Source organism: Carettochelys insculpta, chromosome 9 (genome assembly GCF_033958435.1).
Source record: "Carettochelys insculpta isolate YL-2023 chromosome 9, ASM3395843v1, whole genome shotgun sequence".
In the NCBI taxonomy this organism is placed as follows: Eukaryota; Metazoa; Chordata; order Testudines; family Carettochelyidae; genus Carettochelys; species Carettochelys insculpta.
In genome coordinates, this window is record NC_134145.1 from 58,564,399 (window position 1) to 58,775,415 (window position 211,017).

General features: G+C 44.4%; 5 protein-coding genes across 10 annotated transcripts; 2 read left to right on the forward strand and 3 right to left on the reverse strand.

Moving 5' to 3' along the window:
• Positions 1-5,565: 5,565 nt before the first annotated feature.
• Positions 5,566-109,802, reverse strand: CEP350 (centrosomal protein 350). Its single transcript, XM_075003319.1, has 38 exons — positions 109,613-109,802; positions 99,120-99,205; positions 94,138-94,211; positions 93,934-94,048; positions 93,093-93,225; positions 91,374-92,008; positions 88,745-88,858; positions 85,656-85,769; positions 80,894-81,040; positions 77,749-78,413; positions 76,226-76,347; positions 73,414-74,477; positions 68,864-69,017; positions 66,158-66,321; positions 63,504-63,693; positions 61,581-61,804; positions 60,583-60,746; positions 59,843-59,953; positions 59,441-59,581; positions 57,164-57,300; positions 56,506-56,625; positions 54,697-54,863; positions 52,096-52,292; positions 50,305-50,489; positions 49,091-49,178; positions 48,141-48,287; positions 46,974-47,131; positions 35,840-36,039; positions 34,239-34,450; positions 32,880-33,024; positions 27,167-27,327; positions 26,507-26,643; positions 25,551-25,633; positions 22,310-24,405; positions 20,937-21,338; positions 20,697-20,843; positions 19,222-19,344; positions 5,566-9,594 (listed from the first exon to the last, which is right to left on the reverse strand). The coding sequence occupies exons 2-38, from the start codon at positions 99,190-99,192 to the stop codon at positions 9,430-9,432; spliced, it is 9,474 nt and encodes a 3,157-aa protein (XP_074859420.1). The 5' UTR covers positions 99,193-99,205; positions 109,613-109,802; the 3' UTR covers positions 5,566-9,429.
• Positions 109,803-119,029: 9,227 nt separating this feature from the next.
• Positions 119,030-136,361, reverse strand: LOC142017966 (torsin-1A-interacting protein 1-like). Its single transcript, XM_075003325.1, has 8 exons — positions 136,089-136,361; positions 134,604-134,678; positions 131,973-132,047; positions 130,954-130,995; positions 125,810-125,959; positions 123,890-123,952; positions 123,289-123,345; positions 119,030-121,566 (listed from the first exon to the last, which is right to left on the reverse strand). Exons 1-8 carry the CDS (start codon positions 136,276-136,278, stop codon positions 120,773-120,775), a joined length of 1,446 nt encoding a protein of 481 aa, XP_074859426.1. The 5' UTR covers positions 136,279-136,361; the 3' UTR covers positions 119,030-120,772.
• A 3,292-nt stretch (positions 136,362-139,653) lies between these two features.
• On the forward strand, positions 139,654-154,270 carry TOR1AIP2 (torsin 1A interacting protein 2). Its single transcript, XM_075003271.1, has 5 exons — positions 139,654-139,808; positions 141,026-141,191; positions 143,892-144,431; positions 146,113-146,196; positions 148,017-154,270. The coding sequence occupies exons 2-5, from the start codon at positions 141,158-141,160 to the stop codon at positions 148,799-148,801; spliced, it is 1,443 nt and encodes a 480-aa protein (XP_074859372.1). The 5' UTR covers positions 139,654-139,808; positions 141,026-141,157; the 3' UTR covers positions 148,802-154,270.
• An 8,282-nt stretch (positions 154,271-162,552) lies between these two features.
• On the forward strand, positions 162,553-203,499 carry LOC142017614 (ADAMTS-like protein 2). 6 transcript variants are annotated; one of them, XR_012646560.1, is made up of 19 exons: positions 162,553-162,757; positions 174,031-174,173; positions 178,409-178,484; positions 179,682-179,784; positions 181,351-181,496; positions 182,966-183,089; positions 186,855-186,935; positions 188,071-188,246; positions 188,574-189,006; positions 189,197-189,635; positions 190,067-190,173; positions 192,880-193,006; positions 194,958-195,171; positions 195,804-195,959; positions 196,507-196,677; positions 198,658-198,834; positions 200,924-201,068; positions 201,164-201,752; positions 202,063-203,499. XR_012646560.1 is itself a non-coding variant. In XM_075002668.1 (18 exons), the coding sequence occupies exons 1-18, from the start codon at positions 162,683-162,685 to the stop codon at positions 201,280-201,282; spliced, it is 3,012 nt and encodes a 1,003-aa protein (XP_074858769.1). In that variant the 5' UTR covers positions 162,553-162,682; the 3' UTR covers positions 201,283-203,499. The 6 variants fall into 6 exon arrangements, 5 of the variants coding, with proteins under 5 accessions (XP_074858769.1, XP_074858770.1, XP_074858771.1 ...); XM_075002668.1 differs by having other exon boundaries at positions 201,164-203,499; XM_075002669.1 differs by lacking the exon at positions 195,804-195,959 and having other exon boundaries at positions 201,164-203,499.
• Positions 203,500-203,845: 346 nt separating this feature from the next.
• On the reverse strand, positions 203,846-208,899 carry LOC142017951 (protein FAM163A-like). The gene is made up of 3 exons (XM_075003306.1): positions 208,884-208,899; positions 207,727-207,841; positions 203,846-204,720 (listed from the first exon to the last, which is right to left on the reverse strand). The coding sequence occupies exons 2-3, from the start codon at positions 207,817-207,819 to the stop codon at positions 204,331-204,333; spliced, it is 483 nt and encodes a 160-aa protein (XP_074859407.1). The 5' UTR covers positions 207,820-207,841; positions 208,884-208,899; the 3' UTR covers positions 203,846-204,330.
• Between the last annotated feature and the right edge of the window lie 2,118 nt (positions 208,900-211,017).

A 211,017-nucleotide genomic window follows, 5' to 3' on the forward strand; every position in this document is an offset into this window, starting at 1 on the left:
GCCGAGCCAAGGTGACTCAGTGCTGTGAAATTGAACAAGACCATGAGAAGCCCCCATACTCCTCCAGGGCGTGTGACAGGGAGGCGTGTGCCAGTGCGTGGAGGACTGGATCTGCCCCTGGATTTGCAGCTAGACCCTGGAGAGAGCCATCCCTTGGAATGCGAACCATGCTGGTTGGCGTGTGCCTACACCAGACTGAGGATGAGTCCTGCCTCAGTCCACCGGGAGCCCGTGAGTCACCTGGGGACTGCACTGACTGCTTAGGCTTGTTCTTACACCAACCTGCCAGTCTACCCCCACTGGACTTTCTTCAGCTTCTTAGCTAGGGCCAAAGAGGAGGAATGGCACCTCACGCCTGGCAGTGCTGGCTCTGCACTGCGCACTGGATCCCCTGTGCTCCGTGCCGAGCCTGAACATTGGTCTTGTGCTGAAGCTAGAGCCAACTCTGTCAAGAGAGCCTTTGTACAACCCCCGCAGCCCCCTTCTTCGTTCGCAGGGTTTGCAGCTCCACCACTTGTGGCTTCTTGTTCGTCATGAGGGTCACTAAGATATAGGCCTGTGGTACCTAACGGCAACTCAACGCTGGGGGAGCGGCGGGCATGGGACTTCTAACTACTCCTGTGGGACTTCTGACTACTCTAAACTACCGCTAGAGGGAAACTGTTTACAAGCAGTTAACACAGTAGATAAGGAGGGAAGTGACAGCAAGTGCTGTAGCGTCAAAGTTCCAAGCAAAGTTGGAACTGAGGATGGAGGGGGCAGACAGCACCCTATATGCGCCCCCCTTCAAAGGGCGCTGAAGCCAGCCTCTACAGGAAGCACTAAGGAAAAATTTTCTGCCATCGGTGCACAGGGTGACCAGGCACTGCTACATTCTGAAGAAGTGGGTCTGTCCCATGAAAGCTCATCATCCAATAAATTATTTTGTTAACCTTTAAAGTGCTCCAGTACTGCTGGTTTGTTTTGGAAGACAGACTAACACGACCACCTCTCTGTGACTAATGAATGGACATGAGCAAGCAAAGGAGAACATACTTCCTTTCTATTTTCTAAATGAAGGACAAAATTCTCCCATATAATCACAGGACTCCAGGAGCGGGGACTTTAAGACAAACTCTAAACATTAAGACACTTGTACTGAAATCACAAGAGTCGGTAACACTGTGATGACTGGCATTTTATCCTAGGATTTTCAAAGGAGCCGGGGGAACAAAGTGACTGGTTGCCACTGACTTTCAGTTGGATGGGTCTGGTAGTACCAAGACACATACGAAGATCTAATCAAGTTTATACTTGGGTCTTCATATTTTGTCCTTTAAACCCAATTTCTTGCACATCTGAAATTATTATGCACAGAATTTTATTTAGAATCACTCTCAGCATCACCTACACCAACTAGCACAGAGAAATCAGACTTCAAATTCAGGCTCTTCATGTGTCTGTTGGTAGAAGCTACAAGAACCGATTTCAGTGGGATGATTGCTGTTAAGGAGCTATCCGAAGTTCCACAATTTTAAGACTCCACTGGTGGAAAACTAGACCGAGATGAACATTTAGACTGGAAGCAAATTTGCATGTGTGCTGCTAGGGAAAGGAAGACACCTTTCCTCAGATGTCCCTTTTCTTGCTCGGAACCACTTTAAGCGCCCCTCCTACATCCTCTGCCCCCTCCCACTGTCTTTGTAACTATTTATTTTCCCATACCCTGATCCTGGAAAAGGCAAGAAGGGTATAAAAAGCAGATGGCACTCAGGAGTGGGATGTTCACTGCTCTATTTGTTCAGCGGTTATTTCAGACTCTGCTGCACCTCACTTCCTTCTCCAGCAACCAGTGCACTTCAGACCACCACGTTTTGCTTGCTTCTCCGACCGTGATCATTCTGTCTACCTTAAACATTGTTATAACCCATGCACATTTCTTCCAGTTACCCATGTTTCTGGGCACCTACAAAATGGCAGCATCAGGCCAATGAGCTGCAACTGTCCTCTTTCAATGCTTGTGCTCTGGACGGGGGCTCCTGGAGGACTATCTTCTGGCTAGGACCTTTCTTTCTGCGCTCCATTCAAATAAAACATTGCACTTTGCTTTGCAGGATGCTCCAAAATCTGAAGCAGTGTTACATTTCAGGCCTGACAATGTTCTTCAGGCAAGGCATTGTTGGCTGCACAGCCTCGGAGTAAGATGCAGCTGAAGGTACAATACGTCAGATAACGTCCACCAGACTGCACGCTGTGGATTTTAGGAAGTCCCTGCCCTGTCATTGCCTGCTCAGAGAATTTCATGAGGTAACAACATTCTAGGGCTTGGAGAGCTTGTTTGCAAGCATTTATAATGCGACTGCACATGTTAAGTAGGACAGGGAAGTGTTAATATTGTAGATAGTCAATGCCAAGATGACATAGTAGGAATAAGCAAATCAGGAAGTCATATGGGGCTGCCTCAACCAGTTTACAGGCTGACTTAGGAAGGACCCGAAGATGTGATGCAGCAGTTTGCTGCCCTACTTACCAATTAGCTGCGGTGATGTTCTCATTTGCCAAGGTTTTGAAAAATGAAAGCAAATCCAAATGATTAAGTTACCAGCCTGCAATGCATCCAAAACTGATTCCCTGTGGATATGCTCCCATTGCGAGCATAGGCATTATGATAGCAACAAGCAACAATATGTCTTAAAGGACAGGCTATGTAGTGGAAATTAGTTCAAGGGTGAGGACGGACAACGATGCTTGTTCTCCGTTTGTTAATAAGGAAGCACTATTTTAGACTCTACTGTATTACATCCAATCGGTCCAACATGCAATTTGCCTCAGTGCTCAGGTTTGCTCACATTCAAAGTTCTGAGTGAATTGATCATTAAGATTTGATTATAACTCAGTTCTAACATGCTAAAATTCTTCTTAACATTGCTCCTTGGGGATGAAGCGCTTAATTCTCCCCTTCTTATTTTAACACAGTTTCAACCACACACACAAACACCAAAACAATAAGAAATCTGACCTGGATGGAGTCCTCACTGAAGATCGGATGTCCTTTTTACAAATAAAATCAAGGCAAAAGGTTACTTACTTTACAGTAGCTCTGGTTCTCCCAGGCTACATCTACATGAAAAGCGTCTGGCAACAGAAGTCACTGCTGGAAGGCATTTCCTGACAAAACTTCTGTCAACAGATCGCTTGTACACATGAAAGCGGATCGATCTTTTGATCTGATCTGTTGGCAGAAAGCAGCCACACGCTCAGGCTACTTTGTCGACAGAACTGGCCCTGAACCGCAAAGACAGGGTCACAGGGATCCCAAGCCCTTTCAGAACCTCTGGCCAGGTATGCCGTTAAATGCTGCTCCCACCAGACCTGCATTCTCTGCCCAGGCCGAGGCTTGCCTACCGCCTTGAGGGAAAGCAAAGGTACTGCAGGGCTCCCTAGCCATCTGTGAGAGACCCAGTTCTTACTTGACCGTTACCATGCCAGAGCAGCCCCTGGGCTAGCCCTGGACTGATGACCAGCTGCTGCCGACCCCGCCAATGATCCTAATGGGGATCTTCGACCACATCTGGGGAATCAAGCCCAACAGCCAGCCTGCAGAACCTCCCTGCTTGCCCTCGCCCCCTTGGGTACTCAGGCACGTCTGCTGGTACCACACCAGCTCTGACTGGTGGGACCGGCTGGTCATGGCGCCACCACCAGAGGAGCCAGAACTTTTGCAGGAGGAAGTAGACCTTTCTGGAGCTGTGCACCAACTTGCAGCCTGCCATCGCCTTGTGGAACCTGGCCACCCCCGACAGCTACTGCTCCAGGGGCAATCAAATTGGTGTTGAGAGGTCCATCATAAGGGCTGTACTCCCCTGATGGCAGCTGGCAGTCAGGGAGGTGGACATGCCCTTGTATGTGATGGGGGATGTGGCCTACCCACTCATGCAACGGCTGATGAAGCCGTACACTGGGCACCCGGACCACACCCAGGAACTCTTCAAAGCCTGCCTCATCTGTGCACGCAACTTGTTTGAGTGCACCTTCGGGCGCTTGAAGGCAAGATTTCGTTGCCTCCTGACATGGCGCAACAGAATGTCCCCCATATCGTGGCTGCCTGCTGCATTCTTCACAACCTAGTGGAGCAGAACAGGGAGACCTTCCTCCCCGGGTGGGGGTCAGAAAGCAGAGGCGTTGAGCAGCTGGGTGTGGCCTTCAGCCACAAAGCACCCAGGGTGAGGTGTGGCTGCAGGGGCATGCTGCCGAAAGAATGCTGCCAGCCTGCACGCATGCCCTCAGCTTCCTGCATGGGATTTCCAGGGCTCCCCGTGCCTTTAAAACTGGCTGGAGGCACAGACTATAGAGGTTTGATTGCAGTGGGGAGGCATGCACCTCATGCACATGAAGATGGCACAGATGTATTGTGCCTCAGTCTCCCCATCTGTGAAATGGGGACAACGATCCTGCTCTTTGCAAAGCACTTTGAGATCTACTAAAAGCATTATATAAGAGCTAGTTTTTAGTAGTAGTAGTATTAATGCAATATTAAAGTTGTGAAATCAAGCACCCAGACACCCAGGATATTCCAATAAAGTTGTTCTGGCAACAGTAACTCTCCCATAATGCATATGGATAGCATCCTTCATGCCCCTTTTCCTTATTAGATGAAACCCTAACCTATTAGTCTGCCAACGTACAGCATAAAATTAACAGGATGTGTAATGTGCAGGAGTTAAAGAAAACCCAGCCATCTTAGTTGTAGGAACATCTTGACCAAAGTGCTTGGTCTTGCAACCAAAATATTGCATTACTGCTAGTTTTAGTTTTGCATTTAATGACTAGGGCTGGCTGTCACACTGTCATGAATCCAGCAATTGCCGTAATTTCCAGTAAAAATCATGGCTGTTCAGTAGGCTTGTGCAGAGACCCATTAGCTTTCATTTTTAAAATTACTGTATTTCTGACCCTGACAATTATGAAGGTAATTTTTCAAATGTGAACCAAGTGTAATGCATGTAATGCTGGCTTCCTAGCAACAAACAGATTTCTGGAGAACATTTCCTTTTACTATAGAAAGGTGGTTCAGAGATGACAAGAGCAGACTTATAAAACCATCTCCTTTAGGAATATAACAAGACCTAGGATCATTTATAGGAAAATTGTATCCACTTTTTAACTATATTATTGATATTTCCTATTTGACAGGGAATAACACCTTTTTAGTATAACTTGAAGATGAAGATTTTTTTAAAATCCATTTTGAAAAGTTTACCATTACACATTTTTAATCTTTCTAACTAAAAACTGGGAGTTATATTTTTGAAAAAACAAAGCAATGATTTTTCCGTTTTTTGCCACAAAACTCAGCCAGTTTTAACAAATATACAAAAAGCACGCTTTAAGATACTGTCACAAATAAGGCAATTAAAATGGGATTTAGCAGATTGTTATTGGGACGTCAAATGCAACATTAGAATGGATCACATGACCAACAACTCCTCCGTGGAGCACTTTCAGAATGATCACCTATTTGTGTAATCACACTCCTTTTTAAAAAGAAGCTGGAAATAAGACAGTTAAGTTATAAATCAGTTTATTTACAGGTTTTATCCTCAAAGTACATTTCAGTTAACAAATATATTTACACTGGTGTACACAGGGACAACCCTGGTTATTTTACAGTTCATAATTACAACCCCCCTCCCTCCCACATCCTTAACTCTACTGTACAAAACTGCACTGGATGTGATTATTGGCTGAAAACTGACTGGGAAGCCAGCTTAACAGGTTATTTACACAAACACAGTAAACAGGTTTATCTATTTTAATATCTGCACAATACAGTACACAAGGAGAGACGGTCTCCCAAAGGCGGCTTTGCAAATGCATATAAAAAGGCTCTGCAAAGTCAAGGAAAAAAACCTATTAAATGCACATTAATTACAGTACTGCTTTTTCATTTGTATATGTTTGCATTTTAAATTTTTATATTCCAAATAAGTTCTGGATATTTTGCTTTTCTCTACATTAGCAGATTTGTAAACACTTCAAACCTCCTAAAATTTGAACTAAATGCCTTGTAAATTTTAACAGTTTTCCTACTGAACAGTAATTTATTTTCCTAGTATCCTTAAGGTAGCAGTTGGGTCTGAAAGTCTGAACTACACAGTTCTTTGCAGAAGAGTTATTTAAATGTTCTCTAATGCTGTGCTACTGAGACTCTTGCACATACACAATTTATTCAAGTATTGCAAAAAGCTAAGGCCACTTTTTCAAGAAAGGAAAGTGAACAAGACAGATTTTTTTCAAATAGGCCACAAACCCTTATGAGAGAAACTACCTTTCAGAAAAGGTAAACTAGTAATAGCCCAGATCTGTTGCTCAGGAAGCATCCTAGTCTGCGAGAGGTGGTCTCTCTTCATATTCACACAGTCCTGGGCTGTTCTACCTTTCATTAATAGCCCTTCTCAGGCTGAAGGGAGAGACAGTCTTCATATTAAACTCCACCCAGTGTTCTCTGACTCTGCCATACAAGACTCATCCTGTTTTCGGGCACAAACATTCTGAAGCTTCCGTGTTCCCTCAACCTTGGATTTTCTAACTCTGTTGTATCAACATAATTCAATCACAACACAGACAGAACATCTTGGGCTTGAAATAAAAGTGGAAAGGGAAATTCAGCTTCTCTTTATTCAGCTCAGGGCTTCCCTGTAATGCTTCAACAATTGATCACAAAGCCAGACCTGAAAGGACCATCACCAAATCTCAAAGATCATCAGGCCTGGTCTCTAGTGTACCCCTATGTAACAGCCATGTTTATTTTAGTCTAGGCTGCTCCCGCTACAAATTGTCATGAAAAATAAATGGTGATCTCTCCAAAACCTTTACTTTTTCACTGTTTTTTTCTCTACCCAAAGAGCTGGTAAGATGGCAACTCTTTCTGGAACTGATGCCTAGACTTTTGCTTCCTTAAACCAACAAGGGCACAAGTAATCTCCAGTCGTCTTCCACATCTTGAAAGACTGACAGTACTAAGACACTCTCTGCTGGTGTGCATAACACATGTACAAACACAACGTCCCACCAGGAATCCTCAGAGATGTAGGTCATCTTACTGTCTCAGCAATGATCATGGGCCCCTAGGGACGGAAACTATCTTGTTTCTACAGTACCCTGCCAAAGACCTAATCTGCAGGTTTCTCTTTCTGCTGGTACTTTGCCCTCTTCTATAAACTATTTATAAAAATAACAACATTCTCTCTTGAAAAGACGACAGATCCAGGAAAATGCATCAGACAGTGACCTGATTAGCGACATAAGGCTGGTTAAACAGCAGCTGTAGTTTTTGTTTAATGCTTAAGACAGTTTTGAGGTTCAGCATCAGGATGGTAATTTACACACACAAAAGCAAACCACTCATAAAAACGATGCATGCCGCTCAATGAAACACATCGGATTTCTGGGCAGCCAGAAAGAACGCCATCACATACAGACGGACACATGTGCCTTTTCTGAGGTGCTCCAGAACATTATTTGATCCTGTTTGTTCTTTGCTCATTAAGCGCTCCTGGATATGGCTCAACTTTGATAACTCATAAAGTAGGTGCTGGCGTTACTACATCTAAGAATTTCGATGCAAAAGCCAATGTTTCTCAAGTGCTATCCCTGATTTCAAGAATTACCAGTTGTGTGTCATTGTGCAAAATGCAAATAGTCCAATGACAGTTTCCCCAAAATAAAGCTAGAAAGAGAGAGGAACATCACATGTACTCACAGTGGGAAGCTCAAGAAACAAAAAGAGATGGAAGGAAAGGAGCAGAAATCTTCCCACATGCATATAATTGGCTGTGGCATCTCTGGGTAACTCCTAACAAGCTTTTATTTTTAGCATGCACTTCGATACTCCAACATGCCTGGAGAACATGAACCCACTTTGGGTCTTATTCTTTGTTAGTAAACAGGACTTCCATTATTAAGGCATTAATATTCAACCCCAGATTGTCTGTGTTCAGCCAAGAAACACGAGGAGGGACTCAGTAAGCAACAACTCCAGAGGAAGGGCCCTAGGATTGAACAACTCCAGACATACAACAAGGTGGGGCTGACTACGGCATTGGAAAAAAAAGAACCATTTATGAGCCGGAAGGCAAGCAACAAGGGAGCAGGAAATAATTTCACATCCTGTCTTCAGGTCACTTCCTTAAACGCTCCACAATCACTGAAATTTGTGAAGATGAGGCTCTTTTCCCCTTTCCCTCTCACGTCTGATGACTGAGGTTTTGTTCTTTCTACCTCTCTGGCTCAAGATGCTGGAATTTCTGTGCAAAGAATATGGGTCCAAGACGTTCCCAGGACAGCTGCGATTGCAAAACCCAAGACTGTGCAACCACTGCACGGGACACTTAATTCCAACTTAAAATTATCTCAAAATAAGTTAAAATCCCACCACCAGAAGATAAGTACACTGTTGAGCACCGGACATCACTTTCTTTAGTGCATACACTCATTTCCCTAATCATTCAAGTAACTGCTTCACTGGTTTATGAGGTTTGAGTGGTAGCAAGGGAGGAAGCTGAGTGACTGAAGGCCAAAGTTTTGTGAAGAAATATTTTCCGCTCCTGCCTATTGCCTGAGAGAATCCTGAGTGTCAACTTATCTAAGACCTTCTGAAGTTCGGGAGATGAAGACATGCTGCATGGTAGGAGTAAAGCTGAGCAAGGTCTAGATTATTATGCTCAGTTTTTGGTGGCCTTAACCCTGCTCTTACTGTTGACTGAAGCAAATTAGATAGGAAACAGGTAAGGATTGTTTAGATGAATGCAAAAGCAAGCTCATCCAATTTCCCCTTTCTTAGCCCACTAATCATGTCTGCAACCACATTGCATGAAAAAGGATGGGAATGGATTTTCAGGGAATGGAATAGACTCTGGAGAGTTAAAACTAATGCACGTTGTTAGAACCACAGGATACAAAGTGGTTAATAATGTAACACTATTAATTTCTGTAATGTTCATTTATGGCTAGTTATTAAAATCAACTAATACACCTTTCTAAAGACAACTTCAATTTAGAGTGGTGATAGCAATTTTGGGCCAAGTGACCAGTATCTCAACACAACCATATCCAACCCACCTTCAAAATGCAATGTGAAGTTCACAGCCCCACTCAGACCATGGAGAGGTGCTAACATATATTCTGAGTGTTGAATTGGTAGAAGGATAGTGTGAATACACCACAAGCCAGCACCAAGTGAAGGACGTGCTTGGCTGGAACAAGAAATCCAGTGTAAGGTCTCTACAGGCAGAAGGATGTTATATTGTGTTCCTTTGCCACATCTGAACTGCCTTTAAAGCTAGCTACGAAAGTCCAGCAGCAGTATTGCTATGGTGGAGATGTAGTAGGTCAGGAGTCAGAAAGCCCATGATAAGAAGTTTCACAGTTTCTGGTTTATTCTCACTGGTGTCACACAAGCAGCAGTCTCCCTTGTTTTTCATTTATCTGGTTCAGAACATTAATAGTGTCTCTGATTAAGGCCTCGAAGATCCCATCTGCCAATTGCATCTTCACACAGAGCTCATCCTCATCATAGTTCACCCACTGAGCTTCTTCTTCATGGAGTTCCTGTACCTTGGATTTCAGAAGGGGAAAAGAAAAAAAAAATGTTAGCACTCCAGGGCTTCTTGGAACATTATTCTTCAGGCGTTCTAGGAGAAGTGAAAAACAAGCATGGAAAATGTAGAATACAGAGATAACTGGCAATGAGAGCTGTTTTTCCATACAATTTGTTCCACTACAATTTTCAGAGCAGTAAAATGAACAGTTATATATGTGATCTGTTGACCATGTAAATTCCATTTTACCCAAGTATTTTTTTCCTTTTTTGGTCTTCCCCTTTGGTTTATTGTTCATTTTAAAGAAACTAATTCTATTTCTGTATAAGTTTTGTGCTTGAAAAAAAAAAAAACACTATTGATGTGCCGTCATTCCTGATCAACAGGATCAACAACAATAATTCAAATTAAATATTCTTAATATGTATTACTAATTTGTAAAAAGTCAATTACATTATCAATGCTGCACAGGCAGAAAACATGATTGAAATCAGTAAGAAAATACAAAGAAAAATTGATTAAAGAGGAGTATGGAAGAATAAGGTAGATGATTAGAACATACATTATAAGCATCTGAAATCCATAATATCTAAGAAATTCACATTTCACTACTAATTCTCCTGAAAGCAGAACCAAAAATTCTGGCAGGTAACGCTATTGTGCAAGACTACAATACTTTAAACCTGTTAGTTTGTACTAAACCTGTACAAAGAAACTAAATTTCATTCTAAGGTCACCTATGTAAATAATTTGTAACAATTTTATGATATTTTTTTCTTTCATGAGCAAAACTTTTAATTGTTATTCAAAATTAGGTCCTCAGACCCCAGCTAATGGGATCCATACAAGAAAATAAGCAAAATTTCACCAGCATAAAATGCATAGTCTGAAGGCTGAGCAAACTGCATGTTATAAATATCATAATTTGAAATTAGCATTTAGTGATCGTTTGAGCATTCAGACTAAAAACTTTTTCTTCCGTATGTGTTTACATGCTCAGAAAGAACATGAAACTAAGGCTGTAAAAGGTTAACTGGTACGCATTAGGCTTACCTAAATGATTCCTGGATAACAGGCTGGATGGCCAATTGCACCAGGCCAGAGCAGCCCTGGCTAGGTTGGGCCAGCTGGACCCTGCCTGAGTCAGGGTGGCAAAGAGAGTCGTTTTGGATGGGCAGCTGGGGCCCCGGTTCCCTTATGCTGGTCCGCCAACAGTTAACCCATTAAACAGATAGTTACATCCCTCCACGAAACCAAATTATTCTTTCAAATGTCAGAGAATCTCTCTTGAAAACTCTCCTACTATTCACTCAACTTCAGTGTTTTTATATTTGACACATGAGCATCTATTCAACTTAAAAAAAACATGTGTACATTATATAATTAGAACAGAAAAAGAAAGAACATTATTGTGGATAATAGCTATCCCAAAGTATATATTAATCTTAGGGGAATTTCACATCACTCTACATGTGCAGAATTCATGGCCCCCCACAGATTTCTTTGTTGCTGTGATGCCTCCACTGTCACTCCCTACCATGATATCCCCCTCCCCACAAACCTGTGCCAACAGCTCAAACAAACAAAATGAGCAACACAGAGAAACTCGATGGATTACTCCCAGATGTACATCACAGGGGGTCTTCGAGACCTGATGAGGATAGGGACCTTAAAGTAGTGACTTAAAGTAAAATGACATATAATGAGGAATATTCCTCCATAAGAATTAATGTAAATAGAGGGGGGGGATAAGGATTCGAAGTGTAAATGGTGCCTATGTGACCATTTAAATGCTAACATACCAATCACCGTCCCATACTTTTATAGCATTTTACTCAATATATAAAGAAATGATCTCAACCCAAAGTGCATTTTAAACCATTTTTTATCGTATGTGCATTTTCTTCCCCCCACACTATTAACAGGAAAAGACAGTTAACTGTTTCCGTAAGTGGTGTTCTTTGAGACGTGTTGTTCAGGTCCACTCAACACAGGCGTACGTACTTGCCATATGCACCAGTGACAGATGATTTTCCCTCAGCAGTATCCGTAGCGGACCAGCTCCAACACCCCCTGGAATAGCATATACGGCACTGCCAGACCCTCAGTTCTTTCTTGCCGGAAACACCAACAGAGGGGAAGGAGAGTAGGATGTTGAATGGACATGAGCAACACACCTTGAAGAACACCAGTTACAGAAATGGAAAACTGTCATTTCTTCAAGTGTTTGCTCAATACCACACAACACAGGTGACTCTAATCAGGTAGGAGTTTAAGAATATTCTGAAAACAACACAGCTCTGCCACACTCAGTGTCATCTCTGGCCTGTTATGTAATGGGCTAACGATAGATGAACGTATGCACTGAAGACCATATTCCAGCATTGCAGATGTCCTAAAGAGGGAGGCAGGCCAGGAAGGCTGCTGAAGAGGCTTGCACCCTGGCATGATGTGCCCTCAAAGGGGGGTGGCCAACCCCCTGCCAAATCAGAGCACAGCCTGATAGAGGATTTCCAAGTGGATCACCTTGCTGTGAGGACACCGGAAAACCCTTTTTACATTCAGCATAGGCCACAAACAGGTGAGAGGACCTACAAGAGGGTTTTTGTCCGCTTCAGGTTAAAGTGAAGCACCCTCCTGATGTCCAGCGCATGGAGGTGCCTTTCCTGACTGATTTTATGGGCTATGGGGTAGAAGACCAGAAGGAATATATCCTGACCCACGTGGAAGGCAGACACAACTTTGGGCAGGAAGGCCGGGTGAGGTCTAAGCTGTACCTTATCCTGGATAAAGACCATGTAGGGGGTTCCAATATCAGAACAGAGAGTTCAGACAACCTCCTAATTGATGTAATTGCCACCAAAAAGGCCACCTTAACAGAAAGGAGCCAAGGGGAGCAGGAAGCCAACAGCTCAAAGGGAGGCCATGTCATCCTAGAAAGGGCCAAGTTAAGGTTCTGTTGAAGAGGGGGAGCTAGGGCCTGCGAAAAGAGCCTCTCAAGACCTTTCAAGAGTCTGGCTGTCATATCCTGGGAAAACACCAAATGACCTCAGATTGGCAGATGGAAGTCGACATTATGGTCCAGGGTAGCCTGACTGAAGCCGGTGCAAGACCTTTGTGTTTCAAATGCAAAAGGTAGTCAAGGATCATTTTCAGTGGAGCCTTGATAGGATGGAATCCTCTCTCAGCAGTTCAAACCAAAAATCGGATCCATTAGGCTAAGCAAGGATAGTAGATCTGACAGACTCCAGTGCTGGTGGGTGGCTGCCTGGGATTGGGCAGAGGGCACACCAGAAGCCCCGGCTAGTGAGTGAGTTACCTGGGTCTGTACCAGGAAGCCTTAGAGAGCCCACAGACACCACTGAGCAGGCCAAGGACTGTGAAGCCGACTGCAGCACTGATTGGGGTGGCATGGGTGCAGTGTTGATAGCTGCGCCGGGGAAAGGAGGACTCTGAGGTGGTGATGACAGAATGGCTGTTGCCTGATGCCAATGCCAGTGACTGCAGGGAGCATCTAGGTCAGTGGACCAATGATGGTCATGAGACCTGTGCTGGGAAGACAGGGACTGACACCAAGATGATGATACCTGGGTCACAATGCTGAGTAGGACCTGGAGCCCCTGCTGTCCCATCCCGAGAAGTGTGGTGCTGGTGACTAATGGTGGCATAGGGAGTGGCACTGAGTATGAGGGGAACCTGGCCCTTGAACAATGACCTGCATGTGGGGAATGGCTAGCTCCAGCATGTCATGGTTGCTGGGAGGTACATGCCTTCACAGGTCTATCCCCGTCTCCAGTGGTGTTTGGGTCAAAGCAGCTGACTTGGGTCTCTCCCCCACAAACCATGCAGAGCTATGGGATGCGTGTGGGAGGTTATTCTGTTCCCCTACATTGCAGAATTAGCGCATGAGGCACTTGGCGACTGATGGACAAACGACTACCCTTTATACTGAAGGCTGGCAATGTTGGTGTGAATGTCTTGAGCTGGTCAGAACACCTCCAAGGTATAGGGGACTTGGCTGCTCAGGGTGGGCAGCAGGGAATGGAAAGGCTGCCCTGGTCCACCTGTGCCGGTATCCTGTCAGTTATGTGGTTTCCCCCTTCCTCCCTTGAACGCACCATCTGCTCTTTGCATGGGGTGGCAGAGTTGACCTTGCCTGCTTTCCTGGATGTCTTGGTTGGGCCTACTGAAGATTTCTGGTGCTGGCCTGACAGCACAGAGGGAAACACTCGTGCTCAGTGCTGAGTCCAAGCGCTGGTCTTGGGGAGCAAGGGCTGACTGCACGAGCAGGGCCTTTAGTTGGAGGTCCTGGTCTTTAATCGTCCAGGGATGAACACATCTGTAGATCCAACACTTCTCAGAGATGCAGGATTCTCCAAGACAACGGAGACGATCAGCATGCAGACGGCTAACTGCTATAGGCCTGAAGCAGCTAGCATAGGCTTTAAAGCCAGGGCTAGGGCCACATGGCTCCATTTCCCCCTCCCTGCCACTGGATGTGTGGGGGGGGGGGAGGGGACTGGACCCCTGTGCCTGGGCTGTCCAGAGGCTCTGTCCCAGCCAGCTGCTGGCCCTGTGCCTCCATCATGGCATTTGGGGGGCTCGTGCCCCTTTTGTGCCTCCCCACCCCCCTGCCCATCCTGGCATACTCGGAGTCATAGCATCTACTTTCCATTTGTACCTTTTGAAAGCGCTTCCTAGAGTCTGGAAAGGATGCACAAGATTCAAGATCCTAGATTAGACAATGCGTGAACTAGCAGCGGTCAAGGGTATTTGAAAGAAAAGTTTCTTTAACTGGAAAAAAAATGGTAAAAAGCATTTCACAAAAGACTGGACTTTATCAAAAATGTTCCGTTTTTGGCAAATGTTTGTGATTCTTATTACAACTTCTTGAAACAGTTTTTGAAATTTTGCACTGCAAATATGTTTTTCAGTCAATGAAGCATTTGGTAAACATTTTAATAATTAGATGGTATTTCTAGTGAAAAGTTTCGATTAAAAAAATGCAGAGAGTCAGGACTTGGAGCACTGCAAAAAGGAAACTTCAATTTTTTTTTGCACAATCTCCTTCCCCCAGTTTTTGACCAGTTCTGATTTCAATGAGGAATGCTATGTAATGGGAGAATTCCTGGGATGCTGTCCTGCTGCTCTTTGTGTTACTGACCCTCCTCCACAAGGCTCTCTCTCTGCTGGAAGAAAGGTACCTTTCATACAGTTTCTCTCTGCCCATCACTGCTTTTTGTGCTCTCTTTCTGAGGTCTGTTTCAGGCTCTCCCTCCTCCTCCTCCATGTATAGAATTATGAAGTTTAAGGCCAGAAGGCAGCACCAGATCTCCTTTGAGCTCCTGTATATCATAGGCCACCAACAACACTCAGCACTAAACCCAACAACTGTATTTGTCCTTTTCTTCAGTTCATGGTTGGGGGTGGGGGTGGGGGAGAAGTGTGTGGGAGGGAATAAAGTTGGGTAACAGCAAATAGGAACAGAGGGAAAAACAAAAATAAAGGGAAATCTCTGACATGGGACCTATATGCAAGGCTTGATTGACAGAAGTACTGCCTCTTTGCTTCCTGGTAGGCAAAGTTATAAGACTATATGCACTCAAGTGTTACTACTGGTAGACTGAAGAAGAGGAACATACAACATATCTCTTTCACTATATTACAAACACCTTGCACTAGTGAAAACAAGAAAAGCCAGTACCCTGTGACTATCCACCACGCAGGAAAGTCACAGGGTGCTGGTTCTCCTTATTTCCAGTTGCTACATTATATTTAAAACAGCCAAAAGTACACACGTTAGTAAGAATACTTTTCCAAGTAAACTGCTGCAATTGTCAATCACTGGATGCTACACAGTTATGAATGGGAAGGGAAGAAGCCTACAAGAGATTCTCTGCCTTACTTCTTAAAAACTAAAGTAACATGTTTCTTTTCTGCACTTCAATAGTCTCTTATAATGAGCAAATCACACTTGGACAATAAATCAACCATTATAAACAGACTAACTGCAGTTTAACATCTAAATTCTCCTATTCTAGTAGGGAGATAATTGTGACACTGGCAGACCAGGAGCCAGCTCATGGTGAAGTCACAGGTCAATTCACCTGTGCATCACTGTAGATCAAAGCAATTGTTAAATGTATGAGTGTGCACCTGGCATTTAAACTTCATGAGAAACTAATGCGCTGTTACTTGCATTGTTTTCACTCATCTGTATCATCGTACAGGCTGACCCTTTCCAAACTGGAACTCTGTTTGGTCACATCCTTAATCCGGGATGGTTTTATAATGGGTGTTGCCAAGTTTCCTGCAGTCCCATACAGTTCGTTTCCAGACACCAGTCCTGGCTCTTTGTGTTTTGTGCTGTTATTTAGCTGTATTTTACCCCAAAATAGGTTCTAAGAGCCCAGTAAGCAGCAGAAGTGTCGGTAATGCTGCTAGACCATATTGACCTCCTGTAGTCTGGCAAATTCTCTCATCCGGCACTGGTCAGGTCACAAAGGTGCCAGATTAGAGAGGTTCAACCTGTATAACACAAACAGCAAACATTTATATTTTAAATACTCCTGTAACTAAACAACCCATCAGACAAGAAAGAAGCCTTTTGAAATACAAAGGAAGAACTTTAACAGAAAAGCGCTAATTTCAAAGCAGGTGGTTATGCGCATTCCTTCTAATTTGTTCCATCCTGAGTGGAATAAATTTTGTTAGGCATGTACAGATGTGCACTACCATTAGAAACACGCTGCTGGCTGTTGGCACCGTGCTAATCAACTGGGAGCACCTGAATCTCTCCTGGATGGCTGTCCTAATGCTCAGTTGAGGGAACACTGGCAGTCATTGTATATGATGACCAGAGGTCAAAGACTCAAAATGCATTCCTCGCTCTGTTGTCAAAAGAAAAGGCCACATGAGTAGTGACCCTGTCAATTTGTATTCTGTAAGAAGCTGGAAGAATGGACGCAAGTAAAGATCACTCGTCTCTGGACTGTTTGTGATGTGTACCAGATGCTAAACTGAGATCCCCAAAGACAACCTGGATATCCTGAAAAGACTTTTGAGAAACTGGAAGTTTATTACATGACTGCCATCATTTGAAATTACAAACTGTGACTCAGTTGTGTATATATTTTACCTGCATTAGCCTCTCAGTAACTCTTTTTTCCTTTTCTTAGCTAATAACCCTTTAGTTCACTTACAACAGAATGGGCAGCCACTATAGTTTGTGGTGTAAGATCTAAAAGTCCAACTGATCTGCAAGTCTCTTGGGACTGGGAGCAGCCTGATGTGGCATGATTTCTGGTTTGTGTGACTTTTTAAAAACACAAAATCTAGTTTGCTTGGGTGGCAAGATAGGTTGGAGAATCAAGCGACAATCTGTTGACTCTATGGTAAAACTGGTAGTCATACAGGAGTTCACATTTGTTACTGGCTTGTTGCATTTTAATTATGGAACTTCATCAGTTTGGGGTGTCTACCCAGAGGCTGGAATTCACAGATGTGAGCCATTCCAGATAGCAGGACAGACAGTATTTGAATTGCAAAGATACATGTGTAGACTAAAGCTATACACAAGAACACAGACAAAACCAATGGAAATATTTCGTTTGATCTTGGTTTTCTGCAGACAAACTTCTACAAAACATAAATTTGGACCCAAATTTGATTTGTTCCTTTAATAAGACTATTGCCATGCTCAGAAAAACTCGAAAGTGGGTTTTTGAAACTCCAATTAAATCATCATGTTCTATTTCTTTTTTAACACCGCTATTTTATCAAAGCACCTGATTCAGAGATGCTGCCATAAACCAGCATTTGTATTCCCACAATTCATGGCCATTGAAACAAAAGTGGCAGAAGCTGCAGGCTTATTAGCAAACAGACAGCTGACCAGCAGCTTAACAGTTCAAAGTGGTTTTAATAAAATATGTTTATGGAAGTTTTCCAGGATTTGGCTGCTTTTTAAAGCTAGAAGTTTCTCTCTTGGTAGCACATACCGCAGTGATAAGCTTAGCAACAATGTCACCGAGCACTGCAAATCCCCAAAGAAAACAATACAGCACAGAGTTTATATTTGCAAATTTTTCCCAGTCCTCAGGCTCTGTTTTTTGTGAGAGTGAGCCAGGATGAATCAAAGGCTTGTTAAGATTCTATGTGGACTATAGCATGTTAACCTTTGCCCCATGGATCCTTATATGAAATCTGGAAAGTCCCAGACTACTATATATTAGTGCCTGAATTTTCAACCTCATTCAATGGGATTCACTTTTGTGAATGTTTCTATCTGAAATTAATAAATAAAAGCTAGTATAGTGAGGTGGTGCAAACACAATACCTACTTGTTTCATGTTTAACACAATGTAACTCTAGCTTCTTATAAATGGTATTAGTTACTGCACATGTACAGTAAAAGTTCCATTGTCCACCACCTGGATAATTGGCACATTTGATTAATCAGCATGCTGCAGATCAGCTGACCAGCTGCTGTGGGGCTGGTTACCTGGCAGGGGCCTGCAGAGCAGGCTAGCTGCCCAATGCCCAGTTGGAGGTTGTTGGTGGGCAGGGGGAGCAGGCTGGACGCTTGACTATTCAATAACAAAGCTTTTACTTCACTAGTAAAACCCAGATATCCCAGGATACTTGACTCTAACTTTAAAACCTTTACCTAGTTAAGGTGCAATTTTATCCCTCGCAGAAAATTCTTGCTACTGCTTTGCTGGAAATTTTCCACTGATGGAGGAAGAAAAGACTCAAGTGATCCGTGGTTTTAATTAACAGCTATTTTACATATCAGTTTAGGATATAGTTAAGATAAAGTACAAGATAAATTGGCAACTTTTACCCTGTCAAGTAGACTCCTCCTCTTCAACACAGATGAGAGACCCCAAGCATTCAATACGATCACCCAAAGATGAACTTTAAAAAGGCTTGACACCATGCTTTATCTTCCATCCCTGCACTAGTGTTGGCAGCATATATTGTTCAACAGAAGTTACATGCACAAGTATTATAGGAGAAGCAATGATGCTCAGTGCTGGCTTAGTAAATGTACTGAGGATACCCTATGGCACAAATGCTACCATAGTACTATGAAGAAGCTATTACAATCCTATGTCAAACTGCACTGGTCTAAACTGCAGAACTCTTTAAAAAAGCCAAGAAATGCTGTATAGGAATTTTACCGTGAGAAGGAGCTTAGTCTATTTGGCTTTCACATTGGAAACAACACTACTAAACACCACCACTATTAAAAGTTAATTTGGTTCATGAAGGCAGAGAGCCCTTATCCTAGAATTTGTGACAAGTAGGAATTCCATTTTTGGTCCACAGAAAAAAGGCTACACTTTCACTTGTTCATTTTACATCGTAGCAAACTTACTGCTTAAATCAATGGTTTTCACTTCTGAAGCTTCCCAACTTTCTCCTCTTTTCATCCTCTCCATTCTCACCACAGGATTTTTAAAAAGCTATTTTTAATGTAAGTGGACTACGTAGAACTTAAGTTCTACACGTGCACTTATGATTAACTAGCCTTTGCCAAAAGCCATTGTTAGTGCCTTCCTTTCAGATCTAACTAACAAACACTGTGTAGTCAGGAGACAGAACACAATCAAACTACTGAATGCTATTATCCACTGACCAGTATGTGATCCACTCTGTCCCGTTTTTTGCGTCCAAACTTCATCATCTTCTGCCAATCTGTTTTATGATTGGGTTCCTTCCTCAAGCTGAACAATTTCAGCACTTCAGCTGCAATGAAGCTCTAGAGGAAAGAAAAGAGTTACAGTATTTGAGGGGGACACACACATAATCTGATATTAAAATCCAGGATGGATTTCTGCTTAACTACGAGATGTACATTACTGTTCAAGAGATTTACAATGGAAGCTCTGAGTAATAACTCTTTCTTAGAGGAAACATTATGCAGAGAGTTTACTGTATTTAATAAAGTGAATAAAAGATTTAGTCCTTTGAGCTTTGATTGACTGGAAGGTGAAACTTTCACTTTTACAGCAAACTGAAGAGTGAAAGTAATTCAGTTTATGAAAGGACACCAAAGAAAAACAGGACTAGAGACGGAGAGTCCTTTATCCTTTTAACTTTATTATTCCCAGCTATTACCAGTTCAGAGAGCTATAGCTTAGTAGAGTAGGTTTGGCCTTTGATTCTGCCACATATTCAATGTGTTACCTGGGGCAAGCTACTTGAAATGCAGTTCTACTCTAAAAAATAAACTTTAGAAAAACAGCAGTGAAGGCAGGGGATACTCCTTGTCTGCCTCTCAACGACTGTCACATGAAAAGTGCTAGTTTGACATGTTTTCTTAGATACAGCCCAGTAAATTCAATCTGGACTCAGCAACAAGTCCAGGAGTGGGCAAATACCCACCCACAGGCTGGATCCAGTCTGCCAAAGTTAGTCCCTGGCAGCTCCCTAGCTCTATATTAACCTACACCTCCACAGGTGACAGAGGATTGCTGTTTGCGGCCAATGGGAGCTGAGGAAAGCGGTGTCCTAGTCCATGCTGCTTCCCATTGGCCATGAATGCCAACAAGAGCTTTGATTTGCGGCCAACAAGAGCTGCGATCGTGTGATACCTTCAGAGGTGGAGGTAAATATTGCAGCAGCAGCCTGCCAGTGAGTAACCCTGGTGGGCTAATACCTTTTTATTGCCAACCCCACCCAGTTCATCTGTAAAACTCCAGTGGGTTTAGAAAAAGCTGTATCAAATTGAAGTTCAGCATATAAATAATGCACAGGAAGGTATTAAATCCAGCTCTGCCTATTAGCCTCTATCCCACAATCAGATCCATGACAACAGGCCCTTACACAGAGTCCAACTTGATGTCTGTATTAGTGTAGAGACCTGTTTACACATCAGATTGCAGGACTGAGGTTTATTAGATGTGTAGTAAAAAAATATGAAGTCAATAAAATTAACAGACACAATCCAGGAAGAGAAGGGAGAAAACCTGTTGCGTAAAAAAAGTACCTTCTTTATACAAGTGCTTTTCAGAGAAGAACCACTCTTGAAACCTTCCTGTGCTCAAATGATACAACAGATACAATTCAGGTCATGCCTACAGAGTCATGATTTAATAGCATCTTTCCTACCTTGATCTCCTCAAGGTCATTTGGATCTCTTACTCGCCGGAAGTAAGCGGAGGTAATTCTACATGGTTTCATCCAAATAGGTTGGTTCAAATTAGGATCCTCAGCGAAGATTTCTCCAAAAATCTCTCTTGTCAAGTCAAATACCGCCTTGGCAAAAAGAAAAAAAAAAGCGAAGATTAAAACTTCAGCTACTGAAGCCAAATATCCAGTGGATGAGATCAAAATTCCCCAGGACGGTACCTGTTTATAGACCTGCTTGCTTATAGTCTCCATGTCCTGCTCATCAGTGGTGCTACCAAGGCCTGTAGGAAGGCTGACACTCTGAAGCTCATGACCCAACTCTTTCAACTTCCACAGCTCCTCAGCCGCCTCACGCACCATGTGTTCTACTTCCACTGCCGTATGTGGAACAGCCAAAGGCTCCTCACATGGCTTAGGTAGCACTTTTTGTGGCTCTATCTTGGGCAGCACTGCTGGTTCTTCAGTTTGCTTCTGGGGGACCTTCTGCGAGCTCAAGCCAAAGTCCTCATCAAACCAGTCTTGGTCATCTCCTAACACACTCAGGAACTCCCGGCTGAGCTCCAGTTCTGCCAGCCTCTTAGCAAGCTCTTCCTGTCCACTGGCACCAAACACTGGACTTTCCTATGGAGTAAGAAATAAAATTACAGAGTTACTAGTGGAAGCAGTCATGCACTCTACTGTAAAATACTAATTCTAATTATATCTTGAAATGTACTTCTGATACGACTCAGTGTAAATAAAAACAGTAGAAACATTTGATTCTGTGCATACACCCGCACTTTCATCATTCCTTCCCTCATGTTTCTGAAAAGCTTCTAAGGAGTTTACAACAGAGAGCAGCATTTTTAAAAAATGATCATCTGTTTCTTTTGCTCATTCTACCTTGAAAACTATTTCCCTGTGAGGGGCTGGGTGGCTCAACAGTTTGGTAGCTTGGTAATGGAATACGCAACCTTTCACTCCACTTATAAGCAGCATTAATAGAGCTTAAATTGGTAGACTAAGCCATTGCAAGCTCTCAACTGTTTGGTGTCCTATGTGAAAATGAGCCAGCGCTCTTTGTGATAACATATTGAGAATATCATCTTAGTTGTCAGCTTTTTTAGGAGCCTCAGCAAAGAGGCCATGTCTTATCTTCTTATCCTTAAAGGTAGTTCTGCAGAAGCTTGAACTTCCACCATTCATAATAAATCTATTTAGTGGATATAAATCTTCACTTACCAGAATGCTATTTACTCAGCACCTTTAGCAGCTTGACATCTTAACTCTTTAAACACAAGAGTCTGAGCATATGCAAACTCAATTAGGATTGTGAAAAATGGGGTAAGATTAATACAGGAAGCATGTATATATGATGTATGGTTAGAATGTTCTCCAAGTAGAATGTTTTCAGTTTTATGGGATGTCCTTCATACATCTTATTAAATCCTAAAAATGTTTCAAAACATACCATGAAGTAAGACACATACCAGATGCCATCTAACAACACTAGGGAGGAACAAAATTGGTAAAACACTGCAACCCTTTTCAGAGTCAATAATTATCCATCATATAATTAATATATTAGCTTCTGAAATCCATACAATACTCACTGGTCTGGGACACATATCTGGAGAGGAAACTTCTTCTCTTTCATCTTCCAATTCAGAACTTAAAAAAAAGTTCTGCAGGCCCTTTGCTACCTGCTGCTCCACACCCTGGGCAGCGGTTCTGGATGATAATTCCTCTTGGACTTCACAGAGCTCCTGATTACTAAAATGAATCTTTTCATTCCTGGCCTTCTTAATTTGCTGTAGCTGACTGACCGTGTCTTTAACAAAATCCTTAAATAGACTGTCTGTCAACAAGCTGACTTTTTCTATATGATCTTTTGACTTTTCTTCCTCTCTGAGAGGCAGTTTAAGTTGGGCCTCTAATTGATTTTTTTCCTTTGTCAGTAAGTTCAGAAGGGGAGTTGCAGGTGTTTCCAAAACTCCAGAAGAGAAATTATTTGAGTTTTCAGTACATTCCTCCCCCGAGGACTGCTGCTTTTCCAACTTTGCAAAGAATATACTATCTAAAGTACCTTCCAATACAGCAGTAGACACATCTTCTCTGGCAGAAACAGACAGTGCATGGAGAATATCATCTTTTACAGCATCCTGCAGGCAGTCTACCACAGAGTGGTCTTTGGAAAGTGATTCAACAACTGTGGAAACTTCCTTTATGTGGTTAGCTTGATTGCTCCAGTTTTCATCAATTCTCTGCCCAACAGAGGCTTCTACAGCAATCATGCCCGATGCTGCTTTATTTTGGGAAGATTTCTCAATGGCATCTCTTCCCTTGCTTCCTTCGTCATTGCCAGATTTGGAACTTTCTTTGTCTTTCTGCTCAGATTTGTGATGCTGTTCCAATCTGTCAAAGAATGAATCTTCATCTTCCTTATTGTCTTTATAGACATCAACACTTTCTGAAATGTGAGAGATCTTTTGAGGAGGAGCAAAAATACCATGCTTTTCCTTACAATCAAAATATTTAATGCCATCGTAAGTCCCATTGTTGTTTCCTTCGGGTTTATCCAACTCCACACCGGCCCAAAAACCTTTGGCAAAACTGGTCAGACCTTTGAATCGCAGTGTTCCAGGCTGGACATTACTCACAAGTATCCTGTCACCAATATTGAAGTTTACCAATGTGTCTGTTGCTTCTATGGTAGAAATTGAAGCCCAGAGTGGTGGTTCAATGGGGATTTGTTCCTTCTCCACATCACTGCGTTCTTTATTTTTTATCAGCTCTGTTGGTGACTTGAGTTCTAATAATCTTTCCGAATGCACACTACCAGAGACAGAGAGAGATTTGTCACTGAGATATTCACTGATTTCATCTTCACTGCCGAGGCTGGTGGATCTGCTTCTAGAGGGTTTTGTATGCTGTGATTTCTCTATAACTGACTGATAATCTTTTCTGTATGACAATGCAGGCATCTCAAAATCTTCTTTATAACATTCAGCAGTAGGAATTTCTTCAACTGATGTCTCTTTTCTGGGAGATGACCTCTCAAAATCTTCAGAATATGATGGCTCTTTTTGATTAAAAGCTTGTTCTTGAGGAGAAAAGTCTTCTTCCTGTGCCCACTTGCTCAACTTGAAAGAAGACTTCTCTGATCTGTCACGCTGATCATTCCCTACATCACTGTTGAGTGTCCCTCTCTGTTTTGAGATCTCTTCTCTGCTCTGAATATTTTCAGCAACCAAGCTAAAAAGTTCCTTCTGAGACTGTTCAGAGTCAGAGTGAAGGTCTCTCTTTTGATGGACCTCTGGTAAGTTTTCCTGGTGTATATCTAGTGTCAACAAGGCACCAGAACTCTCTGAATGTTTACTGTTAGCATCATCCACTTCAGAATCTTCTGATTTTATGTACTCCATATCCTCCTGTGTATCAGATTTGCGACTAAAAACAATATCATCACTGGATACATCTTCTGACTTGCTCACTAACACATGGGACACTCTATCACCATCTCTTAGGTCTTTGAGAAGAGCTGATGAAGGCACACTGTCTGAAGAATCACCAGATTCAGCTCTGGGTCTTCTTGGTGACTTGAAAACTGGGGATAGGGTTCGGGAAGGTTCTTCTGCATGAACCTCAGAGTCAATGAGTCTTTTAATATGTACAGACGCAGATGTTTCAGAACTTGATGACACAGCATCTTAAATGGAAAAAAAACCACATAATCACAATGCTAAATCATCCAAAGTAATTTTTTGCTATCTTTAATCCTATCAGAGCAAGGTACGATCAGGAATGAGTGCTGTTTTATTGGGAAACTGCAACCTATGTTAAACAGTCAAAGATTTGAGACTAAATGATATTATCAGGTAGAGCACTGCAAACCTGCTGAGATCCACGATGTGGATGCTGATATCTATGGCTCATTTCTGCAAATGTAGATACAAAATTCTGCATCTGCGCAGGGCTCTATTAACAGGGATCTGTGAAAGTTTCAGAGGCTTTTGGATGGTCCTGTAAATAATAGCAGCATCCTCTGTATTCCTTATGTATTAGGTCTCCACAGCCTTCTTATGAAATGCTCACCTCTGCTGCTGTTCTGTAAAGACTTTATTATTGTGGAATGGGACTCTATTGTAGGAGGTAAAGGCTGAGGTATTTCGTCACAAAAGTAAACAGAGCATAAATGTATGTGGAGAAATAAAGATTACTAGTAAGCAACTGAAAAATATCTGGGGGGAAAATATTTCATTATTTTGGCTTCTTTAAGGATAGTGTTCTGAAGTTTCAAGGAAACATAAAAGGCAAAAACAGCTGTCATACTTTTGATGTTTCACACATCCTCGCTAAGAGTTATGACCAAATATTTATGATTCAGCTCATTGTTAGCTTTTGCTGACTCCTAAGTTGAAGTGATACAGGAAAAAGAAAAAAGCCAACATGCCGTCACTTTTTCTTAATCAAAATATTCTTTTCAAAGTTACCATTTTCTTTCCACAATGTTTAGCTGTTTCTTATTAAAGTATTTCAAAAGAAGAGATTCAAGTAAGATGCTTTACAAATAAGAGGAGGAAGAGTGTAATTTGACAATTCCTCTTCTTCACAAGATTAAAGAAAGAATCAAAAACTATAAATGCAAAAAAAAAAACAGCTATAAAGAAGTGTATACAATGCATTCAGTTTTTTCTTAACCATTCCATATCTTTAAATCTCTTCTCATCTTGAAGCAAACAGTGAGAGATTATGAAAAAATAGATATTTTTCAAAACACAGTCAAGTAATGGAATTCTTAAGGATTTATGAAAGGACACATCCACCTACAGCATTTACTTTTCAACTACATACCAACATGCTCTGCAATGGATTCCAAAGATACTCTGGACCGCTCTGACTCAGTCAGTGATTTCCAGTTTTTTGTTGTCTCAGGCCTACGGTTGAAAAGCCAATAAAACGAATCACTAATGTTCCAGATGCTGCAATCTCCAGTCATAACATAAACTGAAATGCCTAAGTACAGACTCATGTACCCCAATGTAAGAGTGCATTAAAATGTGAGATGAAAATAGAAAGTAGTTGTAAAGCTGTGTGTATGTACATGTATGATACAATACATCCTGGGAAGGACATTTTTCTAATAAAATTAGTTTAGTAAGAAATATTACATGGTCTCTGCAGTTGAGACCATATAAACTTAGTGAGAGGCTTATGGGATTTTTAGTGTCATTCACTGAAGTGGAAAACAGAACCACAAGAAGATTCACTAAGGCGCGTCGTGGGCTAATGAACAGTTTACCTTTGAAATCCTGGCTTGTAAACCAGGTTTACGTTTTAAGTATGAATGGTTTTTAGTGGATTGGGGAAGGGTAGCAGCACAGGAGGAGCCACGCATAATATCTACCAATTCCATAAAGACAGGAGAAGCAGCTCAGAAAGACTCTACATCTGAATACCAGAATGAGGAAGGACAAGAGTAGGACACACTGACAGTGTGCACAGAAACTTTATACAATGCTTATCTGTATGAAAACATGTTGCTGACTGGGCGAGCATAAAGCATCACCTCACTGCCATTCTCTCGTGGCCAGCTAGACTGAAGTTCTCCAAGTACATAGATACATGTATTTTCTTGAGGAACTGAGAATCTTGCACTGATTGTATTTTTCTTCCATGCTCATTCAGAAGTATTTTCACACAACTATTTCATATTACAACTGTAGCACACTCTGAAAAAGGCATTTGTTTAGTTGATCTAGAAAAAATGCTAATATTGTAATGTTAAATGACAAAGAGTTATAAGTTACCTATGGAGAGGAGGTGGCTTGATCTTAGGTTTCTCAGTAGATGAGGATAGAGTTTTAATCTGAGGCTTTGCTGTGGGTGATGCCTCCAGGTCTTGGCTTAGCTCTGCTTCAGTCTTCTTTATGAACTCATCATAAGACTATAAGTATGAAAAAGGTTCAAGAAGTTAATTTTCCAAATAACAACTTCTTGGAAGAATCAATCAGCAAACATAAGTTATCAAATGAATGAAGTGCATTCCTTTCCTGTGGAACATTGCTCTCAAAGCAAGAAGTTTTAATGCTTATTGAACAACCAGCATATTTGCCCAACTAAACTCTACAGATGCAAGAGGCTGGAATTTTAATATTTTATTGTTTTAAAATCCAATAATGTCTGTCAAATCTGAATCAATATAATTCCAAAAAATGACCATCATCATACCCTTGGGATGAAGGTTTAACGGATTAGCCTCTTATCCTGGTGAGTACTGGCTATTATAGCAGTACCATGTAAAACACTGCAGAATTATTGGAAATATTTAAACCAAAACAAGAACGGTGGTGCTGTTATATAAATAGTACCTATAAGAGAAAAGATTTCTTCAACTGACTGTAATATACCAATTCAGACTGTGCTAGCAGTTTGACTTTTTATTTAACCCCGGTCCAAGTGTTCCTAACCTCTAGCTGTTTGATCAAACTGGCCTCCTGGGCTTTCAGCCTTTCCTTCTGCCTCTTCTTCTGCTCCTTTTTCAGCTGATAAACAACAGACTTCCTCTTCCGTAACTCATCCTTTAGGGCTCTGATCCGGCTTTCAATGTCACTCTGGTCAGATGTGGTTTCTGAAAAAGTAGTTTATTTTTAACCCTCAAATAACCCTTACATATTACAAGTATCGCTATTCAAAGTACAAAATACATCAAATACTAGTAAAACGATTTATATTTAACATGCTCATCTCATCAAAATAAAGAGTTCATAAGCTAGCATTTCTTATTTTAATAATATCACCTAAGGTGGACCTCTGTGCTTTATATATTGAGTCTAGTCTCATAAGGCTATCGATCTGAAGAAGTGGGTCTGTCCCACGAAAGTTCATCACCTAATAAATTATTTTGTTAGTCTTTAAAGTGCTACATGACTGCTGTTTTGTTTTGTGCTGTAAACGGTTAATTTATATAGACAAGAGAAATGTATTTCAAGTATCTATTTTATGGAAACCACTGATCAAGAGTATTTGAAAGTCACTGCTTTCCTCTCCACATTCATTAGTATACATATTTAGGCTTCTGCTTTTTGCTAAGGACATTAGATACACGTAGCACAAGCATCCAGTAACCTTTACAGTAAAACCCCGATTTACGTGATTTCGACTTGTGTGTTACCTGGATTAACATAAGTCAAAATCAGCAAGTGAACGTTAAAGGGAAACCCTAGCTGCATTTCATTTGCATATATATACACAAACATGTGCTCCTGGGGTTTCTGGCAGCAATGGGGGCTAAGGACTAGCCGGAGAGCTGCTCTGCCACCAGCTCAACCCTCCAACCAAGGAGCCGCTGTGGCTGGGGAGAATTGCTGGCAGCAAAGCAGCTGTGAGCCAGCCAGGCGGTACAGAGCTCTGCCTGCCAGCTCCAGCCCCTGGCTCGCCCAGCTGGGGGAAGCCCGGGAGCAACCATGCCACCCCCTGGTCCACCCCCCTCCTGCTATCCCCCCATCCCCCAATCTGCCACCCCACCACTCACAGGAGCCAGGAAACTGACCAGTGCAGCTGCACCTGGCCCTGGTCTCCCTGCCACTCAGAGGAGCAGGGAGCCAAGCGCAGCCGGGACCAAGGGAGAACACTGACTTATGCGTGGTTGCCCAGGAATGCAACCTACACACAAGTCGGGGGTCTATTATACTCAGTTCTTATTCCTTCAATTCAATGAACATTTGTCTGGACAAAGATTTGAGGATCTGTCATTAAATTATCTGTGAGGTCTACTGTTGAGGGAACCAGCATTGTAATCTTGGTTTAAGAATGTACACATTTTATTGTATTTTAAAAATGTGTATTTAAAAGTTTTAAATTCACCTTAGCCCTTCTGTCACTGTGCAACAGATGTATTACTGTAATGGTTAGTATTTCCTCTGTAATAGCATGGTCCAGAAACAAGCTAGGTCTCTTGCAAACTACAGAGTACATTAAGACCACCAGGTTTTAAATCAACTGAACTGAACAAATTTCCTAGGTTTGGCGGATGACTAGATAAGTTCAGTTAGAAAGAGAGAATTACTGCCATGATCAAAGTGCTTAACTTTTAAACCTTCCTGTTTGGCAACTTACTACTGTGGTTCTCACACTTAAGTGTGATGAGAACCAAGCTTTCAGAAAGATTATCTCATGGGCCATCTAACATCCTATTCACAGCTGCATGGATCAATTTTGCTCCCAGTCTCAATTTTGCAGACCATCTATCATAACTATCTCCGTGGGGAATGCAACCTTTGTTCACTTGAACAAATATTTTCATTGTCCTTTAAAAAGGAAAACACCTGGTTTCCTTTACAGTTTCATCCACTCTGTTCCTCTTCCCCTCCACGCTCTTCCTGGATTGACTGGTCTCCCAATCCTACTAGTGCTCCTCTCCTCTCCCTCTCTTCTACAGGAAATTGTGATCCACTGCTTAATTCCCTTCTCCACAATAGAGTTGTCTCCATTAATATAAATTTTTATGTATTTCTGCAATGACCAAGGCAAAACTGTAGAGAAAGCAGGGTCTTATCTCATTGCTTACTTCTGCAATGCCTTCCCCACTTTTTGTCTCATTTTGTACTTACGCAGGGTCTATGCTATCTACTTTTATGCCTGTATAACTATGTGTGGATTGTGCACACTCCAAGGTGATCCTGTTAGAACCAACTTATCTCCTGGCACAGACAGAACTACATCAACAGGAAAAGTTCTCCTGTTAGAAAAGATGCTATCTACACCAAGTGCTACAGCAGTTCAGCTCCACTGTGCAGCTGCACAGCAGCAGTGCTGTATGCAGAGACCAACCCTGAGGCTATAACCCCTTTGCAGCAAGACTCTTTATCCTGTGCCTGTACAAACCTAGCACAACTGCATCCTAGTCCATGACTGGCACTACCAAAATACAAATAATAATTAGTATTAATTATGAGGAGTTTTTAGTATAATTTACAGTCCCAATGGCAGGCCTCTCTGGTAGCTAAACATTTCAGTTCTGAGCAATACTTCTGTCTCTTCTCCTATCTAGCAGCAGCCCCTAGTGGAGGCAGCATCTAGTCACTTTTAAAGGCATCCAGACCGCTTGCTGCAATGAAGAACATAGAGGACTACAAAACCAGCTGAAATTAAGAAGGCAAGTCAGAAGCATCATGTGACCAACTAGTTCTTCATGTCCCAATAGCAATTTGCACTTCAGTTTGATAACCAGTGCCTCATCTCACCAAAAGACAACAACAGTACATAGCAGTAAGGTGTTTCAACGCCAGGTGCTAGAAACTGTGATCAGCAGCTAAATGCATTCATTTTTTCAGTGAAGTTCTGTAGTTAAATATTTACAAAAGTGTTTTTAAACAAGCAGCACATAGAACACATAATGTGTTTGACAGGAAGAATGCAATCTCTTCTGAGTCTGAGACTGTGTACTTATTTTCCATCAAGTGTCTTGATCACAATTTCTCCTGCACAAGTGAAAGTAATGTTGTCATATTAATTAAGGCCCAAATTCAGGTTTTGCATAAAGCAAGTTTCTACTACACTTCACAAAAGAATACGTATCCATGATATTTGAAATAAATTATTCTTTAAAAAGAAACAGTTTTCCTCAAAAGTGTTTGGAAGCATTGAGAACACACATAAACCAGAACCAGAAATTGATTATAAGCAAATGTGAAACTGACTATTTTATTTTCATGGACCAAACTAACAAAGAAATGGAAACAAACAGCATATGTGGTGAGAAATCAAATGATTTTTAAAAAAACTTTTTCCTGTTTCAGGTATCAGTAAAGAACACGAATCTATCTCCAATTTGTACGTTTAACTCAATGTCCTTTTAATGAACCAAGATGATTTTACATATAGTGTGGTGGAAAGGGCAACAATACAGACCCATACCAGAATGTGGTAATATACCTCCAAATCTCTCCTTCAGCTGACATCAGTTATAGTCTCAGTATCATATTTTAAAAAGAATAAATACTTTAAAGACTAATTACTTCAAAACGGTTCATTATAATCACTCTTCCCCATCCCCATATTTATTGTTCTTTTCATCTATTTGTACTGCTAAGCCTTATTTGACCTTTTTTGTTTCAAGTTTAAGATGTTATATCAAGTTATTGCATGTTTTAATTATGTTGCAGTGCCCTGAAGATGCTACACTGTTAAAAATTAATCCATGAGAATGTGTTTATTTTGTATATTTTTATACCAAAACAGAGAACACTTGTCCTGACAAGGTTCTGTTATTTTCGAGTGCACATAAAAGCTGTTATAAGAACAGGTATTAAGGCTGCCTATGAAACTTCAGTTTGGCTCTTTTTTGCTTATTCTTTGTGACACATGTTTAATTTACATGATTATATACTATTTTTTCCATGTGACCCCCACCTTATTCAGTGTACAAGACAGACCTGCTGTGGGAAGGTGTAGAGCCCCCACACCCACTTCATTTGTTGCAGAAGTTGGAAGGTCTGTAATGAAAGAGGCATGGCATTGCAGAAAAAGGATAATCTCATGGTCATAGCCACTTGAATGCTGGCCCAGAGAATGGACTTCTATCTCTGCATCTTCCACAGAGTTCCTGGCTTATTGTCTCATGTCAGGCTAGTCACTTAAACCAAATGTCAGACGTGGTCACTTATCAGGTGTTCCTCATTTTCTGGGTGCCTGATGTGAGACCTGGACTTTTATTTGCAGAAATGCTGAGCGCTCACAGCTGCAACTGAAGTCAGTGAGAGCTGTGCTTCGAGCACATAAAGTGCTATGTGATGAAAAGTACTCTGAAAACCAGGTCCTAAGTGTCTCAAACCGAGCACCCAAAATAAGTGGACACCTTTGACTTTACTGTCTGTGCCTATGCCTCACTTCTCCATCCTCCTCACACCGGGAAGTTTTAAGAATGACAGTATTTGTGAAGCATCCTGATACTATGTGATGAGCATCACAAAAAAGTCTCCTGGATTAATTAATTCTGTCTTCAGAGCAGGGTTTGAATATTGTGCAGCAAATAAGGCAGACGCCACATACTGCACAATGAATATAAAGTACTGAATAGATACTCATTACTTGAGCATTGTCCGTCCTCTGCACTGGTGGATGGAGGAGTCATGTGGGAAAGAATCTTCAAGAGTCTATGATCATCTACTAAATCACAATGCACACACAAGAGGGGGGGCACAGGCAATGCTAATTCTGACTTTTTATCGCTTCTCTTTCATGGAACAACCTTAATGTTCTTTTACATAGCTTTTCTGTGTGCAATTTCTTAATTTTTTCAAAAGCAAGACGAAAAACATCAAATTCCATCATGTGGTATCATACTGCACTCACACAGGTCACCAGGTGGGCTGGAACCTTTAGATATACCAAAAAAAACCAGGTTAACTGTTAGCATCAGTAGATTGCCATTCTCCATACAGACCAATCCTGGAGAGGAGATAAGAAACACACTTTGCCAGTGGTAAAACAGGTAAAGCATAGCAAAGGTCAGACTTAGGGTGCTGGTGTTTCAGACCAAGCTCTGGAGGGGAGCATGTCTAGCTGACACAGATTCTTCCGTCCCTTCAAACCTGTCTCAGTCCCATCTCTTTCTCACCCTAATACCTTGTCCCAGTCCCATTTTCTTCTTGTAGCCAGTTGGAGTCTTCAGTCCTCAGGCTTCTCTTCCCAGTGTCCTGCCAGGCCTAGTCTGCTATCTGGACTCGTCATCCCAATCAATCTTGATTACTTGTCCAAGTCTTCCCACACAAGCTCCTTATCCCCAGTTCTCTTTTACCACCAGTCCCAGTCTTTTCTCCTCCTTCATCCTCCCTCTGTATCTCCATTAGCTTTCAATCACTCTTTTCTTCCTGGGCTCTTTGGCCTATTTCAGGGTCTCTCTCTCCAGCCACTTCGCTTATAATAGTCATTTTACCCAGCTACTCCCAGTTCTCTTGGCTCTGAACTTTTGGCAATCCTAGCTACTGAACTCCAGAAAATCAGCTGTATGCTGAAATTATCATAAATATGCTCCTGCACAGTCCCGAAGCCACAGCAATTTCAAATCTTCTCTGTTCACTTAATTAAATTCATCAGCTAAGATACAGTGTTGCACAACCACAACGTATGAGAAATCAATTTAAATACAAGACAATGTGTTCTTGTTAACTTCAATCTTACCTGACTGTGTCATGGATAAAGACTCATCAGACCAACTGTGAGAAACTTGATGAGATTTCACAGGTGAACGCAGTTGCCCTCCAGTTCTGTAGCTTCCTTTGGTGGAATCCTGCTTTGACACAGATGTACTGCTTTTGGAAGGAGACTGTTCAAAGACGGAAGAAAAAAATAAGTATCTACTTGCGAAGCTCAGTTTAAAAGTATGAGATCACTGTCAACAGGAGTTAATTACAAAGGAGGAAGGCATTCTTTAGTCATAAATCTTTAAGCAATCATAAACAACTACCTATCTAAATACATTAACAAAAGTTTTATTCTCATCATTTATCAGAACAAAATTACCTCAACTAGCAAAAGCAATCATCTACCTTGAGTCTGGATTATTAGTATACAAGGAAGCTTGTATTATTCAGATTAGAATATCTTTAATATATTTGTTGATGTAATCATGCTTTCATAAAAACTGTTGCCAAAAGTACCTGCTAAACTGAAAAGATGTTTCTCAATATGAGGAACTGTCAGGTATTACCCTAAATCAATTGCCACAACGCAGGCTCAGCTTCCAGCCAAGTAAAACTTTTCTTAAGGGCAGATTCTCTTCCAGATATCTGCTTACATCACTGACGGTATGCTTGCCACAGCCCTTTTACCCAGACAGAATCCCACACTGGCACACTATATGTTATACTGCACTAGCTCTTCAGTTGCACGTCCTAAGTGCATTTTGCCAGAGAAAAAAGGGTTTGTAAAACTCAATACAAGTCTCGATGAGCAGTCTCTCCATCAACAGTGGCTGACACAGCATCTTTAGCCTCACAGCTTCATCCAGGTATGAAGCTGGGAGAACAAGAATTACAATGATGGAAGCAGACATAATACTTGGAACAGAGCAGAAACCCAGAATTATCTAGCAAGCTGAAATAATTTGTTGTAACTTGCAAGACTACGTGTGACTACATTTCATAATGCGTTACTCAAATAAAAAAAATCACAGTATTAGCTGCCTGTGCCTGACATAAGCTTGACAGGCAACCTTCCAACCAAGTCACATTAGTAAGCTGGGCTAGCATTCCAATAATTGTTCTGTGTAGCTCCCTGGCATAGTCTAAATTTGTCATAAGGCCGCAGATAGGTTTAAAATGCTTAATTGACCCCATTCCCCCCCAAAAAACCCTAAAGATTTTAAAGAAGGTATGTGATTACCATATTTACTGACCCCCTCACATATATCATTACAGCTATGAAAACAGTTTAGTCTCTGTGTAGAAAGCTTTAAATTATTATTAGAAAGCTTATTTTCTACTTTGATTCTTTACTAATACTAGAACATTTAACGGTAAAAGGATGAAATTCACTCACAAGCTTGCCTGGTGAGGCAACAGATTCTAGTTCCTGTGAGTAAACCATTTCTTCAGTAAGCATACTGTGATCTCGGCTTACTGGCTGTTCTTGGTCTACAACCGGTGACGGGCCATGTTCACCAGCTGGACTGCCTAATTCTTCTGGGACAGAGCTTTCACTGTTTAGATGAGAATAAGAAAGCACTGGAGACTCCTCTTCACTGGCTGTTTCTGAAATAAAATAGTGGAGGGAAAAGAGAGCACACAGCAGAGTCAGCCAAACAAGCACCTGCATTACAACCATCTAAAGTAGTTTTGATTACTGCATTTGATCAAACAAATATCACCAGTACATCTGTCAAAAGCTGTGTTTAAATGCCTGTTTATATAGTAAAGAAATAAGGTGGATTAGGTAATATTTGCACAAACTTCTGCTGATGAAAGACAAGCTTTTAAGTCTACACTAAGCTCTTCTTCAGGTCCAATTACATAATACTATTTCACATTATATACTATTGAATTGTTTAACAAGGACACATTTAATCAAGGAATTTTAATAAAATAAAATACCAAATGTCAGCACTAGCTGCTGAATGCCTAAAACAGTGATTTTAGCATATTCTAAATTGCCACCTCTAGAGTTCTTAATGAAGGTCTTCCAACATCCCCCAGAGACATGCTCTCCTATTCAGTTAGACTCTCAGCAGTGACTGAGGTGATGAAGTCAACTGTTAGGCAGATTCCATGCTCCAGCACTGAGCTCTATCAAAATAATTCTTCTTTCCTCAACAATATTGCATGGCAAACTGTCATTGACTGAAAACCAAATCCTGAATTCAAAATTTGATACTTCCCCTAAAAACTGTGGACAACATGAAACAGGGATAGCAGTAAAAAAATGCTTCTTGCACTGTTTCAGAGGTTACGATTTCATCAACTCTTGGCAGATGACAGAATCTTGAAACCAGGACCTAACTATAAACATTCCTGTTTTCTAACTTTTATTTGATAGAGTACCATGAAAAAAGCCATGGAAAACTCAATACAGTACTGCAACAGAGAACAGGAAAAGGATTCCCTTCACTCCATTTCCCCAACTATGCTCCAAACCTGGTAGGTAGATTTGAAAAACAGCAGAGTGACTATAAATACAGTTACTTTTTGCTGTTAACACATTGGGGGGCGGTTTGTTCACTAGAACTTTGTATTTCACCATTCTTCTTCAAGAGTCATACAGCTGTGTGAAGCTCAAGTGGAAGTTTGTAATATCATGACTGAAAACAGACCATAACTCTGAACTGCCTTATAGAGTCAAAAGATGTGCTTTATTTTGGTGAGAGGAGAAAGGAGAATTGAGATCCTGGGGAAGAATCCTTGAAGACCAGTATTTTCTTCATTTTGACTTAGTGGTAGCTCAGGTTAAAGATGATGATAGGTAGAAGTTAATAAAGAGCAGAGAAAACACAACACAATTCTGTGTCCAGAGAGGAACAACCATGACTGACACATGAAGAAAATACAACAATGCAAGCTTACCAGTGGGTAATACTTTATGAAATGCTATGTTTTGCCCCACTCACATTTACACAAGATCACTCTTTGAGAAGTCCATGGAATTACCTTTGGGTTCACTCCTCTGGTCCCCAAGTTCCTTCTTGACTGTTTTTGTTTTGAGTCTCTCTTTGTCCCACGCAGCTAAGGCTTGTTTTTCTATCCGCCGTATCTCTGCCTCCTCTGCATCCAGACGGCGCTTCCACTCCAGCAGTTCTTCAGCATGTTGTCGTCGCTGCATTAGCTTCTGTTCTCGCTTAGTCAGGAACCTGGTAAACATACCAGAAGACAATGGGAAAACAGTCTACCACAACTGAAAGACCCAATGGCAAGATGCTGTGTCATCATGGAGTGTAGACGTGTACAAATAAAAGTTGTCTTCTAGAACAATATCAACGTTATGCAACATTCCATAAATCTCCAATAACAAATAAACTATATAATAAAAAGGTGGCAAGTAGCTCATTGTTACTACTCTGTAGGCTTATTGCTGTTCATTGACTAGTTATGTAAAAAAGCACAGGAAAAAAACCCCAGAAGCACTGGGAGAGAGAACAGATATTTTCCGATTCATGTCTCTCTTCACATTTCCTTTCTATAAGGAGTGGGCAAGCCTTTAATGTAAAAACTGTAATGGCTGACCCCTCTACCTGGCAGCAAATAACTGAATGTAGGGTCAGTGTATGTGCCTTTAAAGTCCCAGTACAGAACTCCATTCTGACAGAACTGTAGCTGACAATACCCATCATTGGGTCCACATTTCTTTCTTCACCAAGACTGTTGCGTAACTTCTTCCCCCTCTGTTTTCAATTGTGCATGTCATAGCCATGCCAGTTAGTCAAGCAGGTCCTTTACCCAGAATCTTCTATGGAGACCAACCAGGTGACAATGACCTCATTGAGATAACTACCTCCTCCTTGCTTCATTCAGCAGCCATGCTGATACGTTCTGAATTCTCAGTACTTTGTGGTTGCCTGGATTCCAGAAGCACAAGTTCAGTTGTCATATCAATAAAATGTTAGTTTCATAAATGTATGAGCAGTGAAAACCAGAGTCTCTTCTTCGGGAGGGTGCTAGAATATTTCCGTAACAGCACGCATTTCCTGGACACAGTGATTAGCTTAAACAATGGACTCCTACAAATGAGTATACACAATCTTTAATACACCATACACTATCTTTAGTGACTAAACCCACTGATCCCCACACTTACCCACCCCCCAGATTCAGCAACCATTCCAGACATACCAATTAATCTGTTATTTACAGCTAAGCATTCAGATCTCACAAATTTGCTCTGAAGAAAAAGTCCAGTATGCATACCTAAACACATTTAAAATGGCCTTCACTAAGCAAGGCTCAGAAGAGAGAAGTAAATCACACCATGGAAAGAGCCACCCAAACACACTGAGACAGGTGTCTGCAACCAAAATATCAAGAAAAGACATTTTTTTTCCAATTCAGTAAAAACTCAGTAATTCAAGAGCCACAATGCATGTGAATACAAGACAGTCCTTAATAAATAAGTCAACCCATGCTTTTTGAAACCCCTATTTTAAGAACAGCACACATGCAATGATTTGTAATGTAATACCTGTTTTCTACATGATGTTCACAAACCTTTTACACATTCTATTTCCTGACACTTTGTGTGTGTGTTTACACCACTGTCTCCCTGACTTTCACTCATGAACCTTTTCTTTTCATGAAGGATGCTAGGAAGAGAGTTATCCAACATTCTGAGATCACTTATCGTTTGCTATTTAGATAGGAGTTTTTCATTTCTGGGATTACAGATGTTCATTTGAAAATAATCAGGAGTTGGTCCCCCCCCACCCCAATTATAGCATTGAGAGCCACAAATATGTCTTTAAAGAGCCTCGTGTGGCTCTGGAGGCACAGACTGCAGACCCCTGGTCTAAGCAATCAAGCCATACAAGAAGCATGCTTTGCCTCCTCCTAATTTTCAGGCACAAGTACCCTGGCTTCTTTTTTCCCCAATGATTCTGGAAGATGGTCTATTAAATGGAGAAGTCTGTACCAAGACAAGAAATTGTACTTTCACTTGATTGTAACTATACTATCACGATGAATCCTTATTCTCTTCGGAAGCACAGCAGAGGAATAGTGACTTCCACCAGCACTCTCACCATATTGGTTGAATACTTGCTTGTTTTTACTAACTGCCACAAGAAACGTGCTAGAATTTGGTTATTATCAGCAAAGTTCAATGTCTGTGAGAAAGAGGTCAGTGATAGTTAACAGGTTCTCAGAAGGAATAAGGGGATAGTTACTGTGTTCTGCTCAATAACAGTAAACAAGCAGTAAGATAATGCTCCATGAGTTATTCATATGCAAATATACAACTCCTCTGCCATTCTGCTCAATAACTCCTGAACCTTCCTGAAGTCATCAAATGGCAACTTAGAAGAAAGGCATGTATGCACAGCAACTACTTGAATGAATATTCTCTATTTCTTCTCTCTCCTCCACTCAGGGAAAGGGATTGAGACAGCGATGCCAACAAGCCCAAAGGTCACGGGGGATCCCTTAACAGTTCTTTCAGAAGGATTTTGGACAGAATCCAGATAGGTTTGAGAACCCTGGAGCAGACCTCAAACTGTATGCTAGTACTGATTTTCACTGAGACCAAAGCCTCTATAACTTATTTCAGGAATCCAGGAGAGAATATAGTGGGATCTGAACCCAGTGAGCACTCTTGTCCTAGAGGCATTCCTGAGCCCAGTGATTTCGCAGAGTCAGACGTCAAGGCACCTTTAGATGCAAAAGATGTTCCAGGTTCCTAGTCATTAACACATTTTGGCAAAAAACAGATTTGCCTGTTGCACTGTCTTTCAACATACATAGGTGGGATGCCCACTCTGAATATTTTGGAACAGGAAGTGGAGGAAATTTGCATAAGGCATACAACTTTCTTAGGAGTATAACGCATACAGGACCTGGATACACTGGTCTGAATACAAAAATCTTGCCTTAGACTATGTACATTACTTAAACATATGATTCTTCTCAGACTCAGCCACCTTGAAAAGCCTGACAATGGAAATAAATGGAATCAAAAGAACAGCAGCTGACAAAGCCACCCTGAACCAGATGTCGACCGAATCAACCCATGGATCCAAAGAATGACACAGAGAGCCAATTATCCTACCATAAAACTAAACATTAATTGTCTATGACAAGCCAAAAGAGTTCCAGAGAGAGAAAAGGGAGTTTGACATTTAATCTACAATGGTAAGAGAGAAAAGAGGGATGGATGGGAACTGCACTTCCTTTTACAAACTAGGGGCTTTAATGGGTCAAACCACAAAAGAATATGCATACAACTTCGGTATTTGCTATATTCTAAAATGTTCCAATGTAACCCCAGGCATGTACATGCATCCTATAGAGTATGGATCTCTACAGAAAATAATCCAGTGCAAACTGTAATGCACACTAAGCAAGAGGTTTTTTTCATATTTTGGCAGTGGAGAGGAGGGGAAAGAAAGGAATTAAGACCACACCATTACTAGTTTCAAAGGCTAACTGTGCTAATGCTGTATTTTAACTCATCAGTTCAAAAAGGTAATAAAATAATAGAATAAGGAAAAACTTTTTTGTGCAATTTAAGAGGTTAAATATGGCATTCTCTCGATACACAGATGTACAAATATGAAGTCCAGAGCTAGATAAAGGCTGCGTCTACACTACAAGATAAATTCGAATTTAAGGCAGCTAGCTTGATATCACCATGAGACTGTCTTCACTTTAAACACCATTAGCTCGATTTTGGAAGAACTATATAGCTATTACAATATCATCAATACCCGAGGGGTCTAGTGGCAAGCCCATATTCAGAAGTTTGATTTAAGACCAGTATAGAAGCACCACGTCTTAAAATCAAATTTAATAGCCTCCACAGGGGTCCCGTATGTAATCCACAATGCCTCTCACTTCTCTACTCTGGCTGCTGCTCTCCAGGGGGGCCAGAATTAGGTAAAAGGAAGACCATGAATTTCCAAGCAGATTAGGAAGCCTGTGGCTGTGGGCTCATATTTTTATGAGAGCCTGAGAAATGTCTTAATTTTTTTGCTAGTACTGCTGAGAGTGCATCTACTCATTACCAATATGCCCATGCAGGGAGTTCGTAATTCTGTCTATACACTTGTTTTTTTCTGCACTGCCTGGTGACAGCAAAACTGTTGAGGGGGTCACGCTTGCGCCAAGAAACTTCTTCTCAATGGTTTACATTTGTGTGCAAACCCTGCTCCCTTCCCCACTGGTGCCGCACAGCGGGGGGTCTTTCCTGCACTCAGCTCCATCACATGGGTAGACCCCGACCCAATAAAAGGATGTGCCTGCCATTTGGTGCTGATCATGCTGCCTGGCAGCACCGCATCCTAGTTTGCACACATTTAGGGCTCCAAGGGCAGAAAAGATAGTTGAGGGCTTGTGGCTGCTGGGGGAGAGGGATTCTCCCCCAGTGGCCAAGATAATTGGGGGGCCCACATCAACTGGCCACCCACTGAATGTCCCCCAAGGACCACTGGGCCTTGCTGCCACCAAGGGAAAGTCTCCCTGTCAACTAAGATACCCAGGGGCTTGCTGCCATTGGGGGAACGTCTCTCCTGGCAGCTAAGAGAGTCAGGGAGACTATTTCAACTTTCCAAGTGGCTCTGCAGCCACAGACCACAGCAACCCTCACACCCTGCCAAAAATATTTCCAGGAGCTTTCTGTCCATTGCAGACACCTGCTGGTTTGATACTTAGGGTTATAAAATCTTTTTGCTAACATCTCCTATGTGTCTTCACGGTTTGAGCCCCTCAGAAACACTGGCGGGGGGGGAACAGAAAAGGAGGGCTAGCTGTGATTCCTGTTTCCAGTGTAAGCTCAGTGTATGATATTTCACTGCCATCACCTGTGTTGGCAATATCTGTGCCGTGAAGAGGAAAGTCAAAAATCTTTTCTCCTAGACTTTTCTATCCTCTTTCTTCTAACTTTGATACTAAAGTCCGGGTCCCTGTATTATTTTCAGGGACTGGGTGCAATCATGGGAGCGGGGTCACTCAGTGGATGGCCAGGTGAGAAATCAGCTACATAAGGAAGACATTTCTGTAAATTTTTTTGCCATCTCTGTCGACGACCTACTTTTCCTTCCTTCCAATGGGAAAAAAGAACATTTGCATACAATGGGCGGGGAATGAGGAAAATGCAATGTGGGAAAATCATCTCAAAGACCAGCAAGTATACCAAGAATGCTACGGGAAGAGGGAACTGTGGGATAGGTTCCCACAATGCACTATTGTAACAGTCAATGTTTGCCAACTGAGTGTGGCAGCAATGAATTGACTTTGTGCGGCGCATATGTGGAGGTGAGGATGGTCAAATTCAAACTTATAAACTCCAGAATTACAAAATCGATATTAATATATTGAAATTTATCTCATAATGTAGACACATCCAAAGTTTCCAATTTCTACTCTGTTTCAGCAGCTTGATGATAGTAGCCTATTGCATGTTCTTACCTGCTACTCAGGAATTTATATTTAGCAGTAACAGATTAATTTGGAAACAGTGAAGAAAATCTGCTGGAATTCTACTCTGAAACGGAGCCTCCTAGCTGTTTAGAAACGAACAGAGCATGCTCGATCAAAGAGTCTACCACTTAAAAAGATGCAGTTACCTGACCAACTGGTTGTAGATATACAGCTGGAATTTGGGATGGAGGTTGGGAAAACAGACACTGAGAGAGGCCCAGTGGTGAGACGTAAAGACAGAGAAGAAGTAGTGAACAGGAGAGCAGTGTCTACAAAATAAGGAGGAAGAGTTTAACACCAAGGTATCTAAAAACACAAAGAACAAGAAAAGGAGAGCAACTAATAAAGAATTTTTAAAATGTTAACATTACATTGATTATATCACCTTGTCTTACACAGAAAAGCATCTATGTTGTCACTCCAAAGGCAACAGAACATAACTATTTACGTGCTTAAAATATACAAGTTAATTCTGTCAAATAAAAGCTGCTTTGCATAGCATTAGGCAGGTTAATTTTTCCCCAGAATTTTGGCAATAATTTTGTAGCTTGTTTACAAGCTCCATTTGTAGCTCTGTTTACACACTTCAATCCAGGGTATTTAGCACCTCTTGCTATTCCTGTCCTCAGTAAAGGAGTTGTGTGTGTTGTTTGTTTTACGGATGTGCACCAGTCCGAGACCCCTAAACACATTTTCACAAGCATGTTCAAACATGAACCAGAATTTCTCCAAAGTAAATGTCACTGATCAAATTAGCATCACCATCTGGTACTAAGATACTGAAATGATTGAGGAAAAAAGCTTGAAACGTTCACTGGTACCTGTATTTCTAGCTGGAATGCAAATGTTGACATTTTTCATTCTCAGCAAAGCACTAACATGGTCTCAGAGTTTTCAGGTTTACACAATGCCTATTTCACTTAAAGGTGGAAGAGTGCAACAAAATCGCATCAACATAACAAAATGCCTAAAGCCACTGGAATGATAATACAGTGCTGCTGCCCCCATATGTCATTCAGAAGAAAGTCATGCTACAGATAGCTCACTATTGTAGGGCAAGGTAAGAAACATATTAAGATAAAGCAAAACAAAAAATTACGTTAGTTGTTCTATTTCCTATGGTGCATGAATAATTGTTGAAGCTGCATACGCAAAGGTCAGAAGGAGAAAAAAACCTGTTAATTTTCTTTGCATGTTGAATAGTAACAGAGAGGTCGCCATGTTAGTCTGTACTCCAGCAAAACAAAGCAGCAGAAATGTAGCACTTTAAACACTGACAAAATTATTTATTCAGGGATGAGCTTTTGTGGGACACACCCACTTCATCAGATCAATCTTATTTCCAATACAGACTGACGTTTATAAGTAGAGGACCAAAAAAAAAAATTGTAATAAAAACTGACAACTTGCATCCTACCATCAATCTCAGCCTTGACTATTCCATGTGAGAAATACACCTTCTGGATAGCACGGTATAAATCACTGATGGCCACAATGACACCACTCTCTAGCAGAAATGCACCAACTCCTACACTTACCTACATGCCTCCAACTTTCATCCAGCTCACACCACACGATCCATCGTTTATAGTCAAGCCCTTAGATACAATCTCATCTGCTCTGATCCCACTGACAGAGACCGAAAACTATAAGACCTCTATCAAGCATTTATAAAACTGAATTACCCACTGGAGAAGGCAAAAAAAAAAAAAAATAAAAAAATAAAATTGACAGGGCCAGATAAAAACCCAGAAACCAGCCACTTTGATGGGCCCAAGAAGATCAACAACAGAACACCACTTGTCATCACCTACAGCTCCCAACTCAACCCCCGCTGCAATGCATCATTCAAAACCTGCAATCTGTTCTGGATCAGGATGCTACACTCCAGAAGGCTCTAGGTGACAGGCCTCTACTTTCCCAGTCTGAGAAAGATTCTCATCATCAACCACAAGCCTGGAACTTTTCCTTGCAACAAACCCAGCTGCCAGCTTTGTCCACATATTTATTCTGGGGATACCATCACTGGACCTAACCACGTTAGTTACAAGATCAAAGGCACATTCTTGTGCACTTTCAGCGACATTATATGCCAACAATGCCCTGCCACTGTGTACATAGGACAGACTGGGCAAAACCTTCACCAAAGAATAAAAATGGACACAGAGCGGACTCAATATCAAGAAACTCAATACACATAGGCTGGTCAGTGAACACTTGAATGGAGTGGGCCATTCTGTGGAAGACCTGAGAATCTGTGTCCTAGAGAATAAAGAATTTAAAACCAGATTAGGGTGAGAAATTTGTGAGTTGGAGTTCATATTCAAATTCGACACACTAACACACAGTATGAACAGAAACATCAATTACCTCACGTATTACAAGGACTGCTTCCCTTCCCTGATGATCGTAATTATCTCAGACAGGACAATTAACATCCCCCTACCCTTCACCCCACTCCCTCAATCCTATTTGATTTGTCAGTTTTTATTGCAAAAAAAATTTTTTTTGGTCCTCTGTATTTATAAATGTCAGTCTGTATTGGAAATGAGATTGATCTGATGAAGTGGGTCTGTCCCACGAAAGCTCATCACTGAATAAATAATTTTGTCAGTCTTCTAAGTGCTACATTTCTGCTGCTTTGTTTTGTTAATTCTCTTTGACAGAGCATGCTCTTGTTCACATGCAAACCACAGGGTTTAAGACAGGACTCTGTCTTCTCCCTTCTTAGCAGAAGACAGGTATTCAAGCTGTCACAGAAGTGAGGAAAAGTTAAGCATCTCTCCTTTGCCATACAGTACAGCAAGCCCAGCATTTTGTTCCCCTCTGAAGTAGCACAGGCTTTTTAAGCCTTCTTCCTCCCCAGTTTGCTATTACTTTACTCTTACAAGTTTCTTACCAATTCCATATTAGTTCTCTTTCAAGGCATGGCTTCCCTGTCCCATCCCCAAAAATTCTGCCAATACTCTCTTGCTGTACTGCTTTAACAGCATTCTTTGCTAGATCCCTGAAAGCACATTGCAGTCTACACTACTGTTTTTTGTGAAAATACAGTTACGGAACCATAGAACAAAGTATTAATTATACAGAAAAATCCATTTGGCATAATGTATTTGACAAAAGTAAAAGTTTAATTTATGTTTAAAGGAAGTGTTGCTCTGCTTTCCCCACCCTGCCAAGAACTTCTACCAAACACACAACCCAGAGCAAAATAAGAACATTGGAATGATATATTAAACCACACACAAGCATAATTTCCAATTCTTACTGTTCAGAGCAATGATAAAGGAGGGAAACTGTTCTGGCAAACAGTCTTGAAAATTCTACTGAATTAGGACAATTATTTTCACAGGCAATTAAAATATCATTAGGCCTTTTCCTAACATCTTAAAAGCTAGAACATGCTGTGTGCCAAGGCTGAAGATTTTATAACAATTTAACATGCAATAAGAGGAGTTATCTGCTAGCAACTTATTCTTCCTTCCTCTAAAAAAAAAAGTATTATTTAATGATTGGTATGCTTGAAAAAAGGAGAGAGGTATCTACAAGACAAAAATTAAATATCTTAAAAAAGGCTTTGATTAATATACATGTTAGTCACCTATGATACTTCCTATAGAGCTGCTGTACTACAAAGATACATCAATAGGATTTCAGACTTCAAGAATTATGAACCAACTGAATTATGGCATCTGTCACCACTGGAAATTTAATTCTTCTGATCAGTCTGTCTGACTCAACCTTGAAGACTCAGGTTTCCTTTTGTTCTGTGGAGAAAATCCCTTTCTTTTTTGGAGAACTCTCACCCATTATTGCCCATAAATAGGGTGGCCCTCCCCATTCTGAAAGGATTTGTCAGCATTAGGGCACCCTTAAATCTGAACTCTTCTTGTATAAAGGTGATCTTGGTTCAGCATGACTGCACAGATCCTTAGAGTTTATATTCTCTTCCTCATTTGTCTTGAATGATGTTTCTCCTTTAAAGAAGACAAATGAACTAAGGGCTCAAGGCACTCAAAACCATTCAGTGGAGTATGGGTCCAAGGACTTCCTATATTTGACTTAGGCCTGAGTGGGTAAAGATTAACATTTCCGCAACTGTGCAATAAGACCGACCCTTCCCTTTCAATTTTTTTCCTACTGTATGAGCCCCATTGCTAGCTGAGTTTTCATTACCATAATATCTGAGAATCTAACAGTGGGAGGACTTATGCACTTCCCAGACACTTCAAGTAAAAAACTGCTGATGATTGATGGATTTCTTGTTATGACAAGATGTGTAATATATGACTCGTGACCTTTTGTCTCAACCCAGCATCTTGGGAAACTAGAGAAAAAATAGAAAAATGGCATAGTATGGACTAAATTATACGTACCTTAACTAGTAACATGTTTTAAAAATTACAGGCTGAACTCTCTCGCCCGGCACCCTCGGGACCTGACCCGCGCCAGACAAGAGAATTTGCAGGACAACGGGAGGTCAATATTTTCTAGTACATTACCAATATTTTCACTGTTTACTGGGCTCTCAGAAGCCATGTAGGGATAAATTACAGCTAAATAATGGCACAGAAGATTGTGAGCCAAGAATGATGCCTGTAAACAAACTTTATGGGACCTAGGGAAACTTGGCCACCCCCATGGTAACTGGTCACCCAGCTAACTAAAATCATGTCAGATTACAGATGTAGCTGGATGAGAGTTCCACATTAGAGAGGTTTAATCTGTATTTATAGCAATTTATTGAGACTATTAATAGCAATGTCCACAGTTGAAGTCAAAAAAGAGCTAAAAGCAGTTAGGGCCAAATACTTCTTATATGGTAACTTCAAGACAGTTCTTTAATATTCAAGATTAGTGGACAAACTGAATCCTAATCGTTAAACTTTTAAACGTAGGTGGGACTGTTTAAAGAAGAACCAGAAATTCCCAAACTGAATTGCTTCTGTAGCTTTTCAGTGAAGCAGAATTCCATATTTATATTTCACAAACATATTATCTGTTCAGATAAGCTCGAGTGTTATCTTACACATGCCTTTCAAGTTGCAATCTTTGGTGGCCTAAGCTTTTTGGGCTTGAAAATGTGATACTTAATCAATGAAATATGACAAAAGAAATTAGTGGTCTTGCAAGAAAGTATTTGTATTCTTTGACAGGTGTGCTATAAAAGCATTATGAAAAGGGCATGCCTCAGAAAAAACTGACTAAACATGAAGCAATGTTTTGCACTTTCATTACGTTTTATGCCAGGAATGTAGAACAACTAATTTGACAAAAGACTTCATATTTCTGTTAGAATGCAGGGCAAAGATGTATTGCAATATCAGAGCATCATTACACAAATTTCCCCTTGAAAAAGTGAAAGGGATAAAGTAAGATGCCAAAAGAGAGAACACAGATTTTTAAGACTTTAAGATATATCTTTAAAACATAATGCCTCCCTGATCTTAACCACAGGAAACACTTTTTCCAGGTGTATTCCATTTAACTCAACACAACTTGAACTTCAGTTGAAATGACCATGCCATTAATACATATGTGAAGTGCTGCAGTAGTAAAAGCGAGCAGCCTTGACAGTGTCATCTAATAAAGCAAGGTATTTACTTACTTTTTGCTACTGGTTTTATTAAAACAAACAAAATAGGTTTATAAAAATAGTTACTTTTCATCCATACGGCTGCGCATTTTCTTGAGCTTCTGCATGATGCTGCTAGTTTCACTACTGGAGATAGAAATTGGTGAAGGGCTGCGAGTCTCTACGTCAGTTGGAAGTGGACTGGAAGCATTGCTCTGCTTTATATCATCTTCACTGAGAACCTCCTGAAATACAAACTTACTTAAGGAAAGAACCAAGGGCTTAGAATGAAGAGTGAGAAAAGAGTTTTTGAATATTCATCCACTTTCCTCTTTTTTCCATCTTCAAATACAAAATTTCGCCCTGTAAACAATAGTTATTACCACGCTGCTTTAGTCAATTAATCCTTGGACCCAAGCAGTCTATCTATAATTTATCCTGAGGTTACTAAAACTCAAACACAATGGAATTTTAACCAATCAAGAAAATAAATCCATAAGAAAGCTCTCGTGAGAAAACTGGAGAATTATCTAAGTTCAGAATAAAATTTTTCATGTGCACCCAGGCATGAGCAAAAGCGCACCACCGACAGAAATACAAAATCTAGCTAACAATACTCTATTAATTAGCAGGGTGGCATTTAAATGTCTCTTGATTGGATATACAACTGCACAGCTTACAGGGAATGCTGCTTCCCATTATTTTAGGTCCCTAATCTCTCATATCCAGCACAACAGGAAGACTATGTAGTCTAAAAATCACCAGAAAGCTTTAGTCTCTCTAGATTATAGCAGAAATTTACAGTAAGGAAAACTGGCTATTAGTCAAGATTTTCAACAGTGACTTTTGGGTGCCTCAATTTTTCAGGGCCCAACCTGAGGCTCCATAAAACAGACTCGTTTTCAAATGGCAAAAAAAGTTCAGCATTTTCTGAAAATCAGGTCCTTTTTAAGTGCCTCAGGTAGGTATCCGTAAGATATTCAAAAGTTACTAATGATTTCTGGGTACCCTGACAATTAGCACAATTTGCTATCCAGTTAAATATCTTTTGAAAGTCATTGAAATACATTGAGCAGATAAGACAAATAAAATTGATCACAAACTCAATGGATGAGGGAAGATATAAGAGGAGGAGCAAGCCTGTAAGCTAGATATTCAACAGTATATCTTTTCATTACTATAAAACAGAAGTAACTTACCAATGGCATGGACTGGTGCCAAGCACCAAGTTACAGCTTTTGTAATATCACTTACCAGCTTGTTTTCCCCTGCAGACTTCAGTTTTTCTTGAAGTTTCATGGTAGTCTGGCGAATTCTTTCTATCTCCTCCTGTTGCTTAAGTATCAACTGTCGCTCCTTTCGAGCTGCCTTATTGGCCTCTTGCAAACGCTTAATTTCTGCCTGTAAAGGTAGGGAAGATACAGTAAAAGTATTTTAGTGACAGTTGTCTGGAATATATGTCAAGGCTGCCATAAGGTCTGTGCCAGAGGAATTATGCTATTTTGATACCTTTGTTCAGCTATTCTCAGAGCAAGAGCAGCTATCAATCACTATACTACCACTAATAACAGCCCTGATGTAAAAGACTCACACTAGAGGCTAAAACAAATTAACAACAATAATGAAAACCCTAATAAACTTAGTACCAAAAACCTGATTCAGTGGTTCTTGTTCTCAAGAAAATATACAATGAAGAGCAACAAGAATGATTAAAGGTCTAGAAAACATGAGCTACAAAGGAAAACTGAAAGAACTGATCTTGTTTGGTTTAGAAAAGAGAAGACTCAGAGGAAATATGACAGTGGTTTACAAGTACCTAAAGGAGTATTACAAGGAGGAAGGAGAAAAATGGTGGTTCTTAGCCTTTGAGGATAGGACAAGAAGCAATGGGCTTAAACTGCAGCAAGGGAGGTTTAGGTTGGACACTAGGAAAAAACTTCCTGTCAAGGTGGTTAAACACTGGAATAAATTGCCTTGGGAGGCTGTGGAATCTCCATCACTGGAGATATTTAGGAGCAGGTTAGATAGACATCTATCAGTGATTAGTTAGATGGTACTTGGTCCTGTGGTGAGGGCAGGGGACTGGACTCGATGACCTCTCAAGATCCCTTCAAGGTCTAGTGTTCTATGATTCTGTAATATAAAGAGCTCTCCAGTGGCCATACAATGGGTTCAACTGGATTTTTCTATAGGGCAGTTTTTACCTTCTCCTGCTGCAGCCTCAGTAGTAGACCTCGCTGTCTCTTTCGGATTGGTGGCATCTTGTCATCCTCTCCTTTGTCTCGTAAATGTCTGCAAGAAGATTGGGGAGAGGGAAGTAAATAAATAGCCTTAATTATAGTAAATAAATAAATTGGGGAGAGGGAAGAAGTAAATAAATAGCCTTAATTTTTCTTGCTTCCAAATACCATGATATTTTCTACTCAGCAATTTTACACCTCCAAAATAGAGGAGCACAATTCTGCATGTCAAAGTTCCATCATGGTTGGTTGTGGTTGTGGGTGGGTGTGTGTGAGCGAGAGAGAGAGAGAGAGAGAGAGAGAGAAATAGCCTATGCTCTGTATGGTCTATGCAGAATCACTTTTGTTATTTTCAATTTGGGTCTGTCTGAGCTAGAATTCTGTAGCAAAGGCAAAGAAGTCAAGAGAAAGTCAACGTAGGTGATGTCAAACATTCTCTCATGTGCGCTGGCCAAATATTCATAGCACAGCCACTTGGAAGAGAAAAAGAAAGTGGGTAAAAATGCTTCAGTCAGTCTCTAATAGTGCCCTCCTGACACATTAAATCCTATAGTGAAGGAAACAGTTATGGTTCACTACAACCAGGGTCTTTGCTAGTTGGCAATATGGGAATTTTAGAAAAGGTCAGATAAGTGATTTCAATACCACTGTTGCCCTACAGAAAGTATCAAAATGTACATAAAATAGATCAGACAGAAGGCTCATTGTACGATATCTGAAGCAGCAGCCTATTTAAGGTTTGAATACATTGCATGCAATTGTTAACAAAAAATTAAGTTGAAATTGCTTCCTTTTGAGTTGAAAAAGTGGTTTCAGATGGGACTTTAATAATTTCTTTGTAAACCTACAAGGGAACAGTCATGCCCCCAACGTACTCTTCAACTGTGAATCTTAACTCAGGAAGCAATACTTAAATAAGAAGAGCACATTAGGCAATCATCATCTCTTGCAGTTTACTGAACAGGTAAGCTTGTCTTTATTGGAAGTCTCAAATCAGAAATGGATAATGCACATGCCTATTGCATCATTTGTACATGCACAAGGTGATTTTAGATCAGCAGTATCCAAAGAACATTGAATTAAATATAAAAAGCAGAACTGAAGCCATAAAAACGTGCTCAGGTCAGAGTACAAGTGCAGAAATCATCAGTGGTACTATATACTGAGAGTTCTCCTACTTCTTCTGGTGTTCCAGCCAGGCTAATTCAGCCTTGGTCTTCTCTTTCAGTGCCTTCTCACGCAGCCGGAGCAGTGAAGACTGATGAGCTGCTCGCATTTCCTCTTCCTTCATATACTGCCGTACCATCTCCATGGTGAATTTAGAGAAACTATCTTGCCCCCCAGAGAAAGGCATACTTAGCTCCTGGTGAGACAAGAGAAATTCCAATTAATCTCCACAAAAAGGACTTCAAACAATATTTCATCAGAACCAAAATATCCGAGTCAAAGAGAATGAGGGTCAGAATTCTGCATATACAGTATCAGTTATTTATACCACTTGCAAATGTTATTTTCCCCTGAAAAACTGTTAATAGTTTTCCTGGTGCAGGGACACCTGGATTTTTTTTTTTAATTCTGATGCCATTTTTAGTTTATTTTTATGTTTTCGTTTTTCTTTTCTCCAATGTGGTTGACAAAGCCACAACGCAAAAGAGAAGCAGAGGAATGTGTCCCAAAAATAGCAGCACAGAATAAATTTAAATGCTTCAAACACAGGTTTGTTTTTCTACTAACGTGTTTCCTTTAGCCTTTACTTAAAGACTTCTATATTTTGTTTTACAAAACCATCTTAGCCACCTGCTAACTAGACAATAGTTCCATAAAGCCTGTTGCTCTAGTGGGGACAGTGATGGAAGAAGTGGGTGCTTTCCACATGACATCCATGGCCACATATCCTCCCTGGTAAGTTTGAACCCTGCCCAACCGTAGGTCAGCTGGGCTTGAAACTTCCAAAGCCCCCCAAACAGAAACCTTGGTGGGGCACTAGCAGGTTGTCAGAAGGAAAGTAATTTCTGAACCAGAGCTGAGGAATCTTGAGCTACAACTCTCCTAAATCTTCCTGCCTCCCACCCTGCCAACAATGGGGGCAGGACTGGTGAGAGTAGCAGGAAAAGAGGCACATATTTGCTAGTAAGTGTGATGGAAGAAGTATGAGTGGTATGGCTCATGGACATGGAGAAGGAAAAGTGACTAATAAATAGTTGGAGGAATGTGATTTCTAAATTTTCAGCAAAATGTACTGATGGGATTTGTATACTTCTAAATTATAAGTTTTGTTTGCAGAATAATAATGTGATGAAAAACTGAGATAGGTGTATAATTAGAAAAATTTGTATTAAGTGCACCTTCACAATCATTCGATGAAACAGTTGATAGATGACATAAAAATAATACAAACAAAATAGGTTGCAATCAATCATTCGGAAGTTCAAAATGCCCGATTTACAGTCGCCTGCGCACCCTTAGTTCTGTCCCCTTGGGAGTTATGTCCCATATGTGCACTGAATAAGGCAGCAGTCATATGGAAAAAGTGTGAGCATGTAAACATGTTGTGCATACAATGGGTACAGTTAAAATTGTGCTAACAATCATAATTCTGGCATTTTTTAATTTTTAAATGCTGGACTTGAAAGTTAAGTAACTTTTTTGCATAGTTTTATTATGTGATTGTCAAAGCTTATGTTTTTCAAAATGAAAAATTGTGAACAAGTTATATAATATACAACTAAGTCAGTGCAAGAGGCAATGCTTCAGTCACTATTAGCTTTATATATGACACAATTCATAGTCCACTCTACAGAATTATCCTTTGAGGTTTTGCAAGGAAAGAAACATCCCAGACTCTGCAAGATTACCTTGACTAAAGATAATTCCTTTCAAGTCACCAACAGAATGAATATGTCACCAAGGAAAGAATCTCACTTGCATGCATTCTTTCTATGTACAGTTGCATTGTATTTGAGATATACCTTGACAGATGATAAGGCAGTCTTTTCTGGGGAGACTTCCTCATCAGAATCATCCCGATGACCCTGTTTCTTCTCCATGTTAATCCTGCGATGGCTCTCAGAAGGTAGCAAAGACCGGAAAGACTTTTCTTCTATTTCATCTTCTGTCATGGACTCATCAAATTTCAGGGAATACTCTGTTGCAATGGAAGCTGAGTCTAAGAGAGGAATCAGAAAAAAGTCTTCATTACGTACACAAGGCTTTGAAATGGATCTAGCCTCAGCAAAGGTAAAAGTATTGTGTGGAAACTCAAGAGTGAATAATTCAGCCAAATAATGGGCAAACATGTTATCACAGAATTAATGCTAAAACTGAGAAAAATGTACAAGTCAAAATAAAAATACGACTGGTTGAAACTCTCTCATCTGGCATTCTCTCCTCCAGCAACATCCCAGGTCTGGCAGGACCACAGATGTTGCTGGATGAGAGGGTTACAGCTGCACAGGGCCGGAGTCGAGCCCTGGTGGTGCCAGGGAGCCCCTTTGGAGGCATGAAGCCCCAAAGGCAACTCACTCTGGGGAGCCCCACAGGCAGGACCACAGTAGGAAGCCAGTAGAATTAGGGAGCCCCTTTGTGGGGAGTCTGCCCAGGTCTGGAAGTCCCACTATGGGGAGCCACACTGGCAGCCCTGCAGTGGAAAGGAAGCTGGCCCATGCCAGGGAGCCCCTCAGCAGGGAGCCTGCCTGGGACATGCTGTCCTGCCAAAAGCCCCACGACAGCAGGGAGCCCAGCCAGAGCAGGAAGCCCTGCAGCCCACGGCACCCAGGTAAAGCAAAAAGCCCCTCTGGGAGCCCCACAGCAGGGAGTGAGCTGAGGATCCTGGCTGGGACATGCAGCCTCACCACAACCCCGTGGCAGCAGGGAGCCCAGCTGGGGTGGGGAGTCCCACAACCCACCATCAGGGAGCCCAACTGGGATGAGGAACCCTATTAGCAGCCCCGCAGCAGTAGGGAGCCAGCCAGGGAGCCCAGCTGGGGCAAGAAGCCCCTCTGGCAGCCCTACATCAGGGAGCCAGCTGGGGAGCCTGGCTGTGGCAGGGAAGCTCTGAAGCTCATGGCTGGGAGCCAGGCCAGGGAACTGTGCAGAGCGGGGGAGTGGGATGAGTAGGAGAGAGAGTCCCCCTGGGAACGCTGATCAGTGGCAGGGAGACCTGGCAGGAGTGGAGCCCCCACATGGCAGCCCAGAGGCCTGACCTCCCCTCACGCTGGTCTGGCAAATCCCCTCATTTGGGACCACGCAAGTCCCAAGGGTGCCTGACCATGGAGGTACAACCTGTAGTCTGAACTACACTTAACATCCAGCAGAAAAAGCAAATTAGAAAAATGTACCATCATCCCTCAAAGGCTATAATGAAGTACAATATCAGACAATTTTTAATTAATATTATTTTTCTAATCAAGGCGTCATTGGCATAATGAAGCTGTAATGTAGGTATCCAGTGCTACTTCACCACGTTTTTTAAAATGATGCAAATGCATTTTTATGTTAGCTGAAATATCCGGCCTTCAGCATGTATTCTGCTAGAAACAGTAAATGAACATCTAGCAAGTTAAATTAACAGAAACAGAACCAGCCTATGCAGTTAACTGCCCCCTAATTACAGAACCATTTAAAATATCTCTTCCCCACCATGTCATCCTGTTATCTCTTCAAAAACCGTAACTTAATCTAGAGGAATGTTCCGTCTAATTTTTATCATCCATGTGAAGAATGAACTTTGCTATGTACACCAACATTGAGGTAATGAGCATGTGTGTGTCATCAACAGAAACAAAAGACACAGATACAACACATTTTTTTTAAAAGTTACCATGGACAAAATTACTCCAGCTAGGACAAGTTAGGCATTTTGGAACACTCTACTCAAAGAATTAAAATTAAGCAAAAAGAAAAAAATTATGAAATGCATACGCCCATCAAACTAAAATAATAGCACTTTGAAAGAATAAAATTACAGAGAATACACATGCATTGTAGGAAGTACCAAAAAATAACAACAATACCAATGTGTGTTGGGAGATGAACGTTGTCAGACACAGTAGTATGCATGTGAGAGACAGACAGTGTGTGCATGTATGTATGTGCATGAGTGCTAGGGAACTCTACGAGAGACCACATGCATTTAAGGCACTCTCTCACCGACCCATAAGGCTCCTTCAGACCTCAGAAGTTCTCCTGCTCCTGAGTTGTCTCCTCCCTCCCACTCCCCGTGCAGATGGGCAAACGGACAGGAAGACGTAATTGTGGGGGGACACTTGGACATCACCACACACACACTCCCTCTCTGCACAGTCAGCAGAAGGGTCCTGAGAGTAGCTGACCAGAGAATCCAAGGCAGAGGACGGGAACAAGAGGCTGCAACACAGGACAATGGGGGCACCTGAACACACCCGGCCACACTACTGGATGTGTGCGACTTTGCTACTCAGTGCACAGCTCAATTATTCCTGGGCAGCTGAGCATCTTACAGGGAACACATGGCCAGAGGCTCACCTTTCTTCACCTGTATTTCCCCTCCATTTTTCTCTCTAGCTTCATCAAGGATCAAGAATACATCTAACCTTTCTCATCTGGTAGCGATGGAATACTATAACTCCGCAAGGAATCATTCACACAAGTATGAGCCTGCTCTTCTACGGAGCTGCTTGTCTTTTCACGTTGGGATGGCTTCTTCTGATTCTCCTTGGAAGAAGGAACTGAAGGACTCTCCTGCCGACTGCTGCTGCTACTATTTAAGAAAAACAAACACTTTTTTTTTTTAAACAAAGGCATTACTTTATAAAAGTGCTTTTCTCTACCAAAATCAAGACACAGAAATGTTGCACAGGTATTTGATGGTTCTGCTTGTTCACACCTTCAACATTTTATTTTAAAAAAGAATAATCACTTTGTTGTTTCATCTTATCTCTTATTGACCAAAAGCCCTGATTTAAAAAACAAAACAAAACACAACACTATTTGCTACTGCAAAATCTCACACGTAAGCAAGTTAGAAAAACATACAGAAATTCTCACTTGTGGTCTAAGATAGAAAGGAACAGCCATGGAACTAAAGAAGCCTGTAAATGTGTACATCATTTACTTCACAATGGGTACCAACAATAAACTATGCCAATAATTCCCTTTTTCTTTTTACAGGTCTTTAAAGGTTTGGGGGATGGCCCCCACCCCAGGTTTTCAAATAATAATGTATTATTATAAAAGACAAAACAACTAGCTAAAAAACAGAAAACAAAAAGTAGGAATAAGTGGTCAATTTTCCTCTGTATAAAAGGATCTTAGTGATGTGCCAATGTTGTATACTAGGATCTATAAAAAGGAGTGGGCGAGGAGTTGGTAAAATCTGCAGAAGACACAAAGTTATACAAGCGTGTCAAGACCAGATACCACTACAAGGAACTTGGAAAGGGACCCAACCAAACCGTGGGAGAACGTTCAATATAATGAACATGAAACTTAGTGTTGACAAATTCAAGATCATGAATATTGGATGGAACATACATATTGATGGAATATAAATTAACTAGTAGCCTCCAGGAAGGAGACATAGGCACCTTCAAACAGCTCAATGAAGACTTCTGCTCAGGGCAGAGCAGCTGCCAAACAAGAGCAAACCAAATGTCAAGGTATATGAAGATTGGAACAGAGAATACAACATATACTGTAAAGCAATTATATAGCTCAATGGTATGCCTTCACCAGGGATACCATTTACTGTTCCAGTACCCCCATCTAAAATAAATAAATAGAGAGAGAGTGCAGAATCAGAGCGGTTTTAGTGAGAGGAAACAAAAGAATGATTAGGGACAGAAAATTTTTATGAAGAGAATTTGAAAAGATTAGCCCTGTTAATCTTAGAAAAGCCAACTGGGAACATGGCAAAAAGAGGACACGATAAAAATAAACAAAATAATTAAGGCAATAGAGAAGGCAAAAGAGGAGCTTCTGCTTTTGTACTACAAGATGGGAAAGAACAAGGAGACATTCAATGGAATTCAACAGTGGCTAATTTAAAACTGAAAAAAAAAATCTTCACATCATACCACGAGACTGTAGAATACATTGTGACAAATTCTCATTTGACGCCCAGATATTAGCAGGAAATGCAAAACAAGATTAGATTGGGCACTATTTATATAAATAGCACTAATATGCAGAGACGTCATAGCGAATATTTAAAAAACAAAGAAATGTTGACAGGAACAGAACCTTTAAGCTTTGGGACATAAGCCACTGGGAATTCAGAAACTTTCCTCAGGGGCAGGTTAAATTTAATTAGATATCAGTTCTCCAGAGTATTTATTTGTATATAGTTTACTTCACTACACTTTTAAAGTAGAAACTGATGGCATAATTTAGTATCATCTCACCTCTGATCATGATTCTTGGATCTCGAGGACTCTGAGTAACTATCAAATAAAGGTGAGCACATCTGCTTTGAGTCAGCAGTCTTTTCATTAATTTGTGAAGGGGCACCAGATTCATTTTTCCTGTCAATGGAAAACATTCTGAATAAATTTGAGTAGACTTGGAACAGAGAGTAAAACAGAAAGGCTTACACAACTCTACCTCAATTTAATAGGAGAAGTAAGGGTCTGTTGACTAAAGAGAATGGAGGACTTAAAAACAAGGACAACCTAGTTATATCAGAGCAAACTAAACAGGATGAAAACTATCCAGTGAAAAGAATAAACAGTTTCACTTCTCATTTATGTACAACCCTTCACAGAACAGATGCGTAAAACATGGGGAAAAAAAACCTTTTTCTTTGCACGCTTAAACTGAGTTGATCTTCCTAGTCTATCTACTGTATCCACATAGAACTCCATTATATAACGCTCTTGAATAAAGCTCAATATGGTTTTTCCCTAAAAATGGGTGGGAAAGGGAAACTAGTATAAGACTTTAATCCTGTTGGAACTCTGCAATTGTTGAATTGGAAGCCATAGTAAAATTGCAGAATTCCCCACAATTGCCACTGCTTTTCCTGAAGTGCTAGATGCCTGAGAGGCTGTATTCGTCAAATACCTGTTTGTATCCCCTTGAGCTCGGAGTTGTTTGATGAACTCTGAATGATGCTGCTGCTGCTGATCAAACAGTGTGGTGATTTGAGCTGATGGAGCACTGACAGCATCCGAGATCTGTTTACGTGCCAATTCTGTCATCTAAATATAGGAATATATTTGATACACAGTGAAACTCCTGTGTGAAACTCAAACGTATACGACATACATCACCATGATATATGAGTATTTCACACTTGAAGATGGATCAATTTCAACTAAGTAGGAGAAGCAAATTGAGCTGCATTTCTTTTTGTTTTTATTTATACACACAGTGGCAAAAGCCATGCCACTGTGGTCAACTAATTTGAACTCTGCTCACTAAATGATCTTCACTTAGCCAAACAGCAAAACACCAAATTGCTTAATTTTTTTTTTTTTTTAAAAAGAAAATCTGCTGCAAATATATTTTCTTCTTCCCCAAAAATTGCCTTTTTCTGAGGAATGAGACTGACCAGTTCCTTAGTTCTGAACAAGCGACAATTTTACGGTCCAATATCATGCAAACTATCAGGACTAAAAAGGAAGTTTATATATAATCAGAAACCCAGGAATTTCCCTTTTTCAATGTTATAAGGCACTCACTTCTATCTATGCAGTAAATAAAAGATATCAAATATAAAATTATGAGGAAACACTATTTTTAGAAACTCACGATTTTCTAGTTTTAAATTTTGTTCCAACATGGGATGCAGAAAGTTTGAAAGTTTATAATACTTGTAAAGCCAAACTTCCAGTCTCCTGTCTGAGAGAAAGATACATATTCTCCCCCGCCCACAAGAACTTTCTAAGCAGATTTCTAAAATAGCTTTTAGGTAAAATACATAGCTTATACAGAACACACAATGTGGCAGCAGAGAGGATTTTTGGTTGGGTTGATTTGTATAACTTGCTCATGCCTTCACCATTCACAAGTAACATAGCAACTTTAAACATACTGATAAACTTGCACCATATATGTGTACAAGAACAAATGAAGGTATCTGTACATTATTGAAAATACTGGAAAATTAACTTATTTATATGTAAGGAGAGAGTATGCCTAGGAAATATGCTTGCTGCATTGACAACATTCACTGTACATCACTATATTCCATTTAACTACATGGACTCTCAGTTCAGTCTTGCCCTAGTTTCTACAGTACAAAAACAATCTTTCTAGCCCATCAACCATGACCATGACTTCCATTTCTTTAAGTGAGGAGTGGAGCAGCAAGCAATCAAAAGGGGGTGTGGAGTGAGTGGGGCAGGGCAAGGTGGATCTTGGGTTGCCATTAAATTCCAAAAGTGATCTTGAGCATATAAAGGCTGGGGACCACTGATCTAGACCACCCTTGACAGGCATTTGTCTGACCTGCTCTTAAAAATCTCCAGTGATGGAGATTCCAACACACTTCCTAGGCAATTTATTCCAGAAGATTTTCCTACTGTCCAACATGAACCTTCCTCACTGCAATTTATGTTCATCACTTCTTGTCCTATCATCAGAGATTAAGGAACACAATTTTTCTCCCTCCTCCTTCTAACAACCTTTTAGGTATCTGAAAACTATTATAACACTGAATTGCAATATCCTCTTTTCCAAACTGAATAGACTCATTTCTTCACACCTTTCCTCAGAGGTCATGTTTTGTATATCTTTAATAATTTTTGCTGCTCTTCTCTGGACTCTTTCCAACTTGTCCACATCTTTCTGAAACACAGCAACCAGAACTGGACACAATGCTAGAGTTTAGGCCTAATAACCGCAGCACAGAATGAAAGAATTACTTCTCATTCCTTAATTACAACATCCTGCAAATACATCCTAGAATGCTGTTTGCTTTTTTCTCCCAAGTAGCCATACACTGTTGACTCATATTTAGCTTGAGGTCTACTATGATCCTCTGCAGTACTCCTTCCTAGGCAGTCATTTCCCATTTTGTATGTGTGCAACTGACTGTTCCTTCCTAAGTGGGGTACTTTGCATTTGTCCTTACTGAATTTCACACCACTAACTTCACACCACTTCTCCAGTTTGTGCAGATCATTCTTAATTACAATCCTATCCTTCTCCAAAGCAGTAGCAACCCCTCCCAGACGGGTGATATCTGCAAATAATAGTGCTAGAAATTCTACAGAAAATCCTCCCTGCACTAGCATGCTCCAAAGGTGAAGAAGCTACACTGAAGCATGAATGGTTTAGTAGAAAAGCAACTTTGAAATGGAACATCTTCATCAGACATCTCATACAGAATCTTACCTCATGGATCTGGCGAGCTGCATCTGTAGTGAGCAAAGCAGCTTCCACCTGCTGGGCTGCAATTTTACATGTGGTGTCCTGTAGTGCTTCTGCTGCCTCCTGACGTGACTGGATCAGATGCTGCAGAGATTCTGCATGGGTCTAAAAAGAAAAGACAGCATGGTTATAATTACGCTTGGTGAGTAGTATTACTATTAGTTCTGAGTTTGCAGCTTTAAAGAAAAAAAAATCAGTTTGAAATTACGAGTTGTCTCTGAAGTGTTTTGACCACACACGTCAAATTCTTTCACCTTTACAGACCCACCATAGACTTTGCATTGAGAATATTTCTGGGCTCAGGTTTGCTTACAGATTCAAAGCTCTGCCTCTTTTCCATTCCATATTTTTGAAGGAATGCATTACCTGAGCTGCTTTCTGCCTCGCCTCCTCCAATTGTCTTTGACTCTCTAAAGCCTCTTGCTCAGCCTTGAGTTTCAAAAGAGCCAAGTCCCGCTCATGTCGCTGCTGCTGCGCCTACAGATTAAGAATTTTTTGTGTTAAGCGAAGAAATCTGCATTTAGATTCCACAATTTACCCCAGTAACTGTAGCAAACTAACAATCAGAATGCTGCTCTATTTGCAACTCCCTGGGTTCAAGCCAAAACTTCAATCTCTCTTCCAGTGCCTATGTCTTGTTGGTGAGGTAGCTGACAATTGGATATATCCTCTCAAAAGAGATCAGAATCTGGAAAAGTTTTCTTGTTCTGCTTTGGGGAAGTAGCTAATCTGGGCTGAAATCTGCTCCTTTTGATAAGATATACATGGAATAAAACTAAGGACCCAGCCTGAACAACTGTCATTATGTTGTCTGAGGGCTAAGTATCAAACCTAGCAAGTCAACAAATTCTAAAAACAATGATTTCTTCCAATGATATACTAATGGTAGGTGCTCCTGACACACGACTGGTATTGATAAGAACAGGAAAGATGATGCAGGTACTGATCTTAAAATATACTGGACTTTTTCAAAAGACTGCATCACTCCAGCTGAGGATTATTTCAGTCACCAGCAGAACTATTTCAATTACACAGTGCTCTGGTTATTTTTTTTCTTATGAAGCACAGAACAAGAGCATTAAAGCAAAAAAACGCATTCCAGCCACCTTTAGGATCTGAGCCAGTGAAACACTCTCCTGTTGGGCAAGAGATATGCCCCGCACTCGTTCTACATCTGTGAGATGCCGCACAGATTCCTCAATAGCACTCAAATAGTTGAGCTCTGCTGTCAAACGGTGCTGGAGACCAGCAGGAGAGAAGCGCATAGATCCTATAAGAGAAAACATATTATTTAGCAATTATAGAACTAAGCACTGGTCTACACTAGAATATTAGATTGACCCAGCTACACTGCTTAGGGGTATGAAAAATCCACACACTGTGAATGATGCAGTTAAGCCAACCCAAGTCCCTGTATAGAAGCACTAGGTCAACAGAAGAATTCTGCTTCTTGGGGAGGTGAACTTCCTACAACATTGTGGCTACGTCTACACTAGCCAAAAACTTCGAAATGGCCATACAAATGGCCATTTCGCAGTTTACTAATGAAGCACTGAAATACATATTCAGCGCCTCATTAGCATGCAGGCGGCCGCAGCACTTCAAAATTGACATGGCTCGCCGCCACACGGCTCATCCAGACGGGGCTCCTTTTCGAAAGGATTCCGGCTACTTCGAAGTCCTCTTATTCCCATCTGCTCATAGGAATAAGGGGACTTCGAAGTAGCCGGGGTCCTTTCAAAAAGGAGCCCTGTCTGGATGAGCCGCGCGGCGGCAAGCCGCGTCAATTTTGAAGTGCCGCGCGGCGGCAAGCCACATCAATTTCGAAGTGCCGCGGCCGCCCACATGCTAATGAGGCGCTGAATATGTATTTCAGCGCTTCATTAGTAAACTTCGAAATGGCCATTTGCATGGCCGTTTCCAAGTTTTTGGCTAGTGTAGATGGCTTGTGAGTGTCTATGCTGAAGTGTTATAGCAATGCAGCTGCCATGTTGCAACTGTATTATTTCAATGTAGAGATGCCCTTAGCTTACATCACAGAAATGACACAAATATACAGAGGAAGTTTTATGGAATTAGTAGAGCTTGAATGGAGCCAGCTCACCAGCCACTGCTGCTGCTCCTCCTCCTCCAGTCTTGGTAGTTCCCAGGCTCAAGTCAGAGATGGCTACATTGGGCTTGATCCCTGAAGCTGTAGTCCCAGAGAAGCCTGCAGGGGACCTAGACCTTTCTGCTGTAATTCCTAGGGGGTCAAACTGTAATCGTTTCTGGGATTCTGGAGATGAAGGAGAAGTTGGACTCTTCTGGGATCTTCCCTTGTCTGAGAGACTGACAGAAAAACCAAACCAGGAAAAGGTCAGTATTCTCCAATGCCCAGCCATTCATGTGCAAGGATGACGACAGTTTACATAGGAATAATCTAGATCCCCTGTTTATCTACATTTGAACAAACTACAAGGGAATATTCTCCTGTGATTTGCACGTGCCAATACAGCATTTAAGAAGCGACTCACTACAGGGATGTTACACACGCATTCCACTTGGGGACATATTCTGATAAAAGTGTTCTATAGTACCAAACACAGTTAGTACATAAATAATAAGTTTTACTTACAAGTTCTAAAAGAAAAACAATATCATGTGAGTCAAATTTATTAACAGGAATTAAAGTATCAAGATCAATAACATACTGCAGAAATTACCCTATAACCACTCACATAAATAAATACATACATCAAAAAGTGACAGGACTCCTTGATTAGCACACTGATACGAACTTTGATGTTGGATTAGGTGTGACTTAAAGGTTACTCAGCATCAAGGGTGGGGCAGGAAAAAAAACCCTCAATATTTACAAACATTAAAAGGTTTTCAAAACATTGTATTTAAATGTGGGGGGCAATAATTTTTTGATGGGGGTACTCAAGATTTTGTGAAGTGGTCAAGGCATACACTTTGCAATGGAGGTGGTGTGAGATCTGAGATGGAGGCTGGATGCAGAAGGAAGCTCAGGGTAGGAAACAGGGTGCAGGATAGCATGTGGGGTCTGAGAGGGAGTTTGGTTGAAGAAAGGGGTTGTGATCTGGGGCAGGATATTGGAATACAGAGTCCAGGAGGGAGTATGGGTTCAGGAGAAGATTCTGGATGAAGGGCGGGGTGTCAGAGTGGGTGTAAGGTCTTCAAAATCTCTCCACTCCTATTGGGCCCTAAAAATCTCTCAGCTCTTACTGGCCAGAAATTGGACAATGGGAACTGAGAAATTGTGCTGCACTGCCTCCACCCCCAGCAAAATCTCTCAGCTCCTAATGGCTGGTCTCCAGCCAACAAAAGCAAAGAGATTTTGCTAGGGGTAGAGACAGCACCCAAAGCTCTCCTATCTCCACAACCTAGGGATCAGCTGTGGGCTGGATTAAAAGGCGTGGTGACTTGGGTCTGGTCTCTGGGCCATATCTTGTTCGCCCAAATTTAAAGAGTACTCCATCAGACCAATGATTCTTTCAAACTAATCCATTTCAAAGAAATGGCATTGAAAGTTTCCCTCTGAGCATTAAACAAGACAGACAAGACCTTAAGGATTATTTTTGTGCTGAAATGAGGTAGCTGTATTCAGAACAAAAGCTGCCATAAACCTACAAATACCCCTCTATATCCCCTCTCTCAGAATGATAGTGTCAAGTTCAGTATTTTCTTTAAAACTGAGTAATTTTTAAAATTAACCAGAGAGCATCTTTTGAATTGTTTATTCCAAGTACAGGTGTCCCACTAGTAAATGCTGTCAATTACTAGTACTAACTTAGCCAGATAGTCAAATTTTCAGGAGCCAGGCTATAACTTAAGATTTTTCATACCAAGATATTCAATAAAGTGCAGAAACAGCAGATCAAGCTAGTCATTTGTCAAACCATATTTTGCTGTTTCCCTTCTGCACCTTTACACTATAGATATACTTTTGTTACACATTCTACATTAAAACCCAACAGCAAGCTCCAGTAATATGTGCAAGATATCTTATAAAGGTCCAGTTTACCTCAGCAAAGAATGTCCAGACAACTCTTCCAAAGTACTATCAGTATCTGCATTCTGCTCATGCTCTCTATTAGAAACTCTGCTGCTAGGCAAGGTTTTCCCTGCTTGCTGAGATCCACGGTCTGACTCAGACAGTATTTTGTCATCTTCCACAGGAAAGTCTTGTGAACTTTCATTGAAAGACTCTAGCCCTGCAAAGTATAATATTGACAAAGTTGAATCCATAGTTCAGCCGTTGTTAGTTACAAAGAAACAAATGAGTGGACTTTTTTCTGCACTTAAAAAGGGCCTCTTCAAACCTAGAAGTGCTCTTAAATAAATATGTCCATGGTTTACCTAGACTAACTCCTTTTCTGAATCACAGCTACTTAAATTCATTAATGCAGTGCAGAGCCAACAGAGCCATGAGTGTTTAACAGCCAGTTCTGTTCTGCCTTACACATTCATCATCCCAATCTATCCCAAGAAAAAGCTCCTAGTATACGCTCCAGTGGTTGTTCCAATGCGACTATATGCATGTGAAACCTGGACAACATACAAGCATCATTTGAAGGTACTTGAACAATATCATCAATGCTGCCTCAGGAGAATCCTAAATATCTGTTGGGAGGATAGGGACACAAACATTAGCACCCTGGAAGAGTCAAACATGACCAATATTGAAGCCATTATCCTTCACCAACAACTTCACTGGACTGATCACGTGGTTCAGATGTCTAAACAGTGCCTCCCAAAACACATTCTGTTTCTGAATTGGAGGAAGGACAGAGGAGCGTTGGGGGCCAGCAAAAGCAACATAAGGACATTCTGAAGGCACACATGAAAAGGTGCAGCATCCATGTTGACACCTGGGAGAACCCTGCCCAAGACCATCCCTAGTGGAGAGCAGTAATCTGTGAGGGGGTAGCACAAACTGAGAGGTCCTGCAGCAGTGCAGATGAGGAGACGCAGAGAAGAAGAAAAGAGCATCAAAACCTGCCCAATGCCCCTCCAACAGCTACTAACACTAGTCCCTTGTGTGACAAAACCTACAGCTCCAGAATTGGGGTGACCAGCCATCAATGAACTCACAAACAGGAGGTTGACATGAAGACGTCCTACTCATTATCGAGTGACCGTGAAGAAGTCGTCATCAGCTAAAGCCCAACTGCACACACAATTATTGACAATTTAAACTAAAAAAAATCTGCTTTTGTGGTAATGGTTAGAAAAATTCCTATCTTAACTTTTACCCCGAGGAATTCTGATTCAGGTGGCATACAGAGGATATGGAATTTTCAGCTCTACATTTTTGACTTTTCTGACTGTAAGAGGACTTTAAGTTTAGTCTTCTCATCCTACTCTCTGTCTTTAATTCACCTGAAACTATCACAAGAGGCTTGATCTTTATTAATTTGTCCATGAGACATAGATTTCTATGGACTATACACTGTATGTTTACTGCTTCCTCCAAAAAAGGTGGCCTTTACTTTAATTTAACAGCAGCTTGATGGATTTTTTAAAATTAAATTTTAAAATTTGAGAATACTTTCTAGGTTATATAAAATATTCAAGCTAGGTTTTTTTATTTGTTAATTTGTTATTTTGTTAAATTTGACTAATATTGCATATTTTATCTCCATACCAGCTGCTTCCAATATGCATTCAAAGACTACCACACTTGTGGTTGTCATCTTTCCATATTCATATTATATTATAGAAAACTTTATTAAATAAGAATATTAGTAAGTATTTCATACTAAATAAAACAAACAACAAAATTTCAAATGATCCCATTTTTTAATATTATTAGAAATTGGTGTGACACTTTACAATCTTAATTCTTTTACTAAAGCCCTGAAATCAAACAAATATTCTATGCTGACTGAGCATATCAACTCTGCCTCCAGGTTTTTCATCCAATATCTGTGGTCTATATTTCACTCCCGGCACCTCCTACCTAAATAAATGTCCTCCCCTCCCCAGAGCCAGGCACCCACAATGCCCCCCAACTTAATGCCCTCCCCAGAGCCAGGCATCCCCAGCCCCCACCCTTCTAATTCAGTGCTGATGACTTACTAGAGCTGCCACCAGAGCCGCTGCTGCCACGGGCTTCTCCCACTAAGTGGTGGGGTACGTGCACAGAACGTGCGGTCGGCACTCCCCACATGCAGCTCTCAGGAGAAACTGCACTTAAAGGCTCCAAGAGCTGCATGCAGCTCAAAAGCCGTGGGTTCCCCACCCCTGTATTCGCCACAACACAGCATCCTATTTGCCACATGTGGCAAATAAATAAAAGACAATCCCAATAGTATAGTGAGGTTCCTGGTAGAAATAACATTAACCACCTTGTTTCAGTATTCATGAAACAAACTGAGTTAACAAATGAGCATATTCCATGATCAAAGCTGGAGAACATAAGTGATGAAGACATACTTGCTTTCTCTTCAGAATAGTAATGCAATGGAAACAAACATTTTCACAGAGGTTAAGAACAAACAAGGCTATTTACTACACTGGTATTGGATTACAGATGCTACATGATCAACTCCTGGACAAATTAAAATGTTTAATCAAATAAAACGATCCCAGAAAAAACCTCTACAAATGTGAGCATACCAATATACCCATCTGACAAAAGTGACAGAAGTATATTACACTAAGCATTGCACTTACTTTCCTTTTTCACTCTCCTTTTAGAAGACCTAGATGAATGAGAGGATGCTCCAGACCACGGCCGAGGTGAATGCTGAGGCGTTAACTCTGAAGATCGGTGTTCATGGGGAGACTTCCTGCTGGAGACCTCTTCTTGAATGCTGGAACTGCTGCTGCCACCAATACTGCCACAGAATAAAAACCAACAGCTGAACATTCCCAACTCCTCTAGTTATGTACAAGTTGAACCTCTCTAGTCAAGCACCCCTGGGGACCTGACCAGTGCCAAATGAGAATCTGCCAGACCACAAAAGGTCAATATTGTCTAGCAGCATTACCAACACTTCCACTGCTTACTGGGCTCTAAGATGACATTTAGGCGTAAATTACAGCTAAATAACAGCAACACTAAGAGCCAGGACTGGTGGCTGTAAGCAAACTATGGGATCACGTGAAACTTGGCCTCACCTGTAAGTGTCACGACTCCCAGCTAACTAAAATCTTGCTGGGATTATGGATGTTGCCTGATGAGAGTGTGCCAGACTAGAAAGGTTTAATCTGTACTAGTAATCTACGTGACTTTGAACAGACAGATGACAAAAATCAAGGCCAATAATATATTACTGTGTTACAAACCCCTCTTGGGCCGTGTCTACACTAGCCCCAAACTTCGAAATGGCCATTTGCATGGCCATTTCGAAGTTTACTAATGAAGCGCTGAAATGCATATTCAGCGCTTCATTAGCATGAGGACGGCCGCAGCACTTCGAAATTGACGCGCCTCGCCGCCACGCAGCTCGTCCTGACGGGGCTCCTTTTCAAAAGGATCCCGCCTACTTCGAAGTCCCCTTATTCCCATGGACTTCGAAGTAGGCGGGATCCTTTCGAAAAGGAGCCCCGTCGGGATGAGCCGCGCGGCGGCGAGGTGCGTCAATTTCGAAGTGCTGCGGCCGTCCTCATGCTAATGAAGCGCTGAATATGCATTTCAGCGCTTCATTAGTAAACTTCGAAATGGCCATTTGCGTGGCCATTTCAAAGTTTGGGGCTAGTGTAGACATAGCCTTGAGAAACAAGATTATTTTGATATTAGAGAATGGTAGTAGTTGCTCGAAACCTCAGAATATAGACCTTATTTTGTGTGCACTGAATTTCAGCCTAGATGTGGAACTACAAAAGATTGATATTTGCATAATTTCAGATATACGTATTTATGGGCATTCAAATTCCAGATTTGGACACATACATCTACTAACCTGAAGTTGATGGAAATCTAACTTACAAGTGGACATATATTATTGATAAACTTGCAAAACTGTGGACTTTTCCAATGGGGTCATGCATTTATGAAAAAAATTAAAGGGACAGTGCTGTATGAAAGATTGTAAGTTGTATTAAAAGATAAACCGTAATACTTGTTTTCTTCCATAAGAAAGCTAGCCACATAATTAACATGAAATATAAGCTCTGTTCTCCACTTATTCAGGCCTACAGAAAAAAAGCAGATTAACACCTGTAGCTGCCATCTTCACCTGACAGTCTGAAGCAAGCTTCTAGGGTTGTTGCTTCATCCTTATCCCACTCCAAACTCCTCAAATCTGAGCTATTAAAATGCGTAAAATGTGAAAAATTCAGTGTATTTGCATTTTGAAAAATTCAGCAAGTAATTTGAATAAAAAAATGTTCACAATAAATTGGAAGCTTGGGAATGTCATACTCTTAAAATACAAAACAGTTAAAGAGAAGGATTCAAAATTCTATCAGAAATTGTAAAAAAGGAATAAAAACCTATGTTACTAAACCTTACCAGAATGCTGAAAAAAATTCTAGACAGTTACAACAACTTATAAAAAAAATACAGCAATAAATTATAATGTGGCAATTACGTAGACCTTCATATCTTCAACTAATTTTGAATGTTAAGCCTCATAACCACTATGAAGGGTTGGGAACTACAATTTTCATATTTTACAGATGTGGGCAACAGACATGGAAGGTTAAATGACTTGCCCAAGCCCACATAAGAAGTTGGAGAAGAATCAGGATTAGATCCCAAGGAGCACTCAATTCTCTGTCTTACATTGCTTGCGCCTAAGGCCATGCTGCTTGACATATCGTCGAGGGCTACAGGTACAGAAGAATTTCAGACTTATAAACAACAAAGTTATAAAAGTGACTGATCAACCGCACACCACATCTGACACTGCAAGTATGCAATCAGACATCAGTCAATACCTCTCCTTGCACCCCCAACCCTAATTCCCTCCCACTCACCCACCCCAAAAAAAGCAAATACAGTACACTACTGTCATAAATGTAAACTACTAAAAATAAAGGGAAATTTAAAAAAGAATTAATAAGGTAAGGAAACAGTTTCTGTGCTTGTATTAAGATGGTTAAAAGTGGCAGCTTTCTTCTGCATAGTAAAATTTCAGAGCTGTATTAAGTCAATGTCCAGTTGTAAATCTGTGAAAGAACCACAATATTTTGTTCGGAGTTAAAATTGTTTCAAAGTAATGAAAAATCTCCAGTCCTAAAGTGTTCATAAGTCTTGAGGTTCTACTGTAAATTTGCCAAGTCCTATTATAAGGAATCGTCTTAGTGTAACAATACGCTCTTGTGGGATATCCACACATTACTTGATGCAAAAAGGAAGCTGCTTATAAGTACTCTCAGAACTGTAGTATCATTTTTCATTTTGATGTTCTCCAAAGGTTTCCACATAATTACCTAGGCTCAAGAGCAACCTTTCTGTCTGTCAAAATTCTACTCTCCTGTGATGAAACAAAGTCATCTTCATATGAAACGATGCTATCTGGAGGGCTCATGGCTGGAAGTAAGGGCCGCAGGACTGGAGACCCTCCATTTGACCTTTCTTCAAATGCTGTGGGAAAAAAAGGGGAAGGGTGGAGAAAGACAGTTGACATTAAATTCCACGTAGCACACATGACAGGCAATGATGCAGCAGGCCTTAAGTACTTCCAAAAATACTCAGGAAGAAAGAATGCCTATCCACTGGAAACATGCTAAATGAACATGATACGACTGACATTGGATGTCTAACAGATAATGTCAACTATATTCTGCCTCTCTTCTATACTGAAGTAGAAGCCACTTAGAGAATATTATTTGGCTAACAGGAGGATTGGGAGTGGAGCCATCTGGAGAGCTAGAATGAGTAAATTCCATCATTTCTGAAGAATGAAAAAATTAAAAGGACAATATAAATTAATTTGTGGAAAACATTCAGCATCACGTGACTATCTGAAGGCACGAGCAAGTGCCTCACAGATGAGAATTAAGCGCACTGGTAAAAGGACAGACAGCTATACATAAGAATAGAATGCAATGTCTGGCTTGAAAAATTCTGGAAAATAAGCAACACAGCATCAAATGGAGCAATTAGCCATAAACTTACTCACTTAAAAGATCTTGGCTATTGATGTAACTCTCATGCCTAATTTAGGAAGATCAGAGACTGCTACAGGGATATCACTTCATTAACAGTCTGCCAAAATTATTTTTTTGAGCCACTGCTGGGGATAAGACAATATAGGAAGAATTCAGGTTAAAAAAGAAAAGAATCTACACACTAGGGAAGTAGCCTACCTCCCAACAGTGCATCACAATTTTGTGAGTAAAGAGAAGCTGGCATATATACACAGACATCACTACATTAAGCAAATCTTGCATGTAGTATGCATTCCATCTTTCAGGACTAACTGAAATGGGAAGAGAACAGGATAAAAAGTTGTTAAAGCTTTGGCACAAAGCTTGAATCCTGTTGTTAGAAATAACTCACTTAAGAAATCGCATCAGTGGGATTGGTGGTTGGATTTGAAAAGGAGCTGTGGTAGGAGGAAGCATACTCCCAACCACTGGCCCAGCTTTCCCTGTTGGCTCCACTTGCCCAGATACATTAAAGAAACCTGAAAAGAAAGAAGAGGAGCAGGACTTACCTTTTCCTCAGCAACACGGCTTTTTTTTATTATTCACTTAGTTTTTAAAATAAAAGCTTTCCAACTCAGAAGTTGGCAAAGTGGTCTGAAAATAGTTAATAGATCCCAAATTGAAAGGTGATGTCCACAATAGTAGGTATTTAAAGTGGAGTATATATGGAATTGAGATGAACAGTACAGGGAGGAAAATAGAAAAATACAAGTGGCTTACAAACACAGAGAAGCTAGGGAGATTTCTTTGGATAAACTGTTTGGTACTGCAAGGGGTGAAGTCAGGTATCAAACACACACTAATTTTCAAACCCAACCCCAGGTCATTTAGGTGCAGCATAGCAATTTGGATATTACAAGATACCTAATAAACCCTAGGTATATATTTTTAGAGTGATCTAAGATTAACAAGTTCTACATATTATTCAATGTTCTAAAAGCTGATCATACATTTTTAAAATATACTTCCAAATTACAGATTGTGCTGCATTTCACAATTGAATAGGTCCAAAGTTTCAATTATATACACTCTGTAGAAGTGTAGCACCCTAAATGCAAAAGCAGTCTTCTGCTTCCACAAAAAAAAACAAAAAACAATGGAATTCTCCTTGTAAAGCAGGAAAAGACAAAAAAACAAAAAAAATTATTTATTTGCACTATTTATTGTGCAAAACGCACAGGAAAGTTTTACGGATGTAATCATAAAACAGTCGTAGCAAGTCAGATCCTTTGTCAGTATCCTGTCTTCTGAAAGAGGTGCTTCGAGGGAAAGAACAGAACATATAATTGTATGATCCAACTGGTGTTGCCCATTCCCTGCTTCTGGCAGCCAGAAATTAGTGACATCCAGAGCATGGGATTGCATCCCTGACCATACTGGCTAATAGGCATTAATAGATCTATCCTCCACTACCTTATCTAATTATTTTTGAACCCAGTTAGTTTTGGCTTTCAGAACAGCGCCAGTAACTACTTCCAAGGTTGACTGTGTGTTATACTGCGTGGATAACATATTATTTTTAATTTTTTTTAAAAGGATTTTTCCTTTAAATCTTAATTTTTAAAAAAATGATCACTATTAAATTTCTTATTTAAAAATAAGTTACAAGTAAATGTTATCACAAAGATGCTACGCCTACACTTACAGTCTCATAAAAATTAATTAATACCTCTAGTTTGTCCAGCCTAATAACCAGCTCTTGCCTCTTGAAAGTTCTGGGCTTTCAGCTTCTGCCACAGACCAACATGTGCAAAGACAGATGCAGGCTACATAGGACTGTTATTGTTCTGTGTTTATATGATGGTGGACCAGGGCAAGCACTGCAGTTAGCTAAGTCACTGTCTAAAGACAGAGAAAAAAAAAATATAGGACTGGACCAAGGAAACACAGAAAGGAACAATGGAGCAGACTGGAAAGAGAAAGGGAATACATTATTCATCACACACAGAGCTACCTATATTCTCCTACACTTTTGCCACAGAAAAACTGCTATTGCTTCTGGGTGTAAGAGAGACCCTATCTTGGAATTTTTTGGAGAAATTTGTTCCATGGGTAAAAAAGGAAAACATGTACAGAACAAGCAGTGTAAGATGATGATGGGCCTAGCTGTAAGAATAAAATACCGTAAGGAAAACTGCTTATTGGGAGAAAATGAAGCAGAAGAAGATGTGGCTATGTTAGAAGAACAACGTAGATCAACTCTGCAACACATCATTCTTCAAGATTCTCTCTCTGTCTTTTCGCATTAGTGTGATTTAATGAGTAAACTACCAAACTATTGGTTAGGTTGGATATTTCTAGGGAAAAAAACATTTAGTTTAGCTAATCCTTATGGCTTGTTCAATTACTCAATTAGGTTTAGATTCTATCACCTAAGTATACAGTTCAAAAAGCTGCAGTAAAAGAAATCAAGAGTTCAGAGTTGCCATTCATTTTCTTATTTTATATTACATAACACATGCCTCTTCTTTTGGAACATCAAGGTCATCGACCATAATAAGGATGTCATAAATCTATTCTATATTTTACTTCAGCATAACTCAGCTTTCCCAAAGGAACCCCATCCTGCACTTGTTTTCAATGGGGCTTACTTCAAAAATTAAGTGCACTCTAAGCATAATTACTCTTAGGTTTTCTGGTAACTTGGAATCAGACCTTCAGCAAAATGACAGTTGGAGTGGAGAGGATGAGAGAGAGTTGTAGAAGTTTTAAGGAAGCTGTCCATTTAGTGGTCTGAGAACTTGTCTGTTAGAGTTAGCAACATTTAAAAAAAATGTTTAAGGACAGCCAATCAATCAGCTATTCAGGAAACTACTGCAATTGAAAATGTGAAACATTTATGCAACATTTAAGATTTAGTTTAATACAATATAAGCGCTATTGTGTGTATGATTTAGTCCTTAACATTCCTAATGTTTTGCTGCTCCACCTGCAGCTTGACACAGGTAGGCTGTGTTTATACTACCTCCCTACTTCGAAGGGAGGATGGTAAGTAGGGTGTTGGGAGTTTATTAATGAAGTGCTGAGGTGCATATGCAGCACCTCATTAAGCAAATCTCCCCCCCACCCCCCGGCCAGCAACTCCAAAGTGTTAAACTTGGAAGCGCTGGCTCGCTGTAGCTGTGGCTCACCCGCCAGTACCTCCAAGTGCCCGGGGTACCTCGAAGTCCCCTTACACCTCAGAAGTTTAACACTTTGAAGTTGCCGTGGGAGGGAACTTGCTTAATGGAAGTGCTGCATATATACCTCAGCACTTCATTAATAAACCCCCAACACCCTACTTACCATCCTCCCTTCAAAGTAGGGAGGTAGTCTAGACAAGCCCATAATGAGTATTATGTACTGTTTCCTAAATTAATAAAAATCAAATTATCTAAAAATACTACAAAAAGCATATCCTCTCAGATATTGTAAAATGCTATACTGAGCAGTAAATGAACATTTTAGTGATAAAATCTGAATAACTGTTTGAAGTAATATGTAAAGTAGTATCAGGGGAAACTTGATTTAAATCAATGATTTTGGTGGTGATTTAAATCAATCCACCACATTGTTAAACAAAGAACTTATTTTTATTTGTTTTAGATCTGCTGCCTATTAATTTTACTGGGTGACCCTGGTTCTTGTGTTAGATGAAAGAATACATAACACTTCCTCATTCACACTTGAGCCTTATTAACAATTCCTTATTAATCCATCTTCATATTAATTACTGAGATACTTGAAAATTGGCTCTTCACCACTGAATTCAACTACAAAATGCAGTCAACATGAAAATTATGAATACACAAGACTCCTCTGGGGGTAATATTTCCATTTTTTTTCCTTACCTTTTCCAGGTAGTTGATAAGATTTTGCAAATATATTAATAACACTATGTGGACTTCCCTTGGCCAGTTCCTCCCATGGTCCTTTGCTTTGTGAGACATCTGTCTGTGTGAAAAGTGGTAAATACTTTTCTGCTTCCTTCTGAAACTCTTTGATAGGCTCAAAAGCCGCTCTCTCTCCAACACAGAACTCTTTTTCTTTTAATACCTCAGCAATTTTCAAAGGAGACTTCCTGCGTTGGCCACCTTCTTCCTCAGAGACACTCCCCTCACTTAAAAGAGGACCTTCACTGATTGAATCTGTGCTGGAATCATGAGAAATTATGCCTTTGTTTTGGTCGTAAGCCTGATTTTCAGACCCAGGAGAGTCAGTCTGCCTCTTTGATAAAGGCCAAACCATTCCTTCAGCTCTGTGGCTGGTTGGGGATCTCATTTCAAGTCTGACCGCAGCAGTATGAGGCCTGATAGTCTCAGGGAGCTTTTTAAATTCACTCAGGTTGCCCACTCCAGGAAGGTTATCATCAAAGGCTGTATGAGACACACAAGTACCTAACATTTTTTGAATTCTGGCTGAGAAAATGTCTTCATTATCCTCTCTCACTGGGGGACTCACAGCCTTAGCCCAGTGCTTATCATCTTGGTTCCCCAGCAACAGTTCATGCTCAGAATTCCACACTGAGCCATAGTTGATGCCAGCCCCAGCTAACTTCTTAGCTTCACTTTCAATTCTACTAGACAAAGAAGCAGCTGTAGCTTTCAGGGCTTCAATACGATCCAGTTTACTCTTATATTGGCTGATACTAGGTTTTACTAAGAGATCTTGCTGTGCAGCAGATGAAGTCTGATAAGGCTGAGATGTCAAAGTCAGGGATCCCACAGGAGCATTGTGGTTCCTCCTGGTTGACAGTAAGGAGTCGAAGTCCTTTGGCAAAAGGCCCATCTGCTCCAGACTCAAAAGTTGGGAGAAGAGTCCTCCACTTGAGCCAGCAAGAGGTTGTGGGTGAGTGTGTTGGACTCTTGGACTCAGTCTATCTGGCTGTATCCATGCAGGATCCATCAAATCATTTCTAGAATCAAAAGAAAAGACTTATAATTGTGACCAAGTACATTTGTGACGTACTTTAACAGCTCATGTGATCGTATACCTTTGGGAAACAAATTATAGACGTACCAAAAATAAAAAGGCTCTATACTGTACTTATATAAAATATATAAGCATATACATTCAAAGTCTAAATATTCTTTTAAATTTTATTATGTTATGCCAGATAGTATTCTTTGGTAAGAAAAAGCAAGTTTTTTGTACAAGTTTACAGAATGCAATTTAGATGACACACATCTCATGGAATCTTCCAAGCCAAGAACATCCTCTGCAATTTTACTCACATAGCAACTGACACTCCAGGCACAGATAAGACACATGCCATGTGGAATAAAAGCATGTTCACAAAGTCACAAAATAAAAATAAAAGCTTTTTATTATAGATGTCTAAGTTTTCCCTAACTAGGGTTCTCCAAAAGGACACCTCTTTCAGTGACCTACAGTCTAAAAATTTCCTTCTTTCATTTTAATAGTTAGTACATAGCATGAGTATTAGCTTTCCTGAAAAACACACCAGCTAAATCCTGCTTCTCAACTTACATGATTCTCCAAATAAATTATGAAGCCATTCTAGTCTCAATTCTTTCCTGTTATTAGACCCACCCCACCCTAGATGTTGCTAAGGTACCAATTACAGTAGTATATTAATATTGAGTTATACAGCAATAACATGTAGTATTTAAACTATTAGTACTTGAATTTCCTAGCCCTAGCTTAAGTCTTTCCGCCTAAGAAACAAATATTGCTGCACCAGAAAACAGTTTTAATTCTGACAAAGGTAATGAGATACATAAATTATTTAAAAAAATGGTATGTGATCATGTAATTAAAGATCAAATAATATACATATGCAAGGGGACAGAGATAAGGATGTGCATGCAGCCTTAACAGTTATTTTTTCACTTTTGCATGTTTCAGTATGCATCCTGAGTATTAAAGCTATTAATCAGTGTTCATTAGTTTAAATTTCCAGAAAAGAGGAAGACAGTCAATGCTTCAAAGGACTTACAACCTAAATTAGACAACCTATCAAATGACGAGATGACAGTTCAGTGTCCAAATACTGCACAGATATTCCAACCCATGCTGTTCTGACTTTAGTGGATTACTGAAAATGAGCAAGAACCTGTTTAGTACACAAGAGGAAGAGAGATTATTTCATGTATGAAGGTAATGATAGAAAGATATAAATTAAGTAGTTTGAAGGAAATAGAAAGGGTAAATATGAGCAAGCTGGAGAACAGGAAGTTAGATCAGAAGTACAAGCACAGACTTGTGTGGAGCCCTGAAGGTGAGAACCAAAAGTCTGAACCGAAATCTGAAAGTGAGGAAGAAAATACTGAGGTGAACCAAATAGAGAATGACAATCCAACTGGCAGTTATGCTTACTTGTGCTTGTAGAGTAAAGACAGAGTAAAGACAAGCCCCTGATTCAGAAAACTCACCTTTCTGAGATATCTATAGTAGAATAAGAGCAGCTGATGTCAATTATATTTAAAATAATATTTATAGATGCTATAATTTTGATGCATACTGGTAACCAAAATTAAATTTCTGTGCATCACTTTTTGTACAATCACTAAAAATATACTACTATGCTTCAAATATTCCTTCTGCCACAGAATACTTTTACGTCAGTAATCAACGTAACAAGAATTGTTTTAGCAGTGTACTATATTCTACGGAGAACTGGAAACATCCATACCATCCTACCTAACAAGAGGCTGGGGAGGTTCCGACAGGGACATATCACTACTGGAAGATGCACTCGGAGGACGCTCCTGTGCTTTGTTTTCTTTATCAGATTCCCCAGAGGGCTGATATCCAGGCCTTGGCTAGAAATAAAGAGAAGACACCAACAGCAACATTTTTAGAAGCACTTAAAGGGTATGTCTATACAGCAAAGTTATTTCAAAATAGCAGTCGCTATTTCTAAATAACTATGCGCCACATCTACACAATGTAACTGCCATTTCAAAATAATTCCAAAATAGTGGATGCCTTATTTTAAAACTGATAAGCCTCATTGTACCAGGAATAGTGCCTATTTTGAAACAGGTATTTCAAACTAGGGGCTGTGGAGACAGGGAATAGAGCCTATTTAGAAATAAACCATAGTGCATCCAATGGCTCTATTTCAAAATAGGCTCTATTTTGTGTAGACACTCTACTTTGCAATAGCTGAGCGCTATTTCAAAATACATATTGTTTGTAACTGCACTATTTTGAAATAAGCTATTCCAGAATACCTCTTCTGAAATAGCTTAGGCCAGGTATACACTAAACCTGAAAGTCAATTTCAGATGCACAATTCTAGCTACAGCAATTGTGTAGCTAGAACTGACATATGGGAAATCAACTTACCTAACTGTGTTCATCATGGAAGGTCGACAGAAGCGGTTCTCATTTCGACCTCTCTTACTCCTCATGATAGCGAGGAGTACAAGGGCTGACTGCCAACCCCAAAGAGATATATTTCGTGCATTTTTAGCAGATGCGTTAAATTGAACTCTGGAAGATTGACCCTGACTGAGTGGATATTCATGGAAGTGTAGACATGCCCTTATTCAGGCATAATGCTGCTGTGTAGACATAGCCAAAGTGACTAAGAAGCTTAAGTCCCATTACAGTCAAAGAGACCAAACAAAACTCAACATTAAAGTTTTAATAGCATACAAAAATAGAAAAAGGAGAGGACATTCAAGATTTTTGTCCCAACAAAACTGACCAGGAAACAAGCTTTACTCACACACTGAGCCAGCCAAAAAGGAGGAAGCAAGAAAGTGAACAGTGAAGACTTGTCATCTTACAACCATTTTTCACACTCAGTCTCAACTAGCAGTGAGCTGAATGACTGCAACAGTCACAGCTCTGTCAAAGTAATTTGACATGCAGTCCCTCATTCCAGTCTGAGGAGTTTTATTATACGCAGTCTTAAGTTTCTATCATTGCATCTATTAACCAATGCATTGAACTCAGATTCTGGTTAGAATTAAGAAAGACTGAATTTCCATTCATCGTTACAGTGTGTTGTGCCGAAGCAAAGTGATTCCTCAGTTTTTAATGTCTTGTGGGTAAATCAAATTTTATTTCTACTACTACTAATTTTTCATAGATATAATCTGCTTCTTACTTTAACTGCTGTCAATAATAAAGATAATTCAGCATCTTCTTAAGTATTCTACCGTTTATTTCTATTCCTATCTATAAAATACTGAGGTAATAAACTTCCATACCTGCATTTCCAGTGCAGTAGGGAGTTGAGAAGTTTCCCCTAGCAAAGTTCGTTCCAGCAACAGTTTAGAATAGGTTTCCTGTAGTCTCCTAGCTGCTGAAGGTTCATAAATTGGCATGTTCTTTGCCTTAGCAAAAGCCTCTTTCTGTTTCTTGTAAAGCTCTTGAAGTCGTTTGTTCTTCCGTTCTGTGGCCTCTTTCTGCGCTTTCTTCTCTTCATTCTGTCTCCTCTTCCTCTCCTCTTGCTGCCGAATAATATATTGGCGAACCTCATCTGTGTCATAGTGTCGCTTCTTGGAGATAACTTGAGGCTCTTCATTAGCAGTTAACTTGTCTGGTTTCCTTTTTGTTGGACTGTGGCTCCTGGCACCTTGTGTAGGCACTGCAGATTTCTGACTTTGCCTTTCCCCATCTTTCTCTTGCTTTGTACTCTGAGTTACTGAGTCCAACTGCAGGTCATCAAGAATTCCTTGTATTTCCACAGGCAGGAAGTCCTTATTTAAGGAGGTATGGGATTCTTCTTGTTTGCTATCTAGAAGAGTAGAGTCTAATTTCTTCACATTATTTTCAGACTGTACTTTACCCTTTGACCATTCAGAACTTCTTGGACAGGTTTTACTGGTAACATCCAGCCGGGGATCTGATCCAGTCCTTCCAATAGGGTCTGCTGAAGAACAAAAGGTGTCAGATACTACATCTAAATATTTTAAATGGAAAAAAGGTGTGGACAGAAGATTTACTTTGTTTTAAACTACTCAGATAAAAATGGTCAATAACTGAAGACCATAAAAAGGAAAGAGATGAACTACAGGCTGAACCTCTCTCATCCTGCACCCCTGAGGCCTGACTAGTGTTAAATGAGAGAATTTACTGGACTACAGGAGGTCCATATTGCCCAGTACATTACCAACACTTCCACTGCTTACTGGGCTCTTAGAAGACATTTGGGGGGGAAATTACAGCTAAATAACAGCACAGAACACTGAGAGCCAGGACTGGTAGCTGTAAAGAAACTTCATGGGACCATGGAAGACTTGGCTACACCCCTAAGTGGTCATCTGGCTACCTAAAATCATGCCAGATCACAGATGTTGCTGGATGAGAGTGTGCTGGATTACAGAGGTTCAACCTGTAACACTCTTGTCAGTTTCACTGGAAAGAGAAAACTTCAAGTTTAACATGCCAAAAGCACTATATATTAAAGCTACAGATAAAGCTCAGATTTGAGAAGCAGAAACCACAACTGAAATATCTGCAAAAAAATCTAATGCACCAAACAGAGCCAACAACTTCCAAAGTTTTACATATATTAGTACTAACTGAAACACAGGTTGTAGCCATGAGGTTGCTACCAAGATACACAGGCATATTTTAATAGTTTCCATTAACACAATTATAATTAAGGATATTTCAGTTTATAATTAATTCTGTCCTATACAGCTTTACAAATATGCTGTAAAGTTTGTTTCTGAATGAAACTAGACATTAGGCAAAGAAATTATTAGAAGTGCAATTTTTCTGCCAAATTTGCTGTGAAACGTGTACATTGTTGGAATGCCCAAAGTTTTATGGTCTGTTCTTTACTTTTTTTTAAAAATCAATATAATTAAGTTTGTATTGACCATGACATGAGTCCATATATACTAAGTTATAATTGCTATATTATATTATATTAAGAATACAGATTTGTCCTGTTGGAATAGACTAAAGACCACGAAGACCACAGGGGGCAAAATTCTGCTCTTTCAAAGAAATGAATAGCATAATACACTATTTCAACATTCTATCATTCAGGAAAAAAATCCTTCTTGATCTCCACAGTGACAATTTCGCGTCATGAAGCTTTGGAATTACACTTAACACCATAACTATAAATATGAAAGAGAGAGTTCCAGGACATAGGTTTTGCTGTAAGGAGGAGATCAGAATCTCCAGGTTTACAACCAGCACTCTAACTTCAGTAAAGGTTACCAAAAGGTACAACTGATTCCTAATAAAACATAACCACATATCTTTGACTTCAACCCTGGTCTTATTTATACACACAAGTTGCACTAGTTTTAATTAGAGGTGTGACGGTGCACCAGCTTAGCTAAATCACATCTATATACAATGTTTCAGTAAGTGTTCACTCACAGTGACGCAACTCCATTCTTTCTTAATTCAAAACAGATGAATTTTCTTCAAAACTTGGCAGAAAACCTTTACCTTAAAAGGAAAAAACACCCTTCGCCCCAACACACACTGGCCACCTATTTTACAGTATCTATGGCTCCCAAAATCTGTGTGCGCGCGCGCGCACTGCTCAGGTGCCCAAGTTAATATCTTGATATTCGGAAAAAGTAGTATTGTCAGGCAATATCCATAATCCAGCATGATTGTAGATAGCCAGACAACCACTTATCGTGGGTGTGGCCGAGTTTCCCATGGTTCCATTAAGTGTTTGCAGCCACCAGTCCTGGCTCTCAGTGTTGCTGTTACTTAGCTGTAATTTATGACAAAATGTCATCTAAGAGCACAGTAAGCACTGGAAGTGTTGGTAATGCTCCTCGACAATACTGACCTTTTGTGGTCTGGCAAAGTCTCTTGTTTGGCACCAGTCAAGCACCGAAGGTGTAGGACTAGAGACGGTTAACATGTACATGAATAGAGGAGTTGGAAATGTTCAGCTGGTGGTTTTTATTCTATTGCAGTATTGGTGGCAGCAGCACTTCCAGCATTCAAGAACTCTCCAGCAGGAAGTCTCCCCATGAAAACCATCTATAGAGTTAATCTCCCAGCATTCACCTCGACCCTGGCCTGAAGATCTATCCTTTATGTTCTTCACTGTGCCCAAAGCCCTGGAAGGTGCAAGCATAGCTCCAATGGGCCCTGTTACTCCAAATGTCTCTGATCTCACCTTCATATACACCTGGAAAGGGATCCACAAGAAGCTGACAATTTTCAGGCCAAACTAACTTTCCAAACCAAACTCATAGGGGATTAAAAATAAAGTTTTGAAAAAAAAACCAACACAGTTGAGTTGCAACCTTAACAACTACATCTTTCTAATATAGTAGGAGCCTCTTCATATCTTGTAAGTCCACGAAGTTAAATAAAAAATTAAAACGCACTGAAAAAGCTAGCGTTAAATACAGAACAGCTTACGAGATTTAGCAGTCCTCTCTCTCCCAGTTCTGTCACTGGATGTTGCTCTTTTATGCTGCTGATCCAGTTTAGGTGCTGGACCCAGTATCTTTTTCACTAGCTTCTGTCCATCTCGCCAAGATGATGTACTGATGAAATGGCTTCCACCTAGACAAAGCAAAAAAATGAAGCACTCGATATATCTTCCCGTGCATCTTGTACTTGCTATAAACCATCTACTTATTAATTACACTAAGAACCATTAGGCTCCAAACAAATGGAAAAAATTTCATCTAGCCAACCCTGGCCTAATAAATAGACTTAAACCATAAAGTACATGAAGGCTGAAGTATAATGCTTATTGCCAACGTACAGCACAAATTAAAAACCCAAAAGCATCTTGCAATAACTTGTATCCTCACAAAAAATGTAGACGTAATAATCCTATGCTGACCGAAAAGATTTTAAGACAAATATTACTGAAGATAAAAAGACAGTCTGTAGAAGACTGTGAGGTTGAAAAATGAGGCTTTTTACTGTTTCCACTCAAGATACAATGAATAACAGTGAGGTAGCCATGTTAGTCTGTATTCTTAAAACAAAAACCAAAACATAACAAAACAAAAACAAAAAACCACAAGTAGTCACGTAGCACCTTAAAGGCTAACAATTTCTTAGGTGATGAGCTTTTGTGAGGCAGACCAACTTCTTCAGATCTGGAGATACGCAGCACAGCACTGATGGTTTTAAACACAGATATCTGAAAAAAATTAAAATAAAGACTGACAAATTAGATACAGAGGACTGAAAAGGGAAGGCAGGGTGCAAAGGGTGGGGAGGAAGGGAGTGAAGTCCACTTAGTATTTCGCTCCCCTTCTCCCCACCCTTTGCACCCCGCCTTCCCCTTTCAGACCACTCTATCTGATTTGTCAGTTTTATTTCAGCTTTTCTTTTGGATCTCTGTGTTAGAAAACCGTCAGTGCTGTACTGAGTACCTCCATATCTGAAGAGCTTGGTCTGCCCCATGAAAGCTCATCGCCTAATAAATTATTTTGTTAGTCTTTAAGGTGCTACACGACTGCTTGTTTGTTTTTTTTTAATAGTAAAATGAGAAAGCAGAGCATAAATAGAGAAAGACTGATACGATGTCAGAGTGGCAAGAATAAAAGCAAAGGCCCAGAAGTTCATCTTTTAATACTGAGGATAAATGGACATCAATTTAGTTAACACAAAAGGACTTTTAAAAGCAATAGAATGCTTTAAAAGCAAACCTGCTGCTGAGATAGCTAGGTCACAGGGATGTACAACTATGAATCAACAAAAGACCTGGGCTATGCAAATCCACTGCATTCTAGGAAGGAATTTTTGAAGGGGAAGCTGCAAAGGGTCAAGACACTATCTGAATGATGTAAGCATTGTTTAGGAACAGAAATCAGTTGTAAATGGCAGCATCACAATTTTTTTTTTTTTATCATTCATTTATATTATTCTGTGACTCTATATCAGATTAGAGGCTTGCAGAACTGCCAAAAAGGCATCTTCATTGAATGCTTTAAGGTTAAACATATAAATATATCTAATTTTTCTTCCCATTAGTTTCCCCATACAGTGTTTTGAAGTAAAGCACAAAGACTACTGGATGAAAAGTATATATAAGGAAAAAGCAGTGTACTAATTATTTAATTTGGACTATGTATCACTTGAGTCTCTGCTGAGAAACACCTTAGTTACATGTAATGAATAATAAGGTCAATTTCAGCCTGTCTATTAGTTGAAATTTTGAACTATATATGCTTAGACACTAGATCATGAGCATAGTTTAAAAACCAGATGAACAAATAGGGACCATAGCTGACTGGCACGAAAGGGATCTGAGATGCCTATACCTTAAGTCTAACTAAATGAAAAAAAGTAAGGCTAACACAGCAACAAAAGCTCACTACCTAATAAATGTGTTAGTCTCTGAGGTCCCACAGGACAACAGGTCTAGTATGTTTTGGTATTCAGCATCTGCAATGCTTCTTTAACGGAAGCACTAGACTTCTGTGATAAAAGGTTGAAAAGGCACCATTTCAGCAATGGTAAAACTATGCAAGTGCCTTACAAACCCATCACTTGAACTTGAAGCAGATTAACATGAATCTTTTTAAAATAGACAGACTCATCAAAAGAGATTCTCTTGCCTAACTTGCTGTTCTCAATTACATCTATGCCTTCAGAAAGCCAAAAGGAAAAGCTCATCTTCTATTTCAGGCCAGCTGTCTACACTAAAAGAAGCTAACAAAGCAGAATATGAGCTGCAGTTATTTATAGCACTTAGCTATGCTATGCATTCTGTTACTCCAGTGACTGAAAAGAGAGAGAGAACATCATTACAGATATGCCACTGAACCAGCTCTGATGCCTCTTCAGCAGAAGAGATAGGGACTTACATCTTTTCACCCAGAGATAGGTGCAGCTGGATAACACCACAAAATTAATAGCGATACTGAGTTCAACTGTCTCTGGGGTACTCCCTTTTCTAGGCTAATACTATGGTCAGAAATGTGTTATGGAACATTCTTAATTTTCCTTTTCAAGGAGACATCATTCCGTTCTTAACCCATGAAGTTAACAAGTTTCCTTAATTCAAATACCCTTTGAACTTTGGGAAATGTATCTTCAGATTCCCAAATAAAACCAAACTGAAGTTAGCAGTAGCTCTAAATTTCAAGCATCTTTACCCAGAACAAACAACTTCTGTTGCAGTTTTGAGAATTCTACTTTCTAAGTGAGGGAGAAGGCTTATGGCTATGACATTCTGCACTCCAAAGCAACAAATCTTGTACAAAATATGTCATATATACATGAACCTTTTTAAAATACACGATATTTTGCACAAGATCTGTTGCTTTAGGATGCAGAATGTCATAAGCTGGGTCTACACTACAAAGTTCTGCTTACAGAAGTCACTGTCAGAGTTTTGCCAACAGAACGTCTGTCTACAGCACACATCTACACCTAATGGGGTTCTCCCTGTTGACACACACTGTCAGACAGCGGTCAGACTGCCCAGCCTTCTGTTGACAGAACAGCCAACCAGAAGCAGCTCTGCAAACAGGGCTGTCTGGTGGACTGGAAGCCCCCTCTGACGACAGAGGGCCGCTGGAGCATGTACACTACTTTTCTGTCTGCTGAATCTGTCTACTGAATCTGTCTACAGCGGTGCTATGCCTGAAACCGTCAACATATAACTGTGCTGGGAAAAAGACTGTGTTCTGTCAAAAGATTCTAGACAGAACACATTTGTAGGGTGGATGCTCCCTAGTTTTGTCCACAGAAGCACTTTTATGTAGACAAAACATTTTAGCATAGACACAGCTACAGTGTTTCTTTTCTGGTGCCTATCCTAACTCACACATGGCTGCCAGCAATGATGGAGGGACTATCAGTCTCCACTGCAAACAGAGTGAAAAGAATCAATGGAAAAGTTACGTGGAAGAAGTTACAGTTTGCTGAATGTAATCATACTCTTTATATCTGAAGTTGCACCTATATTTCAGAGTAGTTTATATCCAGTCTAGGCAGCACATCGTAAATAAACTATTCAATTTGATGGCCTATCACTAAACACACTGGGCCAAAAAAGCAGCTTATCCTCACTTGATGGACTTTCTCATGAATGTTCTAGACAGAATATGGGCAATGGCCCCTTCTATGACTCACTGAAGCATACAAGAGCATGTGAACAGCTCACGTTACATCATTCTCCATCTTGTACCTGTACTTTTCCCACTAACTATGCTAGGGGCTTTTGGGTCAATTAAGTTCTCTCCACCTGGAATAAGTTCTAAAAGGGGAAACTGACATCAATTGGCCTCACTCCTCCCACACCTAAACAAATGGAAACTCCTCAGAAATAAAGACCGACTGTAGAAGTGGTGCAAGCTGGAAAAGAGGATCCCAGTATGGAAAATCAGAACTGCTTCTATCCTTAGGGTCAGACACTGCTTGATTCAAATCCTGTCTAGTTTATAGACCTTAGACCAGGATTCTGTTTTATTTTGTAAATAATCTACTTTGATCTGCACAGTTACTAGTAAAAAACACTTGAAATCTTTCTGAAGTTAATAAATCTGTTTTATATTTTTCACCCAAATCAGTGTGTTTGAAGTATAAAGAGAAAATCTGCACCAACCCCTGTCTTCTCTCCACACTGAAGGAGGAGTGGACTGCATACACAATTTACAGTGGTCAGGCTTCCGACCACAGCAAGATGGTACAGTTGTGAGGTCCTAAGCTGGGAAGATCGAGCATCTCTATTGCTGGTTAATGAGAGGCTGATAAAAGCATTCGTGTTACTCAGTTGCGTGTGTCCTTGCCTGTAAATGTTTGTGTGAATGGAAGACTAGGAGAAGTGTGCAGCTTGTCACAGAATCACAGTGAGAGAAGGCATTGAGGCTGGTGAAAAAATGGCTCAAAGGTACTCCAGTTCCAGGTTGCTCCCCAGGGAAGTATATCACACTCATCACCCAGGCTCTTCCACATATATGAGAGCACACACAGACAGAGAACAAAGAACAGTCCTGTTGTTGTTGGTCACCACTGTTTTGGTCAATGTCCTCAGACAACCCCTGTGAAATACACACAATCGTCTGTGGTTTCTGTGAGCTGCACACAGCACCAGAGGAAAAGAAAATTTTTTAGACAGGAAAAAAAAAAAACCCAAAAGCTAGTGGGGGATAACTAATTGCTGAACATACAGATCTAGAAAGAAGCCTATGTTAAGACTACTACTAGTCACCTGGCTTGGAATCTGGGCTTGAGGACCTTGTCAGCTTTTGGACCTTGCGCACTGGTCTCGGTGCTTTCCTCTCCCTACTTTTCTCAGGAGGTTTCTCCTTCCCTGTTGAATCCTCTGAAAAGCAGACATTGTGTGTAAATGGTTAGTTGACACTCCAAAGAAAGGGGGAAAAAATCCACAGAAGCAAACTTTCTTCAGCGTTTACCATCATGAAGTGGGGGACGGTCAGAGAACTGCAGCATGACTGCTCTCAACATCATATGCACTACGTCAGAGTCCAGCAGTTCCCTCTACTATGCAAAGACATAGGTAACTAGCTTTTACTCCCAGATCAGATTCTACAATGCATTGTTTAGGCTTATCCTTTGGGCAAACACTCTCAATGAACATTTTGTATTAAACGCTATTCACATAAATACTAGAGAACGGCAAAGCCGTAACAGATGGTTAGGAAGTTCATTTTGGCTTTAGAAGTCATATTAACAGTTTGGCATTATCTGAAATACTGTTGCATGTTTATTCTACAAAAAGACAAGGTAAATTTTATGAAGTACATATCAATGCTTCAACTCAAAGGGCTATGCCTAGTTCCTCTACATTATGCATGCTAGCACATTGAATCCTTGGCTCCCAACCGATCCATCAAAATGTAAGAGACTGAACAGCGGAGGACTGTACTTGTTTCAACTGTGCAGGTAGAATTAGCCACAGAATACACTCACTGAACATTTCCAACAGCAACTCCAACACCCACTAGTGACCTCTGCCAGGTAATTTGGACTCAAGGGGGCAAACATCTACACTGCAATTTTACAGCCCTGCAGCCTCAGACAGCTGACTCAAAACAGTCATGGGTGCTTAACTGCACTAGAAAAGCAACACTGATTTAGATTTGCATCAGTTTTGCATCATTTAAGCTTTAATTTTAAAAAATACCTTGTAACACTCATACCCCTCACGGCTGCAAAGAAAGCATTCAAAAAGTGAACCAAATGTGAGCCAATGGAATGTAACCAATGGGCTTGTATATACTAACAAAAATGTGGCACAGTACAGGTTGAACCTCTGTAGTGCGGCACTCTTTCATCCAGCAACATCTGTAATTCAGCATGATTTTAGTTAGCTGGACAACCAATTATCATGGGTGTGGCCAAGTTTCCTGTGGTCCCATAAAAGTTTGTTTACAGTCACCAGTCCTGGCTCTGTATTCTGTGCTGTTATTTAGCTGTAATTTACTCCTAAATGTCTTCTAAGAGCCCAGTAAGCTATGAAAGCATTGGTAACGCTGACAGACAGTACTGACCTCCTGTTGTCTGGCAAGGTCTCTCATTTGGCACCAGTCAGGTCCCAAGGGTGCCAGACTAGAGAGATTCAATCTGTATTTTAAAATGTGTTTAGCAAAAGTATTTTAACACACTTTTAAAACTTGTGTAGATAGGGCAATTTTTATTTTAACATGCGAAGCAGATAGAAGTGAATCCAAGTGTGGGATTCAGAATCAACAACCCCATTGGGTAGGATTCTATATGGCCACAATCACAATTTAAAAAACCCTCAATTTTTAAAAGACGCTTTCTTGAGAGTGGAGCAGAAATTTCAGATCTGTTGCTGTTTTGAGTACCAGGCTGAAAAAAAAGTTGGTTCAGCTGACCATACAGGACATGGTGAATATATCTAAGTTAGATTATCTGTCCGTATGACCACTTTTAACAGAACAAGCTCAACGTACATTTACAGTATGTACTATGAATGACTATAGATTAGTTACTTGGAATCAGCTATTTGAGATGATCTTTTCAACTGAAGGAGATCATTCCAGACAGCTGTTGTACACATGGCATCAGGAGAGACATATGGCCAAGCTTGCATACAACTCACTCCTCTTTCTGAACTAAGTCCTTGGGAAAACAAGAGAAATGAACTAGATGCTTATTTAACTGGGGCAAAATGTTTGTATTCAACTTTAAAAAATGGCATTTCTACAAAAAATAAGATAACAAATGTAATAAGATATCTATAAATATTAGAGTAATGTGAATTAAAAAAACGAGCAGAAACAAGGAAAGTCTATTTTTCGTTAAGGTATAGTCATGACTCCTGAGAAAGGGAAAGAAAAAAGAACAGCAGCAGCAAAAAATTAAAAAGATTTGTAGGATGATTCAAATGTGTCTGGGGTTCCAGATTTGGCTTGCAGTCTGCCATTGACTACCCCAGGTTAGAAGTGCAGCAAAAAATGCAAAATGGCTTTAAGACAACTCTGTGGTTCCCCAGTCATAGAATCCTAAAACTGGAAGGGACCTCAAAAGGTCATCAAGTCCAGTTCCCTGCCCTCACAACAGGACCAAGCATCATATTCTAAATCAACCCTGTTAGATATTTATCTAACCTGTTCTGAAATATCCCCACTGATGGAGATTCTACAACCACCATTCCTTGCTCAATTTAAGCCCGTTGTTTTTTGCCCTATTTTCAGAGCCTAAAGGAGAATATTTTTCCTCCTTCCACCTTGTAACACTTTTTAGGTACTTATAAACCACTATCATGTCCCTTCTCAGCATTCTCTTTTCTAAACTAAACAAATTCTTTTAATCTCTCTTATAAGTCATATTTTCTAGACATTTAATCATTTCAGTTACTCTTCTCTGGACAGAATGTATTCTAAGGGAGCTAGAAACTTTAGGAAAAAGTGTACTGAGCACCTTATACTGCCCTCTGCCCTGCCTTCACAGCTGCTTCGCTGAAGAGCAGTGACTGCTGACTGGGTACCCATCACCAAAAGTAACACAGCAGTCAGCAGCACCTCACTTAAAATTTACATTACCATATATGTAAATGTCTCTGCTGTTTGACTCAATGCCTTACTGTTTTTAATATTTACAGAGAGTTATATTTTGATTTTTTTTTATTAGTATACTTACTTGTTTGGCAGGCGGGCATAAATTACTAAACACAAAGAATGGAGATGTGATCAAATAAGTTTAAGAAACCCTGGTGTTCAGGATATGCACTATTACGTAGCTCAACTTTCAATTGCCGTGGATTTGTGTCAAGTAGCCTGTCGTAGTAATAAACTTAGATCTGCTTCTCACCTGTTAATTGGAGTGCTATATCTCGATACAACTCCCTACTGATGTTGTGAAATTCCTCTTCTTGCCACACCTTTCCATCAGGAGTGCGAATCTTTGTCTCAGCAGGATTGAAACCTACAATAAACAGAGTTTTTGCAGAAATCTTGATAAACTTTAGGAAAAATTGTGCTATTCAGCCCTGTTCACACTATAGAATTTTGTCAACAAAACAGTGGATATGCAAATACTGGAATGCTCCTCCCACTGATGTAACTTCCCTACGATGTCAACATAAAACCACCTCAACAAGAGGCGTAGAGTTTTTGTCAGCGTAGCTAGGTCTGTATACACATTATGTTCCTTACATTGGGTATTAGCTGTCCTCCTCCTCAATTTTAGAGCTCCAAAAGGACAAGACAGACAGTTCCTGATTCCTGAGGAGGACTGCTGCCCCGTCTCCACTCCAAGCCAGTCTCCAGGATGCCACCCTCTGGCTCCTAGCTCAGGCTACCACACAGGCTCCCAGCTCACCCGTGGAAGCCCTACCACCTTCCAGGATCCTGACTCCTCGGCAGGAGCACAGAAGCTGCCCAGGATCTGAGCACAGGTCTCACTGCTGGAGATGAGATGCCCCACGCAGCTGCCCACCCACTCCCAAGTGGCAGTGGGAAGGAAAATATCCTTTGGAGGCAGCTGAGCTCTCAGTGGGGAGCTACATAAAGCGAAGAGCTCTGGCTTCTCAGTTCCCCACACTGTCCATCTTCAGATGGTGGAAGCGCTCCAGGCAAGGATACAACCCACAGACAGAAAGTGGGTGGTGTGGACACCAGCAACTGCAGTAATTACTGTAAGTCAACTTATCTTTATAATATAAACATAGCCTTGGGCATCACAGAAAAGATTTTGTTAGGTGCCAAGTTAAAGTACGTTAGGAGAAAGTACAGGTTGAACCTCTCTAATCCACAACTCTCTCATCTGTAATCTGAAATTATTTTAGTTAGCCGGATGACCACTTACCATGGATGTGGCCAAATTTCCCGTGGTCCCACAAAATTTTATTTACACCCACCAATCCTGGTTCTCAGTGTTCTGGGCTGTTGTTAGCTGTAATTTTATTCCTAAATGTCTTCTAACAGCCCAGTAAGCAGTGAAAGTGTTGGTAATGTGCTAGACAATAAAGTAGGGGCTCAATATTTGCAAATTTAAGGCTTGCAAACTCAATTATTCAGGAGCAGCCACTTCCCCGGGGCAGTGAGCATCAGCGGCCGCCGCTTCCCAAGGGCAGGCTGCCATATTCGTAAAATTCAACATTCGCAAGGGTTCTCAACACAGAACCCTTGTGAATACTGAGACCCTCCTGTATTAACCTCTCATTGTCTGGCTAATTCTCTTGTTCAGCACTGGTCAGGTCCCAAAGGTGCCGGACAAGAGAGGTTCAACCTGTGCTACACTGCAAGCAGTTGACAAGCTCTAGGTTAACAAGGAGCCAAGCATTACCAAAGGCACTAACAAGGCTTGATCACCAAAGTTTTATTTTAATCATAAATTCATACCTATTCAACAACTCAAAGGCAGAGAGTAAAGACCAGAATTCATTTTTAGAGATTTCAGAGAAATGCAAAAACTAATCAAGCTGTTAGATTTCAAAGATGTTATTGAGCACAATGGGGTCTACACACTTTTCATCTACAGACTATTCCCTTCCAAAAGTATCACTGAACTTAAGGAGAAAGATGGACCTTAATTTCACAGATAAAACCTATTTCCAGTGCATGTGCAACAAAAATTTAAAAGAAGTTATATGAAAAAAGTTCAAGATTTTATTTCCATTATAGTCAGTAACAACTTTAAAAAAAAAAAAAAAACTAACGCAGGTCAATGAATAAACAACACTTTATAAACTATCTATAAGAGTACAATGCATTTGTATAATTTAAAGAAGCATCATACTGGATTATCTGAACTGTAAAAGGGTGTTTTCGTTAATCTCAATAATCATACCTTTAGGGGTTTCTGCATGTTTCTTTTTGTAAAAAAATCCATAAATGTTATTAAGAGATGATATTAGAATATCACTATTGCCATTCTAGACTCACAGAAATGATGGGAGCCTAGATTTAAGAAAGTAAGTCCTGGTTTCCCAATCTTATTTTCATCAGAAATTCATACCTATTCCTAGTCAATCATTCAAATACCTAACAAGAGCGTCATCTTTATCTGATTCTCTTTATATTTCAACATGAACAAAGTGAAAAGCTTAACCTTGCACATCTTGGCTTTTGCTTCAAACCTTTAATTTATCTTTTACAAAACTTTTTCCCAGCATATATAAATTACCAAAAGCTGCTCAGAGCAACACGAAAACACATCTAGTATGCAGGTAACTGGAGAGAGTAATGAGATGACTTGTTCTAATTTTCTATCTTAATTGAGGAGAAGGTGCAGGAGGAATTATAACTCTTATAAAACAGACTGAAGGTGTACATTTCAATGGCATAACTTCTTGCCTATCATCATATTTAAATTATTCCTCCCCAAACAGACAGAAATCACAACCCAATTCCTACATCTTGACATACTGCTCTACAAAAACTCTCCTCTCTCATTCTCCCCCTACATGTAAATAATACAAGATATAGGATTTACATACCTTTATATGTTGGAGCCGGGGGTGCAACTGCCACTTTTCTGACTTTTGGTGTCACTGCGTTCTCCACATTTGTTACCACTACAGGCTGCTCAGCATATCCCAGAAGTTGTCCCTTGCTGCCTAATTCTTCTGAATGCTCCCATTGCTTCCTAATGCGCTCCTTCAGCTTCTCCAATTTAGCATCATGAAATTTAGCATCGTGCGGTCTCCGTTTTAAGATTTCCAGCCTGTGGGCACTGGAAGTACTAGTAGAAGAAGGGGAAGACTCACCTAGCCTAATCCCTTTCAGTTCAGCAAGCTGTGATGTACTAGTCAAAGGAGTTTTAGCGCTGCTTTCGTCTCTCCTGGATGCATTAGTCTTTTCTTCTTCTGTTCTTGTAGGTGTTACAGCTTTAAAAAGAGATTCAATGTTCTGCAAAGCATCTATTGCTGGTCGGTCATTCAAATACCTAACAACTGTCTCATCCGCAGCTGAAGAACGTGGGCTTTCAAAATCTCTGTTCTGTAAATCACGTTCATCCCTGTCATATGTTATACGGCTCATTCCTTCATTCTTACCCTGGGCTTCATTAATGTCTAAACCGGATAGTAAATATTTTGCCTCCAATTGATAAGATGGTGCACCATAAGCTTCCCTATGAAAAAAGAAAGCCAACATTAGAAACAGAACAGTAAAATAGCACAAATTAGGTTTGAAATAACTTCATAGTCATTATCACCTACAATTTCAGGGGTGGGAAACTTTCAGCCCAGTTTGCCATAATTCAGACCACAGCTTGCCATGATTAGGCCTGTGAGGCTCAGAGCACTCTCCACCTGAGAGTGGTGTAAGCCAGCACTGGTGCTCCAGCCCAGTGGCCTCCTGGGAGAGGTGGAGGGAACAAAGTCACATGTGCCGCTGGGGAGCTACAAAGGTAAGTGCCCCCCCATGCACCTTCCTCCTGCCCAACCCCCGCACCTCCACTCCACCTCTTGCCTAGACTCCACACTCCTAGCCCACTCTGGCAAAGAGTTCCAAAGGTTGATTGTGCGTTGTGTGAAGAAATACTTCCTTTTGTTTGTTTTGAACCTTTTATATTACTGTCTATTAATTTAGAAGCAGTGAACAGAACTTCTTTATCCATTTTCTCTAAACTAGTCATGATTTTATAAGACCTCACTCATAACCCCCCACAACCCGAACATCATCTCTTTTTCAAAAATCTTCTTCATCACTAGAAAAAGAGTGGTAGTCAGTAGGGCTGGAATTTTTAGAACACTTCGATTAACTGGAGTGTCCAGCTCCCTTAAGCCCCTTTAAGAGAGCTCTCCGATCTTTAAAAACAAATATAGTGCCTCAATATTAAGAATGCAATGCTTAGATTTAGTAGACATAAGTAGATTTATAGCATGTTATTTTACAATAAGTGATTAACAGAAGAACAAGAATTCAACAAATACAACACTTAAGTGATATTACAAATATTGGGGGATTATCACTCAAGTTAAAGTAGTAAGAGACCTTCCGTAACATTAGGTACATCATCCTGCAAATGGATAATAAAGCCTCTTGTGCAACACACCAGACATTAATAAAAAGGCAAGAGATTTTGTTTATTCTTCACCAGTTGGCAGAAAAAATAAATAAAGGCAGACCTGAAGTGTAAATAAAAACACTGGCAACAGTTCTGTTCTAGTCTGTATCTATCACAGTAGAAATCAGTTATCTCTTGCACCAACCTGTATGAAGCCAATGGTTCACGAAATTCCACATGGCTACTCTTTTTCACATTGCTCTCCAGAGTTGTAGCTCGAAGAGGACTACGGGAGGACTTCTCTTTGCGTGACTTGTTTTGGCTGGAGGACCTGGAGGCTAAAGCAGAAAAAAAAGGAATCCTTTCATCTGCTAGGAGACAAGTGTCATAGGGCTGAGTGGCTTGAAATGCAGTTCTTCTCGAGTTCCATTAGTGCCCAAGAATAGTATTTAAGTTATCACCTTCTCTTCACCAGTAAACTGTTTCAGGCCACCAAGAGTAAGTGGCAAACACTCAAGCAAATCATTGCATTAAGTTCTTTATACAAAACTTCCAAAAGGATATTTAAAAAAAAACATAATTGGGAATGATAAGTAAATCACAGTGGTAGTTCACTCTCTAAATGCAATATTATAAGGGCATTTATTCTTGAAAGCCACTGTCATCAAACTATTAAAATAAGTTAACCAGTTAAAGAAATGGTAAAGACTTCGATGATCACTCCAGTGTAATACTACTGTCAAAAGCCAGTCACAAACACATGTAACTAGTAGCTAGAATGCTGTAGAAACAAGGTATCCGACTATAGTAAGCACAAGTTACAGCAAAGCACCTTTCTAGTGAGTTTCAAGTACCATCAAGAGACAGGCAGCATTTTTCCCCCAGGACAATGCATTCTGGAGAAACAGAAACATTGTTCCAACTTTCTCTGAAATTCATGAACAAAGAAAATTGGGAAAAGAGGATTAAAAAATAAAAATTGGTACTATTCAGAAAGACTTATTCTTACCCTGACCTATACAATTAATCTTTTAAGTAATACACACCTTTCCTGCTTATTTTCCTGGTAGCACTGGCTGAAGGCTTCTTGGCATCCATGACAGAATCAAACACCGCTATGCTGGTAGGTGCTACCTCCAGTTTGTTCTCAATATAGCATAACTAGAATTTCAAGACACAAAACAATACTCAAGTTCATTTCTTGAATGATGAAGCTACAACTTAATTTTCAAGTATACCATTCCTCTCACTTCACAGTATGAAACAATCACATGCAAGAACAGCTGTAAAATTCTGGTTGTATAAACTTCCATAGTCTTGTGACCTGAAACATTAGATTATGAAGATTAGTATAAAAAAAGATTATCCAAACTAAATTCTGTTGACTAAATCTGTTTCCGCAAGTGGGTCACTGCCAATAACACAAAACAACAAAGGTCTTAACATTTGGCCTCACTGTAACATAACTACTAAGAATGAAAACATCTTATGTTCTACAAAAACAAAAAGTCCTGTGGCACCTTACAGACTAACAGATATTTTGGAGCATAAGCTTTCGTGGGCACAGACCCACTTCTTCAGATGCATCTGATGAGGTGGGCCTTCGCCCACTAAAGCTTATGCTCCAAAATATCTGTTAGTCTATAAGGTGCCACAGGACCTCCTGTTGTTTTTGTAGATACAGACTAACATGGCTACCTCTCTGACACTGTGTTCTGTAACGCTAAACTCTAGAGGGAATTCCACATATAAACCTATATAACAAGAATGACCATACTGGGTCAGACCAAATGTACATCTAGCTGTCTTCCAAGAGAAAGCAATGCCAGATGCCCCAGAGAGAGAACGAACAGAACAAGTCGTCATAATCTGTGATCCCTTCCCTGTCATTTATTTCCAGCCTCTGACAAACAGAGGCTAGGGACACAACTTCTACCCATCATGGCTAATAACCACTGGCTGGACCTGTGAACTTATCTAGTTCTTTTTTTAAACCCTGTGGAAGTCCTGGCCTTCACAACCTCCTCTGGCAAGGAGTTCCACAGGCCTACCATGTACTGTGTGCTCTGAGAAGACACAAGAGCTTTCAAGGAGATCATCAAAGTCAACTGCATTAAGGTATAGGTGATTTTATAGGTCAAATACGCTCAACATTTATTGCAGCAGGGATTCTCAAATTCTGTCAGTGTGGGCCACATCTTAACCAAAATCTCATATCATGGACAACCTGCACTCCTGTTTGTGATCACACATCTTCCACATGACAACTACAGTCATTGCTTATATGGAAAAGTAATACTCAAAAATACCAGAGAGGAAGCTGTGCTAGTCTATACACTATCAAAACAAAGAGCAGTCAAGTAGCACTTTAAAGACTAGCAAAATAGTTTATTAGGTGAGCTTTCGTGGGACGGACCCACTTCTTCAGACCATAGCCAGATCAGAACAGACTCAATATTTAAGACACAGAGAACCAAAAACAGTAAGCAAGGAGGACAAATCAGAAAAAGATAATCAAGGTGAGCAAATCAGAGAGTGGAGGGTTTAAACCATGGTTTAAATCGTGATGGGAACTTTCTGAGTCACAAAATAGTCAGATAGGGAACGTGGGAAATAATATATGGGCAAGATCAGATGTGAAACAATCGTGCATAAAAAAATCCACCACGTCTGTGAAAGGCGGACATATAAATAGTGGTAGTTTTCTAACATGCTTTTACACTAATGCTAGGAGTCTGTCTAATAAGATGGGTGAACTGGAGTACCTCATATCAAAGGAGGAAGTTGACATAATAGGCATCTCAGAAACATGGTGGAATGAGGACAATCAGTGGGACACTATCATACCGGGATATAAATTATATCGGAAAGACAGAACAGGTCATGCGGGTGGCGGAGTGGTACTATATGTGAAGGATAATATAGAATCAAATGAAGTAAAAATCCTAAAGGAATCAAAATGTTCCATAGAATCATTATGGATAACAATTCATTCCTCTAATATGAATATGGCATTAGGAATATATTACCGACCACCTAACCAGGACAGTGATAGTGATGCTGAAATGATGAGGGAGATTAGAGAGGCTATCAAAATAAAAAACACAGTAATAATAGGAGATTTCAATTATCCCCATATTGATTGGGTGCATGTCACCTCAGGACGGGATTCAGAGATTAAATTTCTTGATGCCTTAAATGACTGCTTCTTGGAGCAGCTAGTACAGGAACCCACAAGGGGAGAGTCGATTCTCGATCTAGTCTTGACTGGAACGCAGGATCTGGTCCAAGAGGTAACTGTTACTGGACCGCTTGGAAATAGTGACCACAATATAATAACTTTTAATATTCCTGTGTTAGGAAGAACACCGCAGCGGTCAAACACTCTGGCATTTAATTTCAAAAAGGGGAATTACACTAAAATGAGGAAGCTAGTTAAACAGAAACTAAAAGGTAGAGTAATTAAACTAAAATCCCTGGAAGCTGCATGGAAACTGTTTAAAGACACCATACTAGAGGCCCAACTTAAATGTATACCCCAAATAAAAAAACACAGTAAGAGACCTAACAAAGAACCACCATGGCTAAACAGCCATGTTAAAAAGGCAGTGAGAGAGAAAAGGGCAGCTTTTAAAAAGTGGAAGTCAAATCCTAGTGAGGAAAATAGAAAGGAACATAAACACTCCCAAATTAACTGTCATAATGTAGTAAGAAAAGCCAAAAAAGAGTTTGAGGAACAGCTAGCCAAAAATTCAAAAAACAATAGTAAAATGTTTTTTAAATACATTAGAAGCAGGAAGCCTGCTAAAAAAGCAGTGGGGCCCTTGGATGATAAAGATATAAAAGGAGCGATCAAGGAAGACAGTGCCATTGCGGAGCGATTAAATGATTTCTTTGCTTCAGTCTTCACGGCTGAAGATGTTACAGAGGTTCCTAAATCTGAGCCAGCCTTTTTAGGCGACAAATCTGAGGAACTCACTCAGATTGAAGTGACATTAGAGGAGGTTTTGGAATTAATTGATAAGCTGAATAGTAACAAGTCTCCAGGACCAGATGGCATTCACCCAAGGGTTCTGAAAGAACTCAAATGTGAAATTGCGGAGTTATTAACAGTGGTTTGTAACCTATCCTTTAAATCCACTTTGGTACCAAATGACTGGAAGACGGCCAATATAACACCAATATTTAAAAAAGGCTCTAGAGGAGATCCTGGCAATTATAGACCGATAAGTTTAACATCAGTACCAGGCAAATTAGTAGAAACACTAGTAAAGAGTAAAATTGCAAGGCACATAGAAGAGCACGAATTGTTGGGCAAAAGTCAGCATGGTTTCTGCAGAGGGAAGTCGTGTCTGTCTAATCTATTAGAATTCTTTGAAGGGGTTAATAAACATGCGGACAAGGGGCACCCAGTGGACATAATATACCTAGACTTCCAGAAAGCCTTTGACACGGTCCCACACCAAAGGCTTTTATGTAAATTAGGTGGTCATGGGATAGGAGGAAAGGTCCTTTCATGGATCGGGAATTGGTTAAAAGACAGAAAACAAAGGGTGGGAATAAATGGTAAATTTTCACAATGGAGGGGGGTAACTAGTGGTGTTCCCCAGGGCTCAGTCCTGGGACCGATCCTGTTCAACTTGTTCATCAATGATCTGGAAAATGAGGTAAGCAGTGAGGTGGCAAAGTTTGCAGATGACACCAAGTTGTTCAGGACAGTCAAAACCAAAAGGGATTGTGAAGAACTACAAAAAGATCTCAGCAAACTGAGTGATTGGGCAGCAAAATGGCAAATGAAATTTAATGTGGGTAAGTGTAAGGTAATGCATGTTGGAAAAAATAACCCAAATTACACGTACTACATGATGGGGTCAAATTTAGCTACGACAGATCAGGAAAGGGATCTTGGAGTTATAGTGGATAGTTCTCTGAAGACATCCACGCAGTGTGCAGCGGCAGTTAGTAAGGCAAATAGGATGTTAGGAATTATTAAAAAAGGGATCGATAATAAGACAAAAGATATCATACTTCCCCTATATAAAACTATGGTACGCCCACATCTCGAGTACTGCGTGCAGATGTGGTCTCCTCACCTCAAAAAAGATATATTGGCATTAGAAAAGGTTCAGAAAAGGGCGACTAAGATGATTAGGGGCTTGGAAAGGGTCCCATATGGGGAGAGGCTAGAGAGACTGGGACTTTTCAGTTTGGAAAAGAGGCGATTGAGGGGCGATATGATAGAGGTATATAAAATCATGAATGGTGTGGAGAAAGTGAATATAGAAAAATTATTTACCTTTTCCCATAATACAAGAACTAGGGGACACCAAATGAAATTGATGGGTAGTGGGTTCAAAACTAATAAAAGGAAATTTTTCTTCACACAGCGCACAGTCAACCTGTGGAACTCCTTGCCCGAGGCGGCTGTGAAGGCCAGGACTCTATTAGGGTTTAAAAAAGAGCTTGATAAATTTTTGCAGGTCAGGTCCATAAATGGCTATTAGCCAGGGATAAAGTATGGTGCCCTAGCCTTCATAACAAGGGCAGGAGATGGATGGCAGGAGATAAATCACTTGTCTTCTGTTCTCCTTCTCTGGGGCGCCTGGCATTGGCCACCGTCGGCAGATGGGATGCTGGGCTTGATGGACCTTTGGTCTGACCCAGTATGGCCATTCTTATGTTCTTATGTTCTTATGTTCTTATAGGGGCTCGTCTGCATACTTGGCTCAATCTAATTCTTGACCTTCCCCCCCAGCCCTCCACTCTCTGATTTGCTCACCTTGATTATCTTTTTCTGATTTGTCCTCCTTGCTTACTGTTTTTGGTTCTCTGCGTCTTAAATATTGAGTCTGTTCTGGTCTGGCTATGGTCTGAAGAAGTGGGTCCGTCCCACGAAAGCTCACCTAATAAACTATTTTGCTAGTCTTTAAAGTGCTACTTGACTGCTCTTTGTTCAAAAATACTAGTGTAACTATTTTTAACTTAATGTTGTGTCTTTTCTGGACAAAGTTTACAATTAAGAGCCTGAACATTCTCAGAAAAGCATCTGAAAGCAAGGATCTGGATCACTGTCTGGGAAATGCCAATCCATAAAAAGCAAATTACAGAAGATGTTTTTAATCTCTGATCCCACTAAGAAAAAAATATATCTACAAAATACAATACAAAATATTACACAATCTAGGATAGAGCTGCTTCTAAAGTGAACTGATACAACAAAGCAAATCCATACCTCTGATGGAACACCTCTTCTCAGCGTGTCTTGGGTTTTGTAAAGGCACCTCCTTTGATGTGTTGCTCCACATCCTTTCAGTTTACCTATAAACAGAAACATTAAGAACCACAGTATACAAAATAAGAATGCATGCTATCTTGATCACTACGAAATGAAGATGTTTTACATTCAAATTACATATTGACACTATTCACATCACCAGTTGGATCAGAGAGCCAACAGTGACTGACAAAAAAAAAAAAAAAGCAGCTTGTAATTTTCTTTAAAAAGAACAAGTGAACTACTAATGACAATAGAGATACGATAAATAAGAATGCTTACAAAGGACAAACAAGGGTCATCCTTAGAGAATTTTGAAAAGCTGTGAAAATGTGTGGCCCTGCCAATGGATGAATAAAAGTAACAAATTACACATTATGTGCCGCCTTACCCTTCAAAAGAAATAAAAGTCTGACATCTGATTGAGATCTAGAAGCATGACAATACAAAATATTGTCTTATTTTTTTAAAGAGTGTAAGATGACTCACTATTTAGTGACATATTCTTAAAACTCCACAGAGATGACATGATTTAAAGGCAAGAAAAACACGAAAAACAGTTTGTTAGACAGCTCCTAATACCGCCTCTAAACATAGTCAGAATCTGTCCTTAAAATAGTAACAGAGAAACAGAATATAGACTAACATGGCTATCAAAACAAAAAGGCAGTCCAGTAGCACTTTAAAGACTAACAAAATAATTTATTAGGTGATGAGCTTTCATGGCACAGATCCACTTATGGTTATGGTCTGAAGAAGTGGATCTGTCCCACGAAAGCTCATCACCTAATAAATTATTTTGTTAGTCTTTAAAGCGCTACTGGACTGCCTTTTTGTCCCGAAATAGCTTTGGGTAGGATAAAAACAAAAATATTTAAGTCAACAGAGCAACTTACTTTGAAGGTTAAAGAAATAAGAATTGTATTTAAACTTCCATGACCTGAAATCATCCTGCCATTCTAGATTACCTGAGACTGCAGGCCCCAGAAATTCCTCAGGTCCCTGGCTGCAGGACAGAGGTCCAATCTACAGATTTACATAGCCCACATTATTATTAGGGGGACTGGACTCAATGACCTCTCAAGGTCCCTTCCAGTTCTAGTGTTCTATGACTCTGGTAGAGAACAAGAAGAAGTCCTGTGGCACCTTATAGACTAAGATATTTTGGAGCCTAAACTGTCATGGGCAAAGACCCACTTCATCAGAACTGATCTGACGAAGCGGGTCTTTGCCCACGAAAGCTTAAGCTCCAAAATATCTGCTAGTCTATAAGATGCCACAGGACTTCTTGTTCTCGAAGATTCAGACTAACATAGCTACCTTACCGATATATGATTATGTCAGTACCTGAAATCGCCCTTCCTGTCTCTGTGGTGTGAAGTGGACCCTCCTTCCCAATATGGACCACTTCTACAGAGCAGAGCAAACAAATTTTTAAATAGCAGTTTGAGAAGAGATATATAAATAAGTACTTTCTGCGAGAAAGTTACTCCAGTTTGAAGAAAGACTCTACATCAGGCGTGTCCAACCCGTGGCCCTGGACAGCTAGTAATGTGGCCCCACAAGATCGTAAACTTTTAACATTATTATGGGATTTATATACATTAACTATATTATATATTTTATATGTGGCCCAAGACAATTCCTCTTCACTCAATGCGGCCCAGGCAAGCCAAAAAGGTTGGACACCCATGCTCTACATTCTGTAGAGGTACGCAAGATGGCAGAGCAGAACACTAGTAGCAGAAAACAGACCATGTCCCCAGTCTTCCTCTCAGTGAAATCAATGATAAAACTTCCACTGAATTCTATCATTTACATTCTGAAGTTAAGGAACACATCAGAATTCCGTCACTACCACTGGTTACTGTTACCTCAAAAAGAATGAAAAAGCAACTCAACAGTATGGACTAATGAACTCTTAGGAAAAAAGCAAGTTATGCAAAAAGTGGTTATATAATACATGAATTTTTTTCTTTAAAAGGCAAAATTAGTGTGACAGTGGCAGTATTTAAAAGGAAAGAGCTTTGAAACAAGAGTTGTACAAGGAAATGAAGTGATTTTTATGAGGACTATGCTCTAAAAATCCTAAAAAGAAACCTACACAGTTAATAAGAACTCCCATTATCAGCCCCTTTCTCCCCTCCTCAAAACTCATGAACTTAGAATATATCCTAGCTTCACAGCTACCACAAGTTCTCGAGGAATTGCTGTTATGGAGGGTAAAAAGGCAAAATTAGAAGATGAATGTAAAAATGTAACCAAGATTTATGAAGTTATAGGAGCTTTCTTTGTGCCCTTCCTGAAGTCAATCCTTGACAAATTTTTCAGTAGGTAGGTCATGACATCAAAGGTCAGCCATTGATGAACAGCAAGATGAAAGGGCTGGGATGAGAAAACTAGCTGTCCACCTGCTATCCTTACCCAGACACCAACATTCTCCTCCTCTTGTGGAACTTAGCAGTTCTGAATGAGAGGTTCTTTCTCCCTCACTTCCCCAAGTCCACTGTTACAAACATAGAGGTCTTCCTCTATGGTTAAGATGAAGGTTCCCCCCAAACTATACAAGGCCCTTCTTTCCATAAAAGGTGGATGCTGCCCCATGAAATCAAAACCTTCTAATTTAAGCTACTTTGTCAGCTCCAGTATCTTCTGCGTATAGTAAATCTACCATGTATCACTACAAGAATATCCAAGAGTCAACAGGAAAATTTGAAACCTGGACCCTCAGATCTCCAAGTTTGACCGATACCACTTGAGACACATGAGTAACCACGCATAGCTGTCACAATGTGTGGTACACTAAATGCCTAAATAGGTATGTGGGTGAAACCAGACAATCACCATGCTCTTGAATAAACTCATACAGGGTGTCTGTCTTTTATCAGTTTCCCAGTACCCATGGTGAACACTTTTCGTAAAGTGATCAATCTGTCTGACCTGTCAATTCTCATTCCCAAAGGAAACCTGCACAAAACTTCGAAAAAACACACAACCTTGGTGCTTAAATGCATAACTTTGCTAAACACTAAAAACTGAACAGACATACCTAAGAATCTGCAACCCATCAATCCCCTCTCTTTGTTCTACGACTGCAGAGATATTGACAGACCATACTACCTTAAATGGGCTATTGGAATATGTTATTGCTATGTACGTTAAACAACGAGTTTTACCTTGCACTTAGCTATGACACTTGGGGAACCTTTACCAGATGCAAATAAGAGCCTTGAGTGGGTCGAAGGCTTGCCTCTGTCACGAATAGAAGTTGGTCCAATAAAAATTTTTTACTTTACCTACCTTGTCTCTCTTATATTCTGGGACATACATGGCTACAATGACACTCCATGCAACTTATACAGAATGTCTCAATGATCCCAAAAGTTTAAGAAAGTAACAGCTCCTCAAGCTGGTCTAGTGGTCCAGAGCTTTGGACCCCACTTGCTTTACAGAACGTTTAAAGCAGACATAACTAGCTAAGTGCTGGAAAGGAGAAAGGTAGAAGAGGAAACACACACCATTAGTGCATGACAGGGCAGAATTTCTAAACTGAACATCAAGAGTCACAAGAATCAGGCAAGCTAATTTCCACAATCCTGCTTCCGGAATGGAGACTGAGGAAACCAGTCATGTCGAACACCTGCTTGCTGTATCAAGTGATTTAGGCTGTAAAGGCACAGTGTCTCCTTATGTCAGAAATCTCCTGCAGTGATGGAGAAGCATGAAATAACTGAAAACTACTATATTAGACAACTGGAAAGCAAGTGCTTATGAAAAGAGCCTTCCATCCTTCCATGGCATCAATTATGGAAATACAGGAAACCTCCCAAGATGCTAGCCCAAATAAAAACCTACTGGAACCTACCAGCTAATAGGTACGGCCAAAAATTACTTCCAGCCAATGGACCTTTTCTTAGTATAGGGATGAGGTAAAATAATAATAGTCTAATAGTTATACAAACTTTTTATCTGTATAATTATAGCACCGATGAGCTTTTGTTATGGACCAGGACCCAAAGGCAGTAAGTGCTGTATAGACTCCAAAACATCTCATGTTCTACATTTCATTGTTCTGCAACAATACAGTGTAACGCTGAACACTGTATGTTCTCAAGGCTTTTAAGAGAAATGTTAAAAAATATTCAAAGTTGTTGCTTGCAACTTGCATCCAGAGCAAAAAGTCAAGTGGACTGAGCTGAACCAAGGCAATCCAAGATAATGAAACTGTAAAATCATACATTTGATGCTATCTTAAATATCTATGACTTCTGGAGGTCTTCAACTACAAACCATCACAACTGGTTAAGAACACTGCCACAACAGAAGTGTGTACAGTAGACTCCTGAGATATGCACACTCAAGTTGCACAAATCTCAGGTTAATGCAACTCTGTGCAGCAGGGAGCTGGCGCCTGGCTCTGGGCTGCCTGCCACTCAGGGGAGCCGTGAAACTGAGCAGCGCAGCAGCTACTGCACTGGTCAGTTTCCTCACTCCTGTCAGTGGTGGTAGCCAAGAGTCTGACTTTCAGCTGCTGCCACTGACAGGAACAGCTGCTGCCACTGAGGGGAGCAGGGAAACCACTCCTGTCAGGAGTGGCAGCCTCACTCTCGCCACTGACAGGGGTTCTCGGCTGCCTACCACTCATAGGAGACACTTCCTGGCTCCTCCAAGTTATGCAAAACTTGACTTACGCGGGGTTGTGCAAGAATGCAACCTCCACATAAGTCAGGGATCTACTATATAAAGGTTTTCTAGCTCAACCTCCCAATCGCTATTCAACTTTTCCCCAGCTCCTAGCTTCTAAAAACACAGACACAGTATGCTCTGCCCTACTCTGCTTTGTGAATAACTCCACTGCCTGCCTCTGCTACGGTATTCAGTTACAGTAAGATCATGAGAATTATGAACTCACAGGATAGAACACACCTCATTTGGAACTGGAAACATGCAACCAGGGAGTAGCAAAGATATACACACAAAACGGAAATATATGGCACAGTACAGACAGATGAGCAAAGTTTAAAAAAGATTTGACAAGGTAAGGAAACTATTTCCATGCTTGTTTCATTTCAATTAACATGGTTAGATGCAGCACTTTTTTCTGCATAGCAAAGTTTCAAAGGTATATCAAGTCAACATTCAGTTGTAAACTTTTGAAAGAATGACCATAACATTCAGAGTCATGAACAACCTCCGTACCTAAGGTATTTGTAACTTAAATTCCTTGTAAACTGTGTAGCCATGCAGTAGCCTATTTACTGTTGCACAGGCACTCAGAGAATATACCTGGGGAATTCGGTTGCCGGGGAGGGGAGCCTACCCTGCAGCCCCAGCCCCCAGAGCTTTCTTGGCATGGAGAGGCATCTCTCCCCTCCCTGATGCAGGGAGAGAGAACTAGGAGTCCTCTCTCCCTGCTGTGGCCCCACCACATACTCCCGCACCCTTACCCTTGGCCCCATCCCAGAACCTGTGCCCCTCTGCCCCAGCCAGAGAATTGACCCCCTACAACCAACCCTCTGCCCCAGCCCTGAGCCCACATCCCAACCCACTGGCCAAGTCCTCAACCTCTCATCCCCAGAGCCTGCATCCCCAATCAGAGCTCACACACTTTGCACCTTTAACCCAGTCCTGAGCCCCTTCCCATACACCAAACCCTCATCCTCACCCCCAGTACATTAACTGTGTTTTGTGCATCAATATATTGGTGATGTGTCACATATCACCTCCATATTGGTGCACAAAGCAAAATTCACTCTGCATGTGGATGAGAAAAATTAGAGGGAACATTGTTCATAACTGAGGTTCTATTGTCTATGATACTGGTCAGTTTCATTTCTGCACAGAGTTCTGAACAGCAATGCAAATAGCCAGTTGTGTTAATCCCATACTGTTCCTGTTTGAGAAAAGTGAGGGGATCAGGAATACTAGAGCAGTCTACGCTTTCAGAAAGACAATACTGCATCATTTTCCATTTGACCATAAGGGCACGAAAAACATTAAAAGGCTTTCAAAGCCCATTTACAATTTTGTTGATGCACACTTCATTTTCTTTCAGTCCACGGAAACAGACATCACGACATCTTTCTATTGCTTCAACTCATGTAATGCAGGCAGAGAACCCAATACTACAAAAGCGAGTCTCAACAAACTACCTCCTCAGCAAGATTAAGACAGGTAGGCAGAAATATAAACATCGCACGGCATGGCATCCATATGCCTGCAAACCACAACACAGCTAGTACACCTATTTTTAAGCTTACCACCCATGAGAGTATAAACTGAACTCTAATATTTATTGGCACGGACAATGATTTAGAAAAGGACAGCGCACAAAACAGCATTAAGTACAAACAGCCTCCATCTTCAAATAAGGTTCAAAAAACAACAAGATAAGTTGGGAGGATAGGTCCATCGGTGGCTCTTAGCCAGGACAGGCAGGGATGGTGTCCCTAGCTTCTCTTTACCAGAAGCTGGGAATGGGGATCCCTTGATTACCTGTTCTGTTCATTCTCTCTGGGGTACCCGGCACTCACCACTGTCTGAGAACAGGGTAACTTTATTCTGACCCAGTATGGCCATTCTTACATCTTACATTTCAAAAACTGATTTCCCTTCTTTTTTGTATATTTAATAAAAAATATGTTATAAGGATTTTTAATGGTGTTTGTACTACGGTAATAAGCAGGCTGAAGTCTCTGCACACCATAAGCTGGTTTAACACTGTTTAATAATGGACAGATATTGAGTTAACACTTTTCCTTCTCCCAAAAATACAACTATATTAATGCAATAAAATCAATAAGAACAGCTGTTCAAAAAAGGAAAGTGTTGAACACTATTTTCAGTCACAATATAGCAGAAGCTGTCCCCAAAAATACTAAAGCAGAGGAATGATTTTAATACAATGAACTTAGGCTGTCATGTACACAGATCAAAATAATACAACTTGGAAAACATGTTTTCCTCTTGTGTTGCACCATCTTTATCGTCAGCATCTCCTGCTATAGCATTTTTTAAGCTAGTGTTTGCACCTCAGCTTTTGTCTACAGCAAAAAAGAACCTAGAAATCCTCAAAAGATGTGACTGTACAATTCCTGGCATTACAAATCATCTTCCTCCGCTCATCAGGAACTTTGACATTTGCTGGATTTTCATTCGTGAAAGTTGGCTGTATCTCTAACAGGAATGTCAACTGAAAAAAGGAATCACACCTCTGATTGACCTTTACCTATTATTACTACATGTAACATATAATATCAACATAACTGAAAACTAATGAAGAAAAAATTCAATGTTTGTCATTTGTTTATTTTTTATATTTTACAGCCCTTTGGTTGAAATCTCGGGGCCACTGGAGTCAATGGTATTTCGCCTTTAACTCAGATGGGATCAGGATTTCACCCTCTGTTGTTAATCAATTTCAAATGACCTGGTATAGTTAAATGAACTTGCTTCCAATTTTGTTTGTAGTTCTTCATACAAGTCTTTCAAGCAAATACCTGATTCTGCAAACCTGTGCCAGTGAGTAATTTTACTCGCTTAACTAGGTCCACTGAAATCACACTAGACAGAACTCATCAAAATTAAATACTTCTGCTCTGTAACACCTATACATCTTGCAAACACTTACGCCATGAACAACTTCATTTGTTTGAATGCCAGTCCAGCAAAACACTTAAGCATGTGCCCAATGTCTTGTCCACATTCGGAGAGTTTTGTCAGTATGGTTATATTTATACAGTTAAGTGGCAAAAGCCTTCCACCATGGTCACTGTTATACCAGTATGATTTATGTCAGTTCAACCAATATAAGCTGTACTAGTGTAACTGTGCCCCATTAGGGCTTATACTAACAATAGCTGTTAGCTCTTTTTGGTAAAGCAGTCACATCTCTTAACAGCATGGTTATATAAGTATAAAAATGTACATAAAAATGAACTTTAGATACACTACTAGACCTACTGACTTTCAACTGCTATTATTTGGATGTTTAAAGGACATGTGCCTAACACCAGTTTCATCTTATCCAAGAACAGTAGCATTAAAATCAACAGTATATTGATGTGAGTAAAATTCTCCTGGGCCTGTGAGAAATTAATGTTCTTGTAAATTCTTAAAACAAATTTAAATTGTCTTAAAAACATGATACATCTTTGCTATTAATAGCATCCCTATATGCTCAAAAAAGTTTACAGTGTTAGTGTGCACGCATCTTTAACTATATGATTTTACTAATGAAGCTGGTTTAGGGACAAAAATTGTATGAAGTGGCTCATTGTCTCACTTATTCTTAGTGCATCCACACATCAGCATAGTTTGACAGAACCATTTTGCTGAATCCACACAGAGTGTACCTTACAAATGTGGTTGCACCAGTACATTCCGGGACTCTTAAGGCAGATCTATCCTGGATTATCTAGACCTTTTGCTTAACAACAACATTTTTGGCTATTTTTCAGATGTGTGTGATGCAATGTGGTACAAACTGCAAGAAAACCAGAAAGTAAAATTGACCAGTCCAGATGCAGACCTGCATGTGTTTAATCACACTTTGAAGTAAAGCACCTACATTTGCAGGCACTGCAGAGCTTGTCTATGCAAGAAAGTTTATCTATTTTAACAGCACCAGTGTCGTTAAAGTAGGATCATTCTCCTAACAACTGTGGAGGCAGCTGTTATGCCACAACAACTTAGTCAGTCCCATACAGAAAAGGAAGTGAGATATACAGGTTGGACCTCCCTGGTCTGGCATTGTGGAGACCTGACACATCCCAGATAAAGGAGTTTGCCAGACTACTGGAGGCCAGGCCTCTTGGCTACCCTAGGGGGCTGAAGTCTACCAGCCCAGGCTCCCTGCTGCCTGCCCCACAGGCTGCTAGCCCTGCCAGACTGGTTCTGCTCCAAGCCTGCCAGGCCCATGGGCTGCTGGTCCCCCTCTGCCCCCAGATGCTGGCAACCTTTACCTCTGGGGCTCTCTGGTCCAGCAACATCCATGATTCACAAACACTGACAGACCAGAGAAGTTCTACCTGTACCATTATAACTTAACCGTTGGCTGTACTAATTTAATGGCATCCATGGCTATACTAATATAAATATATTACTTTTTTTTTAAAAAAGCATCACAACCCAAAATGACAGTCATACCCCTACAAAATCTGCATACAGATCAGCCCACAAACAAGTAGCTTAACCAAAATTTGTAAATTGCTTGCTGTGTTATGAGCAAGCGCTACTTAAGGCGTACACACAGATTATATACATCTGAAATATACCTATGCTTTTGAAGACAAGGCTATGAAAGTCATACCACCAGCTGACTCAGCCACTTAATTTACATTTGGAATTTTAAAGCCAGGCTTACAAGCCTGCTGGTAACACAGGGAAAAGGGATGCATTTAATTAGGGTTACCGGGGCCACACTCTGAGAAAACCATCCAGCATCGTCCGTCAAGTTCTCAAATGAAACCCGCACGGAAAAAGCAAAAAATGAAGAACTCAAACAACATGAAGATCCACTGAGACTGAAGGACAACAACTGGGGCACTCCTGGAGTCAGCTAGAAGTTTTGTCCCAAGACAGAGTGAAGTGGAGACGACTTGTAGATGACCTATACTCTGCCCGAAATACAAGAGTTTGGGTAAATAAGTCACATTTGGCCTTTCAAAAAAAGAGGACATCCCTGAGAGGGAGTAGATCTGTATCAGTATCTACCAACTCAGGTATCAGAGGAGCAGCCATGTTAGTCTGCATCTCCAAAAAACAAGAAGCCCCATGGCACCTTATAGACTAACAGATGTTTTGGAGCCTACACTTTTGTGGGCAAAGACCCGCTTCTGACGAAGCAGGTCTTCGCCCACGAAAGTTTACACTCCAAAATATTTGTTAGTCTACAAAGGTGCCACAGGACTTCTTGTTTCTGAAGATACAGACTAACTGGGCTGCCCCTCTGAAACAGGGCTTCTTGTGTTTATCAGCTCACGCTGCATTCACCTGCTATAGATGGCACATTACTGCCACATGAGTTGGTAGATACTGATCGACACACGCCCTCTTTATTGGACGGTAACCCTAGTTAAAGGGCTGCACCGCCCCAGCGCTCCTCTCCCCACGGCCATACCCGCGCGTGGGGAGCAGAAAGGGAAGCGGGCTGGGGAGAGACGAACGCCGTGCCCTTGCGGGGCCGTGAGGCGGCGGTACTCGCCGGGAAGGTCTCTCGCAGCGGCGAGCGAGAGCGCGGGCCGGAGCGGGGCGCTTCGCTGCCCAGCGCTATGGAGACCCGGGGGCGGGTGCAGGGGGTCTGGCAGCGCTGGGGGTAAGTCACGGCCCTGCTGGGGACGGAGCCCGGCCAGGCTCCGCTCGCCCCCAGCGCAGTCCTGGCTCTGAGGCGGCGACAGCAGGGCGCAGGCCAGGCCGCGGCCAGCCGCTCTGTTTCCCTACGGGCTCCTCACCTGAGAGCCGCCGCCGCCGCCTCCTCCCGCCACGGGGGCAGCTCCCAGCGCATCCTGAGGGCTCTACAGGGCCCGCTGGAGTCAGCGGCAGCTCTTCGCTTTACTTCGGCCCGGCCAGCTACGTCCCACCGTGGGCCCGGCCCGGGCTCGCAATCACCTCAGCGGAGCTAGCCGGTCGCCATTACCGGCCAACGACTGACACGGGGCGGTGGCAGGGCGGGAACAGCCGGCCAAGCCTCGCGAGAACTACCTGATCTCCGACCTTCCCAACATGGCTGCACGCCCAAGCATTCCTGTCCCGGCCGCTGTTTCCGCCATGTTGAGTGTGGCGCAACTTCCTGCATGCCCGAGGCCGCCTCAGCTGGACCATAATGCACAGGGAACGGAGACCTCAGTTTTAGATCGGATACGAGCCAGGGCTCCTCTGCGGTGGGAAAATTAGCTGGGCAGGGAAGGAAGGGTCTCCCAAAAAACGTGTTCCAGGAGTGGCAGCAGTTTGAACAGAACCACCCACACCAGGTGGAACCAACTATTGCTCCTGCCTTTTGTAAGGATGCAGAGCTGGGGCAGAGGGAGACTGGAGGACAACCATTGCATTGCCTAGATTGGTACATAGACGACAGAAGTGACGATGGGGTGGAGCTTAATCCTGGAATGGGTTTTGTTTTTTTTTTCTTCTTCAGACGTTTATGTTTCGCTGGATCCAGTGATCTGGAACAAGGCAGAGTTGGAGAAGTGATTCAAGTCCAGTTACAGACAGGTAGCAGAGAAGTAGCTGTGTTAGTCTGTACTCCAACAAAACAAAGCAGCAGAAATGTAGCACTTTAAAGACCAATCAATTGATCTGAAGAAGTGGGTCTGTCCCACGAAAGCTCATCACCAAATAAATCATTTTATTCATCTTTAAAGTGCTACATTTCCTGCTGCATTGTTCAGTTCCAGACAAGTAATGTAAGCTCAACTTCCCTTAAAATCCAAGACTAGGGTAGTACCAGATTCAAGGCCTATTTTGGTCAGTCACAGGATGTAGAAAATTCTTCAGTTGTAAGTGTAGGGGTCCAGACCCACAGGGAGGAAAGGTAAGTGACCTTCAATAGCTTATGGTTTGAATGTTGGCCTGCTAAACCCAGGGTTGTGAGCCTAATCCTTGAGGGGGGCATTTAGGGTTCTTCAGTAAGTAGGTTTTGTTTTTGTTTTTTTTTTTTACTATGTCAGGGATGGTGCTTGGCAGGGGACTGGACTCAATGACCTTCTGAGGTCCCTTCCAGCTCTATGAGATGTGTACCCTAGTTAGGGGAGGTCCACAGTACTCTTAACTTCTACGGTGGTGCTAACAGGGCACTTCCTTCAGAGTGGCAGCTGCTGTTCACCAGCCACTGAGCCCTACAACTCTGCAAACCTTCCCCTCCGCTCACACTCTTTTGGACCCAAGAATCCAGCATTTCCTGCATGGCCTCTGGTCCTTTGTCTTTTTACTGTATGCTATATAGGTTACAGTACACAGTCCCGGATGCTTTTTTCACAGCCATGAATTTAGCAGGACCCTATCATCCATGAATGAATCTGGGCTACAGCACCACTGAAATACAGCCAGCACTGGTGTGTAGGGCAGCAGCTCATCCCCTGTGCAACTCAAATGGCATCAGAGCTAACAGGCCTGCTCTTACCCAAATCTTAAGGGGCTACTTCCGCAGTATACTGATCCTCACTTTTTCAATTAAGAAAAATACTTAGATCAAGTACGCTAAACCTTTTTTCCACCTACTATGATTTTTTTTCTTTTTAAAAAACTGACAGCAAAATATGTGGGATCATTGCCCATGGTTTTATACCTCCCTTCCCCTTTTTAGTGGCAAAAATCCAAAGAAAACCAAATCACTTTTTTTTAAAAATTAAAAATTTAAAAAAGCAAGAGGTATTGTGAGATTTTCCGTTTCAACAGACTTTGAATAATTACTCTTGTTCGAAACTTCCTGGACAGAAATATACTTAATTTAGTTTATCTTTTTACTTCTAGTTTTTGACCAGCTTTATTTTATATAAGTGACTAGGACAGAGAAAGAACAATGTGATTTATAATGGCCCATCTAAATGCTATACAGACAGCAGCTTTCCTGAAAGTCATCATCTATTTCTGCTGCCTGAATAAATGACAAGGTTAATAAACCAGGGGTTCCAGGATCTTTGATCCTGCCTCATTACTTCAGAAGAGGGAATCATTCTTCCAAATTTTGTATTTACTTAAAAAAACCCACACTGATTTAAAAAAAATAAATTAAAAATGACCGCTTTCCAGAACATGGATAAATGACCGCAGGAAATTTTACAACATTACTAGTACAATACAATATTTACACTTTTTTTAAAGAATTCAAAAAATTTAAAGTTAATGCAAAAGGAAAAAAGATGTCACAAACAAGCAACTTCATTTCAGTTTTCATTGTAATAATTCACATTTTCACTCTTTTAATAAAGTTTCTTTAAAAGGCAGGGAATGGAAAAAAGTTTAGGATATCATTTTTATGATACCTCTAGTACTCCTGTGCATTGCATGATTTTTCTCCCCCTACTCATAGGTATTTTATCAAAAGAGGATTGCATTTTAAAAACAGTATGTGAGGTCATGCAACTATAGAATCAGAGAACTAATAGTGATGGAAGGGATCTCAAGAGGATATCTAGTCCAGCTCCCTGAGCTATGGTAACACAGCAAAAGTATTATAGAAGGAATCCCTTTCTTCTAAACACTCAAGCAGGAAAGGCATTGGAGAAAAAAATTACAGTACTATCTCTAAAGAGCCACTTATATAGGTACATGAACATGGGTGCATGTCTAGTTTACTTCATGTTTTCTACCTATAGCTTTACCCAGTTCCATCCTGCTACTTAAAGAAATGTCATCTAATTTGCAAAACAAGATCTTCTCATTTCAAATAGATTCTTTGATCAACACAGAGGCACAAAATGCAAAATAAAGTAATAGAACTGAAAAGAAAATACAGGAGGACTTTCTAAAAGTATATTCAGTATAACCTCATGTGTAACTGCAATAGGTATTTTTATTCCTTGGTCCTGATGTGTCAAGCTGCAAGAGTCCAAAGGTTTCTGCTCTGTTAAGCTTCCTTCGTTTTCAGAATTAATTATAGTTATGCCACCCCCAATCTTTTCAGGGTTCTTTTAAGTGGGTTATATTTAAGAGTTCACCTGAATATTTGCACATGGGCAAAACATGTTTTTCCCTAGTCTCATTCTGAGGTGCAACTGAAACATTTTGGCTAGGATTTTCCAAGCAAATTCAGACCATTACAAACAGCCAGCATGATATTTGGCAAAATTATAAGCAACTGGAATCTAAGGTCCTATAATAAAACATGTTGGACAAGCAGTGACACCAGCCCTGCCTCTCCCATGACATGCAAAAGGCCCTCAACATTATGTTAAAGGAACACTAAGCTAGCAAAGCGAAGCACTCAGTGCTTTGAAAGAATCAGAATTAAATGTTGCCCATTCAGCTTCAATTCTGCTCCCTCCTGTATATGCCATATCATAGTCTTTAAATACACAATTGCATACAGTAAGGTCTCAGAGTATACAAATCCAAAGCACGCAATCCCACTCTTATGCAGCTGACCTCTGATACATACGGTACTGTGCTATACTTTCTAAGTGACCCTCTCTGTGAGTGGATAGGATGGGCCTCAGGGTATGAGAAATATTCACAACTGACATCTCTTATCTTTAAAATTTTACATGATTTAAAATTGTTTTGCCAGATATGTTTTTGCCTAAATACGTATAACATTTAAACACATGTTTTGCCAGAAGAGGAAAAAAAATCCTGCCAACAAAGACAAAACGTATCTCTATTGGGGGTAAAGCGACATGATCAGTGATTTACTTCCCTCCTGACTCCTGAGAAAAGGAGGCAGCCCAAGCACCAGACTGACCTATTTGTATTACCGAAGTGCATGGACCAAGACCTGCTAACGCTATTATATTCCAATAGTCACCTAGTGTTTGCTTCAATCTTTTGTTTACTAGTACCTGACTAGCAGATTACTTCACCTATTCATCACCTTCTGTAATACATTACCTGCTTAAATTGGTTTTGAACATAGTATCTCTGATTTTAGTTATAAGCAGTTAGTTTACTTCCCTGCTCTTTCCTCTTATCCTCCAGAAAAATGAGATGCGTTAAAATTTACATTACATATGAAAGTCATTAATTTGTTTCCTCTATTTTCACTCAATTCTATACAACTAAAAAGCACAGTTTCCTCTTCCCCCATCCCAACAGACTTGGCTTCTATATTATTCCCAGAATATCAGGACTTTTCTACGTAATAATGGATTTCAATTATAACTTACACATAATCTAAAATCAAATGCAAAGAATGCAAAGCTTCCACAATTTGCTTTCATGTAAAAAAAATAATGTAAGACAGCACAGCACCTGAGGAAAAATTAAGGAAATATAAATTCTCTTGTGAAAATTAAGCTCTTTCAATTAAATTTGCTAAAATTGTTCGACTTCTAGAGACAAAGTAAATCCTTTACCTGGATAAGAGGAAGAAACAAATGCCCTCACTTCCCATATAGCTTTGATGAATTGGTAACAGAACCACGCAGCAACCTTTTGCACCAGTGCAGCCCAAGTGCCAGACAGCAGTGATGGGGAGAGAACTAAACATAAAGCACTATCTCGTTTTATGCTGTGCTGACTATTGCAGCTTTAACACCAAGGCTGTGGAAAGTTTTCAACTCCATAGAACCCTTGCACATCCCTTCTAAAAATAGAAAGCGGCAGCTGGCTATTATGCCTGAAAGAAGACCCAATATTTTTTTTTTTTTTGCCCCTGTTCTTTGACTGACATGTCTCCTTAAACTCTTTCCAAAATCCCTCCAAGGCTTATCTCCACCTGTTGAACACAGAGTGGGGGTTGTTCAGTCATTCAGTTATAAAGGCAGCTGCCAAACAAAACTCAGCAGTAAAAACAGGACACCAGGCAATCATGAAATGGTGCAGAAACAGTTGCAGGAAGAGACATGTAATACTTATATTAGCACATTAAAAGATTAATTGGAGAAGGTATGTAAAGAATTGACAATCATTTCCTGCATGAGATCTGGTATCATAAGACAAATACTAACAACTGTACTGTTGCGTATTTAGATATTTGCTTCCCACTTGTTTTATACATTGCAAACACTGATCACCAAGCAACAGTTTCCCAGTCATCTATACACTGTGGTACAAAATTTCTGATTACATGAGCACACACACGTGTACAGCACACAGCACCAAGAGCAAGCTTTCCTTTCTGTATGTAATACACTGCCAACTAAGTATATCCCAGATGGTGTACAATAATGTATAAAAAAGAAAGGTATTTGCTCTTTATGACATTTGTATCTCTGTATGGCTATGTCAACACAGGCACAAATCTTTGAAGTGGCCATTTCAAAGATTACTAATTAGGCACTGAAATGAATATTCAGCACCTCATTAGCATTAGGATGCTTCCAGCCACGGTGCTTCGAAAGCACCGCTTTCGAAAGTGCGTGGCTCAGTGTAGCTACACGGGGGTCCTTTGCGAAAGGTGCAGGGTCCTTTCGAAAAGGACCCCCATGTAGCTGTGTCAAGCCATGCGCTTTCGAAAGCGTCACAGCTGGAAGCATCCTAATGCTAATGAGGTGCTGCTGAATATTTAATTCAGCGCCTCAATAATAATTTTCAAAATATGGCCATTTCGAAGATTTGTGCCCCTGTAGACACACCCTAGAAGCATCTGTCGACAGGGAAGCCCTCTCTGTCGACAGAAGTGCCTACACTGCATTGCTGTCGACAGTCCTCTGTACAGAAGCCCCCTTCTGTCAACAAAAACTTTCTAGTGTAGACCCAGCCTACATGTTTGCACACTTGCCCTTGTGTATCAAAATGAGAATCAACCCAAACAGCTGCCTATCAAGACAAAGTTACAAAGTAAGGATTCCACATTCCTGGATATACACTTTTATTTGTAAGAGGGATTGGGGGACGGGAGGGGAAAAAAAAAAAAGCCTTTTTACTAACCTGCCAACCGAGTACGAGATTCTTCCTTGCCCAGCGTAAGGACAGAGAACATCACTGAGGACTCAGTCAGAGCAGAATGTGAAAGACAAAGCATATTGATTGGTTATGCATTGTTTCAGGTACTTGTGATGTCATACATTGCTGAAGGGGAGATCTGTATTCTCAAACTCAGGGTTCACAGGTGGGATAGCAGGAACTGCTACAGAGCCCCTATTGGCTGGATGGGGTTACCAGTGCAAGGAGACAAGATCAGGAGGGCAGAAACCATCACCAATGGGATACAGCTCCAACCCATCTGCTCAGAGAAAGGGGATGGTTTGAACTGTCCTTACAGAGGAAGAAAGGAATTCAGGGAAGGTCCCAGGTCAAGAAGCTCAGTAATGGGGAACTGGAAGCGGTAGCTAACTACAGATGAAATGGTGGAAAGAGAAACAGAGATGAGTCAGTGTCTCCTCTTCTGTTGATGTACTACCCTGAACAACTTACTATGGCAGTATTACATGCATTGCATCCCTAAGCTATGTCTACAGAGCAAAGTTATTTACAGTGGTTATTCTGAAATAACTTTGCAAGCATCTACACTAAGTACATGCTAGTTCGCAAGCAAGTTATTCTTCCTGCAATGAGGTTAATAAAATTCAGAATAACACCTATCTCAGCAAAGGTGCAGTTAAGACACAGAATAGGGATATTTTGAAATAAACCATAATGGCATCCAATGGCACTATTTCAAAATCTGCAGTTGCATCCAGACATGCTTTTTTTTTTGGAACAGCTGGGTGCTATTTCAGAATGCATTCTTGTGTGCAGCTGTATTATTTCAAAATAAGCTCTTTCCTAATAGCTTTTCCAGAATGGATTATTTTCAAATAACGCTGCTGCATAGACATAGCCTTAGGCACCAAGGACTGACCTGAGCTTTTACTACTTATTCTCACAATGCTATAATCTTTTCCTCTCCTAGTACTTTTATCAATAATACCACATTTTAGATATGGAAAGCCATTGATCTTCAGTCCTGTCACTGGGTAGGTCTACATTTGAAACTGCAGATTCTTACTATGGGGGGTTTGTTCAACACCATTCAAAACAAGTTAGTTGCCCTGATTGCCCTACGTAACTACGTTCCCCTTATGTCTACTCTATAATTGCCCTGATATAACTGACTCATGCTAAAATTTCTTTTCTTCATGACTGCTGGACCCTGGCTGCTAATAATAGCTGTAGCATTTATACAGCACTTTATGCTACTTCAATTAGTTCTGCTTGCTTTCCTTTGCACATGCAAGTATTAAAGATGATGCCCCAGTCTCCACTCAGTGATTCCACCCAAAGCTTAAAACACGCCATTCCAGCATATGCCTGGAGAACACCATGCAGCCTTTTGATTGCAATCAGCCACAAGCTGATTTTACACGATTCCTTGCTCCAGCTGCTATAAGCACACTCATTTGCCATTTCCAAGGGTAAACTCACTGCTCTGTGGTGGATAGGGCCAGCTCAGCTTCACCTTCCAGGAAGGACGTTGCTCTAGGCCCAAGATGCTGTGAAGTGCTTGGAAAAGACTTCCAATAGCAGGAGTGATATTGTAATGGAAAGGAAAGCCTGAAGACGACAATGGCCTGCAGCCACCATGAAAAAGCCCTCACTTCACTTGACTGATAAGGTGGTAAACAGTCCCAGCAGCGCTCATTAAACACAGAAATCAAACCATGAAAGGGAGTACAAGGCCTGTGCTTAACAGCATAACACACAGACCCTCCTTCATTTATTGGCCCAGGCTATCTGTAAAAAACATACATTTCCTTCAAATTTGGGCCAGATTCCACCTTTCCTCTCTTAAATTTATTTCCCCATCCTCTGAAAAGTGCCCCATCTACATCTGGAAATACATTCCATTTTACATACACCCAACATGTGATGTGGCTTTCTCCCAGCAGCCAGAGAACTTTGGCTATTCCATTCCATCTCCAGGAAGGAGTATGAAAGAGCTGTGTACTATACAGAGTCTTATTTTACCTTTTCAGATACATTAAAAAAAACAAAACACTGTTCTTCTGAACACTTAGCCTGTCAAAATCAGCTCCCTTATGAGGGAACTGAATGGCTTAAGTAATTGGTAGAGGAACATGGAGCCTTTCAGCTCCAAGTAAGTCCCAAGCTGGAGGTTGCTCTGTGCTGGTTACAATCATAAGATTACTCCTCGCAGCTCTCTGAGCTGCTGTTGGACAAGTTTATTATTCCTGATGCAGCTCTCAATGGTCTCCTAGATGCAGTCTCAAAGAGGACAAGGATAGTCATGGAGACTAAGCTATGTAGAGGCATTTTCTCCAAAGCATGGTTGGCCTATCTCAGAACAAAGTAGAACAGGCCTGCCAATCAGGATGTGGGTTTTGTTGGTGGCGCTAAGGGTGACTGTCCTGCCGCCCTCCCCCTGCCCGGGGGCACAGCTATGTCCTCCCTCCCATTTTGCCCCAGGCTCACAATGGCTCTCAGCCCTTTTAGTGTAGACAAACGTGCACTGCTTGGGTCTGTGCTGTCACTGACATTTCACCGGCATCACATATACACACAGAAGAAGAAAGTTTAACTGCTTGGTGGAGTGAAGGTTAATGAACTAACGCTTGTAAAAGGTGTTGATATCCACCAGTGACATGCCCGATAAATGCCAAGTGTTATTCTGTTTCCTAGCGCTGGGTCTGCCTGGTAATTCTGGACAGGTAAGAAATCACTTGTGAATTACTTCTACAATACCAATTATTAAAAAAGAGAGACAGGAATTTGAAGCACAGCCTGCAAAGTGGGAGAGCAGACAGTGCAACATTCTCCCCTCAGTCTTGAAAAACTGATTGCAATGACACATGCCTCCTCCATTAAAAGCAGGTAACAACCCCTTGTTTCCAGCCTGAAGGCAAACCATCTGTCTAGCGGACAGGAAAAGGACAGCTGGCTAGGTTAAAAATCATTTACAATGCAAAGCACTTCCAATTCAGAGTCCCTAGTAAGGAGTTACCAGCTAAGAGGAAGTTCCCAGCTACAGAGTTCCTAATCTCCAGGAATGTGATATGGCTTTCTCCCAGATAGTCAAAAGTTATTTGCATGAAGTTTATGGCAAGGGTCAGATAGTGGAGTGCAGGGCATGGTGTCTCTCCAAGCAGTTCCTTCTGGAGTTATATATAATTCAAGGACGTTGGCAAAATTTTAAGTCTCAGTGCCCAAAAGTCAAGCAACTAAAGTGAATAAATTTTCAGAGGAAACTACATTTGAAAATGCTGTCCTGCCCTTTTTTTCCCCTTAAAAAAAGACCATATCTTAAAATTCTACAAGCAGTCTCGGAACAAGTTATAAAACAAATAGGTAAATTTATTTCTAATGGTTATTAAAATAGTTTAAATTATTTACAAATCATTTCTCATCACAGGTCATTTCAGCGGCTATAGTAAATAATTTTAAAAAACATTTGTCCAGTGAAGCATTTATAAAATTTAAATCTCTTTTCTTCATGAGCTGATCTTACACAAAGGGGCAACTCTTTCATGTCTCTTTGCTGTATAAGTACCTCTGGGTAAAACAAATCACTGGTCAGGTTCCAGATCTCACAGTTGAAGGGCCAAATCCATCACTGGTGTAAATGGTCACAGCTCCAAGTTTACGGCGTTTCCTCTCACCAGTCATTAATCTAGCCTATTTCAGACTGCAATCCAGATTCTTTTCTGGTAGTCTCAGCATGGGGACCTGCTTTTTCACCCACCCCTAAAGATAAGCTCCTGTTAAATACATTTACGGCAAACCAAAAGGAAGTCTGAGCAATGGATATGTTAGAGTTCCATCAGTCCGAAGGTTATTTAAGAAAACGTCTTAAATTTGAGCAATGTATCTTTTTGCATTCTTCAAATCAAAGCAAGCTGAATGGATCTGGAACAAGAGACACCCAAGATCACATATTAGCAGCAGAGAGACATGAAAGTACGATGATTTTCCTGTGGGTATAGAAATACATCCATTATTTTTTTTAATTTGGTAGTAAATTTTAGGGATTTTTGCATGAGGCACTCAAAACATGTTCAACACATGCATCTCAAGTCTGTTTTTCTTCACTCAAGACTTACATTGGAAGCAGCAGATTTACGCAGGTATACATAGGGAGTCGCCCAGGATAAGGTGTGTCACAGTAACAAACAAAACCTCGATGTAAAAAAAATACTCTTTTTGAATAAAAGCTTTGGACTTTCCACAATAATCTGTTAAGATGCACACATGAGACTTTAGAAGAGATTGGGCAGGCCTTTTAGCACATTTTCTCTGAGATTTTGTAGGTCTGAAATCTTGATGTGGAACTGAGGGCTACTGGGTGCTCTGAGAAGCAGGTACAGTAAAGAGTTTTTTTTTTTTTTGTTTGTTTTTTTAAAAACTAACAATATCTGGAGCATTCACTCGCATGGTGCTCATCCCAGCCCCCAAACCTGGGGGGAAGAGGGGGAAATGAGTGGCTCATGGAAACCAAACAAAAACAGCTTTAAATCATCTCCTGTGAAGCTGAACCCCGCCTCCACAATTCAGCTAATCTGAGAAACATGCAGAGGCAACTTATATCCAAGGCCATGGTTGGCTAGAAAAAGAAAAACCTAGATACCCATAGCCCCATCTCCACCTCCAATTAATAAAATAAGTCTCTGAGAACAAACAGTGAATGTTATTCAGGTACCTCATACGAAGGTAAAGGAGTCTGAAATCCACTGGACCTCAAAATCTTGCCATATCCAATGGCAGTACTGCCTCCTGCTGGGTCTGCTGAACACCAGGCTAGGTTTACTTATAAATGAATGGCTCTACAATGGGGATGAGATGTTTCTGTCTACAGAGCACCAAGCCCAGAAAGTTACCGGGGAGAGACCAGCTGAAGAGCTGTGCTCCACACTTACACTCTTCAACTGTCCAGAGAGAACCCTAGTTCCTTCAAATGGAATAACCCTACCAGTCCTTGTTCTGCACAGAGAATGGTGTGCGCTCCATCAGATCAGCCATTAAAGTCTGTGCTGCCCAGATAACACTATTTTCCTTTCCTCCCTGTATTATGTTAGATTAACCTATAAGCAGCTCTCCTTAGGAAGAGCGTTTTCAGGCCAGACAGGGAGGACCAGGTGGGATATGCGGCTCCACAGTCCACTCAGCTTATCTGTGTCCATGTGATTATAGGAGCCAGGAGCGTCTGAATTGGTGAATCTGGTCCAGAGAAAATCTCGCACTTTCTCCTCAACGTCCAGCAGGCTGAGGTTCTTTCCCAGTGATGTCTCATCCAGAAGGACAGTAAGCAGGAGAGCTATATCCTTAAACGCTGCATTTTCATGGTCGCAGTACTTGTAGAAGATCAGAGTGGAGCCTGCAGGCAGAGATTCAAACCGATGCACCACTGCAGCTTTTTTTCCTTCTCTAAACCCAGAGCTCAGCTCATTATCTACCTCCAGCTTGACGATGTCGCTATCCCGTGTGGCTTTGCCAGCCCCATCAATCTTGACCGTGGTAGCACTCAGGGAGGAGGAATAGGCTTCAGCAATCTGGTTACTTAAGCACTGGAGAGATTTTTCAGCTTCTTGGGCAGCTGTGAGCAGTAAAATGGCAGGTTGCAAGTGGGGCTGGGTACTATTGAGTCGTTTCACAAGGACCATCTGGATTCTCTCCCACAGTTTTGCATCCTGATTTGGATAGACATTCCTAAGTTTCTCCATCTGGGATTGAAATTCTTGCACAACTTTCATTTCTTCCCTTGGCAAAGACTCGGTGGATTGATTCTTCCAAACATGCCATAAGCCAACAATGGAAACGACTGCTAATACCAAAATCAACATCCTAGACCATCCTGCACTGGACTGTCCAACAGGATCTGCAAAAAGAGAACAGGGGAAGAAGAGAGAGATGGTAAAAGATAAACAAACAACGCTTTCATCATGTTCTACGGGGAATCAATGAGTACTGCTGAGTGAAGAGTAGAACTGGAAAAGAGCAATTTTCCTATCCCAGAAACAACTGAACATCATGAGGGTAAGAGAGATACTCTGGAATGAGAAAGAATTTACCTTCCTCAGAGGAAAAACTGAAAAATATGCAAGGCATAAGGTAAAATTTTTAAAGCACCTGATCTACTACAGAGTGCAACAAAGCAGAGTTTGAAAGTGGGACTTGGGCATTTTTGAAAATCCTACTCACATTCTAACTCTTACATCGAACCAAAGAAAAATAAATTATTAAATTCATTAAGAATAAAATGTATCTTAAAAGACAGAACAAACTTGGCCATATGTTTAAGTTTTGTAAAAATAACTTGCATAAAATATGAAGGCAACAGAAAGGAAAAAGAATTAAAGCCACAGAAAGCATCTCAACATAGACTTTGAAACAAAACGAACATTCTTGGCCTGTGTTTGCAACTCAAACCATTACTGTATTATGCTGGAGCCGGGGTTCTCAAATGGCGAGTATTATGTAGGGGTCTGAATACAATTTCCAGATAGCTAGCAAACCTGCTGTGAAAAGTTATATTAACCTACAAATACCACTTTAAAGTAGTTTTAAATATTGAAAATGTGGTTTTAATTTAGAAAAGTGGTTGCACTCAGAGGCTTGCGGTGTGAAAGAGGTCATCACATCAGCACAAGACGTTTGAGAACTACTGTGATAGTGCACAACAACCCAGCAGTGACATGGTCTCATCTGTTCATTCAGAGAACACAAAAAGCACAGGATGTGCATTTTACCACCGAAGTGCAGGGGAAAAAAAATCAGACATTTGAAGGAGGATTACACATTTGTTTTTTAAATGCTGCTAATTTAACAAAACGATTGAGTAACCATTAAATTATGAAGCAAAAAACTATATCATGGTTCCTTATATCTCAAATCCCAACTCCTTCCCCCATGGTATTAATCAGACTAATTCTGCTTCCAATGAAGTCACTCCTAAAACTTCCAATGACTTCTTTGGAAACAGGCTCAGACCCATAGCAAGCAAATGCATTTCTAGGATCCTCAAGATATCAGAAGAGAAAATTTTTTTTAGATAAATAAATACAACTGAATTTGAAGCATCTATTAAAAAAAGAGCAGACCACAGAACTACCACTATTCACACTCCAAATTTAATTTCCTCCTGATGCCAGAGTAGATTAGCAAAGAAGAGAGCAGAATCTGCAAATAAGGGATCTAATCCCTCAGATTTCCAAGAGGCTTTGAGTTATTTTTCCTTTACTGCTGAAAATATGACTTCTGATGAGCAGGGTCTGTAATACAGGTCTGATTCAGCATGACCCACTACAGTTAAAGGAGACTGAACACAAGGATGCACATGAAAATGATTAGATTTCATACATACTATAAGGTCCCAACATTTGCGAGTTTAAGGTTTGTGAATTCAATTATTCATGAATAGCCTCTGCCTCCCTGGGGCCCCAGAGCCATGAGCGCCGGTGACTGCTGCCTCCCCAGGGCTCCGGGAGAACAATATTCATCGTTCACGAAATTCAACATTTACAAGGGTTCTCAACATGGAACCCTCATGAATGCTGCAACTCTACTGTACATTAAACAGCTCTGAAAGCAGAAATCTTACTTTTGGTTGCAGGCTGCAAATACTTCATCTGAGATTGTACTTGCAATTCAGCTTCATCTGTTGGGGTGATTGGAGGGAGAGACATTAAAATGACAGAAATCCTGATCAATTTATCCAGAGAAGAGAAATTATATGAAAACTGATATAAGCTCAAAACTCAGGGTAGCTTCTTGGTTTTGGAGTAAAACCGGCTGGCAGGCTAAAGGTGGAATGACCTGAACTCATTAAGAGCACTGCTTAGCCAGCACTGGCTCACTAACACAAGTGAGAAAGGGACTAGAAATTCAGCAGTCCAGCTGCTAGCTAGTGTAACAAATGATCAGTTGGAAAGGACTTCATTTCAGGTTTCCATCAAAGCATTCAAAGCCAGCCCTGCCCTGTCTCCAGAGGGAACACAATGGCATGTTCACAACTGTTTCAGGCCAGCAAACTGATTACTTTCAACTGGAAAAACCAGCTTTACGTTGCCACCCACACTCCTCCCAGGTCCCTTTTTCAGGAATATGGACAGCGAACAAACACCCCAAATGCTGAACAACCAAAAGAAAATAGCAACCAACCTACATACAGGTAAACAAGAGGCAGAGTTGTAGCCACATACTTGATTTCCTGAAAGTCGTCTTCTGGTTAAACCCGGGCTGCTTTCGAACAACCGTTGGGAGATCTGGAAAAGAGTAACAGAAGAAACATACGCATACTGTAAACCAATATATGATCATACGCGATTCAAGAAAAAGAAGGGAAGTAGTTCTGTTGAGCACAAGCTCAGCCTGCCAAGTTACTTCTGCCCAGCAGCCAGCTGTGGCTTACCGTCAGAAAGCTGCACTGTATCATGCTATATCCCAAAATGTGAGCTTTTACATCAAAGCGAGCCTTTGGAGTAGTCACATAAAATATGAAAAAAAATAAGATACTAAAAAATTACTCCTGAAAAGGACAGTGTAAACTGCATCCTATCAACATGTGTAGCAATGTACACTTTGCAGTTATTGCTTGTTACAGTTTGGATGAGGGTACAAGTAATGTTTACTCACATGGTATAAAAACACCTACATTTATGGCTCTGAGACAAATACATAGCAAGTGGCTCAAAATGAAAAAACTGCACACACAGACTGACCAGAGGCTGTCAAACTGTGGTGTGAAGATTATCCGTGGCCATGAGCACCATTCAGGTGGGCCACACAGTTTTCTCTAAGTTGTGCATCTGGATCCCTGAACATGAAAAAATGAAGAGCTACCTACCTAATTAATGGAGCCACAAAGGCAAGACTCTGCTAATCAGGTGCCTGGACCCCGCAGAAAATGTATGTGTAAGGTGAGGTGGTGGCCAGAGACAGCCGCATTCAGGTATGTGGCTACCCGTGGATATAAAGGGGATAGCTGTAAATTTGCAGGACTCTACATATCACCCACCCACACGCCTTTCAAGATCCTTGGCTCCAAGCTATTCAAGTGCACTAAATGGCACAACAACTAGGTGAGTGAAACCAATCAGTAAACTCTCAAAGCAACTCACAGCCAAAAGTCCACATCACTAGATCCTCCTGGGACAAAAACTTTTCACAAAGCAACTGCTCTATATCTGACCTACCAATCCCCATCCTCAGAGGAAATTTGCATGATACTTCTATAAGGCAAGCCTGGGAGCTTCAATTCATAACTTTACTAGACACTAAAAATCATGGACTCAAGAAAGACACTGGATTTACGCCTTATTACAACAATTCGTAACCCACTAATCTCCACTTTTTAGTGCTATGACTTCAGGGGTGTCAGTAGACCACTTCAACTTGAATGGTCCCTAGTGTATACGCTAAACTATCTGTTCAATCTTTTATTTAGCTGTGACGCTTAGGCCACACCTACACTACTCCTCCTTTTTGGAAGAGGTATGTAAATGCCACGGAACAGAAACGCTCATGAGGCACTGATATGAATATTCAACACCTCATTTGCATGACAGCCACCCAGAGCATCAAAAGTGCCATTTTTGACTTGAAAACTAACTGTGTAGATGGGGTTCCTTTGCAAGGAAACACCAATTTTGAAGGAACCCGGGCTACATGGCTATTCTTATTTCAAAATTAGCATTTTCAACGGGCCAGGTGGTGGTGTTATGCAAATGAGGTGACGAATATTTATACCAGCACCTCATTTGCATTTTCAAATGGCCATAATTTACATGTCCCTTTCGAAAGGGAGGAATCGCGTAGCCACAGCCATACTGACTTCCCGAAACAAAGAGCACTGAGTAGCTTGAGAGCTCGTCTCTCCACCAAGTGAACTTGACCCAGTAAAGTTTTTACCTCGCCCACCTTGCTTCGATGGTATAAATATTGCTGTTTCACACATATCAAAGAGTGAGTCTCTGTCCAAATGTTCAAAATATTACACTGAACTACGAAATCGTACAGCCACGTATACTGGACTGTATGGTAGCAATATCTTATGCTTTACTTTACTCTGGCCCAACATTCGCAAGTTTAAAAATTTGAACCGATAATCAATGGAGACAAACCCTTTGACAGCAACGGGGATGGCTGCAAAACATCACTTCTGTTATCTCTTGGCGGCTGATGCATGGTAGTCTTATCATCACTGTCCCCATCATTTTCAGATTCACTGTCATCACTGTAGCCATCAGCATCTTCATCTTCCTCCCCATCATCTGCAAAGACAACAGGGTGTATCAAGATTAAACACAGTTTTCCACAGAACTCAAAGGCTAACTACAGCACCACCTGTGCACATGATATTTTACAGAATAAAAGGACAGGTCCCTGTCTCAAAAAAATTTCTGGCTTACGCTAACCAGAGGACCCCCAAAGATGAAGCCTACAACAGGAAAAGCTACAAGATAAACTTGTTTAGTTATTTATTAGCCAACTTGTTTAACTATTTGGATCCTACAGTTCTCTCCCGGCTGATGTTAATAGTTCGAAAGAGCTAAGTGCAGGAAAATGGCAGAGCAACTAAGACAATCAAGCCAGAAGAAATATATGAAAGAAAAAAAGATACCACCACATGGTGCACAGAGTCAGAGGCATATTCCAAGGCTTCAGCAGGGGCACAGAATGACATATGGCACAGAGCTGACAATGGGAGGAAATCAAGAGTGATCAAATGCACCAGAGGCTGACAAAATATGGAGCATGAAAAAAGAGGTGAATGGAAGAGCAGAGACACACAGAGCCTCAAAGGTGACCAGTTCAGACTGGCCTCTCTTAAGACTACAAAAATAAGGACAAGTTTGAAGAGGGTTTTTTTCTTTTTACCAAAGAAATGTTCCCCTTCCTGCTTGTGTAATGCCAGCCTTCTTACCATTCCTTCCTAAAAATGTCTCTGAACAGCTCCTGCTGTCTAACAGTTCTTTTATATTACTCCTCTTTATTTCAAAGCTTAGTGATTGAACTTCTCATCTGCACAAGAATTACAAACTCAGTTTCACACCCACCTCCTACTTAGATTTAACTCTAAGTTTGTACTAAAGATACCTTACAAAAAAATCACCGCATTGAATTACTGAAGTCCTAGCCTTTCCGATTAAAGACCTACAGCCTAAACAAAGCTGAGAGGTCTAAATGAGTAGAGCTGGAAAGGGTGCACGAGACTGGCTCAGAGCCCAGGTCCATCTAGTCTATCATCAGCGATGGAAAAATAAATATATTTTAAAAAATGAATAAATAGATTGAGATGCAGGGCTTTACCAGTTAGGTGCTGGTTGGTAGCATTAGCTGGCCTTTTGTTTATCCACAGGTGGTATGGCTTTGAGCAAGCTCCCAGCTGCAGGGGAAGGAGGGTCAGGGCTGAGCTCCCACCTCATGTGCCGATAAAACCAAAAAAACCAAACGGCTTCTGTTCCACTCTTGGCACCTGTGCAGGGGATTGCTAACCCTTGCTCTAAATGGTTTGTCTGATAGACTAAGATTTACCCTAGAAAGCGAGTAGGTAGACAACATTTTTATAGTACCTTGGGTTCCAAACATCCTGTTTAAATGTAATTGGAGTCTTCTATCTACAAAGTGAACGTATCACTGCAAAATCAAAGTTATCCTTTTGAAGTAATAACATCAACATTTACAAAACATAAATTACATGGCTATTTGTAAGGTGAGCATTACTGCAGAATCTCAGCGTTGCAGACACCACAGCAACAGCTGTCCGTACCGCTGAAATATTCATAACTCTGAACAGAGTGCAGATCGCGCTCCAGATCCAGCACCAGAACGTACGCGCGTGCATGTGTAAACTGTGTCTCCACCCTCCCCTCCCCGGGACTGGAGAGTTGAACACAGTAAATGTCCCTACTCGTGGGGATGGAGGCATGAATATATATTAAAACAACGGTACACAATCAAGTGCTGCCCCTGCTCTGCTACTTCCAGCTGCCTTGGCAGAATTGTCACCTCAGAGCTGTAAATGGCTGCCCTGTGCATGGGGGTGAGATGGACGCAGGCAGCACAGATGTGCCTACCTTTAAGATGAAATACAGGCACAGTATAGCCTTTTTTTTTTGGCGGGAACGGGGCATGGGGTGTCTCTGCTGCCGCCTGATTGATTACTTCTGGTTTCACATGGTGTCCAGTTGAATGATCAGTTTATAACCCTGGGTTCTTCTGTAATAAATAACGATTACAGCCCCATCACCTGACGCTTCTAGAACGATGCTGAACTGGAAAACATACTATCGGAACAGCCCTACTCCAGCCCTAGTTTAATTTCTTGGCACCCTGGCAACAGAACAATTGCATCTAAGTTTGTGAGGATGCCCTGAGGTCCAACACTGTGGGGGAGGAATATTTTACTAGCAAAAAGCACGCAATGCTGTTTTTGCTGAAGTGTTTTCACAAAGACACTTGTTTATGCTAAGAGCTGGTCCACATACAGCTTATGTACTGACTTATCTATTTCAATTTAAAACCTGATTGTTCAAGTTGGTGGAACTCCACACAGTAGACAGTTATACGAGTACAAAACTACCAAAATGTTCTGCAGTTATCAAATAAGAACAGTGAAATGAAACAGTAGGATACAGTTATATAGTTTATTATGGCACATTAACGCTGCAAATAGGAAGTCAGATATCTACATTGTTCAATCAATAGCCCTTAAAACACTACTACTCAAGAAGAGAAAATATAACTATTAATTCCCTTACAGACTTCAACAGTTCTGAGGCACTTTAACGTGGCTGGAATCATTTACTACAGCCTGAAGTTTGGGAAACCCAGGAATTCACTCCAAGAGCAACTTTAAACTGTTCAAATGTATGTTACTTTGGCCCTATAATGATGACTGTTAGTGGGGATTTTCCTTCAACTCACATAACTGTGGTCTATCTTCTCGTGGAAAATGGGCAGTGAAAGGAATAAAATGATGCAAAACACAAATCTCTTGAATAATAACAAAAAGATTTGGCTGAAAAGGGCTGACTATGTAAGCCATAGCTGGATTTCTTTGAACAACATTCAGCATCAAGTTCCTTTTAAGAAACAAATCTTTGTTTTACAAACATGTCCTTAAAGAATCATCTGCAGCACACAGCAGAGTTATTTGTAAATTGGAGGGTTTTATCATAAGTTCTCTATTTCAGGAACAAAAGTCACAGGAAAGAGGAAGATGCAGACATCTGCAATTTCACTTCCTTTGTGAAACCAAGTACCAAAATATACATTTTGCCTAATTCCACAAACTAGTAACACAAACCGCCTGTATGAGCAGGTAGATTTTTTAACCTGCTCTTAGAACAGAAAACACAGACTTCAGGAAGGGTGAGCGTTTGATCAAAAAGGGAAACAAATTCCACGGTTAGCCTTTTTCTCAGGCTTGGCTAGTTCCTAAGTTTTCCCCTTTGATTGCCACTTTCCCAGACCATCCCTTCCACCTGCCTTATAGGAATGGAGGAGTTAACAAGCCACATCTGACACAAGACAGTAGTAATCAACAGCTTTAGACAGGTCCTAGCACCTGCCTACATGATGGGTCTTCAGAACATCCTTGTTTGGGTGACTGGGTTTGTCAAATAAGATCAACAATAGTTAACACTCCAGGCAATCAGAAACTAAAGTTTGTAAGTATATTCTGATTGCCAAAGGGTACACTGCTCTTTAAACTACTCAGAGCCCAGTTTTTAAAACTGGTAGAGTTCAGCCATATCTACAGCATCGGAATCCATTGTGCGGCATCTCCCTACCTTTGATAGTCACAAGAATGGGACAGATCCTACTTAATTTGCTTCACCAGATGGTCCTATTAGGGGCTGAACCTCTTTAATCTGGAACTCTCTCATCCAGTAAAATCTATAATTCAGTATAATTTTGGTTAGACAGATGACTACTTATCAGGGGACTGGCCAAGTTTCCTGTGGTCCCATAAAGTTTTACAGTCACCAGTCCTGGCTCTCCTTGTTCTGTGCTGTTATTTAGCTGTAATTTACCCCTAAGTGACTTATAAAAGCCCAGCAAGCAGTGGAAGTGTTGGTAATGTGCTAGACAATATTGACCTCCCATGGTCCAGCAAATTCTCTCATCTGGCACTGGTTAGGTTCTAAGGGTATCAGGCAAGGAGAGCTTCGACCTCCAGTAACCAGTAATCATCCTCTAGCTATATAAATCCTGAGCTCTGGTTTTCTACTCCAGGCATCTGAGGAAGTAGGTTTTACCCACAAGAGCCCGTGACTCAAGAAATTTTTAGTCTCCAAGGTGCTACAGGACTGCTTGTTTTTTGTGAAACTAAGCAAAGTGATTCAACCTGCAAAATAATTCCGTGTATAAGGTACAGTATACAATACCAAATGTGGTTATCATAATAACTGCAAACTTAATGAAGCGTGAAGCCAAATAAATACTTCCAGTGCCCAAACCATGGTGTTAGCTCAAAAGTCACTTATGGAATGGAGGAGATAGTTTTTAAAACAGTAAAGAGCACTGACATAACTTTCTTAAACTTTCATTCATTTATATAAATTTTAGGTAAGTAGCTTAAAAATGCAGCCGACACCTGAATGCAGGCCTACACTAAAAAGTTAAGTTGATCCAGTGACAACACTCAAGGGTGTGAAAAATCCATACATCTGGAAGACGTAGGTAAGCTGACCTAACTGTCATAATAGGCAGCATTAGGTCGACAGAAAAATTCTTCCATCTCTCTCTCTACCCACTGTTGAGGAGATCTATGAACAACAGTGATAGGTGAACCCCTCCTGTCACTGTAACACGTGTCTTTACTTAAATATCTAAGCATCATTGCTGCAGCTGTGCTACATGAAAGTTTTCCATTGGGATACTGGGTTTTAAGTTTTGGTTCTACTCACAGAGATGTCGTAACAAACACAACTCTGAGTAAACTAAAATCCTTTCAAAAGAAAATCTACCCACTCAGCTTCCACTGTCATGCAGTTGGACCTCAACCTCACTGTAACTGCAGTGGGGGTGGGGCTCAGGAAAAAGTAATAATATCACATTATCAAAGGCATCTACTTGGGACATTCAATATCTCAGCATTTTTCAAGCAACGGCCAAACTCCAGTCAGTGGCCATGTTCTGTTCACATGTGCTCGCTCTTTTTGGGCACTACAGTCATAAGTAAAACTCACAGTAACAACCCTGTAACAATCAAGCAAATCAAAATGCTCAAAGGGAGGGAAAAGACACTTGGACTAACCTGATTCATTCATTCTGAAATCACTGTTTGCACGCGTACCATCTGTAAGGCAAAACACATTACAAAAGTGATGAACACAAGAGGGGAAAAAAAGGAAGGAAATGCAGCAGTCATGTTTGCACCAGATCACCACAACCACAGTGATGGATGCATTTTTCAAGGCACTGCAAAAGCTGTACAGCCACTTGTAAAACAGACTTAGATCACCACTCAATCTCCAGAGGAAGTTTGATATGCCAACATTATGCCCTGTATTTCTTTGTTTTTAACGAAACATGGGATATGTCAAATTACACCTAATCATTAGTCTATCAAGACCAGCAACCCGCATCGTGCTTGGGAAGGTAGGGTCAAATCTCAATAACACACTTAACCTTATGCAGGTATGTTACTGGAAGGGATGAGTCCATGAGTCATTTTATACCTTGAAGCATGAGATCTTATTACCCTGTGCTTAACTTGCAGAAATACAGACACTAATAGTCATAGTATACACAGTATAAAACTAAGCAATGCTACCCGACTCAGTTACTATATGCTGTAATATGCCTACAATTACTGCAACTCATGCACTGCAATATATGCAGACAATCTCAAAGGTTTTACATGTTAATTAATCCTCACAAACCCCTATGAGACAGGGTGGCACTCTGCTCATTTTACAGGCAAACAAGCAAGGTACAGAGAGATTGAGTCTTGGCAGTCACTCGATAACAGGTAGGATGTCTTCATGTCACTCTCCTATCTGTGAATCTGTTGATGGCTGAGCAGCCCGATTGTGGAGCTGCAGGCTTTATCACAGAAGGGGTAGATGTTGGTAGCTGCTGGAGGGGCGTGGGGCAGAGTAAGTGACTGGCCCAAGATTGTACAGCAAAGTCATTAAGAGAATTGAGGGCCCTGAATTCCCACTCCCTGCTACCATCACTCAACGATGCTCCCATGAGTCCTGTGTGTGCCTCAATAACATTATACTGCAACTGGAGACAGGGCATCCTTTTGGTATAAAAGTTAATATTTACCTGTCTTTCGACTGTTTCTTATAGGTGGTCGATGCAAAGGTGACATAGCTGACATGCCAAATGCACTCCTACTCCCTAAATTAAGGGAGACAAACATATTAAATATTAAAAGTGTACCATTTTGGAAAACTGGGCTCTAATGGGTTTACTAAACAGTTTGATACACTTCCCTAATCAGAGAAAACACTCTGTAAATATGTCATTTTTGATTGGCTGGACCTTTAACTCTTATCAGACCATTGTGTATGACACATAAGATCAGAGTCACTAAAGCACCAATGCAGCCATTCCTTGCCAACCAGTACTTCCTCCATCACTCCAGTTCTTCAAGGACATAGTCTTCAGAAGTCCCCAACTCCAGTCTGGCAATTTTGCTGAGGCTTGCAGGCAGGGTGGCAAATTTGTAGAAATTCTGGTGGTGTCCAGAATGGATACTAGTCCTCTGTCACCCTGCCAAAGGCTCCGGGAGGGAGTCTGCATGGGGGAGGGGTATGGGCTCTGGTAGGGAGACTGAAGTCTAGGGTGCATGCAAATGGGATGCAGGAGGTGGTGTAGGAGGGGTGAAGAGGTAGAGGTTCTGGGAGGGAATCTGGGGGCAGGGGAGGGATGCAGCCCTTACTTGGGACAACCTCTCTTAGGCAGTGGCTTAGGGGTACCCATGTGCTGCCGCTTGCACACGCTACCACAGCTCCCCTTGGCCACAGAGGCACTGGAGCGCCCAGACATACACAAACTCCTGCCCAGGCACTGCAAGGACATGCCAGCAGCCACGCATGGAGCACGAGCAAGGAGGAAGCTGCTTCAGCTCCACTGTGCTGCTGCTGGTGGCAGCTGCTGGGATTCAGGGTACTTTTAAATCTTCCAGAGGTAGCAGGCAAAGCCAGGGACACATGTGAGGGCAGGGGAAAGACCAGCACCAAACCTTGGTGGAGCAGGCACTATAAGTCCATATTACCCGCTGTCCCTGTACGCATAGTCTATTCAGAAGAAGTGGCTAGTGAACGGAGGGTATGAACAACAAAGCGGGGGCAGAAGCAGAGGGGATGCAGGGACAGGATTTAAGTTGAAAGTGAGAGAACTGGGCAGAGACAAGCAAGGGGAGTCAGCAGAAGCGTCTATTACCACTAACAGTCGCTCCCAGGATCAGTCTTTAGCACTTCTCTGCCACCTGGCAAATAGCAGCAAAACCCACTGGCAAAGCGTGTGTCTCATTAGCCTCCAATAGCTGGTCCACACAGAAAAGAACAATCTACGACCCCAGGCAGTCACCCAGTTCAAGGGGCACTAAGGCCAGCGCTCCGGATCTGAAGGGCAAAAACTGCACTACCATAAGGAGCAGGCCTGGCAGAATTCAGTCCTGAATGAACGACAGTGCAAGAGTCTATGACGGGGACTGAGACAGGATGTGGTTTGGAATCATTCCTTCACCAGGTGAATCAGATTACACTGCCCTAAATGAAGCAATGTTTGATCCTGACAAAAATCTGCTCCTAGACCAATTGTAAAGAATCAATCACCACAATAATTAGGTTCTAAGAAAGTTCCCCAAATTGTCATCAAGGTGATAAAGAGGAAGTGCAGTTTCTCACCCAAGTCACCTCAGAACTCCCAATCCTCTAGAGAGTAAAGCATTGCCCAGAGATCAATAAGTGCACGATACCAGGTTCTAAAAAGAATTGTTAGGCAATTAGAAGGATGGGATTACCAAATCTCCCATCCTTCTATTTCCTAATCATATGGAATAATAAAACACTAATGGACTAGGAAACCAATCTTTGATTCTAAAATACCTCAGTATAAAAAACAAATAAATACTGTTTTCTTTAGCCTAGTAAAGTCCTATATACAAATGTTTTATTTTGATGTATCTAAACTATAGTAAATTCCTGCATAGCTGACATTCTATCATCCAAAACTCTCAAATAACTGGCATTTTAGCTAAGTAAATTTTAGTTATGTTTTCCATAAGTACAGTATAGTGAAAGTAAATAAAATAAATATAGCAAACACAGGATAAGTTTACAGTGTGCAATACTTCTGTTGTTGGTAAATTAAGTACGCTGCATATATTTTTGTTTGTTTCTTAATAGCTAATCTTGTTTTTCTTTACTGTTATACATTGCTAGGTATCCTTCTCTATTATCCAGAATATTTGAATATCCAGCAATCTCCTGGTCGTGGGGCTGCCACATATGAAAGGGTTTACTGCGTGTGCTGAGACCCATGGGCCTTAACATAATAATTGTTTGTAATATTCTATTATTATTCCTAAATTAATAGAGACTGTATAAAAATAACAGGGTAAAATGCCTACTAATTTCCTTACAAAAGACTTCAGCTACCTTTTTCACAGTAATTATCTCGTTAAGGACTATTTGAAAGGGCACAATAGTGCTGTTACTGTGTAATGACAATTTAAAAAAAATCTAGTAGCCTCCACCTCAAGTACGTGAAGTTACATAATACTGCAGAGTGAAGTCTAGTATCACTCTGTATTGTCTACAGATTAGCAAACTGTTGAAACTGGGTACTGTAGGTATTCTGATGAACTAATATTGTTGACAGCAATTCATAAGACCCAGAAGGTGAAGGCTTCGCTGAGAAACAAAAGAGAAGAAAGCCCATTTTTACCTTCTGTTAATTGTGTCTGCCTGCTGTCATTTTTGTTGGTCATTTGGCTTCTAGTTCTATATCCAGAAACTTCATCTTCAGCACATTCATAGGAAAGAAAAAAAAGGTACTTTAGAAACTAACAAGTAAGTTAAAGCACACACATTTATAAAAACAAAAACGTCTCAGTGAGTCTGGACCTACATCTGCTGCCCTTACTAAGATCAATGCTACACTTGAGTTGCACATTATTACTCAACACAAGTACAAATAGCAGAATTAGGCCTTCGCAATGTTGACTCCAACCTGTACAATGAACAAGGCAGGGGCCTGCAAAACATTTATTAAATCATGTAATTAAGAACTGAATTGAAACTAATAGTTACAAGGGTACTGAATTAATGGCATACAAACAACTTCCTCTTTGGCATGCCAGTCTTTTGGGGATTCACTGTGAAAATACATTAAAGTTGTATGGAAGGGAATGTATGTCACCTAGTTGATAAATACAATTCACGGGCAAACAGTGCATTTCACCACTTTCTGGTCCCTTGAAAGAAACCGATTTTGGATACAAAATGAAAGTGGAGCAAGACAAAGGCGAAGGTACCACACTCCACACCTCAGCTGCTTGCATGTCCACTTCCTAAAGTTTTTTTTTTTTTTTTGTTTTTTTTTAAACAGACACAAACCAGCGGCAAACTGCTCAGCGAAAAGCTCCTGTTGGGAATGTCATTTGCGTTACATCTCTTTCCTGCCTGCCTCAGAGGGTCAGGCCACTAAAGCTTAACAGTGATCTCTAAACAAAAGCTACACGCTGACTGTATGAAAGAAACAGAGGAAAGGAATGAAAACTGTATGCAAACTAAAGCTGTTCCTGCTCTCAAAAGCCAGCCGGCCCTACCCTGCTTCCCTTAGCAAGACTGATTAGCTTAGACTAGATTAGTTTACTGGCCAGATGTCAGGTCACAAAGGCGATCGCGAAGGATCCTGGCTCCCAGCCTTCCTTACCCGGGCACAGCGTTAAGGGAAGCGCCTGAAGCCCCTTCTACTAGGGGAGGAGTTGACTGCAGACATTGCATTCACCTGCCCCTTTGAAGCGCTCGGTTCCGGGGCACAACGGTAAAGCCTCCCGCGGCCAGGGAGCAGGCGAGCCCAGGAGAAGCTGGGGCGCGGGGCAAGGACGTGGTGGGTCCCGCGTCCACCAGCACGGGGCGACCCGCGGTGCCCTCCGCACCCGAGCGCTGCAGCCTCGAAGCACAGCGCGGCGGCTCTAACTACGCCCAATGGGGGCTCCGCAGCCGGACACCTCCTGCCTCGCCTCACCGAGCCCGGCAGCCCGCACGACTGGGGAGAGAGCAGGGGCAGCGCCCCCCGCCCCCACCAGGCCGCCCTCTGTGGCCCCCATTACCCCGCCGTGCCCCGAGGCGCCGCCCGCCCCCGCGTGCCCCGAGCCAGAGGATGCCGCAGTGGCGCGCGGCCCGCCACGGCTCCTCAGCCGCGAACCTTCCGGGGGGTCCGGCTCCGGCTTCCGGGCCCCGGCCGCGCCTCTCCGCCGCCGCTGCATCACGGCCGCTTCCTCGGGCGACGGCGGCGGCCTGGGGCGCAGGGAATAGGTTCCTCTCAGCCCTCGCTCCAGCTCCGCTCGCCTACCCGGCGCCCCGCGGAACGCCCCCTCCTCCGGCCGCGTTTCCATCCGGGCACGTGCCCGCCGCGCTCCTCCCCGGCCTGAAACCGCCGCAGCCTGGGGATAGGCTCCTCCGGCTCGAGGGCCGCACTTCCGGCCGCCATTGTGCGGAGCGGAAGTGCGTGAGACGGTTCCCATGGTGAGGGGTGGTGCCGTGGGCGGGTTTTGCCGGAGCGGCCTCCCCGCGGACTCCGAGGCAGTCACGTGAGGCCTCAGCCTCAAAGCCTCCTTCCGCCCTCCCATGCAGCCTGTGCTCTGTCTCCCTCCAACAACAATCAATTGCTTCCTCTGTCCCCGTCCCTTCTCCCACAGGGGAGGGGCTGCTCTCGAGGGGAGACCCCCCCAACCAGCGCCCCATGGAAGTGCCTTAGCCCCATTTTCCAACTCCCCAGAGCTGGGACACAGTGGGGGGTGCTGAGAGCCAACTATAAACCCTGTAGGTGATGGAAACCACTTCAAGCCCAGAGCTGCGCCAGCATCCCCTACTTCCAGCTGCTGGGGCCAAGTGGCACTGGGAGCTGCTGCCCCAGGGGAGTTGGGAGCCTTCCCCCAAAAACAAGCAGGACAGCTCATGGCCCAGCGGATTTGCAAAGCTCTAGCCTCAAAAGAGGTTTTGAACAGGCTCCTCCAGGCCAGAAATTGCTGCTGGAGGCCCTTGGCCAACATGGCACCACATTGAGATTTGGAAAGTCCAGCCGTCATGAGAGTCGAGAGCATAAGAATGGTTCTAGGAAGCTACTTGTTCCATCCCTCTGATTTGTTTTAAATAAATATGGAGAGAGAGAGAGAGAGAGAGAGGGAGAATGGGCAGTGAAAGGGAACAGCAACAAAAGTATAGCAAACCCATCTCCACCTTGCCCTACTTGAGAAAAATGCAAAAACTACACCCAGCAGCAGGATGAGAAAGCAGAAGCTCTTTTACCAAAATACAAAAGCTAATAACTACAGATTATTTGTACTATGCAGCACCTATTGGTCCCAATCAAAATTAGCCTCCCATTGTGCCAGTCTGTACATACTGACAGACCACTGATTTTCCAGCTGCATCACTATACGGGCCATTTGATGCCCATACACTCGGAACAAGCTCTGTTCCCACTCACCAGTTCTAAAGTGTTTATTTTTTCAGGAACTGACTACATGGAGTACGTAGCCCTTGACCTAAGGTCCTTCTGTCTTTGCTTTACACAAATCACCTCTTTTCTCCCTTGCTTTATGCCTCTTAACAGTTTTGCCTTCTGTTGTAATTCTGTTAATTCGTCTGCCATCCTAATAATAGGTCTGCACCAAGACAGCCACCAGGGCTGACAGAGACAGCTTCAGGGTTCAATTCTGCATATCCTCATTACTGATCTTTTTCTGCCATTTAAAATGGAGCAGTGGCTGAAGAATGAAAACCATCAATCTACTCTCATCAGTCTTTCCCAGTGTCCCCATTTCACTGCTATACAGTAAAGCTGGTGTAACTATAGCTCTATTAAACTTTTGTAGAAAGCTGGATATCACTACATCCCCACAGAGACCACTGAAGTGCAAATGTGGCAGCAGCTATACAAGCATCTACATCTTTCAAGGGTCCTCCAACACTGTGATACTTCCTAAGTATTTAGCAGTTGTCACCTGCTCAGACAAGGAATAGGAAGAAAGATCCGTGTAGACGGGATCGAACTAGAGAAGTTCACATATCTGGGGAGCAACAACATATCATCTAGACTGTCAGAAGGAAATAGCAACTAGAATAGCAAAAGCAAGAGCTAGTTAGAAGGCAATGGATAAGATCCAGAAAAACAATGTGATTAGCTTAGGAATGAAGCTGAGCGTCTTGAAAACGTGTATTCAGCAGCATGTTGTACAGATGTAAGACATGGATGACAACGAAAGATTCAAAAAGAAGGATACTGTTGTTCAAAAGGAGTTGTTATTGAAAGATTCTGAGAATAGGATGGATGCAGGTCACCAATAAAGAATTATATAGGAAGGTACAGCCAAAAGAGAACCTAGTAAAGAAGATTATACAATGGAGGTTACAGCTATTTGGGCATATCTGCAGAATCAACGACCAACAAAAAATCAAGACCCTGGTATTCGGCATCATGGACAGTTTGAATAGGAGAGGCAGACCCCCCAGAGAATGGGTAAATGATATAACAGATTGTTGTGGAGCTAGTTTACAGAAACTGAGCCAGTCCACAATGGACAGGGAAAGATGGAAGGAAATACTGAGGGAGGCATCAGACACTAAGGAGCGCTGAGCTCATGGTTGATGATGATGAGGATGGTGATGATCACCTGCTCACTGTCCCATTGTGACAAAGTGGGGATTGGGGGATTTATTCCCCTTGTTATTTTGCATGTATTTCCTACTGTCCTGTAGTAACTCCATGTTGATGTCTCAGTTTCTCTAGACACAGCATCAATGCATAATTGGTGATGGGAGTTTCTGGATGATGACTTCTCACACATGCACAATGGGACTCCATAGCCTTTGTAACGTAAGCAACCAGGTGACACCTTTCTTCCCTAGGAAACAGGACAAAGGAGGGAGGAGGTGCCTGGCTGGTCTGAATTGGAGAGGTGGGCAGTCTTGTCTGGCTGGAGAGGAAGGAAGGAGGGACAGGGTCCCAGCTCAGGGACTCCCTCTGGGCCTCTTCTCCCCAGATGAATTGTACTGACTGCTTCTAGTTTCTGATTGTGAGAATCATGTCTGACTACAGACAGGGTGCAGGGCCTGGGGAGCCCCCACGCTGTGTGACACCCATCTAGACAGGTTAATCTTGAACTAGCTATAATCCACAGTTGGTAATTTGGTGATGCGGTAAGATCATGAGTGACCAACATAGACTACTCATGCATTAGACTAAGCAGATCTTTGCCCATGAAAGCTTATGCTCCAAAATATCTGTTAGTCTATAAGGTGCCACAGAACTTCCTGTTGTTTTGGAAGATACAGACTAACTTGGCTACCTCCCCGATACTTGTCAACATAGATTGAACATCTAACCAGAGCCACAAACTACAGATTGATCAGAGTGGACCTTGAGCTCCAAGAAGGCCCTGTTTCTTTGGCATTTGCCATGATGACAGTGAGGTAAATGTTATTCCATTATTAAATATCTAAAGTGGTTTGAGATACCGTCTGTTTGAAGGATGCGCTATACAATTGTACAGGTCTGTAAGTGAGTCCACACAGGTGAGATAGTTCCTGAAAATATAGGTTTGTAATCAGAAGAAAGCCACTAACTGATCTAGGACTAAGAGCTATTCATTCAAAAGGACACGGCTTTAGTCGGAGAGGGGGAAGGACTACGTATCCCAGCATTCCACGGTGGAACCCTGGATGGGTGCAAAGTTCACTGTCACGTTGACAGTGGAAGGATTAAGAGTTTAAGGGTGTGTGTATTTGAGTGGAAAGGATCTGTTTTCCCTCCAACTTCAACACTGCACGGCCCTTGGGACGTTTGTGGTAGGGAGTAGTTTGGATCTGCCTGTAACAATCCCCCTGCTAAGAAATATCTGCTCAAAGCTGCTTTAATTCACAAGTAAGTGTCCAGCTCTGCACAGTGGAGCTACTTTTCATTTCTCACTTCCTGCTGTTTCTCAATAACACAAGGGAGGATTCAAAAGCCGGTGGGTTGGAATCAGGGGCGAGCGCAGACATTCCTGGGAGTGAGCTGCAAATCTGACCACTTACAGCCATAGGCTGCAATTTTGTTTGTTTAACTCCAAATATGGTATTGCATTCAGTTAGAGGGCATGGCAGTAGAGACGGTAGGCCATGTGTGGGGAAGTATCTGACTTGACTCTGTGTTAGCAACAGAGGGCAAAGACTGCCAATCATTTGCATACAGATCCTAAACTAAGCAAAAGTCTTGCATACAAGTGCATCGCTATCTGGGAAAGTTCCTTTTTTTATGGTTGCCTGTGAACTTACTCATTCTTCTTAGCCACGTCTGAAGACAGGATCCTAGAGCTGTCTGACGCCACATAATCAGGCACCACAAAATGCAGCATCTTGAAACTGAAACAATAGAACTTTTTTTTTTTTACATGAATCCCACACTGTTCCCCTCCAGTGTCTGCATCCTCCTCCCTCTTTGTGACATGGTCAGCCAGGGTCACATTCCTGCGACTTGGCAGGTTGAGACACAGTCTTCCTCCTTCTTTTCAACAACCTGCCCTTCCCCCAGCATTTATGTTCTGTGCGCAGCAGTCTGATTCAAACATATTTTAAATGATAAGTAACAGAGAGGTACTTGGGTGGGTCTGTCCCACGAAAGCTCATCACCTAATACATTATTTTGTTAGTCTTTCAGGTGCTACGTGACTGCTTGTTTGTATTTTAAATGAGCGGATCAAATTGTTTGGGCAACAGTCCTGGAGATGGAAGTCCTCTGACCACAGAGACTGCACTCGAAATTATAGTGCTACTTCCTAACTCCCTACCCCACCAGCTGATTCAGATATAAAGGATCAGGCCTGGTTTACATAATTTTTCCCAGTCAAGTTACCATAATATAATGAAAGATCACCCAGAGAGACTCGGTTGAGCACCATTTCAATCACATTAACTGATTGTTAACAGCTCTAGGCCTGAAATCCTCAAGTATCATTGTTTATCTGGAGTGGCATTTTGGTACCATAAAGGTAACCACCTCACTGGGCTCCAAATAGTTTTATATGTAGCTTCGGGGCTGGGGAAGCTCTCAGGTTTTCCATTATGAGTCATTGTTTTATTCTTTGCATTGAATTGTCTCAGGAGATGATTTCTGGGCACTGGGTGAGAACAATCAAGCTACTCCGACCAGAAAAAAGATAACAGGCAGCTGTGTGACTTAATCAGGAAGTGTAACAATCAGACAAGGAAGCAAAAGGACAGAAAAGCAAAAGAATGGCAGAAAACGGAGGCCGGGATTCTGCTCAGGGTATGTGATGTCCTGGGAAGAGGTGTTTTAGAAATAGGTTTCTATTTAATACTAAGTTTGGGTGTTTACTATTGTATTTTGTCACTGTTACTATTGATCTAATAAGAAAAATGGGAGCTGTCCACTTAAAAATAGGGTGGTGGTACAGTGGGAGAATGCTTGCAGGTGGGTGGGAGGTGTGAGCGGGGGTGTATGCGTGCACACTCAAGCTGTAGAATCAGGAGTCAGGCCTGCAGCTGTGTGATGCTTGGGTCCTCTGTGTTTAAGCAAAGTTCTACTTGAAATCTGAGTCTGATAATGGGCTATAATAGCAGAGAAAAAAGAGGGACTAGGCAGAACTGGGAGTCAAAAGCAAATCAATATCTTAGATACCTATGTACAAATGCAAGAAGTATGGGTAATAAGCAGGAAGAACTTGAAGTCCTAATAAATAAATACAACTATGACATAACTGGTCTCAGAGACTTGATGGGACAATACACGATTGGAATGTTGGTATAGAAGGGTACAACTTACTCAGGAAGGATAGGCAGGCTAAACAGGGAGGAGGTGTTGCCTTATATATTAAAAATGTGCACACCTGGATTAACGTGGAGATGAATGCACAAGACAGACACGCTGAGCATTTCTGGGTTAGGTTTTCGAAAGCCCCTTCTTCCAGCTGGGGGGGGGGTCCTTTTGGAAGGTCCCCGTCTCCATGGGCGGTGCACGATTTGAAAAGCTGTACTTTCGATGCACTGCGGCGACTATTATGCTAATGAGGCACTGCATATTCATGGAAGCACCTCATTAGCATTTTTCGAACCCGCTCATTAACATGCCCCTTCCTTTCGGAAGGGGCTTGTGTAGACACAGGGAGGGGCTAAAGCCCTGTGCTCTACCACAGGCGCTAAAGGGCAGCTCGCTCCCAGCCAAGGCTGTAGAATGGAGACTTCACTCACTCTCATATGAGGTCTCAGTGCCTCTGGGTACTACAGATGGATTTCTGTTAAGCATGCCTAGCATTATGCAAAGTCTTTGCCATCTGAATTATAATCCATTTGCTATTCTGTGAGGTGCACGTTTGATTTAGAAGTATCAACCGCACTCACAGTGTTGCTTTTGCTCTTATTGCAATAGATTATTGGCTTTGTTTGAATCAGCACCTTGCTGTTTTTCATCTTTAGTGAAAGTTGCATGTTATTATTGGTACAGACATAATGAATGGGGCGCAATCAAATAAGTTTAAGAACCACTGTACTAGAGTAAAACAGATAAATGACAGTCCCTTCCCCCAAAGAACTCCTGAACACACAAGATCCAATTCATACTGATGCTAACAGAATTCAGTGGGTAATTCAAAGTAAATGCTTGCATTCAACAAAGATACATACAGGTAGATCCTCTCTAGTTTGGCACCCTCAGGACCTGACTGGTGCCAAATGAAAGAATTTGCTGGACCACATTAGGTCAATATTGTCTCACATATTACCAACACTTCCACTGCTTACAAGGCCCTTATAAGACATTTAGGGGTAAATTATAGCTAAATAACAGCACAGAACACTGAGAGCCAGGACTGGTGGCTGGAAGCAAACTTTATGGTACCACGGGAAACTTGGCTACACCTGTGATAAGTGGTTGTCCGGCTAACTAAAGTCTCACTGAATTACAGATGTTGCCAGACAAGAGAGTGCTGGATTAGAGAGGTTCAACCTATATATTTTTTCCCGGGTCTTGACTTTTCTGGGAGCATCTTACCATTTTGTCAGATTTATTTTGTATTCAAAATTATTTGCTGAATAATTCCCATGTAATAATAATAGTTCTTGATCCGCAGATTTTTTTTTGTGAAAAGGTTGTTACACGTGTTCAATATTTAAAACCAGAACTAGGTTGGATAGTGTCACTGGATCTTACAGTTCACTGATATCTATTTGTTGCCTGATCGGAAGTCCAAGATTCATATGGCAGGCAGATACTAATACTTACAAGTTCAAAACTTTCTATGTGAAAATCTTTTCTATTATTTGGTGTATATTTCTGTTTTTGCAAATATACCTAAATTCTTTGCTCAAACAACTACAGAAAAGACAACACATAAGGACCAGAAATATAGCAGAAGTTATATGATTTTATGTAATTTCTAAAATATAAAAATAAAAATAATAAACATGTTTGCAGTCACTCAGCAAAATCTGCTGTCAATACCATAAGTAGAAACTCTCCAAATCACAAAACATAATATACGTCCTCTTATTTTTGCCCTACTGACTTGGAAAGTCCTAGAGGTCTTATGACATATCCTGCAATTGAATGGATTGCATTTTCAGAATCCAAGGGCTCTTCAGCTTCCATAACTAAATTTCACTTGTATGTCCCAGATGATCTCAACAGCTGAGTAGTAGCACAGAAAAAGGAGTAGCTTTTTAAAATAGCCAGGACCCAATCTTGCGAGGCCATTAGGATGAACAAATGATTGTATTTGCAGAGAGTCAGGCACAAATGTAGAGGTCAGGTTGAAACTACTACGAAAACAGCCCAATGTGGGTCATTGGTGGTGAGGGGTCATGGGAATTGTTTGTCTCCCTTCTTGTTGTGTGTCAGTTTTGGAATGTATAGGATCAGGAGTTTCACTCGGAGGTTGTAGAAACTAGTAGGCAAATCAGTATTCTTGATTATTATAGTAAAGATAATTAACAGTTTTTGATTCTTTGACAGCACCAGTCTGCCTGGCTCAAGAATGTATGAAACAAGAGATGGAGAAGACTTCCCAGCCCCAAGACTCTGAAAGTTTATTGAGGCCTCATCAGGAAAAGGTGATTGAAGATTCTGGTTCTGACCAACTCAAAACCTCCCCAGAGATAGAAACACTAGGTCCGCAAGAAACGAGGTGTGTATCTGGAAGCTCTCTCACACTAGGTGAAGAGAATTCCTCAGAGGGAAAGACAGCGAGTTCTGAGGGAATTTCTTGGAAAACGTACACTGAGGAGTCTCCAGACCTTCTGAACCTTAACACAGGATGTCCCCCAAGCCCAAAGAATTTACCCAACGTTTCCCCGGACAAAGACACAGTACATTCACCGGGCGAAAGGCAAGAACATCCAGTGCCAATGGCTCCAGAGGAGACCATCAGAGGAGAACCCCCAACAGAAGAGAAGAGCTGCATACCCACCCCTGCAGAAGACGCACAGGGTCCCTTAATCCAGGACACCACACTTCCACCTGCAGACACAGTAAGGAAGAGACATTTAGCCCAAGGTGAGTCAACAGTAGATTGCATGACAAGGTGCTGCCATGGTTTCAGATCTCTGCAGATCCTTTGCCTTCAACTTAACATGCAGACTTTGTAAGAGTGGCATGAAGAGATTTGTCTCTCAGTCAGAGATTGCAGATCTCATGTTCTGGGTTTGTAAGTAGGAGGCTTTTTCTCAGATTTCTCAGCCCTGCAGACTCATTCCATCCTCAGAGTCAAGTAGGTTGTTGTTTTTACAGGTGGTCAACAAATGAGTTTTGGCTCTGTGGAAAAGGCAGACTTTTAATTAAAAAAAACAAACAAACAAAAAACTAAAGTTTTTTGTTTTTACGTGTTTGTTGTTTTCCAACAAAAAGTTGAAAGTCTTCACAGCAATTGGGGCTTCGGTCATGTATAGTTTTGTTGCTGTGAAATTCCAATTTTCTGTTGGAAAAAACAAACACTCTGAATGGAAAACTTCAGCCAGCCTTAGCTATTTCCTGCTTGTGTATCATCACCTCCAGCTGCAGCACCGGCTCTGCAGGCCCATGACACTCGGTGCAGCCTGATTGCCTTCCACAGGCTGACGCACACATCTGAGCGACCAAAAGATAGTGATAATCCTGTTGATGATGCACAAGACACAACAGGCTGCAGCTCACGCTCTCTGGGCTGTGCAGGTTCTGCAGGGCTAACCAAAGTAAAAAGCTCCAGGGACATACTTTTACCACTACACTTAGCAGGTCTGAATGAGTATACATGAATAGCAGAACTATTCTGAGAAGGTTAATTTCTTCCACAAGGCACGTTTCAGAGCAGAACCACTCTTGGCGTACTTAATCACCATCCAGGGCAGCTTCTGTTCCTAAGACACCTATCCAGCTTTGCAGCTATTGCAGAAAACTGGGAGAGCAGTAGGCTCCCTATGGAAGCAAGGGTCAGGGTACCCACTGCTTAGCTGGGCATCCCCACCCCAGAGAAGTCCATACTCCCATGCGGTTATAATCGGTGCCACCATGAAGCGTATTAAGTGCCCCACTAAGAAGATCCCTGGCTGTAACAGACACTTTGCTCACACTTTGTAACATCTCACACATTGTAGCAGACAATTTTGCTCTGACCTTTAGCACAGAGGTCAGCAACCCCCCCCAGCAAAGGTGCCAACTGTGGCACGTGAGCCGATTTTCCATCGGCATGAGCCTCTCCAGTTTGAGCTAAAAGCCAGCTGTCGCTCAGCTAAGGCTGTGGGAGACCCATCCTTTTTCTCTGGGAATGTCTACACTTACCAGAAGATCCACTCCTTCAGGGTTGATTTTTCAAGGTTCAATTTAGTGTGTCTAACAGGGACAAGCTAAATCGAACCATCAGGATTCTACAGTGAGCCCAGGCACTTATCCTTGCTGCAAGGAGAGTTTCTCCTGTCGATCTCCTTCTGTGAAGACAGCCGGGTAAGTCAATTGCAGGTAAGTGAACTCTAGCTGCACAACTGCTGTAGCTAGAACTGCTTATCTACAATTGACTTTCCTGTCTAGTGTAGCCCTGCCCTGAGAATGACTTTTTAAGCTAGTGTAGACCTGGCTTCGAAGTACCACTACCTGAGACAATGAGGTTTGCGGGTTACAGTTAGACTAATTTTTGCCTTTAGAAGTGTGTGGCAAACTCTCTCTCTGTTTTGTTTTGTTTTGTTTTGAAATATCTGACCCACAGAGGTGAAGACAGAGGCTGAATTCCATCCACAAGAGACAACAGCCAGGCAGGGAACAACACAGAAGTCATCCTCTCTAGGCAATGGTGAGAATGGGAAGGTTTCCTTATGCGCTAAAATACTCACGGTTCCCCTGGAAACACTCCACATCCAGGATCAGATAATGAAACTTATTCAAACCTTTTGTTCAGACCTCAATAACGAAGTCTGCACTACAAACGTGCGGTATAGCTACAGCCCTCAGGCATGTGAGAAATTTCCCTACTTCGAGCAATGTGGCTGTACCAGCCTAACCACCTACACAAACAGTGCTATGTTCACAAGAGTGCTGGCCAAGCCAACCTCATCTGGAACAAAGGTGTGCCTGGCTCAGTTCTTTATACATGGGATTGTCCTACAGTTTGAAGAGTTGTGCCAGGCCACCCCCTGCACACTGTGCCAGGCAAGCTTGCTTCCTTCCCCTGAACGCAACCCCACAGCACCTGGCTTGGGACTGCCTTCCAAACTCCAGGCCATCCAAGTAACTCGTCCCCTCCCACTTGTAGGGCGGTGAGGAGGTGTCCTCTGGCTCTTTAAAATAAATAGCCAAGGAGGGACATGTACTAGGCACTGGTGGTGGAGACTTTTATTTTTAAGAAACAGGTGACTGCATTTAATCTGCTCAATCACTATTGAAAGCTTGAGCTAGAAGGCTGGTGCAGTGGGAGTTGGCAGAACCAGGATTTGAGCCTCGGCATGACCCGTATGATTCCTGGGCAAGTCACTACAACCCAGGCTTTTTAACAGGACTCCATGAATCACAGTGCTCAGCCTTGTGCTGCCTAACTGAGTCAGGATCCTAAATCTCATTTGCAAAGGGGATTAGGCAGTCAGGAGCCAACACCCGTGGAAGATTGTGTAGGGTGTCTAAACACTTCTGTCCCTTTTCAAAGGGCAGTTTAGCCTGCCTGGTCAAATAGACACCAGGCACAGCAACACCTAAATAAATACCTGTAACGATCTGACCCTTAGCTCCAGATCTGGCAAGATATTCTGGTGCCTCATTCCCACTGAAATCAATGAAAGTGAGGGGGGTCTAAGTACCCTGGAGGATCTGGGCCTTAGTTTCACATCCACAGCACAGGGGTAATACTTCCCTGCCTCACAGCGCTGTTGAGGATAATCCTACAGAAGACTGTGAGGCCCCCAGACACTGCTAGAACATTGGGGGCCCTATAAGCTTCTTAGATGAGCTATTCTGGCACCTGTAACTGTATTTTGGAAAGTTCAGCACCAGAGTTGCTGACCATCCAGGACTGACCTAGAATCAGCATCAGTCTCCTGGGGACTATTGAAAGAAACCCTGGAGATTTTTATAGGCTATTTTAAGAAAATGACAATACATCATTTTGGGGGAAAGCCCCTCCCAGGATAGCTTCAAATACAGATGGCAACCCTACTCAGCCCCCACCAGCTCCACCACTCCAATGGGTGCCCTGAACTGGCAGCCTACACAACGCTATTAGGAACAGCTTGGAGAAGGTGCTGTCAGATTGGGGTTTGGTGCAGTAAATTCTAGGGGGGTAGGGAAAAAACCCCTCCCAAAGGACTGACGTTTCCCAAGGGAACGTGGAGGATCTCACTGCAGGGTGCCCAAGCCAAGGCCTGTAGCTCAGCTTGTGGATGTGTAAGGCCTGCTGCTCAGTGGCAGAGCAAGTCCCCAACCTCAGGGAAGAGGTTCCTTTTTCAGTGCTCCGTGACGTATTTCTGCGCCATCATCCGGGTGCTACAGTGAGCCCTTAATATCTATTTGGAAGCAGGTGTTGGGAGTCTGGGGGATGGAAAAAGACCGTATCTCAGTGCTAGTCTCATATCTGACTCTTTCCTTCTCCCTCTCTTGTCCCATCCCCTCAATCTGCTTTAACAGGTCTTACCTCACTTGCAGCTCCACTGGGAGTCCTGGTAGTTGTGGTTTGTCTCAGCATATATTGCAATGGCTACTATACTTCCCAGCCTCAGCAGGTGCCCAAAAATCCAGCCTTGGAGGCCTTCTTACTTAGGTTTAATCAGCTGAAGGAGAGCTTTCCGAGCCAAAGCACCTACCTGTGGCTTAGAGGGCGCAAGTTATTGCAGAGGCATCTCAACGCTTCCAGTCATACCGAGCCAGCTATTTTAATCTTCACGGCTGCCCGTGAAGGTGAAGAAACCTTGAAGTGCCTGAGCAAACGTATTGCAGATGCCTACTCTGTTTCGCTTCGTGCCAGCACGGTCCAGATCGATGGAGCCAGTAAAGCCATGCTCAGCAGCGACAGGGCCAAGCTGGAAGTGGATTCTGAGCTGAGCGCTGGCTTTGAGGCAGGCCAGAGGGCTGCTGTGGTGCATCGGTTTGAGTCACTGCCAGCTGGCTCCACCTTGATCTTCTACAAATACTGCGACCATGAGAGTGCGGCCTTCAAAGATGTGGCCCTGTTCTTCACCGTCCTGCTGGAGGAGGAGAACCTGGAGGCGAATATAGACCTACAGCAGGTAGAGGAGAGAGTCCGGGATTTCCTCTGGGACAAATTCACCAATGCCAACACTCCCAGCTCCTACAACCACATGGACACCGACAAGCTGAGCGGGTTGTGGAGCCGCATCGCCCACCTGGTCCTGCCCATCCATCCCGTAAAAGCCATAGAGACCAACGGCTGTTCTTTCCCGACAAAGCCCTAGGGGTTCATGGAATCAGCTTCCAGGACAGCCAAAGCCCTTGTGTCATGGAGGCAAGTTATTATTAAGTCAGGAATCCACCAGCCTTAATTAATAGTGAGCTCACTTTATACTAGCATGGCTCCATCACATCTCTTTTTACCTCCTGGGTAGAATGTATAATTTTCAAAGCCAGAACCAATGGTACAGGCATTAAGTGACTGAAGTTGTCTCAGCCAGTCAGGTGGGATATACAGGAGAATGATGCTTCCCATTTGTGGTTTAGTAGATGGAAAGATCTACTATGATTATAGCCAATGGAGGAAATCGGCAGGAAAGGAAGGGGTTATTGCAACGATGATGTCCCCTTGCAAAGCAGATTTCTCCTGGAAAAGATTGGCGCTACTGCTGAGGCATGTAACGCAGGAGGATACTCTAACTGGCCAAAGCTGCTGGGTCAAAACCTTGATTTCTTCTCCCCACTCATTTGTTTACACTGACAGGACTTTGCAAAAGGGGATTTCATTGTTTCCTTTACAGTTTCTTTCCCTCTGACTGAAAGGCCCCTTAAGACATCAACAGGTGAGCAGAAATCCCCCTTCTGCAAGAGACTTATCTGATATTTTTAAAAAGAAAATATGGAAATATTGGCCAGCGCAGTGGCTGTTGTAAATCAGTGCAGCTCCTCTGACCGATTTAGACAAAGAGACGAGCTGGTTTTCTGGTTACAGGATGTTTAGCCAGAAATGGCAATTTAAAAAGTAGTAGTCAGTTTAAAAAAAAAAAAAATCAGGTTGACAGTGGTTCTAAGGACTCCTCTTGTTGTGGGAGGTAGTATCCTGAGCAGCTTCCCAGGGAGACTTTGAAATCAGAAGTTTTTATTGTTGAAGTAGCTCCTTCAGTCTATTATGAAACCCTTGCGTATGAAAGGTGCCAAATGTCTCAGATGCTGGGCATCTTATGATTCTTCGATCTGTGCGACAATGCTACATTTCAAGGGATGCTATTTGGTAGTGGCTGATGCCATTCTGCAAATGGGAGAAGGAAAAGTAGCAGGTAGAGAAGGAAGGAGGGGAATAGTAATGGGAAGGGAAAGATTGATACACTATTGATCAATATTATCCAAGGTAACCTGTCAGATCAAATCTGCCCCCACATGGTATCAGACCAAATTAGTTTTTTTCTAAGATTGTAAGACTCCCAGGGGAAGAAGGTCTTTCTGAACCACATATATCCCTCTGCACTAAGCCAAAGGCCAAATCTGCATCCTCTTTCTCATGTTAATAGACCACGCTATGTTAACACTAGGCAAAGTAAGTTGATTGCAGATACGGCAATTGCATCGCTAGAATCAATGTATCTGCGCTCAGCTTACTTGGCCTTCCCTACTGAAGAACGTTGATGGGAGAGTTTCTCCTGTCAACCTCCCTTACTCCTCAAGGCTACGTCTACACTAGCCCCTTCTTTTCGAAGGGGGCATGGTAATGAGTGAGGTCGGAAGATACTAATGAGGCACTGTCATGAATATGCAACACCTCATTAGCATAATAGCGGCCACAGCAATTCAAAAGTGCCACTTTCGAATTGCGCACTGCCTGTGTAGACAGGGGCCTTTCAAAAGGACCCCCAGACTTCAAGAGCACCTTATTCCTATTTGGTTTTCTTTCAGATTGCTACAGCCACTATTATGCTAATGAGGCGCTGCATATTCATGGCAGTGCCTCATTAGCATCTTCCGACCTCGCTCATTATGGAGCTCGGGGTCAACTGTGAACCCGGAGAGGTTGATTTTGCACATCTGTACCAGACACATAAAAATCGAACTCATGTAGACTTTGCCTGAGATGTCACATCAGTGCAGCTTGGCAATGGAGATCAACTTACCAAATTTCTACTAGCAGCAATTTCCACGGGACAGCCCCATCCTCTAAACCCACTTTACACTGCTTACCTGGTGCACAGCAGACTAAGCACACTGGAGCATCTGCCCCATTGACTTCAGAGAGACTATTTGATGGAGCAAGGAGCTATTCAGCATGAGAGAGTACCCAAACCCAAACCCACGCCATTGTGTTTGTGCAAGAGAACCTGAAAATGAACCAGCTAGAGGGTGATTTCATTGTCCAAATAGAGAAATGCAAGGAGGAGACTGCTGGTATGAAAACCAGATTAGATTTTGAAAATTCAGTTAGAGTACTTAAATTAGGAGGCTGCTAAAACCACAGGTGAACTTTTTTATTTGTTTAACTTGACTTAGCCCCTTTAAAAGAACTTTCCTTTGAGCAGCAAGCTGTAATGGCCTCTTTGGATTGCTGGTGACTTTCCAGTCCACTCACACCATGCTCCTTGGCAAAAATCATTCCACCCTGCCTCCACTATCTGTAGTTGTACATCCTTCCGCTTCACTGCTGCTCACTCCAATACCAAAGGGCAGTCACAGCCATTTCTGTGGCAGTGTATCCACAGATCCCATGAAGGTTTGGTCTGGAGAAAAAGATGGAAGCTGGATGGGGACAGGAGGAATTTGAGAAGGGAGTTTCTCAGGGAGATTGTCTCCTCTACAAGAGCCCTGGGAAGGGCAATCAGCTCATGAATTGTACCATCACTTTAACAGCAAAGGGATTCATGTAATTCACAGTGGCCTCCAGTTTTTAAGTAGCTTCTATATTTACCTTTTAGTTCCCGAGACACTTTGCTAACACAGGTATTTATTTCAGGCTGTTTAGGACGTTTCAATGGGATCGCGCTGTGTGGGGAGAGCCCACCTTCCCACCAGCCATGAGAGCAGCCACTCAGACCCATAGGAGTGCTCCGTGTAACACGTGAACTGAGTTCATTGGTGGTTGGTAACAAGCTACAGGTTGAACCTCTCTAGTCTGGACCTCTCTCATCCAGCAACATCCATGGTGCAGCATGATTTTAGTTAGCTGGATGACCACTTATCATGGGTGTGGCCCAGTTTCCTATGGTCCCATAAAGTTTGTTTCCAGCCACCAGTCCTGACTCTCAGTGTTCTTTGTTATCCTTTAGCCGTAATTTACCCCTCAGTGTCTTCTGAGAGCCCAGTGAGCAGTGGAAGAGTTGGTAACGTGTGAGACAATATTGACCTCCTGCAGTCTGGCAAATTCTCTTGTTCGGCACCAGTCAGGTCCTGAAGGTGCCAGACGAGAGAGGTTCAAACTGTTATACTTTATGTACTGTGTGAAAGTTCATGAATCCTATTTGGTGCATTATTGCACATCATCCTCTTGAGTTTGAGTGCACTTTTAGGGAGAGCTTGAGCCACTACAGGCCATGTTAGTTCCATGGGTGCTGATGCGTCCTGGACAGAGCCTAGAGAAGAGCTACTAAACTCATACTGGAAGGACTCTGGCTGAGTGCAGAGAGTCTAAATGCTCAGATCATGTTGCAACATCAAGGCCCAAGTCTCTTCTGATTGGAGAAGAAGAAGCCGTGGCAAGGGGCGGAGCTTATTTCCAAACAGACCTGCCCAAATGGAAGGTGTGTTGATTGGCACAGTCTATATGAGAGCTGATGGATCAATTGATCAAGGTGAACTGCCCAAAACTGGCCTCCCAAAGACTATATGTGACCTAAGCAACAACAGGGGAATGCTTGGATGCTCTGAGAAGAGGAGCTTTGTCAAGCAGTCCATTGACTACACACCACCGCTGCCTATGCCGCACACCAGTGGTGCCTGGCTGAACCATTCCACAGGAAGACTAAGCTGACTCTCAGCACAGCTGTCACTGTTCACTACAGCTCCCAGGGCTCACTCATTTCACTACAGACCGAGGAGCGGAGGCCATCTGCATCTCAGGATTTGGACAGTTGGAGGGGGCACGTGCCCAGATTTTTCATTCAAAATTTCAAGACATTTTCCCCAAAGTAGTTGGGACTATATGTGTGATCCAGTTTGCTTATTGAAAACCACACGATTTTCCCTCTCCCCCACTGAAATGGAAGTGGGCTTTTCTACAGAAGATGGGCTGCTGAAATGTTCCATAGGACACAAACATCAATCCAGCAACAAAGGGTCCTGTGGCACCTTATAGATTAACAGGATGTCCGCACACAATAGAGCCTGTTTTAGATTAGAGGGGTTCTAATCCAAAATACTACGTCTATACAGCAGCTCTATTTCAGGAAAAGCTATTCTGGAATTGTTTATTTCAAAATAGCCCCTGTTCTGAAATCTCTCTTTTGGAATGGATGGTATTCCTCATAGACTGAGGTTTATCACATTGGAAATAAGCCATCTGCAATTTCCAAATAATGGTTGTGTTGTGTAAACACAAAGTTATCTCAAAAGAGCGCCTGTTATTCCTATGCAGACACACCCTTATTGATTTAAAAGTAAAAAGTAGCCAAGTACCCTCTCCCCCAGATTTTGTACAAACATGTTGCTTAAACTGGACCCCTGGGATTGCCGAGTATTAGCATAGAGAGACTTTTTATAGATCAAGTTATTGATGATTCTCCTTAAGGCCTGATAAAGACGAGTGCCGGATTGATGTTTAGTATCGGAGGGGTAGCCATGTTAGTCTGGATCTGTAACAGCAACGAAGGGTCCTGTGGCACCTTATAGACTAACAGAAAAGTTTTGAGCATGAGCTTTCGCGAGCACAGACTCACTTCATCAGATGCTGGCCTTGGAAATCAGATTTCCCTGCAGATTTCCAAGACCAGCATCTGATGAAGTGAGTCTGTGCTCACGAAAGCTCATGCTCAAAACTTTTCTGCTCCTGCACAACACTAGAATCATAGAATATTAGAACTGGAAGGGACTTCAGGAGGTCATCAAGTCCTGTCCCTGCCCTAACGGCAGAACCATGCACCATCTAGACCATCCCTGATAGATGTCTAGCTAACCTGCCCTTACATCTTGTCACTAAATCAGCCTGTATTTGAAAGCTCATGGAAACAGGGTCATTGCAACAGCTCTACTGGCAACCCCACATGGCTACCAAGATAGTCTTCTTGGTATCCTTGGCGTGCACTGGTGTTTGTGAACTTGTTTTCAGAAAGCATACACTTCATGGACTCTTTGCTGCTGCTACCAGCATTATCAGGGACCCAAACCTCCGTGTCAATAAAAGCGCTGAACTAGAAATGTTAATGGCATCTGTTCTTGAACAGAAACATTCAAAGCAGGACAGGTGATGCTGGAAGAGTCTGTATAGACTTGGGATGTCACACCTGGGGAACCTGTCTGAACTAGCTGGGCCAGATTCAGGGAAAGATCACGGGCTCCCCAAGTTTTCAGCTGCTATAAGTGTACATTGCTCCATGATTTCAGTGGCACTACATTGATTTACTCTGACAGCCTGGCTCATGGCCTGTTGTGTTCTGAAGCTATTCACAACACCCCCCACTCATCAACCAAGTGGTTTTAAAGATAAATTGAAAAAAAAATGTGGTAAAACTGATGATCATAAATGCAAGAGTCTTCTAACGCTACCTAAAACAAAGGAAGTTCTTGTGCAAGCCTCTCCTGCACAGCACATACAGATATTTAAATAGAATCAATCATAGAATTCTAGGGCTGGAAAGGGACCTCAGGAGGTCATCTAGTCCAGCCCCCTGCCTAAAGCAGGATGAACCCCAACTAAGTCATCCCAGCCAGGACTACGTCAAGCCGGGACTTAAAAACTTCTAGGGATGGACAGTCCACCACTTGTCTCAGTAACACGTTCCAGTGCTTCACCGCCCTCCTGGTGAAATAGTTTTTCCTAATAGCCAACCTACACCTCTCCCTCTGTAACTTCAGACTGTTGCTCCTTGTTCTGCTGTTTGTCACCACTGAGAACAGTGTCTTTCCATCCCCTGTAGAGCCCCTCTTCAGGAAGTTGAAAGCTGCTATTAAATCACCCCTCAGTCTTCTCTTCTGCAAACTAAATAAGCCCAACTCCCTCAGCCTCTCCTCCTAGGTTGTGCTCCAGCCCCTTAATAATTTTCAGTGCCCTCCACTGAACCCCCTCCAGTGCATCCACAGCCTTTCTATAGTGGGGTGCCCAGAACTGGACGCAGTACTCCAAATGTGACCTCAGCAGTGCCAAGAAGGGGGGAAAATAACTTCTCTAGATCTGCTGGAAGTGCTGCTCCTAATGCACCCTAATATGACTCTCCTTGATGAGTCCCCTTTTAGGCTTACATTTAGAGACATATCAGTTTGCCAGTTTCTAGTCCATTTACAATACTGATTCGGTATGATTCTAGTTTCTCAACCAAAATGCCATGCCTTACCAAGTCAGTGTCTCCTAGAAGGCTAAAACTATTATATCAACACAGTTACCTTTATTGACCAAATTTGTAATTGCATAAAAATGGTATCAAGTTAATTTGACAGGCTCTATTTTTGACAAACCATTGGCATTAATTATATTACCCTTATTTAATTATTTATTAACTAAGTCCAGTATTAGCTGTTTCATTATTTTGCCAGGGGTCAACAGCCAACTGACCGTCCCATAATTATCCAAATAATTTAATTTACCCCTTTTTTAAATGTAGGCGCAGCATTAGCTTTCTTCTGGTCTTCTGGGCCTGCAAACTATAATGGTGCGTGAAAACAATAAGCAACAGGGACACCTGCTGCTACCCCCAGCAGTGTAGAACAGGTAGCAGCCAGGATGAGTAAAGTTAGGAAGTCTTGTTCAGACAAGGCTGAGGTTACATTAGGGTTAGAGCATAAGAAATCAGCTAAACCAGGGCCTCAGAAGGCTGCAGAGGAGGGCCAGAGGAACCCCTCAGAAAGCTCCCCTGAACTTGGCTGCAAAGCTCTTAGGCCATTGTTCCTTCACTTCCCATTCTTATGTGGGGAGACTATTTGGAAGGGCAAATTCAGGGAGCACCAATCTGCCTAATCATGTAATTGTTCTCTGTTTGCCTCCCCCCAGAAAGGAAGCCTGAGGAACAGTGCTTGCTCTTCAAGTAAGGAAGACACTGAGGGGCAATAACCGGTAGCAGCAGCTATCAATAAGACCAGCAGAGCTTGGAAGGGCGTGAGTTCAAGATATAAATCTTGAGGCTCTGGGATGCACTTGCAGGTCATTGAGAGGGCATGATCAGTGTCACCATCTGAGCCTTTTGCCTTACCCACCACACATGCTGAACCCATCAGCCTCTGCAGGTCAGCCATCTCATCTGCTAATGACTTTTCCAGCTGTGGTTTGGGGTGAAATCTGACGAGATTTCTTCCAAGACATGCACACACAAAGAAAAATTCTCCCCAATGGGTCTAGACTGGCTCTTCTTGCAGACTCTGCGAGGGCAAGAAAGCAACACTTCACCCCCATCCTAAACGAGGCAGGGAGCAGAAATTTAGCATGTTCCTGGCTGGTGGATCAAGGAGATAAGGCGAGGGCTCCAGGGTTTAATCTGGTTGCTGTTCTCCTGCATGAACTCTCCCTAACAAAGGTGCTTTCTGAGCCCATTAGCGTATCAGATCTTCTGGGAGAAGTTGTTAAGATGTCCTGTCCAAAGAGAATGGGGGTCGGGCCGCTGCCAAAGCAAACGCTTCGGCTGGTAGGGAGCACTGGATTGGGAGAAAAGGATCTTCTGCTTGAGTGCATTTAAAGCTGCGCTTTTGTCATGGGTGAGAGGCAGGCAGGCAACTTGCCTTTTTTGCTGGGTCATTTCCATTTTGGGCCTAGAAAACAGACCCCCTCTGGTTGGGGTGGTGCCTTAGCTAAGGCAACCACTTCTCCCTGTCTCAAATACAGGACAGGGAGATATGGGTCGAGGGGTGGCTCCTCCTGGCTCCACCGAGCCCCAGGGAGCTGGAAAGGAGGCAGCAGCTGCTGGTGCTCCCCCAGAGCCCCAGAGAACTGGCAGGAACATGGCAGCTGCCCATGCTCCAGCGGTTCCCCAAGGCTCGGGGAAGTGACTCCTGCCAACAGCTGCTGGCAGAAAAGGCCAGCTGGGGAGGACCCAAATATGGGATAAAGAGCCTTTCTGGCATCCCAAATACAAGAAGGTCCACTAATTCGGGACGGATGGTCACCCTAGCCTTAGCAAACAGGCTGATTATACACAGAGAAACCACAGCTGGCGGCATATGTCTTGAAATCATATTGTCGTCCTGGCACAGGACAGCTTGGAAAAAGTGGCTGTGTCCATGTTGGAGGAAAGCAGGTGTGAATTTTCTCCCTGGGCTCCTCCCGTATATCGAGGTCAAGCTGTCTCACAGCTTCCAGGTTAGAATCAGCATCTATAGCCCATATAATCCATTCCCTTCTCTTACACCTGCATCTGTACAGTGGCTTTAATACCAGCACCTCTGTGTGGTTGACACCACGGTATTGGTCAGTGGGCCCTTGCCTGCTAGTGGATGTATAGACATGGTGGGAGACAGCCCCTGCCCTGAACAGCTGATCATCTGAACAGGCAAGACAAAGGATGGGCAGGAGAGGAAACAGAGGCAGAGAGAGTAGTGACATGCTCAAGAAACTTGCCCTGTCCATGCTTCTCAAACCTCCAACTGCTCGGGTGGCTCTAGCCCAGCTAGGCCACCTGGGACAAGGACCATCACCGTGTTTGGTATTCGTTCAACAACAAGCAGCATGGAGGCCGGGTCCATGGCTCTAAACGGGCCAGATCCACACAGGCTCAGTGCTGCAGCACCCAACTTTACGCCCCAGCTACATGGGTGGAAGTGGGGCAAGAAGGGAGACGGGCTCAATTTACTTCCTCCACACCCATCATGAATAAGATCTGGAAAAGCAAAGCAATTAGCTTTGGAACGAAGCAGAGCGTCTTGAAAACGTGTGCATTCAGCAGCATCTTGTACAGACTTAAGACATGGGTGATAAGGAAAGATTCAAAGAGAAGGATATTGTCATTCGAAAGGAGTTAGAGAAAGATTCTGAGAATAGAACGGCTGCAGAAGGTCACCAGTGAGGAATTATACAGTAAGACACAGCCAAAAGAGAACCTGCTGCAGAAGGTTATAAGACGGAAGCTACAACTATTTGGGCATATTTGCAGAATGAACGATGAACGAAAAATCAAGACCCTGGTATTCAGCATAATGGATAGTTCAAATAGGAGAGGCAGACTCCACAGAGAATGGGTAGATGATATAGTAGATTGGTGCAGAGCCAGTCTACGGAAACTGAGCCACTCTGCACTGGATAGGGAAAGATGGAAGGAAATAGTGAGAGGCATCAGACACCAACGGGTGCTGAGCCCACAGTTATTGATGATAAATGATGACACCCATCATGATTTCATAGACCTCTATCATATCCCCCTTTTGTCTCCTTCTTTCTAAGCTGAAAAGTCCCAGTCTTTTTAAATCCCTCCTCATATGGCAAACATCTAATCAAATACCTTCCCTTCCCCAATGACATTCACCACCGTTTGTTTTTATTTTCTCCATCCCACAAAATTACTTCTTTATCTGTTCTCTTCAAGCTGTTTCTTCGGTGAGTCAGGTGCCTGGAATACTTTTGGGAGCTGCAGGTGATTCTGATCCAATGAAAATGGTGTCCTTTATGCTGCACAGATGCTTTGCTCTTTCTTGCTTGTTTGTAACCCAGGAATTGGCTTTGTAAAGCATTAAGCCTCTCCGGAGCAGCTAGAGGATTCCCTATGGCTATGTCTATGCTGGAGAGTGTTGTCCAGAAAACTCATTCAATGTCCACATTACAAATGTGTTCTGTTGACAGTAAATTGACAGAACACGGCACTCCTGTCGGCAGCTTTCTGCCATTCCCCCAGGAGGCAGAATGCATTTCTTGACAGAATCTGTCAACAGAAAGCCAGTGTGGATGCTCTGGGGGGTGGGGGGCCCTCTGTCGATAGACAGGGATTCCAGGACACCAGGCAGCCCTGTCTGCTGTGCTTCTAGTTGGCCGTCCTGTCGAGAGCGTGGCTGGACAGTCTGTGTGTCTCTTCCGACACTAGCTCCTGTCAACAGATCTTTGTAGTGTAGACGTAGCCTATGTAGTGTAGACGTAGCCTATGTGAAAATGCATTCATGGCTTTTCCCTTCATCAGGCTGGCTCATCAAACAGACCAGCACGTCAAGCTGTGTCTGCCGAACTCCGACTTCATGCTGTGCGTTTTGTCATGCTGCTGGTTTATTTCAATTTGGAAGCAATTTTTGGCCATTGTAGAAATCAATTAATAGAACTGCAGTCTGATCTTGAAACAACTATCCCCCTTGTTTTCTCTGGGTGAGTAGGAATTAAATATCCCTGACTTCCCTGGTTTCCAGTCAACAGCTTTTATCAGGAGTCCCAGTATCACCCCCATCAACCTAAGATCCCAGCTGACACCCTTCAGTAATCCTCTTCTCACTCCAGCTAGGGGCTAGGACTCCCAGTGGGAGAGAAACGTGGCAGCTCAGATCAGCTTCCCACAGTAATTGTACCACATCTGGCCTGCAGATCCATCCTCCGCTCCGGATGCCAATCCCCTTGCTCTAAACACCTCATTCCATTTTGCACTGCCTCATTTCCCGCTTTGAGGCTGGTGTCACAGCAAGCTGGCTACTGGGGAAGGTGCAGAATGGGACATAGGCAGGCAGAGAGAATCACATGTATTGTGACAGCATTGCAAGTGCTCTCCATGTCAAATGAGGAAAGTTCATATAAGAAAGACTCAAGATAGGGTAAATATTCAGCTTGATTCATTGAGCCACACAATCTCTGCTTGCTGGCAGTGCTCAATAACCCAGAGTTTGCATTTAGTGGCGACTTCTACATTTATAGATGGCAAGACCAGGAGACATCACGGTAATCATCTTGTCTGAGCAAGCTCCTGTATCACGCAGCCTTAGAACTTCCCCAGAATTATTCCTAGGCAGCTCTTTGAGAAAAAAAAATCTAGTCTTGGTTTTAAAAGTTGTCGGTGATGGAGAATCCACCATGAGTCTTGGAAAATTGTTCCAGTGCTTAATTATCATCACTGCTTAGTAGCACATTTACCCAGTGTTGCTTGGGCCTTAAATCAATTAAAGTGGGTTTTTTCAGGAGAGGAAATAAAAGGAAAAACATAAACGCTTAATTTATAAGGTTGCATTTCTCAAAACACAGTGCTATTTTATGAATTTAATTTTGATTTCAGATCTCTTCAAAAGGGATTGGTAGGATTGTCCAATTAGTAAGTTTTCTTAAAATGGGAATTCCATCAAATGTCTTTTTTCTTCATCCCTATAAACTCTCATGTTTTGGTTTCTAACAACATTTGCCTCTAGTTTTCAAACCTTAAGCGTGGAGTTATCTGTGCCAAACCAGAACACTGCTCTAAATTTCTCTGTTCTAGCATTTTTCTGTGAGGTTTATTGAGAAGCAATCCTATGCCAGGCTCAGACTATTTTTCTGGCTTACCTTGGTCCAGCCTCTTGCAACATTTGCTCAATTATGTCAGTTTTGAGGTCTCTGATTTGGTGACTGTCTTTTTTTATGTTTGGTTTTACGAGAAGTAATCCCATTCCAGGTACGTCCCATTTTCCTGGCACAACCAAACCCTTCTGTTGCTTTAAGGTATGATGAGATGAAGCTATATACTGAATTTGATGGACTCAACTGTTACTGTTTAGGAGGAGCTCTGGATCAAACAGACAAACTCTCTAAAAATATAGTTAATTCCAGTCTGAATTTGCTTTCACTTTTCTACTATCACCATATGGAAAGAGAAGAGTCAGTGTCCTATCACTTGGACCAGCTCAACTTCACTTGTCAAGAACCCCACAAAGAAGGCGACGTGCTGCCGGATGACCTCATGTTATCTAACCTTGATATTAATTCTATGCCAGCACGTTACAGCTACAGAGATGGTCATCCTTTCCTCCGCAAAAGACAAGCACACACGGAACTTGGGAAGAATGGATTTCAAAATCCAAGCACACCTGATTTACCACAATCCTAATCTGGCATTAAGGGATGCAGTGCCTGTTTGGCAAGGGTATGAACTAGTGTTCCCTGTAAACTGAACCTTTGGGCGGCCACCGAGGACAGATTCATGAGGTGCCCAGCTGATTATCAGAGCGCCCACAGCAGGCACTGTGTTTCTGTCTGCATATGCCTTGGTGCACAAAATAGAATTTATTCCATGCACAGAGTGAAAAAAGTAGAGGGGACATTGGTATGAACTAGAGATGAATGAAGCATGGGGAAAAAAAATGTGTGTTTTAATTTGGCCATATCTTGGACATGTTCTCCAGCAACAAAGCGAGTAGGTGAGCTTGTTAGCGTGAATAACAGCACAACACTGAAGGACCGGACAGGCACAGAAAACAAACATCAGATTGCACATTTCAATGCAAATGGTTATTTTGTAGTGTTTGAGTGATCCAATCAGAGGTCAGAAACAATACCACCAAATCTGTGTAACTAACCAGCGCACACAAAGTTTCCAAGTGGGAGCTTGCTTGCAAATTGTTCATGGAGGAAGAAGGATTTTAAAGAAGAAATTGATAGACAATACTGAATATATCAAAAAATCTGCCTGTGAACGTTTGATAATGAGAAAAAGAGGGAACATTCTGGTGATAAATATGCTTTATGATTTCTTCGCTTCACTCTGGGAAAAATCAAACCCCTGCATTTGACAGATTCATATCCTACAGAAGTAGTGAAAATAGCTATTAAATGACCACTTTCCGCCACCCCACTTATGGGACTTCCTTCTTCAAAGAGATTGACAGCAGAAAGCCTTTCAAAGTCAATGGCAGAGTTTCTGGACACCTAAAATGACCAGTTTCCTTCTCATTTCATTTGTCAAAACACAGGTTTTTTTAGCCTCCTCTGTCTCAGACACTCTGTCGCCCCCCTGGCTATAGATATATGAGCAGCAATCTGTATTCAGAGCCATCAGCACCGCAGGAGTGCCGGGTTTCCTTCATGCTGCCTGACAGCTCTTTGAAAACGGGGCTGGCTCATAAAAGCCAGATGGATGACAGGCTGACAGGCGAGAAATCATGGGAATTACTTACTTTGACCCCAAGTTTTAGAATTCTGGGAAGCAGCACACAGTTGCAAAAATTTCACAGCACAGAGCCAAGCGGTGGCGCCTTAGGGGTTCTGCACAGACTGCTGAATGCGTAATTCAACACAACACAGTTCAGTGCAGGGGATGAGCCCCCAAAGGGAAGTAACTTAACTCAGGCTAACAAGGTCTACGGCTACACTAGGGAGTTGTGTTGACAAAACCCCGGTTTTGGTGACAAAACTCGCGGAGCGTCCACACAAAAATGCGTTTTGTCGACACACTGCGGGTAAAGAGGTATACGCCTGCCGATCCTGATGTATGCCTTATACCTGCATGGGAAGGGAAATTAGCTACGGTGGTACAGGGCACCTTGTAACCTCATCCCCACTCAGAGCAGCCTCAGTTACTAAGAAAACACCCTTCAGGCTCAGAAACAAGCCTGTATTCCCTTGAGTCCAGCCACCAACACGCCTGCTGATTTTCAGTGGGACCCACCAGCACTGTCATCCCAGCGGCGGCACCTCTTGTACTTGAACGCTACGGCCAGCAGGCTGGGAGCCTTTCCCCAGCCCCACCCCGACGCCACTGGCCCGTGCCTCAGTTTCCCTAGCTGCAAAATGGACCTCTACCTCCCCCCTGCCACCGGGCTACTTCCTGGGGCGCTGGCATCCAGGAATAGCAGGTGCCTGTGCCGGACGGGAGGGGCCTGATCCCTGGATCCGGATTCTCAGGCACAGCAGTCTAGGAAGGGGGTGCGGATGGGGGGAGCGGGGCTCATCTGCCAGGTCCTGCCCCCCACCCCCGCGGAGGAGGGGAGGGGGCCGGGATCCGGCTGCGGCTTCCTTTGTCTGCCCCGCCGACCAGGTTGGAAAGTCATTAATTACCCAGCCATGCAGCGCTGCGCGCAGCCGACCGCGGCCGCCTCCGGGCCGCCGCCGCCTTGTTCCCGTGGAACAGGAGCACAGGATGGCCGCCCCGCGCGGCTCGCCCGGCCGGCGCCTGGCTCCGCTGCTGCTGCTGCTCGCCGCCGCGGGCGCTAAGGTAAGGGCTGGGGGCTGGGGCTGGGGCTGGGGCGCCGAGCCCGGGGTCCGAGCTGGCCCTGCCCGCGGCGCTTGGAGCGCTGGCCGCGCATGCCTTGGCCCGGCGCCAGCCTCCAGGATCAATCCCCCCCTAGACCCAGCAGGGGGACGGCTCGGATCTGCTCCGGCCTCCTCCCCTTCCTGCTTCGAGCTGCCCAGCAGGCGGCTTGGAGAGGGCACGACCCTGGGGGAAGCACAAGTCCGGCGCCCGGCTGCTTCTAAAGCGCACTCAGCGGTGCCCCCAGTCCGGGCGTGGGGCAAGACTCAGCCCAGGTGGGCACTGGGGGTCTCTGCTGGCGCTGGGTGCGAGAGCAGCCTGGAACCAGGGTTCAATTCCTAGAAGTGCCTTGGGTGACGCGAGGGCCAGGCCGGCTGCCCAGGGCTTGCCACATGGGTGAGGCTAGTGGAGCGACCCAGGACCTGGGAGAGAGATGGCCGTGCCATGACTAGAATAGGGTGGACCCAGCCAAACTCGTGGGGCACCTAGGCTGATGAAGCCTGGCACGGCTCCCTTTCATTCATGCTCATTCTCCGATTCCTTCGGTTTTCACCCATGTGCCAGCGGAAGGGCTTGGCAGTCTTCCGGGCGGCTCAAGGGCACAAGCACGTTGTGAAAGGGACGTGGCCTGATGCTGCGCTTCGAGGCTGGTTGAGAAGGGGATTTGCTGCGGCTCGCCCTAGAATAATCCCCTTTCAGGACTGGACCTCTCCGATGCCCTGGCCCTGGCACTCGGAAAGGAGCACTGGATGGGAAACGCTTCTTTTGGCAGCTCAGAATTCTGTCCGAGCCAGGCTCTTCCCCTGGGACGTGCACAAAACTGGTCAAGAATTAGCTTGTAACTGTCCAGGGGAATAATTACCCTCACCCACCAAATGATGGACCCCTGCCTTGAAAGCTGGGGTACTGTGAAAGATAAGAGTGCTGCTATTGTTTTATTAGCAGCAGAGAAGCAGTGCTCTTTGTACCCCAACAACCAGGGCTCGATAACCTACAGATGGAGATGAAAACAAAATCCATTCTCTCCTTCCCCCCTCCACTTCTTCCCTCCTACTCCCTGCCCCTTTGCCCTCTCCCTGAAGTAGGCTCCTGGCGTAGCCAGCTCTGTTTCACCATTAACTGCAGCTGCGTGAGCAATAGAGCCCTCCAGGCATTTGTTTTGTCCTTTATGGAAGGGCAGAGACACACCCTCTGACTCAGCAGCCAGGCTCTCATTAGAGCTTTGTCCCCTTTAATAATACTTGTTTCCTAGCACCTGCAAAACCCTTCTGGGAAATACTCCTATTATAGGGCAGTCAATCAAAGGCCTGGCCTGTAAGTACCACCTCTGTTGTTATAACTGGAGGAGGCAAAATCCTAACTTCAGTCACTCCTCTGTGTAGCATCGGCACCTCCTCTCCGCTGTTATGGGTCACTGAGCACAATGTGGCTCTCTGCTAAACTTTTCCAAAGCAACCATATGTAGTTTCGTATTGCAGATGGTTGATTCGCTGCCCCTTGCCCTGCCCGACTTCCATCTACAGCCCTTTCTTCACTGCTAAAAAGAAGGTGTATTTTTATTACCTTGGAGTAAATAGTATGCGTGAACTGTCCTGCACCATAAAGCCCAGCCCTATTAGTTTTATGATGACAAGGTCAACCCCAGGGAGTAGTAAAGTGCTGATCTCACCTAATTTATAATCAGTAGAATTATAGGTTCTTGACCTCACAGTATCAGAGAGGTAACTGAGTTAGTCTGGATCTTCAAAAACAACAGGAAGTCCTGTGGCACCTCACAGAGTAACAGATATTTTGGAGCCTAAGCTTTCGTGGGCACAGACCCGCTTCGTCAGATGCCTGATCTCACAGTGTTTACACCTTGGGATAATTCATATATGTTAGTTATCCTGAGCTAAAAAAAAAAATACACCAATATATATGAGCTAGCTGAAGGTAAAACACACCGAAGACAAGACACCTTCCTTTTACCACGTGATAAAACGGATGAGGTCTCTACTCAGCCACCACCTGGAGCTGACTTTGACTTGTTCAGCTCACAGAAAAACTAAAGGGGTTGATCGTCCCTGTATTCTTACCTCAGGCTAGCTGATACACGTGGGTGTGTTGCCGTCGCGTCCAAGTAGTTCTATAGCATACTAGCCACAATATTCTGAAAATGTAAATAACACGTAAATATTCAAAAACAGGAATAAAATTCAGACTGTAAGTTGTGGCTGATGATGATTTCTGGCCTAAGCGGTATATTTAAGCTATTCCACGTGGGAACTGGGCAAAGCCTCCCTCCAGCAGATGGGCCACATTAACAGAAAATGGCTTTAGAATTCAGAAAGATCTTCCGAACCGTTTTTTTTTTTAAATCCCCTCCAAGTCTCTGAAAATTTGCATTCTTTGGTTTTAAAAAAAATGATTTAAAATGCAATAATTTGAGTTTTTAATTGTTCAAGCCAACTAGCCACACTCACCTGGCCAAATAACCACATGTGGCTAGCTTATTGGACACCATCAGTTTATTGCAACACAAAGGTTGGGTGGGGTTAAATTAATGAGCAGGTTCCATCCACATATGTTTTGAGCCCTCATTTACACTGGGGGGGCGGGTTTCCTGAATGGTTTTATATACCATGTTGTACCCTGGACTTCTCCATGTCCCCTCCCTCCATGCACTCTTCTGTATAGAACAAGTGCAGGTAGTGTGTATGGGATCATTCTGGTGACATGGCTAAGCCAAGGTGGCACCTTTTGATGACGTTAGCGATACTGCACTTTTAATCTTCAATGGATGACATCCTTTCTCATCTACCTACCCTTGTCATGCCCAGGATTTGGCACAGGGCACTTTGTTTCAAGTAGTTGCCATTTCTGTTCCATATATTTTGCCAGTACTCCTATTTCACCACCGTAAAGCAATGTGGTTACCATAAATATTGTACATAAACTGGATTTAGCTATCATGGACCCTCAGTTGTGGTTATTCCAAGGTAAAAAAGTACACCTTAGTAGAGAACACAAAGCCTGTGATGCTACATCAGGGCAGTGAAACTTTGTGGTACATGTAGTTCACAGTGCATCCATCATACTGCGTTTGTATGGAGCAAAGCCAGGTGGCTGGGACTGTCTTTTTGTTCTGTGTCTGTATAGTAGTTAGCCCTGGAGCAAGACCCGTTGCGCTCTGGCTCCTAGGTGCTATGGGAGTAAGAGTAATAAATAACACCACCAAGGTTCTTTCAGGGCCCCATTCTGCTACACTTAAGTCAAATGGTCCCTTACTCTGTTAGTAGTCCCAAAGGAGCTTCTGCCTGTTTGGTCATTATTCAGCGTAAGGGTGGCAGAATCAGGCCCTTAAATCAACATTATGACACTATGTTTACCAGCAGCTCTTCTTTCTTACCAGGCACAAAATAGTCATATGGGGCGGATCTTGCATTTCTCATGTACCTCAAACACCCAGGCTATGTCTACGCTAGAAGCGTGTGTTGACAGAAGTTACTGTTGACAGGAAATCTCAACAGTATGCTGTCGATGGGTTGCGTCTACATGCAACTTGCTCTGTCAACAGAGTGGTGCCAGGCTGCACTGCCCTCTGGTGCCAGAAAATGGAATGGGGCCCCCTCTGTCGGCAGAAGTGGGCACACTGCACTTTTGTCGACAGTATTCTGCCCAGAGATTGCTATGCCTCAGATTTTTGAGGGATAACACTGTCGAGGAAAATGCAGAGTTCTGTCGAGAGAATGCTTTAAGTGTGTGGACGTTCCCTGAGTTATGTCAACAGAAGAAAAACTCTGTAGTGTAGACCCAGCCCCAGTGACTTGATTGCACAAGAAATGCAGGTTGGTTAGAGGCTGATTATCAGAACCCACCACTCCATTTGAAGCCAGGACCTCTGGAAATCAGATCTTGTGCCAGTGAGAGATCTCGTCCCACCTCCACATGCATATCCAAGGTCATTAATTCTTTTCTTTCTCCCCACAAACCTCTAATTTTCTACATGGTTTCAACCTTGGCTAGCTGAAAATCCCTAGGATAAGAGAGTTTTCTGCTTGGAGCAGAATAGCCTAAGGATTGTGACCAAACATAAGTTAAAAAAAAAAAAAAAAGATATTTGTAACTTCTACCAGATTCTATCCAAAGTGGAATCTCATTTTAAACAAAATATTAACCTTATCTAAACTATCCAAGGATGACAAAGTCATGTTGGAATGAAAAATAACTTTAGGTAAATGCTAGTTATAAACACCATAAACACATGCTTTGGAGCCACCTGTCTTACTAGCAGAATTTTGCTAGACTCTGGTGAAGCCTGTTTTCTCCGCTTCCATCCGAACACAAAATAATGAGGCCTTAACAAAAACCAAACTCCCATAAAATATGTACAGAGCAAACATTGTCAATAGTTTTCAGTCTAGTAGGATTAGATGATATGGATACTAATTGCTATGCTTATTACTGTGCACAAATCTTAACTTTCTATTAAAAGATTCAGGGAGTAAAGTGTTGTGATATTGAAAAACTCTTTGTAGAAATCAGATAGCTTTTTATCAGAGGAAGAACATGCAGGCAATGTAAAAAGGCCTGTAAAAGTATTGGACTCAGTTTGAACTTATGAGCAGTCACATATGCAGTGTTCTAAAAAACCTTTGGGTTGAGTGGCATTCCCCAAAATAGCTATGCAAATAACTCAGTGATTATCCATACCTTATATGCACAACCTAACTGGCAAAGTTTTAACAGAGGGACACTCTCATACCATAATTTCCCTAGTGAAAGAACCCAGACAAAAACATAAGAATGGCCATACTGGACCGTCAGTAGTACATCTAGCTTCATATCCAGACTTCCAACTGTGACCAAAGCCAGGTGTTATAAAGGGAATGAACAGAACAAGCAAACATCCAGTGATCCATCTTATCATCAATTTTTCAGCTTCTGGCAGTCAGAGACACTCTGAAATTCGGAGTATGGGGTTGCATCCCTCACCTTTTTGGGCACTAGCACCTGGTGGACATATCTTCCAGGAACTTCTCTAATTATTTTTTGAATACCATTGTAGTTTTGGCCTTCACCACATCTCCTGGCAATGAGCTATGAAGGATCATTGTGCAGGGTATGAAGTAGTACTTCCTTTTGTTTGTTTTAAGCCAGCTGTTACTTTCATTGGATGACCCCTGGTTCTTGATAAATTACATTTCCCTATTTACTTTCTCCACACCAGTCACAATTTCGTAGAACTTGGTCATATTTCCTCTTATTCTTCTCTTTTCCTAGCTGAAAACTCAGGTTTTTTGATCCTTCCTTATAAGGAAGCTCTTTCATACCCTTAGTCATTTTTGCTTCCCTATGTATTTTTGAGACAAGTTAACCAGAAACGTACACATTATTTAGGATGTGGGTGTCCCAGGGATTTATACAATGGCATTATGATCTTTTCTGTCTTATTATGTGTCCTTTTCCCAACAGTTCTTAACATTTTGTTAGCTTTTCTGACAGCCACTACACATTGGGTGGATGTTTTCAGAGAATTGTCCACAATGACTCTAAGGTCTTTCCCATCATTTTGTCTGCGTAGTTGGGATTTTGTTCCCCAGTGTGCATTACTTAGCACGTATGAACACTGAGCTTCATGTCCTCTTCTTTTGCTGGTCACCCCGTTTTGTGACATCTCTTAAGTCAGTCTGCCCTGATCTTAACCCACTATCTTGCGTCTGCAAACTCTCCGACTTCACTGTTTACCCCTTTTGCAGATAACTTGTGAATGTGTTGAACAGAACTCATCCCATCCAGGAATGCCACTATTTATTACTCTCCATTCCAAAAAGCTGGTAATTTATTCCTACGCATCGTCTTCTGGCTTTTGACCAGTTACCGAATCAAGAGAGGACCTTCCCTTTTATCTCAGGATTGCTTACTTTGCTTCAAGCCTGTGTCAGGGTTCCCTCACCAAGGGTGCATCTACACTAGCTGGCTACTTCGAAGTAGCCGGCACAACATCGAAATAGCACACGTCACGTCTACAGGCGCCGTGTGCTATTTCGACGTTGCAATCGACGTTAGGCGATGAGACGTCGAAATCGCTATTCCCATCCGAAGATGGGAATAGCGCCCTACTTCGACGTTCAACATCGAAGTAGGGCGTGTGTAGACAATCTGTGTCTTGCTACTTCAAAACAGCAGGGTCCTCCATGGCGGCCATCAGCTGAGGGGTTGAGAGACGCTCTGCCCAGTCCCTGCGGGGCTCTAGGGTCACCGCATACAGCAGCCCTTAGCCCAGGACTTCTGGCTGCTGCTGCTGCAGCTGGGGGTCCGTGCTGCAAGCACAGGGTCTGCAACCAGTTGTCGGCTCTGTGGACCTTGTGCTGTGCAGGGCAAGTGTGTCTGGGAGGGGCCCTTTAAGGGAACGGCTTGGGGCTTTGCTGGCCCCTTTTTTCGACCAGGAGCGCTTGTGTGTGTGTGTGTGTGGACGCTCTGCATTTCCTGCCGGGGTGGCTCCTTTCGATGCTCCCCGTCGCTGCTTCGACGTTGAACTTTGATGACACCAGCCCTGGAGGACGTGTAGACGATACGCATCAAAGTAGCCTATTTCGATGTCCTAACTTTGAAATAGGCTACTTCGACGTAGTGTGCTAGTGTAGACGTAGGCCAAAGGTTTTCTGAAAGTACACACTGCATCCACTGGATTACCCTTGTCCACATGTTTGTTGACCCTCCCAAAGAATACTAGTAGATTGGTGAGGCATGATTGACTCTTGATTTATTGAGGCCGTGTCGGCTCTTCTTCAAAGCATTGGGTTAAAGTTAGGCCTCTGTGTCTGTCATGGAGGCTGCAGAAGTCACAGATTCTGACTCTGGTGTGGACAATGTGGCTGACCCAAGGGGCACCCAGACAGCTTGGCACACAGCCAGCTATGCTGGTGGCCCAGAGATAGCCAGACTAGCTACTGTTAAAGTGGCTCTGCAGTAAGCTGTTCAAGTAGCCCTGCAGCTAGCTGCACGGGCTGCTGCTTGGGCAGTCCCATGCAACTGGCCTGTGGTCAGCCTGAGCCGTGGTCCGTGAGGTGGCAGAAGCAGCTGCAGCTGCATAGCCCTTGAAGCAGTCCTAGGGAATCTGAAGCAGCTGCATGTTGGCAGGTCCAGGCTCAGCTGGAGCAGCTAATGCTTGTTGGCTCCAGCAACTGGTGCCACTTGCCTCAGTGGTCCTGTCCCCAAAGCTATACTTTCCCCTGTCCTGTAGCTAAGACTGAGTCAGGGTATTTATGGTTTAAGTCATGGACAGATCACAGGCCATAAATTTTTGTATATTGCCCGTGATCTGCCTATCAGTTTTACTAAAAGTAACCATGATTAAATTGTAGCCTTACTGCTAATTCTCATCTTTATTATAGTTTCAACCAATTAGTCCAGTACTGAAGTTAGGCTTCTGGTCTGTAATTGCCAGGATTGCCTCTGGAGCCTTTTTTAAAGATTGTGGTCATATTAGCTATCCTCCAGTCATCTGGGCAAGAAGCTGGTTTAAATGACAGGTTACATGCTACAATTAGTAGTTCTGCAAATTCATAGCATAACTCTTAGGTGAATACTATCTGGTCCTGGTGCCTTGTTAGGGATTAATTTATCAGTTTGTTCTCTCTCAGTCTGGGACACTTCTCCAGATTTGTCACCTAGAAAGAATGAGTCAGGTGTGGGAATCTCCTTCACATCCTCTGAAATGAAAACCAGTGCAAAGCTTCTCCACAATTGCTGCATCTTCCTTGAGTGCTTCTTTGAGTACCAACTACCCGTTGGGCCCACTGGCTGGCAGATTTTCTGCTTGTGATGGACTTAGTTTCTGACTCTTCGGCTAATTGTTTTTCCATCTTGTTTTTCAGTCTGTTATCTCCTGTCTTAATTAGCCTTCCCCTGAACTCCCTCATACCCAGTGTTCCCTCTGGAGCTTTTGGGTGATATCAGTGGTAAAAGGAAGGTGGGCTGGTAGAGTTTATGTCTGACAATAACTGCTCTGAAAATATGGGATTCTTAGGGATCCTTTTTGGCTTTCCCCTGAAGCTCTGAAAAATGTTATATAAATTGACCCTTGTTGAAAGGTGCTTAATAATTGGCATACGAAGCTCATGGTCTATATCCTCCTCTGATAAAGATTCAATAGTAGATAGTGTAGTCAGTTCTCTTCTGTCTGAGAGCCTACCACTTATATCAAACAGACTACAGCACATTGACTGTTACTCTGAGAAGAAATAGGAATAATTAAAGCTAAGCTAGAGTTGACAAAAACAGATAAACAAAATAAATGTGGTGATGAGTGACCCCAGATATTTTTATTGTCTGTTCTTTTGCTAGTTGGCAAAACTTACTAATTCATAAAAGGTCTCCAAGTTACTATACAAACTAGAAAGCTCCTAACAGGGCAACAGCTGCACTTCCCAGCACCTTCTCACTTCAATCAGACATCTTTCACCAGAGCAAGAAGTTATGAACGTAACTTACCAGCTGCTCACACCATTCTGTTTACTCTGCCCTCTGCCATTTCAATGGACTCAGGTATGCTTTCTGACAACTTAGCTTGAGTCATTGCAAAGCACCGCCTTATACTGTTGAAACATTAGCTACATTCAGTGCTAGATACAGATATGTTTTAGTGGAGGGTGAAGTGATCTCTCTGGGGAGGTGGTAGGTCTGTATACAGAGTTTGTAACTGGCTCTGGGATTATTTAAACTGTTATACATGATACCTACCGTGGACATTGTGCCATTTTCTCATTATTAAGGGAAGGAAAGTCAAGTTCTTACCTGCTGGATGAGCAAAAGGTGCAGCTGGCAGCAGCCTGCTGCAAAATGGCTACACGAGGGCTGCAACTGCTCAGCTCTGCTCAATTTAAAGTGGCAGCTGCAGGAAAGGCAAGAAAGAACCTATAAGAGACCAAGCCAGCACCGGGGAAAAAGTTGCTTGGGGTCAGGACAGTGTTATGTTAAGAATAGAGATGATAGATTTCATGCAGCCCTGCCAACACAAGAGTGTGTTGCAGTGAGGGGCAGTTTGCCCCAGAGAACAGGCTGGGATGCAGCTTCCCTGGTTCCTCAGAAAGCCTGGGGGTCAAGACAGGGTAGAGTAAGAATCTGGCTTGAGCAGGAGCCAGATCCCAGTTCAGAGTCTGCCAATGCGAGAAATGAATGAGACAGAACCTTCCCTCCACACTGACAGGAAGCCTCTGAGGAAAAGGTTCCTGGCAGTTCAGAGGGTGAGAGGCAGAGGAAAGCCCACAGAAACCTCAGAGCCTGCTTTGAAAGCATCCTAGTGGCCGGGCCTGTCGGGGTTGCTGGTCACAGCGTATCCCAGGGCTGAGGAGCTGGTCTCCGAGGGTCAGATTGCTCAGCGCTCATCACCACCCATTCGAGGCAGCTTTCCGAAAGTGCTCAGCACCCAGCAGCTCCCAGATTCTCATCCGAGCTCTGAACCCCCAACCTCCCTAATGGGCCCTTTTGCAAATCCAGCCCCAAGAGACTCTAGAACACACTGTCCTGGGACCCCCTCTGCCACTTGCCAGCATCTGAAGTGACGCTGACCTGCAAGCCAGTGTTAAACACAAGCAACTTCTTAGAACCTCACTCGGGGGGTCGGGAAGGGGGTTTGCAGTCAAGAACTAAGCTGTAGCATATCCACTGAGTCCCAGCAAATCACAGCTCCTTCTCCCCGAGTGATAGACAGAAACATTAATGATCCCATATTGCTAAAAGGGCCCAAGGCTTTGGCTTCCATGGTGTATATCCATCCTTGTGGAGTGCACAGTCTTTGCTTGGTTCCTTGCATCTGTACAGACCAGCCCCAACGGGCCCCGTAGAAAGACTCGGCCCCAGGGGATGTGATGAATTTGAGCAGGGAAGAGCATTTTCAAGGCAGCTCGTGGTGGGAGTGTGGGGAATCGAGCTGGAGCCGTCGGGCGAGATATTGCAATACACGTTTCCAGGGCGTCAGGCAGAACATCGCTTCTTGGTTCAAACATTGGCGCCTTTGTGCGAAAGATTGTGAATTTATCACTTGTGAAGAGACATTAAAAATACACCCGGAGTTCTCTCATTGAGGGGGGGATTCTGTACACCACAGGCACAATGTCCCTTCTGGCACTGGGCGGGGGTGATAGGTGCTCAGCCAGGTGACCGCAGCCTCTGTTTTATGGGGAGTCCATTATTTGGTATCCCACCGAAAGCCGATTTGGAGCTAAGAAGCCAATGCCTGCATTGGACAAGGGGCTGTGACAAAGCATTTGATCAGACAGCTACGTCCCCACTCTTGAAACTAGAGCTATGTGGGTGAACGGCTGGGGGTTTGGCAGGGCCCCTCTGGGCCAATCCAGCTGGAGAGCTGCAGGTGAGGCTAGCAAGCAAGGGCCGTGCAGCTGATCATACACTGCGACAGAGCTGCATGAGACATCACCACCTGGAGCAGAACATTGTTGGCTGTGGCTCCTTCATATCCAGCATGTTCCTGCACTCTCGTATAACTCTCCTTCATGCCCTCAAGATGTGGGGGGGCAGTGGGTGCTCAAGCTCCACCGGCCCCAGCCCTGTTGCAGGGAAGGGTCAACTGGGGCTGCACTCAGGCAGCTCCCTTGTGAAAACAGTGACTCCTCACCCTTCTGAAGCCACTCGCTTGCTGACGGTCCAGGGGCACACAGTGTCAGAACACAGCCCCTGCACTCTTGGGGGCGAGGTGGGGATGTGGAAAATACTGGGATTTTGGAGCTTAACCCAACCAGTGAACGTTGCATTCAGGGAATGGAAGCTGGAAGCCTGATTCTGCCCCCTGTTTCTGTGCTTGGAGCCAGGCTGGAGTAGGGTCCAAGGCAGCTCTGTGCACTTGGTGTTTTGGGATTGTGCAGAGGCTGGCCTAGGCCCGGTGTAAGTTAGAGCAGCCCTGGGCTCTGCTTTCAGTGTCATCCGCTGGGCCACCTTTGGGAAGCAGAGAAAAACTGTGGAGTTGGGAACTCCTTAGAAGAGGTGGGGGTGGATGCAGCTATCAGCCTGAACAACCTAGGAACTCTGTGCCCGAGACGGGACAGACAATGGGGTCTGTACAGTCGGAGACACACAGTTTGGACTCTACCACGACTGGCTTACCCTCTCCCAACTAGAAGGTGTGAGATTTTCCACTCTTGTGCCCCCCAAAGATCCATGTACGAGAGCACTGATCCCCTCCCAAGGGAAGCGGCAGAGCTGGGATTCTCAAGCTAACCCTGCTCTGTTTTTGTCAGGACAGTAGTGAGGCAGCAGAAGGAGCAGGCCCCTGGGAGGAAGAGGTCACCAAGTGGTGGGGCGAGTGGAGCTCCTGGTCCACATGCTCCCGTACCTGTGGGGGAGGAGTGATGTCCCGGGAGAGGCACTGCTTGCAGCAAAGGTAAGCGATGGAGCAGCAGCAGCAAATGCTGGACCCATGGGTGCTTGTGAACCTTTGCCACAAAGGTGCCCTGCTCTCGGAGGCACCCAGTGGATGGGGAAGGGGACAACCCCCAGACAGAGAGTCTCTCCTTTCTGGGGGAGCCTTTCACATGCTCCGGACAGTTCCAAGCTGTGGAAACCAGAACTGTTGTTTCTGTGTTTGCCGGAAACCAAGATACTGGACGTGGCAGGAAGAATTGGGTATTTATGCATCCGGAACAGAGCTGCAGTCTGATCCCCTAGCCCACCTGCAAGCAAAAGTAGGCCATGTCTACACCTGAGTGTAAAGTCCATTGTAGATATGCAATTCCAGCTGCGGCAATTGTGCAGCTGGAATTGACTTGTCTGCAATTGACTTACCTGGTCTTCACTGATGTAGGTCGACGGGAGACCTCCCATTGACCTCCCTTATTCTTCACAAGATTGAAAGGTACGGGGTCAACTGTCGACCCCAGACAGTTCAATTGTGTGCATCCCCACTAGGGGTGCAAAACTGAACCCCGGAAGATCAACCCTGACTGGCTTAATCTACCGGGTAGCGTAGATGTACCTTCAGAGCCACTCTTACCAGCTGCGGGGAGGGATGACGCAAAATGCATCCCTCTCCCGCCTCCCCTCTCCCCTGTCTTGGCGAGCTGCTGCCTACAGGGTGGCGCAGTGGGATTAGCTCTGGACCTGAAATGCTTCTAATGCTGGTGCAGAGGCTGCCATGTTGGTTGCAACGGGGGACTGAGCAGAGATCCTCCTGAGCGAGAAGCACGAGCGTCTACGGCTGGAGGTGAAAGGCACTTGGAGCGGTCATAGACACATCCTCTATGATGCAGGCATAAAGAAGGATCCATGGGTTAGTTACAGCAGGCAACTGTGCTCTGCAGTCTGCATACAGATATTTTGGAGCATAAGCTTTCGTGGGCAAAGACCCGCTTCAAGCAGGGTGCAGCTCAGATTGGCCTACAGGAGAGATGCACGCATTTGTACGCCAGGGTGAGACTTAGGTGGCTGCTAGTCACATCCTCCCCTGTTTTTTGTGGTACTCAATCCCCCTCCATTCCTCTGCACCACAGCCACCAGTGGCATGTACCAGTGAACTCCCTCTGCTGTCTCTCAGCCGGCCTAGCTCATCCATGATGGAGGGACTGGAGCAAAAGCCCCTGCCTCTGCTGAATGGGGCCCTTGGAGAGGCAGCTGTTTAACCAGCTGCTCCCAACTCCCTGGATGCTAATGAGGGCGGGCGTCTGAGTGCACCAAGCACTCACTCGGCCTGCCCACCCCTGGTCCATTCTGTTGTGCATGAACGCACTTCTAAGCGGAGGAAGCCCAGGAACGGCCGCCTCCCTCTTTCCTTCCTTTGAAAGAGGAAGAAAAACCCTTCCTGTGGAACTCCTTGCCGGAGGAGGCTGTGAAGGCCAGGACTCTATTAGGGTTTAAAAAAGACCTCGATAAATTTTTGCAGGTTAGGTCCATAAATGGCTATTAGCCAGGGGTAAAGTATGGTGCCCTGGCCTTCAGTACAGGGGCAGGAGATGGATGGCAGGAGATAAATCACTTGATCATTGTCTTCTGTTCTCCTTCTCTGGGGCACCTGGCATTGGCCCCTGTCGGCAGACGGGATACTGGGCTGGATGGACCTTTGGTCTGACCCAGTATGGCCGTTGTTATGTTCTTTATGTGAGCTGCATAATTAGGGTCTGAATGTGCAGAGGTGCCTTCTGCATGATTCTCAAATCACCTCTGCCCCAGGAGCACAGACACTCCCGTCCTAGGAGAGAGAAAACAGGAAAGAGGGCCTGAGTGCCCCCAGCGTGTCCCCTGTGCCCTCCTAGCTGGGGCTCCGTGTCCTCCAGCCCTGATCCAAATTCCACTGAGACTTTCCATTGACCGAGTCCCCAGTCAGGGAATTTGCTGCAGAATCTACCGCCTCACTGTAGGGTTTTGCTCCAGTATTCAAGCTTGCAGTTAAAAGCAAAAAGATAGAAAGGTTTTCCTGGCTGCCAAGGAAACCTTCCAAGCACACAACATGGTGATAGCTGCCCATGTCTGCAGGCAGCCTGAAAAAAATGCATGTAACTAGAGGGCTATCAAGGTTTAATGACCTGCCATTGGTAACCCTGGAGATTGCAGCTGAAGGATAGGTATCCCTGTTGGCTTCTACCTCTCTCTCACAGAGCTGGAAAGGTCATCAAGGCCAGTCCCCTACAGTTACAGCAGGACCAATCATCATCCCTAACAGATTTTTTTTTTTTTTTATATGAAGTTTGTCCCAGATCCTTAAGTGGCCCCATCAAGGGCTGAACTTACAGGCCTGTGCTTGGGGGAGGGGTCAATGCTTAAACCCCTGAGCTGTCCTTCCCCTAGGGCAGGGCAGCCCAAACCTTTTGGTGTCACGCCTCTCTTTTGATTTTTGAGATGCCCTCACCCCCCCCACCTCTTCTTTCCCATCATCCAACCCCCCGGAACAAAAAATTCAGTTTGTAATTTTAAATAAACAAAAACGTGATATAAAAATATTATTTAAAATGAAAAATTAGCACTAATAGTTTTTCATGGCCCCTTGCGGGTGCCTGGTGCAGCTCCAGCAGCCTCAGCCCCGTGCCAGCCACCAGAGCTTCCCATATCAGCCATCCGCCTGCCTGAGTTCTGTGTTGCCAGAGCTGCCCGCCCAAGCCGACTGAGCCCCATGATGCTGGGGCCAGCTGCTTGCCACCCTGCCAGCCACCCAAGTCCCATGCTCCCAGGGCCAGCCACGAGGAGCCAGCTGCTGGTCCCAGCTGCCCACTCACCCGCCAGCCATCCAGGCCACGTGCTGCTGGGGCCAGCCGCCCGAGCCCTGCAAGCTGCTCATCTGAGCCCCACGAGCTGCTCGCCCAAGCCCCTCCACCAAATCCAGGCACCACCAACCCCCCACTCTTACCCCATCCCCCGAGCCAGGCACACCCAGCCCCTCATCTAACCCCATCCTCCTCCCCCCAAACCCACACGCATGCACCTTGGCAGGAGGCAGCTAGCTCCATGGGGGTCTTTGCCAGCTGCCTGCTTTTTATAGCGGCTGCGCCAGGTCGCCCAGGTAAAATGGCAGGGACTGAGAGCCAGAAGCAAGGGCCAGATCTTTCTTGGGAAGGTGGGGGGCTGGGTCACCTCACCCCCAGAATTTCTTCATGCCCCCCAGTTTGGGAAACCATGCTCAAGAAGGCAGACACAGCCCATGCACCAGCCTGCAGTCTGACAGAGAGACACAGAGTCCCCACTGCCCAAGAGAGTTCGCAAGTTGTACTAGATTCCCCAAACTGTCTCATCAGTCACCCTGCAAGGGCAGCGGGACAGAAAACAGCATAGCCCAGAGGAAGGTGGCAGCATCCTCATGCTCCCCTTCTGCCCACTCTAATATTCCCACTACCATCACTAAATGAGAGCATCCCACCCTAGAACTGGGACCACTGTAGGGCGACCATATCGCCCTGTCCCACATACGGGACAGGGAAATATGCAGGGAGCCAGGAAGGAGGCGGCAGCTGCCAATGATCCCCCAGAGCCCCAGGGAAGCAGCAGCTGCCGGCCCTCCCCCGAAGCCCTGGGGAAGTGACAGCCACCGGTGATCACCTGGAGCCCCAGGGAAGCAGCAGCTGGCCATCTTCCCCTGCTTCGCTGAGGCCCAGGGAAGTGCTGGGCTGGGGGGATGGCCCAAATACAGGCCAAACAGTCCCTTTTAAAAAATAAGTCAGAGCGCTTTTTGGCATCCCAAATACGGGACCGTCCCGCCCCATACGGGACAGATGGTCACCTCCGAGCATTGGAAATAGATTTTTACGGACTGTTACCCAGTCCGTGTTCGGCGGCCAGTGTTCCCTGTAGGCCGAGCGCTCGGGTGGCCACCCTGGGGAGACTGAAACGCCGCCTGGCTGGTTAGCAGAGCGCCCCCAGCCTCCCGCACCTGGCAGCGCGCGTTCTGTTAGTGGCGCACCTACCAAAGTGTACTCCGTGCGTGGATGGAAAGAGATGAGAGGGAACCCAGTGACCACCTGGATGCAAAACCAGCTGTTCTAATGCAACCTCGTCTCAAGTGACTGCCTGGCTTCTGATTCCCTGTGCTAAGCTACAGCCCAAGCAGCCTGTCTTACAGCTTCGGTGTGTTAGCATCTCATAATCCTCCAAACCACTGTTCACTCCTCCCGCAACAAGTTCTTCTCTGCCTTGCAGGCTCCACTCATCGCAGGGCACTAACAGCACCGTGTGTAGGGGCCAGGCCAAGCACTACCAGCTGTGCCAGCAACAGGTAAGAACCTCGCCCAAGGCTGCCCATTTACCCCTGTGGCACGGACATGGTCTCCGCCGGTGCCGATACTGCTGCTGTGCCCCTGCCCACCCGCCGGTTGCGCTCGAGATTTGGCACGGCAATGGCAGGCAGATTAAGAGACGATGACATGGACACAGGTCACCCCAGCATTGGGATCAGAGTGTGACCGAAGCTCTTTGCTGAGATCAGCAGCACTCTTGACTGGAGGCCGCTAGCCCTAGAGAAACACTAATGGGCAGTTTAGTAATATAGCCAGGAGAATACTTATTGGTTCCTTCCATCCAGAGATCTCAAAATGCTTTTCGAAGGAGGTCAGAATCAGTAGCCCCGTTTTACAGATGGGAAAACTGAGGCTCAGAGAAGGCAGAGACTTGCCCAAGGTCAGCCGGCAAAACAGTGGCAGAGCCAGGAACTGAATCCAGGTCTCCTGAGGCTCCGTTCCTCTCCCCTATCCACCAGGAGAGTCACAGAGGAGTAAGACTCCCACAGCAGCCATCAGCTGAGGATCGCAAAGTGCTTTACAGTTATCTCCATGTTACGGATGACACACATGACTTGATCATAGAATCACAGAACACTAGAACTGGAAGGGACCTCGAGTCCAGTCCCCTGTCCCCATGGTAGGACCACACACCCTCTAGACCATCGCCGACAGATGTCTGGCTAACCTGCTCTTAAATATCTCCAGTGATGGAGATTCCACAACCTCCCCAGGCAATTCATTCCAGTGTTTAACTACCCTGATAGGAAGTTTGCTTAATGTTCAATTTAAACCTCCCTTGCTGCAGTTTAAGCCCATTGCTCCTTGTCCTATCCTCAGAGGCCAAGGAGAACAATTTTTCTCCCCCGCCCATTGTAACGCTCTTTTGCCAGAGCTCCGAGCCAGGCAGTGGCGGAGGGGAACGGAGCAAGGAGTCCTGCCTCTCAGCCGCTGCTCTGTCTGCGACAGCCACTAGCCCCTTTTGTGACACACTGTCCACGTTTCTGCCCACAGCTTGGAGAGGAGCAGGGCCTGCAGGCTGCACTAACTCCCCTGGTGCTCTCTCGCATTGCTCTACCGGTGGATCTGCACTGCTCTGGGCCGAGAGAGGGGTTCAGTTCACGGCGAAGGTTTCCCTTTCTGTAACGGGCTGGTTTTGATGCGGGAGGCTGATGTTAGCTTTGCTCTCCCTGCAGCCTTGCCCAGCCAACACGGCCAGCTTCAAAGAACAGCAGTGCTCTACCTTCAATGCCAAGGCCTTTGGGAAGCACTATTACCACTGGACGCCTCTCTACCCAGGTTTGTCCATGGCTGACCAGCTCTGCTTGAGGGAGGGGAGAGGGGATGTACCTGGGGAACCTTGTCAAAGGAGATGGGAGAGGTTCCTATTACCGGGGACAGGGGGTGAGAGGTTTGCATGTCTCTGGTAGGTAGGTAGAGCCCTCAGCAGCCTGGCTGGTGAGTGCGTGACTGGCTTTGCCTCTCCAAACCTGGTGGGCGAGGGGCCCAAGTTAACAGGCAGGCTGCAGCTCAGCCCTTACACTGGCTCCATTTCCTGCCTCCTGGCTGGAGCAAATAGTAACAGTCTCTGGCTCAGGCCTTGCAAGCTGAGAGCTGAGCGTTTATGCCGTCTCAGGCTCTGGCCACCTGGTTGGGAGCTGACCAAAGGGTGGTGCCCCACGTGTGGGGTTGGGGTAGGCCGACTCAAGCCAGCACAGCTACACCAGCGCCCCAGGACATGACCATGGATCCCATCACGGGCCGAGCAGGGAAACGTGCAGTCACTGCCTTGTTTCTTGGCAGCACAACAGGACTAACGTCCTCTCTCCTCGCCTACTTCCCACCAGCTCCTGGAGATGCTGCTGAGCCGGGCTCTCCCTCGTGCGGTCAGGCTGCCCTTCCTCCACATTCTCCTCAGGCTTCTGCGTCACCTTCTCTTCCCACTGCCGGTCATGGGCTTGGCTGAGGGCTCAGCTCCCCCAGGGAGGAGGTCTGTCTCTGTCCAGGCCCAACGAGCTGCAGGGCCCTCGTTTTACACTTCCTGCCCCTGGCCGGCCCTCCTGCAGTGGGGCAGGGATAGCTGCACCAGGGTGCGTTAACTCCCTCAGCACTGGCAGGAGGCCGCTCTGCCGCGCCACAGGGCGGCTGAGGGAATTCTCCTGCTTGGCAGCTGTTTTCTGGGGTTCAGGCCTTTCTCTGTGCCCCTCTCGAGCGTCGGCCCTGCGTTCGCTTTGCCTGCCCTATCCCTGTTCGGAGCAGCGTCTCGCTTTGGTTGCTGCCTGAGTAGAAAGATGGAGGCCTCATGGTGCCTCTATTTCTAAGTGCCCAACATGAGACGCAACAAAGGGGTCTTGTTTTCAGAGAGTGGGAGCTCAGCACCTAGCTGCAGGTCCTGCTTAAGGTGTCTGCAGGGCAGCCCCAGAAATCACCCATCAGTTCTGGACATCTTGGCCGAGGTCCTTAGCTCCAGGCAAGACGCTGTGATAATTAGCAGGGGCGAAAGCTGCAGAAGCACAAGCCCGGGGGTCCTCCATGTGTCCAGCGATCGTGTGAGCATCCGCCCAGGCTGAGATGTGCGGTGGGATTTCCAGCTCCCTACTCATGCCGCCAGGTGATTTGACCTATGCTGCTGCTGGTTGTAGCGGTGAGTTTTATAAACTGGACACCACTCCACTTCCTAGCAGGGGGAGAGTCCTCCAGATCATTTCCCGTAAGCCACCAAAGGGCCTTGCAGCAGTGCTGACGCTGCCTTGCTACCAGCCAGGGGAGCTGTCAGCCAGTGACCTAAAGGAAAGGAGCTGGGTCTCACTGTCATCCTGTGCCCACCCTGCTCTGCCAGCTGCCACCTCACCTCTCTCCCTTTAGACGATTACACCAGTATCTCCAACAAGCCCTGTGACCTCCAGTGCATCACCAGGAGCGGAGAGAGGCAGCTGATGGCCCGAGCACAGGACGGCACATCCTGCAAAGACAGGATCTACCAGGGAGTCTGCATCAATGGCAAGTGTGAGGTGAGCACGGGGAGGAAGGGCCACGTACCCAGAGGCTGAAGCCTCGGCTTTACATTTTTGTCCTCAAGCACCACAAGTACTGGCAAAAAAGCTGTTAGAGGCTCCCTCTAAATGTCACTCTAATGCCTGTGTAGCATCATAGAATCCTAGGGCCGGAAGGGACCTCAGGAGGTCACTGAGTCCAGCCCCTGCCAAAAGTAGGATCAAGCCCAACTAAATCATCCCAGCCAGGACCATTTCAAGCCTGGACTTAAAAACCTCTAGGGATGGAGATTCCACCACCTCTCTAGGGAACCCATTCCAGTGCTTCACCACCCTGCTGGTGAAATAGTTTTTCCTAATATCCAACCTCCACCTCCTCCACTGTAACTTGAGACCATTGCTCTGTGTTCTGCTATCTCTCACTACTGAGAGCAGCCTCTCTCCATCCCCTTTAGAGCTCCCTTCAGGAAGTTGAAGGCTGCTATCAAATCACCCCTCAGTCTTCTCTTCTGCAAGCTAAATATGCCCAGATCTCTCAGTCTCTCCTCGCAGGTCACGTGCTCCAGCCCCCTCATCATTTTTGTTGCCCTTCCCTGGGCCCTCTCCAATGCACCCACACCCTTTCTATAGCAGGGGGCCCAGAACTGGATGCAATACTCCAGATGCAACCTCACCAGTGCCAAATGGAGCAGGCAGGTTTGGGCTGGGGAAATTGTACCTGCAGCCGTATACATTAGGTGGATTAATTTTCCCTTGGGCCTGGTTTGCTGGTATAGGATCACCAAGCAGCACACAAATCTTTAATCTGTCAGCAAAGACCCCTTTGCATTGCATTTATTTTTAAATTCTAATGGCTCCAAAGGACAGTGATTTGGCATTTCCACTGCTAGCTATGATGCCGCCTGGCAAGGATCTTGGCACGGTCACCCACAAACCCCCCGCAGCCTAGTCCTCAGGTCGGGCTCAGCAGCCCAGTCAATCAGGCCCCAGTGGCCTAGTCACTTACCTCACTCCCTGGGCCACTTCCCCTGTGACCCTGTGCACCTTCTGGGCTTCTGCCTCAGGGCCCGCTGTCCAGCAGGAGTCAGGCTGGAACCTTCCCCAAGCTCCCCTCATCCTGCCCAGCACTGCCCAATCAAAGGTGCTACCTCTCTCTGGGAGCTGGTCCTGCACCTTACCTAGCCAGGCCCCAACTCACCCAGATTCACTGGAGCAGCTCCTTATATGCAAGCCTGCTTCAGCAAGCTGTCCTCTGATTGGTTCCTCACAAGAGAACTTCAGTCATTGGCTGTTGGAGCTGCACAAGCTCCCTCCAGCCCACCTTAACCCTTTCCTTACAATAGTGGGGCCCTTGGCTTGTAAACTCCCACTCCCACCCCAGTAGAGAATCTCACCTACCGAGTAGGTCTGTGGGGGACACTCCTTGCTCCCGAGCTGGGTTGAAGCCCTCTCTAGTAATGCCATCATTTCTTTTATATTCCTTGCAGCCAGTTGGGTGTGATGGGAGCCTCTACTCATCACGGACGGTGGACAGATGCAGGGTGTGCGGAGGAGATGGCAGCACTTGTTACCGGGTGTCGGGCACCTTCCGAAAGGGGATCTCACAGTTAGGTACACCTGTTAAATGATGCCCATCAAAATAGTTCTCTTTGCTAACACCCAGACTAGGGCAGAGTCTGAACCTCCAAGCTGAAGAACCTGGGCACTCCCTGTCCTTTCTGTGCCCTTGTGAACCAAAATAACGTTATTTTGTCTCTTCAGTTTAATCAGTAGAGGAAATGGGTTTGGCTCGCTGGATGGTAAGTTGTGAGGTTTGCCTGCATCTCTATGATGCGAAGCAGCTGGGGATATATTTGTGTCGGCATATTGCCCATGCCACGTGATGTTAGGTGGTCAGCTCAGAGCAGAGGTAAAAGAGTGAGGATTGATTTTGCCCTTGGTTGTTCATCTTGTCCAAGGCGGGTCAAGAGTTTTGTAAATCTGCTGCTGTGCCATGTGACTGCAATCATTCTCCTGTACACTCCCAGCTGGGTGGCTGCAAAGGGGAGAAGTGTTCTCCGAAACAGTTCTCCCTCAGCCCTTACAACTTTCCGCACATAAACCTTCCATACTCCCACTCTTCTCCCCTCACCGAGGGAGGGGGTTGTTGAGTGGTAGAATAGCACTGTCAAGCACGGCTCACCAGAGACTACCCTTTGTAGGACATTCTGGGACACCTACTCACTCTACTTTATGGTAATTCTACAAGAGTCCAACACCCCCTAGTGGATACAGCTGTGTTGTAATTCCACCTACTTCTCTTCGCAGCTCTGGCAGGTCATTCTCTTTTTCTGTGGGAAGGGGAAGAAGCTGAACCAGGAGTGGTTTATATGTGACAGTTTTCTTCTCTTAGGTCCAACTGCCAGCTAAGAATTAACCCAATTCCAAAATGCCAGCTGTTGCTTTTAAAGGTGACCTGTGGAGGACTGGGTTGGTGCCTGTTTTTGGTGCGTTGGGATGGATAAAAAGACCTGAAACAGTTTTCAAAAGCAGGCCCTACCTTCTGGGTTTAAATATCAGGATTTTGATGTTTGGTCCTTGGTGGGTTCCTGGGGACCCTGAGGTTTACACAGTGAGTTTGCACATATAAACTGAAGGGGTGAGGTAGAACAAGGTGAGGGAGGTGATACCTTTTATTAGACCACCATCTGTTGATGAGAGTGACAAGCTTTGGAGCTTACTCAGAAGGCTTCTTCACGGAAACTTAATGAGGCCACGTCTACACTAGGGACCGTACAGCAGGACAACTGTACCAATGAAGCCCTTGCTGCTGTAAAATCACTCGTATTGCCACTCTGACGTATTAAACCACCCCCAGCAAGCAGCAGTAGCTCTCCTGCTTACAAAGCACTGTGCACACAAACACTTATGCTGGCAACGTTTATGTCAGTCTAGGGTGAGCATTTTTTCACATGCGCAAGCAACTACAGTTTTGCTGACGTGTGGTAGCGTAGGTTCAGTCAGAGACGAAAGGAGGGGGGTGTTACAGAGTTGAAATAAGCCATTGATCCATTGTTTTCATGGGGGCAGGCAGTTGATTTTTCACAAAAGTGCGTCGTAGACACCCAAGTTTAAAAGCCATTAACAACAAACCAAAGGAAGGGTCGGACACTGGGACTGGGGTACATCTACACCACCTGATAGATTAGCGCAGGCAGGGTTGATCTGCCGGGGTTTGATTTTTGCACGCCTAGTGGGGACGTGCAAAATCGAGGTATCTGGGGTCGGCGGTCAACCCTTGCACTCCTCAATCTCGCGAGGCTTAAGGGAGGTTAATGGGAGACTTTCTCCGATTGACCTCCCCCAGTCAGGATGGGCCGATAAGTCGGTCGTAGAGCAGTTGATTCCAGCTACGCAATCGCTGCAGCTGGAATTGTGTATTTACAATCGACTTTAAGCTCTAGTGCAGCCCTGGCCTAAAACTCTTCCCCACATGAGTGGTCACCTTGTATTGTTATTAGTCCTATTTAGACTGCACTAGCAAAGCTGTTGCTCCTGCCTGTACAATGAAACACATCCAGCCCGTCATCTAGTGATACATCATTTCACCAAGTCTCCAGTCACCAGAGCCTGCAGGGTAGAGAAGAGCCCACATTTCTAATGTCAAACGCATCCTGACAAAACCCTTCCAGGCCTGCTTTGCCCAGCATTAATACATCAGCTCGTGCATTTGCTTGCTTGTGTTCCTTTCCTTTTGCAAATCACTTTTCACCCTCCCTCAAGGGGAAAACAATCAGGTTGAGGGGGTTGATGGTGGATCTGCAGCTTGCTAGCTCAGATCCAAGTGTGGGCGGTAGTTGGGCCTCTCTCTTTTTGTATGTATGGCTCTAAAGGGTGGCATGATTCCCTCATGCACGCAAAGCCACTGTATGAGATACCTCCTTCCAGACCCCGCATTTGACGGTCAACTCTGGTGAACCCCTGAGGCCTGCAGCCGCTCTAACTCAACACATCAGGGAGTGATTATTTTTAGAAATGAAAAAGACGTCAATGTAGAACAGGGCAGCTAGGAAAAGGTCCCTTCTCCTTGTGCTAAAAGCGTAATTCGTCCCCATCCTCCTCCTGCGCACACAGAGTCAGCACGCTGCTTCTGGCTACCCCCCTTAGAACAAATTTTATATTGGGCCCCACTTTTTGTCCCTGCAATTAGCGGGGACTCTCCCCCCAATATAATCCAAACCGACGGAAATATCGATTATGTTCATCTTAAAAAAAACCCTTTCAGCACCAGTAAGAAAATACGTAGAATGTAAAAACTATTAATCAGTATATAAATGTGAATACACTTAGGTTGTGGCTACACTATATTCCCCTTTTGAAAGGGGAATGCAAATAAGGGAGATAGAAAATGTGAATGCAGCCCTGATTTACCAATCTCATGCTTCATTTGCATAATCTCCCGTGATCACATTTGCAGAAGAGACTTTTTCTAAAGCAAAAAACAGCCACATAGACAGCGTTCCTTTGGAAACAAACCCAGTTCCGGAAAGAGCCCTTCTTCCTGATGCAAAAGAGCAGAAGAGTTCTTTCAAAAACAGTTTTTTGTCAAAGGAAGCCCTGGCTACACAGCTGTTTTTGCTCCTGGAAAAGGCTCTTCTGAAAGCGTGATCGCGTGAGATTATGCAAATGAGATTTGTAAATCAGCGCTTCATTTGCATTTTCAAGCTCCCTCACTTGCAGACCCCTTTCGAAAGGGGAATGTAGTGTAGCTACAGCCACACATAAAACAGTAACAGATTTCAACCTTTTTAATGAGCTGGCTGAGCTTGAGTCCCAGCAGCTGATCGGGCTGTGCTCACCTTAGGAAATTTCATTTCCCCCCCCCCGCCCCACTTCACACTTTGCACACCCTAGTGTTAGAACATAACAAAAGTCCATTGGCCAATTACCAACTCACTAACAACTGATGGTTTAAAAAAATGTGCCAGGCTCACCAAAACTCATGCATTTGGCTTTAAAAATCCCAAGCTTAGGGACAAATAGTAGCTTTGGGATTCTTATTTACCGTCTGCTTTTTGAGGAGCTTGGGTGCACCAGGGTCGCATTTTGAAGCTTCCTCCAAAACTTACTTTTTCTTTAAGAATGAAGGCTGAAGTCATGCCCTCTCCACTTGACTCCAGCAGCTGGGGCTTTAAGAATGAAGGCTGAAGTCATGCCCTCTCCACTTGACTCCAGCAGCTGGGGCTTTAAGGACAACGATGTCATGAGACTCGCAACAAAACCAGGACAGCTGGCTGCACAGCATTCCCCGCCTAGGCTGCTCCAGCCTCACCAGAGGCTCCGAGTCTTTCCCCCACGTTGGGTTTCCCCACCCATTGTTTTGTTCCCACTTCCCAGGCTACGTGTTCATCACGAACATCCCGGCTGGCTCCACGGACATTCTCATCATTGAACGTCGGAAGACTGAGAACAGCCTGGGTAAGCTGCAGGCAGGCGTGGGGTGGAGAGAAGAAGTCAGGGCAGGGGCTGTGCTCCGGGGAATGGTGCAGAGAGGACTGGCCCTGACAGCAAAGGGAGATTGGAGAAGGAGCTGACGAGGAGCCTGCAGGAGGCCCAGTGCATATCTGTGGTCAGGTTGGAGTGGGGAAAGACAAACCAGAGCTAGGAAGGTCTTGGGAGGAGTTTTACATGGGCGTGAACCACTTTATACCTCAGAAATGGGCAGGGCTGGAAACAGGAATCCCCAGCGCCTTGGTGCGTTGACTTCTGCCCTGTTCTTCCAGACCCTGTTGGAAAAGAGAGGGATAGGCAACTGTGGGGAAAGGGCCAGCACACTGGGTTTCTTGGGGCGTCCACCTGACCTCCCTGACTCCCTCTGGCTGCACTGAGGGATTCCTCTGGAACCCACCCCACAATCCTTAACTGGGACCCCCTTGCAGGGGGTTCTGTAGGGAGTGAAAATACAGGAAGGCCTTTAGAAAATAAGGGCTGAACAAGACCACCTGTGAGCCTCTCTCGCTGGGAACCATCCATTCCTCTTTGGGATCCCACACTCCTTTGTGTTAGATCTTTGCTTTCTGGATGGTCTGGGGAGCAGCTGCTGGATTGTCCTTGGTGCTTTCAGAAAGCAAAGGGCTGGGAGAGCTAGCTGGAGCAAGGACCAGGGAGAATACCACCAGTCCTGCCTCTACTGTAATTCGCTTGACTAAAGCCGGGCTATCCCTGGACCCAAACAGCCCTGAATTTGCAGGGTGGGGGTTCGAAAGCCAGATCTGGGCCAGAATCGTGGATCTCTCCCTACTTTTAATTTCCTTCCTGCTTCCTCTCTAGAAGCAGGTGTTGTCCTCTGCTGGCCTGAGATGTGGTTAATCCTGGGCGACTTAGAATCATAGAGTCCTACGGCTGAAAGGGACCTCAGGAGGTCTTCGAGTCCAGCCCCCAATTATGAATTACAAGATTTTAAACAACTTGTAATATAGGGGTTGTCATCTCCCTCCCTTGCTGCCTGTGGGCAGCTGTGTAATTGCCAGTGCTGTTGCATGGGCTGCCGGTGGCCTCCCTTCCATTAAGTCTGCTTGGAGTTTAATCTCCTGTCCCTCAACTCTGTTTGCAGCACTGACGGATGAATCTGGGCGCTTCTTCTTTAACGGGAACTCAGCCATTGACCATCCCCAGAACTTCCGGGTGGCTGGCACAGTGTTCAAATACCGCCGCCCTTCCCACCAGCACGCCGATGGCCTGGAGTACCTCATTGCCCAAGGCCCCACCAATCAGTCTCTGAATGCCATGGTACGTAAGGCATTAAAGATCAGGGCGCTTCCCTTGCTGGCCACTTTTCCAAGCCCCATGAGCACAGGAGCCCTCAGATGAGGGAATTTTGAGCTTTCCCATGTTTAGGTGACCTGCCTTCCTCCCTGTAGTGGTGCCATCTGCGGGAAACTGGCCCTGCCATTCCTTGGCGATCCTGGCTGGCCATCATGAGGATACCATCTTCTTGGTGCTGCTCACAAAGCACTTATGCTCCATGCCTGTTTCAGGGCATGGGGCTCAGGTGTTTCCGCTCCAGTAGAATTGATACACACCAGTGAGCTCACAGGGTTTTTGTTTCCTCCTCAGTACTATAACTTCAATGGGAAAATGCCCCACATAACCTATGACTACACTGTGCCACACACGGCCTTGCCAGCTCTCCAAACAGCTCCCCCTGCCCTAGAAGCACCTCTCTACCGTCATCTACCAGACTCCAGCTCCAAACATCCCACCCCAGCCCCAGCAGACTCCAGGGCTGAGCATGATTCCAATGCTCCTTGGCGTTCTCTCTCACCGGATGATGTCAGCGACCGGTTACCACCTGGGGAAGGATATGGAGACCTGAGCGTCAATAGCCAGGACTTCTTCCAGAGAAATCCCACCGCTCAGGCCGGGCCCTGGGGTTGGGATCAGGGCGAAGAGGAGAAATTCAGCGTCCGGATCAGACAAGTCTACCCTGAGAACGGAGCAGGCGAGGAGGTGGAGGAGGCAGCGGCAGTAGGTGGAGAGACAGATTGGGGTTGGTGTCTTTTCTTGGCTGCGTCATGACTGGGTGACTGAGGTGCTCGTTAAGGGTGGGACTTGCAGAAGCACTCAGCACTGGGCCAGCTGTGCTTGCATCGCAGCCAGAGGGTGCTTTACCAGCTGGGTGGGTGGGGAGGTCACGTTTGCCTCTATGGGCTCATTAACGCCCCTGCCTTTTCCTTCAGCCCCCAGCTTAAATCAGATTGCCATCAGCACAGCCACGCCCCACAGCATGATGAGGCTCAAGCTGCCAGACAGTCGCAGTATTGGGGCATCCAGGCTCCGCTTCTTCAGGAGATTGTGTCACCGGGACCCACAAAACGCTGCCTTTTGCAGGGATCTGCAGCACCTGGCTTCCAAGCTGGGCTGGAAGAACTCGACTGGGAAGCTGTGGAGCGAGCTGGTGGCTGGATGGCCAGAAGGGCGGCAGATAGGGGCTGCCAATGCGAACTTGCTGGGGGAGAGCAAGAAGTCAGAGGCCCAGGCCAAGAGCCAGGAGGAGGCAGCTAACTACAGTGGGATTGCAAGTGTGCAGAACTTCCTGCTGAGTTCCAACTCAAGTCTCCACACTGGCCTGGGGAACAGCCACCAGGCAGAACCCCTTCAAGCCCCTGGCCCTGACAGGTAAGCTGCTTTTGTGCTCTCAAGGGAAGACAGGCTGCCAGTTATCCTGGGAGGACTGATTGTCCCATGTTCATGGAGGCTTGAAGGTTCTCCCCTTGGCTTTCTCCTCGCCCACTTCTTGGTCATTATGGTAAGGGGGCAGGTAGGACAAAGCCAGCTGCCTGTGACAGTCCATCTAAAACGCCCTGAACACAGTCCACAGTGCCTCTGCTACTTCAAAGGAGCTTGGTCCCCTTCTGCATGATCCCTCGTACACCAACGAGATCCACCAACCATGGGAGACTTTTCCATACTACACAGGAGCTTGCAGCAATAAGCAAAAGAACCAGAGCCGTGGGGGTCACTCTCCAGCCCCTGGAGTACCCAAGGGAGGGTTTCATTCTTCTGTCACTCACCCCAAAGTAAACTCGTTTCTGCTCCTCTCTCTGCAGCAATGAGTTTGAGGTGAGCCCCCCGGGCCACAAGGACATCAGCGTGGCCGACATGTACCGATGGAAGGTCTCTGCTTACGCTCCCTGCAGCTCCACATGCGCTTCAGGTAGGTTTGGTCTGCGAGGCCAAGTGGCTTCGCAGGATGGGGAATGAAATACAGAGCTTGTTCCTCTGAAGGTCTCAAAGTACAGTCCAGTCCAGCCCAGCAACTGGCAGCTGTTGCTGTTTGTAACTGGTTTGGCGGCCACTGTGCAATGACTTGGTGTCTTCAGACCAGTTCCTAGTGGAGAAGTGTCCATGTCCCAAAAGCCCCCACGCTCACTGCAGTAGTCCTCACCCCAGTGGGCCATCTCAGCCACTGCGACTGGCAAGTGAATTACCTTCCCCCTGTCTGGGTCAGGCTGAGGCACCAAGCTGCTGCCTGTGCTGGCCTTCACCTGTGGGTCAACAGAGGAATCTGTTCTCCAGGGCTAGCCAGTGACTTCCACCAGCCTTAAACCTCTTCAAATGCACCATGAATAAGGGCTAATGTTTACACACAGGCACACCTCCTGAGCCACAGCCAAAGGGGCCTGGGAGAGCCCTGCAGAGGAAAAACTGGGCATGTAACATATGTAGTCTTACGAGTCAGGTGGCTCCAGTTTCACTGAGGAGCTATGTAGTTGCCCTAGCTGGGAGATAAGTGCACGTTTCTATGGTTGGGCTGAGCCTCTTAAAACTCCCAATAAACGAACACGAAGGACCTGAGGCTGCTGGATGGGCAGGTTCAGACCTGGAAAGGGTGACATCCCTTGGTGTGTCTAGTGCCAAGCTGGGCTCCAACTCTTGGTTTCACAGTGGTGGGTGACTGGAGGGGCTGAAGTCTCGTTGGTGGAGGAGGGCAGATGGTACATTTGAGACCTGTTAGTCTGCAGAGGACTTCTTGACACCGCTGAAACTCCTGGAGAGTGGGGCCAAAGTTGTTGGACAGTAGGAGTTTGGGGCTTATTCCTGCTTCTCACTCCATCTCCCCGCCACACACATGTCCCTTCTGGCTCCCAGCACAGCAGGTTACTGTTTGCTGACAGTGAGAAGGTCAAACCAGGGAATTTAACCCAGGCAAGTTTGAGCTGGAATGATACCGGCAATAAAAGAGTTATGTCAAGCACACAGCATGTATGTTCGACATGAATAGATTAGAAACTACACATCCCCTTAAACGAGCCACTCTTTCACCAACTTACACAGATAGTTCCTGGGCTGGCCCCGCACCGTGCCTGCCTGGCCCGCAGGGAAGGCGTTTACCCATCAACAGACACCTTCTTTTCACCATGTCTGTCTGTCCACCCTGGGCTGGGTCTCATCTGCTCCACCAGAGCGAGGCCTTGGCTGCCTCGAAAGCCCTTTGGTGATTGCAGAGCACGACCGGCTTCTTTAGGGACTCGAATTAATGGATGGCCAGTAATTTACTTGGCTTGATCCTTATATCTGCTTTCCCCAAAGGAGCCACCTGTTTTAAAAACCTGCCCAGTGGGTGTATTATTACTAATTACACAATTAATATTTTTGGAAGGGGCTAGGAGAGATGGTACCCACGATCCTCCCACTTGCATTCACTCATCAGTTAGTCACCCTGGGGTTTTATGTGACCTTTCACTGTTTGGTTACAATGACCAAATCAGCTTGTGCTCCCTGCTGGACCTTCACCCACGGGAAATGTACTTTAAACGGGCTCATATGTACTGACCAGTAAGTCCAGTGCTGGTTGTACATGCAGGCCAGTCTGGCGTTGTTTGCTTCAGTTCACTTCGGCTTAGAGAGGACCTGCTCCCAGAATCTTGTTATTCAGACACATTGAAGTCATGGCAAATCACGCTTGCATCATTTACGCGGTATGAGCCAACAGGTCGCGCCTCACCCCCATGGCACCTCCTGCTGGTCATACTGGGAATTAGCTCATTCCACTGCTGAAGCGCCCCCTTCTGGCCAGCATCGCATCCACCATTATCTGTTCATTAATGGCTCCGTCAATGGCTCCTTGCGTGAGGACCTGCACCTCGCCCAGACTGTGGCACCCTTCCCTCAGGCTAGTGCCCCATGGCAGTGCTCCCGCACTCTGGGGTCCTCCCCACTTCAGGGAGCCCACAAATCCCTATACCCACCATGTGTCAGTGACCAGATGGCATCTAGCCCCTTACCTCAGGGGCAAACTTCTGTCTGAAATGGCCACTCACCAGTGGCAAGGGTGGGGTATGGACCTGCTGCCATCTCTCCTCCTGCAGCACTGGAACAGAAGTGTGCACTGCTCCTCCAGAAGCCCTTCATATAGGGCCTAGCCAAACCCTGATTGGCTGACTCTAGCCCTCTTCTGATTGGCTCCTGGGACAGCCTTCTCCCAGGGCAGTTTTTAACCCCTTTTATGTCTGCAGCAGGGTGACCGCCCTGCGACAACGCATCACGCCCAATCTGGCCCCATCCTGACAAACGTGAGCATCCAACGTGCGGGTGGGAGCTTTGGTGAAGTGAGCCTAAGAGCAGAGGAGATGACAAGAGGTGGAGAAAAAGCAGCCCGTCGCGAGCAAGGGCTCTTCATTTCATTCCCAGGCCTGGCTGGCTTTGGCACCTATAAACTATGCTGTGTCGTGTCTAGTTCTGGTCTTGGCTGCTGTCACGCCAGCCTTATCTCGGGGCTTGCTATTTGGCTACCCATCCAGGCACAAAATTATGTTTTTATAACGGCACTAGCGTCTCCAGCGGCGGCAGGCCCAAGTTTTGCTTTTTTTACGCGGGCGTGGCTGGCTCTTGACTAAGCGAGATTCCTGGTGCCCCACAGGCATCAGCACCTCCTATGCCTTGTGCGTCCGGTACGACGGAGTGGAAGTGGAAGAAGTGTACTGTGATGCCCTGACCCGCCCAGAACCCACGCACGAGTTCTGCGCAGGGCGAGAATGCCAGCCCAGGTGAGTGTGGCCAGTGACGCCGTGACGCCTCTCTCCGAAAGACGCCCCCACGTGCCAAGGCTGCAGCATGGCTGCAAACTGAGCGGGGTGGAAGGGGAACCGGCACAAAGAGGCGTAGGCACAACAATGCACAAGAAGCCAACGCCCAGCAGCTTTCGGGCGGCCTGGTACCAGCACGGCCGTTGCTGCTACTTGTGCTATTACACACACTAGATCTGCCACTGGGTGTCACAGCACACCCACAGTGCGGAGGCTTACAAACAAGTGGGTGGGGAACTGCCTCGGGGGGTGATTTTTCGGTGCTAGTATTGATACAGCAGAGGGAAAAGTGACCCTGGAGCTGCTCAGGCCATGGCGGCTAGCTCTGGTTGCTGGCTGGCTTTCGCTGCTTTACAGCAGACGGGAAGATCTGCCAGTGCCTAGTTGAAGGTGGCGTAACTTGTGCCTGACGTGAAAGTCCGGAGCTCCCCAGGGCCAGACACATTTGGTGTAATTTACAAGGAGGTAATTCAACCTCATGCCCTGAGGCAGCTGCAGTGACCCAGGGACTCCCGAGCTGGAGTGGTACTGCAGGCACACTGCATCCCTGCCTCCTCACTCCTACCCCAGTCCCTTTCCACAGAGCAGCTCACCCCCCCAGGGCACTTGGCCACCGATGCTGAGTGGTGGAGGCTCAGCCAGGGCTTTCCCTACTGCCCTTCTCCTCCGACTCCCACCCAGTTGCTCACAATGGGCAAGTAGCCCCTGGCTCCCCTTTGTGAGCGAGGCCGAAAAGGCCTTTATTCTCCCCCTGACTCAGCCAAACACTGTGACCGCTCAGCCCTCTGCGTCTGTGGCTCGTGGTGCTCCTGGAAATATGCAACTACCTCTGTGCCGGAAGGCGGCAGCCTCGAACCAGCACGCAACAACCCTGTGCAACAGAGTGGCTATGTCTACACGTGCACGCTACATCGAAATAGCTTATTTCGATGAATAACGTCTACACGTCCTCCAGGGCTGGCTGGCAACGTCGCCGTTCAACTTCGACGTTGGGCAGCAGCACATCGAAATAGGCGCTGCGAGGGAACGTCTACACGCCAAAGTAGCACACATCAAAATAAGGGTGCCAGGCACAGCTGCAGACAGGGTCACAGGGCGGACTCAACAGCAAGCCGCTTCCTTAAAGGGCCCCTCCCAGACACAGTTGCACTAAACAACACAAGAGCCACAGAGCTGACGACTGGTTGCAGACCCTGTGCATGCAGCATGGATCCCCAGCTGCCGCAGCAGCAGCCAGAAACCCTGGGCTAAGGGCTGCTGCACACGGTGACCATAGAGCCCCGCAGGGGCTGGCGAGCGAGCGTCTCTCAACCCCTCAGCTGATGGCTTCCATGGCAGACCCCGCTATTTCGATGTGGTGGGACGCGGATCGGCTACACGGTCCCTATTTCGACGTTGAACGTCGAAGTAGGGCGCTATTCCGATCCCCTCATGGGGTTAGCGACTTCGATGTCTCACCGCCTAACGTCGATGTTAACTTCGAAATAGCGCCCAACACGTGTAGCCGTGACAGGCACTATTTCGAAGTTAGTGCCGCTACTTCGAAGTAACGTGCACGTGTAGACGCGGCTAGTAAGGCATAGAGCAAAGGAGGACCGAGCGCCCTGGGGCAGGGCCCCTGCAGTGGAAGGCTGGCGGACACAGGAGTTAACCCCCTTACAATGTGAGAGGGGCCTGGAGTGTGGTTTTGAGGCCCACGTGCAGCCAGGCCCCTGTGCTGCCTGCGGGAGGTTGAAGAGGACGGCTCGTTAATTACTGGGGGTGATTGTCCCATGGAGCTGGCGTTTTGATTGGAGACACGTGGGCATTAGGACTTCTCACGTGCTGGAAGGAGCCTCCCCGTTGATCTTGTCTGTGGCCTCAGAGGGGCTTGTGCTTTGCATTCTCTCCCCGTGCCACCCCCCACTTGGAGATGGGAGACCAGCCGCTGGAGCGAGTGCTCCAGGACCTGCGGGGAGGGCTACCAGTACCGGACCGTGCGCTGTTGGAAGATGCTGGCTCCGGGCTTCGACAGCTCCGTTTACGACGAGCTGTGTGCGTCGGCTGGGCTGGCCAGGCCTATGGAGAGGAAAGCCTGCAAGAACAAGGCGTGTGGGCCCCAGTGGGAGCTCTCCCAGTGGTCTGAGGTATGGAGCGTAGAGACCTACCCGACGTGTCCGGGTTAAACTGGGGAGTGGCGCAGGGCCAGAGGCCTCAGTCCTATGGCTTGTGCTGAGGCGGGATCTGGGCAGTTTGCGGCACTGTTGTTAGGCTCCCCGGGGAAGTTAGCCGTGTTCCTGCCCTAACACTGCCCAGGAGCTTGGAGGCTGCTACCGCCCACCCACAGCACCAATTTGCATCATCCCTGGGAGGGCCTCAGTCATCTTAGCAGCAGAGCATCCCCGGGAAACAAACCCCACCCCCCATAATACAGCCTGGAGAGCTGAATATTCAAGGAGCTAAGCCCCCACCGCTTCCAAAGAGGTCACTGATTTTGCGTGGTTAACACCAGGGTTTCAGGCAAGCTGGGCCCTTGCATTGCTGGGAGCTGAGCGCAGGCCCGGAGCAACTCACGCCCCGCACTCAGCCCACGGGAGCATTTGGGCAAAGCATCCTGCCCGTGGCCGGCCAGCAGCAGACGTGGGGCCAGAACCCTGGTCTCCTGAGTCCCTCACCGCCGCATTGGCCACAGCTCTGCCTGGCCCTCGCGTCACCCTTGCCCTGAAAGGCACCGCTTTTCCCGCACCCCGTCACGGCCGCAGGCTGCTCTGTCTTGCAGTGCTCCGCTCGCTGCAGCAGTCGGGGGACGATGAAGAGGGAGGTTCGCTGCTCAGGCGAGCCCGAGCTGTGCGATGAGGCCCTGAAGCCGGTCAGTGAGAAGGAGTGCACCGGCTCCCCCTGTGACTGGCACTGGACGGCCTCTGACTGGGGACCGGTGAGTCCGTGCTCACTGCTTTCCCTTGCCCTGGCCTGCCGGGAGGCGGAGGAGGAAGGCAGGAGCTGAGAAGGGAACAGCAGTGAAGGTGAAATCCACCCGGCTGCCCTGTGGGAATGGATGGGAGGGGGGCCAGGATCCCTGCCCCGGCACAGATCGGGGCGCTGGAAGGCCGCTACCTGAGCAGATTACTGATTACGCGCCCCCCCCCCCCCCGCCAACCCCCCCAGCCCAGATACAAGCGGGTGGCTCAGCCTTTGCACAAACCTTCCCCGGCAGGCGCAGCCCACGCCTGGGCAAGGTCAGCTCCAAAGCCCGGGACTGTTTCCCGCTTCTGCAGCCAAGGGCTTAGGAAGGAAGCTGCTGCACCTCCTGAAATGAGGAGGCCGGGCCGAGGCGGAGAGATTCACCCACGATGGGCCAGCATCACGCCTCGGCCTAAACCGCTGGTCTCCGGCCTCCCACTCCCAGGCTCCGGCCATGAGGCCATGCTCCTGCCACGGCTGCTCAGTGCCTGGTGCTTTGACGTGTCCTTGCTTTCTCCAAGTGCTCAGGTTTGTGCGGCCAGGGCCGGATGAGCCGCGTCGTCGTGTGCCGTGACTTAGAGGGGAAGGTGATCTCAGACGCCCAGTGCGACCCAGCTGCCAAGCCCCTGGCTGTCCACCCCTGTGGGGACAAGAACTGCCCTGCGCACTGGGTGGAGCAGGAGTGGGACCAGGTAAGCCTGTAGGAGGGAGCCATGTGTCAGCACCGAGGAGCTGGGGGGGAGCCTCCTGGAGGGGCCCAGGGAGGGCTCCAAACACAAGCCCAGGGAGGGTGCAGAGCCGGGGGCATGGGCCTCTCCCTGGGGAGGAGTGGGGGTGCTGGCCCAGCAAGGGGGCCCGGAGCAGCACACAGGAGTGGGGCACATAATGAAGCAGCACCCGGTGAAACTTGCCGTCTGCTGCAGGCCAGCCGGCCCCGGAGCTCCCCACCTGAAGCCTGGCTCACCGTGGGGCGCACTCCCCAGCTCCCTGCTGGGGGTCAGCACCTCCTGGCCTCAGCAGGCGCGGAGCTCAGCATCCAGAGGAGAGGCTGGGGCGGGGGTGGGTCTCTGCAGGCAGACACCCCGTTGAGTGCTTTGGGCTCCGAGCTGCACGGCCCTGACCCGTGCTGGTACTAGAGCTCTGCTGTTAGGGGGCTGGCTAGCAGCCCAATGTGAAGCAGGGAGGGGAGTCCCAGCCCACCCCCAGCTGCTGCTCTGCTGGCTTTCCTGGGGCTCCCATCACAGGCAGGGCTGGCTTAGGAGTTGCTCTGCTCTAGCATGGTGATCCGCGCAGAGCATAGCGCGCCACAGGCCCCTCTGGTCACACTGCAGGAACAACGGGGGAGCAGGGCCCCAGATGCCGCCCCAGGCCTGGCGGGCAGCTTGTAAGCCAGGCCCTCATGATCACGGGCCAGCAGGCCTCTCCTGCTGCAGGCCCGGAGGGCCAGGGAAAGCGCACGGCACCAGCACAAGGGGCTGGGGTCCAGCCACCCCACTCCTTCCAGCACATTCTAGCTGTCGGCCCCTCGGCCCAGCCGGCCACGCGCTGCCAGCTCCCTTCACGGCCTGCTTCCCCGCGCGGCCAGAGCAGTGCAAAGGCTCCAGCCAGGCCTATGATGGCTTTGTGCCCCTGATTTTTCAGAATGGCAGCTGGGCCCCAGCCTCAGTCTCTGCCTTGTGCTGGCTTGGGGCATAGGCAGCGGCCCAACACATTTACACAGAGCAAACGGGGGCCTCTGGGGACTTGGGTTTCTCCGAAAGTACTGGGCTAACGTGGATTTGCAGTGAACTCAGGCAGGGCCATAAACCTGCCCTGGGGCCCAGCAGAACAAGGCAGGCCTTGACTGACGTAAAGCAGGGAAGCCACTTGCCAACCCTACATTTCATGCCTAGCGACCTGGGGGGGGCCACCTTCATCCCTGGCTAACACTTGGGCTCCCTTTGTGCGAGCAGCCTGGTTAAACCCACCACTGAGGGCAGGTTTGAGCTCCAGCCTCTGGGCTGGGTGGGTGCGATAAAAATGGGGCTGGTTTATTTCCCGAGTCCCATAGCCGGCCATTATACCCTCCCTCACCCCGTTTGTGGGCTGTACAATTAGCACAACCTACCTGGAGCGCACAAAGGCTGTTTCTCCAATTGCAAAACACACACACACAGAGAGAGAGAGAGAGAGAGAGAGAGAGAGAGAGAGAGAGCGAGCATGGTTCACTCCCACACTTGTGAGCTCAGCCTGGCAAGTTGGGTCCTCTCACCTGTCCCCTTCTGAGGCTGAGCTGGACTTAGTGCTCCGGACTCACTGAAGGCCGATGACGCTCCCCGCCACGTTGGCACTGCATGGTGCAGAGTGGAGCAAGCAGCACAATGGCATGCAAGAGGTGGGGGCAACCACGCTATGGGTGCAGCCCAATGCCGGACTCTTGCTACTGCCTAGGTGTGTGCTGTCCTACAAGCTAACACCTGTCCCTAGGGCTCTGCGTCGAGCGGTGCTGGCATGGCTCACATTACAACTATGCCTGCCTGGTGTCCCACCCATCCCCAGCAGGGCCCCTGAGCACTGTCACCCACCAAGGTGGCTGGCTCAATGCACTGTACTAGCCTGGCTCATATGGCCTCTGGGGTGCAGCAGGCTGTGAGTGCCAGGAACAAGCTGGCCTCTTTTGCCTGCTTTGCCAGTGCGACACCAGCTGTGGCTGGGGGGTGAAGACCAGGAGCGTGCTGTGTGCCGGCCTGGAGAATGGCGGGTTCCAGGAGTATCCGGAAAAGCGCTGCAGTGCCGCCCAGAAGCCTGAGGTGCAGGCCACCTGCTTCAGGAGGCCTTGCTCGACCTGGTTCACCACGTCCTGGTCTCAGGTAGGGTGAGAGCGGGAGGGGGGTGGGTAGCACCAGGCCTACACCCCAGAGTGCTGCAGCAGGTGCCTGAGATTCTGAGCAAGTTGCGGGTGGGGATGATACACTCTCTTTGTGCCCATGGCACAGTGTGGCTATACGGCCCCCACCGAACTGGTCCCTTCCTGCTGCTAGTGGTAGCTGGAGCTGGCTGGACCTGCTCCCATCACTGAGACTCTGGGTACAGACCTAGCAGGTGTAGGGACCCCAGTTATTACCAGTGCATTGGGTAACACCAACCTTCTTGGTGACCATCTCCCATGCGTGGCATGTGCCCACCCCTGCCAACCAGGAGCCAACATCCTTCCTGCCTTTTGCTTGAACGCGATCAGTGCATGTTTAGTACTACCGACCGGGGCTCTGCTGGCAGCCGCCGGGCCAAGAACCATGTTTGCCCCCCACAAGGGGCAGAGACAGAGCAAGCCTCCTCCACAGCCCCCCCGTGTGCTCCAGCCTTGCCCTCCGAGGGGGGAAGGGAGCTCAGTTTCTGCAACAGTTCTGTATCCATGTCTGTGCTGAGTCCTGCCCCCTCAGGGCTGCTTAGCAAGCAGGGCAGAGTGGTGGTGGGGATTTTGCAATGCCTGGGCCTAAACAGTAGGTGATGGTGTGGAACCATCACCCTGAGGCTGGAAAAGGGCTGGGAGCTTCTTTCAGTCGCCACCTGCCAGGGGCTGGGTTTGAACAAGTTCCCTCCAATGCAGAGAAAGGGTCCATTCCTCCATCCCCCAGCCTGCCCTCAGCCTCGTTCCTCCATCCCCCAGCCTGCCTTCGGCCTCGTTCCTCCACCCCCCATCCCGCCTTCGGCCTCGTTCCTCCATCCCCCCAGGCCGCCCTCAGCCTCGTTCCTCCACCCCCCCAGCCCACCTTCAGCCTCGTTCCTCCATCCCCCAGCCCGCCCTCAGCATCGTTCCTCCATCCCCCAGCCCACCTTCAGCCTCGTTCCTCCATCCCCCAGCCCGCCTTCAGCCTCGTTCCGCCACCCCCCAGCCCGCCCTCAGCCTCGTTCCTCCATCCCCCAGCCCGCCTTCAGCCTCGTTCCGCCACCCCCCCAGCCCGCCTTCAGCCTCGTTCCTCCATCCCCCAGCCCGCCTTCAGCCTCGTTCCTCCACCCCCCAGCCCGCCCTCAGCCTCGTTCCTCCACCCCCCAGCCCGCCTTCAGCCTCGTTCCTCCATCCCCCATCCCGCCTTCAGCCTCGTTCCTCCATCCCCCAGCCCGCCTTCAGCCTCGTTCCTCCATCCCCCAGCCTGCCTTCAGCCTCATTCCATACGAGCTATAAATACTAATCTTCTTTGCACCCCATTGAGTGCTGGCAGGCTGAAAGTCTTAGCCCAGGGGTCAGCAACCTTTCCAAGGCGGGGTGTTGACCTTTGACCTCAACGTGCCGCCCGAGCATCGGTGATGCTTTTTAAAGTCACTAATAGTCCTACTTACAATAGCTTCATTTGCAGATCGATGAAGAGGCCAAGCTTTACCGCTCAGGCAGGGTGGGGGGGTCAGTGGCATTAGCTGCTCTTTTGTTAAGCCACAGGCAGCCTGGCTTTGAGCACGCTCCTGGCTGCGTGGGGAGGACGGGGAAGGCTGCGCTCCAGCCTCACGTGCCGATGCAGATCGGCTTGGGTGCCACTCTTGGCACCCACGCCGGGGGCTTGCTGACTTCTGCCGTGGTCTGTCTGCCCCAGGGCCTCTTGGCAGGCATGCACACAGCTGGGACTGCCAGATATGCCAGCTCACGAGGCCAGCCCTTTTATTGAGCTTGTCCAGCTCTCAGCACGGCCTGGGGGACATGTCGGAGCTGCTAGCGTTGAGGCTGAGTGCCAGCCGGCAAAGGAAGCGCTGGCAGCTTGGGGCCAGTCAGCCCTGGGCATAAGAAAGGGCAGAAAGAAAACAGGAGGCTCCCCCCACGCTAGGCGAGAGGCTGGCCAGGACCTTGCTGTGGGTGAAGTGGGAACTCCCTCTATGGGCATCCCCTGCCTTAGGGGCCCGGAGGAGTGATGGGAGGTGGTTAGGAAGAGGCTGCTCTCACGGCTCCCCTCTCCCTCTGGCTTCCGACAGTGCAGTAAGACCTGCGGGGCTGGCCTGCGGCTCCGGGAGGTGAAATGCTACCAGGGCGAGGCCTTGGAACAGGGCTGCGACCCAGCCTCCAAACCCGACGGCAAGCAAGCCTGCCAGCTCCATCTGTGCCCCACAGACACCCCAGGTAAAAACGGGGAGGGAGATCCTTGGGCTGGCAGCTCAGGCTTGCGGGACAGGCCCTGGCTTTAACCCCCTCCATGGATGCTTTCGCCCCCCCAGCCGAAGCCTGCGAAGACAAACTGAGAGCCAACTGTGTGCTGGTGCTGAAGGTGAAGCTGTGCGCCCATTGGTACTACAGGAAGGCCTGCTGCCGGTCATGCAGGAGTCAGGCCCCCTGACCGCCACCACACCGCACTTCCCTTCCAAGGCGCAGAGGCAAGATCGCCCTAGGAACAGACTCCACAGCAAACCCCTTTTCTGCTACTGGTGCTGTTCAGCCTGGGGTGCGCCCTCCTGGAGTCAGACCCAGCTGAACATCCTGCTCTGCCGGAAAGGAGTCCGCGAGCACATGGAGCACGAATGATCCCCTCCTGCATCAATGAACCTTTTCTCGAGAAATCAGCAATGCCAACCAAGCACCCAGAGCCTGGCTGGCGTGAGACGTTGGCCCCAGCTGCCCCTCAGCGCCGAGCAGCTGCTCCTCTTCCCTGGCGGGCTCCTGATCTGTGCTGGGCCTGTGGTCAGAGCTTTAGGGCCGGGAGCAAGGAGTCCCAGCAAAAGGGGAGAGCCGCAGCTGCTCCTGGCCGAGGCCGCCTCTTTCAAACCAAAACCGCAAAAGGCCCCTCGCCAGTAAAGCGTTTCCCTATCGGTGGGTATTTGCCGCACGTGTGTGTCTGGGCCTGGAGGGGAGGGGGGTCTAGTGCAGGTGGGAGACGTTGGAGGGGTTTGCTGGCCACGCACGCTCTGGCACAGCGCCGGGTGAAACCTGCCCAGGCTGGAGCCAAGGACAGAGACCACCCACTTTGTGAGTCCAAGTACTGCCACTCTCAGACCCCTTCCTATGGCCCAGGGCTGCGTGCACCTGCTACAACCCTAAGGGGCACCTGCCACAACCCTAAGGGGCACCTGCCAGGCTTCACAACAGACCAAACTGCAGCGAGTTTCCCTTTTTTTAACAGGGATGTGACCCGCAGTGACTACAGCCTGCCAGGAGCCCAACCACCTTTGCTGGGAAGTGGTAACACTCCATGCTGGGGCCTTAGTCTCCTTGGGCTGGCCCTTCATTGCAAAAGGGCTGTGCGCACCATCTAGCCCAGGGCGGCACTTGGACCACCACAGGGCTTGTGGAGGGTTAAGTGCAGGTCCCAGCCTAAAGCTAGGACTTGAGTAAGACCAAGGAAAGCCCTTTGGGACACTGTATCACCAGGGGGAGGGACTGGTAGAGCTACTGTCCACTGGGGAGCAGATGTCATGGTTGTTATTATTGCTATCCCACCCTTAGCTGGCGTTTCCAGAGGGCATTGAAAGGGAAACTGTTATCAGGGCAAAATGGCGCTCGTTTGAGTTAAGGGACTTCTTAGCCTCAGGCTCCAGGGCGTCTCAGGCTGCAAAGTCTTTCAGTTTTAAGGCCTTGGTTCAAATGCAGGCCAGCAGGCAACCAAGGGGTCTGCCCCGAGATGGGTTGGTTCCTGATGGAGACATTTATGGCACACGCACCCACCAGCGTGCTGGGCCCTAATCTGTGCCCTCACTGGCTGTCTCAGCAGGGACGCCAAAAAAAGAAGTCAACGGGCCTGAAGCCCGACCAGTCCTAGCTCCTGCTAACACGGGTCCTTTGTTACACATCAGTCCAGCACTTTTCATGGCTTCAGACTCCTTCCTCCATCACGCTCTGTGGCTCTAAGTACTTCGGCCTAAATAGCCTGGCCGTGTACTGAACGTTCCCTCGCTCTTGTCCCTCGGGATTTGTGTGGCAGCAGAACTTAGCTTGATCTACCACCAGTTTTCACTCTCCTCCTGCACCAGGGTTCCCCGTAAGCTGAGTGCTTGGGTGGCCGCCTAGGAGAGATTCAGGTGCTGATTAGCAGAGTGCCCATCGCCAGCAGCAAGTGTTTCTACCACTGGTGGACAGCCCCTCGTGCCTTGGTGCATGCCTGGCACCATGTACTGGGGACCTTGCAACTGGCTACTATGCAAACGGAAGAATGGCAGAGATGCCTTTTTCGTAATTTTTACTTAATTTGTTATTGAAGTAAAAAAATAATCTCCACGTCCATTCTGCAGTGAGAGGAGATGGACTCGACGTTCTAGCTCAGCGGTTGTCCTGCTGTGGCCCCCCTGCTCCCAAGGAAAGTAGGCCTGGGCTCCAATCTAGCCCTAAAGAAAGGAAGGATGATCACAAGTCCCCTAACACTCTGCTCCCGATCCCAGTGGCCAGCACCAAGCAGTCACAATCTAGTGGGGTATTTTCCGTCCCCATTGCTATCATAAGCAGAATGAGTCCTAAACAAAACATTTCTCTCTTTGCCAGACGCTGCCAGGGGGCCTTCCAGGCTCTGCACACGGCAGAAGATGGAAGCTTTAGTTCTTTAATGGTGGAATTTTCTTTTGTCAATAAAAACTGGAACTTTTAACTGCTTCTAAATGAAAATTACTCTTGGAAAAAAAAAGTCTCTGAAGGTTAGAGGTTTGTTTCTGGCAGAAGTGGGATCATCATCTGCATTGGTAGCTTAAGTTAGTAATTTTAATAGTCCCTTCCCCGCAAATAATTATCCAAAGGGATATCGAAGAAGAAGTTAGTTATTCTATTTTACATTCTAACACAGACACTAGAATTCAATTGCACCTAATATGATAAGAGAACAAAACGATCCGCTTCTTGGTTTATTTACTTCTCCGGTAGCTTTTGTCAAGGAAGAGCGTTAGGACTCCTGGCACTTGGGCTCTCTCTCTCTCTCTCTCGTTTCTAATGCCACAGCCATTGCTGCAGCCAACAGCTCCCAGAATGCTGCCTCGCCCTGAGTATGCTCAGTTCATCCATCCAGGAGGCCAGTGGTATTGCCTTGGAAAGTGACAAGTAGGGTTTGGTCAGTGTAGATACCAGAGATCTCACTCAAGGGAGGCTGGAGAATCACAAGAGAGTCTTGATAACGAAGTTTGTACTGTACATAGCCCTCATTAGACAAGTCCCTTCGACAGCTGAATAATAATTACACTTATTTGGGGTTCAGAGATCACCACATTCGACCTCTTCATTCAAATGTCCCACAAAAACTTACAATGATCTGGAGAGGTCAAATCCAGGCCCAGGCTGGGTCTCTGACTTGGCTGTCCATGTTTGTCTAAGGGTTCCTCGCCATTGCAAGAAATCCCACCCAAAGAAATGATGCCCACAGCCCTCAGCGGCCAGCACGGTGGCACGCCCTAGTAGATAGGGACAAGACTGCTCACACATCTGTACTAATAGCCCTCGGGTTGCGGAGAGCGCCGTGGCGGCTCATCGGGTAACTCTGGAGGTTTGCCATTGGGAAGGGCGGCCCCATCTCCTGGCAGCACACGGGCGTGTAGGGGACCCGCTCGCCCCCGTTCCGCACCATGTCAGCGGTCCGTATGTAAAAGGGTGAGCCGCAGGGGGAACAGGTAGGGCAGCGGTTCTGAGCCCTCTGCTGGGTAAATTCGTGAGGTGGCGGCACAGGGCTTCCCTGCCCATCCACGATAGGAGCGTTGCAGGCATTGCAGGTGGGGAGGTGCGAGTGAGGGGGAAAGTCTGGCTCCTCCTCCTCCTCCTCCTCCTCCTCCTCTTCCTCTGCAGATTCATCTTTCTTGCAGCAATAATACTACACACAAGGGAAAGGCTCGGGTTAGCAGGAGGACGGCGTGCTGCTCAGCTGTGTTTGTTCACAAAGGCCTGTAGAGACTCTCGCTTGCAGTCTCGGACGTAGGCTACATCTGAAGACATTTTTAGGATTCACGGGCATTCTTAAATGCGTTCCCCCCTCCCCAGTAGTTCTTCAGCACCAAAAGGCTCCCCTTCAGCCGGGGCTGAAGAACAATGGTCAACTCCTGGGAATTCCATTCTGCTCAAGAGAGCCCTTGGAATCACTGGGGCTCGATTGCCAACAACCTCCACTCAATGTTCAAAAGAAGCAAAACGGAATGCTAGGAATCGTTATTAAAAAAAAAAAAAAAGATAGAGAACGAGACAGAGAATATCTTAATGCTGCAATGTAAGTCCATGGTACGCCCTCAAATATATATCTTGGCACTGGAAAAAGTTCAAAAGAAGGCAACAAAAATCGTTAAGGTATGAAACGGCTGCCATATGAAGATAGAGTAAAGGAGATGACTAAGAGGGGGATATGCTAGAGGTCTATAAAGACATGACGGGTGTGGAAAAAGTGAATTAGGAAAAGTTATCTACTGGTTCCCATTCCAAAAGACCTAAGGGTGACCAAGTGAAAGCCACGGGTAGCAGATTTAAAACAAAAGGAATTTTTTCATCATGCAGCATATGATAGCAGCCTGTGGAACCCCTTGCCGGGGGATGTTATAAATAAAATTGGAGATACACATCTCCTAGAACTGGAAGGGACCTTGGGAGGTTATCTAGTCCAGTCCCCTGCCCTCTTGGCAGGACCAAGCACCATCCCTGCCGTCTTCTTACCCCAATCAGCCTCACAACCCTGGGTTTAGCAGGCCAATGCTCAAACCATGTTGTAAAGCCCTAGTCTTTACTAGGGTTCAAAAAGAACTAGGCAAGTTCATGGGGGTTAGATCCATTGGTTGCGACGAGCCAGGATGGGTAGGAATGGTGTCCCTCGTCTCTGTTTGTCAGAGGCTGAAAATGAATGACAGGAGAGGCATCATTCAATGGCTACCTGTTCTGTTCACTCCCTCTGGGGCAGCTGGCATTGGCTGTTGTTGGCAGACAGGACTCTGAGCTAGAAGGACCTTTGGTCTGACCCACTATGTCCATTCTTGTGTTCTCGTCCATTCAAGATGAGCTGTAAAGAGCTTACCAACATAGGCAAGGTCATACTGGGTCAGACCAAGTCCAGCCAACCCGTATCCTGTCTTCACAGAGTGGCCAATGCCACATTCCCCAGAAGGAATTTACAGGAGAGGCAGTCCTCAAGTGAGCCATCCCATCACCCATTCTCAGGTTCTGGCAAACGGAGGCTAAATGACAATATCCCTGTCCCTTTTGGCCAATAGCCATTGGTGGGCCTATCCTCCATGAGCTTATCTAGTTCTTTTTTGAACCCTGCTATAGGCTCGGTCTCCACACTATCCTTTGACAAAAGAATTCCACAGGTTGACTGTGCGTTGTGTGGGGAGACATCTCCTTCTGTTGGTTTTAAACCAGCTGCTCATTAATTTTGTTTGGTGACCCCTAGTTCTTGTCATAGAATCATAGAACAATAGAGGTGGAAGAGACCTAAAAAAAAAAAAAAAGCCATCAAGTCCAGCCCCTTGCCCTAAGCAGGACTAAACCCATCAGATCAGCCCAGCCAGGGCTTTGTTGAGGCAAGACTTAAACACCTGCAGGGTGGAGACTCCACTACTTCCCTGGGTAGACCATTCCAATGCTTCACCACCCTCCTAGTGAAAAAGTTTTTCCTCATGTTCAACCTGGACCTTCCCAACCGCAACTTGAGACCATTGTTCCGTGTTCTGCCATCCGTGACCACTGTGAACAGCCTCTCTCCAGCCTCTTTGCAACCTCCCTTCAGTAAGTTGAAGGCTGTTATCAAGTCCCCCCTCAGTCTTCTCTTCTGCAGACTAAACAGTCCCAATCCCCTCAACCTTTCTTCATAAGTCATATGCTCCAGCCCCCTATATTTTGGTCGGCCTCCGCTGAACCCTCTCCAGTGTATCCACATCCTTCCTATAATGGGGGGCCCAGAACTTGTGTTAAGGGAAGGAGTAAACAACACTTATTAACTTCCTCCACACCAATCACAATTTTTATAGACCTCAAGCATAGTCCCCCTTGGTCATCTCTTTTCCAAGCTGAGAAGTTCCCTTCTTACTATTCTTGGCTCATACAGAAGCCTTGGGACGCTGGCCTTGGGGAGCCACCTTCCCATGCCACGGAAGGAAAGGTGGTGTGGTAAGACCCCACTGCCTCCAGCAGGGGACCTCCAACAGCCTATGAAACCCTTAGGTCCATGGAGGATCAGAGTAGCATAAGAGAACTTGAACTCTGCCTGAGCCCAACACTTCTGCCCCTTGCTCAGCAGCATGCCCTCTGCTTTGGGGGAGAGGCGGCTGGCACAGGAACGAGCATCACAGGCTTTTACAGCACTGCAGAGACCACCTCCACCAAAGAAGTCCTCTGCTGACCACGCCCCGGTAGAATTCCGCTGTTTTGTGCCACCCACGTAGCATGAAGTAGCGCACATGGAACTGAAAAAGGCGGTCTGGAAAATTGAGGCAGCCTAGCTGGGGACCAGTGGGGAGCCCTGCCTCCTCCCCGAGCGTACAGGCATGACGTCACTTCAGTTTATACAAAGGGTTTTCGAGCTCATCTCCATTGGAAAAACCCAGTGGTTTACTTTATGGGGGAACTGTGAAGCCAGAACCTTCCCTCCCCAATTTGGGAGGGCTACAAAAGCCTCAACCTCCCCCACGCAAGCTTTGCACCCGGCACCAGGAGACAGGCAAAGAAATAAAGCCTTCGCTCTGTGGAGCTCCCTGGGAAAGCTCTGACATTGGCACTACGCCGTTCCTGGCTGCAGTGGGGTATAGGCAATGCACAGCCGTGCTCCTGAAACTCACCTGCGTGGCCCAATGATGTGCAAAGCACAGGTTCCAGACCCCCCCGAAGAGCAGGTACGTACCTGTAATCTACAGTAACAGAGCACAGCAATAATACATAGGAGGATCACTGTCGCAAGGATTCCGCCGGTGATAACAACAGTGCCCGCTGTCATCCGACCGATTCTCCATCAAACTCTGAAAGGCAGCGCGAGCAAAGGAGTGGGTTAAACTCGAGGGAGTGAGTAGCAACGGTCAGTTTCTGCAGTTAATGTTAGGGGATTTGGCAATTGCTGCATCCAGGCAACCGCTACGGACTTTACATAGGGGCAGCCAGGGGCTGCAGACTCGAGCTCAGGGAGTTCCCTGTGCACGTGGGAGAATGAATGGTGTTAATCAAAGAAAACGCCTGCAAAATAAGGGTGGAGAGGAGCATTGGGGCCAATTAAATCCAGCTTTCGAAGACCAAGAAAGAGGGTGGTGGGAGATCCTCTCCTTGTAGCTTGCACTCGCATATCCCTTTTCAGACAGGTGTCTCAAAGTTCTTAAGAGACACCAATTGACCTTTGGAGCCCACTGCCCCATCTTATAGGTGGGGGAACCAAGCTGGAAGGATTTACCCAACAAGTCAATTGACCCATTCAGGGACAGACCCCTAAGTTCTGGGTCTCCAGGTTTCAAATGCAGCCTCTAGGTGGCACTAATTCCACAGCACACAGGCTGGGAGGCTTTATCCTTAAGTAGATTTTGGCTGATGCTCTTACAGATACATGAGCCGCATTTTTTGCATCCATTTAGTGGATCAGCAAGTTTCCAGCTGAAAAATACAGGGCTGATCCTCAAAAAGCAGTACCCTCCACAGCATGACCTGCCTGGTCCAACTGCAGGTGGCTCCGGCCCTGAGGCTACGAATGAAGTTCAACTGCATGAAGCATTTCCGAGAAGGAACAAGGACAAACATCCCTCCAGCATGAGCTTCAGTTGTGATTGGAGGAGCACGAAGGAGGATATGAACCTTGAGCTCCAGCGGGGAAAGTCTAAAGGTACAGCCTAACTTGGCCTTTGCAAACCCAGACTCCAGAGCGCAGCAGGCTCTGAGACAGCTCTGGAGAAAGCCTTCAGCCCCTCTGCAGTAGCTCAGCACTTTCCAACATTAAAAAGCCTGGTATGGAAGGGAAGCCAGTGCAAAGAGGGCACCAAGCGGGTAACATGGCTGAAAGAATTAATACACGGTACTTACTTCACTGACAGGTGCTTGGACCTGCATGGGACAGAGAGGGGAGAGAGAGAGAGAGAGAGGGATTAGACCATGTTAATTCATTGCACAATAACTTCTCACCAGCCCGCAAGGGGCAATTATTCAAATCTGGACAGGCAGGTGCTGGGTGTTTAACGCCTGATTTCTAGCAGTGGTGAGCGCCAACAACTCCTGTTGAAGTCAATGGTCACTGGAGATGCCAAGCTCCTCTGAGAATCAGGCCCCTCACTAACTTAATCCCAGTGCTGGGTCTAAGGATTAATGGTCGGCGACGGGACAATGCCGCAGACTCCAGGGACCCAGGCCCTGGGCCAGCTGAAGGGCGCCAATTGCCTCTTGTCTGCGCTGCAGAAATTCGCAAGGAAGCCTTGCAGCTCCATTGCCCATCTCATTCTCTGCCACGGCCTGGGAGCATCACACCACGTGGCCAAGGATTCCGGTCCCTTCTGCTCCCTGGGGGCTCCTATCTGGCAGGTCTAGTTGGGCTGGACTCAAGGGCCAGGAGGATAGTGCACTAGCCATGTGTCCATTTCTGTGCATTGCTGGGCTACCTTGCAAACGTGAGCGGGACAGGCAGAGCCCACCTAACCCCCGGCCCCACTGGTACTCACCTTCTACCCCAGCCCAGCCCGCAATGCTTCGAGCCCCAGTGCAAGGCCTCGCTGCTCAGCCTGTCTCCCTGCCACTCGGACGTAGGCAACAATGCAGCATTTTGGGGGTTCAACAAAGGCCTCAGCTGCTGAAAAGCATTTCAGTGACTCCTGCCTGACGGCTGCCACAACGGAACTGGCGGCGTTGCAGCCCAGCTCTCAAAGTTCCTCTACATCTCTGCCGGTGTCCCCCACCCAGCACCTCTAGGAGTCAGGTACTACTACCCTTGTTGGGTGGGTGGGGGAGAGGCTCAGAGTCACACACAGGGAGTCACGGGGTGAGGGGATAAAAATTAATTATTAAAAAAAATTGGATTTTTTGATTAAATCACATTTTTAAATAAAATACTCCTTTTTTCATTGAAAAACAACAGGTACGGTTAAATGCAATCACAAACATACTACACCTACATGTACAGTCTCAGAAAAGTGAATTAATGGCTCTAGCCGGTCTGGCCAAACTACCAGCTCTTGCTTCTTGGAAGATCTGCGCTTTCGTTTTCTGTTTCTCAGCAAACTGAAGTAACATGGATAAAGGCACACAGAGGCGGGATAGGATGGGTTTTGTCCCTGCAGATGTGGCAGCAGAGCACAGCAGTGGAAATAGTTAAGACAATGTGTGAAAGACGGAGAGACAATATATAAGAAAGGACGGAGACAAATGTAGGAAGAAACAGTGGAGTGCACTAGAAAGAAAAAGGGATGGGGTGCGTGTGTGTGCACACACACACACCCTCTCTCTCTTATAATCGCCCAGAGAAGGTGTCATGGTGTGTAGTCTCAAAGACACACAATCTGGGAATAGTCCTTGAAAACATTCCTTTCCTGGGTGAAAAGGGAAAAAAAAAAACTTGGCAAATGTAAGCAGTGCCACAAGATCATGCGCGGCTTAGATGCAACAATGAAACACCATAAGGAGAGCGGCTTATGGGGAGAAAAGGATGGGGCTGAAGATGTGGATATGGCTGAGCGGATCAACTGGTTAGTAATGTAAATAATTCACTTTGCAATGCAGCATTCTTCTAGACTCTCTCTCTGCCTTTTAGCATAAGTGTGATTTGACAAGTGAAGTCCCCAGGTGTTTGCTGTGTCGGATGTTGCTAGGAAAAGACAGTTTAGCTTAGAATCCTTACGGCTTCTTTAATTAGTTAACTCAGTTTACAATCTCTCTCTCTCTCTCAAGTAGACAGCACAGAAAGCTGCAGTAAGAGACATCAGCAATTACCAGTTGCCACTGAGTGTCATTTTCTTTTATGTTACCTAATACATGCCCCTTCTTTTGGAACATCCTGGCCACAGACTATACGGGTGATGCCATAAATCTATTCCCTAATTTACCACAGCATAACTCAGCTTTTCCAAGGGCTCCCCCTTTTTATACTTGTTTGGTCAAAAAAAAAAAAAAAAAGTGCCAGAGAGTTCAATGGGGCTTGCTCCAAATTTTACTGCACTCTAAGTAAAGTCAG

Bases quoted from the DNA above. Each gene is read 5' to 3' on its own strand.
- CEP350 (XM_075003319.1), bottom strand. From the start codon at position 99,192: ATGTGGAGCAACACATCAAAGGAGGTGCCTTTACAAAACCCAAGACAC. The intron at 94,049-94,137 runs GTGAGAGGAATG...TTGAAATTCTAG, and splicing joins TGATTGTTTCATACTGTGAA to TTATGCTATATTGAGAACAA. The intron at 24,406-25,550 runs GTATGTAGTTGA...TTTCCATTTAAG, and splicing joins ATCCATTGCAGAGCATGTTG to ATGCTGTGTCATCAAGTTCT.
- LOC142017966 (XM_075003325.1), bottom strand. From the start codon at position 136,278: ATGGAAACGCGGCCGGAGGAGGGGGCGTTCCGCGGGGCGCCGGGTAGG. The intron at 125,960-130,953 runs GTTAGTCCAAGT...TTGTCTTTGCAG, and splicing joins TTTCAGAATGAATGAATCAG to ATGATGGGGAGGAAGATGAA. The intron at 123,953-125,809 runs GTTTGTCTCCAT...ACTCTTTTCCAG, and splicing joins ATCCCCGTTGCTGTCAAAGG to ATCTCCCAACGGTTGTTCGA.
- TOR1AIP2 (XM_075003271.1), top strand. From the start codon at position 141,158: ATGGCAGAAAACGGAGGCCGGGATTCTGCTCAGG. The intron at 144,432-146,112 runs GTGAGTCAACAG...TCTGACCCACAG, and splicing joins GAAGAGACATTTAGCCCAAG to AGGTGAAGACAGAGGCTGAA. The intron at 146,197-148,016 runs GTGAGAATGGGA...CTGCTTTAACAG, and splicing joins GTCATCCTCTCTAGGCAATG to GTCTTACCTCACTTGCAGCT.
- LOC142017614 (XM_075002668.1), top strand. From the start codon at position 162,683: ATGGCCGCCCCGCGCGGCTCGCCCGGCCGGCGCCTGGCTCCGCTGCTG. The intron at 178,485-179,681 runs GTAAGAACCTCG...CTCTCCCTGCAG, and splicing joins ACCAGCTGTGCCAGCAACAG to CCTTGCCCAGCCAACACGGC. The intron at 179,785-181,350 runs GTTTGTCCATGG...CTCTCCCTTTAG, and splicing joins CTGGACGCCTCTCTACCCAG to ACGATTACACCAGTATCTCC.
- LOC142017951 (XM_075003306.1), bottom strand. From the start codon at position 207,819: ATGACAGCGGGCACTGTTGTTATCACCGGCGGAATCCTTGCGACAGTG. The intron at 204,721-207,726 runs GTACGTACCTGC...CCTTGTGTGTAG, and splicing joins TCTGTTACTGTAGATTACAG to TATTATTGCTGCAAGAAAGA.